This window comes from Camelus ferus, chromosome 2, assembly GCF_009834535.1.
Source record: "Camelus ferus isolate YT-003-E chromosome 2, BCGSAC_Cfer_1.0, whole genome shotgun sequence".
Lineage (NCBI taxonomy): Eukaryota > Metazoa > Chordata > Mammalia > Artiodactyla > Camelidae > Camelus > Camelus ferus.
This window is the reverse complement of record NC_045697.1, coordinates 62,090,244-62,364,648: the sequence shown is the minus strand read 5'-3', so window position 1 is coordinate 62,364,648 and position 274,405 is coordinate 62,090,244. Positions and strand designations below refer to the sequence as shown.

The 274,405-nt window shown below is 40.5% G+C and overlaps 4 protein-coding genes, 1 long non-coding RNA gene and 2 other non-coding genes across 13 annotated transcripts; 2 read left to right on the top strand and 5 right to left on the bottom strand.

Annotated features, from left to right (window-relative positions):
- The first annotated feature begins 34,896 nt into the window (after positions 1-34,896).
- Positions 34,897-54,870, top strand: LOC102506327 (RE1-silencing transcription factor). Of its 3 annotated transcripts, XM_032459578.1 has the most exons (5): positions 35,556-35,848; positions 35,967-36,103; positions 41,738-42,641; positions 45,454-45,537; positions 49,286-54,870. In XM_032459578.1, the coding sequence occupies exons 3-5, from the start codon at positions 41,747-41,749 to the stop codon at positions 51,235-51,237; spliced, it is 2,931 nt and encodes a 976-aa protein (XP_032315469.1). In that variant the 5' UTR covers positions 35,556-35,848; positions 35,967-36,103; positions 41,738-41,746; the 3' UTR covers positions 51,238-54,870. The 3 variants fall into 3 exon arrangements, with proteins under 3 accessions (XP_032315465.1, XP_032315469.1, XP_006189405.3); XM_032459574.1 differs by lacking the exons at positions 35,556-35,848; positions 35,967-36,103 and adding an exon at positions 34,897-35,035; XM_006189343.3 differs by lacking the exons at positions 35,556-35,848; positions 35,967-36,103 and having other exon boundaries at positions 41,698-42,641.
- Positions 42,046-76,826, bottom strand: LOC102506835 (nitric oxide-associated protein 1). 5 transcript variants are annotated; one of them, XR_004312558.1, is made up of 8 exons: positions 75,548-76,826; positions 74,464-74,628; positions 73,610-73,815; positions 70,608-70,739; positions 69,817-69,899; positions 69,535-69,651; positions 66,472-66,592; positions 42,046-42,176 (listed from the first exon to the last, which is right to left on the bottom strand). XR_004312558.1 is itself a non-coding variant. In XM_014563156.2 (7 exons), exons 1-7 carry the CDS (start codon positions 76,734-76,736, stop codon positions 55,508-55,510), a joined length of 1,959 nt encoding a protein of 652 aa, XP_014418642.1. In that variant the 5' UTR covers positions 76,737-76,823; the 3' UTR covers positions 55,264-55,507. The 5 variants fall into 5 exon arrangements, 2 of the variants coding, with proteins under 2 accessions (XP_014418642.1, XP_006189407.2); XR_004312559.1 differs by lacking the exon at positions 42,046-42,176 and adding an exon at positions 54,999-55,536; XR_004312556.1 differs by lacking the exon at positions 42,046-42,176 and adding an exon at positions 66,018-66,159 and having other exon boundaries at positions 75,548-76,824.
- A 585-nt stretch (positions 76,827-77,411) lies between these two features.
- On the top strand, positions 77,412-121,623 carry POLR2B (RNA polymerase II subunit B). Its single transcript, XM_006189342.3, has 25 exons — positions 77,412-77,562; positions 82,677-82,749; positions 85,987-86,137; positions 91,478-91,590; positions 91,712-91,931; positions 92,265-92,423; positions 94,908-95,072; positions 97,169-97,365; positions 97,520-97,639; positions 98,417-98,603; positions 101,358-101,501; positions 101,749-101,888; positions 101,990-102,101; positions 105,564-105,718; positions 106,481-106,679; positions 106,966-107,134; positions 113,145-113,241; positions 114,435-114,529; positions 115,509-115,759; positions 115,840-115,929; positions 116,185-116,292; positions 117,210-117,323; positions 117,739-117,899; positions 120,655-120,850; positions 121,359-121,623. The coding sequence occupies exons 1-25, from the start codon at positions 77,544-77,546 to the stop codon at positions 121,446-121,448; spliced, it is 3,525 nt and encodes a 1,174-aa protein (XP_006189404.1). The 5' UTR covers positions 77,412-77,543; the 3' UTR covers positions 121,449-121,623.
- LOC116657464 lies at positions 95,815-115,502 on the bottom strand. Its single transcript, XR_004312563.1, has 3 exons — positions 114,576-115,502; positions 101,734-101,904; positions 95,815-96,205 (listed from the first exon to the last, which is right to left on the bottom strand). It is a non-coding gene; the product is annotated as an uncharacterized LOC116657464 (long non-coding RNA).
- Positions 121,536-189,813, bottom strand: IGFBP7 (insulin like growth factor binding protein 7). Its single transcript, XM_032459617.1, has 5 exons — positions 189,209-189,813; positions 130,947-131,056; positions 123,675-123,791; positions 122,882-123,008; positions 121,536-121,802 (listed from the first exon to the last, which is right to left on the bottom strand). Exons 1-5 carry the CDS (start codon positions 189,681-189,683, stop codon positions 121,783-121,785), a joined length of 849 nt encoding a protein of 282 aa, XP_032315508.1. The 5' UTR covers positions 189,684-189,813; the 3' UTR covers positions 121,536-121,782.
- LOC116659506 lies at positions 183,947-184,052 on the bottom strand. The gene has a single exon (XR_004314868.1). It is a non-coding gene; the product is annotated as a U6 spliceosomal RNA (small nuclear RNA).
- A 32,617-nt stretch (positions 189,814-222,430) lies between the features above and the next one.
- LOC116659481 lies at positions 222,431-222,540 on the bottom strand. The gene has a single exon (XR_004314846.1). It is a non-coding gene; the product is annotated as a U6 spliceosomal RNA (small nuclear RNA).
- Positions 222,541-274,405: the final 51,865 nt, after the last annotated feature.

Here is a 274,405-nt window from a genome sequence, read left to right as displayed (position 1 = left end):
TAGATCCCCAGAACTTGTTCATCTTATAACTGGAAGTTTGTATCCTTTGACCAACTTCTCCCCATTTCCTCTACCTGCACAGCCTCTGGAAATCACCATTCTGATCTCAGTTTCTAGGAGCTTGGCTTTTTTTCAGATTCCACAGGTAAGTGAGATCATACAATATTTGTCTTTCTCTGTCTGAGTTACTTCACTTACTACAGTGCTCTCAGGGGGACCCAGGGAGCAGTATTCTACACCCCATGCTCTCAACCAGTGAGCAATTTGAGAAATAAAGTTAATTTGGTTCTCCTCATTATGAAATTAAATACATGTTCAGAAAAACAGAAAGAAAACAATCACTCCAAATTCTGTCTCCTAAACACAATTAAAATTAATATTTGGTGTCTTTCTCCTAGTCATAATTCTATTTTGATTTTAATATAGTTGTGATCATACTATAAGAACCATTTTGTGTTCTGTTTCTTTTAACATTTTAACACAGGCATTTCCAATATCCCCAGATTCTTAGTAATTGTTACTGTGAATAGGTCTTTAAAACATGTAATGCCTACTATGGGTTGGGTACTGGTGTATAGAATTTCTATTATTTATTCCTTTAATCTTTATAACATCCCCATAGGACAGAGACTATTATTAGCACTATTTTAGATGAGGAAACTGAGGCATACCCAGTGAGTGACAAATCTGGGTTTTGAACACAGTTAGCCTGGCTCCAGAGTCTCTGCCATCGTCTAACTGTGGATGTAAGAATTTAAATTGTTTACATTTTGAATCAGTTACTAAAAACCACATGGAGAAGCACTGAAACAGTCTTTAACCACTGAATTGTAAGAAATCTTTATGTAAAAAAAAAAATGATGATAATTAATGTTGCTTATTAAAGAGCCAGTTTTGCATATAATTAAATAAAGCCCAGAAAATAGAGGAGAGTATTAATAGCCACCATTTATAAAGGGCTAACTGTATATTTTTACAGACACTATCTCTAATCTTCACTGAGACTCTCTGAATTGGTTACTATTATTCCGTTCACATCATGAGGAAAGGAATCCAGAGAAGGGTAATTTGCTCAAGATCACAAAGCTAATCCATGCTGAAGTGAGATTCAAACACAGATTTTTCTTTTTTTTTTTTTCATTTTAACCTTAAGGTCTCATCTGCGTGGTAAACTCCAGAGCTGTATTGTCTAATACTGTAGCCACTAGCCGCGTGGCTATTGAACACTTGAAATGTGGCTGTGGTGAAGTGAAGTGTGCCGGAAGGGTAAGATACACACTGAGTTTCAAAAACTTACCACAATAAAAGGAGCGTAAACTATTTCAGTAATTATCATATGGGTTACACATTGAAAGTGTAAGAGTTTGGATTTATTGAATTAAATGAACACTATGATGACAATGAGTTTCACTTGTTTCTTGTCATGTTTTTAACATGGCTACTAGAGATTTCAAATTACACGTGTGGTCCACACTTTCCTTCTGTTGGATAGTGCTGCTGGAGACCTGCACCTCTTCAACTTTGATGTGCAGATGAGTCACTTGGGGATCTTAATAAAAATGCAGATTCTGATGCAGGAAGTTCAGGGTGGGATCTAAGGTTCTGCAGTTCTAACAGGCTCTCAGTGAGGCCAGCGCTGCTGGTCCAGGTGGAGCATGTTGAGGAGCAGGCTCTAGACGGGAGGGAGGTGGCGGGAGAGCAGTGTTAGAACCTTAGCAGCACCTGTGTTTGGGGGCTAAAGGGACGCTTTGACACTGGAGAAGGGGAGAAATGGCCTGAGAAGCTCCTTGGGCACCCAGAGGGACAGTGTGTTGCTGGGGAGGCCAGGATGGAAGCATGACAAAGTGACAGAATCTGCAGCCACGCATGCGAAGGGACGAAACAGGACCCAGCTGGTTTCTCAATGAAGAGGCCCCTGATGAATGCAGCCGGGACAGTTTCTGTGAGTAGAGGAAACTGATTTTACAATGTTGGGGAGTAGGAGAAGTGGGCCTAGTCGCTCTCTTTTTTTGGAGAAAGATCAAAAAAACAGCAGCCAAGGTCGATGTCAGGGGCAAGTGAAAGCACAATGGATTATGGGGACACTGGTTTGGTTTGGTTTTGCAGAGATGAGGCCAGAGTCTAAGATTTATACAGAAAGGTAAGGATGTGGTGGAGAAGTCAGCCCACAGAACGTGGGCAGCTTCTCTCCTAAATAAATGAACATGTTTACTGAATATCAGCTTTGTGGCCACTCCAGGAATAAATGTGACAGAGCCTTGAGCTTCAAAGGTCTCACAGTCCTGAGTACCTAGAGACCTGTGTGCCTCTGCCATGAAACCTTGAGAAGTAAGTGTAGCCGGCATGGATTAGTGATAAGCAATCTTTTTTACATGAGGCCCAACTCAGGAAAGATGTGTATGGTCCCCAGTTCTCCTTGCAGCTACCTTTAAGCATTCTTTATTTCTCCATCACAGAAGGGGTTCGTTTTTAGGTTAAAATTTCACAAACAACCCCACTGCAGCGACCTTGGTGACAATACCAAGTGTTTGAAGAAATGTGAGGTGACACCACGTGAGATTGGTGAAGAGGTTACCACATAAAGGCAGGAAAGAGAGCTGGCATCAGGATACAGCCACAGACCAGGAACAAGCAAAAAACTCTGGCCCCTTGGAAAAGTCTGTGTTTGGTGGCAACTGGAAGAAGGGGGCTGACCTTTGAGTGGGAGCATGTAGCGGGTGTGGAGTAAAGTGGCCATGTGCAGGGTTAGAGAGAAGGGGAGAAGGGATGCTGGTGCAAAAGAGAAATCTCATCCTCCCTTATCTCCTCGGCCTAAAAACAATTAAAAGAGAAACTTGTATCAGGCTTGATCCGGCCCATCTTCGGAATAAACTTTGTAGTCCTTTAACTGGCTCTAGAGATTCCCAGAAGATTTAAAGATCAATTCTCCTCCAAGTCTGTCCAGAAACCAGTGCCCCTGGGGTTTGTGTAACCATTGCGCCATTGTGTCTCATTCTTATGCAAATATTCTGAAGCACAGCAATCAAGGAACCAGCCCCAGGGAGTAAACAAGCTTTAGACACACGATGAAGATGCTCATTTTGCTTCAGATTTAAGAGGGCCTACCTGGAGCACAGAATCCCCTGAGCTTACTGGAGATTGAAGGACGCCTGTAGTCTGTCGGTTTGCTGGGTTGTCAACCACCATTTAGCCCTGGGCCAGCCCTCCTCCGCTGGCTCAGTGGGTCCTCCTCGGGGCAGTCCCAGCCATTTTAAAGCAGCCTAGGTCAAGTAAAGGAAGACCCATTCCAGTTCTTTCCTTCCTTCCAGGATGGGTATTTACGCAGGCAGAGGTGGTATGTTTAGAAGGGGCTCTTTCAACACATCTCTAGACAGTGATGTTCTACCTTCTGCAATGACCTGTCCAATACTTCTAAGAAGCCTTTGAATAGTTTTCTGACACTTTAATAAGGCCCATGAACCTCACCAAGGTGGTTTTAAAAACCTTTGCTTTCTTGAAACTTTCCTGCCTGAAGCCATTGCCTCACCCTAGATAAGCTTCCTCCCTTCAGCTTCCTCCCCACTTTCAAAACTCACCTTCACCTCCAAAATCCCGGCTCCAGTTTGCCAGATGTAGAAGCCCTGCCAAGCCTTGGTCCTTCAACAAAGCGAGTCTGACATTTCAACGTTCTTCAAAAGGCACCCCTAGCCTTCATGAATGACTTTTTTCTCTTCAATCCTACGGTTAATTTGTAACACATTCACTCACACTCCTTAATTCAGAAAACATTTATGAAGACTTACTGCATGCCTGGAGATTTTCTAAGGTGCGCTAACAACTTCAGGGTGTATAAAGTGGGCAGCCCTACTGCCAAGGAGCTCACAGATCAGTGAGGGAGGATGACATGTAAACATTGCTGTGTGGTAGGTGCTATGTTTGGGATGTTCCCCCAAGTACCATGAAAAACCATCCCAGACTTGGGGGCCCTAGAAAGACTTCCTGGAAAAGAAATAGGGAAGGGCATCCCAGGCAGGCAAGTATATAGGCAAAGGCTTAGAGAGGGGTCTTAGCCCATTAAGAACCCCGGTGGGTCAGCCTCATCCCACCCTCCCCTTGCCCTGCCTGACCTTACCCTCCAGCCCGGGGAGGTGGGATGAGACTGGAGTGGAGTTCAGGGTCCAAAGCATGAAGGGTGTTTTCAGCCATGCTAAGGAGTCTGGCCTTGATCCCTTGGGCAGATGGCCATTAGGAAAATTGCTTTGTAGTGTACCGAATGTATTGGTTGGGGTGAGGGGACTGCAAGAGTGAAGGTGCCTCACACAGGATCTGATGCGCGTAGGAAGTAGATGAGGGTTTCTTCCATGAGGAGGCAGCCAGAAGGCTGGGAGGTTTCCCAGGTGAGAGATGACTGAGGCCTAAGATCAACAGATGACTGTCTTCAGAGTATTTATTTCTTCATTTGCATGGGCGTATGGTCTCTCTCCTTCATTGAACTGAAGCCCTGAGATGGCATTTTTGTCTTATTTACTGCTTATTATGAGCCTAGGACTTATAATAGTGTCTAGATGTTAAGAGGCACTCAATAAATATGTGAATGAAGGAAAGAGAGCAGCTGACATACAATTTGACAGGTGGCTGACTGTTTGGGGTGGGGGCAGGGTAGAGGGAGGCAGGGTGCCTGCAATCCCGGCCCTAATGCTGCCATCCCTGAAATGAGGCCCCCTTAGAGTTGGTGACTCTTATTTTCTTATTGCTGCTACAACAGATGACCACAAACTAAGAGGCTTAAACCAACACACATCTGTTCTCTTAATACTTCTGGAAGTCCGAAGGCTGAAATCAATTTGAGTTAAAGGCAAGGAATCAGCAGGGCTGGTTCCTTCTTTCTAGGGATACAGGGAAGACTCTGATTTTCTTTTAAATTCTGGAGGCTACCTGCCTTCCTTGACTTCTGACCCCCTCCTCAAATTACTCCAACCCCCTGCTTCCAGCCTCAGATCTCCTACTTAGCTCTTTTGTACTCAAATCCCCCTCTGCCTCCCTCTCATAAGGACACTTGACTATGTTCAGGGCCCACCTGGATAATCCAGGATAGTCTCTGCCTTTCAAAATCTTCTATTTAATCACATCTGCAAAGTCCCTCTTGCATATAAGGTAACAGTCACAGGTTCTAGATATTAGGACATTGATCTCACTGGGGGGAGACTGATGTCACTATGACAGCGACCAGAATGTGAGACAGTTACTGGGTGCTTGAGTTGAGCCCCCATTTGTAATTGGTAGATATAGCCAGTGTCCAGGTTCTTGTCGCATCCCAGGAGAAATTCAGAGACAAGACACAGAGGTTAAGAAAGTAAAGCCAGGATTATTAAGGGATGGATAGTACACTCTCAAGGGGAGAGTGGGCAGGCTCAGGTGAGCAGCTGTGCTGAGTTTCTTTGGCAAATTGGTTACATAGAGTATAAAAATGAGTGGGCGGGATATTCATTGAGGAGGGAAGGGCTTGGGGTCACATTCCCCAATTTTCATCCCAAATCCACCTTCGCAAAGGAAGGAAGGATTTTTGTCTTTATTTAGTCTGGATTGGAATTGTCATGGTGTCAGTGAATGATGGGTGCTTCTCATCTGCAAGGCTAATTTTATTGTGACGAGGGCATATTGAGCCAAAGGTTGCATTTGAACACTGGAGAGTCCTGCCTTTTCCCACCTTTCTTTGTCAGCCTCCAGGCCTCTAGTCACCCCTAAATGAGTGACCACTTATCAGCCCAGAGGTTCCTGCTTTTCTTTCTCTGCCCAGGGACCCCTGGAGCTCACGTGATGTATGGTTTCCTGCATTTGGCCTGTGCCCTTCCTTCCTGCCTAATTCCTGTCATTTGGTCTGTGTCCCCCTTTCTGCTCATATCCAGCTATCTGCCTGCTCTAACACATTGAGATTGATAGGACTGAACCTCTTCACCTGAGAGGCAGGGAAACCGTATTTAGGGACACAACCTGGAGCCAGACTGCCCAAATTCAAAGCTCTGCTACTCACTAGCTGTGTGGCCTTGGGTAAGTTACTTAACCTCTCTGTGCCTCAGTTTCTTTATCTGTAAAATAGATAATAATAGTTGTCACATAAGGTTGCTGGTATGAGTTAATGATAAAAGCAGGTAGACTGAGTGAGTAGTGCCAGTCACACATAGGAAATGTTCACTGTTTGGGAAAGCCCACAGGGAAAACCTGAGGATGCCCTGATCCCACTTCTCAACATGAAATTGTGTCAGTGGCTCAACCCTGAAGAAACAGACTACACCGGGCATCTGAAGTCTCTCCTGTATGTGGGAGATCAAAGGACTTGGAGGTGGTGAAGCAGGACTCCACATTGCTCCTCAGAACTCCTCCATTGAATCTCTGTCTTCAGTATCAACATCTCCCAGTTTTAGACCATCTTTCTTTAAGTTCCCTAACAGCCAGGTGAAAAGGAGCCCCCTTTTTCATATACCATCTTCCCAGTTGTTAGTGAGACTTCCAGTGCTAGCAAATTACTTTACTTCTCTGCGCAACAGTTTCTTCATGAATAAAATGATAAAAGTCAACACTAAAATAGAACCTGCTGGATCCTGGTTGAAAATGGGAGGGTAGCTGGGCCCTGGGTTTCTGGGCTGCTAGGTCAGTCCCAGCCACAGCTGGAGTGCCTTATGTCAAGTGGCGCCCATGACTAAGGGCTCAGCTGCACCACAGAGAGCATGAGAGACCCGAGTTTATCATCTACTCCCAACCCCGTACCAGGCAGGTCCAAGCCCTTTCCCTGGGGAGATGGTACTCATACTCTATTTCATAACTCTCATGTGAATCCACTTCCAACCACTCCCCAGTGGGGACCACAGCACTGATTGGGATAATTATTCTGCCCATGAACCAGAAAAGTATAGGAGACCTAAGTTCACTTTTGGCCAGAATGCCACTTCAGCCTGGCAGCAGCACCTAGTTTCAGCCTTCAGATTCTTCTCCAGGCTCCCTGAAGCAGCCCCACTGTCCCGCACAGAGGGCTGAGTCTCAGCTCTGCGGGGGCCCCTCCTAGAGCATGGCAGCTGCCACCTGCAGGCTTTACCTTAGAGTTATCTCAGTATAACTAATTTAATTTCCAAACTAAATTCTCTATAGAACCACAACTATGGTTTCCATTTTCCTAGAAACTAAATACACAGAGATTTCTTTTAACTTTTTCTTTTAAATAATTTCACACTTACAGAAAAGCTACAGGAATAGTACAGAGAAATCTTGGATACTCTTTTATACTCTTTACTCAATCCATCAATTTTTTTTTGAGGTGAAATTCACATAATAGAAAACTAACCATTTTAGAGTGAACAAGTCAGTGGCAATCAGCAATCAGTTCATTCACATTGAATTCATCGACTTTTAACATTTTGCCATATTTGCTTTATAATTCACTGTGGCTATATATACACATATGATTATGCATAATGTTTTTTCTAAACCACTTATAAGCTGCATACACCATACTCCTTTACCTCTTACTACAATTACATGGACTCCTTTAGAATATATTTGCATATAACTATTGTACATTACTTTAATCTATAAATCCATGTTTCAATTTTGTGAAATATCCTGATAATATCTTTTACAATATTACTTTTCCCATTAGTGCAAGATGCAGTCTAGGATGACACATTGAATTTAGCTGTTTAGTCTCTTTTAATGTGGGGCAGTCCTTAGCCTTTCTTTGTCTTTCACAACTTTGACATTTTTTAAAGAATACAGGTTAGTTAGAATGTTATTCAGTTTGGGTTGCCTCATGATTAGATTCTGGTTTTACATTCCATTAAGTGATTTGTGCCCTTTTCATGGTGTTACAATATGATGTCTGTCTGCCTCTGATTGATGATGATACTTTTGATCACCCAGTCAGGATGTTGTCTAGTTTCTCTCTTGGAAAGTTACACTTTTGCTTCTTGGCAACAAGCAAGCAATCTGGGGAGAGTCACTTTGAGACCACATAAATATTTAGAAATTTCACAATACTTATCTTCTGTACATTTTGCTGTTTGGTCTTAGATTTTTCTTGGAGTCAAAGGTATTGTAAAGAAAGCTTTAAAATGTCCAGGTGTTAGGGTGCAACATATAACTCCAAAACTTTTATTATTTCTTTAAAGGAAAAAATAAAACATACTATAAAAAGAAACTATAAGTTAGGCTTACTTTGTGTTTTCTAATGTATATATATTCCCCTGTTCCTAAACAAATTGACTTTTATCTATACCTACCACACTGGTCTGCATTCAGCTTTGTTGTTGTTGTTGTTGTTGTTGTTGTTATTTAACAATATATCCTGAAGATCATTAAATATCAGCACATTAAAAATTATTCATTCCAGTAGCTGCAAACTATTCCACTATATACAGGCACTGTGATTTATTCAGTTAGTCCTCTATTACCTTTATGTAAGCAATGATGCAGAATAACCATGTACAAATATCAGTGCAAGTATGTCTATAATATAAATTCCTGGATGTAAAATTTCTGAGTCAAAAAGTTTGTGATTTTGTATTGTAATTTTGATACATGTTGCTAATGTATCCTTCATCAAGATTCCACAGATTGTACCAACTGAGAGGAAATACATTTTAGCAGTTTTTTCTTTATCTCCTTTGCATGGCTCCTCCTACATGCAATGGCTGTGAGAAAAGAAATTTGAAAATAGTGGTCTTCTGCCCATTTTTCAATTAGGTTGTTTGGTTTTATTAACATTAAGTTTTACAAGCTGTTTATGTATTTTGGATATTAACTTCTTGTTGGTCATATCATTTGCAAATATTTTCTCTCACATTCAGGAGGTGGTCTTTTCATTTTTTTTTTTTTTTGATGGTTTCTCTTCTACAGGTATTTTAAAATTGAGTAAACTTCAAGTTCAGAAAAGTACAATAGTAAGCATTTAATTAAATAGAAAATTTAAATATTTTTAAAAATATATTTAAAGTAAAATGTTTTTGTCATTTATTCAATCATTCAAGAAATATCTATGAAGTTCTTACAGTGTGCCAGGCATTATTTCAGACATGAAGAACACAGCAGACAAATTCTCTACATTCTGGAGCTTTTATCGTGGTGGGAGAACATGACAGTCAATAAAAACAAGGAGAGGATAGATAATAATATAATGTTTAATTTTAGCTAGTGATATGTGATATAAAGAAAAATACAAACTTGAATATTTATTGGTATGAAAAGATCTTCAGAGTATATGGTTAAAATGGGAGTTGCAAAATAAGTTATAGGGATCTCTATTTTAGGTATGTAGGTATATTAACAAAAAAAAAGAAAGTTGAGAAGCATATACATAAAATATAAGTATATACAATGGAATACTGCTCAGCCATGAAAAGAATGAAATTTTGCCATTTGCAGCACCATGGATGGACTTGGAGGGCATTATGCTAAGTGAAAGAAATCAGACAGAGAAAGACAAATACTGTATGCTATCACTTATATGTGGAATCTAAAAATGCAACAAACTAGTGAATAAAACAAAAAAGAAGCCAACTCACAGATATAGAGAACAAATTAGTGGTTACCAGTGGGGAGAGGGAAGCCGGGAGGGGCAATATAGGGGTAGAGTGGGGAAAAAAAGGAGTTATTACGGGATTGTATAAATTCATATGTGTGAAACTTCTGAAAATTGTAAAGCACTATAGTATTTAAAGAACCTTTCATTCAGTTAAAAATAAAACATAAGTATATAAAATACCAAAAAAAAAAAAGAGACCATTTGAATTTGGGATATGGTTCCCAATATTAAGAACAAGAAAAATGCAAGGAACTGAATTATCTAAGACCTCCAAAACCTTGAAACTATCAGATTTTATGGCTACCTGGAGGGAAATTTTTCCTGCTGGCCTGGAGTCATTATTGACAAAAATAATTGATGGGGTGATGATTTGTGTAAGATCTCTGGCATGCATTATTATGCTCCCCTGCTCACCTCTATGGTCAGATTTTTATGTTACCTAGAGCAATGCTTTGCACTTAGTAGGTGCTGCATAACTGTTGCAAGCTGGCGAGAAGGAATATATGAACTTACTGTGGAATGGGAAAAAGATGTAACTACTTTGGGAAAGTAACCAAACAGCTTGAGGTTCCAGGATGGAGTGTATTTGCAAATCAGGAAATATTCAACCCCAGGAAGCAGATGCTGGTATGCTTTTGGTGAAAATATCTTTTTCATTGAAAGCTCTGGGGTCACATTTTTACTTTGGTGACTATCAAAATTTTTAATCTGCCCAGGGAATTTATTTACAAAATGACATTCTGAGTGACTGCTTCCATTCACAGCAACCTGGGGGTTGTGATAATTGCCTTTGATGTCTGTTCTGTGGCTCTTCTACCTCTCCTAACCCCTGTCACTGTCAATTACCCTGGGAGGCGGCTCACGACAATGGAGACTACAGCCTCAGTGAAGGCGGTATCCACGGAGCCAGAGGCTGCACACTGCTAAAGGCTACCCTGAGAGCTAAGGGAACTCCCAGGGGTTTGCTCACACTGAAATATATGATTTTCTTTTCTGCAATGTGTGCCTATTGTCACACGTTTTTGGGCAACAGTTCCATCTCAGATCTCCACTGGATCCCCAAGTTGCCTCTGTTGTAGGCAAAGTGATTCTTAATATTGCAAGCATACAGCTGGAATATTCCAAAGACAAGCATAGAAAAGAGAGGATCCTGGCTAGGGTGATGACAGTGCCCTAGGGACTGTATTCCATAAACCATTTCCCCCTTCACCCAGCAATTTTTCCTGAGGGATTAAGATAACTTTAGGCAGTGCCAGAGAAAGGAACTAACATTCATTGATTCATAATTATGGGGCACAGGTTTTACAGATCCATCTTAATCCTAGAATATTTAAGAGGTATTATCAGTCCCAATTAACATTAGAAAAATGAGGCATCCTTGGGATCTAAACTCAGCTCTCTAGACTCTAAAATCATATTCTTTCTACTACAAGAAGCTTTGGGAGAGTGGGGAGTGGGAGTCAAGATTACTGGCTTGTTTGGAGCAGTACACTCAGTAAATGACACAGAGACAGTGCTTCACAGAGAAGAACATAAAATAATCTAATGTGAATATTAGTTTAATTACATTGGAACAAAACATTCATCTTTAATGCATCTTGATTTAGAGGAAATAACTGAAATTTTAAAAGTACTTAATTATATTGAAAATACTTAATTATAAACTTTTAAACAATTTAATGTGTCTTGATCCTCAGCCTATCATACCTCTACAATTAGTCAAGCACCTGAAGCTTTTTTCAGGTCCTAACTCTCCAGATTTCTACTGTTGGCCATCTCCCGGTAAGATAAACGAACAACGCCAGCTATATTAAAGTTGTACTATAGTCTCTCGCTGCCTTCCATAATTAATCACATTTCAAATATCCCAGAGTAACATAAGTTATAGTCATCATCATAAACTTCTCAATGTCTTAATGAGAGCAGTTGCAATGTTATTTAAAATTGACAAATTGTTTCCTATAAATGACATTAAAATATACTTGCAAACTTGATGAATAGAGTTGCAGGCCGAAGTGGTTACAAAGAATTCCTTGGGATCAAGAAGTTCACAGAAAGGAAATTTAAAAATTATCAAACTCTTGATTGTGTGGAATAGCACAAGAACAAACTGTCATAGAGAACGCGAGGCTGTCTACAAGCAGTGAAAGGTAGGTGTTTTAAAAATAGAAAAAGATTTTTTTTAAGTGGCTACCACTGATTCTGGAAGGGAAAAAAAAGAATATATAGCAATTTTACCTCTTCTGTTTGACACATGTTCTTGGAGATGACTTTGTCGCAGGGTTGAGTCTAAAATAAAGAATGTATCCTTTCCATTGTCATTATTTAAGTCCTACTTATCAATATAAAAGTCCAGCTCTCTGAAAAAAATTGGATACTTAAAAGCAGTTTAAGTATTTAGTTGTAGCAAGTAACTTGAATGAGTATGCAGAATGTCACAAATTTTGAACTTGTACATCTGATTTTGGAAAATATTTCTACAATAGATTTAGTTTTAATTTGTCCCACTTCCATGCAGAAATCTCTTGGATCCCTAAAGTTTTCCTATGTTCCTTTTACTTCTTTTTGTAACAGTGCTTCTTAAATTTAATATGTATGGACATCTTGTCAAAATGCAATTTCTGATTCAGTAGGTCTGGGTCAGGCTTCAGATTCTGCACTTTTAAAAGCTCTCAGGTGATGACAGTGTTGCTAATGGATGGGCTACACTCTGTGAGACTTCAGATCACAGAATTCTTAAAATTCAGATCTTAAAAGTGGGAACTAAATGGATTAATAGAGGAAGAGTTTTCATAAGGGGATATTTAAGAATGACAAGAATATGAATAGAAACTATCTTAAACCAGGATTTGTTGAGGGCTTTACTATGGAGAAACACTGATGAGTTTTAAACAAGGAGGGACTTGGTTAGATTGGTTTACTATCACTCCTTTCTTGCTAAGTAAGCACTAAAATTTAATCTCAAAGTCCATATTAACAATACACAAGCCACCGCTGGGAAAATATCCAGATAACAGCAACAAACAGCCCTAGCCAAATCTTTCTCTCTCCTTGTCTCCCCACCTCCCTCAAGGCAGTTAAGTGCAAGTTGAGAAATTTCATCAAGCATAGAATAACAGATACAGTCTTTACTCAAGATGTTATCTCTACACAGACATACAGAACAAACTTATGGTTACCAGGGGGTAAAGGGGGTGGTAAGGGATATTGGGAATTCAAAATTTGTACCTCTTGGAGAGTGATGGAAATGTTAGCTATCTTGATTGTGGTGGTGGTTTCATTGGTTTATATACATCTATCAAAGTTCATTAAATTGTATATCTGAAATATGTGTAGTTTACTTTCAGAAATCATATCATTATAAAGGTATTTAAAAAATATTTTATCTACAACAGCCTTGGGAAGTACTGCTATCTATCTCCATTTATACATGAAGAAATTGAGACTCAAGAGTTGTAGGAATTGCTCAAGTTCACTGAGCTAGTTAATGAAACAGCTAGGCTTTGAGCCCAGAGATTCAGGCTCTAGAACCCACATACTACTTGAATAGAAGCTTCCTCAAGTGTTTCTCTTAATAATTCTGTAACAGCACAATGTGATAGCAAGCATCTAATCTTGTTATATTTCACTTTGGTGAAATCACCAGGATCCTGCTAGAAATGTAGATTATATTTGTAGAGTCTAGCTCTCTTCTCCCAGAAGCCTCAGTTTTATCTGTTGTATACATTTTCTGCTTGTGCTGCCTTCACATCTTCAACTTCCATTCACCCTACAACCCATACAAAGCCAGCCAGGTGTCTGTCCTCATCACTGTACCCAAAGTGATCTTTTAAAAGTCATGGCTGTCTTCTGTATTGCCATATCTAATATGTGCACCCTACTCCTTATCTGACACAGCCTCCCAGCAGCATTTGACCCAGCCTTCTGGTTTCCCTGACACTATACTGTTTTGTTCTCTGATGTCTCTGTTCCCTCTCCAGTCTCCTTTGCTACTTCTTTATCCTCCATGGGTCTTTAATTATTGGAGTTCCAGTTTGATATTTTATCATGTCAACTATTCTCTATCTGTCTTTATTTCTCCTCTTGGTCTTTTTCCCACTACTTCATGCCTCCCTGTTTATCCTCATGACTTTAAATACTTTCTTGATGGTACAAATAATTTCCAAATTTACATTGTCAGCACATGCTTCTTCTCTGAACCCTAAGCTTAGAACTCTTAGAACTTGCTTAACACGTCCACTGTCATGTTTCATGGGCATCTTAAACCTCACGTGTTCACAATTAAACTTGACTGTAACATATAAGAACTAAAAATAAGTCCCCATAACCTGTGGAGACTGGGTGAATCTTTTGCCAAAGGAAATATCTTTCCCCATATGACACTGAATACAAAGAGGATATTTATTAGTTATTTGTCCAAAGTTAAAGTATGGCTCCCAGAGAAATGTGTATGTGTGTAAAAGATTTGTTTAAGTAAGGAAACAGGCAAATGGTAAAGCTGACCGTTTGAAAAATAGAGACTTGTAAAGTCTGCCAGGAAGGACATGCTAAATAAAGTTGTTAGGTAATAGAACCAACTAGTTAACGTCCTACAGGGCAATAAGACTATAACAATTTGGCAGTATCTTTTCTACTGGAGAGGAATCAGTTACCTCTCTACCAAACAAAACTCTACAAGTTAACGTGTAATTTGATAAAGTCTGTGCCTAATCAATGCAAAGCAGCATAGCAGAAGTGGTCATTTCCCTGGAGATTTAAATCATTCTTGGGTGGGTCTGTTAAGACAGAACTAAAGTATAACACTGAAAAGATAACACAGCCTTCTTTTTGCCTTATTTCCGTGTTTTAAATAATTTTTCCTAACAAGTGTCAGAATCTTCACACACTTTTTTCTTGAGCACACAGTTTATAATGGACAGAGCTAGGATTTTGATTCCCAAAGCGTATATTCCTTCTACCATACTCCATTGACACATATCTTTTCTTTAGGAGGTGTGCTATAGAGATTTTTAGGCTCTAGGTGATAACAATGGAATATCCATTACCAGGATCAAGTACTCTTAGAATTCTGAAGGTTAAGCCTTGTTTCTGGATATTTTTCAAAGCCTAATCTCTTGGGTCCCATTGAGTTTTCTGTCCTCAGAGACCTAGTAAATACTTCAGGTTTAAATGATTCATTTGCCATTTTACCCAATGTTTTACTTAGTGATAGTTATTTTTATGTACATGTCCAGTCTCCTCAAGTAGAATGTAAACCTCTTTTTTGAGGGGTGGTAATTAGGTTTATTTTTAATTTTTTAAAATTTATTTTAATGGAGGAACTGAGGATTGAACCCAGGACCTCATACATACTAAGCACACACTCTACCACTGAGCTATACCTTCCCCACTGTAAGCCTTTTAAAAAGAGGTTTTCTTTCTTAATACATTACTATAGTTACAACTCCTTGAATAGGCTCTACAATGCTCAATAAGGATTAGCTGTAATGAGGCCACATATAGGTGAAAATGAAAGCTAAAGAAGTTGAGACAAAGGAGACCTAATATTAAGTAAAATAATATGGAAAACATAATGGAATGAAGGAAAGTGAAAAACTAGAAGGATTGGATTTGATATACTGATATACTATGGAGGCCATACTTAGCCCGGAGAGAATTCCTGAGAGGGAATTTCCAGTGACACCTGCTGGAGGAATGTTGTTTCATGAGTTAATCATGTCTTTATTCAGCAATTTATTTTGAGTGTCTGCTGTATATTAACCACTAGGATACAGTTATGAGTAAGTCAGACATGACCCAAACTTCATGGAGATTATAGTATAATGGATAAGACTAATTGCACAAAGAAAATTAAATTGCTATTAAGAAATTACACTTACATAAAAAGTTTCCTTAAAAACATAATGTCTGATAATGTACCTTACCAGGAATCCTCAAAACTGTGAAGATCATCAAAAATAAGGAAAGTTTGAGAAGCTGTCATAGCCTGAGGAGACATGATAGCAACTAAATGTAATGTGGTGTCCTGGATGGGACTCTGGGACAGAAAAAGTACATTAGGTAAGAGACTAAGGAAATCTGAATAAACTATGGAATTTAGTTAATATTAATTTATTTTAAGTAACAACCACATATTGGTTCATTAACTATAACAAATGTGCTATTTTAATATAAGATAATAGGGGAACTATGTTGGGCTGAAGGTATACGGGACTTTGTACTATTTGCTCAATTTTTTTGTAAATCTAAAACTGTTCTAAAAAAGTAAAGTCTCAAAAAATTTTAAATGCTTTTACTGTAAATAAAACAAAAATCATTTATTATAAACACTGAAAAGGCAAAAAACTAAGCATTTGTTCTAGAGTCTCTAAAGGTGTTAAGAAAGTTTCCTGTGAAATCACATAAAAGCTGAGACTTGCAGTTTGCTAAGAAGTTGGCCAAGAAAAGAGGACATCAGTATCCTTCTAGGCAGAGGTCACAGGGAATTCTAAGACTGAGAAAGTTAAAGCAAGTTCAGCATGACCACAGCAGGAACCCTGGGCAAAGATTAGATTGATATAGGAAAAATGGGGTGGAAGAGGATGGTCATCTCCCAGATCTCGGGTGAGTCCCTGGGACATTCCCTGCCAAATGAAATCCTTGGCTTCGCACAGAAAAGAATTCAAGAGTGAGCCTAGTGGAGTGAAGGTAGACTTTTTCAGAGAAATACATACTCCATAGACAGAGAGCAGACTGTTTCAGAAGGCCAGAGAAGCCACAAGGCATGGTGGAGGTGGGTGGTTAGTTTAAAGTAAAAGTAGATACACACTCCATAGACTAAGTGCAGTCCATCTCCGAAGGCAAGAGAGGGAGAGCCCTTGGGGTGCGTTGTTGCTAGTTTTTATGGGCTAACTTTGTATGCTAACAAGTGGGAGGATTATTCCAAATAATTTGGAGAAGGGGCTGGGATTCCTAGGAACTGGGCCACTGCCCAATTTTTAACCTTTTATGGTTAACCTCAGAACTGTCCTGTTGCAATGGGAGTGCCATTTACCATGTATTACAATGAGCATATAATGAAGTTCAAGATCTACTGGAAGTTGAATCTCCCACAATCTTGGGTCTCAGGGTATACTGGGAGTTAATTCTTCCCCTATCTTTGTGCTAAGTGTTGTGTCATTTCTTTCAATAGTTGTGCCCTGCCCCCTTTCCTCCTGTCTCAAAATGAGGCTGTGACAGTGGACCCCAGATAGGGCTTTGTTACCAGGTTAAGAATTTTTGAATTTATCCTAAAACCAAAGAACCATTCACTCAAAAAACAGTAGTATCAGCATGGTCACAGGAAGCCCTGCTAAGCACTGGCCCTATAGTAATGAATAAAACACTAAAACTCCTGCCCTAGTTAAGCCCCCAAGGACTGGGTGGGAGATGCTGGAGGAAAGAAGTTGGGAAAGGGGACTGAGCACTGAAGAGCCTTTGGTTTTACTGAGATGAAGGCTTCTGAGCAAGAAATAACTTGACCTTCGGGCACTGTTTATAAAACCTCACTTAGGCTGCTACTCTTCCCTGTAATCCATTCCCTCAAATCCACCAAAGTGACTTTTTGTTTTTATTTACTCATTTTTATTTAACTTTTTTATTTTCCACAAAGTGACCTTTTACAAACAGAATCAGATCTGGTCATTCTCCTGCTCCTGCTTTTAAGCCCTATTGTTTCTCCTGGCAGAGAAACTAGAATCCAAACTGCTGTAACACTTAAAGAAAAACTCCTAAACAATAAAGAAATTTCAGCAAAATATGTCAATCTGTAAAGAAAATATGATTCTTTTCAAACAGGTTTTTCCCTGTAGTATTTAAAGCAGGAGGTGGGGTTGGAATTCTTCTCTGGATTAAACCAATTCTAGTGGAGTCTTAGAAGTCACTCTGAAGGCATGCGCAAACCAATGTTCTTCAGTTTATCTATTCTACCAAAACCCTTATCTTCAGTTAAAGATCTTTCTCCTGTAAATGGGGGGGAAAAATTTATTGTATTTCTCAAACTACCTGTCATAAATGCATCAAATAAACAGGTTTGTGAAACACCCTCTTTATTTCTTCCATACTGATTTTTTCTATCCTCCTAGAACCCTACTTTGGAGAATTTGCTTCCAAGAAAATCAATTTGACACGTATATGGATTTGGTGGGTTTTATGTCTGAGCAAATTTTACTGGAATATGCCTAGGAGACACAAACCAGTTAACATGATATATAAATGTATTTCATTTCTACAACATGAAGAAGACAATTTCAGTGTGCAAATACTTAATTTTGGTTTTGTAATACTTTAAAATTTTAATAAATGGAATTCTGAAAAATTATTAAAAAGAACTAGGCAGATCTGCATATAATGACAGGTTCAAGATATTAAAGGAAAAATTTCAGGACAGTATGTAATAATTTTAGTTTAAAAACGTGTTTTATAAGTATATTGTATATGGTTAGAAAAAAGCTTTAACTATATAACTATTAACATTAATTCTTGAGCATGAGTGATATACATGATTTTAGTTTTCAAATTGTACATTTCTGAAATACTTATTTTCTACAAGTTTGCTTCTGATTAGTTGTGAATCACAAAAAAATACAGAATCTAATATTTATAAATTATGCAATACTTTAGTATTTAAATTCATATTTATAAAAATTAATAAAATAAAACTAAATTACAGGACTACCATAAAATAATGATTGTCAATGATTGGGCTAAAATTTATCTCTAGGTGTAAATGACTCATTTTATTTGGACTCCAAGATCAAGATGACCTGGAAAATATTCGTGATTATTCTTAAAAGAAAAAAAAAAAAAGGTTATACTTCAGTTTTGCAGCTTAAATTAAGGAACAGTCTACCACCTTAGTTGCAATTCCCACTTTCCTCCTTAAAAAGAAAAAAAAAAGAGGAGAGGCTTACTAGTTCCTACTCATTTATTAACCGAGTTTAACTTGGGACTGACCAATAGTTACTCTGCTCACCACCCATTCAAGGGATGGGATAAGATGGATGGTACCTGACCACAGGCCAAGTTATTCTGGCATAATATCAAATGGGAATGTCAGCATCTGAATATTCCTAAAAAGTCACTGAGACAGTTTCCCTCCCTCTGTGAAACCCTTCCAACAGCACATTGAATGGATTTCCTCCACAAAGTCGTTACTCAAAAACTGGGTTTGCCTCTTGGTGGATGTTGACCCAAAAGACACGACCAAGCCAAAGACTGGGAGAGGTACAGATTTATTATCTGCAGCAAGTAAGAAAGCCAGGGATCTTTCCCAAAGGAGTGTCTCCCCAAACAGCAAAATTGGTGAAGTTTTAAGCTAAGAATATATGCATACTCATGAAGGGGCTTGAGCAGAGGAGAATTCAGCATAGAATTGGGGCAAAGATCCAAGCTTTAGTTGATTGAAGTCACTGAGGGTCAGAAAAGGTCAACATCATTCCACCCTCCTGCCTGTGGGGTCTGGTTCCTGCAGAACTCAAAGATATATATCAGACTGTTATGTAGAGCCCTTGAGGAGGCACTAGGACTGTGTTTCATTGCTGAACTGCTTCTTCTTGACTACTTTTCCTTTGTTCCTGCCTTCCCTCATTTCCCTTAAGATCATTAATTACTGAGACCTGTTCAAGGGCAAGCATTGTGGCCAGGCTTAGATCACAAAATGGCTTAGGCCAAAATAGTTTTTCTTATGTCAAGAAAGCCATTCCTGGTTCTCTTTTTCAGTGGACCTCCTACCCTATCTGCTTACAGTGTCACTTCTCCTCCAATAGGCCTATCCTGGCCCAGCCTGGATTAGGCCCATCTTTAATGGATATCATTGGCTGCCATGCATAGTTAAATAAATGGTGCTAAGGGCCATAACATCCAAGCATCAAGTGCTAACAGAGCACATACAGTCTTACTAGGATTTGTCGTTCAGATGATGCTTCCTGGAGGATGTGACATTTTAGCAGATCCCTGAAGAATGAGAACAAGTTGCCCAAGTAGAGTGTGTCTGTGTTGGGACAGGCATAGGTGCTGAGGCCCAGAAGAACCTTCCAGGTGGTTGGAACAGCATGTGGAGGTCTTCTGAGACCGGAAATAGCCAGTGTGGTGAGAGGAGAGGTAGCAGCCCAGGTCTGGCAGCTCCTTATAGGACTTATTAAGCAGCTCAAACATGGCCCTAAAAGAAATATGAAGGCACTGAGGGAATTTTAGCAGAGGAACAATGTGCTCAGGTGATCTTATTTACATTTTTTAAAGTTGACTTTTTTTTTAAGTTGACCTTTTAAGGCCTCTGGATGAAGAATGGAATGTAGAGGAGCAGGAATGGGCAAACAGGCATCAGCCATGACTAGAGGTACTAGTGGCTTAACTGGTGTAGATAGACTGAATGACAGAATTTAGAATCAAATTATAGGACGTAAGGCCTTGGAAGTCTCCAAAAATCCCTTCCAGTTTCCAAGTTTTATGTCTCAGACAACAAGGAAACCAAGTCCCAGAGCAGCACCATGAATTATTTAATGCTACACAGCTTATTCATAGCAGAGCTGGAACTACAAATCAAGTGTGCATTTTTCACGTTCTGCCTTTTTTCATAGACCTCCTTATTTGCCTCAGCAAGTTTGTGAATTTTTTTAAAAAACAGTGCTTTACTAAGTTATGGTTATAAGAACTTAATTATACTATTATCTCTACTTTGTACATTTGAAAATGTTATAAGAAGCAGTTTTCTAAGAAGCAGTGCTTTAAAACTGGGGCATAGGTGCAAATTCAAGGCCTTGAGTTTAGCAATGGAAACCATTCCAGAGCTTCCCGAGGCTCCCATACTCACATGGCGCCCTCTGGGTCCCAGCCTGGGAGACTCAGCTGAATGGTATTTGGACTGATTGCCATAGTCAGAGATAATGCCAGATTGCTGGACTCCATGGCACTTGCCTGGGGCAAGACACGTAAGGTCTCTTTGAATCTTCTGTAAAATGGGAGTCTATAAGGTCAAATGACAAAAATAATGCAAGCTAACAATGAGTTTGATGTCCTCTATTCAAAGGAAAACAATCCATGGATTGGGGAGTACAGTGCCTCACAAGCAGAAAAGCACTCTTCCTGAGGGACTTTGGACAAAAGTGAGTTTTTTACAGAGCTTAGAACAGGCAACAGGAAAAAGGGCATGGTTGGCTAAGAGGTTGGGAGGTGGGGTGGGTTCCTTTATAAGCCTAGCAGGTCCTATTTTCCAGGGTAAGGTGAGCTAGCTAAAGCTGAGTTGGAATATTTATTGGTGTGTGTTAGGTTTCCTTGACAGTGAGGCATTTCCTGTACATGCAGGCTGACTTACTGTTTAGATTTGTGACCTAGGGCTGGGCCGCGGGGGTGGCCTCCATTTTCTGGGTTCCCATATACCAATTATCTTTATCAATACTTCTTATAAAGGGGTTGTTGTGAGAACAAAGTGAGTCAGTGTTGGTCCCACATTCCCTGATCACTGAATGTTATTTTTTCTTAACTCTTCCTTGAAATTGAGTAATCAATGTCATCACAGCTGTCTGCAAAAACCACTAAGGGTGACCACATAATTGTCTATTTATGATTTATACTACATGTTGAAAATAAACTTGAAAGAGTTCTGAGTTTGTTTTATTTAAGCCGGGAATTGTTGCTCATTTAATAGCTTCCAAATATAGAAAGCAAAGGTAACAGTTTATATTCACTAAAACAATTACATGGAAGATGGATGAGTGGAGAAGTAATCCTATTGATCTTCAGTCTGAAATCTCTGGGTCTTGGAGGTTGGTGGTTGACAGTTAAAGGAATTAACTTTAGATATTAGTTTCATTCCAAAGTAGCTGGTGTGGCAGGCCTTCCTGAAGACAGTGATCAAGGAACTCTTCAAATAGTACCCTCTATTTTATCTATCTATTTTATCTTACCCAGTCTTTCTGCACCACATAGATTCCTTGGTCCTAGAAAACATTCAGTCAGTCATCTTATTTTCTCTCCATTAAAATTTTTTTTTCATCCCACTCTTAACGTCAGTGAGGGAAGATTCAAAGGAGTATGGCTCACACATTGTAAATACCAAATAATTGTTGAGTGAATGAAGCAGTTCATAAACAAATTTGAGCCCTATCATTTAAATGTAACATTATAAGTTGCATAATATAGAAATGCACATTGTAGAAAGTGAAAGTACATCCTATAAGCCCATTCCACAAAATAATCCTGGTTGATAGTTTGACCACTAATTTTATTAAAAACACTGGACTGAACATTCTTACATATATCAATACAGTGGGAGGTGTTGTTAGATCAAAAGCCTTCTCTGTGTGTGTGTGTGTGTGTGTGTTGTGTGTGTGTGTGTGTGTGTGTATTATGACAATGCCAACTCATTCTCCAAAAATGTTGTATCAATTTTCACTCCCCCAAACATAGTATTGTAAGATGTGCCATAATTAAAAATACTTTAAAAATTCTTATTTTCTAAATTATAAAACAACACATCCCTTTGTACTTTCAAAGAGTTGGAACATTTTGGGAGCATACAAAATAGAAAATTAAAGTTTTTTCCACCCTTCATCCAATTTGGGGGATCCTTTTAGAATGAGATGATGTAAGTTTAATATAGTAACCTCCCCAAATCAATTTTAGGGTTTTTTTTTAAAATTCTTTTTCCCCAGCATAAGTAAACAATCTATGTCTCTCCTTAGAAATTCTGGGCAAGAACTGCCTAGGACTTCTAGGCCTCACACATTCTTGCTTTTCAAGATGCTACCTACCAATCATCTTCAAATGCACCCACATCTATCTATCTATGTAATAATTTAATATTTTTCTTCTTAAAAATATTTGAGTGTAAGTAACTAATTTTTTAGTTATGATTTCTCAGCTTTTCGCATACTCAGGATTTCTTGGGAAGTGAGAAAAATCTACTCTATAAGGTTTTTTAAAAATATAGTAACAATAAATGCTAAATTTATGAATTAAGTCAACATAATGTATTTGTAGGGGTGGCTGATCTGGTTTAGAAATAATCATAGCAGAACAGAAGTACATGATTTGTACTTTCTACACAAAACTATCTGGTCCAGGAATTCTTTCAGAAAAATACTGTGGGGCTTAGTTTGGATGAGGAGATTTTCTGGAAGATACTATTGATTGTTTGGTGGCAGACAGTGTAAGAGATGGAATAGGAAAATCTCTTGGGTTTTTATAGGCTCCCAATCAGCCCACTGGCTGTGCCTATTTCATGATGAAGAGAGGGACAAAGAAGTGGAGTATTCTGTAGGAAGACTGCTCTTCAGAAGAGTCAAAGCAATGAAGCAGTGCAACACCTAAGACCAGTGGGTCTCAACCAGAGCAATTTGCACCCCAGTTAGAGTAGCCAGATTATCAAATAAAATTATAGGATACAACATGAAAATTTTACATATGGCATACTTATTAAAATTATTTGCTGTTTATTTGAAATTAAAATGTAATTGTGTTGCTGTGTAAGGCAACCATATTACTCGGAGTCATTTCCAGTAACTGGCGTCACAACTAAGCGGGAGGGATGCTTCTAGCATCTGGAAGGTAGAGGCCAGGATACTGGTAACATCCTAGAATATAAGGACAGTGCCCCAAAATGAAGAATTATCCAGCCTGAAATGTCAGTGCCAAAGTTGAGACAGTCCTACCTAGGCCAACTAATGTATAAGGCATTTGCAGGATTGACCATGTGTGTTTTGGTTTTTAAAATAATAATACTTATTATAATAAAAAATTCAATTAGCATTAAAATTATTATTTGGAAGCAGAAATCTCTTGTCAACCTACTTCCCAAATCACCTTAAGTAGTTTGAGTTATTCCAGACATTTTTTCATACCAAAATATATCCTTTAAAAAAATTAAAAACTGGCTCATATGTATGATCTGTTCTGAAACCTACTTTGTAAAAATTGCATGATATAAAATAGACAAACAACAAGTTCATACTGTATAGCACGGAGAAATATATTTAATATCTTATAGTAACTTATGGTGAAAAAGAATATGAAAACAAATATATGTCTGTTCATGTATGTAGTAACTTATGGTGAAAAAGAATATGAAAATGAATGTATCTGTTCATGTAGAGCATTATGCTGCACACCAGAAATTGACATAACATTGTAAACTGACTATACTTCAATAAAAATATATATACAAAAAAATAAAAATTGCACAAGTTACTTTAGATATCTTTTTATAGCAGTATACAGTTCTAGTTGGTCCCTTTTAGAAACTATGTGTCTATGACTATATCCAAAACCAGTTCCTATTGATGGGCCTTTGGACTATTCAGTTATTTATGATTGCAAATAGCCCTGCATTTACCATTCTTATATATATATATATTTTTTTTTTTTTTTGCAAATTTTGCAAATATTTCTGTAAGTTCTTAGAAGCAGAGGTGCTGGGACAAAAGATATGCACAATAAAGTCTTCAAAAGTCTAGCCAAATTACCCTCCCAATCTGTAATACTGATTTATACTGCAACCTACGGTGTATGAGACTGCTTATGTATGATTTCTTTATGAAGATTATTAATTTATCTACATTTTTTCCCCTGCTTAGAACTGAAAAAGCAGTGGAACACCAGCAAATAAACATTTTCAAAGCAGGTGAAAAGTTCTCATTGGGGCCTCAGATCTAGTCCCTGATCTCCTGTGCTCCTCTGCATCTGAAGGCACCTGGCCTTTGCCAGCTTTATTTCCTAGGCTTCTGGTAAGCCAGCAGCTGCCTGGGTTGGCTAATGGGAAACACTGGCATACACTGGAGCAGTCAGGAAGGGAGAAGTCAGGTATTTTTCTTCTCCCGCTGTCCTGGGAAATGTTTTGGGAAGGACAGTGGTGTCCTCCTTCACTCCAATTCCTCCATGACTCCATGTTCTACTAAACAGGCCACAGTGGTTCCAACTCCTGTTGTGTGTCTCTAACTCTTTGGATGCCCTTTTGGCTTCTAAACAATCACATCACTTCTGCAAAGAATCCTTTGCCTCAGATTTCCTGTTTTAAATACTTAGAAATGGGTTCACTTTCCTGATAGGATCTTGAGACATTCTTCACATCAATATTCTAGCATTATTTTCTAAACATATTTTCTTCCACATGTTCAGATATTTTTACATTGTCATGGCCATGTAAGTTAATATTTCATCTGATTTCTTCATTTAACATTATATCATAAACATATAATATAGACATATCTTTGGGTACTTTTAATAATTACCATATTTAATGGCTGCACAGTATCTTATTGATGTACTGTGAGTTGTTAATCTAATCATTTAGTGTGTATTTAAAAATTTCTGTGAGAATTGAAACTAGCTTTCTTTCTTGTCTCTGGGTTAAATAATTCTGGGATGAGGCTAAAATAATTTAGCTATTTGCTCTATGAAATTCTTGCTCCTAGAAGATGATGCTATGGACCAAATAAAATAGTTTACTTATCAAAATTAGCAACTTTCCCATTAATACTTGTTTCAAGCCCCTCGCCTTACTTTGCTCACCAATGCTATAAACTCTGCCTATTCCCAGTGAGTTCCCTGCCTTGCCAGACCTGCTTAGAGTCATGCAACCTGGGCCTAAAACCCTATAAATATCCTCCTCTGATTGTTAAGGTGCTGTTTCCCTCTCTCTGTAGTACCCTAATAAACTTAGCTTTGCTTAATCAGCAAATTTTCCTGGCAGTCTTTCGGAAGGTTAATAATTGACAGTGACAATTTACATTATCGGGATTATCATGAGCAGTGAATGAAATCAAGTCCTGAAAGCATCTCTAAGCAATAATGTACTTCCACTGCAGGGCAGACTGCATCTAAGATGGTGCCCAATGATCACTTCCCTCCTCTTTTTCTTTCTTGAACCTAATGTGGCTTGAGAAACTTAGAAGAGAATGGCAAAGAACTGACATTTACTGAGCGCTCTGCCAGGCATTCTGCAGGGGTTTCTCCATCTGTGACCCTGCTTTGTCCTCACCTTAGTCTTAACCAGAAGGCAATATCATTCTGAGTCTCCGGACTAAGAGATGCAGGCTGAGAGAAGTCAAGGGACTTTCTGAGGTCTGACCCTAAGTGGCAATGCCAGGATTCCACCCAGGTGTGTCTGACTCAGCTTGTATTTCCCCTCCTATTATCACTCTAATTCTCAGATTTGTATTGTTTTTACTGCAATTATAGAAGGTCAGGCTGACATTTCAGGGCAAGGAGGTCACTCAGCCCCTTGTGTAGATCTATGAAGGGGAAATCACATTCTAGGGAAGCACTGGTCAAATAGAAATATAGTACAAGCCATATATGTAGTTACAATTTTTCTAGCAGTCATAACAAAGAAGTTTAAAAAAAAAAACAAGTGAAATTAATTCTTTAAAGTTTTCAATTTAAAATAATTATAAATTCACAGGAAGTTGCAAAAATAGTACAGTGGAATCCAGTATCCCCCATCTTCCACTTTCCTCCAGTAACAATATTTTATATAATTATGGTACAATATCAAAACAGGGAAATTGATATTGTTACAATCCACAGACCTTATTCAGATTAATCACATTTACATACATACAGAACTATTATATCACCACAAGGATCTCCTTTGTGGTGTAGCTTTATATTCACAAGCCTCCTTCCCACCCCATCAAATGCACACACACCCCATTCTTAATACCTGGTCATGTCTGATCTATTCTCCATTTCTTTAATTTTATCAGTTTGAGAATGTTACATAGATGACATCATGCAATGTATTAGTCTCTAGGGCTGCTGTAGCAAATTGCCACAACTAGGTGGCTTCAAACAAGAGAAACATATTCTCTCACAATTTTATCTAGAGGCTGGAAGTTTAACATCAAGGTGTCAGCTGAGCCATGCTCCCTCTGAATGGCCCCTGGGGAGAGAATCTTTTTTATGTCTCTTCTAGCTGCTGGTGGTTGCCAGCTTCCTTCGCTTGTGGCTACATCACTCCAATCTGTGCCTCAGTCTTCACATTGCCTTCTCTGTTTTCTCCTCTGAGTGTCTCTTTTAAGGACACCTGTCTTTAGATTTAGGACACACTCAGATAATCCAGAATGATCTACTCATTTCAAGAACCTTAATTTAAAAACACCTACAAATGCCTTAAAACAGCACTATGCCTGGCATGTGTAGCTGGAGCCCAGAAAGTGAGGGCAAGAAAAAGGAAAATCGTTGGAGGCGATGCAAAAATTAGAACACCAGGTGATAAATGACTTAATTGCCACTTGAAATCAATGTATGGATGAGGTATATATTTTGTGAGCATCAACTTAATGTCAGGAAAGATAATCTTGATATCTACTCTGAGCTATAAAAAATCTGAACTATCCTTATGCTAAGCCTAGATTATACATTCCTGTCTGCCAGATTAGATGTCTCAATGCTCTGTGCACAGTGTTAGGTAAACAGTGCCAATGTCCCTCCTTCATTTTCCTCTTTTCTGGATTATATTGCAGACTAGCCTCTTATGGAAACATTCTATCTTTTGAGTATAATACAGGAATTTAGATTTTATTTTCGCCCAAATCAATATACTTGATTTGATTGAGGTTTGATAGTGTGACGACCACAGTTGTGATTGGATTGTAGTGGTCTGGTTTTGTTTTTCAGAAAGACTTCATCACTGCTTATGTAAGACCTCGTTGGAACAAGCCAAGCCCATACTTAAAAGTGTCTGTTCTAGACGGATGCCAAGCACTTCATCTTCAGTCTTGATTTACTCCAATCTCAGCTGGCTGGCCAATCTGCTTTACTTGACTTTCCTGCATCCCTTCTGGCTCTTCATCTTTCAGCAGAGGAGCAGCCTCCCTGCCTCTTGGGATGACACATTAGGAATGACCTTAAGGTAACTGATATCTAGACTTTTGACTCTTTATAAACTATGCCCATGGGCTGCTTAGTTTCCTGAAATTCATCCTCCACCTTTTCCTTGAAGCTTTGCCTACCTAAAAGCCACTTCACCTCCAAACTCTAAAAGCTCTTACTATTTGTGCTTTTACTGAAGCAGGGTATGTTTTTTTCCCTCAACTAGATCACAAGATGGTGAAGGTTAAAACCTACTTTATACTTCTTTACTTACCGTTCACTCTCTCACCACCTTTATGCCTTAAACAGAGAAGGCACTTGATAAATTCCTGTTGAACAGAACAGCTTTAAGGATAGGAAATGACTTCTTATTATAAATTGGTAGACACTATCAGGAGGAAAACCAACATTCTTAGAAATAACATTTTGTGAAAAGATTTTGAACACTTACCAAAATAATGCAAATAACCAAAACACCACTACAAAGAAAAAGGAGTTTCTATTGTTTATAGTTAAATTTTTCCAGGTTTTAGGTTTATTGAAGTAAATTTGCTTTTAGTAAAATTTGCCCTTCTAAGTTGTTTGTGTCTATGAATTTTGAGAAATGTATACAGTCGTGTAGCTATCACCACCAAGATATAGATCATTTACATCACCCCAAAATTCTGTTGTGCCCTTTTGAAGTCAATCCACTTCCCTCATCGCACACTTGTGGCAACCACTGGTCTCATTCATATCTCTTAGCTTGCCTTTTTCAGAATAATATATAAATAGAATCTTTTTTATCTGACTTCTTTCACAAAAGCATGATCTCAGTGCTTTTGAGATTCATCTGTGTAGTTACGTGTATCAGTAACTAGTTCCTTTTCATTGCTTTTGAAGGGGTCAGCATATCCTCTCACTGTGGCATAAAGATTATTTTTAGCAGAAGGCATTTGAATTCTTAAAATCTCTTATCTTTCTAAAAGCAGGACTAAAAGAACTCAATTGTCATAAATCCCCTCCCCCGGGATTCACCAGAGATGACTAACTCTTATGGGTATGAGAAGGCTCCACACATCTAATGAGACATTGTCACAAAACAATTACATCTCCTATCTATTCTTCAGAGGCCCATTTACCTTTCCAAAAACTCATTTGTTTTCCCATGAGTACCCTTTCTCCTTCCACTCCTCTTATTGAGAACTGATTTGTTTTCCCATTAGTGTCTTTTTCTCCCTCCTCTTCCCCTTTTAAGATGGTATATAAGCCCTAAATTCTAACTACCCCTTGAATCACATTTTCCTCTAAACCCTCTGCATAGTTTAACAAAAATATGGTGGTTAAATGTTATCTTTTGCTAATCTGTCTTCTGTCATTTGAATTCCAAAGACTCCAATCCCTAAAGAGAGTACAGGAAAAGTTTTAACTCCAGCACACTTTATTCCATTGTATGAGTGTATTGAAATTTGCTTATCTGTTCACTATTTGGGCTTTAGGACTGTTTCAATTTTTAGGCCCTTCCCTACAGGGTCTTTGCATGGTATAAATTTTCAATTTTATTCAGTTAACACTTGAAATAAGATACCTAGATTATGTTCTAAGTGTCTCTGTAAGAAACTTCTTCAAGACTGTTTTCCAAAAAGGTGTGTTACCCAAAAACTGGGTTTGCCTCTTGGTGGGTGTTGAGCTGAAAGGCACGACCAAGCCAAAGACTAGGGGAAGTACAGCTTTATTGTCTGCAGCAAGTAAGGAGAACCTCAGGGATCTTTCCCAGAGCAGTGTCTCTCCAAAAAGAAAAACTGGGCAACTTTTAAGCTAAGGGTGTATGCATATTCATGAAAGCTTGAGCAGAGAATTAAGCATAGAATTGGGACAAAGCTTGACACAGTCCTAGCTTTAGTTGATTGAAGTCACTGAGGGTCAGAAAAGGTCAACATCATTCCATCCTCCACCTGTGGGGTCTGGTTCCTGCAGAACTCAAAGATATGTATCAAAGTGTTATGTAGAGCCCTTGAGGAGGAACTAGGACTGTGTTTTATTTGCTGAACTGTTGCTTCTTGACTGCTTTTCCTTTGTTCCTGCCTTCCCTCGTTTCCCTTAAGATCATTAATTACTGAGACCTGTTCAAGGAGAAGCATCCCAGCCAGGCTTAGATTACAAAAGGTTTAGGTCAGATTGGCTTCTTTTATGTCAAGAAACCCATGCCTGGTTCTTTATCTCAGGGGACCCCCCCCCACCCCCACCCTTTCAGTTGTACCAGTTTTCATTTCTCCTCAATATTTGAATATTAAGGTTGCTCAGCATCCTCATCAGCACTTTATATTGTCTGTTGTTTTACTTTTAGCCATTCTAGTAGGTTAAGGAATAATTTGATGACAAGGAAATGTCCACCAAAGAAATGTTTATTTATAAACCAAAGCCTGGTTTTAGCTTTGGCTGGGTTGTGTACTTTGTTACAATTTTGATTTTATTGACTGTGTCAGGAATAAGATCATATGGAGAACATACAACACAGTACCTTATCTCTCCAGGTCTTCACAGTCACGTCAGAAAGGGGAAGGAAGATATGTACGATAGTGTGCGTTTCACGGCACTTTAGGAGTACAGGCTGGAAGACTTTGCCTCTTTCTGGGAGGAAGGGAAAGGCTGCCAGAAGTTGTTCTGTTTCCCCTAAATTGATGATGAGCTTTGTAGGTTAAAATGTCAATGCTGGGTCTTGAGTATTTTTAAAAGCAATAGAGAACAATAAGGGTTTTCTTGCCAGAAAATAGGCTTAACATTAAAATAGGCTCAAGAGTTAAGGAAATGTGGATCTGAAGAGACTTCTTGCCTCAAAAATATACTGCTGTATAGCTGTTGAACAAAAGTAGCTCATCAGGCCCAAAAGAGTAAAAGATGTTTTAGGGAAGGGCAACTGCTAGGGCCAGTGAAGAGAGTTTAAGATACATGGAAAGATCAGCAGACAGGTTGGAAATCTGAGCCCCTGGGTTCTGGTTCCACATGTGCCCTAACTAGTTGTGCAAACCTGGGCAAGCCAAATGTTTGCAGGCCTGTCTCCTTTCATCTATAAAACAAGAGCTTGAACCTCTGACAACTCTTTCAGTTGTGACATTTTGTGGTCTGCACACCATATGGAGGGAGAATCTAGGAAGAAGGACAACAGGGAAGGCCAGAGGAGAGAGATGGAATGCAGGGAAGGGGCAGGGCAATGCAGATGATGGGCTGTGCAGGGAGAGGGGTGAGGCTTGTATTTAAACAGGGGAAAATGGAGAGACCCCTAAGGCCCAGACAGTAAAACTCCACCAAGGAAAATCCAAGGAGATATTGGTGTGTGGAACTAGGAGTGTGTTAGGAATATAATATGCAGAAGAGCAGGAAGTGAGATTTTCAACAGGAAGGCAGCAGTTAGGGACCTGTGATCTGGGAGCATTTATTTATCCATTCAATGAATAGTTATTGAAAAGGAGATATTTTTAGGGGCCATTCAAAGAGGCAGACCAGCATTGATCATGAGGGAAGTCTATGATGGGGACTGAACTGGGGATACTGATAAGGGTATGGAGGGCCCCACTCTGATAGACTGATACCAAGCTAGGATCCTGTGAATTAACACACATATGTTGAGCAACTACCATGTTATAGACACTGGAGATAAAGACCAAATTCTCTGCCTTTCCAGAGCTTGGTTCTAGTAAGGAAAGGTAAACAATAAAAGGATAAATAAATAAAATATATGGCATGTTTGTTCGGGATAAATGGTAGCAAGAAAAACAAAGCAGGGAAGGACCATAGGATTGGATGTAAAGGGAAGAGGCTGAAATTCTAGAGTGTGGCCCCTGAGAAGGTGACCTCTGATCCAAGGAGGGGAGGAGATGAGCAGCATGAACAGAGAGGTACTGGATAGTCTTTCAGAAAAGGAACAGGAAGCAGAACAAGTGACCTGAGTTGGAAGAGTAGCCAGGGTTCAAGGAGGCCAGTGAGGTGAAGGGAAAAGGAACAAGGGGAAAGTGGTTCAAAGTGGTTCAAAGAGCCAACAAAGTGGGCTCTGTGAGAAGGCAGGAGGAAGCCCAGCTCATTCTGGGGCTCCCTGGCTTGCCTCCCTCCCTTCTCTCAGCATTTAGAAGCACCTCTGTGGCTCAAGCTGCAGACACTGTCAGTGATAAAACACTGTGTTCCAGTTCCTGAACCAGGGCAAAAGGTCAGGGCCCAACTGGCAGCAGGGTAGACAAAGCTGCCATCAACAGAACTGGACTGGGGTCTTAAATCCCTATCTTCAGACACCATCAGTCTTGAAGCCAGTGGGGCTCAAGGCCTCCTGGTGGATCTCCCCACTGAGGGCAAAAGAAGCTACAGAGAAGATACTGGGGCTCCAGGTATATTGAACTGAAAGATATACAACTGTTGTAGGAAGTACTTGTACAAGATTCAAAATGTAACAGAATAAAATGCACCCTAGATTTCTAAGCTGCTGAAAATTTGAGGTATCACTATTCAACTTCTTCATTTTCCATACAAAACTCAAGAGAAGTGATTTCTCAAAGCAACAGAGGGTAGGAGAAACAGTTCTCTAGCCTACCTGGACAGTGCACTTTCTAGTCTATCACTACATTTGTTTTTTTTTTTTTTTTTTTTTTTACTTTCACCAAAAGTTTCAGAATAAGGTCGTAGAGAGCAGAAAGCACTATTTTAAGTTATGTTGTAAGTTCACTGTTTACTAAATGAGAAATAGAAATTGTGCTGACTCAGAGAACAAGAATTTCAGAGCCAGAGTTCAATTCCTACAGGATTGGTTATATCAGGAAGAGATTCCTGGAGGTGCAAGCAGTAACAGGTACTACTGGAAATGTAAGGAATATGGGAGAAAGGCCCCAAATAGTCCAATCTTGTATCTTTGGCTGGTGAAAGCTAGAGTAGAAAGAAAAGCTTTTAACATCAAGATAGAGACATGTGTACCCTAACTTTTAATAAATACTAACCTTGAGTAAGATGTAACATTGAAAGCAGATTACTGAACTTCAGTGTAACATTAATGTGGGTTCTGTCAAAATGAGCTTTTTTTAAAAGTGAATAATAATTAGGAATAAAAAGCTTATAGAAGTTCAGAAACAATACTTAACCAAACTTTTGAAATAAATCTCTAGAGAAAAAATATTACTAAGAACATGCAATAATTAAAATTTTTTAAATGATTAATTCAATTTGTGGGAAAGAATCCATAGGCTTAGAACTAAAAGACCATAGCTCAGTCACATTTCAAAGTCTTTACTTTGCAGAAGATCTTAAATTTTGGACCCAGCAAAGTAAAATTCTGCCCCTTGAAAAACAATTAAGAATTCAAGTTCATAGCACCAGCTTCTCCCAAGGAAAGTTTCTATCAATTTGTGATTTGGCCTTAAATTTGACCTGTGGTCTTCATGTCATGATAATTTGGGTTACTTTGAGTATGCCATCTCTTGAAGAAGGGCCTCTGCTAATTTTAAATGAATTCAGCTGCTGATTCACTATTCATCTATTTACATCACAGTATGTGGGAATAAATTCACAATTAATAAAACATTTCCAGTAAGCAGTCAGACTGAGTAATTGAAGGACATTTAGTAAGTTTAAAAAGAGACATTTCATTTTTGCTTTATTGGACATGAAAAAGGAAAGGTTTTTTGTTTTTTGTTTTTTGTTTTTGAGGTCTTTGATAGAGGCTAGAATTGTTCCCTGGGCTATAGCATCTTAAAAAGCTATGCAGCCTCAAATTGGAGTTTAGTTTAAAAAAAAAAGAAATTAGAAAAAAATGAATTTAAAAAAGAGAAAAAATGTAGAAAAGTTTGTACCAGGCCTATGAAAATTTTCTTCCTTCTTTCCTTCCTTCCTGCCTTTCATTCTTTCTTTCCCAACCCCACCATTCTCTCTCTCTCTCTCTTTTTCTTTTACCCTTCCTTTCTGCCTTTCTTTTTTTTTTCTCTTGGGATCAATGAAAACGAATACTTCTTAAGTTTGATTTATGGGGAGAGCTTGCATTTGATATTAAAACCTTTGATGGGGTTAAGCACCTTAGGGCCTTCATTACATCTTGTATCTGACACTGCATTAATATATATGATAATATATTGTCCAGATTTAGGGAAACAGGTCTACTGAGGAGTAGAGCAGGAAAGTACAGTCTGGAAGCTTTCTCATAGGAGAAAAAAGTGAAGGCACTTGAGAGAGATGGAACTGGGGGAGCTGGAGGAGGAGATAGGGTAGTCTCAGGTAGGTTTTTGAGCTTGCTGTTTTCACTGTGTATAATGTTCCCTCACCTATTTTCCACCTGTTGAAATTCTAATTCTCAAAGCCAGAGTGGATAATCACGTATGGTGACAAGTTTTTAGATTCTTTTAGAAGCTCTCCCTACTCTAACCCCCAAAGTGCTTGCTGCTACTTCTATTATAATACTAGTGATAGTCCAATTTACCTTAAATCTGGTTAGTCAGGGCCTTGAATGTCACACTAAGGGGTTTAAAGGAGCCATAAAACGTCTGAGGACAGCTACGATTTAAGATATCCAAGCACTTCTGGTACAAAAAGAAGGAAAAGGATGCATGAAACTACCTTCTCTTTCACCCTCTCTCTCTAGCATACTACTGTGTACCACGTAGCATGCATGGTGACCCCACTTTATAAATCTGTAAGCCAGATTTCCGATAAGTCGTGAAGAGCCTCCAAGTCCTCACAACCCTCTTTACCCCCTTTTATCTGAAGGTTATTGCTCCACTGAAATCTTACTCTGAAGGCTCAACATTGACCCGCTACGGCCACTTCTAGGGACTTGTCCCCTCTCTCAACAATTTTGGGTCCACAACCTTCCCGAAACATTTTCTTCTCACAACCCAGTAACTGATTCTGTTTCTCTCCCTTACTGTCAAAATTTGGAAGGTATTTATTAAATATATAAGGTTGAAACGAAGCTTAATTAGTTAAGTGTGGCTCTCTCTTGGAGGCTTTAAGAGATTCTGAAAGGTATTTTCGCGAGCTTTAGACTTGAAACGGCGGGTGTTAAAGCCTGTATGTTTTTTTAACAGCTTTATTCCCAGCATGCACGCCAAAGCTGGGGGGTAACATTTCTGGCATTTGTTTATAAAGGAAATCAAGAAAGGGTGCGAGGCTCGCTTCTTTTTTGACTTAAGGGCCAGAGTCAGGGGCCGGGCGGATTAAGCGCGCCTCCATTCCAGCTAGGGCCCAGAAGAAACCCCTTCGCCCAGGGGCGGGGCGGGGAGGGGAGGGCGGGCCGGGCCAGGCCAGGAGGCCACGCGCGCCAGCGGCGGAGGGGGCGTGTCCCGCGGGCGCGCGCGGGCGGCGAGGGGGCGTGTCCCGCGGGCGGCGGCGGCGGCGGCGGCGGCGCCGGCCGGGTGCGCGGCGTAGCCTCCTGTGCTGGAATGTGCGGCTCCGGGGAGCTCGCGGCGCAGCGGCCCAGCAAGCGCCGCCGAGGCCCCTGACCCCAGACCCCGACGGCGGCGGCCAGGCGAGAACCGGTAGCCTGAATACTCTGTGCAGACCCACTCCTGCGTCTTCGCGGGCCTCGACGGCCCCAGCGTCCAACTTTTCCACTCTTCCTCTCCCCTCCCCCGAAACTCCAGCAACAAAGAAAAGTAGTCGGAGAAGGAGCTGCGACGCCGGGTCGTTACCCCTCCTCGTCAGGGAAGGCCGGTAAGTGCGACGCGGTCTGAGGACGGTGGCAGGGAGGGAAGGGGAGAGCCGTCCGGGCGGCGGTGGCGGCAGCGGGAGGGGGAGGGAGAGGGCGCGGAAGGACGCGGAGCGAGGCGCTGTCCAGGGCTGATTTGCAGATACTATGGCTTCGGCGGCGGCGGCGGCCCGGGCTGACGGGGGCGAGCAACCGCGCGAGATCGGGTTACACCGCCGCGGCCCGGGGGTTGGGCCGGGGGCGTCCGTGGGGAGCCACTCGGCGCCAGGACCCCCTCCCCAGCTAAGGCCCGGCCGCCGCCTCCGCGCGGGCCCGGGCATCCCTCGGAGTTGGGTCCTGTGGCGAGGAGCGGAGCTGCTTGGGGCCCTAGTACTGAAACTTCCTCTCGTTGTCCTCCTGCTCCAGGTCCCGCCGCAGCCCCTCGCCTGCCGGCGGCCCTCCCGTCCCCCTCCCTCCGGCCTCTCCCTTTCGCCGGAAGGCGCCGTTGAGTGCGGCGGGGCGGGTTGAGTCAGCCCGGGGCCCGGGCAGTTCCACCAATGGGGCTGGACAGCGATTTCTACGCTCCGGCCGCCCGCCCGGCCAGGTCCTCGGCGCCGGGCCACTTCGCGGGCGGGGACGGAGAGGCCAGGGCGTGCGTCCCGCGGGGCGCCGTTGGGGAGTGAGCCCGCAAACTTCCGGGGCGCGGGGGGCGGCCGGCGCGCTTGGGGCCCCCTCAGGCGCTCGGGGCCCGGAGCCTCGGGAGGGCGCCCGCGGAGGCTCCCCGGCCCTCTGCTGAGGGCGAGCCCAGCGCCGGTGAGGAGCCGGGACGGCGCGACGCGGTAACTTTCCTCCGTCTTCCCGGACTCGGGCTCTTGGGCCGAGAGGGGGCAGCCTGGACTGGGGAAGACTGGGTCTGGCCCAGCGGCGCCCCGAGTTTGCCCACCTTGCCTTCTTTAGTGTTGGGTAGCCCAAGAAAAGCTTCAGGACGAGAGTTGGGGAACTCGACGAGTTGGGTTGTCACTGTGTGGCAGTGAGTGAGGCGAGCCGAGAGGAAGCGAGAGCGCCCGAGTTTGCAGAGAGCTGCTTTGTGTTTGGTACGTATTTTGAGAAAATGGCCGAATGCCTATTTCAGTCCGGAATGCCGCCGCCGAAGCAGGCGCTGGTGGCAGCAGCACGTAGGAATTCGTGCAACATGTTGGGTTTCCGGGTTGTGCTTGGACGGTCTTCCTGACCAACGTGCAAATTCCTTTAGGGTTGGTAGGGTTTGGGGAGTAAGAAGAAAGTAGATGTTTGAGTAAGTAGACTAGCTGTTATGTTAAGCCCTTGGACAGCTTTTGCTTTGTGTAATGGCATTTGATTCCAACTTTGTTGGTACATAAACTCAACCGGCTTGAGTTTATGCAGTCGGGTGAAACGGATTACGTTTTTGGGTTTAACGTAATTTTTTTTAGTCCTTACCACTTGTTTTGCTTTTTTCCAATTTGCAAGAGAAGATCTAATTAGAGAATAACATCTTTTAGATTGAAAGTAAAGTGGCTAAGGCAGTTTATAAAAAAGTCCAACATGTTTTCAAGGTGCTCTTGTAATGGCCACTAGGCAATTGGGCCAAGTCAAGTACAGTGCAAAAAGTTGCTGATTGTGGAGATGAGTTGACCAGTTACTTTATTATAGGGTTTGAAAGTTTCTTTATTTACATGTGTGAAGTTTTGAATATACCAACTTGCCTTTTCACAGGAAAAAAGGCCCATAATTTTCATTTTTAAACAGATTGTCATCAAAAAAACAAGAAACTAAGTGGTAAGTTTTCAAAGCACAGTGGACCCTTGAACAACAGGAGTTTGAACTTTTGGGGTCCACTTATACCTGGATTTTTTTTTCAATAAATATATTGGAAAAATTTTTGGAGATTTGCAGCATGTTGAAAAAATTTCCAGATGACAGCACATAGCCTAGAAATATCGAAAAAATAAGAAAAGGGTACCCATGAATGCCTAAAATATATGTAGGTATTGGTGTATTTTATCATTTACTGCCATAATATATACAGAAATCTAATAAGAAGTTAAAATTTATCAAAACTTATACACACACACACTATACATGGCACCATTCCCAGTCCAGAGAAACGTGAACAAATGTAAAGATGCAATATTAACTCATAACTGCATACAATTAATTGTAGTCCATACAGTACTACTGTAATAATTTCATAGCCACCTCCTATTTTGGTGAGCTCAAGTGTTCCAAGTATCCACTTAAAACACCCTGTGAGTCTAGTCATTTCCGTGTGAGCAGTTGGTCTTTCCAGTAAATTGTGTATTGTGCTTGAAAAGTCATCTTGCAGTTCATCTCGTTTGAGTGCAATACCAGTGCCATACCTGAGTGTTCATCATGTTTAGTACAATACCAGATATCTTGAATAATACCATGGGACCCATAGGAAGTGCCACTAGTGATGCTGGAATTGCTCCTGAGAAGCAGAGAAAAGTCATGACTTAATAAGAAAAAGTTGAATTGTTTGATATATACCATAGATTTAGTTCTGCAGTTTTGGTTGCCCATCATTTCAAGATAAATGATTCCAGTATGAAGATCATTGTTAAAAAAGAAAAGGAAATTTGTGAAGTTATCTCTGCAGTTTTTCTAGGAGACACTAAAGCCTTGCACTTTTTGCTAAATACTTTTTTTCCCTCTTGTTTTGAAAAATACATCTTTTATGTGAGTTTAGGATGACTATAAGAAAATTATACCTATAGAAAAAAAAAAGTGAAGTTATTTTATGATTACTTAAAGTGAAAGGAAGGTGAAGGATCTAAATCTTGAGAATTTAATACCAGCAGAGGGTGGTTTGGTAATTCTAGAAAGAGTTTTGCCTTAAAAAATATCAAGATAATGGAATCTGCTTTGAGTTCCCAGATGTCATTAACAAAATTATTGACTAGAAGTCTGTCTTGCCTAAACAGATTTTTAATGCAGAAAAATGTGCCCTATTCTAGAAAAAATTGTCACAAAGGTCATTCATTAGTAAGGAAGAGTTGCAAGCATCCGGATTTAAGGCTGCTTTAAGGGTAACTGTTTTGTGCAAATTGAGGTTTTGATCAGAACTGCCCTTACCTATAAAATTGCTAATCCCCTCTAGCCTTAAAGGGAAAAAGATATATTCTAGTTTCTAGTCTTTTGGTTGTACAACAGAAAGTACTGTGCAATAAAAATACTCTTCTGGACTGGTACCATTGATGATTTGTCCTCAATCATGACATAACTTGCAGTAACGGATCGCCTTTTTAAGTTGTTTCATATTGGACAGTGCCCCTGGCCACCCCTTCCCCATGAGTTCAACATCGAAGGTGTGGCACACATCTTTTCAGCATCTAGATCAGGGCTTCATAAAGACTTTTAAGGGTTGTCACACATAGTACTCTATGGAAAAGTTTATCAACACTATGGAAGCAAAACCCAATAGTACATCATAAAAGTCTGTAAGAATTACACCATTGAAGGTATCATCATTGTGATAAAAAATGCTGTGAAAGCCATCAAGCCTTAAAACAATGAATTCCTGCTGGAGAAAACTGTGTGCTGATGTTGTGCATGACGTCATGGGATTTATAACAGAGACAATCAAGGAAATCATGAAAGAGATTGTGGATGTGGCAAAAAGGTGGGGAGTGAAGGGCTTCAAGATACAGATCTTGGAAAATTCAAGAGCTAGTAGACACCATACCAGAGAAATTTTATTTTTTTTTATACATTCAGTGCTTTCGTGTGTTTTTTTTTTATTTTTTTAACATTTTTTATTTGAATAATAGTCATTTTACAATGTTGTATCAAATTCCAGCGTAGAGCACAATTTTTCAGTTATATATGAAAATATATATATTCATTGTCACCTTTTTTTTTCGCTATGAGCTACCACAAGATCTTGTTTATATTTCCCTGTGCTATACAGTATAATCATGTTTATCTATTCTGCATTTTAAAATCCTAGTCTGTCCCTTCCCACCCCTCGCCCCCTTGGCAACCACAAGTTTGTATTCTATGTCTATGAATCTGTTTTTGTTTTGTATTTATGTTTTGTTTTGTTATGTTTTGTTTTTAGATTCCTCATATGAGTGATCTCAAATGGTATTTTTCTTTCTCTTTCTGGCTTACTTCACTTAGAATGACATTCTCCAGGAACATCCATGTTGCTGCAAATGGCGTTATGTTGTCGGTTTTTATGGCTGAATAGTATTCCATCATATAAATATACCACATCTTCTTTACTCAGTCATCTGTTGATGGACATTTAAGCTGTTTCCAAGTCTTGGCTATTGTAAATAGTGCTGCTATGAACATTGGGGTACAGGTGTCATTTTGAAGTGGGGTTCCTTCTGGATTTATGCCCAGGAGTGGGATTCTTGGGTCATAAGGTAAGTCTATTCCTAGTCTTTTGAGGAATCTCCATACTGTTTTCCACAATGGCTTTCCTTGCTTCCCTCTCCCACTCTTAATGGGAGTCTTCTTTTACAATTTTGTCTTTATTCTTTTTGTAATTCATGGCAGTTATCTCCTTTCCAGTTATGAGTTTCTCATTTTTGTAGCATCCTGCTTCTTTTCTATTTAGAGTAGACCTGTCAGTATTTCTTTTAGCATGGGTTTAGTGTTGCTAAACTCTTAGTTTTTGCTTGTCTGTGAAGTTCTTTATCTCTCCTTCTATTCTAAAGGATAGCCTTGCTGGATAGAGTATCCTAGGCTGCATCTTTTTTTCATTCAGGACTTTGAATGTATCTTGCCACTCCCTTCTGGCCTGTGTTGTTTGTGTAGAGAAATCAGCTGAGAGCCTTATGGGGATTCCCTTGTACATACCAGAGAACTTAACAGAAGTTGACTTAGAGATGAGTGCTTCCAAACCAGTGCCAGACTATGAAGAACAAGACATGGAAGAAGTATGCCAGAAAACCAGTTGACATCAGACTGACATAAGTCTGGCAGAAGGGTTCTGATTATTGAAGACTACTTTTGATTTCTTTTAAGACATGGGCTCTTATTTGATAAAGACACTGAAACTAAAGCCAGTGGTGGAAGAAGGAATGGTACCATATAGAAGCATTTTTAGATAAGTGAAAAAGCAAAAAAGTCAGACAAATTTGAAGATATATTTCTCTCAAGCTATACTGAGTTCCTGCCTCTCCTTCCACTTCCTCCACCTCTTCCACTTCTGTCACCCCTGACTCAGCAAGACCAACCTCTTCCCCCTACCCCTCAGCCTACTCAATTGAAGACAACAAGGATGAAGACCTTTATGATGATCTACTCACACTTAATGAATAGTAAATGATCTTGGCACACAGTCAATAAACTTATTTGTTGTGTTTGTCTTCTTGTGAAAATCTAGTAATTGTACGGCAACAGGTGGGAGACATCATTGAATATTCATTCTCATTACCTAAGTATTCATTGTGTAGAACATTATGTGCAAGACTTTTATTCTATATAGGATTAAGGTAAGTGATATTTAATATGAATATTCTGTTTTATAATTTGTAATTTGAGAAATGGCATATCAGCTATCATCACTTATATGAGGTTTTTAAAATGTTTTATCTTTGTTTCCAATACTGTATTATGAATATGACTGTGCTACTGAATGCCATAAACATTTTATGATTCATTTATTTGCATATAGGCTAGACTACTATGCAGCAGTTGTATCAATTACAGTAGACTACCATAAAACAATCCTATTGCTGCTGCTTTGTGATCAATGCATTAATTTATATTTGGAGATAAATATGAATTCCTTCTTCACATTATCTTTTCATTTTTGATGCCTAGTGTTAGTAATACATGTCACATGTCCAGAATTTTGTATCACAAAATACATTAACAAAGGTACTGACAGATGCTGTTGATCTTGTACATAGAGAATGTAAAGGTGAAGTATTGATAAATACAATACTGGAAATGTATTTCTATTCCTTATGATTTTCTTAATAACATTTTCATTTTTTAGTATATAATACATGTAACATACATAATTTGTGTTAATTGACTGTTTATGTTATCCATAAGGCTTCTGGTTAATAAGAGGCTATTGGTAGTCTAGTTTTTGTGGAGTCAAAAGTTACAGGTGGATTTTTGACTTCAGTGGTGGTTGGTGTTCCTAACCCTGTTGTTCAAGGGTCAGCTGTAGTTTATTCTTTTGGAGTTAATTGAGTTCATATGAACTTCAGTTCACTGACCAAAGATGATAGGCTTCTGCTTTCACTGTACTTAATAAATGCATAGATGGCTTTTGGATTTCTCCCTTTTTTGATTCAGACTAGGAAACTGCTGAAAGAGGAGTTGAGAGGACAGCAGTTTACTATTCATGCATAGAATGTAAAATATAATTTTAATTAACACTAATAATGAAGGTTACTTATATTTTTCCATCGGAAAAATGAAAAGTGTTCGAGGGAAGGCACGCCAGTAGTAGACCTAGTTGGTAGATGAATTGTGTTGAACAATTAATAGAATTTTTTGTAGAGGTTATAGAAATTTTCTCCATGACAGCAGTAAAGAGAATTTAGAATTAAAATATATTTTAAAGGCTTATTTTCAGTAATGAAGCTGATTGAGTTTAAAGATTATATCTGAAAATGTATTTAAGTTACAAAGAATTACAGTGATGATTTGGTTTTAGACCAGTAAAAGTTGTATTTAAAGTGGTGCTTTTGTGTTTTTTTGTTTTGCTTTGAATGCAGAACACAGTTATGGCCACCCAGGTAATGGGACAATCTTCCGGAGGAGGAGGGCTGTTCCCCAGCAGTGGTAGCATCGGCATGGCCTTGCCTAACGACATGTACGACTTGCCTGATCTCTCCAGAGCAGAACTGGCTGCGCCTCAGCTCATCATGTTGGCAAATGTGGCCCTAACTGGGGAAGTAAATGGCAGTTGCTGTGATTACCTGGTTGGCGAAGAAAGACAGATGGCAGAATTGATGCCTGTTGGGGATAATAATTTTTCAGATAGTGATGGAGAAGGACTTGAGGAGTCTCCTGAAGCAAAAGGCGAGCACAATGGACTGGAAAACATGGAACTGGAAAGTTTGGAACTCGGTGTTGTGGAGCCACAGCCTGTGTTTGAGGTGTCAGCTGCCCCAGAAACATACAGCTCAAATAAAGATCTTCCTCCGGAAGCACCTGTAGCAGAGGACAAATGCAAGAACTTGAAGACCAAACCTTTTCGCTGTAAACCATGCCAATATGAAGCAGAATCTGAAGAACAGTTTGTGCATCACATCCGAGTTCATAGTGCCAAGAAATTTTTTGTGGAAGAAAGTGCAGAGAAACAAGCAAAAGGCAGGGAATCCAGCTCTTCCACTGCAGAAGAGGGAGATTTCTCCAAGGGCCCCATCCGCTGTGACCGCTGCGGCTACAATACCAATCGATATGATCACTATACCGCTCACCTGAAACACCACACCAGAGCCGGGGATAATGAGCGAGTCTACAAGTGCATCATTTGCACGTACACCACAGTAAGCGAATATCACTGGAGGAAACACTTGAGAAACCATTTTCCAAGGAAAGTGTACACATGTGGAAAATGCAACTATTTTTCAGACAGAAAAAACAATTATGTTCAGCATGTTCGAACTCATACAGGTAAGAGGACCTTTCTCCTTTATAAGTGTACTCTATTCAAAAAATGGAACAATCTTAAAAATGTGAGAAATTTCAAACACTTCAGAAGTAAACAGAATGCCCCACTGCACCCATGGGTACCCATCACCTATACTTAAGTTATCAGTATTTTGTCACATTTGAGAATTCATTTTTTAAACATAATAACTTTATTAAGATGTACTCCACTACGACAGAATTCATCCATTTAAAGTTGGAATGCATTGGTTTTAGTATTTTCACAGAATTATGCAGCCAACACCCCAATCAGTTTTAGGACATCCTCACCCCAAGAAGGAACCCCATCAGTGGTCATTCCCTTTTCTTCCCATCAGCCCTTAATTATTTCCTTTTAAATTGACTTTCAGATCTTTACAATTCAGGAATCTCCTTATTTAAAAGAAACATTGGTAGCTATTTATAGGTAATTTTCTTATTTACAGTACATTTTCCTGTTACGAATTGATACCTTTGATTACTGGTCTGAACAAAATGGGTAGGGTAATGTAGTAGTGTATTTTTTGCATCACAGGTGAAAGGGGGCTGTGGGATGCTGTTTACATCAGGTTCCCTTTTGCAGGAGTTAATCATTCTGTGGGACTGAACCCCAGGCTAAGTGGGTCATAGTGAGGAGGGGAATTGATGTTGCTTTATTTAAATGGTAGACATAAACAATAAAACTTGCAGATGAAATTCCATTACAAGAAAGATATTTTCAACAGGATTCTAAGCCCCAGCAGATGGCTTCTGTGTAATATAAAGCTTTAAACTCTAGTCATTTGCAGTCTGTTTGGAATTTGTTGTAACCTGTGATTGAATTGTCTCTAGACTTTGAAACCATTTTATTTCAAAAGTAAAAAAGTTTAAACACTTCAAAATTACGTGGCATAAAAAATGAAAGTTACTTGGGAATCCTATACCATTAATCATTTAACAGATTAATTAAAGCAAACTGTTAGATTAAATTAACCTAACCTATAATATCTTAAACCAAATGTCGGATACCGTATATACTTTAGTCATAAGTACTTCATATTCCCTTAACAGGTTTTTGAAAACCTTGGGGCCTAATTTAGAATTGGCTGTAATCTGTAGAGCTCTCAGATAGTAACTATGACATATGGTAAGATGTGTGACTTTTATGTGTACACTTTGATGAATTTTTTTGATTGAAGTATAGTTGAAGAATTATTATAAATATATGTGTTTGTAATCACCATGCAAATCAACATAAAGAATATTACCAGCCATCCATTTCCTTTGTCTTATTAAATTTTAATTTTTTTGGTGTTCTATTTTGATAATTCAAAATTGTTGAGTCACTGAACAATGTAAAATTTTTCCCAAAAAACTAAAAATGCTTTCAGCACTAAACCTAAATTTGTTGACTTAAGAACATTTCTAGAATGAAAATAAAAAGAAAAGAAAACTGGGCAAGTTTCTGTTTTGATGTCTAGTTCCAACTTTTTATGGAAAAGGTTTTTTTTAAACAGGAACTCTACTTTTTGCTATTTCTTAAATTTTTTTTGTTACAGTGGTTAATTTTCATCTAAGTACAGTCTAGGTGACTAATTTTAATGGCTTATTTTATATACTGTATCATCCATTAGTTAACTTTTTCTCCACATTATTTTAAGATTGATAATTCCACAATAAGTTTATGACTTACGTATCTAATATTGATTGTATGTATGTCATTTCACTTTTTAGTCTTAGACTTATTTGGTCTTAATACTTTATAAAAAGGTTTTTCCCCTAGTATTATTACCTATTTGTGATTTTTTTTAACACTTTAAAAAATTTGGTGGTGTATAGGACAGTACTTTGATTAAATGATAGTTCTGAAAATTGTATTTACAGAAAAATTCACCGAGTGCTGAAGAGCAGAGAAAAGAAATGATCATCAGTAGCAATCACATGTTTCTCATTTCTCACTTAGGTGGTAGCCTACTGTAAGATTTGCTTAGTGGATTTCTTATGTTCTTTTATCGAGTGCTGTTAAGTGCTTTCTTCTATGCTAATCTTCAGAATAATTTATAATTTATTGAGGAAAACAGGGTAAGTGTACACTGAGAGGAAAACTTTAGGCTTGAAAGCCTGCAACAGTGTGCCCAAGATCGCATACAACTAAGATTGAAAGTTCCAAATCACTTTTTTTAGGTCATTATCATGGTGGGAGAGTGAGGATTTTCATCTGAGTCTTCAATCAAAAGATTTTTCATTTTGTTGTTTTAATATTATACCAGTTCACAAATCGAACTTATTTTTTTTCCTTGCATTCTTTTTTTTAAATTGGAGTACAGTTAGTTTGCAATGTTGTGTTAATTTCTGGTGTACAGTATAGTGTTTCAGTCATGCATATACATACATATATTTGTTTTCATGTTCTTTTTCATTATAGGTTACTACAAGATATTGAATATAGTTCCCTGCGCTATACAGTATACACTCGTTTATTTATTTTATATATAGTAGTATCTGCAAATCCTGAACTCCCAGTTTATCCATTCCCACCCCCTTCCCCTGTGGTAACCATAAGTTAGTTATCTGTGTCTCACAAATCCTACTTTTTTTTTCCCCTCCTTAACTGATTGGTTGGTTGATTGATTGATTGATTTTATTGGAGTACAGTCAATTACAACGTCAGTCTCTGATGTATAGCACAATGTCCCAGTCATGCATATACATACATATATCGGTTTTCATATTTTACAAAACCTACTTTAAAAGATGACATTTTTGCCAAAAATCACTGGCATATGATATATGAATACTAATCATTATATTTTTGCAGGAGAACGCCCATATAAATGTGAACTTTGTCCTTACTCTAGTTCCCAGAAGACTCATCTAACCAGACATATGCGTACTCATTCAGGTTGGTAAGAAATGGAACTTTCCTATCATTTTTCAGTAAGCTACCATCATAAGAAAGTTCTAGATTTGGAGCTGGGAGCTTATTAATGGTTTATTTGTAATATAATTTTGAAATTGGAGTTAAAAATTAATGTTCTACTACTGTAGTGCTGTATTTAAATGGAGATTCTTAAGCATGGATTCCATTGGTGGAACCTCTAAAACTGAATATAAATGTGTATGTGCATTTTTTCTGGGAGGAGAGTTTTTAATTGTCATCAGATCTTCAGCAATTTCCATGACTAAGAGAAACTGACCACGGTTCATCTTTTCTGAGTAACTCCTACCGTCTTACACTCCCCTACCCGACTGTTCCACCCCCACCACACAGTACAAAACCAAGTTTTAGTTGCTGGGTTTCAGGGGTTCCTTCTTAGCTGCTCAGGTCCTGAAATTTAGGTTTGTTCCCTTGAGAATTGATAGGGCTTCTGAGGACTGATTCACGAAAGCCAGACTTTAAAGAATGATAGATAATCCAGGATCCCAGTTTATTAACTTAAAATAGGTAAAATGCAGGACTGTAACAAGTGGGAAATTCATCTACTCCAGTGACTGAAATAATCATGATCATCACCAACCAGAATTGAGCCCCATTGTCAAGGTATGTAGGCGGCAAGGTTAAAAAGTCAGTATTAGCATAGGTGATCTTGAATGAATAATTATTTCATTTTGACCCTTGGGTAGTCCTAGAGATCCTGACATGATCCACAATTCCCAGCAGATATGCTACCGTTTCATTCTGGCTGAAGTATTTTGTAGTGGGAGAAATATATCCAGTTTGTGTTTGCCATTATGATATCTTTGTAGGTATCACACTGGATAGTTCTCCCACCCTGCTAGCATAGGAGTTCATTTTGAATATTTTCCCATTATGAGCACAATGGATGTTTGCTAAGGGAAATTAACAACTTGCCAAGTTCCACCGTTGACTACTATTTTTAAGATAGAAAAATATTTTTCAGCAAAAAAAAATTTTCTTTCACCAAATATTTGATGGTTATTATGGAGGCAGTATTATAATAGTTGGGTCATTTGAAACATGTTATGGTTTGAGAGTCTTTGTGAATATTAGAATAAATTTTTTTTTTAATTTTGTGGGGAGGTAATGTTTACTTATTTATTTTTAGAGAAGGTACATGGGGACTGAACACAGGACCTCATGCACACTAAGCATGCGCTCTACCATTTGAGCTGTACTTCCCCCCCCAGAATAATTTTTTAAACAGCATTTTATTAAGTTTAATTTGCACACATGAAAATGCACACATCTTAAGTATACAGGTCAGTGACTTTATGTATGTTTTCTCCTTTATATATGTTTGACTACCACCTAGGTGAAGATATGAAACATTTCTACCACCCTCAGAAATGTTCCCTTCTTACCCTTTTTAGTCAGTACTCTCATAGTCTCCCCACCAGCTGATACTCTGACTTCTGTCAAAAAGCATTAAAACATGCTTCTATAAAATGTTTTTGAGATTTATCTCTTGCTATGTTATCAGAACTTGGTGTTTATTGCTGAGTAGTATGGCCCCCATTACTTTTTAATTTATAAGTTCCCATGTTTTTCTTTCTGGGCTGTTCTTGATGAGAATGTATAAAGCTTGTAAAACTCCCTTTTTGAATTTGCCTTACATCTATAAATTAATTTGGGAAGAATTAAATAGACATCTGACCACATTTATAAAGATGAAAAACTAGTAAATATTGCTGGATCTGGTTCAGGGCAAAAGAAATTATATTCAGCTAGGTATTAATAAACTACACTTGATGACTAGATCTTCTAATGCAAGAAAGATTTAATGGTAATAAAACAAAAATGGAGGCAGGATGAATGAAGCAAGTAAATGATGCCATCAAAGTTTAAAGAGTCCTGTAAATTTCCATTTCCTGACCATTTCACAGGTGGAGGCTTGCACCTTGCTTGATGCTGGCTCTGTAAATACCCTTATTCATTAGGGCTTTTAAAATAGCAACATTTTCATTATAATTCTTTTATGAGCACAAATATTTTCCTAAAGAGATAAATTCCATTCACCAGTTATTTATTTACTCAGAGGTAGGGTTAATATGGTAAGGCAAGATGAACACATGAAATCGTCCCTCTTGTTTACCCATATTGAAAATTACCAGTTGATTCCAAAAGTGATGACTTACAGGTAATGCATAGTGACTGGTTGGCTATCCACTCTATGCTAAGTGCTGTATGTGGATTAGATTATAGCCCATAACACCTAAGAGTATTTTACAGATGAGGAAATCGAGCCTTATAAAAGGAGTTTTCAGTAGATTGCTGAAGATCTCATAGTAAGTTGCAGAGCCTATATTTGCCCCCCACCGCCCTAAATATTCTTACTGTAGAACAAGTTCTTAACATCTGTGCCACATATCTTTTCCCCATTCTGTGTCTATATGCTAAGCAAAAATGTTTGTCTCCACTGAAATCATTCAATGGAGAGGACAAGGTAGAGCCAAGTATAGAGTAATGTAGCATGTTGTTAGAAACCTCTGTTTATGAATCAGTGGACAAATGTGGAAAAGGGTTGTCCAGTTAGCTTCATACTCAGTCTGACATACCTAGGTAAGTTTCTGTTTTTGTGATAGAGTATTTTATCATCAAACATTTTCTAATCATGTAAAGCTTACCATCTACATGGTTTTACTTAATGTCTGAGTATTATTGCTTTATGAAAAAAATAAGATTTGATATGAATTTGAGAATGTTTGAGAGATGAATTTTCATAAATGTCAATTTCCATTTTTCTGCTATGCATTCCGTTGGACCAGTGGGGTATGGATACCATTTGGTAATATTTACTAGAGTGTGATCTAGATGGGTATGTATTCAGGTAGAATGAGTTAATCTTATACCTTTAATTCGGGGTTGGGGGCTTCTGGTCTTGTATGTACCTGTGATTATGACTTTCTTTGCTTATTTTACATACCATATCTATTTGTATGCCCCTTTTCATTTACTTAGTTTCTTTGCCCATTCTTTAGAAGAAGGTGGGGAAAAAAATCAAGAACGGATTTCTGATTTCTCTGTATTTTTGCTGTAAAGTAGTGACTGTCATTGGAAAAGTTTGCTGAGTGAAACTTGACTCAGCTCTTGCCACAATGGACAGATGAATGAGTTAAATTTAGAGAAAAAGCCATTTGCTTCCTGAGGCCAAAGGATTGTTTTAAAACTGACATGGAAGCTAAAGGTATTTAGCCTAGAATGTAAGATATTTCTTTTGAAGTGTCAAGGTTTATCTTAAATTATGGGAATTTTATATTCTATTCCATTATACATTTGTTTTAGCTAAACATAAAAAATTAAAAATTGTCTCTCTCTTCGAGTATCCTTGCCCCAAAATTTAACATCAGAAGCCCAAGTAACTTTGCCAATAATTGTTGTGTACTTCTTGATGAATCTGTGTTCTTTACTAGTACTTGAGAACCCTAGCTTGATGACCTTTTTAGAAGCTGAGGATTAACTGAGATAATTATTCCTCCATTTGGTGTGAGAATCAATGTCAAGGGATAGAGAAAAGATATACAAATAAATATGGTGAATGTAAATTGCATGATAAAGTCTTCAAGAAGTAGTTTTTGTGGTTTTTTGTTTGTTTTTTTACATGTATCCAATTCCTTGTAAGTATAATTGAATAAATCTTGAATTCATTTCTTCATGTATGTCTTCTGTAACATCTCTTGTTTACCTTCAGGTGAGAAGCCATTTAAGTGTGACCAGTGCAGTTATGTGGCCTCTAATCAACACGAAGTAACCCGCCATGCAAGACAGGTTCACAATGGGCCTAAACCTCTTAACTGCCCACACTGTGACTACAAAACAGCAGATAGAAGTAATTTCAAAAAACACGTAGAGCTGCATGTGAATCCACGGCAGTTCAATTGCCCTGTATGTGACTATGCAGCTTCCAAGAAGTGCAATCTGCAATATCACTTCAAATCTAAGCATCCTACTTGCCCTGATAAAACAATGGATGTCTCAAAAGTGAAACTAAAGAAAACCAAAAAGCGAGAGGCTGACTTGCCTGGTAACAAAATTACTGATGAGAAAACAGAAAAAGAGCAGACGAAAGTAAAGGGGGATGTGTCTGGGAAGAAAAACGAGAGGTCTGTAAAAGTGGAGAAAAAAGATAATGTTTCAAAAGAGAAAAAGCCTTACAGTAGTGCCTCAACCCACATGGCTACCAGAACTCGCAAATCAGCCACAGAAACTAAAGAAATGGACATGCATACAGGAAATAACTCAGAAAAAACCTTTAAAACCAAGAAAAGCAAAAGGAAGATGGAAGCTGAAGCCCGTTCCTTGCAAGATCCTGTTAATGATGAGGAACCTGTGACAAAAAAGAAAAAGAAGGCAGAAAGCAAGTCAAGAAATATTCAGGAAGTGCCGAAGGGTGACAGCAAAATAGATGAGAATAAAGAGCAAAATATTTGTATGAAAAAAAGTACAAAAAAGAAGACTCTGAAAAATAAATCATGTAAAAAAAGCAGCAAGTCTGCTCAAAGGGAGACTGTTCAGAGAAGGCCTTCTCAGATGGAGCCTGTGCAGGTGGGGCCTGCGCAGATAGAGCCTCCGCCTCCCATGGCATCTGTTCAGGCGGGGCCTGTTCAGGTGGGGCCTGTTCAGGCGGAAGCAACTCCCCCCGTGGGGCCTGCTGAGGTCGAGGTTGTTCAGAAGGGGCCTGTGCACATGGAGCCTCCTCTTCCCATGGGGCCTGCTGAGGTCGAGATTGTTCAGAAGGGGCTTGTTGAGATGGAGCCTCCTCCTCCCACGGAGCCGATCCCCAAAAGGTCTCCTCGAAAAGATAATAAGAAGGAAAAGTCCAACATGCAGGGTGAAGTGGCACAGAAAGAGCAGGTCCTTATTGAAGTTGGCTTAGTGCCTGTTGCAGATAGGCCGCTTCTAAAGGAAAGCACCGGTACACAGGATCTCTTAGCACCGTCACCACCTCTGCCAAAGGAAAACGTAAAGGAAGAAGAGTCAAAAGACCAAAAATTACTCACTGCAGACGAAGGAAATAAAGAAGCTCCTCTTCAAAAAGTGGAAGCAGAAGATGCAGGTAAGAGTCTAGCTGGTGTTGCTGCTGTTACCAAGGAATCTGCCCCTATTTCATCCTCTGAAAAGAACTTGAATTTGCCAGAGGGTGAAACTTCAGATGGTGGACATCAGGCTGACACTGTGCTTTGTGAAATGGAAGTGGACACTGAGGAAAACAAAACAGAGAATCCCTCTGGCAGAGACCCAGCAGTTGAAGATCCAGTTCCACCACCGCTTCTTCCTCTGCCACTGGAGAAACATGAGGCAGTGTCCAAAACTGCTATGGCATCACCTCCTGTCACCATGGCAGTAAATGAGTCTCAGGAAATGGATGAAGACGAAGGCATCCATAGTCACGACGGAAGTGACCTAAGTGACAATTTGTCAGAGGATAGTGATGATTCTGGATTGAATGGGGCTCGGCAAGTTCCACAAGAAGCTAGTAGAAAGAATGCAAAGGAAGCCTCGGCAGTCAAGGTGACTGAGGGAGATTTTGTTTGTATCTTCTGTGATCGGTCTTTTAGAAAGGAGAAAGATTACAGCAAACACCTCAATCGCCATTTGGTTAATGTGTACTTCCTTGAAAAGGCAGCTCAAGGGCAGGAGTAATTAAACTTTGGAGAAGGCTTCAGTTCTTAATTTGTAAGGTCTATGACATTTTATCTTCATTTGTAGTTGTAGACAACTTTTTGTTTTTAAAATTGCTTTAATAAGTGTTCAATCTTGATTTTTAAGTGGCACTCTTTTCCTTAGGACTCTGTATACCTATTGATGTGTAAATTTTAGTAAATCCAAGGGAGTCAGTGTGTTAAACCAGCAGACACCTAAATCTGTTAGCTTATGCATTTAATTGAACCAGGAAGGCCCAGGTGATACTGGATAGAGCATTCTATTGCTTTGTCCAGATATAACTTGTCAGTTTTTTCCCCATGTCTATCTTCCTCTTTCACTTTTGTTTATTCTTAGTTCCTTGTCTAGCTCTATACAAATTGGCATACTTAAAAAGCAAATTACTTGAAGAATTTCCCTGCTTTATATAAAGTTAGCACTTTAAAATTGTTTTAGTGATGAAAAGAGACATTTAAAGTGAAGAGAAATTCTCCCAGCAATGGACATTACGTCAGTCAAGGTATTTACTTCCTGAGTTTTGATCAATGTTTTTATTTGTGTATGTTAATTGTTACAAAAACAATGATTTTGGTGGGTTTTTTTTTTTTTTTTTTGGTGCTTTAATGGCTTAAGATATTGCACATTGTTGTTGTTTTTAACCTATGCAGTTAAATTTTTCTAGAAATAGCATTTGTATTGTAACACTTTATACATATATATGCATGTTTCTTTTTTCCTCTTTGGAGGGATGCTTTTTAGTCTTGTTTGCAAAAGGGCAGTTTTCTTTTTCCTTTGCTGCAATTGTCTTTTTTAGTGTGTGCAAATTTGTGAGCAAATGAAATATGCAGGTTCAGTCCATAGATATTGATTTTATTATCTTATATCTATGCCAGAATCTGTATTTCATATAAGTAATTTATTTTAAATGGATGAATTGAATTCACAGCTTTCAGTTTGAACTTTTCAGTAAATAAACCACTAGGCTCTATATTGAATGGATTTTTATCTCAAATAGCAACCATAAGTAAAATTATTTGGTCTGCTTTGGGTACAACTCCTTCGTAATTGTACAGTGTTAAGTCATATCCTTGAAGAAAACCTTTTTTAATAGATGGTTGGTGTTTATATGTCAGAGCTGTAAATGATATTTGGAAATTGCAAATTTGAAATTAGGAGGCATAATTTCTCCTTCAAGTTATACAGAATATCATTTTGTGAGTCCAAAGCCATAGCAGTTATACAGAAAACGTAGGATGAGAAAGGTAGTATGAGTGCTGGTAGACCAGCTGCTGCTTCTGTGAGTACAATGAAAAAGGCTGGTGAAACTTAAGTACAGTCCAGATTTTTAAAAAATCACACTTTCTCAGGGATCTCCACCAAGTAGTGGGTTTCCTGGCTGTTCCCATGACAGACAGCCTTTTTCTCCAGGTGAGGCCTCAATACATTGCAGCTATTCTGGTGTTCCTATGGGGGCACTTTGTGGAAATAGTGTGTACTCCCAATCTGTGTTGGTAGGTTCTTTGGTCAGTTGCCAAAGAATGTGAAAGAATCTAACATAGGTTTTTTCCTTGCTGGCAGTTACTCATTGCAGTAAAATAAAGTGTGATCCCAGTAGGGAACCTTGATTCTGATACTCCCATGTTCTATTCTGAAATAACGACTTTATATTTCATTTATTTTTTGGTCTCGTAATCTCTGAGGCAGGTTTCAAGAGTTCATCAATATAACATGAAAGATTAGGAAAAGCATTGATGAAGTATGGGTGGAAAATTTGTTAATGTGAGAGGAAAAATTGGGAGGCCAAAGATTTAAAGAAGCAGGAGATTCTCTCAAGAGAAGAGGAGTAAGTTGTGTGTTACTATGTGTGTTTTGTATGCGTGAATGGAGATTTGTAAATGATACTGAATTCTAGGTGAATTCTTGGCTCCGACAATCATTGTCAACAGATCAAGCTGCAACATATTTATGTTTTAAAACTTAAATTATAAGGCTAGTTAAATCTTTTTAACAACTACATTTAATGTTCATTGGTATATTTTATGTAAGTTACCTTTTACAATATATATGAAAAAATTCATGTTAAGTACAAATTGGAGATTGGGAATAAGCTTAGAGAAGAGGTTTTTGTGGATCTTCCATGCTACCAAAGGAAAAAATTCAACTTCTGGGGAATTGGACAAATTTTCTTAGCTAGTATTTAAGACTAGAATGCCAAAAAGAAAAATATGAAGGAAATTAAAACCCCTAATTAGCAAAGTTATCTGAAAACATTGTTACTGGAAATTGAGTGGACTTGAGGTCTTTCTTCCAGAAAACAGGGACTTGATTGTCAGACCTATATTAGGTTCTGAACCTTAATGCCATGTATTTGTACTTATTAAAAATTGTTTCAATGAAAAGTATATTAGTAAAATGAACTTCTAGTCTAGCTGGGAGTTCTTCCAATTGAAAAAATGTGGTATTTGCGTGTGACTGTTTGAAACTTTTTGTTTCCTGAGTTTCTCCTCCACTGAGTTGAAGCTAGAATTTCCCTTTTGATAAAAGAATGAAAAGTGAACATGTTATTTGTAAATTGATGTTTAATACTAGAGAGAAAGTTGAAATACTTAGAATATAAGCCTAATCCTAGGTAGCCTTATAAAAATGTATCTCTATTAACTGTCCCCTGAACCTGTATTCACATTGATTTTCAAGATATTTTAAGTTATATTTTTTCCTCTTTTCAGAGCTGCTTCTAAGGGGTTGCTTTTTTCTTTTCTTTCTCTTTCTTTCTTTCTTTCTTTCTTTCTTTTTCTTTTTTTGTAAATTGAGGTGTAATTCACAAAGGGCTGCATTTTTTGTTAAGGTTTCTTACAAGTATGGCTGGATGTTTTTTCTCTAGTCTTGCAAGAAGGGCCATTTTATTTTTTTAGAGTCATTTTTAAGTCATGAGGCCTTTAACTTTGGGGACTGTTTTGCATATGAGTGCTAATACAAATTGAAGTGGACCTCATTGTCTGTCACCCCATGAATGCTGACAATGGAAAAAATACTTGTAGTTCTGGACTAAAAACTGGGGAAGAAATTTAATTTTCTTTTTTGCACAAATCAGAAAAATAACTACTTTGCAGAGTTTCCTTGTTGACTTCAGCAGATAAATTGGACTGATAGTATTACAGATTTAAGAAATTATCTGAATCTTGGTTTGAGTAGATTTGGGATCTACATGCAATATTAACTAGATCAGATAGCTTTTACATTTTCCCATATATACGTAGGCTCTCCCCACCTTTGTCAACATCCATTAGTTATTGAACTTTGTAAGCTGGCATTGAAACATTACAACAATGTTTTGTTGCACCAATTTTATAAACTTTTACAGTGCAATATGTGTTATTTTTCAGAGACAAACCAAAGGTTAATTTCTCAAGGTTCTTGTTGTTTGCTTTAGCAGCATTTGATGGAGGATCTTTTATATACATTTGTAATAGATGAAAAATAAACCAGATTGCAGATTTTTTTTTAAAGCAAATCATATACCAAGTTTTTGGTCCAAATTATGTAGGATAAGTTAAACTTAAATTGCATTCTGTTAACGAACATGAGTGGATTTTTGTAAGCATAGTTAATGTTGAAATAAAGTTTTAAAAAGCATTTTATGCCTTTGTTTGTTATTGAGACATCAAGTATCGAGGAAATCATTTATTTGGCTGGAATTGGAGGTGTATTAATAATTTTCAAAATCTTTTCCCCAAATAATCCACAGTAGGTAAAAAGGCTGTGGAAATATTTGGATGAAAATGATGCAGTGGGTAGTAGACCAAAGCCTATCTTCCTATAATCTGGTTTCTGGGAGGTGAAGGGGAAGGTAGGGGAGAAACAACCTGCAGACAATTCATGAGATTTTATGTAGTAATTTTTTCCCAACCATAGGCTCCCTTAACATTTTTAATATACATGTCCAGTCTCAGCAGGACTGATGTTAGTAAATTTTGACTCATAATTGGAAAAAAGATGCATTGAAGGAAAAATAAGTTGAGCTACATTGAATGTTCACTGAACGTCAGGGCACTGTTTTAAGGATTTTACTGTATTTAATGTAACTCAGAAGAAAATGAAACCCAAGAGTAAGTGGTAATCCATATTCTTAACAAGGTTCTGCTTCTTTTGTTAATGGAAGTAAGTAGTTGAGTTATATGTTAAAAGCTTTTGCTTTTCTCTGGAGTTGAGAGAACAGGGAGAGGGAGTTGGAAAAACCTCTTCAGCTATGCAAAGCATCAAAACAAGTGGATCACATTCTGTCCTGATGCAGCAGGTGACCTGGAAGATCAAGAGTCAGGAAAAAAATGAGTATTTCTTGTTGAACTGGTGAGTGATTAGCCCTCTTTCCCCTCCTGCAAGACTTCCTTTCAGGAACAAAGCAAAATGAATTTCCAACCATTTATTTTATTTGCATGGTAGAATCAATGAAAGAAGTATGAAAATTTCTGTCTGACAGAGGATATATGGGGAATTTATCATAATTATATAAATGTTATTGATGTGTGACTTTGTTACATTTAATGAAAGAAAGAATGGTTACAAGTGTGTTTATCCAGCTCCTTGCTACTCCTTTCTCAGAGGCTCACCCTGTTAAGATTTTTACATATATCGTACATTTGCGCTTAACCTGTTGGCCATCCAGGTATTCTCCCAAAGGCCTAAGTCAGGGCTTGACCCTGGTTTGTAGGCAGAGTAACAGTATAATAGTGTGAGCTCCCCACTTGGGTACTTCACAGCTCTCATCCTCAGCTCCATAAAGGGAGGTTGGTGAGGATGGTAAGAACAATATTCTAATATTTGGTAATCAGGGGAAGTTTCAGAATTACAAAATTGCCTTTTTAAAGATTTTTAATGCTGGGGTGTATGAGGAGCTTTGTGGCCCTTGCAGTTAGAACTGGGTTCACTATGGACCTCTCTTCCTTACTACTATAGTTGGGAAATTCATTTTTAACTTTATTAAACCTGTTTCTTCAGAAAATGGGGATATATGTTACATCAATCCATAGAGTGGCTTTGAGCGTTAAGTGATTTTGAGCACTTAGCCTAGTGCTTGTCATGTAGTTTCAGTAGTAAGACCTTACTTTTCCTCTAGATAACAAACCAAATAAATATTAAATATTTAAAATATTTCCTCTATTTGGCACGATTAAGTTGTATAATTTACCTGTTGTCTTGCATGTCTTGCAAAATAGTGAGCTTCTAATGTTAAAAGTACATGTAGGCTTTTGTGTCAAACGGTATTATAATCTCCATCTTGTGTTCACTGCTTCACTCAACGCACCTAGAAGAGTATCTGGCCCACAGTGGGGCAAATAGTTGTTAATTGCCCAGGCCAAGAATTCTGTTTGTGGTATCTTTCTTTGTGTGTGTTTCTTCTTGATTTCAATTAATTAATATACAATGGTAGTTTTACTGTAATTTTAAAATTCTGGTAATGCAGAAATCTTGGTTCATAAACTTGGATATTTGGATGAATTAACAAGGCAAGGAGAGTTCACCTAAGTAGCAGGAAAAATAGCAAGTCTTGAGAAAGAGATTTCGTTAAGAAACTTTTATTTTAAGAAAGGTTCAAACTTACAGAGGAGTTGCAGGAGTGGTACCCTGAAATGTTATGTACCCCTTATTTGGATCCACCATTCATATTTGCTTTCTATGTATTATGTATGTGTTATATGGTGGACCCCCAGAAATTAAGTTACAGGAATACCCCTTCATCTCTGAAAACTTCAATTTGCATTTCCTAAGGATAAGTGCATTCTCTTCTACAATCACACTATCATGATCAAATTCAGGATTAAAGATTGATGTAGACCTTAATATACAATCTTAAGTTCAGGTTGTGCTAAATTTGTTAATACTAACCTTTAACAGTCTTCCTGCTCCTAATCCCTCATTGCATTTAGTTGTCACATCTCTTCAGTTTCCTGTAATTTGGAACAACTCCTTAGTTTTTCTTCTTCACAGCATTAAGAGTTTGAAGACTCCAGCCAGCTGTTTGAAGAACATTCCTTAACTTGGATTTTTCTGATTGTTTTCTCATGCTTCAATTCAAGTTGTACATCTTGGCAAGAATACTAGTAGTGGTGCATTACATTGTGTTAACTTGTACTATTTTGTCTACCAGATTTCTTTGCTGAAGTTATTATTTCCTTTTGTAATTAATATTCTCTGGGATGATATAGTGAAACTCTGTCTTTTCAACAAACCCAGTGATTTTAGCATCTATTGATTTTTGCTTGAATCGGTTATATCTTACCTTAACTGATATTCTCTGTCAAGAAGAGCTTTCTTTACCTTTTCTGCATAGACCCAAGTTCTTGTTTCATGTGTTGTCTGACATTCATTCATTTTACCTCTATTCAGCCAATGGGGAGTGCCCTTTCAAATTCCCTAAATGAGACTCAGAGAGACTCTTACACTGAATAGTTGAAACTCAGATATATCATTTCTCCCTGCTTATCTCTTAAGAGTACTATAAAATTTATGACAGCTTGATTGAATGTCTTAAGGGTTAAATTGTGGAAATTTACCAGTGGTTAAGATTCTACCTCCAGAAGGGACAATTTTAGAGAACAATATTCTAATTTTTATATTGATTTTGAAAACTTCACACCTTTCTTTTTTGTATACTCTAATTACTTTTTGAAGATCACATAATGCAGGCACAACTACATACTCAGGAAATTCACACAAGTTAAAATCTATTTTGACTAGCTCTCCCTACTAATCTTACTTTCATTTGTTTCAGAATTAACTAGTATTAATGGCTTACTATTAACTCTTTACCTCCATATGTGTATGCATATTGAAATGCTTGGTTTCTATGCTTTTTACATAACTGGAATTATTGATATTCTGCAATGAGTAGAATTTAGAGATCTTTGTCAGTATTTAGGACCTTTCTCATTCTTTATAACTATTGCATAATGTTTCATTGTGTGGATGTATCTGGTTTAATCACTTTAATTATTGCCAAAAGTGGTTAACACTCTGAAAGTTACTTGAGAGTGGACACCGTGTGAAGTGAGTTGTTCAGGGGACCCATAATAATACCTTACACAAAAGTTATGTTTATGCTTATGTTTTTAAGAGAGAACTTCTTTCAGATTTGCTGTAGTAATCAAGTCTTGCACTCTTTATGTTGAAGGTTTTTTTTTTTTTTGACATAGAAGATGTGTATATACAAGGTGTTTAATTTAGTGTTGCTTAAATGATGTACAACATGCTCATTTAACATTCACCATTGGTGTGGAAGGGAATAGCCCCTTGGCACTCAGCTAACATTACTGAGGAGAATGAATTATCCATATGATGGTATGTTAAGGAACTGCAATGTAATGAGACAGAGGTCCCTGCTTGAGTATGAGCTACAACAGTTGCTGGAATTAGGCATGTCTGGTGGATCATTGTGGGGAGTCCAGCAGGAGTTTTATTTGCATGGAAGAACACAGATGTTTCTGATGAAATAAAGCACGGCTTAAAGATACTGCGAATAAGACAGGCAAGTTTGTCCAGTAACAAGCATAGGACATTCAATTAGAAATCCTTTTGTAAGTACCAGGCACTCTTCTAAGCACATCACATTAACGCTTAATCCTGTCAACATCCCTAAGTAGGTTGTTATTCCCACTTTGCTTCCTACAGATGTCACACAAGTAGAAGTGGCAGGTCTGCATCACAGTGCCTTTTAGAGTAAGTGAAGAATGTTATGTGGGGAAATAGGTGCTGTAATAAATACAAGGAGCAATCAGGATGGTAGTCAAAGGCATTTCAGCCTAATGTTAATGTATTAATTATATTAACACGAAATAGAGGGCACTCTTTAAACAGGCTCCCCTCTATATGATAACATCTAGCTAGTTTATATTTACTAAAGACCATAAGAAGCTTACCAGCAGCAGTCAGTTTAATTTTACCTTTTTGAGGTGAAAGAAAACTAGTGTAAACCAGTTGTTCCCTGATTCCACTTATGCCTGGTTCTGAGATAAAGCATAAGTGGCATTTTTAGATACACCACAATATTCATTATGTGGGTAGCTATTTAAAAACATCAGAACCTATATCATCATTTAAAGTTAAGAGCTGGATTTATGTTAAAACATCCTTGGTTCTTGGGCCCTATGAGCCTGCTGTATTGTACACCCTGATATTTGTCCCATCTGATCCATTTACTAGACTATCACTCAAGTTCCAGACACTTGGCAACAGGTACCTGTCACCCGGTCTCCCAGAAGCCTTTGGGAGTGGTGGAGACACACAGCAACAAGCCGTCCACTCTAGACAGCAGGAAGTGGTAAGAGCAACAAATGTGCCCACGTGGGTTTCTGTCTGCTTGTTTGGCATTAGAGATGGAGAAATGCTGGTAGGTGGCCAATGTGAGGAGAGGGACTTTTCCACCCCATGTCACTCCATCCCTCTCCTTGTTTGGAGAATCAGGAAAAGGGTTTGTAGGGCCTCAGGGTCATCAGCTTGGATTCTGTCTAAAACCTCCTTTCTCCTTGGAGAGTGATAGGATGCTATTTAGGGATGTTAAAGTCCTTCACATCTGTGTTCGCACTACCTTCTTTAACAAGACCATGCAGATAACTGACTTCCCAACGTAGCTTTCTGCTAGTGTAAGTGCTCCTTGAGGGTTGGTTGGTTAGGAGGGGAGATAGCCTAGATTTGTATCTGAATGGGCTTTTTCTCTCTTTAAATTTATGAATGTAAGACATGCACAGTGAAAAACAAACCGTTCCTAAAAGATGTATGATAAAATTCAACAGCCTCATGCTCCCTTGTTTCATCAGTCACGTAGCTACTACATGTATCTGACTCCTGAGGTAAATTGAAGTCAGCATCAAATTTCTCATTTGATAAATTGACAGTGGAGTCTCTTCATATAGGTCAGAACACAAGGCATATTATACTGCATCTTCCTCAAGGTGATGAACATGCTGAGACCTTGTGGTAGACAAAAGTGGCCACAGATTCTTTGCAGCCCTTCAGTCAGCTTGAATGTGTGCTGCTGTTGTGACTTGCTTTGACCAATACAGTGCAGCAGTGACGCGTGATTTCTGAGCTCCAGCCTCCAGAGGCCTTGCAGCGTCTACTCTCATGCTCTTTCTGAGCATGATCACCTTGTGAACAAGCCTGAACTGGCCTACTTTTAGGAGGAGATAATAGGTGAGAGTGACCCATGGAAACAGGCCCAGGTTTCCCAGCTCTAAGAACCATCCCAGATGAAGCTCCTGACATGGAGTGAGGTCTGCAAATGCATATCCCCATTGAGCAGAAGAACCCCTAGATCAAACTACCAAACTAAAGAATGGGAGCAAATGAAAGCTCAAGTCACTAAGTTTTGGGGTGGTTACTCAGCAATAGATGTGGCTACAAACCTAATTAAGCCCTCAATCTAGTTAAAAAGAAGCATTTAACAAACGAGCAACTACACCTAGAAGAGACTGAAGCCATGCTGAACAGGGGAGTTCGTGCGTGCAGGGACCATTAAGCATTGTTTTCCTTTGTTGAACAGCCTCATCCCTGCTGCCATGCTGCAAATCTTCAACACATTCCTCAAATTCCCTTTCCCTAACAAGCCTTACTTGTGCACGGAAAAAGATATTTTCTTTAGCTAGTGTTTCAATTAAATATACCTTCTATCTGGTATTTTAGGGAAAGTAGTGTCCATTTCTCTAATTTCCTTCCTATTGAATATTTAACCATAGTTTAAAGTCAAAGACAGGAAAAAGAGAAGTCTTTTTAGGCCAGATGTTAAATGCTGAGGAAAACTGGAGATTATTAAAAAGCTTTTAAATGGGCAACCAGGATCCCATTTTAGTGAAAGTAAAATGTGAAAAGGAACAGGAAACAGGATGAGTCCTACACGAGTAGAAAAGACAAGCCATTTAAACAAATTGAGGGCCAGATTTGGTTTTTGGAGCTATCCAATTTGTGAATAAATAGGGACCTCCAGTTCTCCCGTATACTAAAATAGGGCAAGGATTTTAAATCACAGTTCTATTTTAGGATAGTTTAGTGGTGTAATTCTTTGGATGTTTGCATTTCAAATTTACTGTGTATGTAATTTCCTATTTTCTTAATCAGAATTTTGTGATCATGCTGTTATCTGTCCATGTTACTTGGCAAAGCTCACCAGCGATGTGAAAAGACTCCCAGCTGGCCATGAAAGCAGGCTTATTTGATTTAAAGCTACCTAAGACGGTAAGACAACATGGAAATTACTGTGGGACCCCAGTTTAGGTTTAGGCAGCATTGCTGGAGTAAGACAGCAAGGGTGTAGCACATCAGATACACACGCACGCATGCACGCACATACTGGCTTTGAGAAATATTCTCAGGGTGGAATTGTATATGGGAGGATTCAAAGGAAGCTAGAAAGGGAATTAAGAGGCAGTAACAGTGTTTCCAAGGGCATTGTGTCATTACCTTTGGAGGTCTTCAAAGTGGGTTGCCTTTCTTTTCTGAAATAATACATTTCCCTCATAAGGCTGAATAGTTCCTTCCTTTAGACTTGTGAGGGGCTCTAGTATACAGAGGAAGTATTGTTTGGTGGTTGAAAACCTGGGTGCTGGTGGAACTGTTTTGTATTGTGATTATGGTGGTTATTAAATGAACCTATATGTATGTTAAAACCCATAAAAAATTGAAAAGAAAAGAGTCAGTTTTACTGTATAATTAAACAAATCCACAGGGTGTTGGGGTTTGTGTTTGTTTGAATCAAGCTCTGTCGCTCATTAGTTGTGTGAATGCACAAGTTACTTGTGCCTCAGCGTCCTCAACTCTAAATGCAGGTTAATAGTACATACCTCCTGCATGGGGTTATTCTAAGGATTCAGTTAATACATGTTAAGTGCTTAAAACAGTGCCCAGCTTGTTGTACCTGCAAAATAAGGGCTAGTTACTATTATTATAAGAATATAAAGGAATAAAAAAGAAGGTATATGGGCTGGCATAGGATTACAGCAGCCATGAATAGTCTGAAATACAATTATCCTGAGATACTTGCTTTTAGGCAGGAAAGGAAGAAACTCTAGAAAAGTGTCAGTGCTCCTAAGCAAATTTAAGTCTGCTCTGTTGCTGTTTCTCAGGGAAGGCAAAAACCAACCAACCAAAAAAGTGCCCTTGTTCTCCGAATTCATTCACTCATGCAGTGATTACCTGCTATTTTCCAGGCACTTACTGAAAAGCTAGAGGGATCTTGGCAGTCTCTTACTTCCAAAATCACCTGATGATGTGGTCGTTAGCACATGTGTCTTTTTTGAGTGTGTGGCCTCAGTTTTCTCAAATTTACCAACACTACATCAGAGATACTGATGGTGTCTGTGATTAATATCATACCTATTGCACCTACCAGTGAGAATACTAAGACAAATGAAATTCTTCCATTAGGTTGATTACTCAGAAGGTGAATTCTGAGAATTATCCAATAACCCAAAGGAAGCTTCTGAAAAACAGGAACCTGAGGTCCAAGCCATAGGTGTATTAAATATGCTGTAGACTTAGGAGTGTTCAGATCATGAAACTCTTGTACTAAATGAGAGACTATTGATGGATGGTCTTTGACATGAAGGGAAAAAGTGAGGCATTATTCCAACATGGTGTTGAAATATTAACCTTCAGCTGTTCCCCAGCCACTACAGGCCATCAATGGGCAGACAACATGACAGACACGTTAAGAGCAAGCAGGTGCTATCTATTCAATTCACATGAGTCTGAAGTCTTGTTTTTATTGTTTAAGAATTACTCTTTGACAGTTGAGAGAAAACAATCCCCCTGGGAGAAGGAGAGCCGCCAACAGAAAATGGAACTGTCTGAGAAAGAGTGGAAATGATTCTATTGCTCCATGAGACAGAGCCAAGTGGGAGGGAAGCCAGGGTAAATGATCAGAGGCTGTTCTACAAAACAGCTCGCCTCAGCTTGAGTGCTGGGTGCCTAATCAGTGGAGCAGTAACCACTCTGCCATGTCTGGCACAGCTGGAGCTCCGAGTTAGTCATCTGTAGGAAACTCACCTTGATCTCCATTTTGCAAGAAGTGTCTGAATGATCAAGAAACATAAGCACACATGATTGCATCTGTACTCCACTTCTTGGTTATCATGGGAAGTGTCACGAGTAACATAATTTTAGACTATGGGGAACCACACATTAAAGTTCTATTGATTGGCAGGGCTTGCTGTTTATGGTGATTAAAAATATAGAATGTGTTAAACTTTACTTTGTCTTGGTAACTGAAGAACATGCTGCTGTTTTAAAGAGGGCAAAAAAGAGATGGTGGAACTTAAAAAAACCCTGCATTTAATCTCACATAGAAGTCAAAAAGCCCTTTGATGGCACATATTTTACTCCTTTTAAGGTATCAGGACATGCTGAACGATACAAGGGGGCAGACTGAAGTAAACTAACTAGTATAAATTTGCTTAATGGTTTCCTAGCCCCTCAAAATAACCTGTTTTGTGGCAATGAGGGGGCTGTGCTGACAGTTTGCCAGTAATTTCTCCCCTTTAGTAATTCCTGCATGCTGCCATAGTGTAAGTGATAGTGACTCAAGGGCAGTCTTCAAACTAAGTTAATGGATTAAGAAGCATCCATAAACTGACTTAAGTTCAGAAACCAACACAGTAAGAAAACTTTCTTACAGCAAAACCCACTATTGACCAGTTGGATAGACCAGCATTGATCCTAGGCTGCATTAGGTTGGCAGAATGTGGAGTAAATTAATAGCAGATCCTAGTGGCCGTTCTCCACTGTCTAAGCACAGAGGGTCTTTTTTGGTTTGAGGTACTGTAACCACCCTTTTCCTGGCTTTCTTGCCAATTTTTGCTGAGAATCATAAAATGTTAGGACTGAGAAATACCTAGTGTCATTCCCTCATTTTATAGATGAGAAAATTAAAACCCAAAGACATTAATATAACCAGGGAAACTGAAACTTACTTAGTAAACTGCACTGTTTGAAACTCCTAGCAAAATACCTTGGAACATTTTTAGATATGCCAAAGTCAAGCTTTAATTAATTACATTACATTTTAGAGGTAAAAGCGACTGCGACTATAAATTATGAATATTAAAAAATTTTTTTTGCTAGTCAAGAGGCCTAAAAGCTTAAGGATAAGATAAGGAAGGCGAACTGTTCTGCCTTCTAATATACATATAAGTTATCAGGGTAGAGACAGCATCAGTTTTTGGGTTCTGTATTTCTCCTCAAATGCCAAGTTTACTGTATTTTATTCATTTTATCTAAAGATTCAAGCCTAAGCTCCAAGCTGTATTTAGTGGATACAAATATAATGTTCACAGTTTTAAGTTGTAAAATAATTGTATTTCATTCTCTGTAAAATAAGAAAAAAACCCTACAAGTCCAGTAACAATTTTCTCAACTTGAGAAGCTACCGCCCTCTAGAGGGTGGGTTTGGAAACATCTGGGATACTTCCCAATTTTCCAAATAAGGGCAGGAGAGTTGCTATTGGCATTGAGTATTTGGGGATGAGGGATGCTCATAAAGAACTACCTCCCCCAAGATGCCAATAGTGTTCACCTTGAAACATGATGGAAGTGAGATCTACAAAGTTTTTACAAGTTGCATCTGAAAATTAATTTATTCTAGAATGAGTGACTGAGTGAGGCTAGAGTGTATACGGTGATAGAGAACATGGGACTGTCAAGAAGGTCATGCTAAACCTGAGTCTACAGGAAGCTCCTGGATCTGTGTTTCAGGCCAGTTTACTCTATAAGCATTTATCTCAACGTTGAGATCTGGGACTTGACTGACCAGTTGGTCACTGTACTGAGCTATAGTACTACTTACTCAACTAGGAATACCTAAAGGGAAAGATTTCTGACTGACGTAATGTTATACCATGTTTACAGGCAAATGTTGATAAAATGGTTAGTGTTCTGATACTTGGAGAATAGACTTCAGATTTCAGGAAGATATAACTTGAATCCTTTTTAGTCTTAAGATTTGCAGGCACTTTCAGATTATGTAATGTAAACTTCTAATTGTTCTCCATCATCTATTCTCCCCTTCTTAATAGAAATCCAAAATCCTTATTTCCCTCCACTCCCCTGGCTTCCCAGTGGGGGCGTGTGGCCATGTAACTGTTAACCAATGGATAATGTCATGTCTGCAACTTCCAGCTTCCCCTTTCTTTTAAATAGGGGAGCTGTGTGCTCTTCACTCTCTTCTCTTTCCACTTGCTGCAAAAAGATGACAACTTGAGCAACCACCTTAGACCCAGAGATGGAAGCCGTGGAGTGCTCCCCCTGTTGGGTCCTGGGATGACTACATGATGCAGAGCCACTTACTTCTATCTCACTTAAGCCAATGTATTTTGGAAAAACTGATTTTCTGCCACTTTTTTCATATGCCAACTGCTAAGTTGCTCTCTCAACTAGACTCCAAATAAGAAATGCCATCTGGTCTTGGTTAAAAATAGTAGCGGGAGAACACTGAATGTAGCAGAACTCCTTTTTTGATATATTTGAGCCACAGACACACACATATATGCACCATACAAAAAAGTAACTTGTGTTTACAAACTCAGTACTTTAAAGAGAAGCACTGTCCAGAGTAGTTTAAAAAGGACAGGAGAGGGGAAGAGGTGGGGAGCTTTATTACCATGATATTTAACAAAATCCAATGTATGTAATATGTTCTATATGGTTAATCTTCAATGTGAACAAGGTCAGCTTCGTATATCTATTTTTTCTTTTTCTGCAGATTGTACACAAGGGCAGGAGGCTTCTTGGTTTTATAGGCCACGCTTCTCGGGATGCGCTTTCCTTTGATGTTGACGATATGTGGTAAGAGCGGGGGCCGGACCGTCAGTGCTGTTCCTTGAGGTGTATAGCCTCGGAGGTGCAGTCTGTCCTTAAACTGAGGCGTTACTGCGACCCAGCCTATGCAGGCAAGGGGCAGAACGCAAATGGGTGTTAGCAACCACCTTACCAAAAACACCAAACGCAGCTTAGAATGGAGACCTAAAGGAGGCTGCTGCTGTCTTTCACTCTATTTTTTTTTTTTTAAGACATACTATGCATTTGCGAAAAGGTACAAATTTATTTTCAGAGTAGGTTGCATCTTATGAATAAAGTAGTATGTAATTCTTAAATATTCAGCTATGTCAGTTAAGGTACATTTATATAAAAATGTACTGTAAGTTAGTAAGGCTACTTTATTTACCTTTTAAAAAGTGCTTAGTGTAAAATTACCTGCAGAGGAGAACTTGATATCAGCCACTGCTTCAGATTCCCCAGGTCCTTCGTCTAATGTAATGTCTTCAGCAACAAGAGGAGGAAATGATGCCATTCTTTCTTCTCCACCCATTGGAACCTTCCATGGGAAGGAAATGAAGATATTTGGAAGTTCAAATTAAACACCTCATAACTCTAATATTAAGTAAGGCATTGATAATTCTGGGAGGGTATCAAGAATAAAATCCTTTCAAATATTCAACTGTTTAACATTTAAACATTCCAAACACTCCCAGCGTCAAGGGCCCCATGTGGGCATCCATCTGGTGGTAACCTCCAGATAGCAGAATCTTGCTTTATTAGCTTACACTATTTTTACAGCTCTACAGACAATAACGTTGGGCAATTAAGGCAACATCCTTCCAAACACCTTAGTTCTTATAGGCCTGGATGGACTGGGAGATTAATCCCCACCTCATTACAAGTCAAGGGTACATGTATAATGGGTAAGATTCAGTTTCTATGTTTACAGGTGTTTCCGTGGATTGGAACTGGATAATAACTTACTTATTAATAGATCTCTCTGTGTTTTACAGTAAGGACATTAAGACAGATGTTACAATATGGCTCCTGCCCCCAAGTAAATCAGAAAGTGGAAATAACATGTAAACTAATTACAAAGTAAGAAATGCAATGAGAGGCATCTATTAAGTACTATGGTTGTGGAGGAAGAAGTAATGGAAGTGTTTCAGTCAAAGAAAACATTAATGAAGAGCAGTATTTTGAAAAACAGGTTGAAGTCACTCAGTGGAAAGGTATTCTGGGTTAGAATCATGTACAGATACAAAAACTGAAAAGAAGATAATGGGTTCAGGGAACTGTAGTTTAATTGTTGGGGGGGAGGTGTATTTGTGCGTGCGTAATAGTTATGAGACTTCTCTCAGTAATGTGGAACTACCAAGGAATTTTAAGTAGGTCAGAGAAGAGGTAAGGATAAAAAAAGAATACTGTGACTTGCTTTGTATTTTGGAAAAATCTCCCTAGTGCAGGGCTTTCAACCTCAGCACTCCTGACCTTTTGGGCTGAATAATTCTCTGTTGGGGGAGGCTGTCCTGTGCATTGTATAATTTTTAGCAGCATTTCTGGCCTCTCTACTCAGCATCCACCAAGATGTGAAACCAAAAATTTCTCCAGGCTTTGCCAGATGGCCCCTTGGGGTAAGAGTCAACCCTGGTTGAGAACCACAGCTCTAGTAGGGTGGGGTAGGAGTAGAAACTGAAAGCTGGAAAAATACTTAAAGATCTCAAAAATAGCCTAATGGAAGCAGATTATGTTTGGACTACGAAGCTGGTTTCAGTGATAACTAAGAGGCAGGACTGACTTTGACTTGGGAAGTGAGTAAAACCAGAAGGCAAGGATGATTCTCAGGGCAGCCCAAGAAACTGTTTATATTATGCTGGGAGAGAAGTCTGCCTGTTGCTTTGAGAAGTATCAGTGCTGTTCATTCTGAAAACTACACAGATGCATGGGGGTAGAACACCATAGTGTTCATTTTTATGACAGCTGTATAAACGAAGGACATTTTCTTTCCTGTAGGTCTCAAGTTGTCTTACAATTTGTGTATTAATTGTTTTATCTAAAAAGTGAATGAATTTAACAGAAGAACCGAGGTCTTCTGTGGTACAAAAATTGACAGATCCAATATTGCTATTTGCTTTTATATGCTCACTACTTCGCAAATTCTACATGTCTCTGGAGTATTCACTTTAGGGCAGTTATCTCAATGGAGTTTTAATTTCACAGTGGCTTCCTTAGGAAATCCAGAGAGAAGGAAGCATTTACTCCTCAAGTCAGGTTAGTTTTATCCTCACTGAAGGGTGGGTGTTTATTCTGCATTTTGACTTACTTCCGGTTGCATGAGCCTTAGTTAATGGTAAATCACTGGATGCAGCTATTTTTGCAGTAAATACATCCCACCACCATCATCATCATCATCCTCATCATCACCACCACCACCACAGATACTTATATAGTGGTTACAACGGTGCCCTGGAATTTAATCTTCTCCACAACCTTATGACATAGGTACAACGGACAGAGATTAAAAGAAAAACTTGCCTAAAGTCACACGGCTTTGCTAAGTGGTGGAGCAGAGCGGGATTTGAACCCAGTCTGGCTCCAATGATCTTAAATATTATACACTAGCCAACAGTGTCTACAGCATGTCTGGTTAGAGCTGAACAGTCCCCACTCGGTCTAAGGAGGACTTAGTAAGAACAATTTCAGTGGCACAGAAAGGGCCAAACAGGGACTGCAGAGGATGGGACGTGAGGAGCAAGAATAACCTAGATTGTAAAGAGAAGGAATGAGCAGAACACTGAATTTTGTTTTGTCTTTTAAGACCAGAGAAATTTTAACACAGTACTCACAAGCCCAAGGAAGGAAGGAAGTAGAGCAGGAGAGAAGAGGTGGGAAAATCTGTAAGTGTCTGGGATTATAAAAACCTGGGAGGAGAGCTTTTCCACCCCAACGACAGCTTCTCAATTTCGGCACTTCTGACATCTTGCACCAGGTAGGTCTTGGCTGTGGGGGCTATCCTGTGCCCTGCAGGATGGTTAGCATCCTCTCCGGCCTCCCCCTCTAGATGCCAGCAGCACCCCAAGTTGTGAGAATACCTGTAACTTCTCTTCACTCCGCACTATCCAATACAACTTTCTGCAATGACGTGGCTGCTGGGCAGTTGAAAAGTGGTCACAATGACAAAAAAACTGAATTTTCAATTTTATTAAATTGTAATTAATTTACTTTAATAGCCACATGTGGCTACCGTTTTGGACAGTGTTACCTAGAAAAACCCAGCTCTGTCACTATTCTAGGATCAGTCCAATCCAACATCCCTTTTCTTATAAGAGCCCACCTCACTTTATAGCCAAAATTCTCAAGGTGAACAGGGTAAGGGGAAAGCTAGCTGTTGGTGTAATGAAGATGGTTCTGTCCAACAAAGGCTTTCTTAACAGGGCCGAGGGACTGTCACAGGGGATGTTAACCCAACTATGCAACCATCAAAGCCTGTCCCCTTACCTTGAGTAATGTATGACCCGCATGCTTCTGATACATAGTGTCTGCCCTGTCCAAGGAAGTAATGTGCACGGGAAGGAAGTTTGAAGCCACAACTGTAAACCATGCTGACTGATTCCCCTTAAGAAAAGAAGAAGGATTTATTTCATACAATGAAAAATTTGCAAAACCAGCACATTACAAGGTACAATTAAAGGAAAAAAATCAAACTCCCTGGTAACTGTAATCAAACTACATCAATGTCTAAAAAAGGGAGCAAAATATGGCAGAAGCAGTGCATTTCACCTGTTTATGGGACTATGATTCCTTCTATAGGCTTGTTGATACATCATCATCATCATCATCATCATCATCATCATCATAAACTTCTGTTTTGAAAAGCAAAAGGAAATACTGTCTAGTTTATATGTCCCTGTATAAAGTTAAGTTTAAAATATTAACATTCTATGGGCTCTAAGGGGAATTAAGTGTTTTAACAGGTGTTAAGTGTGAAAGTCTAACTTTCCAACAAATTATAAACCCACACAAACCCAAGAAGTTGCTATAGGCAATGGCCTGCAAGTTACATTCAGTGCTGTTGGACATATCCATGTTTCATTTTCCTTTTTCTCCTCACTTTGGCAAAACAGGGATCAACTCTATAGATACTCTAAAATCCCTGAATGATGCTATGTAAATGAATACCAAATCAAAAAATACATAAAATTACACATACATGGGATATAAAAAGTGTAAAATTTATTTAATGCATATAAACTCTGTACCTAAAGCCGTGAGCTCTAATTTCCACATAAAACATTTCAACATAAAACAATATCAGAGGCAAAGTATCTTTTCTTAATGCCAAGCTGAATGGGGCACTTAACTTCCTATTGAAAATACAGGTTTTAATACCTAGTACTTTTTCCCTCCATTTCTTTTTCCTAAGTTTTTATTACGGACATTTTCAAACATATACACATAAAAGAATAGTGTATCAGCCCTACAAAGGGAAGACCTAGTTTTGTTCCTCTATCTGCTTCCTTAAAGTAAATCCCAATACTAAGTCATTTCTTAGTGGTACAGACTTTCCTTACCTGCAGAAAATCTATGCGGCCTATGGCACCCAAAAATAGAACCATTCCTGGTTTAAGCACAAAAGTTCTTGGAACAATGGAGTGTGTTGGCAAAACAACATTTACTTCTTTTTCTGTTAGAAGATTTAAAATCTATAAAGCAAAAGGCAGAGTTTTCAGAGAATTACTTTCAATGAACATATATATTGTGATATACCTGTAAGATAAAAAGTGATAATAAAATATTGCAGGCTTCATAATAAATAAAACTATGTATTCCAGATTTTGCTGCACATAAAATTCATATATTCTTTCTGCTTAAATGAATCATTTTACGAATGGCTCTATTTTATAACTTAATCTTGAGTAATGGCAAAATAACTTTATAGGAGTATGAAACAGAAGCATCCCCCGAATTCTGTCAAATTTGGTGTGAACTGAAAGCCCTAATGATTCAATCCCAAGCTAGAAAATAGGTTGTCTCCATCAAGGCTTCTGGGGAGCAGCAGTTGTCAGCTAAAGGTCACGTAACATGCCACATTTAATCCTAGAGTGGAAAGTATGCACTTTTGCAATGATCACCCACTTCTAGGAGCAAGTAAAGAGCCTGAAGAAACTTTTCTAAATTCCCGTCTTTGGTTTCCTTATTTTCCCCAAATACTCGGGGGGGGAAAAAAAGGAGAGAGAGACAGAGAGAAAGTTATAAATCCTGTGGCTTCTAAGGATGAAGAGCTCCTAAAGAGACTAGAGAAAAAAGAAAAGGAAAGCCAGGCATACAAGATTCTGGCAAGATTTAAGGAATCAAAATCTGATTTAAAAGAAAATAGAGAAAGTTAAGAAACAGGTAAGAAACTTTTGAGAACTTGCACCTTAAGAAAAATAACAAGGAGATAAAAAATGTGTCATATTCAAGACAGGCTCACAAGAAAATACATAAAGGGGCTGCAAATAGTTTTTCTTAGAATTTGTGTTTGACACAGCACATTAAAAGCCACCTGCCTGGAAGGAACACTGTAGAGCATCTTTGTGTTCCTCTTGTTTACGGGTGATTTGGACGTTTATCTTTTGCTGTTGTTGTTTTTTCAAATATTGTTCCTTATAATAGAAAGTTTAATTAGCTCCAGAATCTAAGTTTATGAATGACAGTGGTCACAAATTTATAGCTACTTATCACATTTAAAAATAAGAGTTTCACACTTTTGTAGAACAAACTGAGAACCCCTCCATCTTTTTATGTGATCTGGAACAACATAACATGGCATTAGAATAGGAATTTCCCTGTAAATGTGAAAAAGCCCAGCCCTAAAATTGACGGGCTCAAGGAATAGAGGAAAAATGTAAAGGATTGCTATTATCTTGGATTCATTTATCTCTTTTAGTCTACTGTTAAGTAAAATTAAATGATATATATATTAAAAGCCACCTGCAGTAAAGAAATCTTTTAACCCTTTTACCAGAGACCCTAATACTTCCATTTCACAACAGAGTTCCTTGGTTCAGTTTAGGAAACACTGGTTGAAGGCATCAAATAAATAGATCAATAAACTGACACTGAATCCTACTGCCTGAAAGAACTTTTATATTTAAAACCTTGCAGGTCTCACTGCTGGGTTCTTGCCTTTCTGACTAATTGACTAGAGGGTACACATGACCAAAGTAACTGCTATCCCTGACCTGAGTCTAAAAGGGGAGAATGAATTGGTGAACTTAAAGTGACAGAACATTACTAGGAAGCAGTACAGTTGCTCTGAAGTTCTGGATTGCTAAAGAAGAAAAGACTGGACACAAACAATTACTGTAGAGGGCAAAAAAGGTTAAAAGACCTATATGGGGACACCAGATAGAATACAATTCTGAGAATGAAACTATAAGTGATTCTGATGAGGCAAAAGGGAGGAAAAATACTTAAGAATCTAATGTTGTTTCACAGAACTATACATAGACAATTAGGTAAATTAGAACCTGGTCAGTAACCAGATTCAGAGGAAGCTGATTAATGGATCTGTTCTAAGGCTGTATCCTAAATGCACACTTGACTCAATTGATGACTTGGATGATGATCCAAACTGCAGATGAATAAAAGGTGAGATTTAATGAGCATGTAGGATATAGGCTGAATTGAAGATAAAATCCAAATTGCCCAGGAGATTCTGCAAGTAGATTAAAAATACGTGCAAAAACAAGATAGATAGAGTTAATCCTATTCTAATTAGGCTCATCTGAGGCACTTATACAAGAAATTTAGTTGTTTATGTCATACTTTAAGAACAAAAACAAATTAGAAATCATTGTGACAAAGGGCTTGTGTTCATCACTAGCCCATCAAAGAGAATAGCTATAGGAAATGGAGACAAATCGTCTGGATTATGTCAGCACACTAAGTATTCCATCTTTGTCAGATGAACCAGTGAAAGAAAAAAAGGGTAGAATGAAGGAGAGAGAGAACAGTATACTTTAAAATACTTCAAAGTCTGGAAAAGTAAAGAGGCATTACATTTGTTCTGTACAGCTTTAGGGAACAAGGAGGACAAGTGACAGGGAGATTGCTCAGCTCAATACAAAGAGCAGTCAAAGACCAAAGAGGTGAACTTGGAAGGTGAGGTGACACTGTTTCAGGTGAATGCGAGTCATGCTGGGTTCACTGCTTGATGGATATGTTATAGAGGGAATTCAAGCATGAAACAGGTGACTGGACTGTAGTGATATTTATTTCTTTCAACCTCAAAATCTAGGATTCTGTAAATGTCTCCCTCACTAAGGTTGGTATTTTAGGTACTATAACCACAAAAGTTATAAGTAGGTTGGGATTTTAGGTATTATAACCCCAAAGATGTAAGTAGGTTGTCAGCAGTGAAGCCTACATAATAGCATATAGAACTTGATGGTTTATAGATTCATCTCTGAACCGGTTCTATGAGTGAATCAGAACTGAGTCTAAAAGAAAAGGGCACCTCTTTTTTGCCAATTAAGAGAGTAGTTGTACAATTAAAAGTTAATGTTTCTAAAACACATCAAATACATACACAATTTTCTTTTGTAATTCCAGGGGTGTCGTAAAACCAGTGGGCATCTTTCACATCTTGTGGGGTTAATTCTACTCGTTTGGTGGATTTAGCTGCAACTGTAAGAGGTTCATTTCCCATGCCAAAGGCAAGTGAATCAGCATCAAACTCGAAGGTAGCTTCATCCTTCTGTTCTTCTGAATACAAGAATGTTCTTCCAACTCTTCCTAGAACAAGTTATACTGAAGTTAGTAGTTACTCCTTTAAAGATTTTGACTCAAGACAGATAATTCTTATGTTTGCCTCAAACAAGTTACTAAGACTATGGTGTATGGAAGGAAGTGAGACTACAATGATACTTTTGCTTTATTTCTAAAGGCAGTGAGAGTCAGACTCTTATACTGACCAAGTATGTATGTATGGCTGTGCATACTAAGTGGGGGGAGTGGGGGTGTGGGGAGATAGTGTTGGAAATCAAACTGTTTTTAGTAAAGAAAGGTTGAAAAAAGATACCAAGGAAAGAGGGACCATCCACTTTAAAGCTGGTACAGTTCAACAGCCTGTACTGGTTTGCAAGGAGGGGGCTGGAATCTCTGTGAAAATGCTTCTACCACTGACAATGGCCAGATAGGAGGCAGTTATTCACGCTTCCTTTCCTTCCTTTTGCTTCCTTTAATATCTACTGTCTCAACTTTCCCAGTGCAATGAATTCTGGATTTCCAAACATTAGCCTTGCCTCTAAAAGGAACTCTATGTTCCAAAATGACTAATTTCTCCCTCCAAAACTGGCTAGCCCCACAGAGCTGTAGTTCAGGTTGCTCAACAAAGAATTTTAGCATAGACCCAATAAGACTTTTGCTATAGAAGGTGCTTACCTACTACATAACCATGCTTTTTCAAGACATTAAGTTGATTTTGTTCTTGCTGGCTAAGATCTTTTTCCACTTCAGATGCATTTCTTTTAAGCCTTTTTTGCCTTTGAAACATTCTGTAAGGGGTTGGGTTACAGATAGGAAACTTCAGGAGATTTAAGGTAGTACCTAAAATACCAAAGAATAAATACGTTATTATAAACATTGTACAAGAAAATGGAGTAAAACTAACATTTATGAGAAGCTACACTGTCTTGGGTACTGTGATTATTTCTCTTAACTTTCAGGACAATTCTCTACAAGATTATCCTTACTTTACAGATGAGGAAGTAAACTCAAGAGATTGGCTCACAGGCTCAACCAGGATTTGAATACCAAATCTATAGGCCTGTTCTCTTCCCATCTTCTCCATACTACTAACCATTATAAAAGCACTTCTATGTATAAGTCAACCAAACTCCAGGACAGAGAAGTACAGCTTATCAAGCAAAGTTAAACACTGGTTTCAAAGGAACAAACGAAGTAGTTCCTTTTGCCAACTGTTAGATACAAACAGGGTCACAGAAGGACCCATTTTGCAGTTAATACAGACATTCCTTAAAGCCACAAAGTTGACATTTCCTCTCTACAAAGTCATGTACCATGCTGCATTAGTGAATTATTCAAATGTTAAATGTGTATGGTATACAGATGTCGTGAATAAACTGAAGACATGAAGAGTAAGACTGAGGGGGTGGAGAGAGGTTTAGAAAGTAAAAGGACTTTTTGGAGAAACATACAAAGAACTAAAGCTACAAGGGAAACCTCCAAGAGAGCAGGAACTTCCCTGTGTCCCCTATAGGTGCCAGAACAGTGACTGGAACACAGAAGTACTCTTAATTATTTCTTTTGGAAAGTTACAACATATACTGTATTTCCTAGCACTAAACTGACACAGAACAGAGGTGTGACTAAAGTAGGCAGAGAATTTTTCAAGGGAAGGCTCCAATCAGCCTCTGGTGTACACAAAGGAAGGATATAGTACTAGGTGCCCGAATCGCGACCAGACTTCTCAGAAAACCAAGGGGGCGGGCCGCCTAATGCTCACCAGGCCAAGGGGAGATGGTGGCCCTGTCGATAGCCTCAGCACCCTTGGCGATGCAGTAATCTGACTCCAGGAGCGTGTTGAAGAGAGTGGACTTGCCAGTGTTGGTGGCGCCAACCAAGTAGACGTCGCCACGGTAGCGCCAGGAGCGCTGGAGCACGGAGATCAATTCTTCGACTCCATAGCCAGTCTTGGCGCTGATGAGCCGCACGTCCCTGAGCACTGTGCGGGACTTGGTCGAAGGAGTCGCATTCTCCTCCCCGTCCCGAGGCCGGTCCCCGCTGGGGTGTTGCGGCCTTCGGTAGCCAGGGGGCGGCAGGAGCCCGGCGCGGGCACAATCGTCCCACAGTCGCTCCCGGAGCCGCTGCCGGTAACCAGGAGTATCCTGGGGCAGCAGGTCCACCTTGTTTCCTAGCACGATCAGCTGCTTGGGGCCCACCAACGCGGGCAGGTGAGGCAGCAAGTTGTCCGGCAGATCGAGGAGGTCCACCATGTAGAGCACCAGGGAGGGCTCGGGCCGCCGCAGTGCGGCGCTCACCAGCTCCAAGTACTGCTCGTGGCTCACCTGCAGACGCAGGGCGCGCCGGTGATGAACCAGCAGCCAGCAGCGCTGGCACACCGTCCGCGCCAGCCCGCCTTCGGTCTGAGCCGCCGCGCTGAATTTCTCGCTGGGCAGGTAGCCGGGCAAGCCGGGGTCCTGGCAGTGCAGTTCCGCCCCGCAGCCCGAACAGTTCAGGCCGCTAGGCGGCACCGTCGGGTCCGGGTGCCCCACCACCGGGTGCACTCGCCCGCTCGCCTTTAGCTTCCGTAGCCGCCGTTCCTCCCGCCGCTGTTGCCTCTGTTGCTCCTCTTCCTCCTGCCGCTGCTGCAGCTCCTGCAGCCGGTGTTGGAGGCTCAGTGCGGGCTCCGGATCCGGGACGTACTCGGGGAACAGAAAATGCTCCTCCATGTCAGCACTTCCCTCGTAACCCCCAGTCGCTGTCGGGCCACAGGGAGGCCCACGACCCAGGCCCGATGGGCGCTGGGAGCAGCTGGCGGCGCATCTCCTCTCCAGAAGCGTCTCCCGGAGGCCATGGCGCACTACCATGAGAGCGGATCCCCGCAGGACCCTGCATAGCAGCCTAGACGTGAAACGCGCGGGCAGCATGAGAAACGCGAACGCGGGCAAAGGGGCGGGGCCACCTGTTCGCATGCGCACTGAGGCCCCAGAGTCGCGTTAATCACTGGAGGAAAGCCCGGGACTACCTGAGAGCAGTCATTTGTCAGTGGGCGCACTTCCGCTCCTCCTCCTAAATCTAATGTCGTGAGTTCTCGCGATGAGAGTTCTTTGGCCTGGAAACACTTAACGCGGAGGTAAAAGTACCAGGGACTTAGACTGAGCTAGGTTGGCCGAAAAGGGCTAGGTTGGCCGAAAAGGTTAATTAACTGAGTGAGGGTTTGTTCAGTTTCAGACTTCTTCAACGCTCTACCGTCGGCACTACCTGCCGTTCAGAAATCACACTTTTGAACCTTTAAAAAAATTGAGGTATAGTTGATGTATACAGAAATCGGTTTTTAAAGTTTCGTGTTTTTAAGTCTTTGAACTAAAAAAAAAAAGCATCGAATGTTGCACACTCACAGCTCAATCTAAAACCTATTAGTATAGATTCTTTATATTTTTTTCCAGGTGCCATTATATGTGCAACAACATTGAAAACAAAAACTGTCATTGGCTGGATCCAACCCTGAGACAGTAGGAGTGGTCCTCGCCGAAAGCTGCAGAAGCGGGGGACTGCAAATTCTGCATGTGCATACTAACACTTCGGGAACCTTTGCTTAAACTTCGCACAGGCGCAGACTTTACAATGACGTATTGTGGGCGGAGTTTTGCGTGGGACGCAGAGTATTCTGGGAACACCAGAGACGGAAATCACTTCGCTTCACGCTGCGGATGTCGGCGGTTGCTGCGCACTGTTCTCTGTGATTTCTAGAGTTTGGAGCTCGGGAAACGTTTGCCAACATGTATGACGCGGACGAGGGTAGGTGAACACTCCGCGGCGACCCACGTAAGGAGGGAAACGTGGAGAGCTGGACGAATTGAGGATTTGGGGCCTCCTTTCCGGCCCGCCGCGCAGCGTTTACAGACGTTTCCCTTACATTCCCTAGGCCCGGAGCGAATCCATTACTGCAAGAGGTGGAGGGTGCAGGAAACGTAGTGATCTCAGTCAGGGAGAGTTTTTGTCTCTTGCCTGCTCCTGAATAAACCTGACACTCCCTTCCTATATTGAAATAGCGTGCAGAACCGTACGGCAAATAACCGTTGTTTTGATTTTTGTCTGAAGCAAAGGGCTCCTCGATTTCCCGTGAGGCCAGACCTAGTGGATTTATTGAATAGTTGAATTTTTGAGCGTAACCCTGTGCCAGGCATTGTGCTAGGCTCTGGAAATACGCCGGGGATAAAAAGTATAGTGCTTATGTGTTGGATGTAGGGGAAGGGATGGGTCTAGTTTGGCATTTCTTCACGCTGTCCTGTGCCAAATAAATTATCTTAAAAGATACCTTCCTTCCTTTCACAAGATGACAGAATTCTAGGTGGTATGTACTTTATTGAACAGGGCCAATATACCCTTTTTTTCCCTTTAACTTGCAGAATTTTTAGTCATGTGTAGTGTATTTTCATTATGTATTTTTATTGCTCTCCCTTCCGCTTTCCACAGCTACTATTTCAAACTTCATTTTCTTCTAGCTCCTAATCTCGTGTCCACCCCTCACATTTCTATTTATTCCCTCAGCTACTTCATGGAGAAAATAAAAGTAAAAAAAAAAAAAGTGAATAGTACACTCCCAAGAATTGGGGGTGGGCCAATCCCAGTGAGGAAAAATGATGCCTTTCCCTTGTTTCTCCTGTCTTTATATCCTGGTTTCGTGATTGATTGATTAATTGATTGACAACTCAGGTTCTCTGTGCTCTGGTTGATTGACAGCTCAGGTTCCTTGTGTTCTGGTTAATTGACAGCTCAGATTCCTTGTGTTCTGAGTTGTTCCTTTCCCCTTCCTCTCCCCTTGCCCAATGCTCATTTCTATCTAAACTACCTGACAGAAGCAGAAACTAAACTGTTAAACTACACTGTTTAAACATCTCTTGTCTTATTTTTATCTTTCATCTAGAAATTTGTTAGCATCATTGTATTCTTTTTTTCTTGAGTCCTGTCTCAGAAAAAAATTTTTAGGAAGTTTTTTTAGCTTAATTTTTTATTAAATTAAAATAAATTTTTTATTAAATTAGTTTTTATTACTTATTTTTATGGAGGGGTTAATTAGATTTGTTTGTTTGTTTACATGGAGGTACTGGGGATTGAACCCAGGACCTCATGGATGTTAAGCACATGCTCTACCACTGAGCTATACCTTCTCCATTTTATTTTTGAATGGAGGTACTGGGGATTGAATCCAGGGCCTTGTGCATGCTAAGCATGTGCTCTGCCACTGAGCTATTTCCCTCTCCCGTTTAGCTTAATTTTTTGAGTAGGTAATATATTCTCACTATTCATAAGCTAGGAAATATAAAAATGTTTAAAAAGTGTAAGGTCTTATTCTTGTCCACTGTCTGTCCCATGAAAACCTTCGGCTCAGGAGATAACCAGTGTGCTTAGATTGTGGTCTCTCTAGATGATTTATGCATATTCAAACAAATATAAAAGGGATCCTTTCTCCCCCCCCAACCCCTTTTACAGATAAAAAGTAGCATCCACACTTTTCTGCACCTTTTTTTTTTTTTTTTTTTTGGTATATGTCGAAAAGATTTTCGTACTAGTACATAGAGAGCATCCTCATCTTTTTCTTACAAAATGTCGAATCTGTTCACTCTTCCTTCCCCTCTGCCACAAATCTAGTTCAGGCCACCACCATCTCTTGCCTAGATTACTTTCCCAGACTCTTAACTGGTTTCTATGCTTTCAGTTTCCTTGCCTCTCCAATCCAGTGTCTAACAGTAATGATCTTTCAGAAATGAAAATTTCTAGACACACTCTTTACAAAATCTTGGAATGGTTTCTCACAGCTCTTTGGGTAAAGACCAAACACTTTTACCAGTCCAACATCACACTCTGTGCTTTGGCTACACTGGCCTTTTATTCCTTAAATATCTTTTGTTGTGGAACGATTTGCACAAGTGTTTTCTGTTTGCAGTACTTTCTCTACCCTTTGCACCATCCCCCTCTCCTTTTGCCTGGTATACTCCTATTAATTCATGCATGAGGTGTCTGTTCAACTCAGCTTTTGGGAAGTCTTCCCAGCCTCCTTAGGTCCTGGTTAGGACTGTCCATATCACTTCAGTTTAATTGACTTTATGTTGTCTGTGTCTCCCCAGTAGGTGATAGTCTTCTTGAACATATAGCCATCTTTTATCTTGTTTAAGGTGGTGTCTCCAATGCCTGGGACATAGTAAACAGTCACAATGAATATTTGATAAGTGGATGAATGAATAAATTAGTCTCTTTTATGGATTCATCTTCCTTCACATGACTCTAACAGTGGTATTTCCAAATATCCTGCCTTCAGTCTTCTTTCTCTTTGTAAACTCTACTGTATTCTACCAACCACCTCTTAATGGTTCTGAACGCCTTATAATTTAGACTCCTTATTTGTGCTTAGTATTTATCTCCAGTTACCTACTGAAAGTATTTAAAGGGATAAATGACCTACAGCTATAACTAAAGCTGACTTCATACCTCTCCTTTCCCAACCTTACTAGCTTCTTCTGCGTGGCTGTGGTAATAACATGTAGTCTGCCATGAAAGGTAGAAATCTGTAAGCCATTTTAGATACTTTTGTCTTTCTTACCTCCTCTCCCCCATGTGTAGGAATCAGTAATCCCAGACCATTCAAGAAGACTTTATTATATAATTTATTTTGGATATGTATCAAATTTTGAACCGAAGATTTTGTTTTTAATTGAGGTTTAGTCAGTTTACAGTGTTGTGTCAATTTCTCGTGTACAGCACAATGCCCCAATCATACGTGAATATACATATTTTCATTTTCATTTTCTTTTTCACTGTAAGCTACTACAAGGTATTGAATATAGTTCCCTGTGCCATACAGTATAAACTTGTTTATCTATTTAAAGGTCTTAAGTTTTACATACTATATATATAGGTCAGAATAGAAAAAAAAATGTAGCACACTTAATCTTTTACATAAGAAGATGAGACTAATATTAGACTAGTACACACCAATTTTTCAAGTGCCCTGTTGGATAAATTACTATTGCTGCATAACTGCCCCAAAAATTGGCTGCTTAAAAATTGTTTAATATGTTCATTGTATTAAATGGGTCAGGAATTTGGACAGAGCATAGTAGGAATAGTTTGTTTGCTGCCTGATGTCAGTGGTTGAACTGGGAAGACTCAAAGGCTGGGTATTGACAGCTGGGACTGGGTGATCTGGAGTGTTTACTCAGATTTCTGGCATTGTACTAGAAGGACTCAAGGACCAGGATTGCTGACTGGAGCATCTATAAGTGGTTTCTCCCTATGATTTGGGCTTCTTCACCCAAAGTATACCATCCTTAGAGTAGTAGGACTTTTTAATGGCAGCTCAGGGCTCCAGAAGTAAGAGTTTCAGCAAACAAGGTGGAATTGCATTGCTTTTCCTTACCTAGCTTCTAAAATCATGTAGCATTGCTTCAGCTGTATTCTGTGAGGTATTAGTTACAGGAGAGTCAAAAACCCACCAGATTCAAGGGGAGGAAACAGACCCTATATATTGATGGTAGGAGTGTCAAGATCACTTTATAAAAGAGCATGTGAAATGGAAGCTATGGTTGTGGCCATCTTTGGAAAAGACAGCCTGTCATCCTTGTGCATGTATGAAATGTTGCTGGAATAGACACCCCTCTTAAGGTATTGCTCAGCTATTGGAATCCTTTGCTGACTCCTCCTTATTACTATAATCTCTGACTCCAATCTCTGAGGAGCCTATGGATCAGAGAATTGCGAGCTTGTTTCTGATGAACATAGATGCAAAAATCCTCGACAAAATATTAGCAAACAGAATCCAACAGCACATAAAAGAGATTATATATCATAATCAAGTTGGGTTCATCTCAGGGACACAAGGATGGTTCAACATATGCAAATCAGTCAGTGTAATACATCACATCGACAAGAGAAAGGACAAAAACTGCATGATCATCTCAATAAATGCAGAAGCATTTGATAAAATTCAACACCCATTTATGATTAAAAAAAAAAAACTCTCACCAAAGTGAGTATAGAGGGAACATATCTCAACATAATAAAAGCTATATAACAAACCCACAGCCAGCATAGTACTCAACGGTGAAAAACTGAAAAGCTTCCCACTAAAATCTGGGATAAGACAAGGTTGTCCACTCTCACCACTCCTATTCAACATAGTCTTGGAAGTCCTAGCCACAGCAGTCAGGCAAGAGAAAGAAATAAAAGGGATCCAAATTGGAAAAGAAGAGGTAAAATTGTCACTATATGCAGATGACATGAAGCTATGTATAGAAAACCCTAAAAGTTCCACACAAAAACTACTAGAACTAATAAAAGAATTCAGCAAAGTAGCAGGTTATAAGATTAACGTACAAAAATCAGTTGCATTTCTTTACACTAACGATGAATCAACAGGAAAAGAAAGTAAAGAAACAATCCCTTTTAAAATAGCACCCAAAGTAATAAAATACTTAGAAATAAATCTAACCAAAGAGATGAAAGACATACATGGAGAACTATAAAACATTAATTAAGGAAATTAAAGAAGACTTGAAAAAATGAAAAGATATCCTAGTTATCATTATAGTTAACTATTAATGAGAATTACGTGGACTTTCTGGAGAAGATGGAACAGTTACAAATTCAAATGACTTGCACTGAACCTTTTTCATGAGGCCTCTTTTATGTATTGGGAGAATACCTATGTGACATAGATCTTCATATATGCAGATATATACCTACGTATACTATTTTATTACAATTTAAGTAGTATAACAACTGAAATTTAACAAAAGTGGAGGTAAAGGGATTGTTTTTTATTTAATAGAGAAGTGTATTTCTGCTACTTCATATCATAGGAGCAAGATGTGAACTAGTATTTATTGCAGATGAGATTTTTTTTTTTTTTACAGATATGCAATATGATGAAGATGATGATGAAATCACCCCAGATTTGTGGCAAGAGGCATGCTGGATTGTAATTAGGTAACTTTTTAGACCAAGCTGAATAAGCTTTAAAAGCTGCTGTAAACTAAACAGGGATTTCCTACTTACTCTGTTCTTGGAAATCAGATGTTCTATGTGAATATGCTGTTGGAGAGCTGGTTTGTCATTTTACTTATTTAAATATTTAACTTTAACTTAAAATATTTTGAATTTATAGAAAAGTTACACAAAGAATTCATGTACACTTCACCCAGATTCCCTAAATGTTAACCTTAAGCTCTATTTTCTTTGCCTTTTTCTTTATCTACATATTTGTTTCTAAAACATTTGAGAGACAGTTGCTTAGCTTAAGAGTACTCTTATATAATCATAAGTCACCAAAATGAGGATATTGATTAATGCAGTACTCTTGTTTAATCTAGAACGTTACCTGGATTTGGCTGATTTCCCACTAATGTTTATAACAAAATAAAACTTTTCTGATCCTAGATCCAACATAAAATCACATTGCATTTAGTTTTCATGACTTTTTCTTTTGTTTCCTGTAATCTAGAACAGTTCCTCAGTCTTCCTCTTTTTTTTTTTTTTTTTTTCCTTTTTTGAAGGTTACAGTCCAGTTACTTTTTAGAGTGCTCCTCAATTTGGGTTTGTCTGATGTTTCCTCATAATTAGATTCAGATGATTGCCTCTGGTAGTAGTGATGTTCTGCTCTCACTGCATTATATCAGGAAGCACATGATGCCTGTTTGTTGCACTGCTGATGCTGTTAATTTGATTCCTTGGTGTTCTCATTGTTTTAAATGGATAAAGTTACAATAGGTTGTATTTCAGCCCACATTCCCGTCCAATTCTGAGTGTAATTAAACTAATAAAGTTCAGTAAGAAGCCTTACATATAGGTAAATAATAAAGTAACATCTTGTTATGTTAGAATATAAAATGCTACAACTCTCCTCTCTTACCAAACTGGCAGTTACTTTGTATATAGCAACATGATAATGCCTCTCTAAGGGCCACCATCTCCAAGATGCACATCCTCTTAGTTGACACTCTCTTCCTTTTCAAAGAACCACACGCCTCTGACTTTCTACCATTTGTATTTTGGAGTAAAACTGAACCTTTGCCAAACATTGTTTTGTTAAAAATATATTGAGTTTTTGGGATGTAAGTACTTATTTATTTTTCTGTTAAAGATGGGCTATAAACACTTTGCATTGAGACATTAGTATCTTCCAGATGTTTGAGTATTAAACACCAAGAGATATTTTATTAGGAAACAATAACCAGGTAGATGTTTGGGGTATGCCTATATTCTATGATCTCCAGGGAGAAAGAATATTTTGATGTTAGCCAAAAAGGAATAGTTTTCAGCATGTGGCAAATTGCTCAAAGATAAGATACTCTTTTTGAACAGACATTGCATTTAATATTTGTTACAGAATAAAATACTATTTGATTTTTACATTTGAATTGATTGTAGGTGCTTTGGCTGTTGTGAGATGACATTTTGTTTTTTCACTATTTAACATCAAATGCTTTCCCAAACAATGTGAATGTGATATCACTTAATATCACCAGCTGACTTCAGTAAGATGACTTTTTGTACAAGTCATGATCCCATAAATAGGAAATATTCATATAGTTGAGGCGTTTAAAGGATAGCATTCTAGTGAAGTGCCACTTTTCTAATGATTTGGGGGAAAGTAGCTGTGGTTCAGTTTCCTGGGAGAATGAAACTTGTCCATGGTTTTGTAATGATTTTTCATTGTAAATTGTCCATAGAAATCATTGCTGTTTATCTTACAGGCAGTGCCTTCCATGTACTTCTTACATATCACTGGCTGACCTAAGTGGCTGTGAGAAATTTCTTTCCTGTTAGTTCACAGTCTCTGCTGAAGGAAATTGCCCCCACCATTCTCGAGGCTGTACCTTTCCCAGGGATCATCGTGTACTGTGTTCTCCACCATAAGACCTAACCTCCAATATTGGCAACCATGGTTAATTGAATCAGGGTGGGGCCTTGACCCAAAGTCAGTCACTCTGTAGGCTGGCCAGTGACCTGTGAGGTGATTTGATAATGCCTAATTGGGAGGCTGATGATTAGCCGGGCTGTGCATGTTATCTCAGAAAATTGATGTGGGGATGAGGGAGTCATTATTTACTAGGGGTAAGGGACTAGAAGCTAAGTCCAGCCATACAGCTGTTCCTGGGTGGTGGTGAGAGGAGAGATTCCTCTTGCAAACAGCATGCCTACTCTTTTCTGGTCTCTGTCCTTCTTTAGGGCTTCACCATTTGATTTCTCTGCCTACGCTACCAGCTCTGATCTCTAATCCATGTCCACTTTTAATGATCAATTATTTGCTGAGTATTTTCATTTGAATGACTTAATCTCATGTTACCATTAACATATTCAAAATAGAATAATCTTTACCTAAAATTGAAATTCTTATATATGCTATATTTTAGTCATTTGGTAACATCCTCTCATTCAAATTAAAGTTATTTTTATCTTTTTTCATCCTTTTTAAAAATTATATAAGTTTCAGGTGTACAGCATTATAGTTCAACATCTGTATACACTACCGAGATCCCCACCACAGTCTAGTGATAGTGATTATCACTAATGCTGATAATCAACATTATCATCCATCAACATACAGTTGACCCCCCTTCACCCATTTCACTCACCCACCAGCCCCCTCCTCTCTGATAACCACTAATGTGTTCTCTGTGTCTGTGAGTTTTTGTTTTCTTTTGTTGGTTTGTTGGTTTTGTTTTACTTGTTTTTGTTTTTAGATTCCATGTATAAGTGAAATTATATGGTATTTGTTTTCTCTATCTGACTTATTTCTATTAGCATAATATGCTCATGGCCCATCCATGTTGTTGCACTTATTTTTATCTTTGACAATGCATTTTCTTTTGTTTCTCTCCTGACACCTTTTTCAAGAAGTGTTTCAAAGAGGTTATATGCAATTTATCGGTAAAGGACATTTGTAAATTAGGGCTTCCTTATAATTCTTATGTCGTGCTTTAAATCATTTTACCTGTAAGTATAAGTCTCATTTCCTCAAACTTAACAGTAAATTCTACAGAGGAAGTGTTACTTGTTTCACCCCTTTTTTGGATACCTTACATATTTTTATGTACTGATGAGTATAGAGTATTTGGTATTTAATAATTAGTATTTGTTGGCTTTTATGATAATGAAAATGGGGAAATATGCTAGAGAACATCACTGAGTTGTAACTGATTATGAACCCAAATGTTTTCCCAGTTCCTATTTTGATGAGAAAGGCTTGGTCAGACAACAGTTGGATTCTTTTGATGAGTTTATTCAGATGTCTGTTCAAAGAATTGTGGAAGATGCTCCACCTATTGACCTACAAGCCGAAGCTCAGCATGCTAGTGGAGAAGTTGAAGAACCGGTAAGATGGTTATTCTGATAAAGTAACATAAATAGAAGAAGAGTATTGATTTGAAATTTCAGTCCTTCTCTCACCTGGCCTAAAGGTTATAAAAAAAAAGTACATGTTTTTTGTAGTGTGCTGATAATATCTTCAAGCAGCTCCTGATTTATTCTTATTAAGGGAGAGATGTATTTTTGCAAGTAATGTAAAACTCTAATCCTAATTCAGATAGTAGGTAGTTAATAGCCAGGGAGAGGAAACTCAGAGATACCGTGAACTACTAAGACAGGCAAGCCAGAAATGGTCATATTGCTTCAGAAAACTCCACTTTTTTCTTTCAGTGTAAGAAATCATAAAAGTAAAAGTACGTGAAGGATTTTTTCACTTGATTATTTGTTGCACTACATTATTATATCAATATAAGAGATAATAAGGGAGAAGAATAAACCAAACATATCAGCAGTTTTAATTTTTGTAAGTTCATTGTAGTCTTTGTTTTCACATATGCATGTTTTTAGTGTTGTTAAAATTATGGTAAGTGTATAATTTTAGAATCTAGTTTTATATGAGTGATTGTAAAAAAGTATGTAGTCCAAAATAAAGGCTGACCCTAGTTTTTGAGAGGTAGAGAGACAGTATGCCTCAGTATGATGGGCCTTGAGAGACAGGAAAAACTGACAAAGTAGGGGCAGGGAGAGCCCCACAAGTAGAGTTAGACAGAGGGAGAGGTTGTTATTTCTAGCCAGTTCAGTCCCTCTTTTGTGTAGCTGAGCTTATAAGAGCTGTTGTATTATTCTCATTCTGGTTGGAGGTGCTGCACAGACTTTTGCTGTTAAGAACAAAAATAATTGGATCTTTTGGCACTGTTTTGGAAAAATGGGCATGAAATTCCTTTTTTATACTTATGGCATCTTCACTTCACGATCTTTGCAAAACAAGGGAGATGATACAACAGTCATATTCAGAGTACTAGAATAAGTACTATTGGAGGGAAAGATTTCTCAAGCTGGGATTTTAGAGCTTAGTGGAAGAGATGGGAGGGACTTAAGCTGACTGTGAAGGGCGTTTGTTTTACTAGAGAAAAATAATCATTTCAGCAAAAAATACTTGGTGTGTTTGGCTTGGGGATGGAATGGGAACCACGGTAGCCAATGTATTGTTTTTTGGTTTGATCTGTTCTTAATGAGTGTTAGTGGAAGATAAGGTGGAAGCAGATTGTCATATGCTTTGGATTTTTGGATATCATGAGGAATTGTGGAAAGATTGTCAAAGAAGTACATAAAATATTTTATTTTATTTTATCTTATCTTATTTTATTTTATACTTACTTACTTACTTATTTATTTATACTAACAGACTTTATTTTTTTAGAGCAGCTTCAGGTTCACAGCAGAATTGAGCAGAAAATACAGAGAGTTGCACAGAGCCCTCCCCACCTGAACAGATATACTCCCCTACCCTCAACATCCTTTATCAGTGTGGCATATTTGGTACAGTCAACGTGGACACATTATTATCAACCAAAGTCCATAGTTTACATTAGGATTCACTCTTGATGCTGTACATTCTACTGTCTTTGACAAATTCATAATGATATGTAGCTACCACTATAGTATCATACAGAATAATTTCATTGCCCTAAAAATCCCTTGTGCTCCATCTGTTCATTCCTCCCTCCCTCCCTTCCTCTCCCCAAACCCCTGGAAACCATGATTCTCTTTATTGTTTCTGTAGTTCTGCCTTTTCCAGAGTGTCATTTGGTTGGAATCATAGTTTGTAGCCTTTTCAGACTGGCTTCTTTCATTTAGTAATATGTCTTTTAAGTTTCTTCCATGTCTTTCAATGTCTTGATAGCCCATTTCTTTTTTTTGTTAACTGCACATGTATTTTTAAATTTATGTATATGTACTGTTCATTGTTTCTAAGAACTGTTTATGGCTTTAGCTTTTTAAACTGACATAGTTATCAAAGGAATAAAGTCAACCACAAAGTAAGAATTAATTCAAAAATATACATACACCCTGCTGTTAACAGCAACATTATTTATAATTGCCAAGATATGGAAGCATCCTAATTGCACGTCAGTAGTTGAGTAGATAATGAAGATGCAGCATATATATGTAATGGAATACAATTCATCCATAAGAAAGGATATTTTGTCTTTTACAGCCCTTCATTTCCTTTTTTTTTTTAACTTCAAAAACCAGAATTTTATAACCAGCATAAACGTTTCTATTACATCAAAAACATCAAAATACTTAGAAATAAACTTAGCCAAGGAGGTTAACCTGTACTCTGAAAACTGAAATGACACAAAGAAATGGAAAGATTTCTTGTGCTTTTGGGTTGGAATAATCAACACACGTATCAAAATGGCCACACTACCCAAAGCAATCCACAGATCCAATGCAACCCCCATCAAAATACTCAGGACAAGTCCTCACAGAACCAGAACAAACAATTCCAGAATTTATTAGGAACTACAAAAGACTCCGAACAGCCAAAACAGTCTTTTGTAAGTCGTCTTCTTCTTCTTTTTTTTTTTTTTTTCTTTCTTCTTTCTGTTCTCTTTTCTTATGGTTTGATGACTAGAGAAGTTCCTTTAACATTTGTTGTAAAGCTGGTTTGGTGGTGCTGAAATCTTTTAGCTTCTGTTTATCTGTGAAGCTTTTGATTTCTCCGTCGAGTCTGAAAGAGAGCCTTGCTGGATAGAGTATTCTTGGTTGTAAGTTTCCCCCTTGCATCAGTTTAAATATATCATGCCACTCCCTTCTGGCCTGTAAAGTTTCTGCTGAAAAATCAGCTGATAACCTTATGGGAGTTCCTTTGTATGTTATGTGTTGCTTTTCTCTTGCTAATTTTAATATTTTCTCCTTATCCTTAATTGTTGTCAATTTGATGACTATGTGCCTTGGTGTGTTCCTCTTTGGGTTGATCCTGTGTGGTACTCTCTGTGCTTCCAGGACTTGGGTGACTATTTCCCTTCCCAAGTTGGGCAAGGTTTCAGTGATTATCTCTCCAAAAATTTTCTCAGGTCTTTTCTCTTTCCCTTCTCTTTCTGGGACCCCTATAATGCAAATATTAATGCATTTCATGTTTTCCCAGAGTTCTCTTAAACTGTCCTCATGTCTTTTCATTCTTTTTTCTTTTTTCTGTTCTGCAGTAGTGATTTCTACTAATCTGTCTTCTGGCTCACTGATCCGTTCTTCTGCCTAATCATTTAGTCTATTCTTGGTTCCTTCTAGTGTGTTATTCATTTCAGTGATTTTATTCTTCAACTGTTTGGGTATTCTTTATATTTTCCAACTCTTTGCTAAAAACTTCACTCTGTGCATCTATATTCCTCTTGAGTTCTCTGAACATCTTGGCCATCAGTACTTCAAACTCTTTCTCAGATAAATTGCCTATGTCCTCATCACTTATTTCTTCTTCTGGGATTTTATCTTCTGCCTTGGCCTGGGAGATACTTCTTTGCCTCCTTATATTGTCTATCTCTCTATGTGTTTGTGGATTCCTTCCACAGGCTTTGGGATTGTTGTTTTCTTATTTCTAGTTATCTGCCCCTGGTGGATGAGGCTGGTCTAGAGGCTTATGCAGGTTTCCTGGCAGGAGGAGCCAGTGCCTGCCCACTGCTGGGTGAAACCTGGTCCTGGACCTCTGGTGGGTAGGAGGTCTGTGTCTAGAGGCCTTTGTAGCTTAGGAGGTCTGCTGATGGGTGGGGCTGTGTTCCCACCCTTCTGTTGTTTGGCCTGAGACTTCCCTACAGGCTGTTGGGTGGGGCTTGGTCTTGGTGCTAATGATTCAATCAAGATGTCAGCCTCCAGGAAAGCTCCTGTAGATGAACACTCCCAGAAATGTCCGCCACGAGCTTTTATGTCCCCTGGGTGAACTGCAGCCTTCCCCCACGTCTCCAGGAGACCCTCCAAATCCAGCAGGCAGGCCTGGCCCAGGTTTCAATGAAATCACTGCCTCTGCCCTTGGACCTGGTGCACACGAGTTTGCATGTATGCTTCCCAAGCGAATGTAGTCTCTTTCCCCTAGCCGCATGGGCCTCCTGGAACTGTGCCCCGCTGGCCTTCAGAACCAGATGTCCTGGGGTCTCCTTCTCTTCCCAGTGCTGGAACCTGAGCTAGGGAGCCTGACGTGGGGCTTAGAGCTCTCACTTCTGTGGGAGGGCCTCTGCGACTTAACTGTTCTTCAGCTTGTGGGTCACCCACCCGGGTGTATGGGGCCCAGTTATACCGCGAGCATGCCCCTCCTACCATCCTGTTGTGCTTCCGTCTTTATGTTTCCAGTTGCAAAAGATCTTTTTTGCTAGGTTCCAGTCTTTTTTGATGATTGTTTATCATTCAGTTGTGGTTTCATTGTAGTTGTGAGGAGAGGCGAGCTCATGGTCCTACCACTCTGCCATCTTGACTGGAAAATCCGTGAAGCATTGTTTTAAAAATGTTGCTTTGGAAGTGATGTTTCTTTGGAGTGGGAAGAGGCTGGAGGCAGATAAAAATCTTGAAATAATTTTCAGTAAGTTTCAGATAATAATAATAACTAACGTGATGGTGGAAATGAGAAGTTGGATGACTGAATTCCTTTTGGTTCATTATCACCATGAGTTCTCTTTGCTTTTTACTCACTCCAGTTTGGGAAAGTTGGGTATCAGGAGTTTTCCTTTAGTGGTCAGCTTCGTTCCATCTTTTTCTTTACTGAGATTTGATTTGAGAGGAATCCGCTATCCATTTAGCTGTGGAAAGTTCTCATGGATTTAGTTTTATTGGGTAGCAAATAGATATTTAATAAACTTTTCTTTTTTCCTCTTTTTGTTTTTTTAAGGTGGGCTGAGTCAGCCAAGGTTAGAAATTCTCATATCTTTATGTAGAATAGTAATTAGTATTTTCTGTATGTTTAATTGGAGAGCTTAGGTTTACTTTTTCTATGTTCTGTTGATTAGTTGAGAGCATGTTTCTAATTGTTTGAATGTGTATTTTTTTTATTTTCTGGTAACTTTGTATACCTGACCAGAACTAAGGAGAGGGCACATGAAATGGCTATATAGATCGTTACTTAAATCCATTTCAGTTATTTGATATGAACCCAGAGCATATGATGTGTGCTTAGTCTTTATTTAGTTGTGATATGCTAAGTTTCTTTTTGTCTTCCATCTTAAGAAAATGATGAAGTATAAAACTTGACATCTTTGGAATATGGATGTTAACTTTAGAGAGTCCTCATTTTAGTAAAGTGATCAATTTTGGCATTTTCTAGATCTGTTTCTACTCAAAATGTTGATGTCAATTAAAATGGAATCAGATCTTTTATGGAAAAAATTATTTACCCTTTTCATGGTTTTTGGTTTTATTTTAGCCAAGGTATTTGCTGAAATTTGAGCAAATTTACCTCTCCAAGCCTACCCATTGGGAAAGAGATGGTGCTCCTTCACCAATGATGCCAAATGAGGCCAGATTAAGAAATCTCACGTAAGAAAAAAATTTTTTTCCAGCAATTCTGGAAAATACAATTCTGAAGATAAAATTTTAACCAGTTGATAGTTTCAGCAAATACCTTACTATTAATTATGATCTACTTTTATTTTCAAAGGTACTCTGCTCCACTTTATGTTGATATAACTAAAACAGTCATTAAAGAAGGTGAAGAACAACTTCAGACACAGCATCAAAAAACTTTTATAGGAAAAATTCCGATTATGTTGCGTTCAACTTACTGCCTATTGAATGGCTTAACAGATCGTGACCTTTGTGAGTTAAATGAATGCCCCTTGGATCCTGGTGGCTACTTTATTATTAATGGATCAGAAAAGGTATGATAGCATTATTTTTAAAAAATTACAAAATAATCATTAAGATTTAAATTGTGAAAGTTGAAATTAAAAGGTAAACTTTTCTATTGAATTTCTATTAAACCGTAACTTTATTTAGCTGTGTATGATATATGCACTGGAAATTTATGTGGTCAGTTGTTTGAACTTAGTTGTTTCTGTGAAGCATTTTTGCAAAATGGAGTTTGTAAACGTCAAGAATTGATGTTTCGTTGAGGTTGTATGATGAGATTAAATTAAGATGCAGCTTTCAGTGTTCTTTTTACTTCAGAGACCTTCAGGATTTTATGGCTGTAACCTTTATTGTCCATATAGGTTCTGATTGCTCAAGAGAAAATGGCAACAAACACAGTCTATGTGTTTGCCAAAAAGGATTCTAAATATGCCTACACAGGAGAGTGTAGATCATGTCTAGAGAATTCTTCTCGACCCACCAGTACGATTTGGGTTAGCATGCTGGCAAGAGGAGGACAGGTATGGACTGTTACATGGTATTGTTTGGGTTTATTCCTTTTGGTCTAGTTTTGTAAGTTATCAGACTGCATACTTAGTCAAAAAGTTTTTCTGGAGCATATTATCAGTGTTATAGGGTAGACATCTTATTATTTACTAGTTGTAACAAATTACTCCAGTAGCAACATTCATTTATCATCTGTTTCTGGGTGTAGCTTAGCTGGGTCCTCTGGCCAAGCATCTCTTACAGGGGCTGCAATCAAGGTGTTTGTCTGGGCTGCAGTCATCATCTTAAGGCTCCTTTGCATGGTTGTTGGGCAGGATTCAGTTCCTTGCCTCTCGGCTCTCCTCTGTACAACAGCTGACAACATGGCAGCTCACTTTGTCAGAGTAATTGAACAGAGCTGTGAAGCATACAGGCAAGATGGAAATCACCATCTCTTATACCTTAATCTTAGAAGCAATATCCTATCATTTTTGCCATGTTCTTTTTGTTAGATGCAAGTCAGTACATCTAGTTGATCTAGTTGATACTCAAGAGAAGGGACTACACGAGGCATTGATTGTAGGCAGGGATCATTGGGCACCATCTTAGAAGCCAGGTACCATAGGCATGTCACTTATAGCTAACGTTTCTTGCCTATTTGCTGTGTGCCAATTATGTAACTCAGAATGCTTGATTTAATCTTTATAACTATTGAAAATTAGCTGTGATTAACTATTTAATTTCATGTACACTTTTAAAGTCATACGTGCACTTTAAAATAGTTCAGAAAAGTACAAAAATGGTTGCACTATAAAAAGTAGTCTTCCTTTGACCCCTCACCCCACATTTCTTTACTCGAGGCAGCTGATTTTGCTAATTTCTCATGAATCTATCCAGAAATAGTCTTCATGCAAAAAATACAAATGGGAACATATCATACACACTGTTTGAACTTTGCTGGTATCCTTTAAAAACATGTTTGGATCAGCAGTTGATCATTGGTTTTGAGCTGTGATATTCCATAAATAGGTGTAGCATAATTTATTGAGCCATTTCCCTTTTGATGGACATTTAGATTTCTAGTCTTGTGCTCTTACAAATAGTTCTGTATAGTCTAATATCACTTTAATAAGTTTTATAAAGGAGAAGAACTTGAACATTAGAGAGGTTTAAGTGCCTAAAGTTACAATCACTTGTAGAATAGGTGTTTAAAGAATTAAAGTGGTTTTTACTTGAAAATGATGGTGGAATGGGGCTCAAGTACAAGTGTTTGCAAAAGCTCTTTGGGTGACTGTGATGTGCATTCTTTGTTTAGAAGCATTGTCCTGGATTATGGAGGGTAAGTATAGGAACACAGTGTATTAGAGAGATTATCATGGCAGCTGTTGGTAAAATGAATTAATTAGAGGCAGAGAAAGGAAAGTTACCCAGATTTAGTGATAAATTTGATATAAGGATGAGTCAAGTAAGATTCTATGGTTCTATCCTGACATTCTAGATAAAATAGAAAGCTTCCGAGAATTGATTTTTACAAAGAACCTGGTGAGTTCATTTTTAGACAGAAGTTTTTTTGGTGGAGCATTCCTTTTTAATGTTTTGCTTATTTTGAAAAAGATCTATGATGAAACAAATAATAGACTGCATGAAATAATTGAAATCTAAGTTGAAACAACCAAATGGCAGTTGGAGATATGAGGGTTGAGGGTACAGGAAGAAGATCAAGGTGAAGATTTGTGTATCATTTATGTAAAGTTGTTACTGAATACCTGTGAGATGGGGTAAGGTTTCTAAGGAAGGAGGCCTGAAGTAGGAGGAAGAAGACAACAGAAACTGTTATTAGATGGATCATGGTAATGTTGGGTTACGAGGCCAAGAGAAGGTAGAGTTCGATATTGAAGGAAAGAAATTTTATTAAAACTGGGAAACGAGGTAATTGTATGGCATTGTAGACCAGTAACTTCTACTTCGTTTCTGTATGTGTTACAATTAAAGAGAGACAGACTGAAAGAGAAGCTTGAGAGAGGCTGTTAGTTTTGAAACATTATTTGTATATGGAGATACCTCACAGACCAGCTCTGAGTTAATATTTATTTTTCATTCTGTGCTTAGCTTTTTTCTACATTTGTCCATCCATATTCTCTCTTTATTTTCCCTTCATCTATTTCTTTCTTCGAAAATTTTAAATTTTTTGGTCAGGGGAAAAGGTGAGAGGTCTGTGTTCATATTCTTTTACAGGAAAAGATCATTTCCAAGTGCAATGTTGGAAATTCTAGAGAATCTTGGCAGACAGAAAATAGAGAATGGAAGTTCTCCCAGGTCTAAATGACCAGCTTGTCCATCAAATAAGTGAACCTATTCTAGTGGTTTTGAAAAGCAGCCACAGTACATTTCTTAGAGTATGAGATACATGCTTTTTTTGAAATACGTACAAGGAATATGTATATAAAGTGGTTCTTGTGATGTTTATATATGCCTTGATCTCTGTGTCCTCATATTCTAATGATGTTTTATTTTTCTAGGGTGCAAAGAAGAGTGCTATTGGTCAGCGCATTGTGGCAACCCTACCGTATATCAAGCAAGAAGTTCCTATCATTATTGTGTTCAGAGCATTAGGTTTTGTGTCTGACAGAGATATTTTAGAGCACATTATTTATGACTTTGAAGATCCAGAGATGATGGAAATGGTAATTTGAAAGCAAAATATAGTCACAGTGTTTTACAAGAGGTTTAAAGTTACTGACTTTTGCTAATCGTAAAACACAGTAGAAAGCTGCTCTGAAGATCAATTTAGCTGTCACAAACCCCATGCTATTTGCAACGTAGCAAAAACCTTCAGCCCTGCCTTGGCTTCTTTCCTGACAATTCTCTGTAAAATAGACATAAAAACTAGAGGCAGCCAGAGTTCATTGACAGCAGCAAGAAGGAACAGTAGTGAAGAAAATCATAAAAGCATACTAGTCTCGTGCAATTTAGTAAAAAGGGAAAATGAATAGTTAATATCGTCTATTTTTAAAAAACTTTATTTTGAAATTATTTCAAATTTATAGAAAAGTTGCAAATAACTCTTGTATTCTCTACGTCCAAATTCACCCGTTGTTACCTTTGCCACATGCCACTTTGTAGATTCACATTATTTTTTTCTGGATCATTTGAGAATAAGTTTCAGACATCATACCCCTTTACTTCTGAATACTTAGTGTATTTCCTAAGAATCAGGACATTTACTTGCATAATCATAGTATAGTTTTTAAAATCAGGACTTTGGTACAGTACATACTGTTAACCTAGAGATCTTACTCAGATTTTTGCCAGTTGTCCTGATAATGTTCTTAATGGGATCCTCTCCGCCCCTATCAAAATCCAATCCAGGATCATGTATTACATGTTTTCACTTGTCTGTAGTCTCTTTTAATCTTCCCTTGTCTTTTTCCTCACTGAAACACTGAACACTGAAAGTTTTAGAAAAGATAGGCCATTTATTTTACAGAATATCGTTCAATTTGAGTTTTTCTGATGTTTCCTCATGATTAGATTGAATTTATGCATTTTTTGGCAGGACAAATACAGAGATCATATTGTGTGCTTCCCAGGGAATTGCATCAGGAGTCACATGTTGTTATTTTGTCCCATTATTGGAATATTAACTCTGCAGTGTCATCTTTTAGGTTCCTCCACTGTAAAGTTAGTACTTTTGTGGAAAGATTCACTGAGTCTAGATAAATATGCATTTCCTTATCAATCTTTTCCATTGATGATCCTTGTCTCAGTAGTAGTTGATATTCTTAAAGTTGTTCTGTATTGTCCCGAGTCTTTTAGACTGCAGAGAAATAAGGCAAAATGCAGGCCAAACATTGGTCACAAAGTTAGAAAGTTAAGTATATGTTAGTTATTAAAGTATTTATTGATATGGGTATATGACTAAAAATATCCATTTTTATCCAGTTAGATTTTACTTTAAGCTTTTGGTAGTAGTAATTTTTTTTTTAATTACTTAAAGATAAAAAGTTATTTCAGTAGTTAAAAGATAACCTCTTAAACCAAGGTTGAAAACAGTACAGTGTATTTATTCATTTGAGGCTTAGTAAATTTTAATTTGAGTATTAAACTTCTCTAAAATTTTTTTTTTTTTTTTATTTGGTTGGGGGCAGGTAATTAGGTTCATTTATTTACTCTTGGAGGAGGTACTGGGAATTGAACCCAGGACCTCATGCATGCTAAGCATGTGCTCTACCACTTCAGCCGTACCTTCCCCACCCTAAACTTCTATAAGTTTATACACACACAAACACATACATATATCCCATAGTTCATTAAAATGTAAAAAAAAAAAAAAAAAAAAACCCACTGTGCTCTGTTATAATGGAATTATTTGTATTTATCTGGAAAATATAATTGCCTGTGCTGATGAGCAGATTTTTTTCAGAGATCTCTAGATCTCTAAGATGTCTTCAAGTTCTAAGGTTTTGTGATTCCTTGATTTTATAAAAGTTTTGCATATTCAGTTAGGTCCATAGAGTTATTTAGTGTATTATAAAATAAGTGAGATAGGCCAAGGATTCAGCTTCAGGAGAGCACAGCGCTCTCTAAGGTGTCTAAGGTGTCTAAGGTCACGGGAACTCAGTTTTCTTAGGATGTGCTTGGGAGGTGCTCCTGGGCGGAACAGATGAGGAGAAGGCTAGAAAATAAGGAGAAGCTTACTGTGTGTTTCTGTTACCAGTTGACTTCTTTTAACATAAAAATATGAATTTGAAAATAATTTTTCATTTAAATTAACTGATAGGTTAAACCTTCTCTCGATGAAGCCTTTGTCATCCAAGAACAGAATGTTGCACTCAATTTCATTGGTTCAAGAGGAGCAAAGCCTGGTGTCACCAAAGAGAAAAGAATTAAATATGCAAAGGAAGTCTTACAGAAAGAAATGCTCCCTCATGTTGGCGTCAGTGATTTTTGTGAGACCAAGAAAGCTTATTTCTTAGGGTACGTTAAATTTCATTGTTCTAAGTTCTTTGCCAAGATACGGTTTTAATAAAAGTTTTTCTTACAGCTAAAAATGTCAAAATTGATGTTTTTAATATGTAAGTTAAGAAAAAGCCAAAATCATGTGTTTTCTTTTTTACTTCTTTTTTAAAAGGTACATGGTTCATAGGTTGCTTCTAGCAGCTTTGGGTAGAAGAGAATTAGATGACAGAGATCACTATGGAAACAAAAGATTGGACCTTGCTGGACCACTACTTGCATTCTTATTTAGAGGGTAAGAAGTTATAGAATGATGTTGAAAGTAGAGAGATTTCACTTTGGATTATTTCACATGGAGGTGCCCCATCCAGTATTGGGTACATATGAAGTTAGCTGTATTTTTTTTGCCACTTGCTCAGATTTAGTTCTATTTCTTGTCTGAAAATGTCAAGTTTGTGAGGAATTGTTTATTACTTGTGTACATTTTCTTTATTCCTCTCTACTGTTACAAGGCATTTGAAAAAGCTGTTACTGCCTTGATTTTCTAAGTGCTGATAATGGAATTTTTATTAGTTCTGCTTTGCATTTTATAAAAACACATAAGCTGGAGGGAAATCTCTCAAAATACGAGCAGTGGTTGTGTCATTATTGGGGTTATATGTGATTTTTATTTTATTCGAGATACGTTTTTATGTTTTCTGTATTTTCTATAATGAACATATAATACTTTTATAATTAAAAAACTTATTTGTAAAAATAATGTAGGCAATTTAATACAAAAACAATATTAGCAACGTTTTGTACATATTCTATTATTTATTGTGTTATATATTAGTGTTTTTCAAACTTCTTTCACGATCATCCCACTAAGAAGCCTCTTACGACATTTCCCCCTAATTGCTTTGCCTGTGTATGTTTATGTACTGTATGTACACCTGTGCATTTTATATAAAAAGTAGTAACCTCCCTCCACCTCAATCACTTTTCGCCCCCTTGTGGGTTATATTGTCCCCGTTGACAAGGCACTTTGTAGACCTTTGCGTGTTTAAAATAATACTGTTTTATTGGGCAGAATGTTTAAGAATTTGCTTAAAGAAGTACGGATCTATGCACAGAAGTTCATTGATCGAGGAAAGGATTTTAACTTGGAGTTGGCAATTAAAACAAGGATTATATCTGATGGCCTAAAATACTCCTTAGCTACTGGAAACTGGGGTGACCAAAAGAAAGCTCATCAAGCCAGAGCTGGGGTATCTCAGGTAAGGATGTGTCGACTATGACTACAGTTTTGATAAGAAAATGTTATGGAACTAACAGAATCTTTCACTCATCGAATGTAAATTATTTAGCTTTTTTTTTTTTTTTTCTTGATCAGAGGTAGAAGCACTTGGGGGCTTTTGAATTATGAAAGTGAAATTTTTCTTAAATTAGCTATTAGTATTACTAAGAGAGATTTAAACTTTTGGCTTACATCAAGATAGTTAATAAATTTGAGTAGCTACTTGGAAGGTGAGATGGTCCATGTTTGTGAAATTTTTATGTCTTAAAGACTCCATAGTAGAAGCTGATGCCCAGAGAATAGAAGGGCATCTGCTTCCTTTTTTGCAAAATGTAATACTTTAACACTTATTTCTCTATGTTGGCCTCTTGTATGTACAGTGACTGTAATAGCTACTCTCAGAAGGAGAATTGGGGGAACCTTTTACAAAAATGTCTCACTAGACATATTTATTTATTTACTTTTTGTAACTATTTTTCATATAAAATTGAAAATTTATAATATACATGTTTAGCTTTGTGGAATTTGGGGGGAATCTCCCCCTTTGCTTTTTTTTTTTTTTTTAACCAGCCTGTACCAGTGTAACCTGAGATTAATTTGGCATTCAGATACCAACTTTAAGCTTCTGATTCCTAGAAACATACTACAGATTTTAAGAAATTTTAGAAGGATGCTGATAGCCCAAGTTAATTTCTAGTTCCTTTTAACTTAATACGAATTTGTTGAGTATACTTGGTGTTTGTGATGCTGCGTTCAAAAACACAAATGAGATACTCTTCCAGCCCTCAAGGAGCTCACCATCTATCAGTGGAAACATTCATCCATGTGCAGCTCACTTTGCTTTGAGCTCAATTATGATAAATGTCATCCTGCCAATTCAGTGTACAGCTCTTGGGACTTATGATGTGCCAGGCACTCTGCTGTACATTGGAGATGCAAAGATGAATAAAACATGATCTCTGTTCTTAAGTAGTTTACAGTCTGTACTCATAGACAGACATAAACAGATATTACAGCATGGTACAGTGAGTATTAAATGAGAGCTGTGCACACCTGCTCTGTGGGGATGCTGGAGAAGGCATTTAGCACAGGCTGAGAGGGTGAAAAGTGTTTTCTTTAGGAGGTGACACTTGAGCTGAATCTTGAAGGGTAGTTATTGGAAAATGGCCCAAGCCTGGGAGGAGGATAAAACTAGTAGCTCACAGGAAAACTGGAAAAAATTTAATATCCTTAACAAAGGGACAGAGAGGGGAAAGAGCATATATGTATGGGAGGAGCGAGAGCAGCCTAGGGTTTTCAAATCAAAGTGGGAGAGTTAGGAAGATGGGGTTGGAGAAGGAAGCTGGGAACAGCCCATAGAGTGGAGTGACATGTTCATTTTTGTTTTTTAGGTAGCTTCACAGTAGTTGGCAGTGTGGAGAAAAGATTTGAGAAGAGCAAAATTGTTGGCAGGAAGATTGTTGCAACAGGCTGAGTGAGAAATAATTAGGGCCTACACTAGAGCAGTCTTGTAGAGGGGGAGACAAATTTGAGAAATACTTGGGAAGTAAGTTTTGTAAGACTGTTCTTCGTGGAGGTGGGTGAGATGTCTTCTATAGAGGTGGTAACATTTCACTAGGCAGAGCAGAATGGGGAAGTGCATTCCATTTGGTGGCAATAGCATGGTCAGAGGTTTGGGGTTTTGCAGTGTGGATGGGGTACAGGAGTTCTGGAGACTGGTAGGGGAAGGTCCTCTGGGACATCATTGAGAAGTGCTTTATTGTCATGCTTCTCTGTAGTTGGTGGGGGCCTGTTTTATATTTTTTAAGTGAGTGAGTGATATGAACATATCTGTTTTATTAATTCTGGTAACTGAGGAGGTTGGATTGAAGAGGGAGACTGTAAGGATTTTTGAGCTGATTGTAGTACAGTAGGCAAGAGGTAAGGGGCTGGTCTGTTGCTGTGACACTGGGAATGGAGGGGTTGGCTTTTAGAGAAAATTTGAAAGTAGTGTTGACAGGATATGTCTATTGATGTGTATAAAGGAGGAGGTCAGAGACAAAAATATTTTGAGATTTCTGGATTGGAAGATTAAGGGAAAAGTGATACCATTAACCATGACAGGAGACTTAGGAAGAGGAAGGAGGTTTGGGTTGTTGTAGAGCTGGGGAAAGTGGTGATTTGTTAGTAGGTACATTGAACTTGTGTTGCTTGCTTTATATCCCTCTAAGTATTACCTTACTTATAGAACACTAAGCAAGGCAATACTTGTAAATATTGAATCTCTGTGTTGGACTCAGAGGTCTCAGCCTGGCGGAAGTTCTGGGATGGATTAGTGATGTCTTCTACGGTCAGAGAAATGTGAGTTGGTAGCATTTAACACTTTCTGAGTGCCTAATGTGTGCCAGGTACTGTTCTAGGTATTTGGATGTAACAGAACAAAGCAAACAAATATAAAATTGCCACCCTTGTAAAACTAACATCCTTGTGGTTGGAGACAGACCATAAGCAAAAGTTACGTGGTATGTTAGAACTGTATGTCTCACATTTGCCATCCCTGCTATAAGCCTCAGTTAAGTTATGGGGGTGAACAAGATTATCCAGGGCAGGGTGGAGAAAGAGGGATAGGGATAGTTGGACATTGGGTGGATTATATGTAACAATATGACTTTACCTCATTCTACTATTTGCCAAAAATGTGATAGTATGAGTAACAGAAATGCCCAAACTTTAAAGATTTACTCTTGTTTTTTAGGTATTAAACCGCCTGACTTTTGCATCTACTCTTTCTCACCTGCGTCGTTTAAACTCTCCCATTGGTAGAGATGGCAAGCTAGCAAAACCAAGACAGTTGCACAATACGTTGTGGGGAATGGTGTGTCCTGCTGAGACCCCAGAGGTAATGCACTAGAATTTATGTTCAAAACAAAGAGTCTGACAGGAGTTATGTAGGGGATAATTACTTTTAGAAGTAAGTTTTTATTTAATTATACATTGTGGTTTAGAACTAATGTGTCATTTATAATTTTGTTCTTCAGAAGTGAGAGTACAGCCTGAGAGTAAACTGAAGGAAAAGTGTTTATGGAGAAGAATTTTGATAGCCATGTTAAATCAATATGAATAATACGTACTTTGTTTATTCCAAGGGCCATGCTGTCGGACTTGTGAAGAATTTAGCTCTGATGGCTTATATTTCAGTTGGATCTCAACCTTCTCCAATTCTGGAATTTTTAGAAGAATGGAGTATGGAAAATTTAGAAGAAATTTCTCCTGCAGCTATTGCTGAGTGGGTATAGATGCAACTTAAAAACAAAAAATAGAAAACTATTGTTAATCTTTGGTTATAGAGTTACTAAGTGCAAAATGCTGTTTGGTTTTACATTTTAGTGCAACCAAGATTTTTGTTAATGGCTGCTGGGTTGGAATACATAAAGATCCTGAACAACTTATGAACACTCTAAGGAAATTGCGGCGTCAGATGGACATCATTGTGTCTGAAGTAAGAGTCTTTAACTAAGAGGGCATGATCTGTGAGATTTCTAAACGGGGCATAAGACTAGTGAAAGTTATTTTTGCATTGGTATCTTTCTTGAACTAGTTTCCTTTGAATTATAAAGTAATTGTCAAAAGTCTAGGTGATGTTTTGAGCTAAATTTAATTATAAGGTATTACTTGCTGTAATGTCTTAGATAATATGCATTTAAAATTTTGGCATGTAATTTAAGTTTTTAAGTTATATTTTGGAGCTCAAATTACATTTTAAAGTAAAAGAAATTCTTTTGAGAATCTTTTTGTAAAGCTGACAATAATGCTTTTAAAAAGAGAATGAGCTTTCTGATTTCTCCTTTGTCTGAATCCAGAGATTCATTCATGAAATGTGATACACCTTTATTAGATTCTCTTATGTTTATTTATTTTATTTATTTATTTATTTATTTATTTGGTGGGGGGGAGGTAATTAGGCTTATTTAATTTTGGAAGAGGTACTGGGGATTGAACCCAGGACCTTGTGTATGCTAAGCGTGCGCTCTACCACTTGAGCTATACCCTCCTCCCCATTCTCTTATGTTTAGGTGAATGTTGAAGTGCCCTGGGATTAGGATGGGTTTTGTTTTTTTTTTTTAATCATTAAAATATAAGATGAGTTTTTTTTCCTCCCCAAAATAGGGCTTTTGCTTTTAGTGTCCTGTATTGAGGGCTTAGACTTAGGCTTTTGATTTCCCCAAATCTACACTTTGGAATCTGTCTAGGTGAAAGTGGGTTTGGGAAGAAACTATAACACACTTAAGCTTCTTCCTGTCTACCTAGCAAAGCAGAGAGTTGAAGTTTGGCTGCTCCAGGTCTTCTGGCAGGCAGACCCTGGGTTTTGACCTGGTGTATTCATAGCTTACTGTCTGGAACAGCATGCTTCACTTGAGGGCAGGCAGGTCTGAGAGAAGGCCTAAGAACCCAAATTCACTGTGTTGTTTATGACTGAGACCTTTGTTAATGCCGTGTGTTTCTGCAGAGAGCTGCGTTCAGGTTTTTTATCATCTCTAGAGTGAAATTAAATTCTTCATGTTGTTTTAGGCCTCTTTACCTTCCCATGGGCCCATTCACTCAACCTGGAGTGCTTGTGTGCTCCTTGAAAATGGACAGTAGGGAGAGAGGGGTGCTTACTACTTTTTTTAGGTAAATCTCACTTATTCTGCAAAACTTCTGTATTAACTCTCCCTCCTTCAGGATGCTTTACCTGTCTCCCCAGTTTGATTTTTTGTAAAGGGCCATATATTAAATACTTTAGGCTTTGTTTACCTTATAGTGTTTGTTGTGTATTCAGCTGTGCTGTTGTAGTGAAAAGTAGCTGTAGATAATACATAAACCAGTAAGACTTTATTTACAAAAATAGACAGCAAGTGAGGGCAGATTTGGCCTGCAGGCTAGTCTCTGAGCCCCTGATTTAGATCTCTGTGACTAAATGTAGCATATTTTCCTTAAATAACTTCTGACAGAATGCTTATACTAGATAGTAATTTGATTTATTTGCCTGCCTTACCTGCCACACTGTTAACTTCTCAGAGGTGGGGACTGTGCCTTAATACAACTTTGTATTTCCAGTTCTGAGCATGATACCTAACATGTAGTGCTTAACACTGAGTGAATGTTGAACCTGTAAATGGACCCTGTGTCCTTGGACTAGGCTCTTTAATCTCCTGTTGGAGAGTGTTGTTGAGAGCCTCGAAGGGGGAGAATTGTATATATTTTTAGGAGTCTAGTGCTTTTCCCTTATATTTTCTGATAACCAGACGTCCTGATTTTACCTGTTTCTAACTTTAGCCTTGTGTTGGACCTGTTAGGCTTTCCTGTCAACAGTCCTCTCAAGAACATCTATTTTGGAACACAAGATACTGTTTGGCCTTTGAGGGGACACAGCTCAATTTATGTCTTCCTATTAAGACAGTAGAGCTATATTCTATTAGCTATGTTTTAATGTAATATTCTGTATTATATTAGAAATTCTGTTAAAGATTCAAGGCAAGCATTTGAGAATGCCCCTTATGATATTTTTCCTCATAAACACAGTGTTTCATCTCAGATTGTTTTCGAAGGACAGGAAGTGGGCTAAGAATGTGGGTGGTGCATTTACTGTTTCTTGGCTTTTGATTTTTTACTTTGGGACAACTTGATATTTTTGACCAAGCTTTTATGATTTACTGTTTTCAAACGGAGTAATCCAAACCTTTCATTTCTTAAATAAACTTAATCTTTTCTTGAATAAGAGTATCCAGATGTGATTTCACTTTTTTAAAAAAAATTTTTAATTTTTTAAATTTTTTGTTTTTGTGTTTTGGGGGGTAGGTAATTAGGTTTACTTATTTTTTAATTATTATTTTTCGTTTAACTGGAGATACTGGTGATCGAATCCATGACCTCATACATGCTAAGCATGCGCTCTACCCACTGAGCTGTACCCTCCCCCCTGATTTCACTTTTTAAAGTATTTTTGTGGAGAAATACCAATCTATTTTTCCATTTTCCAACTCATTGGCAATTGATTTCTTAGTTGACTTTTGATATTATATATTAGATCTACGTAATTCACTGGAAATTCTTATTTGTTTATTCCTTAACTTATTTCTTTATTGGCACTTCGGATTCTATAGTGCCTTTAACAATTATGTACTTTATTGTAAATTTTCCCAGAATATTTTTGACATTTTCTAGGAATATATTTTTTAGCACTATCCAGAAGTATAATGTGAGTTACATATGCAGCTAAAATTTTTCTAGTAATCATATTAAAAAAGGGAAAAAAAGAAATGGATTAAATAGTTTAAATATATTTTATTTGACCTGAAACATCAACAGTGTTAAGATTTCAACATATAATCAATGGGAAATTATTAATGATAAGTTTTGCTTTTTTTTGGTACCATCTTTGAAATCCAGTGAGTAGTTTATACTTACAGCATATCTCACATCATCAGAATGGCCACATTTCAAGTGCTCAGTAGTGTCACGTGGCTAGTGACTGCTGTATTAGACAGCTAGACCATAAGCCATTTGTCTAATAGGTAATTGTGAGAATTCAGGCTTATTACTGGAAAACTGTGATCAGGGCAAAGCGATATAGGGCTGGTTTTTGAAAGGTTACACAGTGAAGTAAGTATATGTGATTATCAAAGAGGCAAAATAAGAAATTATCATATACTAGTGTTTGTGATATCAAAATATATTTTCTTCATATTATTTTACATGACATCATTACCAGATGTTGTTCCAGTCTGTAATTACCAAGGTTAGATATTTATCCTGCATAAAATTTTAGATTATACCTAGGTTTTTAATATATCTAATAATGATGAACTAAGATTTTTTAATTTTATTTGATAATTTATTGGTCTTAATTGTATTTTTAGCTAAGCCTTGATGATGCAGAGAAAGTAAAATTCATGAGACTGTTTTGTCTTTTTATGTGTAGGTTTCTATGATCAGGGATATTCGAGAGAGGGAAATTCGGATCTATACAGATGCAGGCCGTATATGTAGACCACTTCTGATTGTGGAAAAACAAAAGCTACTTTTGAAGAAGAGACACATTGATCAGTTGAAAGAGAGAGAATATAACAATTACAGGTAAGTACACGCAATTAAAAAAAAATGAGATATAATTCGCATGTCATAAAATTAACCATTTTAAGTATACAGTTAGGTGGTTTTTAGTATATTCACAAGCTTGTGCAACCATTACCACTGTGTAATTCCAGAGTACTTTCATGGACCCAAAAAGAAACTTTGTACCCTTAGCTGTCACATTTGCTTTTCTTAAGTTTTGTTATCAAGTAAGGGACTTGTAGGGTTTTGTTTAAGCATAAAAGTCTTTGTGACATGGAAAAGACTACCTCTACTACTAATAAGAAATAACCTATATAATATAAACAATTTATGGTATAATAAATTTAGTAAAAAGAATGTTTTATAATTTATTATTAGTGATATATGAACGTATATATTTTCATTGTAAAAAATTTCAAACAATTGGTGTAATAAAAATATGTAAAAGTCTTCAATTCACATTCTCCTTTTCAAAAGTAAATACTGTTACCAGTTGGGTTATCTATTCTTCCAGACGTTATTCTTTATATACTCACCCTCTAGCCCCACAAGTGGTTTCCTTAGAGCAAGGCAAAACAAACTAATAATAGTTTTGGAGCCATACTGTATGTGTATTGTTCAGTAACTTGTTTTTTTTTTTCGCCGTTAACAATAATATACGTATTTTGGAGTTCTTTCTATATCAGTACATAGAGATACAGGAATAGTCTTTATTAAGTAGAAAAACTAGATAGTTAAAATAGTTCAGAGGGTAAGGAAATTAAGTGAATTCTTCTTTTTTAGTTGGCAGGATCTTGTGGCCAGTGGGGTAGTAGAATATATTGATACCCTAGAAGAAGAAACAGTGATGCTCGCAATGACCCCAGATGATTTACAGGAGAAAGAAGTAGCTTATTGTTCTACCTATACTCACTGCGAAATTCATCCGTCAATGATTCTTGGTGTCTGTGCATCTATTATTCCTTTTCCTGATCATAACCAGGTTGGTAGCAGTTTTTAACTATGGTTTGTAAGGAATTGGAAGAAGTAAAATAAAAATTAGAGATTAATCTGTAGTTTCTTCCAAAAGAAAAGCCTTTTAATGTAAAGGCTATGAACTACGGAGTCCGTAGGAGTCATAACTGATTATTCCAAGTGGTTATCACTTATCTTTCAGAAAAAGCAAGAACTTTACCAATCATGTTTCTGATTTATGAAGTACCTGTAGAGTCTGTTTATTTAGAAGTAATTAAATTTTCATTGATTCTACTTTTCATTTTTACCTTTAGTCCCCTAGAAACACATACCAGTCTGCTATGGGTAAGCAGGCTATGGGGGTTTATATCACCAACTTTCATGTTCGTATGGATACACTGGCCCATGTTCTCTATTATCCTCAAAAACCACTTGTGACTACACGGTCAATGGAATACCTACGATTTAGAGAGCTGCCGGCAGGTATGTCCAGTTCTGTTCTACGTTTTTTAAGAGCCTTCCATGCTTAAGGTACTTTCGTGGGTGCTTGGAAGGGTTATAAAATGCATATCACACAGTCTATTCTCACAGAATTTATAGTGTAGGAAAACATGAGTAAAATTAAATAAAAAGGTAGATATGTGGAAAGTGTTGTGAGGAAGGTGTAGAGTCCTTTGGAAGCTCAGTGTGAAGGAAATGATTGATTCCTGTTGGAAGTCTAAAGGCAGCTTCATGAGGGAGGTAGCATTTTGGACTAAAGTTGATGAAAGGGTATTTGAATTTGAGAGATGGTTTGAACAAGGGTCTAGATGCATGAAGGCAACAGTCAATATTTACATCAGTTTAGGATGGCTGGAGTATAAATGCATGGGAGTGACATTTGGTCTCAGTGTGGAGACAGCAGATTGGATTTCATTTTGAGAATGAAGACCTATCCAGCCTTTTTGATGAAGGTAGTAATACAATTAGAAATTTATTTTAGGAATATCATTTTGACAGTCATATAAGGCATAGATTAGAGTCAGATATGGTATTAAGCAGGGGGATAATTTAGAGATTTTTTTGCTGTGGTCTAAGTGAGAAAGGGAAGGTCCTTATTAAGAAATGAAACAGAGTAAGGGTGTGAGATACCTGTTGGAATACACTTGATAGGACTTGATTACTGATTGGATGTGGAATGAAGAAGAGAGTGAAGAAAGGAATTGGAAATACTGTTGGTGTTCTGGCTTTTGTGATCAAGGAGGGAGAGACATTTTAATAGAATTGGCAGCATGTTAGAAGAAAGAAAAGGTTTTAGAGGTAAGATAATTCAGTTTTCCACATGTGGATTTTGAGTTGCTGCCAACACATAGGAGTGATCTTTCAACAGTGAGTTGCAAATGTGGTTAGAAAGGTCAATTATAGAACTGTGAAGTTTTTTGATATACTAATGATAATTACAGATTTTTAGAAATTGCTGAGGGAAAATTCAGAGTGAGAATAAAGCCAGAGACAGGACTTTAGGCACTGGGAAAAGAAATAAAGAGAGGAGATTTGAAATGTAGTTGATAAAGAATTAGAAATTTGCAGGAGGAGATTCTCAAGGAGACTGGAAAACAGGTAAAATGGTGCAGAGAAGTCTGAAGTGTATGAGAGCGTTGAATCTAAAGGAGACAGCATAGTTCTGCACAATTGTTCTTATTGTATTATTGGCAGAAATTGGCTTTGACTGTGGATAATATTATTTATTTAGTAAAGGTTGCCTTGTAAATAGTGGCTGTAAGTTATTTACTGTAATAGGGAATCTAATATTTTGATAGCAAATTCTCACAAGTTAGAATGATTTATTTTCAGAGTCCTCCACAAGGGGTTACTCTTGTCTGAAAAACAAAATCTGTTAATGTTGTATCTAATACGCTCATATCTTTGGGCCGTGCTTGCAGTGCTGTGTTTTCTTCCACATTTAGATAACAGTTTCTTTACAGCTAAAGAAGAAAAGAAATGTGGGTGAAGGATTGGATTTGAAATAGAATGTTCCCTTTGGTGCTGTTATGAAGTGGTGAGGACATCACTGTTAGGGACTACATGACTTTCAGTTCTGTCATTGCTTCACGCCTTTATTGTGTTATCTTTTTAAAAAACTTTTTTGAGATAATTTCAAGCTTACAGAAAAGTTGTGAGACTATTATAAAGAACTCCTGTATGCTCTTCATCCATATTTCCTAGCTCACATTTGCCTTATTCTTTCCCTTTCTCTCTCTTCCAGAACCATGTAAAAGTAAGTTGCAGATGTGAAGCCCCATCACTCTTTAATTCTTCAGTGTATGTTTCCTAAAAACAGGAACATTCTCCACAGTACAGCTATCAAAATCAGGAGGTTAACATTGATACCCATCTAGTCAGCAGTCCCCAACTGTGATTTTGCCAGCTGTTCTGATGTCTTGTATGGGTCTAGGATCTAATCCAGGATCGTGCATGTCTCTTAGTCTCCTTAATCTGGAACAGTTCTATAATCTTTCCTTGTTTCTTATGACTCAGTCTAATTACTTTGTACATTGTCTCTCCATTTGGGTTTGATTGTTGTTTCCCTATGATTTATATTCAGGTTACGAATTTTTGGCAGGACTAGCATAGAAGCGATGCTATACTCTCAGTGCATCATATCAGGAGGCACATGCTGTCTGTATGTCCCATTATTAGTGATTTTAACTTTTTTCATGTGATTAAGATGGTGTCTGTCAGGTTTCTCCACTTTTTGTTAATTGTAAGTATTTTGCAATTATTAAGTAAGAAGTCTTTGTGAGGAGATACTCTGAGATGATGTAAATATCCTATTCCTTGTCACACTTTGAGCCATTAATTTAGCATGTGATTGTTGCCAAGTGGTGATTTTCTATTTTGATGCTGACATTGTCCCAGATTTTCCAGTGGGAGCATCTTCAAGATGACTCCTGATAGGTCCTCATCATTGTTTAAGCACTTCCTTACATTTTGCCTCATCTTGTTCTTTCCTTCTCCTAAACTTGGACTTGGCCATTTTTCCTTTTGGTGAAGAGTAGTATGTAGAAACCAAAATCTGACTGCTAGGTGCGCTCCTTGCTGTTAAAATGTCATCATTTCTGGGTCCTCTCAGCTGACGGATCTAGGAAAATATATGTAGGCATATGTCCCTCCCCACCTTTATCTACTTTCATATCTCTATATACTAAGGAACCATGAGTTCACATCAGTATCTCCCATCCCAATACAACACCATAGTGTTTATTTTAGAACTCCATTTTCTGACAGTGAGAAACCTGGTTCTCATTGTCCTCAATATATTTAATTATTTGTCATTTTGTTGTTGTAACCAATCTCCTGACCATTCTGGCTGAATTAGTAGCCCTGACCTTGCCTAACACTCTGGCTACATTGGCCAGATTCTGAGCCCTGACTAATGGGAAGTGGCTAATCAGTTTATGTTCTTTTGATTAGTATCATTCCTTTTTCTATAGAGTACTGTTACCTTGGTTGACATCTTCTGGGAGCAAAGATCCTTATGGGACAGAAGTGGGTCAGAGTACTTAGAGCCTCTTCAGTGCTGCACTGAGGTTTGAGGTTTGGAGGCCGGGGTCAGGGGTGAAACAAAGTGACAGGAGTTTGAACCTAGCTGACAGGTGGGTTGTAATCCTAGATTTCACATGTTTATAGTCCTTGAGATCACAGATACTTTTTAAAAAGCAGTATTTATTGAGCAGTTTTGTGTGAAACACCATCCAAGCACCATTTACACATGTTATTTCTAAGCGTCATAAAAGCTTTGTGATGTTTTTTCACCTACAAAATGAGAATAATAATTGTACTGCCTCATGAAGCTTTTGTGGTGATTAAATGGTTAAATCCACTTAAAACTAGCAGTTAATAAGGGAGGAATAAATGTTAGCTGATTAGTAATAGTGGTGTGGTTGTTTCATCTCTGTTTTACGAATGTGGGGATAAGATCAGAAAGGTTAATTACCCAGCTATACAGCTTAAGAAATGTGTAAGTCCAGAATCAGACCAGTAAACTCTGTGGTCTATTTTTTTTTTCCTTTTTGACCAGATGTAGGCCCCCCAACCCCTTTTCCTTTCTTGTGCTCATTCCTTTTCACTACATTGTTTCTTGACTTAGGGGCTTTTAAACTAAGAAGAAAATATCAGAAATATAATTCAGAAGGTCACTTTTAGCTAAATTTAGCTGATCTCTTAGACTTGCCCAGATAACCTTGGATAAAGGTTGTAGGATGGAGGGAGGGGGTGGCCTCTAGGACTGTAGTAGATGTAGCATGTGTGGGCAGGCAATCCAGGGATTGTCACAGGAGAGGAGGAAAGCCCCCAAGAACCAAGACAGTTGAGCACCTACAGGCTGTATCAGCAGCTGGAGGAGAGGGGCCATAGGCAGCCCTCCACAGAAACGTGAGGACATGCTGGGGAAGTTTCGCCTGTTCTACATATCACAAATATCACATATGTCCTGCTCCAGGCTTCCCTGGTAGTAGGATTATGTCACATATGCCCAGACCCTGGGATTTCTGCAAATTCTCATCTTTTCAAATCCTCCCTACCTTCAAGATCTTGCATCTTTACCTACTTTCTCTGCATTATGCTACTTGACCATTTGTGAAACTTTAAATTCTTCTAGTTTTCTCAGAGAATCCACACAAAAAGGTGATGACTAGTGTGGATATTATTAAAGATTTCTTGGAGGAAGTAATTTAGATTTGAAGAGGAGTTTTCATCTTACACTTGAGGGGTGACTGACTTTACCTCTAAAAACCCTCTGGCTCCCTGCTACTAGGCACTTTATCTCTGGCCCTTCCCAGGAAAGACTAAGCTTCCCTGACACTGCCCTTCCCTTGGAGGATTTCCTACACCCCTTCCTCTCCCAGCAGAGCATTTTAGTTTTTCCTGCTTCAAAGTTAAGTACATAAGCCCATCAAGGTGCTCAGAACAACAGATGCCCTCTTGTTACTATGATCCTTCTTCCTTAGAGAGCAGTCAGTGTTACATTTAGCACAAAGCATTTAGTCTTATCTGTTAAACAGGGCTTGCGGTCTCAGATTTCCACAGGGTTAGGCATGATTGGTTAGTATGTGGAATTGGAGAGAGGTTCACCTTTCTACTGGGGTTAGCCCTATTCAGCTTCAGCTTATGGTTTTAATGTGTGCATGCAGACTTAGTGATGCCAGATCTGATTTTTCAAGAAAAAGTTTTTGTGTGAATTTATTTTTTACAATGTTATGAATGAATTCAAGTTTAAAACTGGAATCAGCTCCCTTGGGCCAGTGCTTTTGAAATAGCCAGTGGAAAGCTTTCTATAGCACAGCAGACAGAACTTTTAAGGAGCAAATGTATTTGTTAGGGAGGAGGGCCTGCCTTTTGCATGTATCTCTTTCTCCAGATCTATTCCTACCTTGGGGCTGGGAATTACTGGGACTCAGGGACTTGGACGAGTCTCTTTAGTGACCCAGATCGAGACCATCAGCACTGCTACCCCTTACCTGCACTCTGCTTGTTACAACTTTTGTACCCCTGCACTACACATAAAAGAGTAAATGAATGGTGTGTTTCCTCTTGATGGATGGTTTGTGTTTTGAAAATTGAATTTAGCTTTAAGGAAGCAAATATAAACTTTATTCAGAATTTAGATAACCAAAACATTCAATCATCCAGATTTTGTTTCCTTTGTATTCTGTAGTCATAGTTTTTACTCCACATTTGAAATACGTAGATCAAGATATTAACTATAGCTTTAGAATTGGGTGTTTCAATTTTTAGAAAATCTGTTGATTGACATATATATGAGTTATGTTCATTGAAATCTTACATTTAACAGTCATTTCTTACATTGCAATCTACTAGTTTATAGAGTTTTCACCTTTTTTTTTTCTTCTTTAACACTTGTTACTCTAAATCTTTATGGTCTCATCAAAAATAGTTTTGGCAGCAACATCTAAATGAGATTGTGGTGGGGAAGATAATGCCACTTTTTTTGGTGGCATAAGTAGAGGATCTAGGAGCAGAGCAAGGCTAGGAAGAGGAACAGGGCAGTACCCGACCTAGAATCAGAAATCAGGAGACAAGGAGCTGGGGCTTGAGCTTATTGCTTATTAACTTTGGGATCATGGAGAAGTTTTTTATTAGAGCTTTCTGATAGTGAAAATAATAATATTTACCTTGTTTATGGCATAGGGTTGCTGTGAGAATCATTGAAACTTGGGTGGGGGAGGTACTTTGTATATATGAGGTGACTTGTATATATAATTACTGATTATAAAAATGAATACTATTGGGAATGACTATTATTAGAATTTGCTTATATTAGACAATAGGCCACCAGGGTAGTTGTCTCACAGATAGTTATTCTAAGAGTAGACCTTGACAGTTACCATGGAGAAACATCTATGGCAAATATGATTAAATAAAATTGATTTAAAAGAAAGGTGCTGTTTTTCTGTTTCTCAGATGATGCTTAAATGTTTGCTCTTAAATGCAGGTATCAACTCAATTGTGGCCATTGCATCATACACTGGATATAATCAAGAAGACTCTGTTATCATGAATCGTTCAGCTGTAGACCGAGGCTTTTTCAGGTCAGCTATTTATAAAAGTTGTCAAAACACAGATATAGTGGAAATATGGATATTTTAATCAAAAAAAGTTGTTTAAAAATAGTTTGACTTGTGTGTGTCCAGACTTTTTGGTTGTTTTGAATGTTAGGCTGGAAGAAATTTTGATCTGACAGTAGAGAAATTTTTCTGTTAAGATATTTAATCTTCTGCCTCCATTCATGAAACTTTATGGATATCTGGCAGGCATATGTTGCTGTATGGTTGCCTGTATAGGGTTTAGTGTGATGAAATCAATGCCCTACTCCAGCAAGTAGAAGGCCTAGTTGATGGTCACAAACAACTGCTGTTGATCTCGTGATTTTCAGGTACTAATGTTTTTAGCCCCCCTTTTTGTAAGTAAATACATGTTTGTACTATATATAAAATGGATAAACAAGTTTCTACTGTATGGCACAGGGAACAATATTCAATATCTTGTAGTAAACTATAATGAAAAAATATGAAAAAGAATACATGTATGTGTATGGATGATTGAAACATGCTATACACCAGAAATAGACACAACATCTTAAACTGACTACATATACATCAGTTAAAAAAAAATACATGTTTGCATTTCAATAATATAGAAATGTCTAAAGAAGAAATAAAAAGTAAACCTATAGTTTTAGGGCCTATAGATAACTACTGTTAAAATTATAATATACTTTCTTTTTCAATCTTTTGTTAGGCTTCTGTTTGATTATTTTACTGTCAGACATTAATCTCAAATCCAAGGCATATGAAAATTGGTTAAAAGACTGGGAATTTAGAAGAGAGGGTGGCTTTTTTTTTCCCCCTGTATAGTTTCAGAGGATAGCACTAAGACCAGAGGTTCATGTTATACCTTAATATCATAAGCTTATCATTAGAAATATTGGAGCGGATCCTGGGTGATTATGTCTGAAGGTTATTGTGGAAGGGATTCTTGTTTTGGGTAGGAGGTTGGACTCTCACATATAATTCCAGCTGTGTTTAAGGTTATGGGTCAAATATTACATGTGTGGCCTGTGTAATAGTTCTTAGGACTTAACTTTGACCCTTAATACAGTTAACTCCTGTCCTAGATTCATGGTTTACACTGCCTACCGGATACTAAGTAAAAATTATTGGTATATTCTAAGCCCTATTATTAAAGGAAAATAGAAGTTAATTTTAGAACCATGTGTTTTTAGGTCTGTTTTCTATCGATCATACAAAGAACAGGAGTCTAAAAAAGGATTTGATCAAGAAGAGGTTTTTGAGAAGCCTACACGTGAAACTTGCCAGGGTAAGTGATATTGACATTTAAATTATGGAATTCGAAGTTAACTTACCATGGTTTTCTTTTTTTGCCATGTGGGAGTTTATTTCCTTATCATTCCTAGACCTCATTTTTAAGGAAATAATGTGTTTGCCAAGTCTTTGCATCCAGAAGTGGCTTGCTATAGTCCTTCCATACTGCTAGGTCCTGCATTGAGGAGGGGATTTAGGAAATCGGAGAGGTCATGTAATTTCATGGGACACACCTCAGCCCCCATTCTCGCTTGTGCTGTGTCCTGTCCCTCAGTTTATGTATTTGCATAGGAACTTCCCCTCTTCACACTGTGGTGTGACCATAGTATTTGTCTAGCTGGAATATTTTATAAATGTTTAATAAATAAGAGGATACCTAGTACTTTTTGTTTCTTCTGGAAAACTCAAACTTATTTTCTAGTTACTATTTTTACAGACACTTAGAAGCTGTATACAGTGGGATGGATGGGATGTCCCAGGAAATGGGGTATCCTTGCTACAGTTTTAACCCTTAATAGTATTTTATGAAGTAAAATGTGTTTTGTTTTCTTAGGCATCTTCTTATTACTCCATTTCCTATGGGTGGTTCTATGTAGTAGTGAATTGATGTCCAGTGGAGTTAAGATTGTATAAAAAGAAATCCAGAATTTCTGTGAGAGATTGTATGTAGAGGACAGGTACTCTTCCTCATGTAATTGAGAGATCAGAAAGAAGATGGCAACACACTTACCCAAAGTCACTTAGCAAATGGAGAATATGATTTTCCAGTGCTCGGTCCAGTGCTTTTTTAGACTTCAGAATAGTTTGTAATTTGGAATAAGGGCACATTACTACACGTTGGAGATTCCTGTGAACTTCTGTCTGACTTGGAACTGATTTATGTATTTGGTTTTTAATCTATTTTGGGGGGATAATGTGACATTTAAAATACTTTTTATCATAGTACCATTTCAGAAAATTCTATTTCTTCTCAGGTATGAGGCATGCCATTTATGACAAACTGGATGATGATGGTTTGATAGCTCCTGGGGTTCGTGTATCAGGAGATGATGTTATTATAGGCAAAACAGTCACTTTGCCTGAAAATGAAGATGAATTGGAGGGCACTAACAGACGCTACACTAAGAGAGACTGTAGCACTTTTCTCAGGACTAGTGAGACGGGCATTGTGGATCAGGTTATGGTAACTCTCAACCAAGAAGGATATAAATTTTGTAAAATAAGGGTGAGTATAGCTTTGTCATATTGCTGTTAATAGAAAGCAAACCAGATCAACTTAACTAACCTAATTTTGTATGAATCCAGGTACGCTCTGTTAGAATTCCACAGATTGGAGACAAATTTGCTAGTCGACATGGTCAGAAGGGTACTTGTGGTATTCAGTATAGACAAGAGGTAGGTATCTTTTATCTTTTATCACCCCTAACCCAAAGTTTTGTTGAACATTTTATTAAATCAAAATGTGCTTTAACCAAGAGCCCAAAGGTAGTGAAGGCTTGACCTTTAATTTTAGTGTTGACTAAGTATATGAACATAATATGTTGAACAGAATTTAGGAGATGGAAGAGTTCAGATTAGGAGTGGGTTCTAGTTCTGTAGTTAAGAGATTTAACTTTTTTTTTTTAAGTCTTTTAAAAAATTCCTTTATAGGACATGCCTTTCACCTGTGAAGGTATCACCCCCGATATCATCATAAACCCCCATGCCATCCCCTCTCGTATGACTATTGGTCACTTGATTGAATGTCTTCAAGGGAAGGTAAGAGTTTTTCTTTAAAAAGATAGGTTCAAAATTCATATTTATTCCAAAATTTTAGGTGATTTCTTTCATATTTGAGCCAGGGTACTTTGGAAAAAGCCAGTATGATACTTTCTTGCTTTTAAATTATTAGTGTTTTTATTTTTGTTTTGCAAAAATATGCAAAGTTCTGACTAAGTCAGAATTTCTGTAAAATTTACTATATCCAGTCTTTATTATTTTGACTGATTGTTTTCTATAAATGAAGAGTTAATAATTCTTTGGTGGTTAGTTCAGCGTGAACCTAATCATTTTATTTACACTGTTAGCTATGTGTGTATCTTTCAGTGGAGATTTTCTATTTTTAAGTATCTTGTTAAGGTAGAATGACTACAGCTATATGGACAGCTTGGTTTTAGGGCATGAAAATGTCATTTTCCTTGAGTCATTGGAAGTCTCATTCTTTTTGTATCTGGCCTCAGAGAGCTTCTTATTTGAAGGCTTATGATTGAGTTGTTTTTATTTTTTTAGGTAAAGAAGTTTGTTATAAACATTTTATGTAAGATGCTAATAGAATGAACCTTAATATATTACAACTTTCTATAACATATATTTAATTCTTAATCTTAAGTTCAGAATGTCCCCTTTCCTAGAAAGGACTTTTTAAAAACTGAATTTTTATTGACATAGATTTCTAAAGGGAGACAGAAGGAAGCATTTTATTTTATTTTATTTTATTTTATTTTATTTTATTTTTATTTTTATTTTTATTTTTATTTATTTTTTAGGGGGGAGGTAATTAGGTTTATTTATTTATTTATTCTCACAAAGGCACTAGGGATTGAACCCAGGACCTCGTGCATGCTAAGCACGCACTCTACCACTGAGCTGTACCCTCCCCCAGGAAGCAGCATCTTAAAGACTACTTTTTTTTTAAGGTATCAGCTAACAAGGGTGAAATTGGTGATGCCACTCCATTTAATGATGCTGTTAATGTGCAGAAGATTTCTAATCTTTTATCTGATTATGGCTACCATCTCAGAGGAAATGAGGTATGTGTACTTTTAAATTAGTAATTTATGTGTATTCTTTTTTGTATGTGTGTGATTCCATTCTTAAAAAATTAAACCTTTCACTGACGTATGATGCATACTTGGAATATTTGCGTAAATCATAAATGTACTGCTTGGTGAATTTTCACAAGTGAACACAACTGTGTGACTGGCACCCAGATATTGAAAAGAAAATTACCAGAACCCTTTTATGCCCGGATGCCCCCTCTGTGTCCCTTTCCAGTCACTACCTTCCTACTCCTACCAGAAGGTAACTGCTGTCTTTACTTCTAATGTATAGGTTAGTTTTGTCTGTTTTGATTTTTATATATACAGAATTGTACAATATATGCAAATACATTCTTTGAACTTGTTTAATATTTTAAAAATCTGCTTCAAAATCCTCCTGTTTCAGGTCCTATACAATGGATTTACTGGTCGAAAAATCACATCACAAATTTTTATTGGCCCCACTTACTACCAGCGTTTGAAGCATATGGTGGATGATAAGATTCATTCTCGTGCTCGGGGACCTATTCAGATCCTTAACAGACAGCCCATGGAGGGTAGATCTCGGTAAGAGAGCTGCATCATCATTGTTGTATACAAGGATGGTTCTCATACTTCAAGATTCCAGGGCCCCAAAGAGCTTTTTGTCTACGTGAATTGTACTTTTTGATATTTATCCTGTTAGAAATTAAAACTGAGGAAGACTTAAAATATTTATTTAAAAAAAAACAGTAAGCCCATTATATATTAACATAATAACATTCTTTCTTTTTAAACACCTTTATTGTGATATGATTCTTGTACATAAATAACATTCTAAAGGAAAAATATTTTCCAAATAAATTTAGTGATGAGTGACATTGGTTTACCTTTTTGCAAATATTTTTAATGAGCTAGTTTGTGAGAAGAAAGTGGATTCTTGGGTCTGTTTCTGCATTCATCCCATTGCAGTATTTTATTATTTTATTTAAGCATATGAGAAAAACTGGACCTCACGGAGATATGTGGTTGGAAAGGGAAGCATATTTTAATAATTTTCAGGTGATTGTGGATTTTTTTTGATGCTACACCAAAAGTTTTATTTTTTTAAAGGTTAGTTGTGATGTAGACTCTGAAACTACTTAAGTGAATCTTTTTTATTAAAATCCATTGGCCTGTCTTATACTTTTAATATATTATCTTTTATTTTGTAGTATCGTAATTGGTCATTTGGAAAATACTGGTTCATTCAATTATGTAAATTTTTAAATGTTGACATATTTCATTATACCAAAAAAAGTCACATTTGTGAATATCACTGCCGTGTCATCAGAAAAGTCTTTTAAATATTGGGAAGCTTTCAAGCCTATAGCGTCAGATAGAGGTCTTCTAAAATTCTGACTTTTGATCAAAAATTCAAATTTTTAATCATTTTCAACAGATACTTAAAATTGTTTTCCTTAAAGTGAAAATCTCACCTTGTTCATTTTCAAAAAAAAGTTTGCCAGGTATCTAAGTATAAATTAACATAGTGCTAATGTTGGTAGGTTAACATAATTGGTGTCAGTTCTTTTTTCAGGTGAAAAAGATATTCCACAATAAAAGTGACTAGTTCAGAATTGTGCAAGTGCTTTTCTTCAAGACCACAATCTTCACTATAGAACAGAAATCCTTTAACTTCCCATTTTATCATAGAATATTTAAAAAGATGTATACTCAAGGGTCAGTTAATTAAAACTAATCATTTTCACTGCTTCATTAATGTCATTCTTAAGTAAAACTGGCTTTCTCCCCTTTCACTCACGGTGGAGAATATGACTGCTAGTAAAGTTTAGTTCTACCACCTCCATGTATTCAGGTGCCAGCAGTTTTATTCAGTTACTTTTGTAACCATCAGTGCAGATGTCAACACAGTGGAAGAAGCAAATATGTTGTTAGTATTATTATAAGAATAGTTTTCATCCTCATGGAGTCCACAGACTACAGTTTGAGAACCCATGCTTTAAAAAATAGGATAAAAATTAATCACAGTACCTCCTTAATATTATTAAATATTCAGTGTTCAAATTTCCCTGACAATTACATAATTTTTTAGTTTGTTGGTTTTAATCAGGATACAAATAAGGTCCATGCTTTATAATTGATTGATACATCTCAAGTTTTTTGTTTTTGTTTTTTTTTTAATCTATAAATTGCCCTCGAACTTTTTTCCCCTGCAGATTATTTGTTGACTAAACTGAATTGTTGGTCCTGGAGGATTTCTTAGTCTGGATTTTGTTGACTGCATTCCTGGGCTGTGTGTTTCTATTTTTCCTGTAAATAGCTAGAGCCTTGATGAGAGGAAGGGTTTGTGTTCTTTCACAGCAATACTTCAAAGGCAGTGTTGTATACTTTCAATATCTAGTTGTCTCTCTTATGACTTTAGCAGCTATTAATGATTGTTACCTAAAACCCTTAATTAAATAGGAATTGCAAACAGATGAGATTCTAATTTTATCATTCCTTTTTCATGAATTAGTTGGAATACTTTCAGAGAAACTTTTTTTTTCCTCTACTGGTTACCTGGTGACATAGTTCATATAGTAAAAGACAAGATAAATGCTTCTTTCCTTTTATTTACCAGTTTTCAAAATGTTGTGTTGGTTGCCTAGTATCCTCCAAAGTTGACCAGTGATTTGTTTTTGGTAATATTAGGAAAAGCTCAGTTATCTTATGTAGTCTGTAATATTAAGAATGTTAAGGAAGCCATCACCATCCATCTGAACAATGCATTTCATTTCACTTCCATGCTGGGAAAACCTGTTCTTTCCATTACGTTTGCCAACATGCATTTATCATATCAGGCTTGATTGCCTGGGAGACTCATTCATGGAAAAGCTGCTTTATTTAGATTGAATTCTAGTAAGTTAAATGATAGTTTGAAGAGACTCTACTCTGTATTGTGTTTTATGAGGAAAACTATATGCTGTACTTGAGATTCTAATGTGTGTGTTTACTCAGAGGACTTTTTTTTTTTTTTTTTTCCCCTAGAGAGGGAGGTAATTAGGTTTATTTCTTTATTTTTAGAGTAGGTATTGGGTATTGAACCCAGGACCTCATGCACACTAAGCATGCTCTCTACCACTTGAGCTGTGCCCTCCCTCCTGGGGACCTTCTAATGCACATCAAATAGTTGGCAGACTTCTCAACCTTCCCACCATGTAGAGAGAATGCAAGGGTATATAAGTTAGAATCTAGTGCTTTTTTTTTTTAACGAATATCATTTGTTATTTTTGCCTTTAGTCAAAGTGGTGTTGGTAATAGAAAATAAGTACAAAATAGTCTGTTGTTTTTCCCTTAACAGTGATGGTGGCCTGCGTTTTGGAGAAATGGAACGAGATTGTCAGATTGCCCACGGAGCAGCCCAGTTTTTAAGGGAAAGATTGTTTGAGGCATCCGATCCATATCAGGTTCATGTTTGCAATCTTTGTGGAATAATGGCGATCGCTAACACCAGGACTCATACATATGAATGCAGGGGCTGCCGGAATAAAACCCAGGTATGTATAGACCTTACCGACAGTTGATATTTGTTCAAGATATAACCACGCTGGTCTAATCATCTAGGCAGGTTTAGTGTAGTGGAACAAACTGCCGTTTTCACAATTTTCATAGCATGCTTCTATAAGATTCCTAGTTTTAAATGAGGTAAAAGATAATTTGATTTTTCTAAAAACCACTTTAAATTTTACTGTAGTAATTTCTCTAAGCTGTTCATCTTTTGGAAGTAATAAGGCTTTGTACAAGGAATTTTAACAATTAGTTTTTTTTTTTTCTAAACCTTTTAATTTAGAAGGGTGAATATAAGTTGTCTGGCAGAAAAGGGTGAAATACCAAAGCCTGTTAGGAGAAAGAACCACTAAAGGCCAAGGTAGCAGGATGAGTGTTAACCAGCCCACTGACTTATTCATGTCCAGTACCAAGTCTTTAGCTTTTCCTGGGGTAGGAAGCGGGCTCACTTCATTACAGCTTTGCTAATTACCATTTACTTTTTTTTCCCTCCCCCAGATCTCTTTGGTGCGAATGCCTTATGCGTGCAAACTGTTGTTTCAGGAACTCATGTCTATGAGTATTGCACCTCGAATGATGAGTGTTTAACTCTTCTAAAAATCTTTGGGTCTTTTGTGTTTTGTTTCTATGATGTGGCTTTTAAAAAGGATTTAAAAATAACAAAAATGTACTGCCTTGTGAGAAAAGCAGTTTATTTGTTTTGTTTAATGATAAGCATGCTCTTCTTCTTTTGTAAATAGGAAATAAATTTTTGTAGATAGTCTTGATGTGTTATCTTTACTTTCTATTTCACTGTGTAAAACCAGTGAATATAACTAAAGTACTAGTGGACTGGATGAAAAGAAACTGGTTACTAGGCAAGAACATGGGCTGGAGTGATCCGTGACTACTTCAGCTATGCAAGCTAATATATTCCGCAGGCTTACAGCTCAGCACCTTCACCTGTTTATTTTAAAAAAAAAGATAATTAGTTACATATATGGACATGGTTGACTTTTAAAATTTGATGTAGTTTAGCGTTTTCAAGTAAATGATGATGTTAAAATGTGGAGATAAAGGATGTGTGAGTAACTGTACACATGATCTGGTGCAGTGCTTGCTCTTTGAGCTGTACGGTGTTAGATGTGGAGGTGATTTTGTTGTACTGGTCTGCGTGTAAGAGATGGACCTTACTACAGAACTGGGAGAAGCACGTTTCACAAACGAGCAAGGTGAGATCTAGTGCTAAGGAACTTCCTTACTCATTCCAAATTTAAAGTGGAATAATTAGTGGCAGAGCTTAGACTCAGACAACTCTTAGCTACTGCTCTGTTTGTTTCATCACTTGGCTTTACACATCTGGGCTGAAAAGAATCTGACCAAACATATCTTTACTTGACATTTCTTCCTTTCATACCACAGCTGTGATCCACACAGTGGAAATGGTTTTGACAAATGCTGGCAATAAATTTTGTTCTTATTTTTGGCTTAAGGGAAAACCAATTCAGACATCAGTCTAGTAGAACTATATAAATGTAAAGTAGCATTACTCTGACACCACCGGGATGGGTGCTTAAGAGGGAGCTTTTGACAGTGAAGTGGATAGAGGCAGAACAGACTTGGGTACTTGCCAATATACTCTTTCTGGCTTTTTCTTATTAAAAGCTCAAAGTGAAGGACCAGAATTGCCTACAATCATTTCTTTTTTAAATGGAAATTTAAGGGTCACAACACCAAGGAAAATGCTATGAAGACAGAAAGTTACGGGAAATATAAACCATTCCAATTGGTTTGAGTTTTGACTCATACTTGTAAGATAGAGTGAAAGCGTCGAAGTCATAATAATAGCATTCCGTCGACCAGCGAATGTTCTTTTGGAGTCGTGCACTCTACATTTTGGTTACATACTTAATGTCCTTCCCTTGTGGATTCCTAACATAGAATTTCATTAAGAGCGATGTCTGATACTTTCATACTTGGTTCTGTCCCTTATTAAACAAAGCACTAGTCATTTTTAAATGGTTGTGAGATTTATTACCTACCTTTTTTCACTGGTATTTCATGTAAGGCATCAACCACTGTAATTTTTGCTGATGCTGAAGCCTGTCCTTGGCTATTGGATGCATGGCACTCATATTCTCCAGCATCTTCCTTACTAAGAGGAGATACCTGTGGGGGGAAAAAAAGGATCTTTAGTTTCTCTATGGCCGTCATCTTTTTCCAGTGGCTTCAGTTAGGTCATTATTTTGTAAGTTGCCTAAGATGACCAGGGGACTTATGGCAAAGATACTGCTAGAAATAGTGTAAATCCTGTGGTAGGAGTATTTGGTCTGCCAGGAAGATTCCTACTATGAGGAAAAGTCATGGACAACTTTAGATCAATCACACTGCATAGGTTAAAAACTGGACAGGTGCACATGTCAGTTTGAGGGAGACCTTGGGGATAAGGGTATACGATCTAAGTACTATCCATGCATGTCCATGACTATCAAAGGTCAGGTAAAATAAAGTAACTATTAATAATTGATTAAAATAATGTTTGGGTTATTTAGTTCCCTGTGAGGATTTTGCTTTGAACTCATAGGTTTAAAAAAAAAAAACAAACTGGTTCTTTTTTATTTTATGGCTGTTTCCAAAACATCCAGTAGACTCCAGCTTTTTTTGTCTGTCTGTTTTTTTTAAGTAAGTTTCCTCTGAAAGAGAACAGGTAGGGCTAGTCCAAAGAGCTGTGGAAGGGCAAATTCTTTTAGCCTTGGCAGTACATCAGGCACCTTGTTGCCAAGTTCGCTGTGTCTAATCCTAAGAGTGAAATCCTTGGCAGCTCTTGGCACTCACCAGCACCCAGCCAGTTACTTCATGCTTTTCTGGGCCACCCCGGGTCTGAATGGCCAGGTTGTCTCGGTCACCAGGCAGGAGTTCTGTCCTTTGAACTCCATAGTGACCCCTTTTTACCTGCAAAAAAAAAAGGGGGAGGGGGAGTGTGAGTTCTCTGCACTGAACCATCAACTTGGAAGTGGCTAACATTCCTAGAATTGCATAGGGCATACATCAGACTTTCTAACTGGATTAAACCTAACCATTTCCATGTTACCCTTTCCTGAATATGTATGTAAAATATAAATTCTCTTTTACTTATTCCTATCAGTTTCCCTCTAGGTTTATGTATTTTAAATTAATACATTTTTCTGCATGCTTGGGAAATACAAATTGTCATAATTTCCTGCCACTGGCTACCATCCTTCACACAAGCCCTTGTAAATTCTGCTTCTCAAGGCTGGCACTTGGTTGCCGTACGCCATGTTTGACAAACTATCACCCAGTGCTAGGTCTGATACTTGGGACCTTGGGTAAGAGCCCAACTCCTGGAGCTCTTCCTACAACAGTCTCATCAATGGGAAATAACAGGATGAGTCCACAGCCAATACCATTACTTAGTCCTGACGGCTAAGAGTTCATCAAATGATTTACTAAAGACCTGAGAGCAAAAATGCCTTTCAAATACATGCTGCTGTCATTGTTATGACAAAACTTGCTGCCTATCCCTGTGTGTGTCATGAAGGGATTCAGAAAGATGGAGTAAGAAGAAATTCAGTTTCCTTGGGTTGAGGCCAGTAGTGAATACTGTCCTAATTTCTCTCATTTAAAAAGGCAAACTACATGGGGGAGGGTGTAGCTCAGTGGTACAGCATGTGCTTATTATTAGCATGCACAAGGTCCCGAGTTCAATCTCCAGTACCTCCATTAGAAAAGTAAATAAACCTAATTACCTCCTCCCCCCAAAAAACCAAACATAAAAAGGCAAACGATGTTCATTATGTAAACTGGAAAATATATAAAAATTCCTGGAAGAATAAATTTGCCTGTAACCCCTCCATACATAAACATTTAACATAAATTTCTAGAAATGGAATTGCTGAGTCATAGAGTATAAATATTTTAAGGCTTGTGATGATAGGTCTGAAAAACAAAGGATAAACAAAGCAATGTTTGTTTATTCCATCCCAGGCTGCCTTTTAGAGTAAGGTTGTTTATTGATATTACCTTTGTAATTAGAAAAAAGAATTTACAGTCTCAAATATGGAGTTTCCTTCTCATTTTCTTTTATAATTAAGCAAATCTTGTGTTCAATCAGATCACCATACATAATTTTTTTGGATACTTTACACCAGTGTTGCTTCTCCTCCATATGGTCCCACTGCCACCACATGCTGTTACTAAGCTATTGTCTCAGCATCAAACCCACCCTTTATTTTCTCTGCTTCATGACACCAGGGCTGGGACTCTGCAAACCAAGTGGGATCTAGGCCTGCTCCTACTCCATAAAAACAAACATCTAGCATTACTGATTCAGAGTGCCTGGTTTTTGCCTGCTTGCTTTTCTCTCTCCTGGGATTTCCCCATATTGTCACTGTTAGAGAAAACCAGGAGTCTTAGTGTTCTTCTCGTATGAATGTTATAAAGACAAAACAGATGAACTCAATAGGCATCTTTTTCTTTCAGTTTCCCAAGTAGCTGGCAGAAAAGGTTCATGCTAGTGCAGATTTTGAAACACTTATTTAAAAATGGTTTTAAATAATGGTTTTTAAGTATTATTTTGATTCAGTGGCTAAACTAATACATCTCTGGTCTTCATTTACTGAATTTCAGAATTCTTTAAGGGTTTTGACCAAAGCAGAAAAACATTACAGCATCGAAATAGTGAATCTTAGCAACTGAGCTGTTGCTCCTCAGCACTCTGCCAATTAACCTGACACACTGTGTACCAAGAAACCGTTCTTGCCAAGTATTTGATTGCAAGATAATTAAAGTGAGTACTGTTAAATGTAAGTAACGTAAAAAGTTTCATACCATGTAGAAAGCACACAGAAGTGCAAAGAATTTTTACATGGCCAATTTTTATATGGCAAACTCCTTTACTCTTTTACTTATATAAGGGGAATTTGTTGATGTTTTCAGTTTGAGGGAAAAAAGATGCAGGGTGGGCTGAGAAAGTGGTTTCTAAGACAATTCTACAGATGCGCAATGGGCTGGAAGTGCCTCAAAGTTTGACCCTTAGAAGTCTGTAAGGCAGAAAAAACTGCCTGGAAGTCACTGCTCACCACAATTTCAACTAGGGGAAGACTCAGAGGGAGGCCCGGAAGTCATCTCAGCCCTCTGGTTGTGTTTTAGCTGCAAAAAGATTTTCCTGAATCCTGCTATTGCAAATAAGCAGTAACTAAGAAAAAGGTGCCAGTGATTACAGAAGCAGGATGGATCAGTCTGATTCCCACAGGTTAAGAAATCTCAAGCATTCACAGAATTGCAGGAAATCCTTCAAAGGATATTTATGCAGATCAGAATATTTGCTGTGTCTTTTTGGTGAAGTTTCAGAAGAATTTTATGATGAAACAGAATACATGTCTGTTAAAAGTTTCAGCTCCTCAGACACTAAACAAATAAAAATCAAAATGGTTGTGTAGGAAAAAATATTTGTAATACATGATAAAGGGTCAATATCTCTAATGTACAAAAAGCCACAACTGATAATAAGAATCAACTCAATAGAAAAATGAGTAATGGCTGTGAGCAGGTAATTCATGGAAGAAAAAATCCAAATGTGACAATATTCTCAATGTCAAGGAAATTAAAGCAATAATGAGATGATACTTCTACCCATCATTAACAAAAACTACAAAAAGAGGGGTAATGTTAAAGGCTGGGGAGGATGCAGGGAAATGACACCCATATATCACTGGAGAAAGTGTGAACTGCTACAATCCATCTTAGAAAATTATCTATTAAAAGACTAAAATCTTTTGACAAGTCTAGTCATGTACCTTGGGGGAATCTATCCTATGGGGAAAAATAACGCACGTAGGATATGTATACTCAGATGTTCAAGGCAGCATTATTTAAGGTGATGAAAAATTGGAAACAACAGAATCCAGGGGTGGTTTAATAATTATGGTACATCCACACTTGGAATATTACATAGTTCTTGAGAAGCAGACCTGGAGGGGATGCCCATGAAGTATTTCTTAAAAAGGCAAGTTTCAGAGTAATACACCATATTCCCACCTCACCCCACACACTGAGAATGTGTTTGTGGACAAGACAGTCTCTTTAGCAAGTGATGTCGAGAAAACTGGTCAGCAGCAATGTAAATCAATGAAGTTATTAGAGCACGCCCTCACACTATACACAAAAATAAACTCTAAATGGCTTAAAGACTTCAATATAAGACAAGACACAATAAACCTCCTAGAAGAAAACATAAGCAAAACATTCTCTGACATAAATCTTAGCAATTTTCTCTTAGGAAAGTCTAACCAGGCAATAGAAATAAAAGCAAAAATAAACAAATGGGACCTAATTAAACTTACAAGCTTTTGCACAGCAAAGGAAACCATAAGTAAAACAAAACAACAACCTACAGACTGGGAGAAGGTATTTGCAAATGGTGCAACTGACAAAGGTTTAATTTCCAGAATTTATAAACAGCTCATACAGCTTAATAACAAAAAAAAAACAACCCAATCCAAAAACGAACAGAAGACCTAAACAAGCAATTCTCCAATGAAGACATACAAATGGCCAAAAGGCACATGAAAAAATGTTCAATGTCACTAATTATTAGAGAAATGCAAATCAAAACCTCAAATTGGTTATCACCTCACATCAGTCAGAATGGCCATCATTCAAAAGTTCACAAACAATAAATGCTGGAGAGGGTGTGGAGAAATGGGAACTCTCTTAAACTGCTGGCAGGAATGTAGTTTGGTGCGACCATTATGGAAAATAGTATGGAGATTCCTTAAAAAACGAAAAATATACTTACCATATGATCCAACAATCCCACTCCTGGGCATATATCCAGAGGGAACCTTCATTCAAAAAGATACATGCACCCCAATGTTCATAGCAGCACTATTTACAATAGCAAAGACATGGAAGCAACCTAAATGTCCACTGACAGATGACTGGATAAAGAAGCTGTGGTATATTTATACAATGGAATACTACTCAGCCATAAAAATAATAAAATGCCATTTGCAGCAACATGGATGGACCTGGAGACTGTCATTCTAAGTGAAGTAAGCCAGAAAGAAAGAAAAATACCATATGATATCACTCACATGGAATCTTAAAAAAAGAGGACACTAATGAAGTCATCTACAAAACAGAAACAGACTTGCAGACATAGTAAACAATCTTACAGTTACCGGAGGAAAGAGGGTGGAAGGGATAAATTTGGGAGTTTTGAGATTTGCAAAGGTTAACCACTACATATAAAAATAGATTAAAAAAAACAAATTTCCTCTGTATAGCACTGGGAACAATATTCAATACCTTGTAATAACCTTTAATGAAAAAGAATATGAAAGTGAATATATGTATACATATGTATAAAAAAGAATGTGTGTGTATACATTTGAGCATGAGTAAGGGAATCCTTGGGCAAGAAAGATGTGCTACCTTCTTTGAATCTCAGTTTAACAAGTGAGAATTCTAAGATTCATTCATACCTAGAAAGCATTTCTGTGCTTAAACTGGATTTGACTGGTGATCTTAAATATGTCTTTTTCTTTTTTTTGAGTAAAAGTAGATTTATTCAGAGAGATGCACACTCCATGGACCAAGTGCAAGTCATCTCAGAAGGTCAGAGAGAGGGACCAATATATCTGTGTTCTTAATAGTTACAAGGTTGTAAGGAGAGTGGGGAGAAAACAAATGGCCTCTTTAATTCTTTGGGTCAGTGACTTTCAAAGTGCTTTGAGACGGCCCAAGTAGTAAGAAATACGTTTTGCACTGCAATCTGGAATATACAAGAAAAAAAGTCTTATGAAATACCTTTACTAAATGTACCTTTACTTAAGATATTTTCTGTTGTACTTTTTGTTTTTTAAGAAAATGTTGGTTGTGATCCCTACATTAACTGCAAGATTCACTGAAGGGTCATGGTCTGCAGTCTGAAAAGCACTGCTTTAGGTCATGCATGTGGCAAATTACATTATGAAGGTAGAAGGTGCTTGACAGTTGGGTTTTTGCTTGTTTCTGGCGAGTCTGTAGAATTTTTTTTTTTTCCCGTTTTTCCTCACTCCTTCTCTTCCCACCCTCCTGACCCCCCAGTTGACAAGCCCTCAGGGAAGCCTCACAGGATCCCAAAGTTTAAAGGAAAAGATTCCTGAGGCAGATTTATTCCCTGGTATGTGCATGCATTAGCTGGAGGGATGGGCAGAGCAAGGACTAAAGAAATTATTCAAGGCAAGATATGCCATTAAGGTCACACGCCCTGGGACACTTGGGTCACCCTGGCTTCTCATTGTGTAATCCCTGGAGAACTGCAACAGCACTTTTTATGGATACTCTTTGGAAAAGTTGTTCCTCCCCCTCTCCACCCCCTGGAACAAACCAGCAGCCTCCACATAAGTAATGAGTATCAGCAGCTTTCGCTGAAGGCCAGGAGGAACACAGTGCATTTTTGCTCAACTGCTCCTGCCTTCCCTTAAAAAAATAGTTTACTGAGGTAAAATTTCATATCTCCCTTTAGGAAAGCTGTAGTACAGCTAGTACCATCTGCACACACACCCTCCCCACCCCAGTCTGGGTCACTCTGACTTCACTCCCACCAGATGGCTCCATGGGAGCACCACATCTCTCTGGCCACATGGGGGAGCCAGAGTTTGGCAGGTGACCCAACCTGGGTCATAGTCCTTCGGTGGGAATTTTACAATGCAGCAGAGTGGGGCGCCCTTTTTCCTCTGTGATTTCCATACATCACGTAATATGTGATCTTGGAGCTGCCAGTGACAATATCACCTATAGCACAGGAGGAATCTTTCTGAAAGAAGGAAAAAATGAGACCCCTACATTGACAGCAAAGAGTCAAGAGTTAAGAATTCTGACCCCACTGTGTACCTGGATCCAGCTGCCCTTGAGGCTGGAATCATCCCCCCACCACTTTTTTTTTTCCCTAAGCTAGTGTGAAGTGAGTTTCTCCAATTTGCTATAGAAACAGCTCTGACTGTGGGAGCCAAAATCCCTCCTGGAGTTCCAGAAGTTGCTCCTCTGGTCAGATACCAAGCAAACAAAATAATCAGGAGAGACCATCACCCATCTTCAAGCTTGCTGGAGAAGCAAACCAGCTGAAAAGGGGTGTCTGGTTATGCCTTTTTGACTTAAACTATATTTCCTCTTACTAGCATGAGTTGGATGATATTTACTCCATAGATTGCTGTGAGGCTTAAACAAGGCAACATGTATCAGGGCAATAGTGTAACATAATGTACAGTATGGCTGTGAAGTATTACTAGGTCTGGCAAATGTTTTCTCTTCCCTCCCACAGACATTCTGAGAATGTGCTGTCCTTCACAAGTGGAGACAGTTTTACAAGATAATGCCCCTTGAAGGAAAACATTTTCGGAATCAGTAGCTACTAGCATCTCTTGAGTGTTAATTATGTATCTGACAATGAGCCAAGTGATTAAGCTGCATTACTTTGTGTAATCTTTACAAGAATTCTATGCTACTTTGATCATATGGAGGAGAAGCCAAGGCTTAGAGCACTGGCATTTTCCCTCAGGGGACACTTGATAATGTCTGGAGACATTTTTAACTGTCACGATGTGTGTGTGTGTGTGTGAAAGCCAAGGATGCTGCAAAACAACTTACAATGCACAGGGCAGCCCCTACAACAAAGAACCGTCTGGCTCAAAATGTTAATAGTGCTGATGCCGAGAAATCCTGGCTGTGAGAGAACTCAGCTGACCTGGCTAAGGAACTCACATTCTTAACCACTATGTTATACTGAGACCTACGCCTGCAGGCACACACACGATCTCACACATGCACACACACACAGTCAGGAGGGGATGGGTGTTCAGCATCATAGTTCTTCCAGTTCTCAAGACTCCCTGCTCCGGACTGCTAACAAAAGCAGAGCAGCGATTATTCTGGAGGTCAGTAAGATCGTGTGTGATAGACCCAGGACAGGTGTCTGGAAGACTGTCAGGAGGCCTTGACTTTGAGGAGCAGAAGGCAATGGAACAGGCTGAGGATTTTAGGCTTTGCGCAGTATAAGAGGAGCTCACCAGTCTAGGATGTCTTCCTGAAATCTGAGGCACTGACCTTGTTCCAGATGAGGACGGGGGTTGGGATGCCGATGACCTCACAGCTCAGGTACACTTGTGCGCCACTGACGTTCCAGATGTCCTTGGGGGGCGTCACAATGGAAGGACCTAGAAGATGGCACAAAGCCAAATCATCTTTTTAAACAGTCGTTAACATCAGTCAGCGAGCTAGGAAGTAAATACTGGATTATATTTAGGAGGCTGTCCCTCTGCTGATTCTCTGAAGCTAATCTCAAAGACCAGACTGGCTTCCCCCAGCCGCCAACAGGATTTGTGGCTACACTTTGGTAATACATAGCATACATCTTGAAAGAGTCAGAAAAAGTTAGGAAGAAAAATTTATTGCTTACAGATTTTTCTTTCCCCCCAAATCATGCTTAAATGAGTTTTAATTTACCAGCTGTTTTGGTTATCTGGGACTTTCCAAATAACAGAGTGGAATTTTACTTCCAAAATATTAAATGTTTTTCTTTTTTGTTTACCACCATTTCTTTCGGGATGGGATGGGGCAACAAGCAACCACTCCTTGGGTGACGAAAGAAAAGAAATATCTCAGAAGATTTCTGCAAATGTGCTGAATACCCAAAAAAGACGGCAGTCCCTGCCGCCAGCAGTTTGGATCTAAAATTGACAAGTCAATGGTGGTAACGGCAGGGATGCCAACTTTCACTGAAGAGAAAGGCATGGTGTGCTGTGTGTGCTGGGAGGCTGGAAGGAGGCACCTCTGAACAGAAGTGGCCTGGGAGTCACGGAAGAAGGTGGGAGTGTCCTTCCCAGCTCAGACAGGGAGAAGCAGTGACAGGTTTACTGTGTGTGACCAGGGCCCCAAGAAGAGGGCTCTTTCCCAAGGTTCTCAGTGTCCACGTGCCTGGCAGGGAGCACTGGCTGCTAGAGGCACCTGTCAAGGCACTGCCTGAACAGAGTGACCAGTATGAGACCACCCAGGGAGAGCCCAGAGCTATCTGTACCTCCCCACCTGCCCCACTTCTGGAACACATCCCTAGGCCTTCGCTCTCATGCCCCCTCCAGTAAGAAGGCCCTTATGCAGAACCAACATCAATGATGTGCATCCTTTTTGTTACTGAAGAGGTCCTGGGGTTAAATCTGGCCCGTCACTTGTTGCATGGCTTGTAAGTGGTATTTATGTTTTAAAATGGTTAGAAGTTTTTAAAAGAAGGATATTTCAAGATGTGAAAATTATCAGAGGTTCACATTTCAGTGCCCATAAAATGAAGTTTTACTGGAACACAGCCATGCCCAGAGGAGGCAGTTGCAGCTAAGACTGTACAGTCTAAGATATATTACTATTTGACCCTACGTAGAAGTGCTGGTCCCTGCTCTTATCAGTTGTGGGGTGACCAATGCCTAAATAAGACATTACAGGAACGTTTCAGGACTTTGATCCTTTATGCATTACCCCAGACAGATGCAAATAAACCCACTGGATAATTTCTGATCCAGCTCTAGAATGTTAACATTACTTTTTTTTTTTTAATGTATTGAGTATAGTTGATTTACAATGTTGTGTTAGTTTTTGGTGTACAGCATAGTGATTTAGTCATGTGTGTGTGTGTATATGTATGTATGTATATATATACACACACATATTCTTTTTTATATTCTTTTTCATTATAAGTTATTGCAAGATACTGAATATAGTCCCTGTGCTATACCATAGGATCTTATTGCTTATCTATTTTTTATATAGGAGTTTGTATCAGCTAGTCCCAAACTCTTAATTTATCCTGCCCCCACCTCTTCTCCCTTTGGTAACCATAAGTTTGTTTTCTGTCTGTGAGTCCATTTCTGTTTTGTAATAAAGTTCATTTGTCTCATTTTTTTAGATTCCACATATAAGTGATACCATGTGCTATTTGTCTTTCTCTGTCTTAGTTTACCTAGTATGATAATCTCTAGGTCCATTCATGTTGCTGCAAATGGCATTATTTTATTCTTTTTCATGTCTGAGTGGTATTCCATTATATAAATATACCACATCTTCTTTATCCAGTCATCTGTTGATGGACATTTAGGTTGCTTCCATGTCTATATAGTGCTGTTATGAACATTGGGGTGCACGTATCTTTTCAAATTGGAGTTTTCTCTGGATCTATGCCCAAGAGTGGGATTGCTGGATCATATGGTAAGTGTATTTTTAGTTTTTTAAGGAATCTCCATGCTATTTTCCATAATGGCTGCACCAAACTACATTCCCACCAGCAGTGTAGGAGGGTTCCCTTTTTTCCACACCCTCTCCAGCATTTATTGTTCATGGACTTTTGAATGATGGCCATTCTGACTGGTGTGAGGTGATACCTCATTGTAGTTTTGATTTGCACTTCTCTGATAATTAGCAATACTGAGCATCTTTTCATGTGCCTATTGGCCATTGGTTCATCTTCATTGGAGAAATGCTTGTTCAGGTCTTCTGCCATTTTTGGATTGGGCTGTTTTTGTTTGTTATTGAGTTGCAGGAGCTGTTGAAATGCAACACTACTGAAGTCTACAGGTGTGGAAAGAGCTGTGCTTGCTCACTGCTTTCTGCTGAGGGGCCAGCTCCCCAACATCGGCAGGAGCAGAGTCAGGTACACCTACTTTTAGTGAGTGGTAATCAGTCTTTCACTTCTGCTAATTCACAATGCCAGGTTTCACGCATCAGGGGCCTTCAGAGAGTCCACACTAGAGGGAAATAGAGCTGGGAGCCTGGGATCCCGGTGGACAACACTGCTCCCAGAACCAAACCTGGCCCCTACTCGAAGCTCCACACCATTTCTGCAAAGAATGAGTTAATTATTCCCTCTGATTTTCAGCTTTCCACTGCCTCGGGTCTTCCAGCTGAATAAAATATCTAACTACTGGGTCATCTTGCACCAGAGTCTTGGGAAAGGGACAACCTCCCCTCGGGGCCTGGAAAGTTTTCTGGCATAATCAGAAATCAAAGGCCATGAAGTCTCCCCTTTTGCAACAGGCTATTTCCAGTCCACGATTAATTTCTTAAAACAGAAAGGAAATGACAACAGCATGTAAGATTTTTCCCACTCATCTAAAGTATTGGAAGCTAGTTTTTTAACAAATCCCTTGGGGTAGTTTTTTTTCCCCTTTGTAAGAATGTGCAAAACAAAGTTTTGAAAGCTCTAAATATATTTGGTGCTTCCTTTCCTATAACCCCTAGGTCTAAAGAGGAAGTGTCTATCTTGGCCAGGGGTCTTGGCTTTTCTGTCGCAAACATGGATGTGGTAAGCCCAGCGGGGCTGTGTTTACGTGTGTCTCTGGCTCTGTCTCCGACGCTTCCGAGTCTGTCCTCACTGACATGAGACCCTGCAAAGGGCAGGGCTGGGCCTCACCGCATCTCAGGCTTCCTCCAGGGCCCTGGGACCTTGCAGGCTTGGCCACTGCAGACCGGATCTGGCTCACCTCCGAGGGCCCCACATGGCTCTGTCCTCCTTCCCACCACATGGACTTGGCAGGGAAGCTCCAACTTCAGGGGATCTCAAGGGAGTGTTCTGAGAAGAATACACCAGAGTTCAGAGATTGGAGGGGCTCGGGAACAAGCTGCCTCTCACGGGGCAAAACCACAGGAGGAATGTGAGACGTTTCTGCTGTGAGATCCGAACGCCTCAACCTTGCATTAAGCCACTTATTTCAATGCGCAGGCATCCCTCTACAGGCAGAGCAGGGAGCAGAGGCGGTGTCTGTGTCCGGGGCAGGCTCTAGGGGGCACACGGAGGAACTCCAGCCCAATTTTCTGTCACAGATCTTGAAAACATGCTATGGATTCTTCCGATGGCCTAATTTTAAAACTAAGATATTCTTAGTAACTTTTCTTTTATGATTAGTGCTTTTGGTATCCTGTTAAAATTTTTCTTGCCTCGCCAATGCCATAAAGCTCTCCTATTTTCTTCGACAAGCCTTATGGTTTCCCCTTTAACATTTAGGTGTATAGTCCATCTTGAATTAATTGCTGTGTATGCTATGAAGTACAGGTCAAAGTTCATCCCCCCCTCTCCAAAGGACAACCAATTGCTTTGGCACCATTTGTTGAAAAGACTGTCCTTTTCCTACTGAAAATGGTGCCTTTGTGGTAAATCCACTGACCGAATATGTGTGAGTCTATTTTTGGATTTTCTATTCTGTTCTGTCGGTCTATGTGTAAGTCCTTGTACCAACAACCACGGTATGATTTAGAATTGTTTCAAAACTGAAGCACTGAATGGAGGGCAGACCCATTATATCCATCTCCCTCCAATCCCTCCCTTAGTCCAAGAAGCAGAATATTTCAGGAGGAGCAAAAATTCTTTAAAAACACCTGATCCCACTCATGAATACTTGGAATGAGAGCCATCACCAGGGCGTTCGAGACAAATCATGCTGCAGGTTCTTCTTTCTTGCTCCTAACTCTTAGAATACATAGGAAACCTTGGGGGAATGGGCTGAGTCAACAGTCGGACCATTCTGAGAACAGAAATGATTTTTGACAATTCTGCTACTAGGCTATGCCTAGAATTCTACAAGATTTCCATACCACAAACATCTGTATTACTCACTGATTCCTGTTGAGTTGATGGGGTGGAGAGGCAGAGGAGGGGCCAGTTTGTTGTACAATATTTATGAAAACCGTTGGCTATTTCAAATGTCCTTGATCCACAGAGACACCAATTGGACACATCTTGCATGGAAGTGAAGGGATGGTGAAAATGTTTGGGGTTAATATGATGGCAGCTCCAACAACACTGTACTCCCCTCCCCCACTCTAAAGATCCACCATCCCACATACTCCATTGACAAGCAACTTCACTTCCAACCATCATCTGGAATTACATGTCTACCATGCAATTCAATTCCTGAAGGTTCTGTTCTACCTCAGGAGAGCACTCGACAAAATAACTCTTTACCAAATAACTTCTAATTCTTTCCCATGTTGCCTTTTTCCCAAGAGGATGAAAGCATATCCAGAATTATTCCTGTTTTTAAGGATAAAGGAACTTTTAGTTCATTCTGAGCTCATATCCGGGCTGAAAGCTCAAAATCAGTTCTCAGAGGCCAAGCCAAGGGTAACAACACTGCCATCTAAATCATACTCAGTGTTTGGATTCCATTTAAAACAAGTCATAGAATATTTAAATGTATAGGAACAAACATCAGGATAGGTTCATTTATTTATTTATCCTTGCCTTTGTTCCAGTAAGGACTTCAGGCTGCTCAAACATCTGTCTAGCAGACATCCTGTACAGAGTAACTGCCCACTGCCTTTCTCCTCCCCTGCCCACCAGTGGACAACAATAGACAGCAACCAAGCTGTCACAGTGCTGCCTGGTGGCTGGTGTGACGAGAGTCTACCCCAAGGCTTTCCCCACCTCCAACCCACCTTATCTTCCTGTCTCAGATGATTATCCCCAAACTAGGTTACTCCATTTGCCTTTCTTATCTTCCACAACTTGGCTAGTTCTCATTCAATCTCATTTGATCTTTCTAAACTGTCTAAGTTCGTTTTCTTGCTCCCTTATTTTTCATCACTCTTGCCTGGTAAACTTAGATGATGTCTTCTTTTTAATCATTCCTGGAAGGGAAAAAGGAAGAAAAAGAAGCAAGGGAAGGAGGAGGTAGAGGAAAAGAAGAAAGAAAAAGTAAAATGAAAGATAGCTAGATCCTAAATGAAGTTGTTGCAAAGAAGAAAAAAGTTCTAAGTTTGGAAGAAAACTAAAACTCGGTTTAATTAATCAGTGTCACCTTCAGAGTATCTAGAAGGAGTCAGAAGCGTCCTACAGAATCCCCACCAAAGTCTACATTTTCCCCCCTTAGCCACTTTTAATTAAGTTCTAGACAAATGACCTATAGACTACAGATTACTTTGGGGATATTCATTTATAACCTAGAAATAGCTATGTTCTGAGAAATCATTAAAGATATAAAAAAGAAAGAATTGTGGATGATTTAACTTTGGAATATTTCAATTTGATTCTGAAGAGATAAAGGGCAATTCTCCCAAAATACACAAATGTCATGAGGAAAAGAGCCTGAAATGGAATTAATTGAGTTTGAGCAGCAATTCATTCCAGCTGATTTTTACATAAAGTTGTAGCAGAGAAGACAGAGTTAAAATTTGTTATCCTATAAAAAGCATGGGAATAATGTAAAAGAAATATGTGAACAATTTCCTAGTCTCATACAGAGCCCAAAACATGCCCCAGACATGACCTGAGATGTCCTCACCATGTTACCATTAAAAACACAAAAAACAAAGCACTTTTGGGGAGAGAACACTTGTCTCTAGATCCTTGTCCACTGCTTATAGCCAGGAAAGAGACTTTGGACAAACCACTCACCCATTTTTACAGAAGAAACCAGGGCAGGTCTGCAAATTTCCTCTTTGAGTTGGAAGTGAGTGTACCCACCATGAATGAGTCCTAGAGCACAGTCAATTGGCATCTTTGACATCCATGGCGTTTTGAGGTTCCACTGACTGGTTCTGGAGCTCTGATCCCTCACAAGTCAGTCCAATGCACCTCTCTACAAAAATGCAATGTAACTCATAACAAATTTCATTCTCCCAGTAATGAAAAGAAAATAGCGCTTATAAAGGTATCAGTGGTTACCTAGTTAGCCAATTTTTTAATCTGGAAAAGCTGCATAGAAGATGTTAGGAGAGGTCATGTTTTGGAGCTAAATGTGTATACTCAATTGAACCTGGGAAATGGTCAAAAGTCAAATTTTCCCTAATAGTCCAATTTTATCCAATTTTGTTGATATCTCATTTAACCACACATTTTTTTCATTTCATTGCCTTCTTCATTTCCCCTACTATCCCTTCCATTTTTACCCTACAAATCCTTTTTTTTTTCTTACTTCTACTAAAACTCTCTGCTCCTAACATTCATGCTCACTCCTCATTACATGCTTATTACCACTTCTAGAACCTTTGTTTATGCTGATGCACTTGCCTACTTGGGAGGTCCTCCTTTCTCTAATCGATTATCTATGTGCTACCCTTTATTCAAAGCTGTAGGGCTTAAGTTTCATCTTCCTTTTGACTTTTTTTTTTTTTTTTTTTTTTTTTACAGCTCCAGTTCCCACTTATTTTTTCTCTGAAATCTTGTTGGGTCCAGAGTTAGTGCCACACAGCTTAGTGCGTCTTTATTCTCTAATGCTTTCTCCAGCAGGGCTAACTGAAGATGCCAGTGTCCTGATGGAGCTAGAACTGAGCCAGAAACTCTAGAATCAGATGTTCTCATGTTCATTAGAAGAGGGACAGCCCAGATTGTTTGCAGTGGAAAAAGGGCAGCAGTAAATTCAGAACATAAGATGATTAGTCATATGGAACTGAGAAGATAGCCTCTATCTTGAAAATATACCAGTGTACACATTGCCAAGGTGCCTAACCAAAGTGGTGTCACAGTCACTTATTTATTAGCTGGAAGATTATTCGTTGTGATTTTCTTTAATCTTCCATTTGACTTTCTCTTGCCATAAACAATATTTCTTGGCTACTGCATATCTGCCAATCTGTATAAAATCAGGGATGTAAAATAATTTAAATATATATTAGCCAAGAAAATCCCATTGAGGAGGGCAGATCTGCTGTGGGGAAAGGATCATCAGTCATCCTCACATCAAAAACAGGGTTTCTGCAATATGCTCGTTACATTTTTCACATTGTAGCACTCATTGAGTACTTATTAGCATGGCCAAGATAGCGGATATCTCCAAGTTATGATAGATTTGCAAACCATACTTCTCTTGTCTCTTAATGATTCTGGGTCCTAAAATAGTTCATAGAGAGTGTGTGCATTCATACCAAAAAAGGAGGGCCTATGAACCAAGTAAGACACCACATATGGTGATGAAGAGTTCAGACAACTTGGCAAAAATCCCCAGATTAGATTCCGATAACACACTGAAGGGAAAAGCACCAAACAAAAGTACAAAATGGGAAAAGAATAGTAGGAAGGCACTTTGGCCAAGCAGGGGAAGGGGATGAAACAGGAGGAAACTTCCTGATATTAAATAAGGGGAAACAGTAACTGTATGGCTAATTAAAGGGCAGAGCCATCTGCCAAGGCAAGTCATTTCAGGAACTCCTGAAGGTGGGCTGATGGAGCAGCTGACCCTTGGTATGAAAATCCAGCACACAGTCTCAAGGGTATCAGCTGAGGACAGTAAGGGCAGGAGAAACAAGTACTAAATCTTAAGCAGCACAGGCCAGACTTAATTTCAGGGTTTTAGTTTAAGGCAAAGTCATCTGGTTACTGCAGCCACTGTTGGTCATTTACACTTTAGTGTGAGTGAAAACCTAAAAGTTTTTAATGATGGGGCCCTCCCAAACACTGCTGGGGGCAAAGGTATGTAAGAATTGCTTCCTCTTCACATATAATGTATTGAAGTGGGGTGGAGGAGTTTTAACATGTTTAGACTGAGAACAAAATGCTAGGGAGGTAATAGACTCATGAGTTTGGAGCATGAACTTTGGAACCAGGAATTCTGCTCTACCACTTCTGAGTTATGTGACACTGAACAAGTTATTTAACTTCTCTCAGTTTATTCACCTGTTAAATGGGATAATATCTAAGCCATCAGATTATCAGAAAGATCAAATAAGATACAGCAATTAGTACAGTACCTGGCATGGGGTAAACACTCAGTAAGTGTTAGCTATTGCTTTTATTTCAAAGTCAATTCCTTATGACTAGAGCTGATACAAATTGCTTCTTCAGAGAGTGGAGACAACGTGTCACTTGGGCCTGGGGTGGCTGGGGAAAGGAGCTGGCATCTGAGAAGGCCCTGAAGTTCAGGAGTAGGCTTCTCTCAAGGAAGGTTTTCACCTTTAGAGACCTGCCTGAGCAGAGGTGTGGAGGCAGGAAAACACTAGCTGGCTGGTGGAACAGTGAGCACCCCAGTCCGGCTCGGGGAGAGCGCTGCAGAAAAAGGGAGGAGCTGCGACTCGGGTGTGGGGCACAGAGAGTGGAAGGTGGAGGAGATGGGGCCGTATGGTCCAATGTGTCTCTGAATGTTGGAGAGACATGATTCAAGTGGCATTTCAGGAGACGATTTCGAAGGCCTCTGTAGCAGGATTGAGACTAGGAGCCTAACTCCAGATTGTAGCACTGGGAACAGAGGGGAAAGGGGCAGACCTGAGCGATTACTCAGGAAGGACCAGCACTACCCAGGAAGTGACTGGCTGCGGGAAAGCAGGAATGAGGCAGAAGCTGTGGGCTGGGTAACAGGAGGCTGCTTCACGGTGAATAAAGGCCAGGGTGTCAGCCTGAGGAAGGTATGGGACTGGAGACAGGGGAAAGGATGGATTTAGGATTAGATCTGCTAAATTTGAGGTATCATCCTGGGCAGTGAGGAGGTGCTGAACCACACGGAGAGAAAGGAAGCAGACTGGGGACCAGTGCTCCAGGGTAGACACTGCCTAGTTTACACGTTCACCCTGGGAGGTCTGCGTGGGCTCCTTGGTATGAAAGGAAGACAGCTTTGGCTCACTATCCCCACAGACAGCTTCTCTGGAGAGAATACCGTCAGCTTGCTGCTGAACACCTGGCCCTTTCCCACCCCATGGCTGGTAAAGCAGAGGAGCACACCGCTAGACACTGCTTAGCCACCAGCCACTTATCTGCTGGCTGGTGAAAGCAGGCTGTCCAGTATGATACAGCCCTGGTGACAGCACATAGAGATCCTATGAATTACATTTCCTGGCTGACTCCTAGTTACCTCTGGGTTAATGAGACACCCTTTTGGCTCCAGCCTTTGATGCTGAAAATCTTCCTAGAGTGTATTGGTCTATGTTTTTCCTGTAATAGACATCACAGTATTCAGATGTCTTTCTATGATGACTGTGAATCTTGCAAAGTCTCAAAATTATCACCATGAATTTGAACTGATCATGGGTCATAAACAGAAAGTTGCTTCTTAAAATTTGTGGCTTGCAAACAAATTTCTTATTTGACAATATCCTCTTAGTCTTCTCCCCTAACTTATATGGGTCCAGCACAAGATGAACAGGATAATGACCAAGGGTCTGACTCCAGTCTGAGGTTCCTGCCCACAGGTGCTTCTGGTACATATGGTCTGGAGTCATCCTTGGAGGAACCCTGCATTAGGTAAAGTAAATCCATGAAGGATTTAAAGCCAAGTTCAGGTGTGTAAGTGGAGACATCACTGGTCGCTGTGTGGCGGATGAGCTAACCTGGGGCTGTGTCAGCAACACTGCCAAGGGGTGAGCTCATGTCCTCGGCAGCGCTCCCATGGAAGCTGGAACACTGAAACTACCATCATCACACCAGACTGATGTCCACGCAAATACAATTAGTGGGCTACATTTTCATTTAGGTTTGAGCATATGGAAGAACTGACTACACAGAGTACCTTTATGAGGGAAAACTCCCTAGTTAAGTAGGTGTATCTTGTTCATGCTAATGGAACCTTGGAAATACCCCCCCACCCCCACATTTCACTGAGCCTGTCCTATCTGGACTATGACTCACCTTAAATCCAACCTATTAAAAATTTAGGTCACTTTTTCCTATTCTGCAAGCACAGAACAGGGTGGAGAATTTTCCACAGGAGGGCACTTACTGCCACCTGATTCTGGGCTTCCTAGAAACCCAGAGAGTGAGTTCCCCCAGGACGCTTCATCTTTGAGTCTCTGCCTCCCTGACATACACACCCACTACTTGACATCGTCAGGCATCAGAGAAGTGTTTTCTGAACCAAGCCGTGAGCTATAAGGGGAAGTCTTCCGGAGCCTGAAGGCTCACCCACCCTCAGCGTTTAGTCTCTGTCCACAAGACCTGAGCTGACTAATAGGAGTTGCAGCCTGGGCAGTTCCCAAGAAAGAGATGTTCTTGAACGCTGCCCCTGAGGGGAAGGATGTGAGGGACTCCCCAGTGTCCTTCAAATTCAGGAGGGTTGGACTTGCTAAGCCTAGTGCCTAGAACATTTCGGAACGGTGAAGAAGGCTGAGGCCTGAGCTCCCAGGAGGCCCTGGGAGGCCACTTCTGCTGTTCCTTGTCCACTAGACAGCCTGGGTACCAGGGAGCTTCCATCCACCCAGGGTCTTTAGAAGACTAAAGTTCTTTGGCTCCTTGAGAACTAGATAAGCCCTCAACTCCACTCTCTCCAAGGAAGAGATTTACACAGCAGGAGACCCAGTAAATCCCTCAGGCCAGGCTGCCCGCTCTGGTAGCAGCCTGTGGGAACTGACAGTGCAGTACAGGGTCCCCCTTTGAGACTAGGAGCTATCGGAAAGAGGAGATTTTTCCAGTCTCTGGGAGGTTATGCAGGTTGGAAAAGATCTCACGGAGGGGCGTCTGCAAGAATAACAGGCACCAGACACACAGCCAACGGGGCTAGCTCCAGCCACACAGGAGGATTCTGTCTAGCAGTGGTTGCCAATCCTGGCTGCACACTGAGCTCCTCCAGGAGTGTTTAGTACCCATGCCTGGGCTGCGCTCCCAGAGTTTCTCGTCGGTCTGGGTGTGGGGTCTGGCGCTGGAATATTTTTTAAACTCCCCAAGTAAAACTACTCAATAAAAATGTGGCTTCAGAGTAGGATATACTCAGGTGATGAGGAGGGCATGAAGGTGGAAAGTAAGAGAGAAGAGGAGAGAGATTTGGAGAAATAATGCCCCCAAGTCTTTTCAAGGAGAGGCCGAGGATACCTGGGAGATCCAAGTACTCAAGGAGAAGAGAGGACAGCCCCAGGAGCTGGAGCGAAGGGGGAAGCAGTAGAGAAACCTGATAGCAACGCCTCCTCACTGTTACTATTACTGCTCTAGCTCTTGGGGGACAGTGGGCAGTGTCCGACTTCCCTCCTTTGTCAGGAGCTTCGAATGGCCTGCTCTCAGTTTCAGCAGTTCTCTTTCTGTGCCGGTCTCCATTTTCCTAAAAGAGCATTTGATTCTTATCCTTAACCCTCTCCTGCCCTCGGAACTCCTACCCTCCTGAGTGCCAGAGATGGGGCTCTGCAGCTGGGGTCTGTGGGTCCCAGTGAAAACCCCACGAAATCTGGACCCATTGCCTTCACTTATTTAGAGTCAGATCGCCTCTCTGTTAAGACAAGTTCGACCCAGCTTTAAGAGGACCTGGAGCCGGGCAAAACACAAGGGGTCTGTGTGTGAGGCGCCAGCCCCCTCGGGCTGCTGTGCGCCGGGCGTGCTTGTGCCTGGCATCTGTGCTTGTGATGTCGCAGCCCGCCAGGCCCCAGCTCTTTCCACTTGGAATTCACATGGTTACGGCCGCCGCCTTGGCGGACAACCCCAGACATGACTCAGCCGCGCATAACAGCTCCCCCTGTTCTTCCTCGGTGTTCTTCCCTCTTTCACTCGTGCCCTCTGGTTATTTTCTGTACCCCTCTGTGATCTGCAGACTTGAAAGCTCTCAGCTATTTACCCCAAGTCTCATCCTTTGTTTATCTCTGCTTTGCTGAGTGTTCTCAGATTTCCTCCCCTCTTCCTAGTGGGATTTAGCGTTACTTCTCCCATGTTCTGCATTTTCCAGCACATTCCCCAAGGCTCAAACTAGAACAGACACTCCTCTTATCTTGTGGGCTAATTCTTCTTGTATGTGTCTTGGGTACTTACAACATTTGCTACTGTGTACTTGAACTGTGTGTTCCAGTACAAATCTAAAACATCCTCTCTGAGTGCTGGGAGGAAATTCACTCCACAGAAGGTGCTAGATGTGGGTGCAGTGGACCATCTGAGCTTGGAAGAGCTAGGTTGTTCAGGGAGGCTCAGAAGTGCCAAGTAACACTGCTCTGAAAATCCAGGGAAAGTGGGCATGTCTGAGCATAGGGCAGGAGCACCTCTCTGTGGGATCCGGGAGACTCCAAATAAGGGTTTTGTATTTTCACTAGTGAGGCAAGTCACGCTTACTCTTACCAGGTTGGGGAACGACCTGGAGCCCATTCTGCTGGGTGTGAGCTATGAAAAATGGGGACCAGGTAAAGGAAAGCTACGCCAATGCACAGGGGAGCAGTCACCCTAGAGTGAGGGACCCTGGGGGCATGAGAACTGCTCTTTCCTACTCTTACTGGTATTTATAGGACCAGACAGCTTTACTTTGGCATTTTGATTATTTTCCAATAGTGATTAGTTTTCTATAATTAGTACTTTTTTTTTTTTGAGTTTTGTTTTCCTTGAGTTGTTAATTCATTTTACAATGCAGGAAGAAAACAAAGAAAGGGGTTTTCATGGTTTCAATAGTAGATTGGGTTTTGGGGGGTTTTTTTTAAATAAGAAATATTTTTATTTCAAGAAGTATGTATTGAAGGCATCCTAAAACCTTAAATGGGATTTTGGACATGTAAGTCTACAGAACACACAAAATTAAATATGCAAATCTGCCCCACTCTCTCAGGCTGGAACTGGATACTGGACACTGGAAGGAGGGTATCCCTTAGTACAGAAGTCTCTGAAGTCGTGTATAGAATACTCCATAGTAGTAGATCAGCATTAAATACTAGCCACCGGGTTTTCAGAACTCAATTTGTCTTATAGACTGAAAAAGTTGTGTACATCCAACATGTAGAGACAGTCTTACCCCAGCTGGCCTGGCCTGTCAGTACACAGACATCTGTAAGTGATGGGAGCTTCACGGCCTAGAACCTGTGCCCATGGGAGCGGGGAGGGCAGGGCAGGGAACAGACGTTTCTCAAGGGTCGTTTCTGATCCTGGACCCTCAGTTGGAGCCTGCTGCCTCCCCTTCACATCTTTGGTCTTTTAAACCAAGGTCAGTGATGAGGACCTGGGTAGTTCTAAAGAGTGAACATCACTGGCCCCCAGCCATCATCTGAGCAGTCACTAGAGCGCGATGGTCAGTCCCTCAGTGAAGTACCAAAAATCCAGGGAAGACCGGACAGAGGCCCAGGCCCAGGCTCTAGCCCGCAGTGCTGACCATAACCACTGCAGCACGTCACAAAGACTGGTTTTATAAGAAAAACATGAGTGTTTGCAGCTCCCTTGTCTCAGGAAGCAGCTCTCCCCACGAGTCACTGCCCGCCCTTGCCAGAGGCACAGCCAGTAGGAGACTGGGTTTTGGAGGTGAAGAGTTTGCATCTTTACAAGGCCTGGGAGCAGCTACATGCAAAGTACCCTATGGGGCCTGTCACAGAAACATCCCTGCCCTCTGCAGGTGTTCCCTCTATCAGCCATGGGCTCCAGCCTTGGAGATTTTCTTCTTTTGTTTAAGTAAAGAAAATAATTTCCTCACAGTGCAGCAGCTGGGACTTCAGACTTGGCACCTCTTCAGAGCAGCTGTGCATAAAAGTAGGAAACTTGTTCTTAAGAAACTTGGGGAAGAAAATGTCCTCGAGCTTCCTGAAATTGATGTGGAGGCTGCCTTTTATGCCTCCTCAGTCCTTGCCTTTCGGGTATACTCTCAGGGAATGACCTCTGTAGGAAGCTGGGGGCTTCAAAGATGAGGGAGGGTGCTTGTTCTGCTTGTGAACAAGGCGGAGAGGTGGCAAAGCAGTCCAGGCTTAGCGAGTCCATGGGAAAGGATAATGGTCTCCGAGCCTGTAAATCAGTTAAACTGACACTTGAAGAGAAGAAAACTCAAAGTAGACTCTAATAGATAAAATAAGACAGGACCCTTGGGACAAGTATGACATTGGTAATCACGGAGCCTGCCTCCACCCACGCACCCATGGGAGCTTGGCCTCTGTGAAAACAGAGGGTCATGATCTCTGGAGCTGACAGCCTGGAGCATGATCTCCTCCACGGACAGTTCGGAGCAAGTTTCAAAAAAGTAAGTAAGCAGCATTTTAACCTACACAATAATAATGAGGAATAACAAATCCACAAATATTCCAGTGTCAGCACTACATAGCTTTTCCAATGTCATACAACCTGCTCAGAAAATGATTAAAGAATGGATCTTTCTGGAACATACTGATCCTCAGACGTAAAACTGGGCTCTCCAAAGGTTTAAAATTCCTACAAATTAGGGGATATCAAAAGAAAAATGTCATCTCTTCATCATCAATACTCATTCCCTGCAATTAGAGCACTAACTTCTACCATCGCTTCGATGAGTTTATTCCTTAAATGCAAAATCCCTGTAGAAAAAGGTATAAACGTTGAGAAAGATTCACAGTGATAATCAGATTTCAGCACTGCGTGGCACTCAGCAGGTAAAAACATGGAGCGGATTCATTCATTCCGGTCCTCCGTGAGCTAAGTGCTGTGCCGGGTGACATGAGGGGTGGAAAATTGATGGGTTTGGACTCCTACCCGACATGGATTTACAATCCACAAAGTGTAGACAAGCATATTAGCAATTATAATATGGATGGAGTGTGACTGTTCTTATGATGCTAATATAAATATAAAAAATACCCTGGCCGTATAGTCAGAACTGAATTCATGGAAGAGGAAAAGGGATTTCACAGTTAAAGACAGTGGGTGGGGTTGGGAAGGAAATTTCAGGCAAGGGGATCAGCCTGGGCAAGGAAGTGAGCTTCACTTTCTATTGGTTTTGGGCTTAACAGCCCACAAAGAGTTTTTATATCCATTACTTCATTTTGATTTTCCCAGCAATCTTGTCAGCTAAGCTCGTCATTTTACAGATAAAGACTCTGAGGTTTGGGAAGGTTAAGTGTCTTGCGCAAAGTCACCAGCCTGGGAGTGCTGTGCCCAGGACACTAATCTATGTTCTCTGCGTCCAAACCCAAAGCTTTCCCTAGGCTCCTGTGGTGCCTCTGTGCACAACCCGGTATGGCTGAAGTGGTCCATCTTGTTTTGTTCTGTTGGGGGGTGAGGTGTTTCGAGAGAGGAAAAGAAATCTTGAGAACTAGAAGCCAGACTAGATTGCAGAGGTTTTCGATGTCAAGCTAAGGAGATTACCTGTGTTTACAAGCTATCATGAAGGAAAGAAAAACAGGAGAATAAAAATACTGAGGTATTTTGGAGAAAAGATTACACATTTGTGAGAATCATAAATAGAGGTCACGTCTCAACATTCACACTCTGGCCTGAAATGTTTCAGAAGTAGTATGTGAGCGGCTCTGGGTAAGCAGTTTGCACTTGCAATCCCAAATAGGTGAGAATTACACTCCTTATACTGAATATACTGCGACTGCATGGTGAGAGCCCTACCCACACCTTAGAACAAAATAATCTGGGAACTTCAGCCCCTTTCATTAGACTTTAACAGTTTCAATGAATAGTTAATGTGAAAATCCGTATCTGAAAATATGCTTCATGTTTTCTTCTGCAAATCATCAGGAAGATGCCATCTTCCTGGAAAGCACCTTATATAGACAAGAATCCTATGAGAACTATAAAAGTCAATGGTAACAGCCAGTAAACATTCCTGGGCAGAGCCAAGCAATCCATATATTAGTGCAAATGTTTCCTCTTTGGAATTAGATAGGCTTCAGATTTACATCTTCACCTTGAGAAAAAATTTAACTGCCAGAAAGGGGGTAAGAGTCCTAAGCGAATACATTTATCTAAACTACAATATCCAGAATAAATAAGATCTGGCCCTAAGTATGTTTCCAGCCTTATGTCAACGTCCTTCCTGAGCTCTGAGCTCCCACCATAATGAACTTCTGTGTTCCTCAAATGTGTCCTGCTCTCCCTGGCCCCCAGCCTTTGTGAATACCATTCCTTTTTCTAGAACATCCCCCCTGCTTCCCTTTCTTCCTCATCTTTGCCTGATTAACCCCGAGATATCCTTTAGATCTGTTTAGTTATCTTTTTGTTTGACAAACCTCCCTTGACCCTTCTCTCCTCCCCTAACCTTCTCCCCCATTTAGAATGGGGGCCTCCTTCCTGGTCCTCCATGGCTCCACTTACCCTCTTAACAGCATTTTCTCAGAGCACTGTGACTGTGTCTGCACGCCCCATGGGTTAGACTGCAGGCTCAGTGCTGGTAAGAACATGCCAACTTCTTCTCTCTCGTTCTTTTCTGTATCCCAATGCCCAGCACTGAGTAGGGATCAACAAACCCGAGTAGCTGAGTGAACTGATGCCAGTTACCAAAATATACACCAGGTTTGGTACTTTCACGTCAAGGTTTAAGTAGCAAGACTTCAGGAACCACTCCAGGAGAGTGGCTTTCTTTGTTGGTGATTATTAAAAAGGCTTGGGGTGGGGGGGTGGCAAGCTAGTTATAAATACTTAAAAAAATTGTTTTAACTTCATTTACTTTGAGGGAGGGGATAATTAAGTTTATTTATTTATTTATTTTTAACGGAGGGACTGGGGATTGAACTCAGGACCTCGTGCATGCTAATGCTACATGCAGCGTTCCACCACTGAGCTATGCCCTCCCCCCATTAGCTATAACTACTTTTATTGCAGAGTTTGTACAAGGGCATATTTTAGCATTTGGGCAGAGATTTTTATTAACTGTGGCTACTTAAAAATTGGTCCTCAGCTGTTCAAAGGTACAAATAGACCACTGTTTAGGGACACCCTGCTTATGTTCCTGACCCAGCTACTCAACCAGAGCAATAAAATGGCCAGAGTGGCTGATTCTGTATTTTTACGCTTACATTCACATAGATCATATGTTAAAAATTTATTTTAAAAAAGTAGCAATCTCATTAAAAAATTTAGATAAAACCCAGGAGACAAAAGGTAAAGGCTGACTCTACAGCAAAATGCTGCCTTATTACTCAATTTGTAAGATTTAAAAGTTGGGGGGTTACTGGTCAGAATTTTAGTGGGAGAAACCAGAGTGAAGTTTGGGGCAACTATTTAAAAGTGCAAAAGGGCAAGTCTGTGTTGACAAGCAATAACAGTATATTGGAAAAGATGAATTTAAAAGAAACAACCAGCAAAGCATAAACCCGTTCCCCAAAGATGTTAAACACATTTATACGAGGTTTTAAGTGAAAAAGGTCAACTTAAAAGTCTGTTTCCAAATGTGAGAGAGAGCTGCTGACTCCACAGGCAGAGGAAATCCTCCAGCTGAGGGATGGGCCCTCTCCAGGGGGCCTTGACAGGAGACAGTACTGAGACTCTCCTCTTGTGGTAAATAAATCCTACCCTTGTAATTCTTTCATGTTCTTAAATCATCACACAGCCAGTGACTTTTAGATGCAGAAGGACCCTAAGATCCATCTTGTCCAAATTCTCATTTTATATATGAGGCTTGGTGGGGGTTAAATATTTGCCTAAACACATTCCTGGATGTGGGCAGAAATGGAACTAGACTGTATGAATTCATCTCCTTGTACGTCATTAATCATCAGAAAAAACACGATCTGTTCTCAGTCAGCTGGCCGCCATTTAAACAGTGTGAAGCTGAGAGATTAGAAAGGCGCTGAGCAAAAGCATTAAGCTTGAACAGCAGCCTTTCCTTGTCGGAGGGGCGGCACACAGTTTAGTTATGGGCGTATTTCCAATTTGCATGAATGGAACAGCGACAATAAGATAAAGCTGGCTCCAGGAAAGTACTTCCCCCAGCTTCCCTGAGCCTGGGACTTGGGAAACTGCCAGCTGCTCTGGAATTCGGGAACATGACAAATGATACTGGGTAGGACTCCCCAGGTGACCTCAGCCCATGCACGCACACACGCATGGAGGCTTGTCAAGGTCCCAGGTGCCGGCTTGCCCATGGGTTGTGGCTGAGACAGAAAAACAAAGAAAGAAATTCTCCCTGAACACACACATAAGCAAAAAATGATCTTCCTGTGTTCTCTGCCAAGAGAGCTGGAGTCAAAGAGATGAGTTCAAGACTGATTCTTCCACGAAGACAAGTCAACTCAGTCTAAGGAGGTTAGAGGGCAATTTAGGAAGTAAACAAAAGTTCAGTTTCGGGAAGAGGCTTTGGAGAACACAGAGGCCATCCCTGGAATCTAACTCCATGATGAAAACAGAAAAGGGCTCACTCTTAAAGCATGGATTTCTGAAAATGCCAACAGATGGACACGTTCAAAGGGGCAACTACAGAGGCAAACAGCACCAAGATGTTAGCCCTCGTCCTACATGGAGTCTGGGTCAGAGCCAGCTCCTCGCTGAGCTGAAGAAGCATCTCAAGTGGAGAAGAGGGCCTGACGGCACTGTTCAAGTTCAGCAGTAGCACGAGAAAGTCAGATCAGAAGAAGGTACTTCCCCCTCCAGGAGTGGCCACGCTCCTGGGCTGGCCTGGGGCATCTGCCCTTCTTCACGGTCAGAGCCACTGCTCTTATCTGTATCACTTCTCTGCTTTGGCTGGCCAGTTGTTCCCCTGGCTCCCTCCCTCCCCACCCCTGCACCAGCCCCCACGCCAGCCACAGATGTGAGTTTGTGCCCACATTCTCTTTCTCTCTGTCTCCCAGCGTCACTAGAGTATCTGGTCCAGGTCTTATTCATCCCCTCTGCTACACAGGTCTCCCAACCCCTTATCAAATCCTCCCTTTTTAGGTGCTAATTGTGCTCCCCTTGAATGTGGGCTAGACTTAGTGACTCCCTTTTAAATGAACAGAATGCGATGGAAATGACAATGTGTGAATTCTGACACTAGGTCATTAAAGGCATTGCAGCTTCCTTCTTGCTTTTTCTTAGAGCACTTGCTCTGGGAGGAGCCAGGTGCCATGTTGTCAGGATGCTCAAGCAGCCCAATGGAGAGGTCCACATGATGAGGAACTAAGTCCTCATGACAGAGTCATGTGAGTGAGTCGTCTGGAAACAGATCCTTCAGTCAGCCTCAAACCTTCAGACGACTCTAGTCCCCACTGACATCTTGACTGCAACCTCATGAGAGACTCCAGGCCAAAAACTACCTAGATAAACCAGTCCCAAATTTCTGACCCACAGAGACTGTATAAGATAATAAATACTCGTTGTTGTTTACTTAGACTGCAAGTTTTGGACTAATTCATTGTGTAGCAATAAATAACTAATACAACATCTTTGAACTTTCTCTACTGTCGACTAGAGTTGTCCCTTAATTAATCATCATCTTTTTTTGGAGGAGTTTTTTTTTAATTTGCTTGTTCTGTTCTTGTCAGAAAGTCCTTTCCCCATTAGGACAACCCCCACCCCCACCCCTTGACATTTATACAGTCTTCCTGGATGAACACTTATTGGGTCATAATGGCTCAAACCCAAGAAGATCACTGGAATAATATATATTTTCAAAGACTATTCTTTGTACATGCTATCCTAGAATTTTTAATGTTACTTCATCATTATATAAAAACAAATTGGACCTTTTATCTCCCCAGGGTCCTCAAAACATAAGCCTTAACTATGAGCATATGTAACCTTAAACAGTCTATAGAAAATACAAGACACTTTTTATTTTCTTAAAAGTCTTGTATTTACATTTTAGGGAATAGTGGGTGGGATTAACCTGCCGTATACTACAACACAGATGAACTCTGAGGACACTAGGCTAAGAGAGGTAAGCCAGTCACAGAAAGTTAAATACCACATGCTTCCACTTACAGGAGATACCTAAAGCTGTCCAACTCATAGAAGCAGAAAGTAGAAGGTGGTTGCCAGGGGCTGGTGGGGAGCAGGGAATGGGGACATTCAACATTCATGCAAGAAGAAAAAAGTTCTAGAAATCTGCTGTACAACAATGTGCATATATCTAACAATACTGTATGTAACAATTTGTTAAGGGGGTAGATTTCATGTTGTGTGTTTTCTACCTCAATTTAAAAAAAGGGAAATAGTAAGATTAAAATTATCTCATTCTAAGATTCACAGCAGTGATTCCTTTTCGGCAACATTCTACAGCCTTTTCCAACACACCCTGGAGTGTCATATCATCACCAGACCCTTTCAAAACTAAGAAAATGTTTTACTTGTTTTTACATTAAGAAACAAAAATGTTGCTCTCTTCTTCCTAAAGGATTGGTAGGGTGGGAAAGGAGGTAGGATTTCACACAAACCAAACATAAGGACAGGATGTTGCATTCCAAGAAGTTTGGGAATCCATGATCTGGAGATATGTTGAGGTTTCAAAAAAAAAAAAAAGCAGGCTGAAAAAACACCTGAGCACTGGAAAAGCTAAACTCCAATCAAGGGATTGATATTACCAGTTCACTATCTAATTTTCCTTAGAGCCAAGACCTGCAGACACAATAACCAAGAGAACAGAGCACAACAGAAGCCAGTGAAGACTCAGATAAGCAATAAGCTAATGCCAATAGGAGGAGCCCAGCAATATGTCAGTAACAGCAGAGAAAACTAAGACTGAAATACATTCTATAAATTGATACATGATTGATAGAGATGGCAAGATTCTGTTGCATCATTTTCCACAAAAAGAGAGAAAGAAAGTATCAAAAAAGAGGAAATGGCACATGAAAGGCTGAATTTTCACGATGCATGTACATCATTAGCACTGCCCTGCAGTAAATCAGGAGTGGGACTGGTGGAAGGCAGGGAGGGTAGAGGAACGAAGCTTTGAGTGTTACAAGGACCAGGAGAAAGGGACAGATTATGTTTACATTTAGAACACACACTAATGCTTTCAAAGCTGACTGGCAGCTGGAGTATGCTTTCTCTTCAGTCAGTCTTCAACTTGCTGACTTTTTTTTTAAACATTAAAAGCTAACTTCTGTCGAGCTTTTCCATTGCCAGTGTCAGGTGCAGAACTCTTCTGAAGGACGGGAGAGAAAAGCCAAAGCTCTGAGAAAGGCCTTTCTGGCCAAGTCTAGAGAAATGTTCTGAGCCCTCTGCCCAGTCATGAGCGGGGCCCCAGGGCGGTGACTGACCCCCAGGTGGGCTTCCACCAGGCCCACAATGCTCAGGCCTTCCTCCGGGCGTGCTCCCAGGACTCAGGATGAAGGAACCTGTTATATCCTCTCCTTGTATTGTTTCGGGACAGAAATTCACCATCAAGACACACTGACTTGCCCAGGAAGGAAATTCAAACTGGGGTCGAAGCCCGAATGGCCCTGAGTCCAGAGGGCCCCAGTCTGCGGGGCTGGAGGGAGCGGAAGAGAGGAATGAAAAATTGAGATGCAAATGAACAGAAGCTGGGCAGGATCCATAGGCTGGCCTCATGGAACCTCCCATGCCTGAGATCTCTCTCTCTCTGGGTTGTGTGTGGTCCCTCACAACAAAACACAAATGGGAGGTTCGCCATCAGGAGCCTTCAGCACCAGGAGTTCTCTTTACATTTCCTACAGGGATCTTAGGTGAGATTTTCTTTCTTCTAAAGTCTTCCCAGAGCAAGAGGTATTTTCTTCAAAATGTTGATCAGACTCGCTGGATAATACTATCTTATTAAGAAATTAATTTTATAAAGAGGAGGCTGGTTTAAATAAAAGTGAAAACCAAAGAGATACTCATTTCATGTTAAAGAGACCTTTTTTTAGCTTTGTTTCCTCTGTCCCGTCCGCTTCCCCTCCCCAAGTGTGATTATTTTATTATAATCACACAGATTCTGTTTATCTGTGTATTTCCATTATGGCTAACAAATCGAAGAAAGCACATTTCCTGCTGAAAAATCACATTTAACGAATCCCTTTGGGGACAGAAAAAAGTGCACACCACTTAAAAAGATTCGTTTGTGGGAGTTAAGAAGTCAGACCCAAATCACTCTGCATTGTGCTCTAGTTCAAATGAGGTGGGCGCCCCAGGCCACGTTTATAATGATGGAAGCTTCTCAATCTCTGACTGCAGGCCTGAACCTCCATGAGACCATCATCATTCTCAAATAGAAATATGCCAAATGAACCACCAAAAGCTTAAATAAAAACACTTCTCTCTGGATGTCTAAGATGACTCAAGCCAGGTCACAAATTGGGGGGAGGGGTAATGAACAATGAACAATGAGCAATGACCTCAGTGCATTTTTCTATTTGATTAAGATGAATTCTTCCTAAAAAGCAAATGTGATCCATTTTGAGGATCGATGTTAACGGTACAATACAATGTATTAAAGAATTTATTGAAATAAAACTGCTAATTTAAAAAGGTCAATTTGCCTGCAGATAGGCTTTCCCTACACGTGTTCCTTTTACACTATGTTCTATTCCTTCTGCTCCCAAAACACCAGGCTCACCTGGTTAACGGAGCCCCTCAGTCCTTGTGCATGTGGCGGTGATGAAACCTGGCTGGACGAAGTATGTGATTTGGTACAAGTTGCAGCATGAGTGAAATTCAGCCAAAAGTGGTGCCCATCAATGCACAACTCCAGGACCTACTGAAGGCACTGTTTTATATATCTGGGGTATGAAAAGCTAGCTTGGAATTCACAACGCATGTTCCTCCACCACAGCCCCTGGAAAGCCTCCTCTAGTCCAGCACTACAGTGTTCCAAGCTGCCACTGAGTGCACGCACGTCTCATCGAATCAGGCCAGTTCTGCATGGGTAAGCAGAGAAGGGCTGGCCAGTAGGAGGCCTGCCGAGGCCCTGAGTTCTCGCAGGCCTATTTCCCTCCTCCATTTGTGCTAACAAACAAACGTTTGCTTTCAGTCTGACACTGTCCCAGGTTCTTCATCACTCAGGCTTAGACCAAGCAGGGCCAGGTCTCCCACACTGGTGGGTTCCAACACACGCAAGGTAAGACAGCCACCCTTGGTTTTGCCTGGGTGGTCATTCAGTGGGTGGGGATCCTTTAACAGCACATGCTGGGCCATCACCGCCAGCCCACAGTCCCAATGCCCATCCTCAGCCTAGCCAAGGAGACAGGCCTCAGTCAGTATCATAGCAGGTCTATGGGAGCCACGCTGGTATTGTGCCCACTGTGCACCCCCGGTGTGCACAGCAGGGGCTGAAGGTGTAGTACTATGAACACAGCAGGCTCCCGGTATCTGTGGATGTGAAACCCATGGATACAGAGGGCAGACTACTTGGTGTGGAGGATGTCTGAGTGCTCAGGAAAGCAGGTCTCCACACTGGCTTTCATAACTTTGGGTCTGTTTAGGAGGACTTGTCTTGAACAGCTTTTGTCTGTGGACTGTGAACTCTTGCTGCGCAAGGGAGGTGGTTACAAAGAAAGTCTCAGAACTGCCCAAGATGACTAGTCTCTGTATCAGGAGGGTCAGAGTAAGGTGGGCCTTTTGAGGAAGACTCAAGCTTGCAGGCGACGAAGTAACTGGCCAGGCTCTAAGTCAGCTGGGATGTATACCACAGTCACCACCCCCGCCTCTCACTTCCCCACCATCACTGCTCATTTGTGGAGACCTTTCTAAAGTGTGTAATCTTACCTGACCCTCGGCACAGGGGCCCCTGTGACCCCTGATGCACAAGGGGAGGAAACACAGTGGAGTGGGGCGGGAGTGGTGGGGTGAGTGGGGTGGATTTAGGAACCTTCCCGAGGCCAGCAGCTCACACGGCAGATCATGGTCTGAGCAGCCGGTCTCCAAACTGCCTACCTTGCTTTCCTCTTTGGAAAATACGCCTCTCACCCAGAACTAAACCTTCTGTTTGTTTGTTTCTGCCCCTCCGTTTCCTCTCTCCCACCTGCCTCGGAAGGTTTTAAAAGGTGCAAGTGAGTCATTACTGGCATCTGGATTCTGCCTGTCAATCAAGCAAGTCTAAAGTCTAAAGAGAAGCACCTCAGGCTTCACGTCTCTCACTACGTGGGACACTGGCTTCCTCTCCAGCCTAACTTCAGGGCTTCATGTCACTCTTGCCAAAGCGCTTCATTCCTTTCCCTTCACCTCTTGAAGTTGGAGGAGGCCCTTCTTTCACATGACCACTTGTGTTCTGCCCTGTTTATACCCTTCTAATAACTGAGCCGTCTTTTTTAACACCTTTTTCACACAGTCTGCTTCAAGTCTTTCAGTTAAAAGAAAAAAGATACAGCTCCTAAAAAAAAAGTCACCAGCATCCAAGTATTGCCAGGCTTCAGGAACTTAAATTATACTTCATTTGGTAGCATCTGTGTTAAAACAATACAGCATTATCTACTTTGAATGCAGTAGAAGCCGCGGGGTAGCATTTTCGTACAAGCAATATTAAATCTGGTTGGAACTCAACAAGAAACAGTGTCATGTGGGGGAAATCCATGCCTGTTGGACCCTCGACTGATCCCATTTCAAAGCCTCGTGCTTTGCTAAAGGGCATCTTTCTTTAAAAATCAAGCGAATCCTATTACTCCGAGCCTTCTCTGCACACCAGAGCTTTGAAGGAATTTGACAGTTTGCAAATTCAAAGTTGAAAATTAAAAACCCACGAATAAGACTTGAATCCATTTATTCATGGTAAAATGAATATAGCTTTGAAAAGTCTAACCTCATTAGGATCATTTCAATGTAATCTGTGATCTGGTGTGAGGCTGTTTAGCTAGCCTCTTGCCCATGAAAGGAGATCCATTTTCTAAAACGAGCTCTGTCTTCAAAGGACTCAGGAGATACTGGAGAATAATATTAACTTCAGGGCAATTTTTTTTTTCAAGAATGCCTCATTGTTTTCTCAATCAGTGTTATTTTTATTTTGCCAGATCTTCCCCTTCCTCGCCAAATGCATTAAAATAAATCCTGGCCCCTGTAGGAGTGATCAAAGCCTCCCAATTCACCGAGGAATGTCCATTCCTTCGAGCCTGGGGAGGTTTCCTAACTAATGAACTAGAACACTGTCAGATGTCTGGTTGCCAAGTAATATATTAAAGTGCTTTTCTAATGAGATTTCTGCAAGGTAACTAGAAAACCATAAAAAGCACACTAAGCTTCAGTGAAGCAAAAACATTAAAAAAAAAAAATAACCAAATGCCTTTAAGGGAAAGAAGAGTTCAACACAGCAGTTAAAAAGCTGAAGAGAATTTGACAAGTGGAAAAATAAAGCCCAATAATTTCATATCTGAGAAAAAGGGCAGATGCAAAGCAGAGCAGTGTAGGAGTTGGATCAAAGAAGAGCCGCGTGATGATTTCAATATTTGACTTTAAATCTCCACGCATCCTTGTCTATTTGTAACATGGATCTGTGATAAACATAGCTACAAATGTCCTTTATTATGAAAAGAAGGACCAGCCCTCCATTTTTAGAACTTGTGCCTGGGAACTTAGGAACAGTCTATACAAATCCTGAATAGCAAGGATCTCTTTGTTAGAACCAATACAGTGAGGAACTCTCACCTGAAATACAAACTATAGCAATGACGTGAAGCCTCCACTATGGACCACCCAAAAACAGTTTTGGGAAATCCTTCTTTTGGCCCCTGCCTGTTACTTTGCCTTTATTATTTAATCAAGGAACCCACCATGACATCACTGAGGCTATGAGACTGGAGACCAGTTATCTCAGTCTGCATTTGTGTGAGACCGTGGCTCCAGTGTGCTCTGTACTGACCCAGCCAGTCCTGTAGCCCCGGGTCTTGTTCAAGAGGGTAAGAGTGGAAGCCAGCCATCAGAGACTGGTGTGGAATCTGAAAACCAACACACAAGACGATGTGGGTACTTAGCTTAAAGAAGAGAAGCCTGGAGTAGGGGACAGCTTGTTAAATATCTTTTCTAACATCTGAAAGGATACCATGTCAGGGAATGAGAAGTCTTGACTGTAGTAACTCCAGAAGGAAGCACTAAGATCAAAGACACATCACATATTTAAGGTCAAGGTAACAAAGTGTTTGTCAGCAGTTAAAGACCTCTAACAGTAAACAGACTTGCATAAAATGCAATCGTGTGTGGATGAGCAATGGTGGACAGCTGTCAGAGATGAATTCTTCATTTTAGTCACAATTTCAATCAAATCCAAACAAATGATGTATTGATTCTGAAGGAAAATTTTTTATTACTTAATATTATCATTCCTTTTCAATAGCTAACCTAGCACTGGGAAATGATTTACTCAAGATTAATGGAATTAAAGTATTTCTCAAAATACAGTGCCCTGGATTTATATAGAACAAAACATAATAAGGCATGTATTCATGGATATTCAACAATTGCTTCAGCTAGACCATAGAACACAATAAATCAGTCCTCCCTTTGCAGAGGTTCTTCAAGATAAGTATACTTTAAAAAGTTAAATAATTTATAGAACAATGACCCTGGCACTCCAAGTCCAATGCAAATGCTGAGATGCAGCCTTTGGTCTAATTCTGTCCCAAAGCTTTAATCTTCAGGAATGTAACAGAAAATGGAAAGCAAAGGGGAAGGAACCGCTGTGTTGTGAACATCACCTCTGGATTCAGACAGATCTAAGAGATGTTGGATAAGTTACCTAACATTTTGAGCCTCAGTTTTCTCATCTATAAAATGGGGTGACAATAAGTACTCAGGCCTCCTGGGACTGTTGTGATGCATGCACAGGGCTTCCTAGGCTGTCTGGCACACAGCGAGCACTCAATAAATGGTCACTGTTATTTATGATTTCAAAATAATTATTTTAAAGTGGGATAGGATTTGTCTTCTTGGTTATGGAGGAGTATAGACTAAATGGCTTTCATAGTTCCTTCTAATACCTTACTCTATTATCCTATTCTATGTTAACTGCTTCCCCTCTCAGCTCAGTCCTGCCCCTCAGCTCCCCACCACATGCCCACTGCTCACCATGGGCATTCAGATGGGTGGCAATTTAACTCTCTCAACAACTCAGTGAGGTTAGGGCTATCTCCCATTTTACAGAGGAGAAAACTGAGGCACAGGAAAGTTCAGTGATTTGCCTAAAGTCACAAGGTTTATAAATGGTAGAGCTGGGATTCAAAACCAGGCAATTTGGTTCTAGAACCCAGGTTCCTAACCATTATCCCATACTACCTTATACGTAACCTAAAATTCTGCCTTGACATATGAACTAACCAACATACAAGCCAACCACTACTTGCTGCAGCTGATGGAGAAGTGGTACAAGATCCAGTGTTGGCTTCCAGTCTCTTCCCCTCAGTCTTCACCATAGATCTTCTAGGTCTAAATTCCAGAGCTTCATTCCTAATCGTCAATTCCTCTTCATCCCTGCCCACAGAGCACCCTTACCCTTGATGGGCCAGTGACACAGATGTGCATTAGTATGCACTGCCCATTCACTTGTGGGCTTAGTTGTTGCTGTCGTTGTTGTTGTTTTATTTAAACTTTCTGTGCCATGCTTCTCTGTTCTTTGTGATGCAGACCACATCCCTGGAGGGCTGGCTAATCCTGAGCTCACAGAGCCCTAAGCACAGACAGGCATTTCAGAAATGCAGTTGGATGATGACAAGGAGGTTTCTCTAACAATGGAAAGTTCCCAACAAAGTTGTTAGGACTTGAGGAGACCAGCCCCACCATCCACCCCTGCTAGCCAGGCAGCTGCCATCTGGGCAGAGCTAGCTCCTGCCCACAGGGTCCCTGATCCTCCGGCTCAACTCAGTGCCTCCTGCTGCACAGGCTCGTTTCTTCTTGTTCCTTGTGTTGTCTCTAGCACGGGTGATTAGTACCTGCTATTTAGGGTGAGAAAAATGACCTTGCTGTCCATGCAAGTAGGGACCACTCATTCCATCTAGGACAGAAGCACACAACTACTTGGTTCAACTCGAGAGTATCCTCTTTGCTGTCTTCTTGTCACTTTTTCAAGTAAGGTATTATGTTGTCTCGTAATTTCCTTTTTCCCCCTTAAAACCAAAATAAATTGCAGTGAATAAATTCACTGCATTTCGTGTTGCTAAAGTCATATTCTGCTGTACTTCATTAGTAAAAGCCTTTTCTCCCCCACCATTCATGCTCGGTGAGATGCAAAGAGAACCGATTGCACTTTTCCACTTGAACAGCCAGAAAAAAAAAAAAAAAAAAAAGGGAAGAAGGAACAGCGCTTTGCTTATCTCCATGTTACACATTAACAGGGTTCCCCTTTGTAGAGGTTCTTCAAGGTAAGCACACTTTAAAAAGTCAAATAATTGACAGAATAATTACCTTGGCACTCCAAGGTCAATGCAAATGCTGAATTCCATACCAAAGCTTAGTCTTCAGGAATGTAATAGAAAATGGAATGCAAAGGGAAAGGAATTTCCCAGTATCTCCACTAAGATGTAATTGAAAAAAATAAGGGAAAGAAAGCCAGCAAGTCTTCTATGAATCTTCCCAGGTATCTCCTGTCCTGCAATCTCTCCCCTGCTGAAATCTATCACTTTTGCTTTGCTCTTTCACTCTTGTGCTATTTGTTTCACTAATACTAATAATTGTTAACAATACAAATTACTCTACCCTTACCATCACCACTGTGAACGAAAATACTGCAACCATATCAGTAAACAAAGAATGCTGAAACCAAGTCATCAGCGGCTGCCACCACCCCCCAGTGAGGATAGGCCTGCAGCCCAGCCTCTGCAGCCACTCACAACCGTGCACTCTGAGCGGACTCGGAATAAGAAAGGACAGGATACTGGCCCTAGACAGCTAGGTGCTTGTCAAAGGAATGGATTGAATAAGCCCAAATGTTTGCTTCCTCCCATACATAGAAAAGCACTAAATTCTTGAACTTGAGATGCCTGGTTTTCTTTAGGTAACAAGTAATCTTTTATTGTTCCAACTACCTGGTCTTTGTTGTAAAGCTCCTACATATCCTAGCTCCTCCCCTGCCTCTCCGGAGCAGTCCCTCAGAGTGATCTCGAGTCCTTCTGCCAAATAAACATAACTCTCAACTTTAAGGCTGCGCATTTATTTCAGTCGACACCACTAATGCCGCATCTACCACCATTTACTGAGCTTATTACATGCCAGGCACAGTGCAGGCTCTTTTGTATGTTATTTCAGGTAATCCTCACAAGAATCTAATGAGGTGTTTATGCTTATTAGCCCCATTTTACAGATGAGAAATCGGAGACTCTTAGAGGTTAAATAACTTGCACAGAGCTTATCAGTAGCAGGGCCAGGATTCTATGGTAGGTTTAACTCCAGAACTTTCATCCTGACCACGATTCCCACTTTTCTGAGTAATGGCCCATTGACATGGCTGTTTCCATCCCTGCAGAGCCCATTACAGAGCCTGGAGGGCTCTTGAATGAATGAATAAATGAATGAATGACTACATGAATGAACAAATCAACAATGTGCTTTCTGAATGTGAATGTGCTTTCTGAAGACTAGCTTTTGAAAATAGGGTACTCTCAGAAAAGCAAGAATATCTAAAATTGAGTAAGGGAATACTTAAGAGTTCAAAACAAGATCATTTCACCATCTGCTTAAAATTCAAGAGAGAAATTGACACAATTGCATTCTACCTACATTGGTCCTCAGTGCTCCTGGCCACAGGGGTAATGGCAGAAAAAATTGAAGCTGACATATTCAAAAGCATCTTGATTTCAGATATATGATGTTAACTAAAGTTAATATCAACGTCTCTTCTTCCAATACTGAACTCCCCTCTTGCCATTTAGAGGGCACTTGCTGAGTGACATTTATTTTTCTTACTTTTTATTTAGAACTGGGGGAGAGAACACCAGTCTTTAACCACATCCCCTACCCTCAAACACACACCTGTGAGGAGACAAACCAAACAGCCAATGGGCTGGAAAGTGCTCAAGACACTGGATCAGCACAACCAATGAAAATGCTTTGAGTCACAAAAACTTTGCTGCTTTCTTTTGCCCTGTGAAGGGGACATCTGTGCTGGCTCTCTGCTCTTCAATCTCTCCTCTCCGTCCCTGGCCAACATTCCCAGAGTTCCTCAGGTGGGCTAAGGATGCTGAGGGATGCCATCGGGTCCACCTCACCTTTCCTCCCCCGGAAGTCAACGCCCATCTCCCTCGGCAGAGCTTCCCCCTTTTGTCAGCATAGGAAATGAGGATCCCAACCAGGGTACTTAAATTGTGCCTTGACTGGATACTGTTTGGAAACACTCCTGACCTCAGGGTGGGAATCAGGGAAACCGGTCCCAATGTCCAGCTTAGTTTTAAACCTGCTTGGTAATCACTTTGGAACTGCCCCATCTTCATAGATCCCATCCCTCTTCCTTTTCAGCCTGCTCCCCGCTATGGGTTCTAAGTACGAAATCCTGTCAGGGTATTAAAAATGGCTGCTGCTAAAATGCTTAAGAATTATGGAAGGAGGAAGCTGATGTTTAGATTTATTCCCCTCTACTCCCTCCCACTCACACCATAGACTGCATAGTTTCCCCTCAGAAAGGAAAACATTCTTGACCTCTATTTAAATGTTTATCAGAAGTTGTCTGGACTGGCTGAGTCTCTGAAATCACATTTGGTATTAGTCACATCCTTCTTGGTGTGTGGTGTAACCCTGCTATCAGGCCAGGAGAGATGCTTGGATTTTATGCAGAAACCATTTGATGCTGGAAGCATCCACGACCACCCAGGGATTTTCACTTGGCCCAAACACAAGCAGAAGGTGAGCAAAGAACTTGAGCTTCCTGATGGCGGCAGGGCTTCAGTTTTGAATAGATGTGAAAAGAAAATCCTCCTGGTTCTGTGGGTCCTGTGGGGCCCTGGTTTTAAAACAAAACCCGAGCATGGAGCCTGGAACCAGTGGAGGTTCTAGGTCCTCAACACAGAATGAGAGGTCATTCAGAGTTTTCCCCTTGCTCTGAACCACCCCTACTTTGGAGTAGGACAGCAAATCGCTTTGCTGTCTTGGGTCTTTGATGTTGATAACTTTGTTTATGCTTCAGAAGTTTTGTAAGGTCTAACAGACCTTGTATCAATGGGTGGAAGGCACTGTATGAAGAACCAACCAGGTGATGCTGGTATGTGTCTGAGAGAAAGGTACGGCTAGGGCAACAGAAAGCGCGCTGGCCTGCCAGGTAGGATTAAGTGGGTTTTGGTACCAATTCTCACCATAAGCAGGTTACACATTCCACTTAGTCCTCAGTGTTTTAATCTTTAAAATGGGAAGTGTGAAGCAATCATCTAGGAGGTCCTTTGGGGGCCAAGAATTATTTCTGATTTTTTGCCTTTAAAATCTAAAGTTGAGGAAACAGGTGTTAGCTTCAGCCCAAAGGACATCAGTCACAACAAGAAAGACTTTCCAGAGAGTAAACTTGAGTTTGCAATGGATATTCTGGAATTTTCCTTTCTAGACCAGGGTGGGTCTTAAATTATGGTCCAAGAGAGCTCTTCCAGGACCAGTGTTTTGGAGCTGTAATGTTTGAAATCTCATAGACTGAGAGGATATAGGGAAGTGGGCAGGGCACAGCTAGTGGTAAACTGAAATATCACGTGAGAATCATTCTAGATATATGAGTCTACAATTAATTTTGTAATTTTGTAATTTGGAGGGGGGTAGGTAATTTATTTTTTAATTATTTATTATTTTGAATTAATTTTTTAATGGAGGTACTGGGGATTAAACTCAGGACCTCATTCATGCTAAGCACACACTCTACCACTGAGCTATACCCTCCCGCCATGAGTCTACATTTTAAATCTAATTAAATTTTTGGTAATTGAAAGGAGGGAAAGAAAATACCTTCACAAATTTAGCAGCTTTTATGATGTTACATGGGGAACACCAATGCTGTAATGGTGCAGTACTACATAAAATATTTTGTTGGTATTAAAAGAATACAAAAGTGCACACTCATCAACATTCTTTATGATTAAAAACTCTCAAAAAAGCGGCTATAGAGGGAAGGTACTTCAACACAATAAAGGCCGTATGTGATCAGCCCACAGCTAACATCATACCCAATGGTGAAAAGCTGAAACCTTTTCCTCCAAGATTATAAACCAGACTAGAATGCCCACTCTTGCCACTTTTATTCAACATAGAACTGGTAGTCCTAGTCAGAGCAATTTGGCAAGAAAAAGAAATAAATGCATCCAAACAAGAAAGTAGAAACAAAAGTGTCACTATTTGCAGATGACATGATGTTATACGTAGAAAACCCTAAAAACTCCACCAAAACATTGTTAGAACTAGTAAACAAATTTAGCAAAGCTACAGGATACAAAACATACAAAATATACAAAAATCAGTTCATTTCTATATACCAACAATGAACCCTCAGGAAGAGAAATTTAGAAAAATAATCCCATTTACAACAGTATCAAAAAGAACACAATTCTTAGGAATATATTTAACCAAAGAGGTAAAAGATCTGCACGCTGAAAACGATAATTCAGTGATGAAACTGAAGCAAATAAAAATAAGTGGAAAGACACCCCTTACTCATGGACTGGAAGAATTAATATTGTTAAAATGTCCATACTACCCAAAGCAATTTAGAGATCAATGTAATGCCTTCAAAAGGATGTTTTTTAAATAGAACTAGAAAAAACAACCCTAACATTTGTATGGAACCACAAATGACCACAAATAGCCAAAGCAAGTTCAAGAAAGAAGAAAGATGGAGGCATCATGCTCCCTGATTTCAAACTATACTACAAACCTGTAGTAATCAAAACTGTGTATTAGCATAAAAACAGACACATAGATCAAAGGAACAGAATAGAGAGCTTAGAGATAAACCTACATACTTACTGTCAATTAATTTATGACAAAGTTGACAGGAATATACAATGGGAAAAAGATAACCTATTCAGCAACTGTGGACACCTACATGCAAAAGAAAACTGGACAGCCACATGCAAAAGAATAAATTTGTACCACCACCTTACAAACATACACAAAAATTAACTCAGAATGGATTAAAGACTTGAACATAAGACCTGAAACCATAAAACTCCTAGAAGGAAACATAGGGGATAAACTCCTTGATACTGGTCTTGGTGTTGATTTTTCATATCTGACACCAAAAGCAAAAATAAACAAGTGGGATCACCTCAAACTACAAAGCTTCTGCAGAACAAAGGAAACCAACCATCAGCAAGATGAAAAAGTAACCTTCCAAGTGGGAGAAAATATTTGCAAATCATATTATCTGATAAGGGGTTAACATCTCAAATATATAAAGAATTCCTAAAACTCAATCACAAAAAAACCACAAATAATCTGATTGGAAAATAGGCGGAGGATTTGAACAGGCATTTTTCCAAAGAAGACATAACAGACGGCCAACAGACACATGAAAAGGTGCTCAATATCACTAATCATCATGGAAATGCAAATCAAAACCACAATGACATATCACCTCACACCGGTTAGAATGGCTACTATTAAAAAAGACAAGATAAGCGTTGGTAAGGATGTGGGGAAAAGGAAACCCTGGTGCACTGCTGGTGGGACTATAAGTTGGTGCAGCTGCTATGGAAAAAGTATGAAGGTTCCTCAAAAAATTAAAAATAGAACTACCATATGATCCAGCAGTTCTACTTGTAGGTATTTACCTGAAGGAAACAAAACACTAACTTGAAAATATATGCACCTCTATGTTCATTATAGCATTATTTACAATAGGCAAGACATGGAAGTAACTTAAGTGTCCACTGATGGATGAACAGATAAAGAAGATGTGGCATGTGCATGCACATGTGCGCAAGCACACACACACAGAGAGGAATATTATTCGGCCATAAAAAAGAATGAAATCTTGCTATGTGTGAGAACATGGATGAATCTTGAAGGCATTATCCCAAGTGAAATAAGTCAGAGAAAGACAAATATCATTATGATCTCACTTGTATGTGGAATCTAAGACAAAAAAAATGGAATTCATATATAGAGAATAGACTGTGGTTGCTATAGGTAGGAGGGAGTGAAGGAGGTCAAAGGCACAAATTTCTAGTTATAAAATAAATAAGTCATAGGGGTGTAATGTACAGCATAATGACTATGGTTAATAATACTATCTTAGAATGTTGTTAAGAGAGTAGATCTTAAAAGTTCTCATAGAAGAAAAAAATTAGAACTATGTGTGGTGATGGATGTTAACTGACTTACTGTGGTGGTCACCTTGCAATATATGCAAAAATCGAATTGTTATGCTGTACACCTGAAACTAATATAATTTACATCCCAATTACATGTCAATAAAAACGTCCTTACTAAAAAATGATTACAAGTCTCATAGTGTAATATTAAGCTATTAAAAAAACTATTGGGGTTGGAAGGAATCTTAACAGTCATCTTAGTCCAATCCTGAAACTAGGTACATAAGTCTGCTCACCAACAGCTTATGGTTCTCAACCTGAATAATTCCAGAGATCCTCACCCAAGGTTCCCAAACCCACAGGTGAATCACTGTGGTTGTTATAAACATCGTCTTTAGCTGAACTAAAAGTATCCTTCCTGCAATTTCCACTGCTGATTATAGTTTCACTCTCCAAAACATTGTGGAATCACCTAAATTGTTTTTTAATAAAGATGGGGGGAAAAAGTACATGCTCATTGTAACAAATCAAATACTTTTTCATTTTGTTAATTAAAAAATTTATACCTATCACCCTACAAATTGCCTGTTGTCAGTGAACAAGCAATATATCATACATTGATTTATTAGATCAATACACATAAAACATCATTCTTTTCAATAGCTGCAAAATGTTCCATTACATGGATGTACCGCTTTAAGAGCATTCAGGATGTTTCATTTTCTTTCTATATACAAACCATGATACAATAAATATTCTTATACATATGTCCTTTGGTATTAGTGCTTTTGTTCCTGTTGGATAGATGCCAAGAAATGTCCTTTCTGGGTCAAAGGGTATGAGAATGTTTAATTTTAATAGACATTCCTAGGTTACTTTCAAAAAAGTTGTTAGGAATTCTTGCACTTGGCAATGCACATGAGGGTGCTCATTTCCTCATAGGTTTTCCAGCAGTGGGAGTTAGGAATTTTAAAAAAACAGGTCCAGCTGAAGGGGGAAATGCTGGATGTCCTTGTTCTAACTGCATTTTCAGGACCACCTCTGAGGTCCAGCAACTTTTCAGAGCAACTCTTGACATGTTTATTGGTCATTTGCAGTTGCTCTCCTCCTAATTCACTATAACTTTTGCTTATTCACCTATGGGTTACTTATTAGTTTATATGAGCTTTTGCTTTTTGCAGATATTTATTTTTTATCATATATTTTGCACATAATTCCTCCATGCCATGACTGTCTTTCAGTTGTTTTGTTTGTTTGTTTGTTTTTATGCCATTTATTTGTTGGTATTGGTTGCTATACAGCATGTAAGCTCTTTGAAAGTAGCAATGCTGGCTCTTTGGTACACTGCTGTATCTTCAGCATTGAGATCAGTGCCTGGCACATAGTTTGTTCTCAATAAAAATAGCAAATGTATGAATGAATGAATACATAAGCTTAAAATTTTTAACGTACCCAAATCTGTCAATCTTTTCATTTATGGTTAGAGTTTATTTTATAGCGTTCTATACATTAAAATAGAAATATACCCTACCATCCATTTTATGTGCTATTAAAATACCTAAAATAAATTAACCCAAAAAATAAAGATGGTGCCTTGCTTTTTGTGATTTCCTTGTTTTGGTTTCCTCCCGAGTTTCCCTGCTTCCACTGAAATTCTAAAAAAAAAAATTTTTTATATAATTTGTGCTGAGTTGCTCCCTAGAAGAATTACTTGCAAAATATCCAGGTGCTCCTGGAGACTTACTCTATTTAGACAACAAAATTATGTCACAGACTTGAATGTGGCTGATTATACTTCATATTTACTATAGTCTAGGAACACTAAAGATAGAAATCACACCTTATTCATTCTATACCCCATCATAATTCAAAGATTACTTTGATATATTAGGTAGTCAATAATACTTATTTAAATTAATACTGTGGTAGTAGAGCATGTATCTGATTTATCCAAGAGAACTGAGGATATTTTGAAAAGAGGCTCAAACACAACTGGATGTATGGCACTTAAAGACTCATTTTGCATGTGTGGTAACATGTCTACCAACTGCAATTAACAGAAGAATTCCCATAGACTTAGTATGATTGCACTTAGTGTGACTGCAATATTTGAAGATCAGAGGCCACAGCATAACTAGGCATGATAGCAAATTAGGAGATGGCAAATTGTTGCAAATACTGCTGACTATGTACCCAACAGCAGGCCCCTTCTTCCTTGATGGCAAACCAGACTTTTGTTTGGGTCCTCAATCTCTCACGTAACAAGAGAAGGTTAATCCTCAAAGGCAGTGACTGGTTCAGGCATGGGTGTGTGACCCAATTCTGGCTGATGAGACCCACAGATTCATCTACTGGAGCACTTCTCAGAAAAGCTTTCTCTGATAACGACGTGGAATGCATGAGAAGAGAGGACTCCTTCTTTCTCTCCTGATGTTGCTGAGCTGGCTTGCAATCACGAGGTTCTAAGTCCCTCCCCAATTTTTATGTAACTTTGTCTTTCCTTCATCTCTATTGTTTCTTTCCTGTGCAACTTAGAATCTACTTCTAGAAGTTTCTCCTTAGTTGGGGACCCTGTCCTGGAAGGCAGCCCTAGCTGGTCAGCTGTGAGAGTTCCCAGGGCTCAGACTACATCAGCCTCACAAACCCTCCCATGGGTCCTGGGTACTCACCCACTAATAAACTGAGTACACCACACTTTGCAATGAGTGAATACCTGTTGGCTGTGTTGGAATTTTCCTGTGATCAGATCTGTCACCACCTCATCACTCCCCTCTGTTTCCTTCCACAAAGCTGCTGACATCACACACGCCTTCCAGCAGTAGGTGGCTTGTTTTAACCCACTTATATCTTTGGGATTCACAGGGCCAGCTTGTCACCTTTTGTGTGGTAAATGTTGTCCATGGGGTTTTGGTTTTCGTATCTAGTGGTTTTATTTTTTATTTTTTAAGAATTGTGGTAAAATATCCAACATAAAATCTACCATCTTAGCAATTTTTAAGTGTATAGTTCAGTAGCATCAAGTATATTCATGCTGTTATGCAACAGACCTCCAGAACTCTTTTCATCTTGCAAAACTGAAACTCTATACCCATTAAACAACCCCTCACTCCTCCCTACCCCAGCTCCTGGCAATCATCCTTCCAGCAACTCTGTTTTTATGAGGGGACTGAATTCAGGGAAATCAACAAACTCTGCTGCTGCCATGGCCCCATTATTAAACTGTAACTCCTGGGCTGGAGCCTGTGCTCCATGCCCACGGCACCAGGATACATCTGCCACAGAAAACACACACATTTAACCAACGAACGAGTCATTCTTTACTCCTGTACCTTTTGGCAGGGTGATAGGATGCTTTCTTGTACTCATTAAAGTGATTGATGGTAAACATAAAAGTTGTCATCGTTACCCGGACTAATATCTTTTCAGGTCAATATGCAACACGAGCTTCTAGAGGAGAGAACACTGCCAACTCCTGATCACCCAGCTAATGGAGGGCAGGAGAACAGATGGTCTCAGATGGATGCTGACTTTAAAGCACTTTATATTTTTGCCGGGTGTGAATTTGTTGTGGCAGATTTCCTTCCTAATTATGTTTGGTTCAGGCTAACACTGCAACATTAGCAGCTCCTGGGTATTACTTGCTGGTAGTGATTTGAAGGGAAGGTGGACACGGGGTGGCCAATTAAAAAGTAAACATTTGACACAGATGTACCCAAGGTAGTTAACTAACTGGGCATATTTGAGAGTTGTTGCAATAATAATTGATAAAATCAACGAGAATAAAATACTGCATTCATATAAGGCTTTCCAGTTACAAAGAGACTTCAAACCCATGATCTCATTTATTTCCCATAACACTTACTCTTTAACACAGGCCTTCGAAGCTCCATTTTACAGGCGAGGAAATGGACAGGCCTGGGAGGCTAAGTAATGTGCTCATAATCACACATCTAGTCAATATATAATGAGGACTGATAAAATGGACATAAGACTGGCACTGCCCCCTTCCCTGTTCCTTCTAACTGCCTTGAATTAGGACTCAATGATTGGAAGTACCAGTGATGGTCCTTGTGACCATTAAGCATGAAGTCAAAAGCCAACACACAAGGACAGAGAAGAAAGAACGAACCTGGGTCCTCCAAACATTGTTGAGCTATTAAACCCACAGCAACAGCTGTCTACACCTGGGCTCTTTGTTCTGCAAGCAACTAAACCCTTTTTGGGGAGGGGGGCACTATAACCAGGTTTCCTATTACCTGCAGCTGAACATGTTTCTTACTGATAAAACGGCTGCTGCCCCTTTGGGTGATCATTCCTCTCTTCCCCTTCCCCAAATCCAACCATCCCCTTATATGTTGAAGGAACTGGTGTAGAAGGGCCCTTTCACATCAGGTACAGGCTCATATAACTGAAAAGTATTTACAAACTAAAATATAATACACACTAAATTACACAACTGATTTAGAAAATTGCTGAGAAATGTTCCTTCACCTCTGCCTAAGAATTTGAGTCCAAGACAGATGTCATTCTTCCTTGAGAAAACTACTTACTACTTCTTGCTTTCTTTGGTGGGTCTGGGGCCAGGCATTCTCGCTCTTATGATACACTGATTGGTTTTAAGGACTTCTTGGTGAGTCAGTCTCATTCCATACAGATGAAGCATATGGACATGAACACACATGACAAAAAGATGAAATCTCTCCGAGACTCAATTTTATTCACATTGATTAAAAATTTAGTGTCTCACAAAGTTCTTCTTATGCTGTTCTGTAATTTTTTTTTAGAAGATATGTGAAAATTGCGATTTATCTGATTACTTTTTCTAACTCATTTTGTGTTTTCCTCAGAACACTGAATGACACGTTGGTCGTTTTATTGAGCAAAGCTAACAGATCCAGGTGGTACGCATGCTTTGGGAGCCGGACCACCTGTAATTAACCAAGCTAATCACGAGAACTTGGGGAATAATTTTATCATGCTGTATTAGACAACTGCCACTGGCAAAACCTTGAATTTAGGTTATTTACGAAAACAACAGCTTTAGATTCTATGGATATTTTTCTTCAAAAACACATATGGTTTAGGAAAACAAGCACAAGTATATGCATTTCCATACTTTAGTAAGAATAAGAGTAACTGAAGACTGTGGAAACGTAGGATACTAACGATACAGGCAATTTAATGGAGACACGGTTTAGGAATGGAAACTGAAGCCCACAGATTCAGAACTGGAATGAAGCATCTCTTACGTTTAACTGGCTCTGAAACTCAGTTTCAGCTTCCTGTGGCTTTAAACGTGGGCAGACGTGTGCCAGCCCATCCATGCAGGAGCTCACCTGAGATCCTTGCTGCAGCTTCTCTGCATTCCCATTAATTAGGGCTCTGCTTGGACATCCAAACTCACCAAATCATGGTTGCCTAATTTATAACGTGGGGATAATACTAATACCACAGGGTTCTGATAGGGATTAAAGAGCTGATATACATGTGCACGTACACGAAAATTCTCAGTGTCCTGGGCTACGCTGACGTAAGGTCTTTTCAGTATTCCTATTTCCCAGTCACATATGGGGGAAATTCCACCAGAACAATCACATACAGCTTCTCTAGTTTATACATATATTCTCAGCACTATTTAGTTACTGTATTAGCAGGAATAACTGCCTTACAAAGGACTATTGTTGCTGAATGTGCTGGAGATTAAAGGATTTAAGGAAAAGAGAAACAAGGCTTTGCCAATCTCTTTTGAACGAACCCACAATGAGCTCCAAGGACACGTGCAGTAAAATGTGGTAAGTAGATTCTTTTCCAGTTTTTTCAAGTGTAGTAGGCCACAGGTTCTCCCTGAGACGTGGAGAGTACCAGTACATCTCACAAATAGATGAGACAGGGGTCAAGCCATGGTTTCGGTATTATGCACGGAATTCATATTTAAAGAGATGCTGAGAACCAATTGTATGTGTATTTGACTGGACTCAAGTAGAGAGCTTGTGAAGGCTATTTTTTTTCCTTCTGTGAAAAAATACTAAAGATAAACCCTCCAAATGTCACAGTTTTTACTGCTTACTTTTCATGTAGGTGGCTGCCATTACAACAGACATTTTCAAGTTACTCTAGCAGGGCTGCACATGTTTTTTTACAAACCTCATTCACAATGTACATTCAATGACGTACAAAAGCATATTACTTCCATCTCCCTATTATTTTAACATATTTGATTGGCCAAACTGGACTTTCACAAAAGAAAAGCATTATAGCAAACAGCTTTTTTGCTACTGCTGGAAGAGTTCCAGCTGATCTGAATGACTCCCGATGCCTGGTAGTCTTGGATGCAAACCAGATGGTTGGCAGGGCCCTTGGTTTTTTGTCCAGTCATTACAAGTTTTGTAAATAGGAACTGGGGCGAAGGAACTGCTCTTAGTGGTCTCTTTGCCATTGAAGAGGGACAGTGATAAGTATAATCCAAGTCTGAAGATAATTAAAAAGTAATTTCAACAGAACCAAGTCTGAAGATAATCAAAAAGTAATTTTGACAGAATATTGCAATGCTTTGCTTTTGGCCATGAAAGGTTTTTTGGTTTTTTTTTTTTGGTTTTTTGGGGGGTTTTTTTTGGAGAAAATGTGTTTAAATTATTTTGAAAAGGCTAATTTTTAAACTGGAATCACTAACATCAATATATATCAATTTTTTTTTAACATTCATACCTTTGAATCAGTAATTCTAACTTGGGATCCACTCTCAAGAAATAGTGCAGAAGAAAGAAGATCTTTAGGTCCAAAGATGTGAATTTAAAGATTTTTGACAGAAGAAAACTGGAGTAAATTATGATTCATTCAAATGCTTATGCCATGTTATAAATGATACTTATAAAACATTCTAAACACATGGAAAATAGTTATCAATGAAAAACAAGATGTAAAAATATATGGATAGCACTATCAAAGTAACTACATAATATGGAGCCTAGAAAAACACTAGAGTGAAATACAATAAAATATGGAATGGGTATAATAAAGATTAATAATGATGGATTTCAATGAATTCTACAGATTTCCTTAATGTTTGTTTTTCTTTAATAACAAAAAAGATCTTCATTGAAAACTAGTTAAATTAGTTCACATTCCCAGAACATGCATAAACTGCATGGCAGCTGAAATTAATTAACAAGGATACGTAAGCATAGAATTTAAAACCCGCCATGGTTTGTCCAAAAAGCTAAACAACTGCAAAACATATCCTCACGGTCTCAATAGGTTATTGCACGTGTATAAAATTTTGCTTTTACACTTTTGCCAAAGGAGTAGGTAGAGCAAAGTGAGTTTACTGCGTATTTTTTCTTAACGTTACCAAGGAATTTAAACACAATCTTTAGATTCTTTTGGATCAATATTTTATCCTGAGTTCAATTCTGAGCCAATAAAAATAAAAGTCACTCGTCTCCTCTTTACCATGTCATTTTGGGCAAAGTGATAACCAATTCATTTATATATTACATATCTAGCCATAGTTACATTATTTGTAAGTCCCTATAGTTAAATTATGACGCATTCATAGGCTACAAACGTGAATGTACCTTTGTTCATTTTTTTCCCTTCTAGTACAAGTGGCACAGAAAACATATGCTTCCAATGATTAAAGAGTTGAGGTGTACATGTATGTGTGTGTATTCTTTGCTCCTCTGCATGTTTATTGACATGACTTACATGGGGCGCTTTTATTTCAACCTAACTGCCACTTCTTCCCACACTTCACAAACCACCAGATGGACCACAGGTTTGCAGGTTCCTTAGAGAAGGGGCATTATCTTTCTCATCACTGCAAATTGGTACCTCGCACAGCATTTACAAGAAGCAGGACACTTGACATGACTGACAGGGAAATCATAATTTTCCACTTCTAACGACAGTGAGGATTGGGTAACCTTTGTTTCCCGAGTTAAGTGATGGGGAAACTCACAGGACCGAGCCTAACTGCTGAGCATAAACCTGGAGAGAGAGGAGAAACCAGGTTGCAGGCAAGGTGAGGAGGGATGGTGCCGTGAGCCCAGCTGTGCGAGGGAAGGACGGGCATGCAGGAGACCAGCTTGTGGCAAGGCTGGAGAGAGCAGTGGGAGGAACTTCCTGCCACTCCATGAAAACTTAGAGAAACCTAAACTTCTGAGTAACACCTGTGGAAGGGGAGTCCTGCTGACATATGAGTGCAGGGCAAAACCAGAGGCTGGTCTTGGGGACAGTGACACAGGGATAGCATAAGTGTTTGTTAAGCTGGGTCAAGAGTCCAGTGATTGTCTCCTAAGCATCTGCTTCGTAAGCACCTCTAAGCGCCAGAACTATGCAAAGGAAGCATAACTCATTCGTGTGCTCTGCTTTCAGAAACACTGGAAAGTTCCCTAATACTCATCAATGATCTGATCCCTTCCAACAGTGTCGAGCATCATTATTCATGGGTTCTGGACTTGTGAATCCACCTACTTGCTAAAATTTGTCACCCTCAAATCAAATCATCCTTGGACATGCACAGAGTGGGAAAAACTGTGAGGCCCCCGCTGAGGTCAGAGTGATGTCTGCCTTCTTGTTCCTGCTCTCGTACTGCAACCCTGCAGTCTATTTAGTGTCACTTTTTTTTTTTTTTTGCATTTTGTGCTTTCTGTTGGTGATCTCACTGTTCACAAGTGCAGCGCTAAAGGGCTATCTAGTATTCCTAAGCAAAAAAAAGGGCTATGATGTGTCTTAGGGAGAATGATAGGTAATATGTATTTGATAAGCTTCATTCAGGCACGAGTTACAGGTTGTTGTCTGTAAGTTCAATGTGAATGAATCAATGATGTATATTAAATGAGGCATCTTTAAACAGTAACACACATAAAACAAGGTCACGCACTGATTACTGAAAATGTGATCAGAGGCTCTCAGGAACCTATCTCTGCCCCAAGGAGCAATGGTTCAGCATTTACGAATTCAGTGTTCGCAGGACTTTAAAGAATATAACTACCATGAATAATGAAAATGCACCAAATTTGTGCCTTCCTCTGTTGCTGTTTAAGTGAAGGGGAAGGCAGACTACAAGTAACCTTTATTAAAAGCCAATTGTTTAAAAGCTTTTGCATGGCTAAAGATACCATCAACAAAACAAAAAGACAATCTACAGGATGGGAGAAAATATTTGCAAATGATGCAACTGATAAGAGACTAATTTCCAAAATATATAAACAGCACATATACCTTAATATCTAAAAAACAAGCAACCTAATACAAAAATGGGCAGAAGACCTAAACAAGCAATTCTTCAATGAAGACATACAAGTGGCCAACAGGCACATGAAAAAGTGCTTAGCACTGTCACAGAAAAGCAGATCAAAGCTACAATGAGATATCACCTCACACCAGTCAGAATGGCCATCATTCAAAAGTCCACAAACGATAGATGCTGGAGAGGATGTGGAGAAAAGGGAACCCTCCTACACTGTTGGTAAGAGTGTAGATTGGTGCAGCCACTATGGAGGATGGAAAGGAGATTCACTTAAAAACTAAAAATAGATTTACCACATGATCCAGCAATCCCACTCCTGGGCATATACTCAGAGAAAAATAAAATTCAAAAAGACACATGCACCCCAAAGTTCATATCAGCACTATTTACAATAGCCAAGACATGGAAACAACTCAAATGTCTATCAACAGATGATTGGATAAAGATGTGGTGTAAGAGTATACACACACACACACACACACACAATGGACTACTACTCAGCCATAAAAAAGAATAAAATAATGCCATTTGCAGGAACAGGGATGGACCTAGAGATCATCATTCTAAGTGAAGTGAGCTGGAAAGAGAAAAATGCCACATGATATCACTCTTATGTGGAATCTAAAAAAAAAGGACAAAAATGAACTACTTATTTATAACTTAGATGACTGATTTCTTAAATATGTGTAAGCACATTTGACTGTTCTTTATGACTGGATTACCACATTCTATTGATTCTTATTTTGTGGTTGGCTTTATTCTTTTGATAACTATGTAAGTTTAGAAAGGTAGACCTCTATACTGTTCTTAGAAACAATGATTAGTACATACGTGTAAACTAAAAAATATGTGCAGTATATTGTATATATGTATTTACATGCAATATATTGTATATGTGCAGTCAAATTGTAACAATTCTACCTAATAAAACTGAAAAAAAAGCCAATTGTGGGCTGAACATTGTGTTCATTGTCTAAAGTACATTAACTCATGTAACTTTCAACTAACTTGTGAGGTATGTAGTATCCTCATTTTACAGATGAGAAGACTGATGCTCAGAGAGGTTAAGTAAATTTCCCAAGGTCACACAGCCAGTGGTAGAATAACAATCCCACTGCTTGTGAAATGATTAGAGGGAGATGACAGAATTGAAAATCTGTTCTCAGTCTCAGAGTTTTTGTAATAGTAGGATAAAGGGCAATTTGAGAAGATGCCAATCAGGAAGGTCTCAGCCAAGTGACAAGAGATTCTTCTCTAGGTTGAACCCAGAAGCTGGACAGAGTCATCTCTTCCTATCAGAGACCCCAGAGTGATGACACAGAGAGAGGTGGGCCTCCACCAGTGTGAATGTTCCCCTTTCCAACAGGGCACATTATAACCCACACTTAATTCATTTATTCAACAAGTATGTATTGAATACCAACTATATTATCCCAAGGACTATTTAAAGACACTGAAATTCTAAAGTGAACAAAGTAGAAAAAAAACACTAGGCTCATGGAACTAATGTTCTAGAGACATGATTGAAAGATTGGATTGCATGGATTTAGGTGAATTAAGTACTGTGGTATTCAAACTGTTATTAATATCAACAAGTCAGACAGAGGTAGAAATATTTTCTTTCTGTCGGATTCAGATAACCGCACTGAGACAGTCAAGGAGATAAGAAGCAGTCAAAGCACCACACCGTGTGCACTGTATCGAGTGACCATGTTTTCTCTGGCTTCTACTTCCTCTGGTGTACTAGATGTTCTGAAAAATCGTCCTGCTGTGGAACATGAGAATTGGATCAACTGAGCTGAAATTGGCCCATCATTATTATAATTATCCCAAGGAAAGTCTTTTTAGATCAGTGGTTCTGAACCTGGCCTGGACATTAAATCATCTGGGAAGCTTTCAGAAGTCCTGCTGCCCAGATCACAAGCAAACCAATTTCATAACTGCTGATGCTGGGGAATCTGAAAGGTTATCCAGCTTCTTCTATCTCCTCTCCACACCCTCAGCTCTTCTGCTCTCCACCCTATACCGGGAGGTGGATGTTAGCACTTTTCAGATGGATGCAAAGAACCAGCCTCAGTGGGTACCATCATGATTCTAAATATGCCCGTTTATAGTTGAAAATCTGAGTTTTAAAAAAGAGTTCCTGCTAAGCTAAGGCTACATGTGAAAGCCAAAAAAGAGACACATGAAGTACAAGCAAAAGACTTTATGATTTCCACCAAAAAATCTCTAAAAGTCAAGGATAATGCCCATATGTACTTAATGGATACTAATCATACTCTTCCTCTGCCAAGCTCTGATTTTGGTTCACATTCCTCTTTGGAATATCTCCAATATTTTTCAAAAATGAGACCAGCCAACAAAACCCCAAACATTTCCAACATATGCAGGGAAGAAACAGACCAGTAATTACTGAATTTGAGTGTCCTTTGAATCCAAAATGTCCCATCCATAAAAGGTATTACTAGAAAATAATGTGTGTGACCTGAGCTCGAAGATGGAAATATTCCACGCTGTGAAAGCAAAGCAACCCCCTTGGCCAGCAGCCTGGGTGGTTCCCATGTGACTATCTGCATTTGGACTCTGGAATCTCTCCCAGATGGAGCAGGACTCTGTCCTGGAATCCTTGAAGAGCAAGAATAAGAGCTAGGTGGAAGTTTCCAGAGATTTGTTTATAAGAATATTATCCTGCTATTTTGTTTGCACAGATTTAAACACAGGTTTTAGATCTAACCTAGAGATAAATAAGGCCATATTACATTTGGATTGGTCAAAGTAAGACATTAACATGTCACAGTCCAGGCACTTGTAAACTAACTCATACCAGGGTTTATGATGCTAACAGCAATAAAAACTGAAATGAAACAGCATTTAATGAGACTTTACTATATGCCAGGTACCAGTGCTTTTCATGTAACTCATTTAAGCTCCCAGTGACCCTAAGTGGCAGATACTATTATTATACTTGTTTTGCAAGTAAGAAAACTCTGAATCAAGGAGGTTAGGGTCACACAAACAGTTAAGTGGCAGAGAGAAATTTGACTCAGGTGGTCTGAATCCAAACTTCACTCCCTTAACCACTCTGCCACATTTTCTCACACACACCAGCCAAGTTCTGGCCGTTGGGTGACCAGCACAGTCACAAGAGTCAGGTCTGGGGACCTGTGAAACTCATGGTCACCAGCGGGGTGACTGTCTCCCCCATCCCCTGGACTGGACCTAAGAGGGGCCACAGGGTTTTGTTCTGATACATGGAGTGGATTAGGATCCTAGGACATCTGAAAAAAACTTCATCCCAAAGGAGTATCAAGAAAAGAAGGGACAGTCATCTCTGGCTGATGTGTACTGAACTGGCTGCCTTATGGGGGTGGCAGGCCAAGTGTTTTTTCATTCACTCTCTTATGGGGGAAGCCAGGAGGTGGCTCCTGAGTCTGGGAGCAGACTGAGTAGAGCTCACTGGTTATAAAGTTGCTGGCCAGGCTCTGTAAGAAAGGGCTGGGAGGTGGAGAAAGGAAACCACATTTCTTTGAGCTCAGTCAGACAGGAGAAAGGGGCCGTGAGTAATGACAGGCCAGGCAGAGCAGGTGAAAAGAAAGAGGGCTCAGATGAGGCAGGAATGAGGCAGGGGGCCGCTAACTTGCCCACATCACGACTGGGTCCTGAACAGGCCTGCCCTTGCCCTGACAGTTATCTTCCAGTGAACCAAAGGCTCAGTGGTGCAGAAAGAGCCAAGCTGGATCAGCTCCTGCCTCCTGCGCTACAGCTCTGATGTGAGACACACCTGAGTGGAGAGGGGCCTCTGGCTCCCCAGCCCTCACCTGTCAAAACTCAGGCAGCATCCTGATCTCTGCCCCAGCCTGCCCTCTCCAGCTGGGCTGAGCGTCTCTAACAAGCAGCCTCGCTGCACGGTCCCCTCGCCTCGCCTCCTCTAACGCAGAGCTGCGCTGCCGCTGAAGCACTTCACTCTCCATCCCACGCTCTGGCTTCCCCAGGCGGGTCCTTTGGAAGCCAGGGTTGCGGTGTAATTGCTGCAGCTGCTATTGAAATTCACTTTTGGCTTTCTGTTCCCTGAGCAGAAAGTTCTGAAAGCTCCCACGGAGAAGGAGCGGGCTCTGTATCCCGCAGGCTTGGACTGTCCTGACAAATTCCTAAAGCCGCATTTCTGTGTGGTCTCTTTCAAAACCTTCTGAAGGTTCCAGGAGATCTATTTCTTGATAAATTTTTCTCCCTTGCTTGGGGTCAGACCAGAAGAGAGTTGAACAGATGTTAGATCTGAAGCTTTCCCGATTCAAACACTTGACCACCAGCCTGCTAATCTGCCGTGATGTAAATGAAATGCCTTTGAGCTTTTCTCACTCAGGGAAAAAGACAAGCCTCCAAGAGAGCTGGAGACGTCCCTTCTTCAAGAAAAACAACATGAAAGAACAGGGTGACTGGAGTCAGCTGCACTTCTGCCTGCTAAAATATTAAAGTGCTCTTTTTATTCCTCTCACAAAGTCAAAATAGATTACACGTAACTGAGTTCTCAAACTGCTACATAGATTTTTCCCTCTTCTGCAAGTGGTCACCTGATGGACAAAAAATATGCTTCAATTCCTATAAATGCAAATTCCCTCAAGAGAGTAGCCCTACAATGAACTACAGCTTAAATGTGGAGTAAATATTGTGTTCCCAGCCAGGAATACTGATGGTTCCGTGCTGGGGGCAGGCCTCAGTCAGCACTAAGGGCTAAAACCTCCGGTGAAAGCACACATTTGAGTGTGTTGACAGTTATCTTAGTGATTTTCTCCTATACCCTATTTGGAGTTTCCAGAAAGGCCCGGCAATGATCAAACACCACACACAAATGTTACGTCCCAAGAGGTCCTGCTTGGGAAAACTGTCATGTCAGCTGCCCCTAGCACACAAGCCGTTCAAGAGACTCTTGGCTGCAATTAAGGAGACTGCCTCTCAGATCGCCAAGGGCTGGGAAGGGCTGATGCTAGACTGGGCTCGGGGATCTGTATGAAGGCCGCTCAGACGCGTTCATTCATGTAAGACATACCGCCTTTCCCTGAATGTAGTATGACATTACAAGGCATACCACATTACCACAAAAGCCAATTAAACGATGACATCAACTTTGTTATCATATGTAATTTCTTTTTTAGGCTAATTAGAGCGATTTAGAGAGGAATGTGTCATTCACCCCCCTTGTCAATGCACCAAAAAGAAAACAGAAGCAAGATAAATTCTTTAAGATACTCCTAATGCTTTTTCATACCCAAGAGTTTGACTTCTGTGAGTCACCTTTGTTTTAAGCTGTTAATTTTGAAATAATTTTAGGTTTACAGAAGAGAGAGACAGTAATACAGATGCTGCTGGTCTCTGGGCCACACTGTGACCAGCAAGGCTGCAGGAGAACACCCAGATTTACGTACCAGAACTAGTAACACAGCTAGTCCGCGATGGCCGACCTTCAATTCCTTATTTGGAAACTGGGATGTTAATTTCCCCTTACCTTCCAAGGCTGTTGTGAGGTTTCTAAGGGAACATCCCCAGAAACCCTCAGTAACTGTAAAGTACCATAAAGTACTATACAAGCCTCAGTTATCATTATCACACCCCACAAGGCACTATGCAGAGTTCTGGCCCTGAAGGAGTTTACAGTCTAGTCAGTAATGGTCCTTTACGTTACCTGGTGCTGCACAGTTCTGCACAGTGATGTCATACCTATTCTATAATTTGACTTTTGCAACAATCCTCTGAAGTAGGTAGACTAAACTGTGCCTTTGTTTATTTTATATATATATATATAATCCCAACATTTTGAAGAGGTTGCTTTTTTCATAGTGGTAAACTCTACTTTGAACACATCGGCTGGTCCTTGCCAATAACTCTTACTGTAAGTAACTTCACCCCATATGAATGGGGCTTTGTCAACACTGGGTTACTAGGTCTATTTTACCTGGTCTGAACCTTTCTTACTTTCCAGATACAAAACATCGTAACCCTGACCTGCTTTGGGGCCCAGGAGATTTCATGGCTGGCTCCTCTCTCTGGTGACCCACTGCTCGGTAGAGGCACTGAGGAAGGAGGGGAGCTGGGTATTGCTGCTCCAGCGGTTTCTGATCAACCTCTGTAGGACGGTTAAGTCAATTCAACAAGTTAGCTTTTTCAAAGGCACCAGACCATTCTGACATTAATCCAGCTTGGGATAAAACAGAGTTCAACTATTAATTTTAACAGAGTTCAACACATTAATTTTAAGTCAAAAATAAACATCCCTCCCTCCATTATCAACCCTGGCTCTCTTCTCCTGACCTCCTTTCTCTTGCAGGCTTCATGGGGTGGTGGCCTTGATCAGCCTGAAAACTCCACACAGATCAGGCTTGGGAAAGCTTTCCTTAGATATTTCTAAAGTCCCTCCCGCTCTCCCACGTGCCTCATAAAGAGTAAAGGACTCACTGGGAAATCTTTAAAATTGCCTAAAATAGCTAGACTCATTCACTTACATACTCCTAAGTCTTCTTTCATCTCCAAGCTTTCCAACAGTGCAGTCCTGGATCTAAATTACAAAAAAGGGCACACTCATATGCCCCGGCTTAAAAAGTTCTTTTGACAGTAATTCAGGTTTTTTGTTTTTTCTTTTTAAACAGTTGCTAAAAACAAGATGTTATTTGTCTTACAATTAAAAACACAGATGAGGTAAGATCATTTGTGGGGTAGCCTGAGGTAAAGGAAGCACCATTATCTTATCCACTGTGGGGAGGAATTCAGAACACTGGAAGGCTGGCTGGCCTTGGACTCCGTCCAGGGGAGTTCTGTCCCTAAGCAAAAGAGAGCCTTATAAGGCAGCTTCTCCTAGAAGGCAAGTCTATGACAAACCCTGAGGGCAGGCCCTAGAGAAAGATGTGCTTATCATTCCCAAGTAACAAACCACATCAAACAAATGCCTGCTCAGCTCAATCCCTCCATCTCAGGTCCATGTAAAAGGCCTCAAGTTTTAACATCCTCTCTCAGACGCTTCCCCTCCTCCCTTCGGTGCTCTCTAGCTCCACAAAAAGAGAATCTTCGAAACATAATTCTCCTGACTCCCACACGAGCACATCACAGTATTCAATAGTTTTTACTGCAAGTTCTTCCTGGAGTGTAATCGAAATGTGCCTTGTGGCTGTGTGGTTCTAGGACTGTTAATTTGTCTCCTGAAGAATTGTAGAACAGTAGGTCAGGCACCTTCCACTTAATAACTAATTCCCAAACCATGAAGAAACATTTACTTGTTCTTTGGGTTACTTTCCTTGAAAAGAGTCTTAAGTCCTTTAAGACCCTTCTTCAAGGCTGCTTGTTTTCTTTTCTAAAGCTTCCTCAGGTTTTCAAATCTTTCCTAAGATGCGGTGATTAAAACTGGGTAAAGGGATAAGAAAGAACCAGTGACTTACTTCAACTTTCTAGAACTTTCTGTGTGCAATTAACGGCAACTGAGGCCAGGAAAAAATTTTTAAAGCATTTCTATTCAGGTGGGGTAGACTCTTTGAGATGTGGCTTTTTCTGTTTCTGATCTGCAAGCAGAGAGAGAAAGAGGAATGGGGATTACAGGAGGAAGAGCTTGCTGACATGATCGAGTGGCTGTAATTCAGAAGCAGGGCTGGCTACGAGGGCACTTTGTGAGGGGTCATTTAGTAAGAACACAGCGCAGTACTGGCTTCTCACTCCCAAGTAACAGCTTGCCATGGCAGGCTGGGAACCCAGGTTTGACAATGCTTCTAAGATTTGAGAGAGAAAGCAGAGGTCCTGTGAGGAGGGAGTCTAGCTAGCACCTCTTGCCTGGGTTGTAGTAACAGCTTCCTAACGGAAGTCTCTGCAGTCTTGCCCCCTTTCAATCCATCCTCCTCAGGGCAGCCAACAGAGATGTTTAAAAAGCACAAATCCAATTATATCACTCAAGCGATGCTGTGACAGCATCTAAACTTCTTAATTAGCCCTCCATCACTGGGCTCTGTTCAGTGTCCAGCTGCCACCTCTGCCCTCCCTCCCTGCGAGGCAGCCCCATGGAACCACGTGCTATTCCTTCTGCCCAGAATGCTCTTCTCATCCCCCCCCTAACTCCATCCCAACCTCCAGCCTCGTCTCCAGCCAATTCCTTCTTACCCCCACCTCAGGGAGGACCCCATTCTTCCAGGAAGTCATTTCAGGCTCTTTCTCCACAAATCTGGGTTAAGGATCCCCCTCCTCTGTGCTCCCTGACCATCTCTGTGGCATCATTATGTTAATTTAGCAAAGTGCTGCCCTGACTTGCACCCCCCACCCCCACCCAAGATAAATCAGACCAGAATAATTTCATTCAGTTCTGGAACCCTTGTTTCAAATTTCAATGAAGCTCTACAATTTTGACACCAGTTACAATGGTGTGTTTTTCCCCACACCACCAAGTAACTCCCTGACACCAGCTGGGCATCCTACAATTCAACTCAATTCTGACGCTACCTGGAGAGAGATCACACAGGTTAAGGGCTCAGTCCCACAGGACTACCCCCTCCACCCAATTCAGACCCCAATCACAAGTTCAGGTTGTCATATGTGTTTCTGACAGACTGGCCACAAATTAGAAGTTCAATTAATTTGCTACAGTGGCTCACAGAACTCAGAGAAACATTTTACTTACTGGCTTACTGGTTTATTATAAAAGGATGTGACTCAGGAGCAGCCAGATGAAAGAGGTGCTCAGGGCAAGGCGTGGGGAAAGGAGCCTAGAGCTTCCACGCGCTCAGAGCGAGTCACTCTCCCAGCACCTCCACGTGTTCACCAGCCTGGGGGCTCTCCTGACCAGTCCTTTGGGGTTTTATGGAGACTTCATTACATAGGCACGATTGATTAAATCATTCACTCATTGGTGACTGAACTCAATCTCCAGCCCCTCTCCTCCCCCGGGAGGTTAGGGGGTCTGGGGCAAGACTGAAAGCGCCAATCCACTAATCCCACGGTTGGCCCCACTGGCAACCAGCCCCCATCCTGAGGTGACCTAGGGGCTTTCCGAAAGTCACCTCACCAACATAACAAAAGACACCTTCATCTGCTTGTAATACTCAGAAAATTCCACAGGTTTTAGGGAAATATGTGGCAGGAATTGAATGAAGGTCAAGTATATACTTCTTATTATAAATCACAATATTATAAATTCATAAATTCTTTGAAGGATAGTAGTAGAACACGGGCATTTATTTTTATTTATTTATTTCTTCTTATGGAACACTTCACGTATTTGCGTGTCATCCTTGTGCTGGGGCCACACTAATCTTCTCTGTTATCGTTTCAGTTTTAGTATATGTGCAGCCAAAGCGAACACTAGAACATGGGAATTTAAATGATACATTACCAACAGAACAATGAGCCTAAAACGAACTTCTCGAAAAACAAATGTTTAAAATTCATCAAATAAAATGCGTTTCTGAATATCAAAATCTTTACTGAAGCTTTTCCCATTTACAGAATGGTTTCTGTTGCTCTCAACCTAATTCTAACCAGCAAGAAGATGTGGAAATGGGATTTGAGGGGGAAAGTGACCACCTAATGTTAGAGTTCAGAACAGCAGAGGATGGGAAGGCGAGCCAATGTCCGATGCACTCCCTGGCTCACACATCAGGCAGGCAGAAGACACAGGGAGAATAGAAGGCAGACAGGCAGAAGAGTCCACTGCCTGGTTTCCAACGAGAAGGCACTTTCTTAAGAGGATTCCTGCGTTTTGTCAACAAATATTTAGAAAGTGTCCAACTATTAGCCAGTCATTGAGTTTATAAGGAATAGGAAGATGGAGTCCCTCTTTTAGGATGCTGCCTGGTCCTGAGAGGAAGACAGACATTCAGAGAGCCCTTTGGAGGCTGTGGAAGGTTCTACACTAACTGGAAGAGCTCTATGTCCCCTCAGGAGCTCTGCTCCCTTTGCAGAAATCCTCACAAGGTCCTCAGCATGGCTCGGTCCACCCACCTACCACGGCTCATCCATCCCTAGTCTCTGTCCTACTCCCTGGTGCACATTCTTCACAGCACACGCTACTATGTGAAAATATGTTTACTTGTTCCTGTCTAAAACTTACAGTAAATGCCACAAGAGAGGGATCTTGTGTACCTTATTCAAGGCTGCCTACCCTGGGACTAGAAGAGTGCCTGGCAAATTCATTCATCCATTCAACATATGTTTAAAGCATCTGCTAGTGCCAGGCACTGATCTAGGCCCTTGAGAATAGAACAGGGAGCAAAAATTCCCTTCCCTTAAGGAGCTTAATTTCAAGTTGAAATAATGAGAGCAATGAATATTCACTGAGTGTTTTCTACAGATAACTTTCACACTGAATCTTCACAGTTCTACAGGACAGGTATGATTATAATCCCTGCATTACAGGTGAGGAAACCCAGGTCCAGAGAGGTCAGGGAACTTGCTCAAGGCTAAGTTACTGGCAGAGTTAAGATTCACACCCAGAGAGTCTGGTTCTAGAACTCAGCGTCTTAACTATTCTGCTCCAAGGCCTCTTCTCATATATACATGTTACATGTGCAATAAATACTGTTGGAGAAGTGGCTGGAAGGCAGAGGAGCTGAATAGATATTTTTCCAAACAAAAATACATACAGATGGCCAATAGGCATAAGAAGGATATTCAACATCACTAATTATTAGGGAAATGCACATCAAAACCACAATGAGATATGACTTCACACCTGTCAGAATGGCTATTACCAAAAAGGTAAGAAATAACAAGTGTTGGTGAGGATGTGGATAAAAGGAAACCCTCATGCACTGTTGGTGGGAATGTAAACTGGTGCAGCTACTATGGAAAACAGTATAGATGTTCCTCAAAAAATTAAGAATAGAACTACTCAGCTATCGCACTTCTGACTATTTACCCAAAGAATACGAAAGCACTAATTTGAAATATATGCACCACTATGTTCATCACAGCATTGTTTACAATTGCCAAGATACAGAAACAACCCGAGTGCCCAGTGATGGATGACTGGATAAACATGTGGTATATGTAAACAATGGAAAGCTGTTCTGCCATGAAAAAGATGAAATCTTGTCATTTGCAACAACATGGATGGATCTTGAGGGTATTGTGCCAAGTGAAATAAGTCAGAAGGAGAAATGATTTAAATTATATGTGGAATAAAAAAAACCAAAAAACAAAAATAAGTGAGCAAACCAAACCAAACAAAAACCAACATGTAGACAGAGAGAACAGAGCAGTGGTCACCAGAGGGGATGGGGTGAATGGCAAAATCAATAAAGGGGGTCAACTGCATGGTGACAGATGGAAACAAAATTTGTAGTGGTGAGCACCCTGTCAGGTGTACAGAAGAAGAAACATAATGCTGTACATGTCAAGTGAAACTTATGTAATGTTATAAACCAATGTTATCCTAATGAAAAATAGATTTAAAAAAGTAACACCCTCCACTCCCCAACAAAAAATGTATAAACAGAATCAGAACATATACAATAATGGCTGGAAGCCTACACTGAGCTGAAGAAGGACAAGGACATCATTATGGCAGGCGGTGGGGAGAGAGTCAAGGGGCTTCCCAGGGAAGGTGGCACAGCTGATCCTTGAAGGCTAAGGTTCAAAGCGGGGAAAGGAAAGTGAGGGTGTGATTGCAAACAACAGCAAAGAGCGAACAATTATTGTGGACCATAAAGGGGGTTGGAGAGAAGAGGCCAAAATAAGAGTTACTGTGAAGAGCCTCGTATGCCCTGCTAAGTAGTTTTAACTTGGTCCTAAAAGTATTAACAAGGGAGACCCTTAAGAATGAATTCTGATTCCACAAGTCAACATTAATTCTGAGGGAGAAGAAGAGGGGATGGGACCCAAAGGGACCAAGAGATTGCCACGGAGCTCAGATATAAAAGACCAAGAACATAGGGGTACCAAGAAACGGAATAAAGGAGCACCATGTTCTCTTCCGCCTGTGAGATGTTATTATACATCTTGGCATTTCTATTTACTTTTTATTAAACTGAATTTTCAAATCCCCTCTTCCAGTTACCCATGACTTCAGGGACCTCAATAAGACCTAATGGCACTAAATTCATGGTGACAGTTTCAAGATTTGAGATTATTAACTCATTATCTTTTATGCAGATTTTCAAAAAGATGGCTTTGCTTCTTATCACAGAGGTAGGTACAAAAAACAAGTGGACCAGCATCTCTCCCCAGAAGGTGGGTAAGTGGTGACTTCAGAAAAGAAGGGACTGGGAAAAGACGGGGAGTGTCTCCATGGCTCCAGGGAAAGTGCTTTGAGAGGTAGGTTTGTAACCTGTATGGATTCTTTCTTAATCAGCAAGACCAGACCTGTTTTGTGCATCCCCAGCTGCACAGCACCTAGCACAGTGCGGACACATGCGAGATGCTCAATAAATGTAGGCTAAATGAGACCAACAGTGATGCTCACTCCCTCTCAATATTTGAGGAAGCATAATTCAAGTTTCTTCTGAGGGTAGAAAAGGCTGGAAGAACCCAGAGAATGTATTTCCTACTCTTTGCAAAGCCCCAGTAGTAAATGGCACAGAAGTACGTGGCAATCTGATGGGTTTGCTTCTATAATTGTCAAAACACATCCAGGAATCAGGAGAAATCTATTAGGAAATCTGGGTGTAGTCCCATTTATCTCTGCTGAGGAAAAGTACTCTGGTGAACCTCACATCCTTTTCTGCTCTCTCTGGCATTCTCCCTATACGGGCCCCAGGCCCTGGACCCTGTATCTCTAAATTTAGGTTGGGGAAAAAAGGCTAATTTGTGTCAAGGTTTTCAGTTTTAGATGCTATTTCTCTTAACATTTTCCCAAACATAAAGAAAAACCAGGTCTGTACCCTCATGGGGTTTGCAGTCTGGAGAGATGCAGAGATGGGTTTACACGATAATGGAGTTATGTGACTCCTTCTATATGACTATCCAGCTCAACATTTGATAATTGCACTGTGTGATTGTTTAGAGATGTAAATAGCAGAAGAGAAGATGGATAAAACTACCTACAGGCTAGAACTGACAATACTTAAATCATCATCGAGGTAACCTGCTTTGACAAGGCAAGTTCCATGGATTTGGAAAGACTATGGGGAAAAATTCCCCTTAGAATGTGCAAGAAAAATGTCAGTATTTGGAATGAATTCTTAAACTATGGACATTTCTCTTTTCATGGCATGACTGATAAATTAGACCCAAAGGCACAAATGATTGGTTCTGTTGGAAAAGTATGCAGATTATTTGGATTGTGATTTTCTAAATTTAAGGTGATGATAATGTGAATAGTAAGTTGTTAACACTATTTAAGGCTTTCAATAGTGAACTCTGAAATCAGTGACAGACGACCTATTAGTGTCTAGGCTTCTGGGAAAAACTCTAAAAAAAAAAAAAGAATTATTTGGAAAGCTTAGAGAAAGTCTGAGCTGTGTTAAAGAAGCAACTGCTTCTGTCATTTCAGGAGAACTACCTCCTCTCTTTTCTACCTTGGCTCAGACCAGGAGAGGGACTGCCAAGGTTGGATTTCTAACTTTCCCTTGAAACTACTGCCTATGGAAAATGTTATTTCAGACATTAGAATTAAAAGCCCCCCCCCCCCTTTTTTTTGCAAGTCCAGACTCTATTTTCCCGTTTCATTTATGACAAGCTTGGTTGGACTTGTTTGGAATAAAATAAAAGATCAAACATAACCTCAAAGGCATTCCTGCTGAACAATGCATCCTGGGGACAAATTACGCAAAAAAGGAACAAGAAAGAAAAACAAAATGGTCATAAGGTTCACAACATAAACAACATCATTAAAAAGCATTCTTCAAAGAGTTTGGGGGGTTTTACCCACATATAATTAGATAGTTAGATTACTGTTTGCGACTCTAACTTCCAGTGAGTGAATTATTTTCCTTAATATTAAGAAAGAAGAAACCATGAAATCCAATTTGTAAAATTCTTACAATCTAGCCAATTAAATGTGGGACAATTAACTTCTCTCTGAGAGTCCTTATTTTGTATCTCATCGTCAAACTCCTTTCTCCTCTTGACTTCATCTCTATACACCCAAGCCAAGAAAGAACGAAAAGAAAATGACAACTCTGGGTTGCCAAAAGAGTGGGGGCAGCTTTTGAAGATCGATTTGCCAGCGGTTAGCACGAGCTGGATGAGCTTTGGGGATGCGAGTGTCTGTGGAATCGGGAATCTTTTCCATATATACACTTGGCATGCAGTCCTCACTTTCTTGGCGCACGCACCGAACTCTCAAAATAAAACCACCAAAAAAAGAGAAGGGGAGACTACGCCCATCCCTCCAGGCATCCCTCGGCCGCCAACTCCTCCCCGCCCCTCCTGCCCACGGGAGGAGCCGCGGGAACCAGCTGGGCCGCGGGCCGCGGGCCGCGGGCCGCAGACGCCCTATCAGGTCTGCCCCGCGAGGGGGCGCCCTGCTCTCCGGGCTGAGCGGGGCGGGGTCGGAGGGGAACGCGCTCATGCCCACCTTGCTCGCAGGTGCCCTTGCTGACCTGGGTGACGGCCTTCTCTCCGCGGCTCTCGGCCCTCAGGCTGGCGGCGCGCAGCTGGCAGCCGCTGGGGTAGGTGATGCCGTCACTGCCGCACACCGGGTAGCGGCTCTTGCACACGCACACGCCGCTCACCACCGGGCCGCCGGCTGCTGCCCCGGCTTTACCCTTCCGCCTCTTGCGGCTCTTCACGCACTCCATGCCCGGCGCGCAGTGCCCCCTGCCGGCTCCGCCGCCCCCGCACGGCTCGCCCTCGCCGCGGGCGCACACCGGGCAGCAGCCACACGCGTCGCGGGTCTCGCCCAGCGGGCAGCCTCGCGGGGGCAGGGGCGGGCAGGCGGCCGGCTCGCAGGGGCCACAGGCGTCCGAAGAGGAGGAAGAGGAGAGGGGCAGGAGCAGGAGCAGCAGCCCGGCGGCGCCGAGGAGCAGGGCGGGCAGCGGCGGCCGCTCCATGGCTAACCGTGGTGGCGGTGGCGGGAGCGCGAGTGAGCCGGCGCCCTCCGGCCGGCCCTTTAAACCCGGTGCCCCGCCCGGCCGGACCGCGGGAACCACACCCCGTGGCGACGAGAGCGTGGCCGCCTCGCCCGCGCCGCCTCTCCCGGGACCGCGGCGCTCGAGCGCGCCCCTGCTGGCGGGGCCGGGCCGGGCAGCCGCGGGGCAGCCACGGGGGTGGGGGCCTCTGGGTCTCAGGGCTCCGAACGCACCTCGCCGGCTCCTGCTCGGCCCCTGCTCCCGAGGGCTGCAACCCCAGTCCTTGGGGGATCGCCCGCAGTGAGAACGGCTCCCTCACCCTCTGGTCCCTCGCCTTTCCCAGTCGGAATATTTATACTTCTTAACAACTTTGAGATGACCCCACGTTTAATCCATTAAATTCTCCGCGGGTCTGGGAGACCTGAAAACTGATTACTTTGTGGTTTGGGAAGCTCTTTTAAGAACAGTTCGTTTTTCAAACCCCCCATGGGGATTTTGTGTCCCCGCTGGCCACCGGCCCGGTGTGGTCATGGGTGCCAAGCTAAAAGGACAAATGGTTCGTAACCAGTCCTCTTTTTGGAACCTCATAACTGCCTCCTCCCTCTGTGCTTTCTTATGCCAAGTCAAGTTTTAAGTGTAAGTGTGAGTACCAGAATCCATGCGAGAGCTGGTCATCGTCCTCAATTTATAATAAACGGTGCTGGACCTCCATCAAACCTCTCCGGAGAACTAAGCCCACCTGGGGGTGCCATGGAGACCCCCTAAAGTTCCTCAATTTTCATTGGTAATCCCGTGAGGTTTTTAATATAAGCAACTGACAATTCCTCCTCAGTCTTTCTGTAAAGTACTCTGCAAACTCAATTTCAGAGCCTTTTCCCAAGAATATTGGCCCTTTGAGTCCCTTCTATCCAGACTTTTAAGTTATTTTCATTTTTATTGAACATACAACACTGAAGTGTGCATAATTCTGCATGTTGCATTTTAGTTCTTTGAGTTCTTTTTTCTTAGCATAGATCCAAGGATTTATAGGATTGCTAACTCAAAGTGTGGTTCTCAATGCCACCAGCAGTTTAGAAATGTCACTCTCACCAGAGTCTTCCTAGGATAATTATTATAAACTTTTTTTGAAAATTAAATAATCACAAAATTCAGAGAATAAAAAACCAAGCTGATTTTTGGCCTCTCCTTATCATAGCACTTTTCTCTCCTAGAAAAGTGGCACTTTTTTTTAAAAAGGTCATATGTTAACATGAAAATTGTTTATAAAACAATGAAAAGTCCTTAGAGCAGAGTTTTCCTAAATATTCTTGCCTTTGTCCCTCAGTGAGAGTTTACATGACCTGGTGTACAGTCCCAAATTGAGACAAATGCAGAGTGCACTCTGATTTTACCTATTCTATTTCAGTGTATTAATTCACTAGTCAAGGTCTACTAAGTTTATATCATGACCAGCTTTGACTATCTGTTATAGTTTTAGGCTCTCAAGAACCCGAGACAAGGACTATTCCAGTGCAGGTAGTTTACTAGAGAGGTCATGTCTACACCACTTCTGGGGCAGAGGCGTAGGGAAGTGAGCAGGAAGGGAAGACAGCCAATAAAGATGCTTATCAAGTCAGCTCTCGGCAGGGTGGGCTCTGTAGCCAGACGAAGCCCTCAAGGCTCTACAGAGCTTTGTGTGGGGGAGGGTGGGGGGATGGGGGCAGCCACTGACAGCAGTTGCATCACTGGTGGTATATCCTATAGAGTTTTTCAAACCCTGTGTTGGAGCCAGCAGTAAGAATGCAAGCACATGGTACAGTAGAGTCCCTTTGCATGGGCTCCTCACTGCCCAGCAAGTAGAAGAGCAAGCAGGGTCTTATCACTGAAGGGGGTACCTGGGCTGTGTGTGATGGCACCAATCTGGAGAACTTGAAAATAGGAAGAGATGTGGTTATTCAGAAGGAGGAGAAAAGGCAGGAAAATGGAGCCTTTACAGAGAAAACTGAAAACTCCCTCCTTCCAAGAAAGAAAATATTGTCACCCATTCAGCTTTAGTTCTGGTGAGACGAAGATCTGAGATGTGGAGACAGGATATGTTATCCGCAAATAGAGAGAATTTTACTTCTTCCTGTTTAATCTGGCTGCCCTTTATTTCCTTTTCTTGCCTGATTGCCCTGGTTAGAACTACTGATGTAACGTGGCATAGAAGTGGTGAGAGTGGGCTTCCTTGCCTTGTTCCTGACCTTAGAGGGAAAGCTTTCGGTCTGTCACCATTTGGTAAGATGGTAGCTGTGGGTTTTCCACAGATGGTCTTATTAGCTTGAGGAAATTACTTTCTATTTCCAGTGTGCTGAATGCTTTTATCATGAAGAAGTATTGTATTTTGTCAAATGCCTTTTTTGCATCTATTGAGATGATCATAAAGATGTATTTTATTCTGTTGATATGTTGTATTATGTTAACTGATTTTTGAATGTTAAACCAAACTTGCATTCCTGGGCGAGATCCCACTCGGTCATGATGTCTGATCCTTTTTGACATGTTTATAGATGTGATTTGCTAATATTTTGCTGAGGGTTTTTACATCTATATTCATAAGAGACATTGGACTGTAGTTTTCTTGTGATGTCTTTGGTTTTTGCATCAGGGTAATAGTGGGTTCTTAGGACGAGTTAGAAAGTGTTTCCTTACCTTCTGCTTTTTTGAGAGAGTTTGTGAAGAATTGATTTCTTCTTCATATGTTTAGTAAACTTCACCAGTGAAGCCATCTGGGCCTGGGCTTTTCTTCGTGGGAATTGTTTGGTTATTAATTCAATCTCTATTTGTTATAGGTCTGTGTTAGTTTGCTCAGGCTGCCACAATAAAATACCACAGGCTGGGTGGCTTAAACAACAGAAGTTTATTTTCTCACAGCTCTGGAGAGTGGAAGTCCAAGATCAAGGTGCCAGCAGGGTTGGTTTCCTTGAGGGTCATAAGAGCAAGATCCTCCCCACTTCAGACAAGGTGCCACCCACAAAATACGAAGAACCCTCCTTCCTTCACTAAACAGGACTGCTACTTTAGCAACTGTAGCTTTATATTAATCAATTTCACCTTCCCTGTAGATATTAAGATTCATTGAGATACTCAGTCACAGAATTCACCCCATCTAGAGTAAGCCCCTCCTTCCTTAGACCTTTCCCAGAATTACTCATCCACAGCCCAAATCCCATAATTGTTTTCTTTCCAACACTCTTACTGAGACACCCAACAGTTCCATATGGAGTCCATTGTCTCTTGCTACAATGAGTAATAAACCCAACTTCTTTGACTACAGGTGTGTTCCTGGTGGTCTTTGGATGATGGACAGTGACACATGAGAGATTTGCCCCCCAGCTCCTTCTCTTCTGTCCTACTTCAGCTCAGCATTCCCCTGCCCTAACCATAGTACACTCCAATACCCTTTGCTGATGGGTCCTTGTACCTGGCAAGGACCCGTCTTGGTGGGACATCTGCAAGACTTCTCAAGCCAGCAAACTTCAGTGGCATCTTGGGAACTCGTGGTGCCACCCAGCCTGCCCTGCTGTGTCCCTCTGTGCCTGGCCTTCCCAGCAGATGTCCAACTGGAAAATGGAATGTTTGTCTCCCTTTGCTGAAAACATCACAAATATGTTGGTTTCTCCCCCATCACTTGGCTCCTTTGTGTGGGTAGCCAGGACAGGCATGGGAGTGGAGAAAACCCCTGCATCCTCCGGGAGGCTCTTTCTTGCCCCAGCCTCCTTACATGGAGTAGGGGTTAATTTGTTGGGCAGGGGTGATGGAGGCAGGGCCATCTAGCACTGAGGAACATTCTGCTTCAGTTCTTGGTGGCTCTTTTAGAATGTGGAGACACATCACACCTGTAGTTTTGGCTTCTAGTGTCATTTTCAGGCTAGGGAAAAGTTGTTCTATTCAACTGCCTGTTACAGTAGTTATCTATTATCTTTATCATCATCTCATTTTTTATCTCCTCTCCTGCTTCCTTCTTCATCACCATCAGTAAGCAGATTGTCAGATGGTGGGGTGACAGGTAGATGATCAGCCCAGCCCAGATAAACAGCATGTAGAAAGGAATGAAGCCAGTGGAAACCATTTTGGCGCATTCCAGCAAACAGAAAAAGTCCAGCACAGCGTGAGCAAGGTGTGTTTGGAAAGAAATGGGGAGAAATCAGTCTGGAGAGAGTGCAGATGTCAGGTGACCAAAGGCTTCGCAATTCACACCCAGGACTCTGGACTGGAGCTTATAGTTGACAGGATGCAGGGGAGAGGCGAGATCAGGTTTGCAGTGTAGGAAGGTCGATACAGTGGAGGGAAATGGATTCAAATGGAGATGGACTGGAGGGCATGTAATTTTCTCAGTGCAGGGGCTGCCCTTAGCCTCTCCAGTGCCTTTCTGTGAATTAAAAAAAAAGCACCCCCAGGGGGCAGATGCCATGCAGATGGTGCAAGACTTGGTAAGCAGTTGGAGCCTTATCCAAGAAGAAGCAACCTCTTTCTCCAGAGTAGAGGACCTAGCCTCCCCCAAGTTGCATGGCCTGGCAGGTGGAGGGAGGGCTGAGTTTCGGCCTCGCTTCCTGGGCTGGGTGCCCTTGCATAGTGTGCAAACTATACAACCTTACAGGGAAGCTCAATCTGGTGCCAACAGTGCATCTGGTACAAAATTGGCACTCAATTAAGAAGTTTAAAAAGTAAATGGACCAAAGGGAAGCAGCTATTACTGTCCATTACTGCCAACTACTACTGCTCTCCAGGCAGGAATGCATGAGAGCTTGAAGTAAGTTGTGGCAATAGGATGGGAGGAGGTGGACCATATCATTTCTTGTCCTTCTGGGACAATTTTATCAGCAAAAGGGGGCACTGTTCATAATTATGCTGGGACAACAGGCATAAATCAAGATTATCCTTGACAACAGGGACATGTGGTCACCCTAAACAGAGGGGAAGGATGACTGAGAGATCTTTAAGAAGTAGAATATACAGGCTTTAGGAAGCAACTCACTGTGAGAGGAAGTCAAGAGAAACCTCGACCTTTCTTGCGTGGGAGACGGGTGAAAGCTGCTGCGAAAGCAGGTTTGTTTGGAACCAAACTTGGGTTCACTCCCCTGCACGCAATAAAGCCAATCTACTGACAACTGGGTGGTGGTGAAGAGAAGTGTTGTGTTTATTGCAGGTGTCAAGCAAGGAGTCAGGTAGCTAGTGCTTAAAAGACCTGAGCTCCCGGATGACTTTTTAAAGACAGGATGAGGGAGGGAGGTTGTGGGCAGCATGATCAGCTCGTGGACATTCTTCTGATTGGTTGGTGGTGAGGTAATTGGGAGTCAACATCAGCAACCTGGTTTCAGCTGGTCTGAGGTCTACATGCTGGTAGGTGGCATGCAGTTAACTTCTTCCACCTGGTGGGGGTTTCAGTCTGCAAAACAGTGCAAAGGACATGGCTCAGAATATTATCCATAGCCCTTGAAGAGGAACTAAAGGTCCTTGACTTTGAGTAATGGCTAAAGTATTACTGTTTTGGCTGCTTGATTGACTGTTTTCCTTTCTTTCTACATTTTCTCACTTCTCTGATTAAATTTATTCTTTGGAACTTGGGGAATGCCTAGGAAGCTAAAGTTTTTCTACAGACAAGAGGCAGGCGGAGGACATGGGGAGGAGGGTAGTCTTTCCTGAGAAGGCCCCATAGGGTCCTGCCCAGTAACAGGTTTGTGTTGGGGGAAGGTGACCAACTTGATTTTGGACATGCTGATTCTTAATAAAACTGGGCCTATCCTTTTTGGACAGTTCTAGAAAGGGAAGGGGGTGATTCCCTGGTACTCACAGCACATTGCTATAGAGACACTGTAGGGCTCAGACTTAGAACAAGCCCTTGTTGTTTGTTCTCTCTCGGTGTGAAGTCCCTCAATGATAAAATCTTACTGTTTAATAAAGGACAGAAACTGATTTCTTATCAGCTTTCTGTATCTGATCTCTTAAAAGAGCTACAGCTATGCTGGGAAACAGCTAATGATATAATTGAAAAGGCATTAATAGCCTATAAAATTCAATATTAGAGGCAGAACTTGAAGGACTCTCCAGAGGTCACTTAAAGCTAGGTGACGCTGGACTGTGCCTCTAGGCCTGATCGTAAGTCATCAGGGCACAGCGATAACTGAGAACTCTGAGCGATTACTGAGAAAGATGGTCTTGCTTGTATTCTGCTCTTTTATTTGACAGTCTTTCAAGATTTCAGAAGGTCACTAAATAATAAGCCAACTTCCAAATATACACAGTTGCAAAGAAAATTTAGGCTTAAGCTGTGATCTTTGCTAGAGCAGATATGTCACGTGAGGCTGTTAAACCTCTAGGGACTTAAAAATTCATTTTACACTTTAACTTTGAATTAACAGAGACTTTTTACTTTACATTCCTCTATAAAATAAATTAAAGAGCATTGCTTCTGGTGACAACACGTAGGAAGAAATCTCTTTGGGTTATTCCATAATTAGGCTCCATCCTTTTTTGTTATGGGGGAAATGATATGATCATTTGGTGGTAAATGATGCGATGCCCCCGTATTAATCTTCCAGCTGCTCCATTATTCACCTTGGCAAAGTAGAAAAATAAAAAACAAAAAATGGCTCCTCATCGTTGTAAGAAGCCTGAGAGAACATCAAACCAGAAGGAATAAGACATTTTCAGGGAATAAGTAGTTCAGTCACAAATGTACCTGTGAGTAAAACTGTGTTCATGAAGGTGTTTCATAGGTGTCTTTGAAAGTTTGTGAGGATGTTTATGCTGAGAGCATTGATTCCTTCCCTCTGAACAGATGGTCAGCTAGGATGTTAAGACGTTGAGTAATATTTTCTTTCACTGATGCTGTTTTTTTAAGCTTGGTAAGGGATTAGAGTAACAGCATTCCTTTCACTGATGCTAAAGATTCACTTTTTTAAAAGCTGATACCCGAAGGACATGATTGTTGCCTTATTTACTTCTGCCATGTAGCTACCTAGCTGGTGTGTCAGCTTCTTAGGTCAATAAAAAGCTAATGCCAGTATTGTCAAAATCCACAGCTATCAAGGTTCAAATTCAAATCCCTTCATGCCAAGCCACCTCCCCCATTAGTGCCGCCTCATAGCATTCATGTTTAATAAAATTGCTTGCTTTTTGAGAGAAATGGTGATGTGCCGGAACAGAGGGAATACTGGAGAAATGTAAGCCCCTCTTCTTTTTGATTCTTGTTGAGTGGAATTCTCTCAGGTCATTTTAGTATATTCCCATGCCTTCTTGAGCAGTAACATTATTAGGTTTTCTCCAAAGTTTAAAGGTGAACATTTTGTCCTCAAAAATGTCCTGAAAGCCCACGAAATGCACTGGCGGTTGGCTTGAAAGTCAAGGTCTTTGTGGGCAGAGGAGGTTCCCCAGTGATTTTGTTACTGCAGAAAAAATGACTTGGGGATGAAGTAGTCAAGAAAGGTGACAGAGGATACAACTTTAAGAGAAAGGACCTAGCGTCTCCTTGGCCCTCAGTGAAATCTCGGTGAGTGGTCCCAGGTCTCAGGAATCGGGTAGCAGCTTAGCACATGGCAGGGGACTTTCGTGGAGGCACAGCCTCCAGGGTGGGAAGCAGACCCTGCTGAGGTGTCCTGGTGGACGTGCAGTGAGTGCTAGGAGGGGCTTCATGGTGGCAATGGCGTGGCTGTGGGAAGAACCGTCCACCTCTTTAGCCATGACAATGAGGTGATGGACATTCCAGAGTCCAGAAGAGTGGCTTACTGTGGGAAAGTGACACCTTCCAATTCCATGTGCCTCTCAGAAATTGTCTAAGTCTTTTGAGGTCACATTCTTAATGTAATTCTATACCACTAGCATTTGCAAGAAGAGCTCATTGGGGGCAGAATTAAAGCCATTATCAGGTATAACTGCATTAAACCAATTAGAACATTTAATATTCTTCATCTGGGCTTCTTGAAACAGCTCTGGTCAATAGAGGGTTTATACTCAAATAAATACTGATTTACCACCCCCAGTTGATGAGAAGAATGCTGGACTTATATCTTTCTTTATAAGGCACTTTAAGACCTGTCCTCCAGCTGCATCACTTGACCCTTTCCTTTTGACCTCCCTGATCTGCCAGACTGAAACACTTCTTTTCCCTGGATGTGCCATCCTTGCTAGACTTCCCGTGTGCTGTTTCTTCTTTCTGGAAGTCGGAGAGACTGAGCATTCACCTCCTTCCCAAGACCCTGTTTTTCTCTCTCTGATGGAACTCTGCCTCCTTTGCCTGTTTCCCTTCTGGGAGTTGAGCTTCTGAACCCCAGCCGAGTCTGGACTCCCGCCTTTTGTGGCCAGGTTTGTCTGAGACCCCCCTGCCCATGGCAACCTCTGCGTTTTCTGCTCCAGAAAGTTAGTTCCTTCCTGCTGGGCCTCCTGCTGGACTCTTGTCTGTCATATTCTCCACACCCTGGAGCTGCATTCCCCCACAGCATCTCTTGCCCACAGAGCTTCCTTCCTTCCAGTAAGCACATCACATGCCAGCTTCTGGCCTTTCCCAGTCCATCCATCCTGCCTTTACGAAGCCCTTTCTCTTTCCCTTGGGGCTTTCAGGATAGGAGGAAAAATAAATTCAGAATGGGCTCATTTGGAATTTGGCTGTCAGAATCTTCTCTTCTTTTGGGGTCTATTTTCTAAAGCATTCGGGTCTCAGAGGGGATGAAAACCTTTCTCAAAGGGCTAAGGCGTTCTGCTCTGACCCCCAGAGGATCCTTGCTCCTCCTTCAGGTCTCAGCTCAGACATTGCTTATGGGAAGAATCTTCTCTAACCCTCAGGTCTAGCGGAGGGGCCCCACATGGGTTCATTCTCCATCTTAGTTTCACGGCACTGAATCCCACAAGCAGACTGTGCAAACTTAAGGATAAAGACTGGCTTTAACAACTGACTTACGACTATTGCTCTATCTCCAGCACTCAGCCCAACAGGAGCACGCATGCTTGCATGAATGAATGAATGAAAACTCTGTACATGTCCCTCTGCTTAGCTCTCTGTTGTCTCAGACATATCAGTTACCATACATTCTTCAGACTATTTGGGGGGTGGGGTGGGAATCGCTTTCTTCTCTTTTTCCAGTTTCCAGCATGTTCTAGCTTACCTTGAGTAAGTAACTTAACCTCTCTGTGCCTCAGTTTTCCTATCTATAATGTGAGGATGAGTCATACCCACCTTACAAGGTTGTAGGGGCATTAAACGAGCTAGCACACATAGAGCACTTTGAACAGTGCTTGGGGCCAACCTTCAATAGATGTTATTGTTCAGTTATTTCCTGTGCATTCCTTCCTGTTTTCACAGGATTGCTGAACCAATGATTTAGGTCAAAACTGATAGAATAAAATATTGGTGGACATTTTCCTCTCACTAGGTTGTGGCGAATTATGTAAACACAGCTTCATTTTTCTTTGTCTTTGCTTTTCCATTTGACACCTCCGTGTCTTTGGAAGGACTCGGGGTACTGAGGAAGGTGAACAGGTAGCTCTGTTGGTGGCCATTAGGGCTAAATGTCTTTGCAGGTCACACTGAGAATATTAGAGATACCTAAGCTTTGATTGAAGTTTGAAAATGTTTCAATAGTTTTACAAGGAGCCCCACCACCACCTCCATTAAAAAAAAAATAACAACCCTATGTGAACATGGATAAAGTTAAAATGGTACCTGGGACAGAATAGAAACTTGTTTGTGTAGGGCTGGCCTTTCTGGCCCAACTTGCAGGACTTACCAGCTGAAACTCTGAGCCAGATGGGAAGGTCTCTGGGAGAACAGCAGGAACTTCTTTAAAAACACAGCCTCCTCTGCACCCTGGGAGCTCTTCAGTCTCATGGTTGCTGGCTTGAGGACCCACTGAAGTTTGGGGATTTTCCTTCCGCATTCCCTTAAGATAAGCGATAAGGTAGAGGTTCCAGGACATTAAAGGGTTTTTCTGTTGCTCTTTAATTCTCTATCTCAAAGAATAGAAAATGACGTTTGAATATTCCTCACACTAGCTTCAGCCCCCTGCTGGTGAGATGCATTTTTTTCCAGAAGGCTAAATATTTCTAGTCCTTCACTTGTAAGGGCAGAGTGGACACAGAGAGGGTTCTGCTCACAAACAGGGGCTGATTCAGAGGGGTTGGGGTGGGGCTGTTTTTATCCCTTTTTATTACCTCCTAGGTAGCAGAAGTGATGACCAGTGTCAACATCCAACTTGAATTTAATCACCCCATTTGAAGCAGGTTCATAGTTAAGTCCCCTTCTCCTCTGGAGTAGCAGCATTGAACAGCAAACTGGCACAACTTTTGTGGACAGGTGTCTCCCATGCTCACACAAGCATTACATTTTCCACCTGTTTCAGTATTTGTCTTTTTGGAAAAGGTGCTTGCAGATCTCAGTGTAACTTGTTAAATATTCATAAATTCTCAATTCCATCTTTTCTTCCAGAAATAAGAAATATTATTAATTTCATGCTGAGTATTGCCAGGGCAGGGATGCCTTAGGAATTTGATGAAGCAGAGCCTCAATAAGAAAAGCCAGTAAATGCTTTGGAAATGTCCTGTCATTCTGGCCTTAATAATGGAGGGGATGGTAGTTATATAGTTTTTTACTGCTGCTTAACAAATTAACACAAGTTTAGCAGTTTGTGGGATTGACTAGGTCCTCTGCCTAGGCTGAAATGGAAGTATGGGCTGGATTGGGTTCTTATCTGGGGAGCCTGGGGGGAGAATCAACTTCCAAGATCATTTACATTGTTGGCAGAATTTAGTTCCTGTGGTTGTAAGACTGAAGTCCCCACATTTTGCTGGCTATTGGCTGGACAGCTCTCTTTTCCTTTCCTGTGGTCCCCTCCATGTTCAAGGCCAGCAAAGGCATTGCTGAACCGTTCCAGTGCTTCACATCTCTCTGACTTTCTATTCTACTGTCAGCCAGAGAATACTCTGCCTTCAAAGGGCTCATGTGATTGGACTCGACTCACCTGGATGATCTCCATTTTGATTAACTCAAAGTCAGTTGATCAGTAATAATTTAATTATATGCACAAAATCTCTCTTGCCAGGTCATATAACCAGGGGCATGATATCTCATTATTTTTATAGTCCTGGAGATTAGAGTGGGAAATCCTGGATGGTCAGTTTAGAATTCTGTGTATCACAACTGTCAAGTGTTGTTTTCTGAAATTAAGTCTTCACTGAAGCCAAGCTCTGTGACTTCCATTTCTTGCTTTTTGGAGGGAAAGGGGGTAATTAGATTTGCTTATTATTATTTCTATTTTAGAGGAGGTACTGGGGATTGAAGCCAGGACCTTGTGCATGCTAAGTATGTGCTCTACCACTTGAGCTATACCCTCCCCCCACCTTTCTTGCTTTTTATGTGCCTGTGAATCTCACAGTTTGATGTCTATGCCCTATATCTTATCAGTGGAATTCTTCTTGTGGTTGAAGGAGGATGCCAGTCTCCCAGGGCACTGATTCCTGGGGCTCATCTGTTGGTTTTGGACTTTGGGATTTGGTGTCCCAAACACCCGTCTTTGCCTGGACCACACAGGGGGACCTATGAGAAGCGGTTAGCAGTCAACAGAACCAGGGCCAGCCTCCAAACCTGCGTGTTTCAGTGTTACAAGGAAATAAGAAGTTGCTGCTGTATTCACAGACCAACAATTATCCCATTAAATAACTTGTCAGACCTTGATTTAGCCATTATGAAAGATATTTTGATGAAGAACATCTGGTGTTGTTTTCAATTAAATGTTGTACCACTAAACTTTGATTAAAAACTGATTTAAAATTTTAATGGCCCCTTCTTTAGAAGATGGCTAAATGCAAAAAAGAAAAATGTCAGTATTTAAATTGTTTCCCCCCTCCTTTGTTGCTCTATTTTAACTGGATTCCCATTAATGACTGTTTAAAACCCACACAGTTTTGGATGCAGTAAATCTAGATGCATAAATAAGATTACCATACCAATACTGCTCTTTTCACTCTCTTACTATTGATACCTCTTTTTATTTTTATGCTTTAATTAAATTGAGTATATTTTATGTTTCAGTTTGCTTCAAAACAACTGCAGTGTGTATAATTGACACTATTTCATCCTTGTTAGAAAGTGCTGAGTTGAATGAAACACCAGTTCCGTTTCCTTTTACATTTAATCTGTGGAAAAACTAAGACAGAAATAATATGAACTGTATTTCTTTCCCAAGTTGCCCTGATAGGTGAAAATAACTAGTCACCGAGTAATTACTAATAAAGACTGAAATGAAATCTTTACTGTTAGCATAACTCATATCTATATAAACAGATATTTAATGGTGTAAGGTAATTTTCCTTAGTAATTTTTCCCAAATGGTATGTAACAAACAATAAACATTATTGCTATCTATGTACTCCATATATAGCATAAATCTTCAAGCACACAGTTTAATATATTTTTACTTAAGATATCACGTCTAGCTTAACTATTTTGGCTGGGGAAATGCTATCATGCCGTGTTTCTAAAGAGCAGGGCTTGTCAAACTTTTTTGGTAAAGGGTCCCATGGGAAATATTTTCAACTTGGCGGGCTCTGTGATCTTGGAACTATACAACTCTGCTGTTGTAGCACAAAAACAGCCAGAGACAATATGTAAACTAATGAATGTGGCTGTGTTCCAAGAAAACTTTATTTATAAAAGCAGGTGGTGAGCCCAGGGTTTGACCCATGGGCCATGGTTTGCTGACCTCCTACTATCCAGGGTAATGACTACTTGCGGGCCGATGTCCACAACAGAGAAGAATCAATAGGTCAATTCATGGATTAGGGTCCTGATTAGGGTCTTAATTTTTGTAACCATAGATATATTTTTTTTGCTTGTCTTGCAATAGTTTGTCTTAACCTGTTGGTTCTCACGTTGGAATCTCCTCCCACATCTTGTACTTTAAATAAACCTAAGCTCATCAACATTTCCACACACCTAAGTTAAGTCAACAAATAATTATCCTGATTAAAATGTCCTCTTCTCCTCTCTAGCGGTTCAGACTCTAATGACAACATATTCATCTTACACACGAACTTGGCTTAAGTCAGGCCAGACTTCGCAAGTCTCAATTCATACCATTGTACTTTATAGATTTAGTGCCAGTTTGGGTGGGAAGAGGCTCAAGCACAGTGATGAAGCCAGGAAGTATTTCTTGAATGGAAATTTGGAAACTGGATACTGTAATTTTGCTAATTAAAAACAGGAAAGCTATTTCTCCTTGCTTTTGTTCACAATGGTGGATTCCCCCTTTTATACAAATGGGCCTATAAAATGTAGTGGGTGCCAAGCCCACATTCATGGGATGTTCCCATAGTGCCTCTGCTCCCCGTTGCTTTCTGTGGTTGCAGCATTCTCATTCAAGAGCAGCTCCTGACTTCTGTGTCAGTTGCTTTGTGGCAGAATAGCTGCCTCCTGGTCAGAAGTTGCTGACACAAACATCACTTGTTAAAGGCGTGTTGCCTCTATGGAAAGTCAGATTCTGAATGGAGTTCATTTTCAGAGAAGTGTACATCTGGCCTGACAAACGACTTTCCTATATGACTGGGCTGAGGTGGCCTATGCAGAAACAAAGCAACCCTTAAAGCACTAATATTTTGCTGTGCAGACAACATTGCCTGACAGCATTTAAACCATATAGTGTTAAATATCGATCTGCAATCGGTTGTGGCGGAGGCATTAATAATACTTATACCTACCATTTCATTAAGGGGCCATTATGGTCTAGGACTTTTCTCTAATCCTTACAGTAATCATATGAGGCAGGAATTATTAGCACCATTTCACCTGTATAGAGGCTTAGAGACTAAGTGACTGGCGGAAAATGGCAAAGCTGGTAAATGGTGGAGCTGGGATTCACGCTCAGCCTACTTTGGAACCAAAGCCCTTGTCCTTCTCTGGTGATGAGTGTTTTAATAGAGCTCCAGTCACTGGGTCTCCATGACCACACCCTACCTCAGAGCAGTTAAGTCACAGTCTCTAGAGCGGGTTCTGGACTTGGGTATGTTTCAGAAGTACCCCAGGTGAAGTTAACATGCAGTCGAGGTTGGTGATTGTTGATGTCAAGTGTAAAATCTAGAGACAACCTAGATAAAGCCTGTATCTGGTTGTTAAACTGGTTTTGTATTTGACTGTTAAATTGGCACAATTTATCCATGTCACCCCCACTGCCTCTTTCCATGTCATTTTGTGCTGCCACGGCACTCTCCAGTGGCCTCCTTCAGTAATCCGAGCCCTCTACATGAACACACCCACGTAGTATCCTCTTGCACCTGGCATGGAGGTCCCGCTTTAGCTCCGTCTTACTTGGACTGTCTTTGGGGTCTTTGTGTAGCATTTTATTATCTGATCCTTGCCTTTCTCTTAGAAAGAAGCCTGGAGTAAGTCCCTAGTAGAGGTGAAAACAAGGTGGTTCCTTAGGGGAGAGGAGTGACTAATTCAGAATTGCAAAATCCAGATAAGGGGTGAAATCAGTTGAAATCTGAAGTGTGCCTATAATACCTACAGACTGATAGTGGGGCTGGGCTAGTTTGGGGAGGCCTTTCTGGCAGAGAGGGAAGAGCCTGAGACAAGAACTGGAAGCACCGAATGCAGGGTGACCTAATGAAAATTTTTGTGCCTAAATTTGAGCCAGGTGTCTGCATGGTGAGTGGCCCACTTGAATGGAGGAGAGAAAGCGTTGCACATGCACTTGTGTGCACACATGTATAGTGGGAAGTAACTCTGCAAAGTGGCGAGCCCCTTGGAGACAAGTTTCAGTATCTTCTTCACCCATAGATCCCTCTGGAGACCCAGCACCACCCATTTCCTTTGGAGGGCCGCCTATGACCCCTCCCCCATGACCTGGCTGATTGGACCAAGGACAGATGCCAGAACTAAAGGCACAAGTCCATTGTTTGGCTAGAGAACCAACCAGATGATCTCTCTTGGGAATGAACCAATGCTTACAGAGATTTCACAGCAGAAAGCACTGGAGTGAGAGACCATGCATTTACAGAGTGCTACACCCCTTATTTGTTTCAGGACCCAAGGCTACAGTGATGCCCACGAGAAAGTTCCGGTCTCATCAAGCTAGTGTTGAAGCGGGGAAACAGCCAAACAAGAAATTTGCAGGTGGTCGTTGTCCTGGTCAGTTCAGGCTGCTACAACAAAGTCCTGGGTGGCTTACAAACAACAGACATTTATTTTTCTCAGTTCTAGAGGCTGGGAGTCTGAGATGAGTGTCCCAGAGATGTCTAGCTCTGGCAAGGGCGTGCTTCTTGGTTTGCAGACAGCTGTCTTTTAGTTGGATCCTCACATGGTGGGAAGAGAGTTAGGTAGCTCTTAGGCCCCTCCTTAAAAAGGCACTAATTCCATTCATGAAGGCTCTATCCTTGACCTAATTACCAACCAAAGGTGCCACCTCTAAGTAACGTCACTCTGGGGATACAGTTTTAACATATGAATTGTGGGGGACACAGACATTTGACCCAATGCAGTGATAAAGGCAATAGAATGGTAAAACGGGGTCATCTGATAGAATGCAATTGGGTGAGACAGATATTAACAAATAGGGGAGTCAAGAAAGACCTTTCCAAGAAAGTGACAGAGAGTATTGGGTATGGGGGCCATGGCCACAAACAGGAAAATAGTTGACAGGTGGAAAAGCCTGTGAAGGGATTCGAGGTAGGATATGTGGTCCCTGAGGGATTTAGGGAGGCCACAGGTAATTGTGGATTTCTGGTTCTTTTGAGCCTCTTCGCATGCCTTCAATAACACACACACACACACACACACACACACACACACACACACACACACACACACACACACCCCTCTTCTGACCTAGCTTGAATGGGTCTCCACACACACAAACACACCCCTCTTCTGAGCTAGCTTGAATGGGTCTCCCGTTTTGCAAGCCAAAGTGCTTCAGCTAAAAGCAGGGATAAACTGAGGAGAATTCTGAATGGCAGTCTGCAGTTTTGGACTTTGCTCTGCCTCTGAAAGGGCTTTTTGAGCAGTGTAGGGTGTGTCTTCATGCTCTGGTGTCAGGAAAAACATTCCTTTTTTGAGGATGGAAAGCTTCTGATTGTACTGAAGCATGCATTCCTCTGCCAACTGCTGGAACAAGAAAAACCACCACCACCATCCTGACTGCCAGCAGTCTGGCCAGCCACCACCTGTTCTCAATGCCTGTGAGTCATGTTTAGCTTAGCTAGGCAGCTCCAACAGTACCTGGGATGCAAAAACATCCTGAATTTCTCCAAACACCGCAGCAAGGCTGTTTAAACAGCACAATATTCAGGAAATAGTCATTATCTCCACACCTCCTGCATCCAGCGGGGTGGATTATCGGATAAGCTTCAGAGGGCAGCTCCAGCGAGTGCCAAGTCCTAACCCACCTAAATCTCCCAACCACTTGGGTACACTGCCAGTGGGGGCGGGGGGAGGGGAATGCAATGGAGCCAGGCTGCTCCTCAGGATGTTGGAGAGGAATTTGGGTTTGAATCTTTCCTCCTGTGTGAGGTCTTCTCTGCACATCAAATAAACTGTCTGCATTAGCATTAAAAAATGGGGGCAGATTTGCAAGGGAAGGAAAAGAAACAGTTGTTTTTGCAAGTATTTTCCACTGGGGCCACTTTGGCCAATTACAGGGGGCAGGGGAAGGTGAAGGCAGGTGGAAGAGTCTTGTTTCTCTTCATTCTGCCCGGAAAGAGAGAGGATACCCTGGCAGCCATCACCTGGTGTCTTCTTCCCTTCATTTCCTCTTGTCTTTCCACGTCTGGCAGCGATCAAAGCTGACCTCAGAGGAAAGCAGTTGTTGTCAGTCTGGGCTGGATGAGGTTCTCATCAGGGAAACAGAGATTGGTAGTCAACAGCTATGTGAGACTTTAAAAATACTCTTTACTTTACAACTATGGATTGTCACCCTCTGGTGTACCCTGACATGCATGGCTATTCTTCTGTGGTTTTTAAACTTTGCTTAAAAGTCAGACTCTTTATTCAAGTGAATTTTGTAGAGCTGGGTTACAAAACAGGTCAGCTGAGCTACTTACCAGGGAGGCAACTATAAGGGATTCTGGAATAAATCAGAAATATGATACTTAAAAAAAAATTTTTTTTTATTAAAGTATAGTCAGTTTACAATGTTGTGTCAATTTCTGGTGTACAGCATAATGTTTCAGTCATAGATGAACATACATATATTACTTTTCGTATTCTTTTTCATTATAGGTTACTACAAGATATTGAATATAATTCTTTATGCTATACAGTAGAAACTTGTTGTTTATCTATTTTTTATATAGTAGTTAGTATCTGCAAATCTTGAACTCTCAACTTATCCCTTCCCACACCTTTTCCCCCCTGGTAACCATAAGTTTGTTTTCTATGTCTGTGAGTCTGTTTCTGTTTTGTAAATAAGTTCATTTGTGTCTTTTTTTTTTCTTTTTAGATTCCATATATAAGTGATACCATATAGCATTTTTCTTTCACTTTCTGGTGTACTTCAGTTAGAATTACGATCTCCAGGTCCATTCATGTTGCTGCAAATGGCATTATTTTATTCTTTTTTTATGGCTGAGTAGTATTCCTATTGTATAAATATACCACAGCTTCTTTATCCAGTCATCTGTTGATGGACATTTCAGTTGCTTCCATGTCTTGACTGTTTTAAATAACACTGCTATGAACATTGGGGTGCACGTATCTTTTTGAATTAAAGTTCCCTCTATATATGCCCAGGAGTGGGATTGCTGGATCAAATGGTAAGTCTATTTTCAGTCTTTTGAGGAATCTCCATACTGTTTTCCATAAGGGCTGCACCGAACTGCATTCCCACCAATGGTGTAGGAGGGCTCCCTTTTCTCCACACACTCTCTAGCATTTATTGTTTGTGGACTTTTGAATGATGGCCATTCTGACTGGTGTGAGGTGATACCTCATTGTAGTTTCCCCCCCCCCACACTTAAGTTTGTTTGTTTATTTATTTATTAACATTCTTTATTGATTTATAATCTTTTTACAGTGTTGTGTCAAATTCCAGTGTAGAGCACAATTTTTCAATTTCATTGTAGTTTTGATTTGCATTTTTTTGATAATTAGTGATATTGAGCATTTAGAAATGTGGTACTTTTAAACAGGTTTCCACCCGCTATTATCTTCAAAAGCATCAAAATTTACTTTGCTCCTAATCCTAGTAAACGAGAGGCTTTTGTGTGGAAACAAACAAACAAAAATTCTTTGATGGTGGTGGCCAATTTTTGTCTGAATGTTTTCGTGACTCCAGCATGAGTGAAGTTCATTCGGCCCCAGCCAAGCCTAGCCAGCCAGCCATCAGCTGAAATTCTGAAACCCAACAAGATGTCACTTCGTCCTGCTTACTGAGAACAAGTGGTTTATTTTATCACAGAAATTTTAAGCCCTTTAATGTCTCCTAAGATGTGTTTGGTTTGGCTATATCCAGATTTACATCCTAAATAAGAACAACATTTCAGAAAATAGGATGTTTTGTTAAAAGAACGACAGAACAAAACAGGGTAAAAACACATTGAAAAAGCCACATAAGCTGCTTCTCTCCCAAGGAGTCTGAAGGCCTGGGTATGAGTATGCAGTGCTTTGCCGTTAAGAATAATGGAAAATCAGTGTAATGAAAGACAATTGCAAATAAGTTAAAATATTATGTTAATGATAAATATATGTAATCATCTCCTGACCTGAACATAAAAGTATGTATCATTTTATCAACAGAAGTCAGTTAACTTCTTTCTACTGTCACTATATACTCTCACTCAATATTTAAAGAATTGGCACAAACAATATTTAAAGGATTATCCAGTCCGTAGAACCCATGTGCCCCCAACTAGCCTGATTAGGCGTAATCCTAATACAAGTTAAATGAGAGTGAGGTCTCTCTGGTTGACGTGGGAACCTGGAGAACCAATTAGGAGGTAGGTTGTTAAAAAATTCTTTCTTTTACGAAATTATGAGGATAGAGATTAAATAAATAATCCTTTGGGGGCTAAATATAAAATTATTAGCCCTGTGATAGTCCCCAGGATTTTTATTAAAATTGTACTTGTTTGTAAAGTAATAAAATCTGGGCACCACTGTTTTAAGGTACATTTTAAAGATGTTCTATGTTTTAGTTTAAAAAAGGAAATAGGGCTTTTTTTCTGATTACAACATTATACATGTTTATTTAAAAAATTAGAAAATACAGATATGATAGAATTGGTGACATAAAAAGCATTAATGTGTACGTCGTCACAGCTTTCCCCACTCCCCTCCTTTTCCGGGGAGGGTAGGCTCTAGTGTTTTGCTGTGCTGATTGAGGAAATGTGAGGCTTCAGAACTAGAAAGAAGAGAGTCTAGACTGACTTTTAGTGGAAAGAGCCCAGAGCTACAGGAAGAACCTAACAGATCTCAGAGCAAGAGGTTGAGGCTTGGAGGGGAGAGGAGGAAGGATGGAGTTTTGCATGGAGCTGTCAAGGAGAAACACACAATAAAAGACTTAAAGATGCTTTCCCAAGTTTTCATTTCCGATTTTAGATTCTTTTGGGTGCAAAACTGTGTTGAAACTGACCATGGAATACCCAGTTTTATTTGGGTTACAAAGGGAAAAACAAAGAAAATTTTTAAAGTGCATAATTCCACTTTTAGCATGTATTAGATTTTTAAAGCATGGTAAAGACAGCATTTCATACTTACCTTTCATTCCTCAGGGGAGAACAAGTACATCAGAAAATATGTCATGTTCTTTAAAGTAGGTAGAAACTTTCTAGCCAATGGCTTCTTTTGATAAAGAGACACGTGTCATTGTTAGCTTGGTCTCTGCTCTAACGTTTCTTTCTGATAAAGGCCTTCTGGCTGCTGGAACTTGTGACTGATACTTCAGGGATAATCTCAGAGGCCTTGAGACAACAAAACCTTCCTTTCCTACTATGACAGAGAACTGTCTTCCACTGGACGGTTGTTGGTGAACCATCTTTGGCTTAAATGATTATGTGGCGCTTCTGGTTCCAAATAACATACAGATTCCCTTCCGCAACCCTCCTTATACTTTCACAAAAACACAAATGGCAGAAGTCTCGGAGTATAAAATGCTCCATGGTTTCAAAACATCCACAGCTAAAACACAGGCAGATCCTCACTCAAGGAGAACTTTTCAAAAGGGCTAAAAGGAAACTTCCCTCGGGGAGCTTACATCCCTCTTCTGCCCGGACCTCAGATGAGCTGCCCTTTAGGTTCTGGAATTCCACACCTGAATATGTTTCCTGGATGCTCTTTCAGGTGATTAATCCTTCCTCCAATTTCTTCCTCCTCTTCTCCCTGCACCCAACCAAAATAAGTTTAAAATTCTTGCTGGTTTTTGACAAAAGGGAGGAGTGATATATAAAGCATTTTATGACTAAAAATGACCATATATTAAATGGTAATGTCATTAAAATTTTTTTCTTTGGATACATTGAATTTTATTTGGTTTCACCCTCCTAGGTCATAGAGGTTTTTGGGGGTTTTTTTGTGTGTATATATATATATATTTTATTGAAGTATAGTCAGTTTACAATGTGTCAATTTCTGGTCTACAGCATCATGCTTCAGTCATACATGAACATACATATATTTGTTTTCAAATTCTTTTTCACCATAAGTTAGTACAAGATATTGAACATAGCTCCTTGTGCTATCAACTTGTTATTTATCTGTTTTATATATATTAATTCGTGTCTGCAAATCTCAGATTCCCAAATTATTCCTTCCCATCCCCTTCCCCCTTGGTAACCATAAGTTTGTTTGCTATGTCAGAATGTCTGTTTCTGTTTTGTAAATAAGTTCATTTGTGTCCTTTTTTAAAATGATTCCACACATAAGTGATATTATATGTATTTTTCTTTCTCTTTCATGCTTACTTCACTTAGTGGGGAGGTTATAGCTCAAGTGGTGGAGTGTGTGCTTAGCATGTGCGAGGTCCTGGGGTTCAATCCTCAGTACATCCTCTAAAAATAAATAAATAAACCTAATTATCTCCCTCTACCAAAAAAAAACTGTTCAAAATTTTTTATTAGAAATTTATTTTTTTTTTTTAGAAGGACTAGGAAACAAAACATCAGAGTCCTTCTGGCAATCTTTAGTTTCTTACCTTTTTTGTTGCAGTTATCACAGGACTTCGTGCTTACCTTTTCTCCTCTTGTCCATTTCTGGATAATTGCTCAACTTCCAGGGATTTCTTGGCACTTCTAAAAAGCTTATGTTTTCCCTCCTATTTCTTCATGGTGTCTGATATTTAATACCTTTAATATTACCTTAAAGTTATCTCTGTTGCGTGTTAGTTCCACAAGCAGGTGGTAAACAGCTATTGGCCAGGCACATGTCTGGGGACTGGAGATAGAGATGAAGATCACTGAGATCATGGTCCCTGCCCTTGATGGTGGGAGAGGGAAAAACCCCGCGTTGATCTCAGTCCTCAATCCCACCGAACTGTCAACTGCTCCCACCATTGTATAGATGAGATGCTAAGTGGGAGAGCTGGGGAAGACACCTATACCTGCCTGACTCTACAGATCTGCCTAAGCTCTCTCCACTACCTGCACCCCCCAGGCTTGGCTAGAAGGCTGGGGAGCAAATCCATCACAGTTAGGGGAGAGAGAACCACGTTGAAGTATCCATGATGTGACTGGGATTTTAGAGATATGATGTAAGGGACATAAAGTTCAGTCATTGAACTTGTCTTTGCACTTTCTCCGTGGAGAGAGGATTGAGATATTCTTTTAAGTGAGGGAGTGAGGTTCATATTTAGAGGCTGAGAGTGAGAAGGCGGAGAGAAGGGGGCATTTTTGATGAGGTGCTGAATAGGGGTAGAAATGAATATTTCCAGAGGAAGCAGGAGGCAAAAATGGGCAAAACAAGAAAAGGTGATGTTTTTCTGGGAAGGGAGGTGGTATAGCATTTATCCTGAGATGAGTTTGAAGGAGGCTCAATGGATAATGAGGGAAGTACATTTGATGATTGAGAGGAGAGAGTTTGGAGAATTTATCCCCAGGCAGGTTTTCTTAGAGGCCAGTGGGTCCTGTGATGAAGGTCACATTGGTTAATCTCAGACGGGCTGTCCTAAAACACAAGTGGTCAGCTGCTTCTGTTAGTCATAGAAACCAGAGAAGTAAAACAGATACATGTAAGGTAGGTGGGATGGACGTGCCTATACTTTTGGCACCACCTGTACTATAATAGTCACATAAAACAAACCAGAAAAGAAACTTAGTGCATATGGGAGCTCGGGGCAATTATAGGATCATTTAGAGCAGAAGAGTTTCAGTCAGTAGAGACCTTGCTGAAAAGAGATGATAAAGTGGCCTTGAATACGCGCACGGTCTAGGTATCCACTGAGTGGGGGAACAGACTCCGCTCTTACTTGGGGAAAAGAGAAAGATGATTAAGTCATTAGTCAGACAAAGCAAGAGCTGACAATGATGATAAAGCATTGGTATATCCAAAGGGGATTTTTGGTGCTGCACTAACTGTAATATGTTATACTTTAAAAAAAGAAGGTGAAGTCAACTAATTTGTCTTGCTGACTCTGTAAAGCATTAACAACTTTTTCACTGACACTTGAATGGCGTGTTTCTCCTCTTCACATCCTCCGTGCCTCAAGTCTGTCTGCCCGCTGGTCCTGCTTCCCTCATTAGGCACCTGGGAGCAATCAATGAAGTGAGGTACAGGGCTGGAAAGGCAAGAAAAGCCTCTTTTGGGACTTCCTGAGGTCCCAGGAGTGTCCTGCAGAATTTTACTTCTATCCACAGACCATCTCACTGGGACTGATTTCTCTCATAACCTAGACTGGCGTTTCACTCGAGCTGATCCCGGGCTAAATTGGAAAGTGAGCATCCAACGTGTCTTTCTGCATTTCCTTTCTGTGACTCTCTTCCTGTTCCTCGTGTTTCTCCCAAATTGGGATGTTTCATATTCTCTTAAAGCCTGTGCTCAGTGTCCTGTCAATTTAGGAGAAACCTCTACTGAGGTGGAGATAATATTTAGCCCTCTCAGTGGTCCCAGAATTTTATAAGGGCCACTTAGAGACCCCCTCATTTGACTGAACTCTAATGAAACACAATAAAATGGTGAAATTTTAGGTATAATAGGCTCCTGGGGAAAGGGTTTTGGGTTAGAAGATACCTTAGGAGCCCTTGAATTCTATCCTGTGAGAAAATTCATACCCAGAATCCCCGAGCTTACTGAACTCTGATGTCCTGGGGTTATGGAAAGTGTGGAGTTGATGCTCAGATGGACCATTCTCTTCCTCTGTTGACCAACAGTGACCAACCAACTACCTTCTGCAGGATTTAAAAGTATTCTGGGAGCCAAACTAGCCAGTCATTCGTAATGCTTCTAAGCATCAGAAAGTGATTAAAAACAACTATTTGGTGCATTTGAGCAGCAAGGAGGGAGTTTGGTCTGGCCTGGGGAGCGATGATGACATCCGGTACATGTGCTGGTTTCCATTTGGTCCCATTCTTAGTCAAGCAGAAAGTGGGGACAGCCTATGGCAGGTCAGGCCACCAGAGGTTTACGTTGTCAGATGGTGGCTGAGCCTGGGAATATGGGGGTACTTCTGAGGAATTCAGCTCTGCAAAAGATGAAAGAATACGAAGGCGCCTTCATCTTCCTCAAATGCAGGCGATCTACCCTTTGCATGCAATACACCAGGACCTTAGAAGGGAAGATCAAATGATCCAGGATGGAAAATTGGCTGGAGAAGTCTTGTCTCTTGCTACAAATCAGCCTGCAAGGAATAGGCAACAGCAACTTCAATTCACACACATTTGAAGGATGGTGACTTCTGCATTATCCATGGTGAAATTTACAGACAACAATCAATATGTATTTTCAGGCAAAGAACCATCATTCACTTCTGTTATCAGACAATCTCAGGCAGAAATCATATCTTCTGTTACTTGAATGCACAGCATTTTCAACTGCTTTTATTTCTGTGGCTGCGAATAGCACTTTGCTCTGACTGGTATTTAGATGCTGCAGTTTTCTGAACTGCCATTTGGCTTGGGATAACCAGGACAAGCGTGAGTTTCAGGGGGCGAGTACGAGTAGAAAAGGAAAGAAAACGTTGTCTGTAGGGAAAAAGCTATTTTTGTTAGCTCCAAGCAGCTTAATTTGTTATCGTTGACACTGAGTGTGATGTTGATTTAACGTTTGCATTAGGGGTATTGATTTTACAGTGAAAAGTCAGACACCAGCCATTGTCTAACAATGACCAGCATGATCAGAATTTCAGTCCCAGCATGATGTAGAGGATGAATGGCCTCCAGAAGATAAAGGATCTTGTCCTGGCTCTTTAAAGAATTTGCTATGTGACACTAGCCAAGTCACTTTACCTCTGTGGCTTTCAGATTTTGCCTCTATCAGGAGATAGATGTTGTATCCTTGACCTAAGATGCCTTCTAGCTCTGAGTCTTTGGCCGTATGATTGGGATTGTGTTTTACTCTTTAATGACCTTATAAATGCCTAAAATGAGGCAGGTTTCTATTGAATGACAGTAGGTTGTTTCCAACTCTTTGCTGTGACAAACAGTGGTTCAGTGAACTTCATGATGGTACATACACATATATCTATACTTGTGAGAGCATTGCTGAAGATTATATTTCTGGGAGTAGAGTGGCTAAGACAAGAGTTACACACATGAATTCTTTTTATAGATACTGACAAATTGCCTAACAAAATCTGTAATGGATTTATACCCATTAAAATGGTTTTGGTGTCAGGTGATAGAAAAGTCAACCCAAAGTGGAGAAAGGAAATTTAATGGTCCTTGTACCAACTGTCCAGAGGAAAACTGGTTTCAGGCATGGTTGGATACAGGCTCAGAAAGGATATCATCTGGCTCCCAGGTTCTCTCTCCTGGCCCCTCAGCTCCACTCCCTCTTTGGTGGCTCCATCTCAGACAAGTTTCCCTTTGTGGGATTAAAATAGCTGTGGTGTTCTAGGCTTCATCATTTCAGATTTTAGGGTTTAGTCCTATGAGAAATATCATGTTAGTCCTATGAGAAAATACATGTTAATATCCTGGAAGCTTCAGTCAGTGTCTGTTTGTTCTTGATGGTTCACATGACCATCTCTGAATCAGTCTGAGTGCCCAGGGCCATGAAGGGTTTTATTGGCCAAACCTGGAGCTGTGTGTGGAGTCAGCTGCACCAGAACGTCACGGTCTGAGAGTTGGGCAGAGTGGCTCACCAACTAGAGTTGGCAGCTTCAGCTTTTTCTGAAAGTAGAGTCAATGGATAGGTGTGAAATCAATAGTAAAGGTGATGGAATGCTCCTATGGAGACAGACTCTATCATGTGGACTTGGGAGTTCAGACTGTGTTCCATCTTGAGAGTTAGCCTTTAGAAGAGTTGGCATAGAGGGCTAATTAGGTGGTATGATTTAAATGACATTCTTTGCACTGCTGGTTGGGACTGTAATTATGTATTACTGAAATGTCTTTGAGAGAGATCCTTAGATAAGATTGGTTTTATAACTGAAAAAGGAACCCTGTCTCTTTAGAAGGAGCAGGTGTATTAACAAACAAAAGCATCTTAATCGTTTTGTTGAGGTTGCTATGGGAATGACTGAATGCAAATTTTATTTTAAGTCCCTTAAAGTTAGTAATCTGTAGAGAGCAGAGAAGTTTGGAGCAGGTGTTTTTGTTGTTGTTGTTTGTTTGTTTGTTCTGTTTTTTGAGAAGGAGAAAGAGATATCTTAAGGTTGGGGCAAAAAGAGTTTGAAGTTTTTAATCTGGAAGAGACCTGTGAGATTATTTAGGCCAGTGGTTCTTAAATTTGAGTGAGAATCACCTAGAAATTCTGTTAAAACAGATTTCTGAGCTGCATCCCAGAGATTCTGATTCAGTAGGTCTGGGCAAGGCCTACATATTTGCATTTCTAATAAATTACCCAGTGATGCTGATGCGATGCTACTGGCAGGGAGGACTACACCTTGAGAAGCACTGAGCTAGGCAACTTCCCATTCTCTCAGTTTATAGATGGGGAAATTAAAACTTGGACAGGTGAGGGGCTGGCTCAAGGTGACTTTGAGAGTAAGCAGAAAAACTGGGGCTCGAATCAACTTCATTCCCTCCCCTTCTCCCCTCCTCTCCCATCCCTTCCCCATCTGCCCGCTGTAAGGAAACTGAGCCCCAGATTGGTTATTGCCGAGGTCATAGAGGAGAGACCCCAAACCTCTTGACTTCTGGGCTTGCCTTTTCTCCATACGTCTCAAAGGTTTCCACTGCTACAGAAGCAGAATGTGCCAGGGGATCATGGGTTTGCCCTTTCAGTAGGCAGATTATTCAGAAAGTGCTTTCCTTCCAAGCAGAGAATGAGGAGAACCTGCACTGTTCAGTAGGATGAATCCTGAGTCCCATGATAGGGAAACTCAACAGAAATCGAAAGGCTCTCTGGCTTGGAAAAAAGATGCTTGTAGCTGGTGGTAGGAAAGAAAAACTACTCTACTCTCTTAAGTCCAGTCTCTGGGGGCATGTGAATTAAACTAACAACAGATAGACAGACAAGAGAAAAATTTTTATCAATATTTTATTTGCATGCAAGTTCACAGAAAAAGAAGTGCAACTCAAAGAAGTGGTTAGACTAGGTGGCCTAAATACGATTTTAACAAAGGAAAGTGGGCTTGGGTTTCAAGGGATATACATCATGGGAAAGTGACTAGGAGACACATGGGGGAACCAATGGAGGATACAGTTATTTCGTAAGGGGTGTTTATGCAAACTCTTCTCAGTGTGTAAGAATGCTCTTCTCTTCCTGCTATGGGATGGGAAGGGGAACACCTTCGCAAAGGGAAATGGATGCCCTGCTGGGAGGCAGGTAAGAGGAGGGCAGAGAAAAATTCCTGCATCTGTTGACTCTCAGTTGCCTTCAGCTCAAAATAATCCTTACACCAATGTGGCATATTTGGGGGTGGCAAATTCCGGACCCCTTCCCTGGATTCAGAGACTTGCCAGCATCAGGGCCTGTGAAACTCAGATATTTGCTAGAGCAGCGTCACAGTGTTAGAAATTGAAAGAGTCAGGGCCATCGTTATCCAGCCGGAGGGAAGCTGAGCTTAGGTTAAGCACTTGTTAAAAGGACTAGTAAATTAGATTTCAAATGACTTTATTTATTTCTCTTAAAAAACCTTCCTTTAATTGTGTGTTATATTTTAGAGACTAGTATTTAATGATGTTGCTTAATGAAGAATTCTATTCGGGCTCTGTTAACCATGCCTGTGTAAAGAATAGCTATTTTTACCACTACACAATTACTAAAGGACCATTATCTACCTTATCTCAATTACGGGCACCATAACTAGAAAGAAATAAACAGCTGTGGGAGTGTTGGACTTGCAAATGCAACTCCATTAGGCGACAGCAAATATCATGATCCTCCTGTTTTAAAATATCTTCCCAACCTGGAACCCCAGTGCGTGGATGATACATTCACCACTTCCTAAGTTATCCTGCAGAATGCACACACGTTGTTTGCATGTCATTCTGAAGGAGTTCGTTGATCAGATCATGTCTCTCCGTGGCAGCGTAGGAATAAAAGGCAAAACATAGGATGAGAGGAAGGAGTACAGAAAGGGGTGCCTGGGGGCTTGCAGACCTAACCACACAAACACACGAAGTAAATGCAATACTCTTCTCGGCATTATGTATTCATTTTTCTTGCCAAGTTTGGGACCGTGGTGGTCAACAGTTGGCCTGGTGGGAGGAGTACTGTGGGGCAGGGGGCCTTCCAAGAAATCCTGAAATCTCACTGAAAAGGGAGTCTGTAGTGTTTCTCCTGTCTCTGCTCTTCCCATTAAAGGGGCTCAGTCCTTCCCAGACTTTCTGGCACACTTTAGCTCATTAGCAATTAATGTGGAGGGTCTTCTAATTAGCAAGCCCCCTGTGGTAGCAAACGCTGGTGCTGGATTGACTGAGTTCAACTCGAGTTCTACCATCATGTGATCCCAGGGGAAGTTACTAAACCTCCTAGAGCCTTGGTTTCCTCAATTGTAAAAGGGAAATCTACAGATATCTCTCCCACAACAGTGCAGACTGAGAGGGGTAATGCACCATCAAAGCCAGGCCACTGCAGGCGGGGTTTTTCAGGTGCAGACACTGAGATGCAAGACCTTTACTAGGGATCTGCTCCTGTGTGTGGCAAGGGGAGGGAGCAGGCCTGGGCGGAGGGAAAGCTGAGCTGCGATGCTGTCTCTCCAGAGACCCGGAGTGAGTGCTGCGCATCTAAGCTGTCCCAGGATGGGCTGCAATGGTCAGCCCTCTCTATCCTTGCCTCATGCACCTGCCTGACGTGGCTGCCCCGGGGAAGGGCGTACTCCCGAGTGAGGCAGCTCCCGCAGCATCAGAGGCAAACCGTAAGCTGATGTCTGGAGGCTGCCTGCTGGCCACAGTCCTGCAGCAAAGCGTCAAGGCCTTCCCTGCAGGCTGGGTTGGAAGGCTTATCTTCACATCTACCGCGTAGGCATCCAACAAACATGCTTTCTCCAGGCCACTAGAACCATACACTTTTTTTTTTTTTAACCTTTTCTCCATCCTCTTTCCATTCTCTATCTGCCTGCTTCTCTTGCACCTGCTCCTTCTGGAGCTTCCATCTCCCCACAGTTGTGAGAGCTTGCAGCTCCTCTGCAGGGGACCTAGAAGTGGTGTGGCTTCAGTTGCTGTTCTGCACGGTTCTACGTAAGCAGGAAATCTCTTCAACATCTTTTGTCTCATTCAGGTTATTTGCCAGTTACCCATAACTCCTCTTTTACTTTGATAGAGAGAAGCCAGGCTTTATTCTGCTGAATAGACTAGCCCAGATGCTGGTGAATGCACCGTCGGCCTGTGGCCTGCCAGCTGGTACTAACAACAGGGGAGAAGGCTTGGCTGCCTTGCTAATGGATTTCCAAGAACAAGGTGGGCAGCCAAAAAAGCCAGTCGGGCTCATTTCTTTCCCCTCTGTTACCTCTCTAAAAGATAAAGAGGCTGTCGGATCATGAATGGGAACACGGATTAGGTAATATTTGGGAGGAGGTTAATGTCAAAGGTGCTGGGAAGCCAATGTATGAAATAGAAAACAGGAGAAGACGGCTGATTTCTAAATGCCTCTGACATTCAGAAGCTGCTCTCGGGAGGACATGGTAGGTGTGCAGATAATGGGAAGCCAGATCATCGGCAGAGGACTGGGAGCAGCTGTTAGGGCCCCAGATGTGTCTGCGATTGTCTTCCTAATATGACCGATCCTGGCATCACTCCCTGAAGATGCCTGCATTTTTGGGTGTCCCAGGCCACATCCCTCTGAGCTCTGGGGATGGTTCCAAAAATGGCAGAGAGAGTGAGAGCATATGTATCTTTTGGCCACGTTAGAGAGAAGATCGCTAATCCTGTGTTCTGGCAGTTGATTTGCTGTATGTGAAATCTCCGCGCCTGGGCTGCAAGCCCACGAGCATATCAGGGGCTGGGAAAGCCCACCAGCTCCCTCCATGGATGGCGACCGTACGATCTACCACACGGGGGCCTCTCCTGCACTGGCTTCCCTCAGGAACCCCACGGAGGGGACTTGGGAAGTGGGGACTCCCTTTCAGACACCATTTCAAGACTCAGCCATTCTTTTTAAATGTTCTATTTTGGTAAAAATATTTAGTATGAGATCTATCCTCCTGACAGATTTCAAGTGTGCGTATTATTGCTGACCACGGGCCCAGTGTTGTGCAGCCCTCCTCAGCACTTACTCATCGGGTTTAACTGAAAAACTGAAAATTTATGCCAGTTGATTATTAACTTCATTTCCTTCTCCTTGTCCCCCGGCCCCCGGCCACTGTCATTCCAGTCCTAGTGGTTACGAGGCTGGCTATTTTAGATAATTCATATGAATGGAAATATGTAGTACTTGTCTTTCTGTGTCTGGGCTTATGTCACTTAGCATACTGTCCCCCAGGTCCATCCATATTGTTGCTCATTATAGAATTTTCTTCTTTTTAAAGTCAAGCCTCAGATATTCTGCGGAAGAAGCCAGTAGCAGGGCCTCAGTTTACTTCCATGTTTGGGGATGTCAGCCTGGAATCCTTGTGCAGAAAGAGCGGAGCATCAGGTTTGACGGTGTTGAGGCCTGATGGTCCCAGCAATGTTTCATTTCATTTGTGAGTCTACCAGCACCTGGAGAGGCTGAGTGACTTGTCCCAGGTCTCACCACTTGTGAACAGTGGGGCAGGCCCCAGCTGGCTCCAGAGACTTCAGGTCTATGGTGACTGTGTCTGATTTTTCTCAAATCAGAGAAGACATGAGGACATGGACGTTTAATCCCGTGGAGATTCAAGTCAGGTGCTAAACAACCGGGGCTTCAGAGGAGGCTGCTGTCCTCACTTGCCAGTGGTCAGACATCTTCCACCGTCCTCTGGACATGGCTGCAGAGCCTTTGAAATGTGACTCATCCAAACTGAGAAGTGCTGCGTGAATTTTAAAAGTTTAGTGTGAAAGAAGAAGGTAAACTACCTCATTCATAATCCATAGATGGATTATATGCTGAAATGATATTCTGGATATATTGGGTACAATAATTATATTTAAAAAGTATACTTTACATTTATAATAATATCAAATACATTATTAAAATTAATTTCACCTGCTCCTCACTTTTTAAAATTGGGCTACTAGAAAATTAAAAATACCCCAGTGGTTCACATTACATGTCTAATGGATTACTCTAGAGTCACCCGTATCCCTGAATACATTTACTCTGTTTTTGGCTTCTGCCTCTTCAGTTGACATCACTGTTACTGGTGGGGACTGAGTAGGTCACCCACTTTGGACTTTGAAACTTAAGAGGTAGTTCACAGCATGGTGTTATTTTATATGCAGGTACACATGCTTATAATTGGGTGTTCATAGGGGACTTGGCACTTTAATGTCAACAAAGAAGCCTCCTGGGGTCAGGCCTCATTCACTCAACAAATATTTATGTGACGTCTTCCTGGTGATGAAGTATTTTGTCAGATTCTGGGACTATGTCTGAGAACAAGAAAAAAATTAGTCCCTGGCCTTGGGGAGCTTATAGTCTGGTAGAGGCAATGCCATTGTGGTGGGCAATTTTATGTGTCAACTTGACTGGGCCATGGGGGGGTCCAGATATCTAGTCTAAGAATATTCTGGGTGTTTGGGAATGAGATTAACATTTGAATGAGTTGAGTGAGTAAAGTAGATTGTGGGTGGGCCTCATCCAATCAGTGGAAGGGCTGAGTAGAACAAAAAGGCTGAGTGAGAAGGAACTTCAGCAGCTTGACCCCTGAGCTGGACACCAGCCCATTCCTACCTTTGGACTTGTACTGGAACTTCTGCCATCTGCTCTCCTGGGGCTTCAGCTTGCTGACTGCAAATCTTGAGATTTTTCAGCTTCCAAGTCACATGAGCTGACTCCTTATAATAGATAACTCTCTTTCTCTGGAGAATCCTGACTGATACAGACATTAAACAAACAATTTACATACTGAATAATTATATAACTGCTTGAGGGTGTGGCGTGGTGGTGAGCTGATACAGAAAGACCTAGGGATGGAATCTACTCTACCATCTTCAGGGTTCCTGCAGACCCTGGCCTTTTCCCAAAGAAGCCTGGCCCACTGCATCATCTCCCACAACTTGGCCACCTTCCTTGCACATACAGGGCAGGAAATGACCCAGCCAGGTCTAAACCTGGAGTCTGGTCTGGAGTGGAAAGGCTCTTCCTGTCCCTATACCAGTCTTTGACTCCAGGTAGGGGAGGCCAGAGAAGTGAAATCTGCTCTGTTTTTCAGTTCCCCTTATTCCCTTTTTATTATTTAAGTTTCTTTTGATAAGATGAATTAATGAAAATGAATGCCTTGAACACCGCTGCCACTTGGCGTTCTGCACGTTTTATGAAGTTTTGACAGGGAAATGACAATGTCATCCTTCTTTCTACACCTCAGTGCCATGCTTGCAGCTTTAGAAAATGTCTTGCATGCCTGGTGGAGAGCCTGGGGGTGGAGTTGGGTGTGGGTGCTACATTGTGGGTGGAAGCATGTGGTGGGAGAGTGGTCAGATTAGCATGGATATCAGTCCTGGCCATCTACTGTCTATGTGCCCCTGGGCAGTCATTCAAAATGGCCTGACCCCAGCTGCCTCGTCTGTACAATGGGCTTGTACCGCACACTAGGTAGGCTGCCAGGAGGATTAGTGATAAAGTATAGAAAGCCCCTAGCATCACTCTAGCACACAACAGATTGATGGTTTCTATTGCTGTGGTGGATAATTGTCATAGGGAGGCTCCTATGTCTCTTGTTCCTTGGTCCTAGTTGGTCAGGTTCACAGAGGGACAGAGTCTGAACACTTACGTTGGAATGATGTTCTGGTCATATATGACAGCATTACACACTACCCCAAACTTAGGAGGTAAAACCACACCCATGTCCTTATCTGCATGGATCCTATGGGCCAGGGATTCGGGGGGCACGTACAGGGATGACCTGTCTGCTCCACCATGTCTGGGGGGGAAGAGCTGATTGGCTGGGGGCTGGAATCATCCACAGGCGTCTTCACGCACATCTGGCTGGGTGTGAGTGGGTTCCCTGATGGCTTAATGAGGCTGAGGATCTTTTCATGTGCTTATGGCTATTTGTATATCTTCTCTGGAGAAATGTCTAGTCAAATACTTGGCCCATTTTAACAATGGCTTGTCTTTTTAATTATTATTATTATTAAAAAATATGGACTACTTCACGAGTTTGTGTGTCATCCCTGCACAGAGGCCATGCTAATCTTCTCTGTAGCCTTCCAATTTTTTTAGTATATGTGCTGCTGAAGTGAGCACTGTCTTTTTAATTGTTGATGTATATGAGTTCTTTATATATTCTAGATACAATTTCCTTATCAGATACTTGATTTGCAAATATTTTCTCCCATCCTGTAGGGCATCCTTTCACTTTCTTGAGAGTGTCCTTTGAAGTACAAGTTTTAAATTTTACGTCCAGTTTATCTATTTCTACTTTTGTTGCCTGTGCTTTTGATGTCGTATCTAAGAAGTCTTTGCTCAACCTGAGTTCATGAAGACTTACTCCTATATTTTCTAAGAGTTTATATTTTTGCTCTGATTTAGGTCTATAATCCATATTGGGTTAATTTTTATATATAGTGTAAGTAAATGGTCCAACTTCAATCTTTTACATGTGGATATCCAGTTTTTCCAGCACTATTTGTTGAAAAGACTATTTCCACCCCCATTGAATTTTCTTGGCATCTTGGTCAAAACTCAGTTGACCATACATGTTAAAATTTATTTCTGACTCCAATTTTATCTATATGTCAATCCTTCATACCAAACGTATGTCATGATTACTGTAGCTTTGCAGTAAGTTTTGAAACCAGTAAATGTGGGCCCTCCAACTTTGTTCTTTTCCAGTATGTGATGTTTTGGCACCAAAACCATATCCCATCCTCAAAGCCAAACTCTAGATGAAACAGTGAAATGGACAATTTTGGGCAACCTGCCTTCTTTCTGTAACCCTTTCCTTTTTCTTCCCTCTGAGCATTCAGATTCTCTCTGTGCTTTCCATCCTTCTCTTTATCAAAAGCTGCTCTCTAGGGAAGAATGTAATAAACTTTTTCTTACTTAGGTATAAATGACTAAAAAAGCTTAAAGTCATTACCATTCTCAGGAAAATTTGCTTTTCAAAAAAGAGAACAAAAATGTCTTAAACCTGAGGAATTACTCTCCAATGGTAACCTTTTCTCTATATGCAGGCAGAGGAAAGTGCTTTTTTTTTTTTTTTTAAGGCAGGGAAGTTCTCATATTGTGTCTGAAAAGATGTGATGGACGGGCCTATATCCTGCTTATGCCCAAGGCTGGCTTTGTTCAAAGTTATTGATTCTTTCTCCCCCATCTGTGAGTTTTATACCCATCACTTACTTGCTTTGTGACCACGGGCAAATTAACCTCTACGAACCTCAGTTTTCTCTTTTGCAATATGGAGAAAATGGTGCTCACTGCAAAAATGTGTAGCATCTGTTCTGTTTAGCTACTACCAGTAAGACCAACATACATTTGGACTTAACACAACTCCAAAGCCCGAATGCCTTCATCTTTCTCTCTCAAGGAAAAGAGATAAGCTTTCTACTAAAGCGCTTTAATCCTTCCTTACACGGCTGCTAGGGGTGGTGTGGGAGAAGCATTCAGGAAAACAGCATTTGGGAAGATGGAATGGGGATTCTCAGATTCTCCCCTGGGTAGATTCTCCCCTCGCCACCAGCCACTGCGGGATGCGGGACATCTTGCTCAGTCTCCTCTGGTTTGAGGAACAGGAGTTTGCACTTGCTCACACATCGTGATGACATGTAGTTTTACACTTTCCACGCTTTTCACAAGGGTCAGCGTGGCTGATCCTCCAAGCATCCCTGTGAGGCCAACTTTATTGCCGTGTTACAGATGGAGAAACTGAGCCCAGAGAAGCAAAGAGACTTAAGACCCACACCCTCTTTCCATGCACGTCACAGATTTGTAAGGCTGAGAGTGACCTTGGCCCCTAACACTGCCACCCACACCATTCCAGACCCCAGGGACCAATCTGCTCTTTGTTTTATACACTTATTGGAGATTTCACCTCATTTGGCCATGGGAGCGCTTCCGTTCCTAAAAAGTTCCTTGTTTTAAGGTGGAAAATCCCAAACCAGTGACACCCCAAACTCAAAACGCATGCATGTTTTCCTGAGTTGCTATGTGAGGCACTAGGTTTTAGTGTTGCTCAGCCTGAACCGCTCGGGAAGGACAGACCTGGGTGCGAAGGTTGAGCGGGATGCGCTGCATTGAAGTATACGGGCCCTTCGGGCGAGCGCGGCCCAGGCCGAGCATTCCCGGACCTGCCCGGTAGATGGCAGCATCGTGCAGCCGATGCCTCCTCTCCGGGCGCCAGCCCCACTCTACCCCTCCGCGTCTTCCCTGTGCTTGGCTGCGAGGCACAGGTAGCCAGCGCCTCCCCACTCCCTGATGCCCGCGGTGCCGCACCATCTACTGATGGTCTGTGCCTGGCAGGTTACAACAGGTCTGAATCCATAGCATGGGGCTGACTCAGGCTCGGGTGTTTTTGTGGCTCCGAGTATAGCCGTTACTTTCTTTGGCTAATTGGCCTAGACCGTTTGTCCGCGCCTCCCTCCCCGCCCCATCACCAAGAAGTGCAGGAAAGGCTAATAAACGTTTCCTCATCCAAGTGGTTTCTTACCCCATTCCTTTTGTGCCGTGAGCTTTGTCCTTAGCGACCCCCGTGTCCCCAGCCGCTCACGGTCCCGGGTCGTTGCCTCTCTCTTGCGTTCTCCCGCCAACAGGGACTCCGCGTGCCCTGCGATTTTGACTGTGGCCACTAGAGGGCAGCAACGTCACGTGCTGCGCAGGAGCCTGGCCGGGAAATGCGGCGGGCTGGTCCCAGGCCTTCCGCGTCCTAGACTTGACCTTGGGACCTGCAACTGCCTGTGGCGGGGGCATTCCCTCTTCCTGACTCTGTGGGCTCCTTCAGGTGTGCTCTGGGGTCCCTTTCCCTCAGAAATCTCATTCCCCTCGTCCTCCCCCTTCTTGTTTGTGTCTCAGTCACTGAATAGATTGGCTGGTTCCCATCAGCTTTTTAAACATCAAGTAAACCACATAGTGGGAAGAGGGGATCCCGGTAAGTTCCTCTCTGCTGAATACCCCCATCTCTCAGGACACCTACCCCACCACCAAGCTTTAGTTGGCGGAGATAGGGAGACTTTTAGTTGATTTAGTTCCTCAGTCCCCTTCACCGTTCTTCCCCACACTTCCCTCCATTTCTCAGATATTCATCCTTATCTTTCTTATTTGATCTCCCTAGAACTGGCACCATCTCCCTTCCTCCCAGATCTATCCTGCCTTGGCTAGATTTTGCTTTTGAGACTTCTGCTCTGGCTGTTCCTTTCTCTATTCTTCAGAAATTTACTTCCTTTGCCAACCCTTTAAATGTCTGTGGTTCCAGCATTCTGTCTTTGCCTCCCTTCTCACCCTCCTCACCTTCCCTGAGAATCTGTTTATGTGCCTAGAGCCAAAACCTACCACTGCCTTCTCCACAACCTCCAGCATTTATTGATCACTAATTCTGATGGCAACCATGTAGTTAACTTGGTGAAAATTTCTCTTTTGAGCTATAGACCCATTTCTTCATTTTGCCAGGCTAACAGGTCTGCTTGGAAAAAATGCTTAGAAAGTTGTCTCTGGCCTATAACACTGAGGATGGTGGCCACTGTTTGTCTCCTGTAAAGCACTGCTTTAAATGAATAATTCTTCACCTCTGAACAGCTGGTGCTTCTCTTTCAAGGCTTGTCCAAGATTGAAAAATGTCCCTACCTAGTGCTTAACTAGAGAAGCAGTCACTGAATCTAACCATCCCTTCTCCCTCCACCCACTGTTGAGGGAAGCACATCAAGTCACCCGATCTTCCATCTCAGCCCTGGATGATTGGACCCGGGCTACAAAACTGGAGTGGCAATGGGCCAATCAGAGTCTTTTTTCTTGAGATTTTGGGACTGCAACACTGAGAATAGGGAGGGGCTGTTGGGTGTTCACCAGATGAAATGAGGGCTTTCAGCTGAGGGAGCGGAGGAGCAGGCTGTGGCTGAAGGGCTGGGAGGCTGAGTGTGAGATGAGAGAAGCAGGAACCAAGCCATGTGACCTTATCTTGTCCGGGTCAAGCGTTAGATAAAGTATTTGAGGAGAACAGCTCAGTTATATCTGAATGACACAAACGGTGGCGGGGGTTGGGGGGGGAGTGGAGAATTAGAACTGCAGAATCAAGATCCAAGAAGATCTCACAGATCTAAATTAAAAGCGATGGAGTTCAATAAATGTGAAGTTCTACATTTAGGTTAAAATTGTTCATTGACTTTCAAAGATTTATGCACAAGGATGTTTATAACTGCATATGTATAATAGTGAAAAATACATAAAAATGAAATATACAACTATAGGAAAGTAATTAAATATCCTGTGTTTTCAAAGTTGGGTTCAAATGCTAGCTTCTCCGTTTGCTAGCTGGCATTAACGAATTACATGACCTCTCTGTGCCTCACTTTCCTTATTTAGAATATAGGGTCACTAATACCACCTCTCATGTGAATACTACACAGGCACTACATAAAATCATTACCTGTTAGTATTATGTTTACAAATATGTTTAATGTCATTAGAAAATGCTCAGTCTGTCATGTTAAGTAGAGGAGGGAATCTATGCAGTTTAATCTCTGGTACACATGTGGGTTTGTGTCTTTCTGTAGTTCAGATCTTCTGCTTTGTCAGTTTGAGGTACAAGATATGGTCACATGTCTCTAGTGAACAGAGGAGAAGCCCCATCCTACTTAAGATGAAAACTCCCTTCTCTTTCCCAGAGGACCCCTTCTTGTGGTATGCCTAAGGCTCCTCTGTCCCAGTTTATTAAGGATCAGTGATACTCCCACACACCTTGGAGAGAGCCCGGGAGAATCTGACCAGCCAACTGCGGCTGCACTTGCTGCTCCAAACACTGGTGTCTGGTGGAAGCGGTTGGCCACCACTGCCTTGGGTCCTCCCTGGCCATGCTGTCACTGCTGGTCAGGGGATGGGTCCCATGGTGCTGGGGAGAGGAGATTTCCTTCCTTTGTTCTATACCAACAATGACCTGGGCTCCCAATATTTCAACTTCTTAGTTTGCCTTCATGCACATTCTTCTCAAACTTGCCTCTGGTGCCAGCAGTGGTTGCAGCAGTCGAAGGCTCCTGTGTTGTCCTGGTGCTGTACAGGAACCACCTCCCCTCAGCACCAGCGATTCAGTGATCCAGGCGCCTGCATAAGACCAGCTGTACTCATCAGAGATGCTTGAAAACAAGTGTACCTCAGAAGAAGTAGTTAGGGGCTTGACTCCTTTCCTCCTAGGAAGCTCCTGGGCTCTTTCAAACTGACTCATCTACTCCCCAGTGACATTTGACCTTAGTACCAGGGGATGAGATGGACAGCCTTTGTCCTGTGACTGCCATTCTTGCCTCTGGATGGTGAGTGCCTCTGCCTTATATCTGCAAAACTAAAAGAAACTGCCCACGTGATTGTTTCAGAATAAAAATGTGTCCCAAGATGACTTGTTAGACATGGAATTGGCTGGCAACTCTTAGCTTGCAGATTTTCTTGCTAACAAAAAAATTTTTAAGATTCTGTCCCATCAGGGACACTGCTGCATATTCATGAAAAAGAAATTGACTGCAAAGAACTGTATCACATTATTAGCCATGCTTACCTCTGGGTGGTGGGATTCCAATGGATCCTTTTCTTTTTTGTGTATTTTGTTATGTTTTCCAGATTTTTAACAATGAATATGTATTACTTTCACAATTAGAACCATAGATCCTGCTAATAAAATTATTTAAAAAACAGTCACGTATCTGGGTAGGGATATCTGTGTGAATATTTGCCTCTGTCCTAGGTCCACCCCCATTACTCCAGATGACTGCTCTGTTTTCTGCAGGTGGATCTGGCTCTCCCCCACTGCCAGTGAGGGGCCAAGACGACTCTTCTATAGAAGTCCCATATGGTCACAAAGAGGGAAATAGTCTTTGTGCTGGTTTCTAAGCCATCCAACAAGGCTACTGGTCACAGCTACCCTCTCACAAATTCTGCCATTGGGATGTCTGTGTGGGGTCCCCAAGATTACCCTCAGATTTGACAATTTGCTGGAAGGACTCACAGACCTCAGAAAAGCTGTTTTCTGTTTTCACAGTTATGGTTCATTACAGTGAAAGGATGAAGATTAAAATCAGCAAAGGAAAAGGTGTATCAAGTAGAGTCCAGGAGAAACCAGGCATGAGCTTCCAGGTGGTTTCACCCACTGGAGTCGCACGAACAGCCAGTGGTTCCCCAGCAATGCTTCCTGACAACACGCATGAGGTGTTGCTAACTTGAGCCTTGGTGTGCAGGGTTTGTATGAGGGGTCAGTCACGTGGGCACGGAGTGGTTGTGTGACTGACCTTAGATACTCAGTCTCCAGCCTCCCCAGAGGTCAAACTGGTAGTCTTGGAACCGGGGCCCCAGGCAAACAAAAATAGGCATTTACCATGTATCACATTATTAGCATAAACTATCTGCCATGGCTCTGGGCCCCAGAGATACAAGATATGCCTCTCAGGCAGGATATTCCAATAGCCTACAGGTTACCTATCAGGAGCCAGTCAGGGCCAGTCCTTCCTCTGGAATGCACAGAGTTTGGGCCCCCAAGTCTGCTGGGTTAACCCTTTACTGCACATGAGGTCAGGCTTTACAAGCTTGGGCCTGTTTGGATCTCTTGGATACTTGAAATTTTCTTGTTTTTTACCCCTTTAGATCATGGGGCCTGAGCCAGGTGGGCAAAGCCCTGCTTTATTCTCCTTGTGGCTTTATATACTGTTCTCTGAGGCCCTGTTGGAGGCAGAATTCCATGCAGGATTTTGGGTTGGCTTGACAGTCTCATAGTCACTATTTTATACCTCTGAAGCTGTGTGCCTGCTCTGGTGTCCCCACAGGTCTTTCTGAGACCTCTGGAAATGGGCTGCATTGGCTATGGGTCTGCTTGGATTAGGGCTTGGACAATTGATGGCCTATACTGAGGCCACAGCTGTGCCCACACAGCCCTGTACCCCTCCCAGGCTGGGCCCAGCATGCCTTGCAGTGAATGCCACTACCTTGCAAAGTAACTTACTCCCTGCTGGGTGCAAATCCTTAACATAAGTGAAGATAAAAGAGGTCTGAGAATTGTAGTTGACCACAAATTCTAATGAAAGAGCAGAGAGGTAGTCATTATAAAAAAAATTAGGCAGTGACAGGGAGAGTGACAGCATTGGAGTCAGAGCTGAATTTGAGTCATTGCTTAGTTTTCTAGTTCTGTGAACTTGAGCAAGTTATTTGCTCTCTGAGTTTTAATTTTTTTTCATCTAAAATGGGAATATTAAAGTTGGCTGTAGTTCTGATTACAAAAAAAAATGTATGCAAAGAAGCTAGGTCAGTATGTGGCACATGGTGGGGTGCAATGAATTGTAGCTACTACTAATATTATTGGCTGTATTAACAGAGTAGGTGTTATAGATCAAAGAAGGTAGTTGACACACTGCTCAGCTTCATCTGGGCCTCCACTCTAGGATGTGTGTGTGTGTGTGTGTGTGTGTGTGCGCATGACTGAACATTTGGAGTTTTTCCAAGGATGGTTGTCAGGAGGGCAAAGAGTCTGGAAAATATGTCACATAAAGGAAATGGGGATATTTAGCTTGGAAAAGAAAAAAGTTTTCTCTGCCTTTAAATATTTGCTAGGTGACCATGTAGACATGTGTGGTGTAGCTACAAAGGATGTACTAGACCCAATGCAGAAACTCTAGGGAGGCCAGACCCTGTCAGAAACAATTCTCGCTGTCTAACAATCACAGATGCCCAACAGCAGATTAGACGGCTCCTGAATTGTCCTCGTCCTGGAATCATGCATTGGAAGATGTGTGACAGGTGGAAACACAGAGTTCAAGTTAGGTTGGGAACCTGGCTGAGAATGAACTCCGAGGCTCCATGTCTTTAGTGGCTGTCTTGCCTGTTTTTCTTGTTAAGATTCTATAGGAGGCACTGCTCATAAAGACCCTTTGATGTTAAATACCATTATAACTTTGAAGGAGCTGCAAACACCCACGGAATGTGAAGAGTGAAGTCCTCTTACCCTCTACCTAGTTATCTCCCTAGAATGAAATTTCAAGTTGGTTTAGGAGAGAGTGTCCCAGCAAGTGTTTCTCTTCAGAATGATTAAAGTCTTTGGGTCCATCTGGACTCGTTCATTTTAACTATTCCATTTCCCAAGAATATCATCTCATTACTTTTTCAATGACCCAATATTTTCAGCACAAGTGAATGAGCCCAGAAAGTCATTTCAGCCATTGATTATTTTTGGTAACCTGATCTGTTCTGAATCCCTTTTCCTTTAATTTCCACTTATGTCCCCCTGTCTTGTCATCTGTTCTAAGCTGAAAATAGTAACTTGGCTTGACCTTGTTATCTACCATTTAAGATTTTATAGTCTTTGGTTAAATCTCATCTTAATAAGTGTGGCTAGGCTGTAGACAGTAGCTTCTTTCTTTTAAAAGCTGCTCTTTGTAGCTCATATCTATTATTACAGGACCAATTTTACTCTCCTCTAAGTATGCCAAAATCTCACTTCATCTTTTTGAGAAGATCTGGTGTCAAAGTCAGCCTTATGAAGATATACCTTTTTGCTTAGAAACAAAGAAACACCTCCACTCTTGCCTTGAACTGTCTCCCAGATCTGTTTATGAATATACAAAAAAAAAATCTTACTTACATGGGATTTAAAATGCCACTGGGCAGGGCAACATACTAAGGTGTTAGCTAGATCTGAATGTGGATGGATTGATCAGCTCCTTTGCTAGGAGTAAATTTTGATGCAAGAGAAGAGATTGGTCCTTAGGAGAATTCTGGGCATTTATTTGGCCAAACAATGTTCTTTAAGCAAACATGTACTGAATACCTGGCTGTGATCTGGTATGGTAGTAGGATTTGGGAACAAGATGAAAAAGACAGGATGGTTGACCTCAAGAACCCGCTGTGAAGGGGTGTGGGGCTGTGGATTTAAACGTATAAGAAAATAGACAGAGACGTTTCAGAGCCTAGAAGATAAACTTCAGATTTTGAGAACAGGATCTGGGTGGCCTAAAGTAGTTTTCATACTCAGAAGTGGGGAGAAATGAGGCAGAAAGTGGTAGAAAACAATTTTCTTCCAGCTCTTTGGGATGCCATCTGCATCAAGGAGTAGAGATTCTTCAGATTTTTAATACTCTTTCTAGGATGTCCTGACTGGTTGAGCATCACTCAAAACCCACCCAGTCCTTTGAGATTTGGGCAGACTTCTGATGCATGTCCTGAGGGCCTGGCTTTGGTAGCAAATCCAATTTAAAGGCAGAGCAGCAAATCAGCAGGAAAGGAAAAGACTCCCCTTTCCTCATGGCTGGCGCCCTCCTCCTTCCCCTCTGTGTCACCAAGTCCTCCTCACGTCCCCAGGCCCAGTTCGCATTCCACCTTCCTTGAGGCAACTTTCTGAACCCCAGCTGGACTTCAGCTCTGGCTTAGCTGCAGTGCATCCTTCTCTCCTGTGGTGCTTACCACTCACTCGCTGGCTTTGCGAGCTGTCCTTTCTGGTTTAGAGTTGGGGGCTGGCCATGATCATATCACCATCATCACTCTCAAACAGTGGGAGGAAGGCTACTGGGTCAAGGTGCTGAGGATATGGGACAGCTGAGGCCTGCCCTCCGTCAAGGGCTCACTATCTAGTCCAGTCTTTCTCCAAGTGAAGTTTGCTAGTACTATCTGAGGTCTATCAGTTCTATGAGAACTTTAAAAAACTGTGTTTTCCTTTCAATGAAAATATGCTACTGAAAGACTAAGAATAAGAATGAACTATATTATTTAAATTAGGGTGTTGTAGATAATCTCTGGGGTCAAGAGGCTATTATTTCTCCAAAAGAGGTCTCTTACATCACTCAAATTTGAGAGACATTGGTTTAGTTGATTTCACTAATTCATTCACTCATTCCATAAACACTTACCGTGTGTCTATGCGTTATGTCCTGGGCACTCGTCAGGCACATGGGCAAGTGGTCAGGACACGTTCTAGGCTCCACAATCCTAAGTGCTGTTACTGACTCACCACTGTAGCACCTTCTGTATGGGTCGGGCTGTGGATTTCTCTAGGCCTTGCTTTCTCCAGCAATAAAACAAAGATGAGAGTATTTTATCTATTTCTGTCTTCTCAGAGGTGTAGAAAAATATACCCTGGGATTTAAAAAAAAAAAAAAGCCCATGACAAATTACTTGTATCCAAATTTGGTGTTTCCAAGTCAGCTGCAAGTGCTAAGTCCACATCTTCTCCTACATCCCGCTAGCCTCTGTGGGAGGGACCCAGGACCTATGGAAGGTCTCAATGAGCTATAGCAGAAGTAGGTCCTACACTGCAGAGCAGAAGATTTTTCACAAGAGCTATTTTCAGATTTGTTTACACTGCCATCGACCTCCAATTGCACATTTCACAAACTCCCGTGGGGCCAGGGAGTTACTCCCTGGGAATCTTCTCTGCTTAGCGGGAACTGAAGGGCAGCATGCTGATGGGTCTGGTGTTTAAAGAACGATCTGTTACAGAGCTAAGGGGCTTATTACTCATTCTAATACGGAGCACTAAATAAACACCAGACTGGATGGAGACGTAACCTGGGACCTTTTAACACAGAGCTAATATGAACAGCCATTAGAGTAGCACATTTACAAACCCACCACCCACCAAAACAGTTCTTATTAAAAATGCCTAAGTGGTTGCAGTGCAGTCAGCAAGAACTACAGCATGATGCTTAAATATGTCAGAGTCATTCTCTAACAGGACCACTACCCTGCTGTTCCACTACTACTGAGTAACAGGTGGGATGCACCTTGTTTTAAAGGGAGAAATTCCTTTTTAAATGTGCTAACAGGCAGATGTGGATCCAGCATCACACAGTCTAGTTGGGCAAGTTTTTTTGATCCTGAGCATCACATCCAGCAGGGCAAGATTTTGTTCTCAACGCTTCCAGGCCTGGCGCCAGTCCTCTGCGGGTACCCGTGAGGCATCGTGCGTGGGCGTGGTAGGAGACACAGTGCAGTCCTGTCAGTGGGCCACCTTGTTCACCAGGGCCTGCTCTCTCTGTGGAGCAAGAGATACTAAGAACTTTGTGGGGGGCATGATGCCCTCATTCATTCTGCTAACTTTTATTCAGTGTCTACTTTGTGCCAGACACCACACTAGATGCACAGATATGGAGGTGGATAAGACATAGTCCCTACCTTACGGATGCCTTATAGTCCAGGTGGACATACCAGCAAGTAAAGAGGCGATTCTAATACAGAGCAGTCAGAGTGATGCAGGCTGCTTAACCCAGTCTTGGAGGATCGGAGAAGGCTTGTTGGAAGTTCAAGCTGAGACCAGAGAAGGCAAGGGATATAGCAGGTCAACTTGAGGGGGTGGCAAAGTGTACAAGTCCCAAGGTGTGGGACAGCATGTCAATTTGGAAACTACACATATTTCAGGATGGCTGGTCCTAGAGTGCAGGATAGTATGATGAGAAATGAGATGGGAGACGTAAAAGACTTTAAATTAAATTGGCTTCTAGTTATTTTTCCCTGCACTCCTTCCCCAAAGTGGACAAGGAAGGTATATCTGTGTGTGTGTGTGGGTGGGTGTGTGCATTAAATAAAACAAAACCAAGAGGAAAAAAAAACAACCCAACCCTTGAGTAACATTTTCAATTGCTTGGTTGAAGACTATTTAGAAGTAAAGTGATGGTCTCTCTGCTTGCTCTGAGTCAAGTTGGGGAAAACATCACATGCTAGGCTACTTATCACAGGGGCTGTGACCTGGTATTTGCCTACCTTGCAAATGCTCAACTGAAAGTTCAGTTTTCAAGAAAGAAAGTTACTAGGGACTCTCAGTATAGAAACAGAAGAAACTGTGCCAGAGGGATGCTAGGAGCAACTTCCACATGTGAATGCAAAACATCTGAAAGTCTAGTTGTGCAGCCTTCAAGACCCGCAGAAGCAGAAATTGTGGTCCTATGAATAAGACGATGACTGCTTTGTGACAACATGAGTTGTCAAATCAAGACAGCAGATGTAATTAACAATAAGAACAATATCAAGTCTTGACATAACAGTTTATATATTCAATGACGTTGCAATAATTAATATATTGGTTCAGTTGCTATATCAAAGGAAAAAAAATAACAGTGGCTTTAATAAAATAAAAGAGTTATTTCTTTCTCACACAGAAATCTGAGCTGGTAAGAAGCTTTGCTTCATGAGGTTGTGCAGGACCCAGACATCATCTCTTTTGTTCATCCACTGTCCTCTAAGGTCAAAGATGACCCACCACCACCATGTTCAAATTCCAATGTGCTGGAAGGGAAGAGGAAAGTAGGGCAGACAGCTCCTTTTTAAAGGTGTGGTCTCAATATACAAAACAGCATGGAATTAGCACAAAAACAGACATATGGATGGATGGAATAGACTAGAAAGCCCAGAAATAAACCCACACACCTACAGTTAATTAGTCTTCAACAAAGGAGGCAAGAATATACAATGGAGAAAAGATAGTCTCTTCAGCAAGTGGTATTGGGAAAGCTGGACAGCTGCATGTAAATCAATGAAGTTAGAACACTCCCTCACACCATACACAAAAAGAAACCCAAAATGGCTTGAAGACTTAAATGTAAGACATGACACCATAAAATTCCTAGAAGAGAACATAGGCAAAACAGTCTCTGACATAAATTGTACCAATGTTTTCTTGTGTCAATCTCCCAAGGTAATAGAAATAAAAGCAAAAATAAACAAATGGGACCTAATCAAATTTATAAGATTTTGCACAGCAAAGGAAACCATAAACAAAATGAAAAGACAACCTATGGAATGGGAGAAAATATTTGCAAACAAGGTGACCAACAAGGGCTTAATTTCCAAGATATACAAGCAGCTTATACAGCTCAATAACAAAAAAACAAACAACCCAATCCAAAAATGGGCAGAAGACCTAAACAGACATTTCTCCCAAGAAGACATACAGATAGCCAATAGGCACATGAAGATATGCCCACATCACTAATTATTAGAGAAACGCCAATCAAAACTACAATGAGAAACCACCTCACACTGCTCAGAATGGCCATCATTAAAAAGTTTACAAATAATAAATGCTGGAGACGTTGTGGAGAAAAAGGAACCGTACTACACTGTTGGTGGGAATATAAATCGGTGCAGCCACTATGGAAAACAGTATGGAGATTCCTTAAAAAACTAAAAATAGAGTTACCATATGATTGAGCAACCCCACTCCTGGGCATATATCTGGAGAAAACTCTAATTCAAAAAGATACATGCACCCTAATGTTCATAGCAGCAGTATTTAGAACAGCCAAGACGTGGAAGCAACCTAGATGTCCATCAACAGGTGACTGGATAAAGAAGATGTGGTGTGTGTATATGTAATAATATGTACGTGGGTCTTGAAGCACTGGTGAAAACTTGTGTTCTAGGGGAAGAAGAATGCATATCAGCACACTTAACTTAGGTGTAAGGAGCTCTGAGTCCACCTGTGGGAGCCAAGGCCACGTACGTGTGCAAGTCTTGTTTTAACTTCAAATAAACGTATAAAAACTAAAAAGAATTAAATTAAATTGAAAAGGTGTGGTCTGAGAATTGCAGATATCCTTTCTCTTTGTCTTCCCGTGGCAAGAAGTTGTTTGCTTGGCCACATCTAGCTGCCAGTGAGAGCTGGGAACTGGAGTCTCTGGCTAGGCCTATGTGTTTAGCTAGAGCTTTGGGTGTTATTGCCGAGGGAAGAGGTAGGAATGGAAGGTAGTGGGCAATCGGCAGTCTCTGCCTTAGACAGTAATCGCCATCATGTCATTTAACCTCTCAACAGAAAGGCAGCAGAGATTATTTATTGTAGGCGAGGAAAATGAGACAGAAAGACTAAGAGTCAATACACGCAATGAGGCCGCACGGCCTAGTAGGACAACCATAAAAAGCCTGGTTATGAGGTGCCCTGGTAAGGCACGCTCTTACTCACTGAGTTTTCTAAAACATACTCCTCAGCTTGAGAATAGTGTTCCCAGTGATGTAGCTCCTTTCAAGAAAAATCTTCAAGGTAAACTCAAGTTAAAGTCCCGAGGAACACACGTCTAAGGGGATTTTGAACATGGCCCCAGGTCTGGGCTGGCCATGTCTTATTTTGCCTCTTCCAATCCAAAGACCTGGGCAAATAGGACCAGGAGGATTAATGGAAAGAACATTGGATCAGGGGTCAGGAGACTGAGTTCTAGTCCTTGTTTTGTCACCCACGTAGTCATCTTTAACTGGGATCAAATGCATGCCTAGGAGATCACGGGCCCGGAGCTTGACACCGGCACATCTTCTCGCTGAATCTCAGAACAACGTTGTGCAGTGGGTACTATTATCTACATTTTACAGAAGGTGACACCAAGGCCCAGAGAGCTGCGTGGCCCAAGATCATACAGCTTGTGAGCGGTAGAGCTAGGACTCCAACCCAGGCCCTCTGACCTCAAACCCAGAGCTCTTGCCACTAAAGCACACCGTCCTGTATGCCCAGCAGCTGCTGAGCGAACCAGAGTCAAATACATGACCGCTTGTATGCATGATCGGTAGCACTTCAGCTTGGGGCCCATGTACTTCAGTTGCGCCCTTGTGACTCTGCCTTTTTGTGAAAGAAGCTCTGTACTGGAAGGAAGATCCCCTAAACTGGCCTTCCTCACAAGCTCTGCTTTTTTTTCTTTTTCCAGTCTGCTTCTTGATGGGCTCTCCCTGGGAAACTCGTTTTTCTTTATTCATTTTTTTTTTCTTTTCAAAGTTACGAAAGGAATCCATGTTTATAAAATTCAAATAAAATGGAAGAGTCTAAGATAGATTGTAACAGTTTCCCTGGCCTCCCCACCTCCTCTTCTAGTCCTTTCTCCCAGAGGTAACCACTGTTAGCAATCTGGTAAGCATTTTCAGATGTTTTTATCTATGCATTTATTTCTGTCTAGAGTTTTTAAAAGTAAAAAACAGTCTAGATTTTTTTGCAATTTGCTTTTTTCACTTAACAATACATTGCATTTATCTCTGTGTCCTGGGAAATTAAAATTGAACTCATTCTTGCTGGTGGTCATCTGTTGGGCTGGCCACAGAGCTGACTTTGGATAGTGCTCACATTTTGGTGTTATATGATGTGTTGTTAACAGTGTGGACTTTAGACCCATACCGTTTCCCTTCTGAATCCTGGATCCATCATATATTAGCTGAGTGATCTTGGGAACTTAACTGTCAGATCCTGGATCCTAGGAGACTTAACTGCTCTGAGCCTCAGTTTCTTCAACTGTCAAGTGGGGTTAATAACAGTAACCTCCCTCATAGGATACTTGGAGTTTTAAAAGAGTTAAACAGATGGAACGTACTTAGAACAGATCCTGGCATGTTGTTGTATGAGTGCTACATGAGGATTAGCTGGTCTGTTTATACTTGGATAGCATTTCATATTATGTCTAGTTTCCTATTACTTGACATTTAAATTGTGATTCTTTTTTTTGCTAAAGCCAATGCTGTTGTGATCAATATGCTTTTACATATGCTTTTGTGCCTATGGGGAAGTATTTCTATAGAATAAATTTCCTAGAATAGAGTTAGTGAGTCAAAGGGTATGGGCGTTTCCAGTAGTAATATAAGCTGGTGGGCTTTGCCTGAACGTGCTTTCTTTCCTTGGTTCTCTCAATCAGGTCACCCAGTAGCAGCTACTGGGCATCATGCCATCATCCTGTCCTCCACATGGTTGGCAGAGCCATGTGGCAGCAAGCAGTTCCCTTTGTCTTTGTCTTCCAGGGCCTGGCCCTTTGTGATCATACATTAGACTGGATAGTTTTCTGGCAGTCCTGATGGGGATTCTGAATTGCCACTTTGTGTAAAGTGTGATGCACAGGGGACAGGTGATCGTGTCCAAGAACCTCGATCAGATCCCACATGCCCATTGTAAGACTGAGGCTGAGATGGCCCAGATGGTCAAGAGAATGGATACGTGACGTCCCTCCTGAATCTGTCCAGGTTCACTAAGGGCTTGAGGACACTGGACTTTTTTGGCCATCATGTCTTTGCTGAGTGGCGTGGGGTGAATGCCCACAGTAGGTGTGGATGTGATGATTCACAGGATGCAGGGACCAAGTGCACTCCTGGAAAAATAGGAAGAGAAACAAGGCAGTGCTGTGCATTGATGCTTTGATATTTCTCTTGATCTAATTAACACAACAGGGGCTAAGAAATAAATGTGATAATCTGACTTGGGGGCAAAAGGGCTGGTGATTTATTTAGCTAATTAATGAATACTAATTGAGCAATTACTTTGTGTTGGGCATTATGCTTAGTGCTGGGTGTACAGAAGTGACTAAGGCATAATTCCTCTCTTTGAAGACACCACAGAAGTCTTAAGAGTCCTTGAAAAGATTTAAACTCTTAAGAACAATGGGAGTGATGACGATGATGGGGCCTGTGTTTCAACAAGACTCTGAGTCTTGGGGGTGGTGTGAATGGGCATTTTGGGGTCCCTTTGCAAAGAAATGATTAGTAGGGAGGCTTTCCTGTACACATTTTATAGATTAAAAATTACATTCTCTTCTTTTTCTTTGATTATAAAAGATACAGTTGTATAGACAATTTAGAAAAATGTGAAGGAAATTAAAGATCACCTGTAACTATTTCATCCAGAGACAGCCATTGATAACAGTGAGTATATTTACATTTGATCACATTTATATGAAGTTACATGTCCACCCCTGCACAAACAAATAAAGCATTTAAAAATTATCGGGAAATGCACAAACACTCTCACCCACTCTTAGCTGATATAGGAACAATAAGTGGGACAGAAATTTCAGCCTTGGGGCTCATCGGTTGACTATCATTGCCATTTCTCCGATGACTCCTGTTTTTGGCTTTTATTATTTTTTTAAAGACAGGAAAAAAATCTAGAATTCTGAGTGTTTAATCCCCATCCTTTGCAAACATTGCTCACAGGCACACAAAGCAACATAACTTCAGTTTCTACATTCATTTTAGTATTCATTTTAAAGGCCACCATTGAAAACTTCCTCCCTAGAACTTCATTCAGGCCTTACCTCCGACTGATTCAAAGCTCACGGTCCAAACTCCCTGCCTTTCCCATTTCCCCCGTCCACTCACCTAGTGCTGTTTCTCCTTCCTTTTCAGATACCTCAGCCCCAGCTGGACTCCAGAAACACTTTTCCTCTTTAAGTCTGCTCCACAGGCCGCCCTCTTCCCCTCATCATTTCTCATTTCTGACAGTGAAAATCTCTCCTTTCTCTCTTTATGGCTTCTTGCGACCTGAAAAATAGAGGTAATTTAAATTTGGCAATTATAATGACAATGAAACAAATTTGTGAAAAGCAGAGTTTAAAATTCAGGAGTTTCCTGATGTTAAAACCCAACTCTCTCTTTGCTTTCCTTCTGTGGATACCTCTGGTTGGGGGGTGCCTCTGAGTTCACCCTGGACCTGGTTGCCCAGCGCTAGAGGATGAGAAACAGTGAGCATGTGCAGGCAGGCGACTTCTCCCATCTGGTGAGGTAGGGATGGGAGTGAGGTCAACCAGTTACCAGGTTCATGTTCAGCAGCCTCTTCTACTTGCAATGGTCTTCCTAACCCCCGTGTGGAATCTCTGCCCCTCTACACCTGGCCCCCTGCACTGGGACTGCCCCAGGCTCCAGCCCCGTGGCAGCATCAGGTTGCTGAAATCCTAGAGTAGGGGCTGGGGATGGCATGATTTCTTCTCTGCCAATGATGAGATGAGTCACCTCCTGGGGGCTGCTCACGGCAACCCTTTTCTCCATCCTGTAGGCAGGGCCTTCTGAAGACCTCACTCACCCCCTCCGTTATGAAGTGCTCCGAGCTCTCCAAAAGTCAGCGGGAAATGTATTAGTGTGGATTAACAACCCACTTCGCTGGCACACACCTAGTCTACCACTTAAACAACCGGCTCCAATTCTCAGTTAAAAAAAAAAGATCTGCTAAAATCTGGTTTCAGAAAGAGGACACGGGAGGCATATAACATAGAGCCCATCTCCCGACGGGAGCCATCTGTTCTCATTAGAGTGATCTAGCAGCCTCAGCTCGGGAGGGAGGGGCCTCCAGGTGCTCAGAAGGAAGCCAGCTTGCCAGTTGTCTTTTCAGAGACTTTGCTTTTTTGTTTTGTTTAGTTTTGTTTTTGTCTGGCAGGCTCAAAGAGAGACTGTCCTACTTTCCAAGAGAACGATCGCTCCAACATTTTAAGAAATTAAGTCCCTGGGAAAAAAAATCTTGTTTGAGAGGGTTCGTAATGGCTCCTTGACCACAAGCTGTGCTGTCCGATTTATAACAGAGAATTATTACAGAAGTTGGGAGCCAAAGTTGGTGTGCACAGCCATTGCTTAAAAAGGGACGGATGCTTCCTGGGGACAGTGATCCTCCCCACCGGACCCCCCAGCATTTATTCAATCTGGAGAGAATCTGTCTGCCAGGCTCCTGTTCCTACATTCCAGGAAGAGCCAGACTCATTCATTGTCCTCTGTATACAGAAAGTGATAATTCCTCTGAGCCTAGAGGGGAGAATGTGATCAAAGTCCTGCTGGTGATGGCAACTGCCTTTGGCAGGGGGTGTACCCATTTTGCTAGTGTCTTTCTATTGCAAGCCTGTAGGGATGCCTGCTGAGTCAAAAATATATTACTAGAAAGATACTCCTTTTTGGGGGTATCTTATATCCCATTGTAGAGAAAGGCAGATGAAATAACAAGAGAATTTGTCCCCAAATTTAAAATGATTTTTCATGGATTTTATATTATCCACTTTGCCTGCAAAGATTGGCCTGAGGACTAAAAAATGTAACTAGAGGTCTCCCGCATATACTTGGAATATCTTTCTCCTCTCTCGGGGTCTCCTTCTTGCCAGTCCCCCACACTCCTCACCAAGCTGTTATTCTGCCTCCCATCAAGGGCTTGGTTTATGTAATGTGTCCTGTCAGCTGATTCCTGTTAAAATGTTAGCTGCTGTTAGGATATTCTCCTGGGGGGATATTTACATTTTAATAGGTGGCTTGAATATGGAAAAGTTTCAGCCTAAAGCTGAGAAGCCTCACCAAGGTAGAGAGAGGAAATTCTGGATGGGGGTGAGGATGTGCGAGGTCGGAGACATTATCAAATCCTACTGAGTATATCCCATGGAACTGACCCTTCTTCCCTCTCTTTTACTTTTGTCCCCAAACCTCAGAGTATATGGCACCTCACACACTCCTGTGGGGCAGAAAGGAAGCCTTTTATAGGCAGGTAGGAAATAAGACAGCAATTTTTCCAAGAGCGCTGGAACTCAGTAAGTCCTGGTGTGGAAGCAGTACCACTGGAGAAAGTCCCCTGCACCTGCTCCTATATAAGGGAGGGGAGCAATTTAAGCTATTTTTTAAAAGCACTAAGTGAAATTTTTCTTTGGAATTTGGGAGGAGATGCATTGATGTGACCTCTGAGCAGAAGTCAAAGACTGAATGAAAAGTGCTTCTTCCTGTTCCTGACCCTGGGAGCAGTTAGAGGCTGAAGTGAGAGCACAGTCAGCACCCTCCCCAGCTCTCCACCCATGCACTGCCGGATTTAACAAATAAAAACACAGGTGCCCAGTTAAGTTTGAATTTCCGATAAACCATGAATAACTTTTTAGAATGAATATGATACATGTGCTATTTGGGATGTATTTATACAAAAAACATTCTTGTTTATCTGAATTCAAATTTAACTGTGTGTCCTGTATGTTATCTGGCAATCCACTACCACACTAGTCTTTTGCAATTCCTTGTATATATTGTTAAAAATAATTTCTAAAAACAGTAAAATTAAAACTCTTATACAAACATAAAATGAACATGTGTTAATGAATATGTCTTTTTTTTTTTAACTCATTGATTAATGAGAGAACCAGTAAGATGACATAACTGGCTCAAAGGAGAATTCCATACACACACACACACACACATACACAATCAGGAAATGCTGAAATAAAAATTTTAATAGATGCAAAACTAGCCATATTCATAGGGCAATAATCAGTTGCGTTCCACTGGGCGAAACTAGTTTGCATTTCTGTGGACAAGAGTCATCTGCATTATTATCAGTTTTCTACAACTTGCAATAGTTGTAAAACAGGCCAACACTAATGAAAGGCACAGATAACCAGGAAGGGTGTGCTAGACAGAACATCCAGTAATCATTTTTGCCTATTTTAAAGTCTTTCATAATTTCTCCCGATAGTGTCATGCTTGCTCCTGTCTCAGGGCCTTTGCACAGGTTCCCCCACCTTCCTAGTTATTTTGTACTTACTGTTGATATCTTCTTTCAATCATCATTACTTCTGGGAATCCTTCCCTGACCCTCAGTCTAGGTCAGATTCATGAGTTATATGCTCTCATAGGAGCATATTTCTTTCATTATAGCATTATGTCAGTTTATAATTCCTGCTTCTTATTGAGGTCTCTAATCCCTTGCCCAGTCTAGCCCCTGTTCTCACCGGCTTCCTTTCTAATTATGCTCTGGTCACACTTTTCTCCTTTCTGTTCTTCGACCATAACAAGTACTTCCCTGCCCCAGGGACTTTGTACCTGCTGTTCGCTGCATCTGGAATTTTTTTGTCTCTTGGCTTTTGCATAGTATGTTTCTTTTCCTCTCTCAGGTCTCAGTTTGAATATCAGAAAGACCTCTCCAGATCAGCTTATTTAGAGATGCTCCCCTCCCCACCTTACTTTCTACCCCAGTGGTTCTTAAACCTTAAGCACAGATCAGAATGCCCTGGCAGGCTTGTTAAAACAGATTGCTGGGGCTCATGCCAGGGTTTTTGACTCAGTAGGTGTGGGGAGGTGTGTGAGGATCTGTGTTTTAACAAGTTCTTGGGTGATGCTGATGCTGCTGGTTTGGACACCACTCTTGAAGAAACAATACTCTGATGATTTCCTCTCAAAACTTAACATTATCGTTTTCCCCCTTTACTGATTTGCTTTCTGTCTCCTACGCAACTGGAAGTTCCACGTGGGGAGGGACATTGATACCGCTTTTCTCTGCTTTATCCACAGTACCACGGCAGTGCCTGGTTTATAAAAGACGTACGATAAATATTTATTGAATGAATGAGTGAACCATTTTCTCTATTCCTGTTCTGTGCTGTTATAAAGGGTTTGCTTACCAAAGCACTGCTAAATTCAGGTGGCTGAGACTAAGCCAGAGAGACTGGTATTCGTCACTAAGATGAGTTTGTGGAGGAGAGGTCTTGATAAACCAAGCCATTATCTGATCAGTACTTGGATAAAGACCAGTGACTGTTGAGGCCTGTGCTGCCCCATGAGTGTGCCCTCCTTTTTGGGGGCCAATGTGACCAACCTACAGTTGGTTAGAGACATCAGGGCTTTGGCAAGGCACAAGCTGACCTGGGTTTTACTAAGACCAGAAGCTACCATGAGTAGAAGACCTGGGCAGGTGGGGTGGGGGAGGGGTTTGTACTTTGGCTTCAGGTGTGCTGCCAGGGTGAGGGGATGAGGCAGCTTGGGTAAAGGAACAGAGAGAGTCAGGAGCAGGGGGCACTCTCCCTCTAAGCTAGGCTAAAGGTAGTTCTGTCACTTTTTTTGCATCTTCTTAAATGCCTTAGGGTCCGTTGCCCTTCTGGTCTTAACTCTGGGCCTTCTAATGCCAATATTCCATTCCAAAACCCTCAATCATGGGGAGCTTAAAGCACACCCTCAGGCCTTTCTCCGCAGCAGCCCTCCAGGTTATAGCTCTTTCTCATCTACTCTCTTCTGTACCATTCATCTGGGCGTTCATCTCACCAGGTTATATGGTAAACTAATGGATCCTTGAGAAGGACAATATGCCTAGTGCTTAAAAGCATACACTTTGAAGTCAGCCCCAGATTCTAATCTTATTCCTGCTAAATGCTGTGCATCCTGGAGAAACTTACTTAACCATTCTGTATGTCAGGTTATGGGGATAATGATAGCATTAAATCAAAGGGTTGTTGCAGGTATAAAAGAGATGATACTTGTAAAGAGTTTAGTCCCTGTGCCTTGTAGCTACAGGATAATGGCCTAATACTCCTTCACTGAAACAGCTTTCCATTTTGACACAGGACTTTGGTAGATACATGCATTGACTGCAAGAGTCTTGGCAGGTCGGATATTTGGGGGACCTTTAGATGACAGCATGTGAGCAGATGTCCATTCTGTGTGCTGGTTGGAGGAGCCTCTGCAGACCTCTATGGGGGACAGAGCACCGGGAGACTTGGCTACTGCCGCTCATCCTGCTCAGACCCTGGCAACTGAGGGTAAGACAATAATAGCAATGTTGTATTCAGGAGCATTGCTTTAAATAATCCTTCTCCTTAATAGCTTTGCCCCTGGCGTGTGACAGGTGTTTACATTATTAAGTAAAAGCGTTTAAACAGCGACCTCCTTGGTATAAGGGTGAAGGAGATTAAAATCCAAGCAGTGCTCCAGCCATTTAAATCAATGAGACTTGTCAGATCTGTAACACATAAGCCACTTAGAGGGCGCAGGCATCTATTGTTTTTGAGCTTCAACTAATATCTCAATATGTTCATTCCTTCAAAGTCTGCCCGGCCCTCGGATGCTTGCTAAAGGCTGGTCTGGCCACGGCCTCTCTCCCTTTAGTATCAACATTGCTTAATAAATAATAGCATCATTTAATGGCAAAACGTGCACCAAGTAGTTATGCTATTAGGAAAGATCAGAGCTTGGGTTGATTCCTGCTCAGAGAAATGAACTTTCAAGGAATCCCAATGGTCAAGTCCCTTAGCTAATTGGGAAGCAGCGATCAGGAATGCTGCCCTCTCCTCCACTAGCAGATGCTAAGCCAGGCTGCTTGGCTTCACCCAGTCACCTTTTTTGGAATTGTGTCATCCCAGTCTTTAGCCACACACTGGCAACCTCATGCCCACCAGTAGCATTGAGGAACCAAGTTTTTGACACTTAAATTTTTTTTCCTCCAAAGTTTCATACTCTTATTCTCTCTTCCTTAATGATTAACCTAGATTTTCCACATTTGGCAATGAAGGGGAAATCTCCATTTAGGAATTGCAGCTGGAACTTAAAGATCCAACTCCTGTTCCTCAAGATTTACCTTTCCCTTGGAGGTCTCTAATTTCTGCAAGCCCCGCCAAGCTGGTTTCAGGGTGCTGCTTCATTATTAACGTTTCAGTTCTAAAGGGGACATGACCCTTCTTTTAATTCTTTTAATTCCTTCTCAGTTCACACTTGAGTCAGGCTGGCCACAAAAGGAACCACACATAGGTGGGGTTACAAGGCAGTGTTTATTTTCTTCCAGCTGTGGCTGCATATGCTGGTCTGCTGCAGGGAGTGAGCAGGACCCTGATCCCTGAGACATGCCCTGACCCAGCAGAGTGTGAATGGTGTGAAGGGCTCATTCCCAGGTGACTGACCTGGGCAATGGTTTTCGCTTCAGAGGAAAGCCCGCCTCCTACTCACAGTGGCGAGGTGACATCACAAGCCTCTAGTCTACAGAACTTCATCAAAATACAGCACCAGGAACTTCGCACTGGAAAAGAGACACATGTAAACAGTACTTGGCCACTCAACATGTTCAGGACCAGCAGTATGGATATGCCCTGGGGGCTTGTTAGATATTCAGCATCTTAGGCCCCCAGATCTGCTAACATAGAATCTGCATTTTAACAATCTCCTCAGTGATTTGTGTGCTTGCAGAAGCCAGAGAAGCACTGATACAGAACAAAAAGGGCCATTTTGTCCACACCACCTCCACCTACCACAGGAAACAACTCTGTTTAAGCCTGGCTCAGGAAGGAAAGTCCCTTGACATATTTGTCCCTTGGCCTCTGTAGGGTTCTTCTGGATTATGGCAGAATGACTGGGGACTCTTGGATTTCTGAGACTGTTTGAAGGGAGAAGGAATGTTAAGCACCTTCTGCAAGGGGATAAGAGGGCACGCATGTCATGGGTGGGAGACCAGTGCACAAGTTAATTTGTTTATTTCCATAATCATGCTCAGTACCTCCAACAGCATGTGGCCAATGGGGTGCAGGCTCCCCGGGGGCCTGGTGCAAGACTGCCTCCTAGGCAAAGCACAGGGAAGCCTCCCAGACAATGCAACACTCATTAAGATTAATCAATTCTGTCAAAAGCCCACTCAATGAAAGCAGTACCTCCTGGGTGTTCAACTGCTAGTCAGTTGAGTCTCCACAGCAACTCGGGACCCACTGGTAAATGCAATCTCATGGTTTGGAAGGAATTTAGGTATTTTATTTACAGAGGCAGTAGAGACCCCCATGCCCTCCACTTGGTTAGCTCTATGACTGGAGGCTCATATTTAACCTCCCAATATTTAGTTTCTCCATTTTAAAATTGATGGTACTGATCTCACGAATGGTACTGATCTTATGAGTGTGTTGTAAATACTAAGCTTAGTATTCATCCTGTAACACTCACTGTGTATTACTCAGACTTAAAGTCATCTTTATAGGATGTAAGAAGTATATTTCAGGAGTGGAAGGAATCTTGAAGTCACCTTACGAAAAGAGGATGAAAAAGGATAATCACAAAGATGAAAAAGACCTCTGCTTTCATTTTGCCAGAGCCATGAGTTCCAGCTCTAGGTCTGCCCTTGTGTTACTGAGGTCCAGTGAGAAACTGGGTGAAACAGGAGCTAGGAGCAGGAGAGGGGCTGTGTAGGTCAGCTGGAAGCCATCAAGCTAGTTAACAGGGAAGAGAGATGAATTTATTTGTCGTGGCAAAATATCAGAAGATCTGAGGTATCAACAGTGTTGGGGAAAGAATCTGATATTTTATTCTTGATGATCAATGTTGTAGCAAAGCAGAAAGACATGGCCGAATGCCATGTCAAAGGTTTGAAAGGTGTTCACGCAGATGAGCTCACGTGCACCCCCGTGGGCTCTGCCCCTCTCCTTCTTGATCCTACCTTCACTTCCCACAACCAGCAGGGCATCAGTGAGCAGGAGGAGGTCCCAGCACAGAGAAGATTTTCCAGAGTCACCAATAAGCTTGCAAAGGACATGTCCTTTCTAAGGAAAATTCACTCCTGTAGTGCTATTCCTGGGGCTCGACTAGCATGCTGCTTTCCACTGACAAATGATTTCAGAGGGGGAGACCTTGTGACCTTGTAAATATGACAAGTATATTTGAATTTTTTATTCTGGAAGCTAACTACTGAAAGCAAGAGTTAAAAAAAATGATCCCCCTCTGTCTTCTCTCTGGCAGAAGCTGAAAATACAGAGGGGTTTTCATTTGGCAGTGATCTGGATGCCTTCTGATGGCCTGTTTTCCTTTGGAGCTGGGCTCCCACTTTCAGACTGCCATCCCTTTGATCTTCTATTCCCTGTGTTCAGGTACTCCTTTGAGCCTACCTGAACCATGAGAAACAAATCTTCTAATTACTTCAGGTTTGGCCTCCTCCTCCAGTTCTCATTTTCTGCAGCTCCTGCAACGGTTACCAAATAAATCTGTGTGGGGCTCTAGCCCTTGGAAATAGCACGGAGGTACCTGCAGCAGCGAGACGAATTTCAAAGTTAGTTAAAAGGCACAAGAGGAGTGAAGGAATTGAACGAGAATCCCTCCCTGGTTTTCAGCTTGGAGATCTAATGCTGACTGTACTTCAAGTCCATGTTCATTGCAGGGCACAGCCCTCACACCTTTGCTTGTAGAAGAGAGAGTAATAAATGCTGTATCTCCTCCGTGTGGTACCCAGAGCTCCACCCTCCATCAGTGGTGCCCCAGGTGCTGTAGGAACACATACCCTAAGTGGAAGCCCAGGCGGGCAGAGAAAGGGGAAGGAGATGGTGGTGGGCTCCTGGTTTGGCCACTAGGAGACCTGAAGCAAGGCAAAGAGTTGCAGAAGAGCGGGCCAACTCCTGTGACCTGTCACTGAGTTGGAGCCAGGTTGCATGGGGCTGCATTTTAAGCAGTCCATTCTGAGTGAAGAATCTGTGGCAGAGAGGTGCTGGGGCAGGCCAGGCTGTGATCCTGTATGCTGGGCGGTCCAAGGGGAGGTAATTAGGAGCAACGAGAATGAAACTGTGGAAAAGAAAATGTAAGCTGCGCAACATAAAAACCTTCCTGACAGTGATGTCTATTAGCCGATGGCATCCTCTCCTCAGGGAAGTTTCAAAAGACCCATTACTGGAGGCGTTTAAGGGGGCCCTGATAACATATGGGATGGGGGAGTGGGCTGGTGGGAACTGCATTGTTCCTTCTCAGAGCCATGCCCTGCCCAAGCTGGTTTCAGGTTAATTACACCAACTCACACCCCTTCGGTGCTGCTAGAAGGGCCACTTAATACAAATTCCTCCAGCGGGATCATTTCCCTTTGGAGTAATTTCTGCCTCTGCAAAAGGAAGGTGCCATGTAGGCATGACTATAAATAAACGCAGCACACCCCACAGCTCCTTAGGATGGGGCAGACTGTTGGGTCCCCTAAGAGAAATTCTGAAAACAAAATTTTCACTAGTTGGGTGATGATTTGCAAAATATTTTTGAGGGAGTCTTCTTTGAGATGGATAGGTTTACTTCTCTAGCGCACTTGATTTTTAAAATGTGATGATGAATCACATCGGGGTCAAATAAGTAGAAAGTGTCACTCCTCCACCCCCTCTCCCTGATGGCCCCAGTGTTTGGGGGGGGGACTTTGAAGGTCACCCAAGTGACCAGGAAGTGGCTTCTCTTGAGATAACCATCAGTGTTCTTTCTTTACTTGGTTCTATTTACAACAAACAGCAGTGTGTTAGGCACCCTAGGGAGACAAAATGAGTTAGATTTGGGGCCTACCAAGGCCCCAATACGGGGTAATCTCCTTATTCACAGGGGCTCCTGGCAACTCCTGGCCAGGCAGCTATTTAGAATGCAAAGTGGGACTAACAGCTTGAAATTGTAGTTGCTTTGGGCTCCGCCTCACCCTTGATTCTCCTAGGCCATCAGTCCATAGCTCTGTTGATAGCTTTTCATAGCATCGCTCATGTTCATCACCTCCACCTCATGTTAGATCATCAAGGGTTCATTCCTGGATGATTGCCATTGCCTGACCTTCCTGCCTTTATGTTTGTTCCTTCTAACCCACCTTTCCACCCTAGCCAGGTCCAAATCTGGAAACCACCTTTTCATCATGACACTCACTTTTGCAAAACTTGTCAGTGGCTCCCCATGGCTGCCAGGACAGAGAATTGGGCTGGAATGATGGTCCTTTCCTACTTATAAGAATAGTTGATTCTGGTAATATTTTGAGAGATTCAGACCTATTCATTTCAGGAATGACTAGGATTGACATTAAGGGCTGGCTATTTCCTCTTTATAATTTATGATTTAAAATTGTATCTAAACATTGACTTTGATAATCAAGTTGCATTCTGAATCCTTTACCTTTGTAAGCTCAGCCCCTTCTGTAAGGTGAGGATGCTGTGATAGAACAGTGGTTCTCAGCCCTGGCTGCAAGTAAGAGTCATCTGAGAAATACTGCAAGCTATGGATGCCTGGGTTAGAATCTTTGAGGTGGGTAATCTGAGTGTCAGAATTTTTAAAGAGTTCCCCAGGTGACACAAATGTGCAGCCATTGTTGGAATTAATATTTAAGACTACTTCTAAGACCATTGTATTTCAGATATATTTTGGTTTCCTAATTCTTGAACTCTTCTAGGTCAGCTGAATACTTAGCTAACACGAAGTAGGATCCTTTTAGTTAGATACAATCTTAGATCCAAATTGACATTGCTCTTTTGTGGCCACTATAACCCCAAACAAGATTCTATTTTCCTCTGATTCTGAACACAATTATCCCCCTAATCCATGCCTCCTGCCAATTCATCCAATCTACAAATGTTTATCGAGCATCAACTATATGCCAGAGGCCCCATTCTAGACAGTGGGAAAAGATACATTAGTGAGCAGGGTAGACAAAAAGCCTGTTTTCATGGAATTTATATTCTAGAATCAGGTCTAGATCAATATGAATCTCATCTTGATTTTGTTTGAATCACTTCCCTAAGTTTTCAACCATATTTTTCTGGTTACTCATGCCTGCTTTATCCCAGGGCATCAATATAAAGCCCACCTTTAAACTTGATTGTTTCTCATCTATAGAAAAACACTAAATCAGGTGAGAAGCAATTGTGAAGTATAGTACATAAAGGCTATTATGATGTCTCTGTAGAAGGTGGGATTAATACCTTTTGATAACTAGAAAGGTTAAGGAATCTGACCATTTGGATGCAGATATTTTGCTCTATATATTTAAAAGTAAGTCTTTCTTTTGGTGGTGGACATATCTTGTTGCTATAACCCTTCATTTACTGTCTTGTTAGATATTGGGAGAAGACACTTACTCCCCAGTCCACCATTGTTGTGTGTAGGGAATTCTTCAGAGTACAATCCAAGGTTCTATACCCTGCATACCCACTTCTCCCCTTGCCCCAAGGGTGGAAGAGTGACTCACTTAATGGGTGAGTTTTGGTTAGTGGCCAGGTACAACTCAGCCCTCTTTCCTCTATTATTCTTCATCACCTATCAGTTTGCAGAGAGCATTCTCTGGTTCTCCATGCTATAACTCTGACAGGTGCTGGCCCCCACGGGAGACTCCATGTCTGTGATGGGGCAGGCCCGTCTAATTCAGGAGTTAGCAAACCCGCTTGGTTAACAGACCTAAAGACATGTCATAAAGGTGACATTTTTGTATCTCTCTACCTGGCTCCTGGGTCCTTCATCTGGTTCCAAGCTTGGGGCATTGAGCCTCCTCAAGCCCCAACAGTAACTATACCTCAATTCCCCTCTATAGAACCACTTTCTCCAACTCGTAGTTTGGATTAAGTGAAACTGATTCTATAATATGAGACCCACAATTAGTTCCCCCTGGTTACAATGATTAGTTTAAGGGTGAACATATAACCCAATCAAACCAACGACCTGCAGCAATGTTTCCCTCACTGAGGAACTCCTGATCTTATCTGCTGGATCCAAAAAGGGTATAAGGGTTACAACCATTGCTGCCATTCTGTTCCAACATGAAGCTGAGGAATGGAGAGAAACAGTCCTGATGACATTGGTTGTACTCAGGATTCAACCATGACTGAAGCTAAGTATGCCTCTGGAGTTTTCATCCTAAGTGAAACAATAAATTATCATTTTGCTTAAGCTACTTTGGGTTTAGTTTTATTCTACTTGCAATGGCAAATGAGACATTTCATTTTATTTTCACATTGTTAGTTTTAATTGATTTTAGAAGCTCACAGATCACCTCTATAACTCACTTTAGATGCCAAGAGTTAGAGATGACTTCAGAAAGTATTAATTCACCACAAGGAGAGTAGCTAGCTTATAATGTTGCAGTATTAATTATTTTAGGCACTTTTTATTACTTATTTCCTTTGTCTCTTTGTTATTTTTTGGAAAGATAATTTGATGTGATACTTGACTCCAGTAAGTCTTTAATTAGAAACTTTCAAAATGTAAACAGATGATATTTTCCTGATTAACTGGAATGAACCTTGTTCTTTGAAGTTACAATGATCAAAATAAATATCCTCAAGGAAATAACAAATTCTTTGGGGAAAGTTACTTTAGCTTTTCCCAAGATAAAAGACTGTAATTTTTAAAGTAGGAATTCTGGTGGAAGTGAAATAGAACTAGAAGGGTGTTGAGGTTTGAATGGGCAACGAGAAGGGAGAGGAGTCTTCTGGTAATGGGGAAGGAAGTTAGCAGAGGAAGAGCAAGCCATATTCACAACTGCTGCAGTGAAGATGTCCACAAAAAGTGTGGTCTCCCTTCCATTTAGTAGAATTGTTATTGGGAAGTGGCTGTCCTGCTGGGGACTATATTTCCCATCACCCTTTGCATCCAGATATGGTCATGTGATTAGTTTTCACCAATGAGATGTAAGTGGAAGTGATATGTGGCACTTCCGTGCCAAAGCTTTTAAAAAGTGGTCCAATTTCTGGATAACTTTCCCTCCTCTATATGTATATGGTCCAAGTGGTTAGTAGAAATGTAAGCTCAAAGGAGCTTGGATCCCTGCATCACTGAATGTGGAAAACTTGCTTTGGATTTTTTCGTGAGAGAAACTTCTATTGTATTTGGCCACTATACATTTACAGTGAGATTCAGTGATACTCAAAAGTATGTCCAGGAGCATCAGCATCACTGGGACATGTTAGAAATGTAAATTCTCACACTTCATCCAAGACCTACTGAATCAGAAACTCAGATCCAGGAATATGTTTTAACAAGCTCTCCAGGTGATTCTAATGCATGCTCAAGTTTGAGGACCACTGTCTTCTTTACCAACTTTACTGCCACCGTAACTGCTTAGTAGACAGGAGTTGTTTCCTCAGTTTTTCTTGGTTAAGCCCTCGAAGTATTGTAAGTTATTTGCTTTAATTAGGAATGGTGGCTGAAAGTTAAGAACAAATGTCAGAAGAATTGGTGCAGTTGGGAAGACATTTGGTGAGTTTGAAGTTCCATTGAAGTTTGAAGAGAAACATCTTTGTTTAGAAACAACTTTTGTTAAGTTCTAAATATTTTCATTGTTTAAAGGGCATATATCCTAGAACAGGGGTCACAACCCAAATGCCTACCAGGTTGTCTAACCAAGGGAAGTGGGCTGAGTGGAAGGCAGCAAAGTGTACTAAGCTACAGCTGATTGTTGAGAATGTGGGCCCAGTGTTTTCAAATCTAAATATTTTAAAAGAGAACTGGAAATTTGGATTTTCATGTCAGATCTTCTGGTTTGTACATGTTGACTTACATTAAAAAAAATTAAAAACGAAGCCCAAAACTTTTTGTGGTCAAACATACCCAAGTGTTGAATTTGGCCCCTGGGCTGCTGGTTTTATAGCCTTTATCTGGAAGAACCACAGAACCAGTCAGGCTGGCTAATATCTTGTCTTAGTCATTAACAAGCAAAATAAATTTTGCACAACTGATGAGCTTCAAAGGAGGGAGGAATAAGAATTGTACAAAGCAGTTGCCAAGGTAACATCTTGCTGATCAGAAAGTGACGGCAGTTGGGCTTTATGTAGACGCAGTGGGAGAATGAAACATAATCTTTCCCTGTATTCTTTCTGTTTAAGATCAGTGAGGAAATGGATGTGAATGCAGTGCAGCTGCCTGAGATTAGCAGGAAGCAATTCTTTTCCCATTTGTGGAGACCCCAGTGAGGCCTGATCACCAGCTAGCAACATATGGAAGTCACACCTTAAATCCTCCAATTTGCTAGCAGCAAATCAATGAACTCCAAGAGCTGCTGCCCTAAGCTAGCATCTAGGGAACTGTGGACAAGTTATTTGATACCCAAATTTTAGTGAAAGAAAGTTAAAGCTTTTTCTTAAAGCAGAGGAAAAAAAATTCTATTAAGCAATGAGAGAAGAGAGTTGAAGTTTTATAAAAGAGAGTTGGTTGTTTTAGACTATTTTTATTTAAATGTATCAGAAAACTATTGGTAATTAGTGTTTTATTGTTTATTTTTACTAACAAAGTAATACGAAAGGCTTTTATACTTTATTTCATTTAACTTTATTTTTCTATTATGGAAATAAGACATTGTTCTAGGGCCTGCCAAATTTAGGCAGTCTCTTCTCTCTGGGCAAAATCAGACTTTGGTATGTTTTCAGTACAATGAGATGGAAATTTTAGAACACTAAGAGACTGATACTTGCCTGAGGAGATTTACTCTCTCTTTAATCCTTATCAAATATCCAGATATTACCTGTACTGACTTGGCATGCTGCCAGAAGGTGGGATTCTTTGATTGTATGAGTTCTGGGCCCCAGATGGGGTCTGAGTAACGTTGTACTGGGGGCAAATAACAAGGTGTTGCCCATGACACAGTCAAGCCTCTTTTTCATTTAACAGCCTATTTTGGACATCTTTTGGTAGAGATCTACCTCATCCCTTTTAATAACTGCATAGAAGCTTGGACATTTGGAGGTCTCCAAATATTGGTTGTCACTTATGGTGTATTCTGTTTTTATTATGATAATATTGCAATAAGTATCCTAGCAACCTATTTTTTTAACATTTTTTATTGATTTATAATCATTTTACAATGTTGTGTCAAATTCCAGTGTAGAGCACAATTTTTCAGTTATACATGAACATATATATATTCATTGTCACATTTTTTTCTCTGTGAGCAACCATAAGATCTTGTGTATATTCCCTGTGCTATACAGTATAATCTTGTTTATCTATCCTACAATTTTGAAATCCCATCTATCCCTTCCCACCCTCTGCCCCCTTGGCAACCACAAGTTTGTATTCGCAACGTATTTTTACTTACATGTAATACAGCATTTTTTGAAGGATAAATTCTTAAATGTGAAAATGAAGGGTCAAAGTATATATAGATTTGAGATTTCAGTAATTAACTAACTGTCCTACAATGGGATTACAACAATTTATATTTCCATCAATGGGTCACAAAACTGTTGGTTTCCTCTCTGCCTTACTATATATTATAAAATTTCTAATATTTTCCAATCTGGTATGGAAAAAAATAGTGTTTTACTGTTCTAACTTATTTTTCTCTCATTATGAGAGAGTTTGAACACTCTTTCATGTTTTAAAGATACTTGCATTTCTTTTTCAGTTAAATATCTCTTCATATATTTGCTTTTCCAAAAATTGTTAGAATTTTTTAATTGACTGTTAAGCATTTTAGCCTTTTGTCACATGAGGTAGGTTTAAAAAAATAAATGTTCTAAGTGTTTACATTCTCAGCCTAAGTCACCTGGGGAAAGTCTAGGTAATAGCTACACACAGCTAGTTGCCTAGTGAAAACTGCGTAAATCTCAGGCACAGGGGAGAACCCAGAAAGACCTAACCTGCACATGCAAATCAATAAAGAAAGACAAAGTCTTAAGACCTTCTGAAGAAGTTTACTGAGTACTTAGTTCAATGTCATGAGCACAGGTGAAGATTGGAGGTGGCAGGATGAATGCGTGGTGGGTGGGAGGCCAGGGCTAGGTCTGAGGTGGGATTAACAAGAGCGATGTACACGTGAACATGTCAGAGCTAGACTTCTCATGGCAGGGTTTCCCTTCAGTCATATTCAAGGACCGCCATTTTGCCTCACTGCTTCTTTCTGTGGATCCCTTTTGCTGCCAAAGCCTTTCCAGGCTAGTGCTTTGCTTGCACTCAGACGGATGCTTGTTTAGGCCAGCACCAGACTCTCTTGGGAATAACAGACATAGTTTCTTTTGAATACCCTGTGTGTTCCCCACATGACACTTTTCCTCATTTTGGGTCCTAGGCTAGCCTAAAGCTCTCCATTAAAGCTAATGGTAAACCACAATCAGAGTTAACCCAATTTTCCTTCTTTGGTATTTATAAAAAGCAAAACTTAAAAATCTTGAAATTTACTTAACTAACAACAAATGCCATTGCTCTATTAATTCCTTCCAGGAGACGGTTCTTTCTTCTCAAATAGGCCACTTTTCAGACTGGAAATCACCCCAAATCCTCAAATAGCCCCATGTTTTTTCATGCGTGATCCCAGCAAATTGCTGTTTGCATGATGCTTTGATGGGGACTCATTTAAGAGCAAGATTTGTTACTGTATTCACTGACATTTTAACATAACGTTTTTAGCTGCCTAAATAATTGTAATATTTACCAGAAAAAAAGAAATCAAAGTAATGAAAGGTACTAAAATTATTCATACTTCAACATTACAAGCCTTAATTTCCTGCCTGAAGCATGATGACTGACTCATTTTTAAAGTCATCTCTAGCTACTGGGAGTCTATGGTGATATATATATATATAGATGGTTTATAGACTGGGAAAATCAATGAATATCACAAATTGTCAAGATAGGCAGTGTGATTATAGAATAATGAGATTGGCTAAAAACATTGGATCTCAGAGATCTAAATTGTAAGAAGAAAATGAGGGCTAGCAAGGGGGGAAGTAACTTGCTTGAAGTTCTGTAGGTACCAAACAATACATCAGTATTCCCTGTGTTTAGGATCTTCTGTCCTTACCCCGTGGAGCTCTTTCTGCCCTTACTACAGGCTAGGGGATGTCTTTGCAGGAGCAGAAGACTATGTACTGGGCTTTGGTGGGTGGGCTCTCTGGTTTCACCATGGCTATACACATTCTGGGAGAGGTCTGTGACAGCTATTGTCACTCTTGGTGACTTAGCATCTAGGTTAGCCAACCTGTAGATAGCATGGGAAGCCCTTGTAATTTGAATTAAAAAAAAAAAAACTACTTACTTGATCAAAAGAAACCTTTTTTTTTCTTCTGATAGAAACTGCTATCAGTTACTCCTTAAGGATTTATGAGTTTAAAGATGCATTTTAATAGGCTATGTACTCTTCTAACTGGGAGGGATAATGCATTCCTAGGAAAATAAATATATAAGTGTTATATCCTGCCTTTCTCTATATCTGGTCTTATAAACCCATGCGCATCTTTAGGTGTCTAAGTCTTTGTTCATATCATTCACTTGGCCTGGGAAGAACTTCTCAGACTAGATAATTGTCATTATTTTCCAGGGTTAAGATCAAATATCACTTCCTATGATTTTCTTGATCCTTCTTCCCAAGTAGAAATAGCTATATATATATATATATATATATACACACACACACACACACACATATATACATACACACACACACACACACATATATATACACACACATACACATACCTGTACAATTTACTTGTACTTAACATAAACCTCCTCAGTCTGCAGAGAATTTGAGATACCTTACCAATATACAAAAAGATGAAGGAGGGAGGATTTGGGATCAAGGGGAAACAAGGGCAGCAAAATAAATGCCTACCACCCACTCTGGTAGAGTTGCTCAAAGAGGACTACACATTTGGATTTAACCTACTGACAGCTAAAGCAAAAAGGGAAACATGATGAATTACAAGATTTTGCTCTATCTGTAAGATAAAAACAAATGAGCTGTTCTGAGAAAGTTCTTCCTGAATCTGAGATCTGAGAAGAACGTCTCCATGGGGTCCTTTGAAAATGAGCACAGTGTGATGTAGGGGAGGACACTTTCAATATTCCTATATTGAGTACATACTTAATTCCATTCAGCGGTTTTAAAATGTTGCTCCATCTAGGCAGATGATGAAACACCAGAGTACAGCCAAGTAAAAGCGTTACCACTGAGATGTGAAAACAAAGCTGTGACTCATGTTGTTTTGGCTCTTTACAATTTTTTTTTAAACTGAATTATGCTTCCATGTACATGAATAGTAAATTTTAGGATATCTAAAGTACTAGATGGGCTGTTTGTCTTTTAGGTAAACCTCCATAAATTATTTATTGTAAGTATATTTGATAAGGGTTATATGACTGAAAGTTCAAGGTTGTATTTTTTTTCCAGCAAGAAGCAAGAATGCAGATAACCTACAGCCAATCGAGTACAGATTTTTATGGTTTGTCAATCAATCTGTCAGAATGTACCTGTATTGTAGCACTTATCACTTTGTTTTATAGCATGTGTCCCTGGCATAACTGCATACTCTTCAAGGGCAGGAACTATTTCTTTTTGTCTTTGCATTCTTAGCCCCTAGCGTAATGCCTGAAACAGCATCTCTCTAATAGACTTTGCTGAACTGAATCATCTAAAAAACTTCCCATTATCATCCAGTTTACTCGGCAAAAATAAGATTTCTGAGGGGGTTGGACAGGGAACATAGGATAGCTAAGCTATGAAGGTAGAGGAAAGGCAAAGAGGCAGGAAAGGATGGAAACCTGGAGTATAATATGAGAAAGCAAGCCCAAGGGGGAATGTTCCAGTGGAGGGTGGTCTTACATGTAGAGCAGACAACATTGGGGCATCAGTTGATTAAAATAGAGGGACTAGAAAGACTTTTAAAAGAGTAGGTGGGGTGGGAAGGTATGGAAATGGCTGGAAACAACCTTTTTCTAGTATGCCAGCTATTTTCGGTTGTTAGTCCTATTCTTATCCTTATTTCTTCTCATCTGAATTGCAACCTGCTGGAAAATTTTCTAGTCTCCCTTGGTAGTGGATTTGAGGTAGGGTTTGTCAATGGGAATATTTAGGGGAGATTAGAAAGTGGTAGGAAGAGAAGTCCATTCATTTGGCTGTGATAATGATAGCAGTGAATGGTGCTGTGAGTGACTGGGGCTCCAGTAGCATTAGGGGTGGTTCCAGTATCGTCAGTAGGAGCTTGGTCTCCTGGGTTCCTGCTAAGCAGCTAGGATCAATAACCTCAAAAATGGCCTCCAGTGATCATTGCCTCTTGGTATTCATGGCCTTGTGTAATCCTTTCCCCTAAGTAACTTGCTGCTGACCAATAAAATATGCCCATGTTGAAGGATGCCACTTCTCTGATTGGTTACAAAAGATTTTGACTACCAGTCTTGTTAGAAGGCTCCCTCTATTGCCTTCTCAGCTTGCATGCTTTGATGAAGCAAGTGACCCTGTTCATGAAACCCATGTGGCAAGGAACTGAGGGTGGTCTCTGGCCAATAGCTAGCAAGGAACTGAGGTCTACCAGCTTACAAGCAACTGAATCCTGCCAACATCTACATGAACCTGAATGTGTATCCTTTCCCATTTAAGCCTTCAGATGAGTATAGCCTCACCAACACCTTGACAGCAGCCTGGAAGAGACCCTGGAGCTGAGAAAGGACTCAGCTAAGCCATGCCCAGATTCCTAACCCACAGAAACTGTGAGGTAGTAAATGTCTGTTGTTTCAAAGCGTAATATTTGAGGTAATTTGTTACACAATAGCAATGGATAACTAATATAACAGTAGAGCCATCAGTTCCAACCTCGGTAGTCAGTGTGTGCTGGTAGACTCTGGGTAACATCATATTCACCCCATTTACTCCTCCAGCTATGGGAGCAATGGCAACTTTCTGCAGCTGCCAATCTCTGGGTAATGCCACCTTCCCCTTCGCAGCATTTTCATCACCTTTGTCACTTTTTTCCTATGCTAAATTCTCTCTGTCTGAACTATCTAAATGGTGATTGATACATCTACATAACCATTTTTTCCTGCAAAGGAGATTAAGGGGAATCACATTATTCTAAATGCAGCCATGTCTTTTTTGATGTTAAAAAAATGTGATGCAACTTTTGGTTTGTTTTTTAAAAAGCGAGTAGAAGTTTATTTCTCCACAGGTCTTGGTTTCTGGGAAAGCTTCAAAAGGTGGAGTCATCTGTACATTTTTCTCTGGATATAGTAGGTATATATCCCTGCCCACCTGCAGGCAGCAAAGGCAATGCATAAGGGATTCTGAAGGACACACAGTGGTTTCTTCTCCATTTTTATGTGGGAGTCCATGGAAGTACAATCGCTGCATGCTCCCTGTAACTGGAATAAAACAATACAGCACGTGTATGAGGGCAAACTCTTAATTCAGCAGGTGAACAGCCATATCGACTCCATTTCCCCTGGAGACTGTGAAACTAGAAAGAAACCTATGTAGCAGGCTGGAGCAGCCTCTGATGAAGCTCAAAAGAGAGGTGGCAAACTCACAACTACACAGCAAAAATACCAAGTCAGACGCAGCAAAAGAACAAAGGGAGAGAAAAAGACTTGTCATAGAGGCCATATCCATTCACCCACAGAACACCCGGTGAAGAAAATGAGCTACACTTCTCCCACTCGAAGGCTTGGGGAGAGGGAGACATTCAGGGAAACCACAGGAGCAGAAAATTAGATAGTTTATCTAAGAGAGAAGAAATGAACTAAATTGTGCTTTTGATATATGGCTGAAAGAGAGGGCAAATGCGAAATACCAACGTATACTTGGCATCGGAAGACTGCCTTTTATCCAAAGATCTCAGAGCAGTTTGAGTCTATTAATTGACTTGTGAGACAGTTAAATTATTATTTGTTCATTTTTTTAAAGCAGCATTTTATTCTAAAATTTGCTGAGCATTTTACAACCCAAGAATATTCGTTATTCCCCAAATAATCTGATGACATACAGTGTGGCCATTCCTATTTGGTATATGTGGAAACTGACCCTCAGAGAAGTTTGGTACCACACTGAGGATCAGAGGAGGACAGAGGATCAGAAATGAACATGTAAACACTGTTTAAGCAATGGGGAACTCTGTGGAGACAACTCAGTGTTTTCTATGGCTAGTCCTTTGTGGCATCTGTGGTAGGCAGAATAATGGCCCCTCAACGGTATTCACATCTTAATCCCTGGAACCTGTGAATATGTTAATTTATGTGGCAAAGGGGACTTTGCTGAGGTGATTAAGTTAAGGATCTTGAGTTGGGGAGATTATCCTGAATTATCTGCGTGGGCCCCTCTTTCCCTTACAAAGACCAAAAAGGGAAAGAGGAAGGTAAGAGAGTCAAAGAAGAAGTGATGATGGAAGCAGAGATTAGAGTGATGTAAGGTCATGAGCCAAGGAATGCAGGTAGCCTCTAGAAGCTGGAAAGGGCCAGAAATATATTTCCCTCTAGACCCTCCTGACAACCCATTTTAGTCTTCTGACTTCCAGAACTGTAAGATAATAAGTTTATGTTGTTCTAAGCCATTATGTTTGTGGTCATTTGTTACAGTAGCAACAGGAGACTAATACAGCATTTTGGAGGAGTGGAGATCTGGATGATTCCCTGACACTACAGACCTAAAATTTTATTTTCTGAGTATTTGGGTAGCATGATTTAATAATTTGGGGGGAGGCAAGAATTACTTGGGTATTTATTCATGACAGTAATGGATTTAATAGTTTGAAGGAAAAGAATAATGGCAGTAACCACAGTAATAGTAATGGGTAATAGTTATTAAGGCTTAACACGTGCCAAGTGCTGAGTCAGCCTCTTGAGGTGCCTCTGTCTCATTTCTTACAGCGACTCTACAAAGTAATAATTATTCTCATTTTCCAGAGGAGGAAACTGAGTCTGAGAGCCATTCAGGTAGTGAGGGAGCTGACATGTGCACACCAGTATATCTGACTCTTAACCACTACTTGAAATAGCTTTTCTAAAGACTTCTTAATTCATTGAAGGGAAAGAACGAGTCGTGTGAAGGGAAGCTGTGATAGAAAGTCAAGGACAGGACTCTCTTGTCACTGAGGTGCTAACTCTGCCTCCCCAAGAAGGAGGTGAGGGACAACATCACCTTTCCTTCTAGCACTTCAGCCAACCACTTTATAAAGTACCCACCATCAGAGGGCAACACCTTTCCCCCACTCTTTCTTGCCAAGATACACCTCTATTAAAAGCAAACAAGCAATTTCACGTTGCATAATGAATGTCTTTCCTACCAGAGGCAACTACAAGGGTGCAGAGGCCCTGGGGCTTTAGCTAACATAAATGAGGAGGGAGCTTCAGTGAGTGGAATCAGGAGGATTTGAGTTGAACAGGCCACAGTCTTAATGAGATACTGTTAGAACTAGCATCATCAAGTTTGGTATTGGTTAGAACAGAAATAATTCACAATGTTATAGGCACTATTGTAAAATGGACACTTATAATAATACCTTCTTCATAGGGTAATTGTGCGCATTGAATTAATAAAGGTAAAGTGCTTTGAATGGTTCTGTAAAAGTGTAGCTGTTACTCTACCGCACTCACTCCTGCGGCTAACAGCGCCACTATGGCTATCAGCACTGCTGTGGTGACTGCAACACCGTTGCTACTACCCCCACTATGATTACTACCCTATTGCTATGAGTACTATCCTGATCACGGTTACTTTTATTTCTATTACCACTGACTACCCCTGCTATCATCACTATTATTTCAAATACTACCATTACTATTATTGTTACTACAATAATTATTACTATCACTACCACTATTGTCAATGTTCAGGATATGGCAAATGCTTCCAACGTGGTAAATATGCAACACAGCCTTCTGAACCTTCAAAAAAGTGGCCAGAGCAAATCCTCAGGACATCCTGGGTTTGGCTGGCTATACTTCCTCTCTGGCTCTTTTCTCTGGGCTGTTGGCACTCCTTTTGCTACTGCTCAGGCTTGGACAAAGTGGCTGTCATTGCCCTGAGCTCTCTGAGGTAGCAACTCTGCTTGCTTCACTAATCCTTGTCAGTGACAAATACTCCTCAAATCTATTCCCAGTGGCCTTTTGAAGTGGACAAACAACTCCACAGCCATGAAATATCATGTTTTAAATAGAAGGCACTGTGTCAAATGTCATCAACAGCTCAGCCAGAGGGCTGCTGATCTCAGACTGATTCAGATAGTTTTCAGATAATAATAGGAACTAACCTCTATTGAGTGCTTATCAGATCTTATCAAGCACTTTTTGAGGCACTAAACACAGATTGACTTATTTAGCCCTCTGCAAAACTTTATGAGGCAGTTCCTACTATTAATTTCAAATAAGAACAGGTGAGAGCACTGAGGCACAGAGAATTTGAAGCCCTTGTTCAAAATAACATAGTAAGTGGGAGAGCTGGGTTTTGAATGCAGGCAGTCTAACTCCAGAGAAGACACTGCTGGCCATCACAAACCAGCACATTGGCTTCACTGTACACAGCATTCTAGTCAAAGGAGGTTAGGTCCTAGTGAGAAAGCTGCCCATAGTAGGTGCTCAGTAAGTGCTAGACCAGGGAATGAATGAAAAAACAATGGGTGGAAGAATGAAAGTAACCTAACACATCATTTGTGTGAGTGAAGAAAGGAGGAGGCATTTGTGTATTCTAAACCCTGAAGGGGCAACTCAGTTAACTGCAGGAACAGATTGGAAAGGGAGTCACGGAGGTCAAGAAGGTACTGGTAGAGATCTATCTACCTTGCTGGAGATCTAGGGAATTTGCCACTAGGTTCTCAGCCTCTAAGGGTCTTCCTGGGCTTCCTGGGTCTGCTGGTGGCTGCAAGCGACCTTGGCTTGGACCCGAGAAGTATGGAACACAGTAAGGTTCCATCCTCTGCAAGTTGGCCCCTGTCTCTGATGTGGAGATTGATTTGTTTGCTCTCTTAGGTACTAACAGTTACGGGCCATAGAATTTTAGTGTTGAAAAACTCCTTGAAGATCAACCTCTCCCATTCTCCTCACTAGGAAACCGAGTCCCAAAGGCATCAAATGACTTAACGAGACCACAACACCAGAGAGGAGCAAGTTTCCCTGATTCTCCAGGAACTAACCCACATCTTTAATTATGGTTTATTTGTTTGTTTGCCCTGATCTGGCAACAGTTTCTTGCGCCGACTTAAACACCTTGGTGTTTCAGATAAAATGGTTGGCTTGAGCCAGGGCCTCAGGCACAATTTGCCTTCCATAATACTGGATGCAACAAAGACCTAATTAGCTGATTAATCTCCACTGCATTCCCTTGACACAAGGTCATACAACTTTCATCTTTAAGATGGACAAACTAAGGTAGTTTGCATTTTCCTTCACTTAATATTTAAAGCCTCTTTATAAGAGGAAACAGTCCCAAAGAATTCTATTTGCACCTACATTAATATCACTTAATTAAAAACATTTTTCAGCATTGCAACATATAGAACAACTACGTTAGCTGCAATGTATGTTCCTGTAGCAGCAAAATTTTGCCTGTTTATCTAGTTAACAAATATGAGCATCATAAGACTGTAATAAATTATTTAGAGGGTATTTACTTTTAATTATTATTTTCTCAATAAATTCTAAAATTCAATTCCATAGAAACCAAGATGACTTAGTTACACAGAAATGTTTCACACTGGACTCATTTTGGCTTTCTGCAAGTGACTACATTACTTTATTAAAAATTTCTTTTGTCTTTAATAAGGGAGAAAGGGAGAGACCACTGTGTCATTTAATGGCTCACTCTGTCCTGCCTAGCATGCTAACTTCTCTATAATTGTACTTTCCCGTAGTTCTTCCTCCTGAATAGAAAATATTAAATCTCCTGTCCAAATCTCCACTCTAATTATTACTCCTATCTGACATAAAAGGGTGATTAAAGTAACTCATGTCTCAAACCAATTTGATATATGATAATAAAAATTTCTTGTCGAATTCCAATGTGATCTGAATGATTTAGTTGTATACACATAGCCTGTTACTGATTTTTTCCCTACTCTGATAATTCAGCACTACTTGTCTTTGGATTTTCTCTAGCTCAAAAGGAAAAAGGAATGCCATTGTTATTCTCACTCTCACCAAACCTTTTATTTATAAGCGACCACTTATTAGTAGTCACATACATTCCACAGTATTATAATCCAGGTGAGTAATCTAACCCTAATACCTTCCAGTTGTGGATGGGTACACACATTTTTGTTGGTTCAATGGCTTACACTTCAACCTGATTCCAAGATATTCCCTAGTTCCCTTCCCTCTGTTATGTCTCTCTTCCATTATTCCATTATTTGAGTCTTGTAGGATTAATATGAATTAGCACAGAAAATGGAACTTAAGTGTCTGGTCTGAAGGCCCTTTCTTCCTTTGAAGAGCTCACAACAGAGAAAAAATGTAGCTCCAGGAATCGTTTCCTTTTATTTGTGACCCCACCAAGGAGCCACTATTTTTCCATTTCATAGATGGAGATATTAAGACAGAATCAGCTTGGGGACTTTGCTTCAGGTTATATAGTGAATAAAGGTTGCAGTCAAGAGGAACAAAACACAGGAACAGAAGTCAGTTAAATAAATAAACTCATTGCCCCATGCACAGTATTAGCTGAAAATGCTAGTATAAAACTCAAGGAAGGTTTAAGTAAAGTTCTGGGTGATAGAGCCTTAATAGGAATTTAAGGACATTTAGGAGCTGCTTCTAAGCTTGTGAGGCCATGATTATGGAGGAAGTTACAACTCTTTCCTACAAAATGTCTCTTGGTGCTATTGTCAGACAGTTGGTCTAAGCCACTATGGCAATTCTTATTTTGTTATGTTTTCCCAAACCCCTTTTGGTGTTTTATCTACTGGAGCATTCATCTGAGACAAACAGCTTATGTACTCTTTCTAGCCAAGCAGAAATCAGAATGAATGAGAAAATCGCCTAAGAAAATCTGTCCTCCTGATTTCCCACATGAAGCTGGCTAAAGAGTCACCGTTCCCCTGACAGAGGCTTCTGCAGGCTCCACCAGTACTTGTCAATTGCCTGGCTTGTCGCGGGGATACTGGCAGCTGCTACTTCCACTTCTTCAAAATGAAAACTGCAAATAAGTATATTCAAAATGTATATCCATCCTAGTTCATCCTTCCAGCTGTTTTCCTGGGATTAGACTAGTGGTGTAAGAGAAATCTCTGAGCCTTATTGAAATCCAGACTTGCCCAGCCAGTGGCTTCAGTTATTTATTTCTATTTACCTATATTCTTATTTATACAAACATTTACTATATACCATGCACTGTGCAAATAGCTTTATATGCTATATTAGTTCAGGCTGCTATAACAAGATACCACAGATTGGGTGGCTTTAACAGTGGAAATTTATTTTGCACAGCTCTGGAAGCTGGGAGAACCAAGATCAGGATGCCAGCAGATTTGGTGTCTGGTGAAGACCCTCTTCCTCATTTTCCGATAGTTATCTTCTCATTGTATCCTCACGTGATGAAGACAGTGAGCCCTAGTCTCTTTCTTTTTTTATAAGGACACTAATCTCATCCTGGTAGCTCTACTTTCTTGACCTTATACAAACCTAATTACCTCTCCAAACCCCCTACCTCCTAATACTATTACATTGAGGATTAAGGTTTTGACAGACATTATTTGGAGACATAAATGTGCAGTCCATAACACATATATGTCATTTAATCTCAAAACAGCCCTACAATATAAGATCTTGTGGTCACTCACAGTGAAAAAAAAAGTGATAATTAATATATGTATGTTCATGTATAACTGAAAAATTGTGCTCTACGCTGGAATTTGACACAACATTATAAAATGACTATAACTCAATAAAAAATGTTTTTTTAAAAAAAAAAAAAAAAACAAAACCAGCTCTACAAAGTGGGTATCATTACCTATAGATGAAAATACCAGCCAGGTTTAAATGACTTGCTGAGGTTACCCAGCTGAGTCGCATACTCAGGTCTGACTGACTCCAGGGCCTATGTTCCCAATTAGGGTGCTACGTGCTGGGGACTTGACTTTCTAGTCTTTCAGAGTTAAACCTCTTCAGTGGTCCTTGCAGATGTACCATCTTGGACATGTGTTCTTAAAGGGCCATTGGCACTTACAGTTTTTGTATACTTCCTAGGGACTGGTGGTAATGACTCAGGCTTCCTGGGAACTCAATTTTCATGCACCTAATTTGGCTATTGATCTGGTCCCAGACCTCCTGGTTTGTGTTTGTGGATGTGTGCATATCTGTGTGAGTGTGTGAGTGTGTATGTGTGCGTGTGTGTGTGCTCTCTGGTTTGGAGTGTCAATTACTGATGATCAGAGTTTCCCTCATCTTTTTTTTTTTTTTTTTTTTTTTTTAGGGAGACTTCTTAGTGTTTCTTTTATTCGAAGGTATAGTTGAGTATGGCAGTTTTCTGAGAGATCCTTTTCTCTTAATTCAGCAAAGACAAGTGGAATATTTTAGAAGAAAACAAAGGCAAAAGCAATCAACACCAACCCCCAAACACCTATATACATGCACTCAAAAATATATGCAACATAGATGGAGATGCATTTTCAGAGCACAGATTGATTATCTAAAGCAAGGTAGACTAATAGTTTCTTGATGGCATTGCCAAGACTTACTTCTGAGCCTTTAATTCTGCATATGAGCCCATGATTATTCTCATTGTGGTTAGGCTCTCCTTCATCTATACAGGCACTCAAGCAAGTCTTTCCTGAATGTAGAAGGCTTTTCTCTGTGGTTTCACAGTTCCTGCCTGGAATACAGGCTATATGATGCTCTGATCTCACCTTCCCTTGTTCTCATACCCTCCATTTGCAGCTTTCAGTGTCATTTACCTTCTTTGGGGGTTAGGGCAGTGGCTGGGCTTGCTCTCTTTTAAGTTTCTGAAGCTTCTATGGTTGAAAGATCCTTTCTGGAAGGTCTCTTCACTCTGGTTGAGCTTCTTGTCAGGGGGAAAAAAAAGCCTACTTTTCTTCCAGTTTCAAAACTTTGCAACACCTGTTGGATTTCTTACTATGTTTCTACTTCAGTCCTAAGGGATATCTCCCTGCTCATTTGCAGGGATGGGATTTGGGAATTTACCTAACCAAAAGAACTGGGTAACAGAAAAATACCTTATACACAGAGTGGCAATAATAAGCATACGAGAGAAGGAATATTGATTTTCTGTATGCCGTTCTCATATTACTATAAGACATAAAATAGGAACTGAATAATAATAATAATGAGCTTTTTGGAAAGCATACATTTTCCCCTTTAGGCTGCCCCCTCATTCTAAGCCTCAGTCTCACATTCATGGAAATCTCATAATGATGAATACCAGTTATGATGTTTTGGATTGCAATTAACAGAGATCACCTCTGATTGTAAAGCAAGGAAGAGACATATAGAAAGCATAGTGGAGGTCATGTTTGGAAATTGAACTGTGACCTTGAGAGTTAAGAAATAAGGAAATCTGGCTATGTTCCTGTTGTGGTTACACTTCTGTTATAAGTACCTTTAACCAACCCTTTATCTTTGCCTCACTTGCACAAAGTTAGGAGGTGAGTGAGAACATCTGACAGGCTGAGCCTTGACTGTGTGCCCACATTGCCTACAGGGGATGGGGAGAGGAAAGATCTAGTCTCTAAAGCTTCCTCTGTGCGAGCTTCTGGGAACCCTCTAAGAGTATGCTTAAGGAGGTAGGAGGTAGGTATTCCCCAAAACCAGGAAGGGGACAGGTTAAATGCTATACTGCCATCAAAAAAAAAAAAAAAAAAAAAAAAAAAAAAAAAAAGACACGGAAGACAAAGACCATAATGGGAGAAAAAAAAATCCGATAGCTAGTGCAATGTATTTTCTCAGTACTGTTTTTTAAAAAAATCTCACTTAGTATTCTTAACACTGTTCTCAATTTCTATAGCCCTCCTTTTTGTCCTCTTTCTTAAACACATACTTTTTAGGTTAGCAATTGCCTTAACACTGTTAACATTTTATACTGAGACCATACAGTGCTGCTAAAGTGTACAGTCAGAATTGGATTCAGAAGATTGATGTCCTCTTCAGGGCTGCAGACCATCTGATTACTGGATCTCCTTTGGGCAATGAAGCTGCCTCCTTTTTCTCCTCTCTCGACCGTCAAGCTTGCACCACAGTAATAATATTTAATAAGAGCTGCAGTAAAACGATGTCATTGCTTCTCTGATGGTCAGAGTGGAACGCAGCTCCAAATAAAACAGGAGTGATAGTCGTACAGATAATACAGTTGTTTTAGTTCTTTCACCTTGGGAAAGGATGAGGCAGCCTGAATGTTGATTGATGCTTGTCTCTTATAGCTTACTGGAATACTACATTAGGTGTTTGGGTGAAATTGTGAGGTGCACTTGATCATGTATTAAACATTTGCAAGCTATTTGCTGCTGTAGATTCTGACTGGATCTTGAAAAACAGCCTTGCTAGTTCAGGATAAAGGAAATAAAGCCTTTGTGTTTTTGCCAGCTCTGCCTGAATCAGGTGACTTTTTATGAGGATATCCAAGCACTTTGCCACATTCATCTGTCTTTTTCTCAAGTCATCCAACAATAAGTGAAGAATAATATGAAGATACAGGGGAACTTGTTTAAAAAAAACCTCTACATATAGAAATCAAAATTTACAAAACAGAAAAATTGTGGGGAGGTTATTTTTTTCGTTTTGGTTTTACAAAAGGATTCACATCAGGATTTCTTTAAATTGCAAAGTCCCTTGCTGGATTAAGAATATGACTGAATCACTCAGAAATACATCTATTATGAAAACTAGCCATATGTCATCTAATTTTATAACTGAACAGCTGGAAATAATTCAGAAAAAAGTCATAGAAACTTAGTGTAGCTCTAGGAAGAGGATGTAGGATACTTGATTTTCATTCCCTTACTCTCCTAGACAGAGAAGAGCTTCCATGGAAATAAAAACTGGGCCACTTCTTTCCACACACCTAGAAGATTCCTGCATTAAGTCATGACATAATCATAAGATCATTCTACTATTGACAGTGACATTTTCAAACTATGTTGTGAATAACATATTACATTGATGGTCTGAATTTTCTGCTTTGGAAAAAAGAATTTTACCGAGGTTGATTTCTAAAAATAAAATGCATTTCAAGAAAATATTATCTTTGGATTCCCTAATGTGTAATTAAAGGGAAGACATTTCACTGTAGCCTTTTTGGATCTTAGTTTCCTCACCTGAAAAATACATTTAAAAAAATTGGGATATAATCAACACATAATGTTAAACGAGTTTTAGGTGTACAACATAATAATTTGTTATTTGTATATATTGCAAAATGACCACCACAGAAAGTCTAGTTAACATCCAAAATGACAGTCTTGAACTAGATAATCTCTGGGGACTTTCATAGTTTCCAAATTTGCTACTTAATTCTTTATAGGAGTGACATAAATCCTATGTTTCTGAGATTCTATTCCCTTTCCTTTGCTTAATTCAAATCCTACATTAAATCACTGATTGATCTATTCTATGCTTTATCTTCTCATCTAATAAATATACTTTTTAATTGAAGTATAGTCAGTTTACAACATTGTGTCAATTTCTGGTGTACAGCAAAATGTTTCAGTCATACGATACATATATATATTCATTTTCTTATTCTTTTTCATTATAGGTTACTATAAGATATTGAATATAGTTCCCTATGGGTATACAGTATAAATTTGTTGTTTCTATTTTATATATAGTAGTTTGTATCTGCAAATCTCAAATTCCCAATTTATCCCTTCCCACCTCCTTTCTCTTCTGGTAACCATGTTTGTTTTCTATGTCTATGAGTCTGTTTCTGTTTTGTAAATAAGTTCATTTGTGTCTTAATAAATATACTTTTAACTTAGTGTTTTAAAGCCTGTGTCCAGACTCATAGCTAGTTAGAGGTCTGAAAAACAGTGCAAAAGAATGTTGGGTGTACCTAGATTCATTTTTTATTTTAATGAGGAACAAAATCTTAGATTGTTACACAGTGGGCATGCAAAAAGAATAAAAGTGTAAGGAATGAGAACTCATAGAGCCAATGAGTAGAGCCTGGTGAAGATCTTGAAGCACCTGTGGTGGTTCATCATTATCCTGAATGAGCCGTGGGTCTGGTGGGTTACAGTAAGATCACCTCATTAAAAGGGATAATGAAACAAGGACATGGAAGAAACAGCCCTGAGAATACTGTTGCTCATGAAAGCCATGTGATGGTTGACTCTGAATACTGAAAATATTTTTTAGCCAAGTAAAGATGAATATAGGACTTTCCACATTGTCTTGAGCAATGACTTCTGACACTAACTACCCAGTGTCAGACTTAGGACAAACCTCACAGGTTAAGGGCACAGTCCCACACAAGACTTTCCTACTTCAGACACCAACCACAGACTTGGGGGTTCCCAGGCCGTGCTCACTTATGATCAACTGGCTACAAATTTGGGGGTTCCCACTAATTTGGGATAATTTGCTAGAATGACTCACAGAACTTGGGCAAGTGCTCTACTTATGACTACCATTTTATTATAGCAAAGAGGATAAAAATCAGAACCAGCCAGCAGAGATGCATAGCATGAGCTATTCTCTTCCCCTTGAGTCAGGATGCATCATTCTCCCAGACTCACCAGTGTGTAACAATACACATAGAGTGCTGCAACTACAAAAGCTCATCCCAGCTTCTGTGTCTGGGGTTTTTATTGGTGCTTCATTTTGTTGGCATGATTCATTGAATTACTGGCCAAAAAGTTGAACTCAATCTCCAGCCCTCTTCCCCAGAGGTGGGGTTGATATCAGGTGGCTCAAAGCTCCAATCCTCTAATCACATGGTCAGTCTTTTCTGGTGTGGCAAGCCCCTATCCTGAGATACATCCTTAGCTTAAACAATGGCGGGCCCACCTTGAATGATCTTATAGGCATAAACTGTCAGGGTCCACTAAGAATAATAAAGACACTCCTATTACAATGGAAATTCCCAAGGATTTAAGGCTTCCTCCCAGGAAGTCAAGACAAACACTACCCACATTATTATATAACACCTTGCCTTTGCTTTTGCCTTTGCCTATTCTGTAAGGAGTACAAATTGCTAGTTCTATCTTTATTTGACAGGGACCTCATGGCTGGATTGAGGTCATTAATTGGGTTAGAGACCAGGTAAAGTGGTTAATAGCATGACTGTTTTGGGTTGTTGCCCCCTTCGATTTTGGCACAAGTTGGACTGGCCCTATTGGAGCCTCTGCCCTGGGCCTCCAGCAGGCCTGAGACTTATGGTGGGACAATCACAGTTCTCTGTCTGAACCAGGCCTCAGGTGGTCTGCCCTGTCTGTTTTTGTTTTTTCTTAAACGGAGATTCTGGGGATTGAACCCAGGACCTCGTCCATGCTAAGCACACGCTCAACCACTGAGCTCTACCCCACCCCCGTGGGCAAGAGGATGGCTGGTCTCCCACACCCAAACTAGCCCTTGGGGTCCTCCGCCATAGCACTGCGACCGACTGGGTGGAGGGGTATGGCAGGGGGCAGAGTGGGGCAGTGTCCATAAGGATCAGGGTTTGTCTGAGAAGCAGAATGAGCCAGACACCTTAACGACACGTCTAGGACAAGGCGCCTCTGGTACCTGGGTGTTTCTCCTCTCGGGACTCTCCCGCCCGCCCCTGCGAACCCCGAAATCTCGCGAGATCAGGCTTCCTGTGGGAAGAGGAGGCGGCAGTGTCTTGGCCTGGATTCCGCCATTTGTCCAGCCTCCCTGGACGTTTACCGCAACCGAGGCCTCCTCTTTCTGCCCTGCTGTCTGGACTCAGCCTTACTTTCCCTATCCTCTCCCATTCATAGCCACAGAGTGCACCCTGAAGGCTCCAGCGTGCCTTGCTTCCTTTATGGGGAACCCCACATTTCACCTGCCCCGACCAGGCTGCGCGAGCGTCTCCCGCGGTGTTCAGGAGAAGAGAACGTTCCTGGATTGAGGGGCTCGGTGGAGAAAGCAGGTGCTCCGTCATAGACTGCCAGCACTGGGGCTGGGGCAGAAAGAGACAGGAATGCCCTGAGGCCGTTCTTCAGTGGAGCCGCTCCAGGTAAGGGTAGTGACGGTCTCTTGAGAAGACTGCTGGGTCCCTGGCTGCCGCCAACCCCTGTCAGGGGGACAGCTGACCCCTGGAACAACGAGACAGTGTGTTTTTAGTTGCTGTGGCCGTGGACCTTGGCAGACATAGGATTGGCGCACCAGGAGCCTGTGTGAGCCGCTGCCGAAACCCCTGAGGAAAAAAAAAAAAAGGAGCTTAGGATGGTTTGTTTTATCCTGGTTCCACCACTGCCAACTTGAAGATCTTGGGCAAGTTATTTAACTTTTCTAAGCTTCACTTTCCTCATCAGTAAAATGGTAGCTTACCGTGAGGAAGTAAATTAATGCTTGTAATATGCGTAGCATAGTGCTGGGCACATAGTAGAAGCTCAGGGTTTGCCATTAATGATTACTTTTGGATTTTTGAATAGCCATTGAATATTACTAAATCTTTTTTTTAAGGTAGCATACCCTAAATATTGCCAGGTCAGTGGTTTTAACAGACTTTTAGAGGTCTATCCCTTCGTTAAAAGGAAACCCTTCACAAAATCCTAATCTGTAAAGCAGATTAAATCTATGCAAGGCTGAGTTCCTCTAGTTGAAGAGGGTCTGGCTCATCTAGCCCCTCTTCTATCTCTGGGTATTGAGTCATGTTCAAAGTGCGCTTGAGAACTGGTCAACAGCACTGCCAGTCTGGCTTCCTTCCATCCGCCTCCCACTTAGCTCCTACATCAGAGGCACCTCTGTACAGTGTCAAAGTCAGGCTGTAATTTTCTTATTTCAGTTTCTCCATGAGTGAAATGGAGAGGATAATGCCAGCTTTGTTGTGACAGTGAATTAGATAATGTCTGCAAACTAGTTTGAGTTTTTGGAGATCAGCTTTAGGGACAAAGACCCTTGCTATCTCTTAATTTCTAGCTTGCTTCTTAAATATGGTATTCCAAACACACTACTTAAAAATGGGTCAAACCCTTATTCTGTGTAATCTTAGGATAGGATGGAAGTAGTGATTGTCATAAAAAAAAAAGTGCTCTGCTTAATAGAGAAGAGAGATTTTGAATTAGAGTTACTTAGAAAGTCCATTGGGTGACCAGGAGAGAGAGGACACGTGGCAGCATTTTCACAAAGCTGGCTATGAAGCTGAGTTATAATCTGTCATTCTGGTCTTTCTTGAAATTTAATGTCCTTTACTGAAGTCTGAGACAGACTCTTACTATGGGCTTCTGCTTCTAGTATGATTAGTTTCACAGCTGAGTTTGCACTGCATACTTGAGTTTGGTCCTGTTTCCATCACATTATCAGAGGAAAGTCTGTAGCTTTTTTGGACATTGGAGGAATGGAAGTGATAACACTTATCTCAAAGGTTTGTTACAAAGATTATGAGATAATACATGGAAAGCACAATGCCTAATAACATAGTAAATGATAACTAGATAGCTGTTTTAAATACCATGAGTATTATTAAAATTTTAAAAATCAAGGTATAATTGACATAACATATTAGTTTCAGGTATACAAAATAATGATTCTATATGTATTGCAAAATGATCACCACAATAAGTCGAGTTAACATCCATTGCCATATATAGTTACAATTTTTTTTGTGATGAGAACTTTTAAGATCCTCTATGCTAACTACTTTCAAATATGCAATATAGTATTATTAACTGTAGTCACCATACTGTACACTACATTCCCATGACTTACTCATTTCATAAGTGGAAATTGTACTTTTTGACTCCTTCACCAACTTCACCCTCCTTCCCCTCCCTTCCTCCCCCTATACCCTCCTTTCCCTGTGTCAGGCAACCACCAATCTGAGCTTTTTTTTTTTTTTTTTTTATTCCACATATGAGTTAGATTATATGGTATTTATCTTTTTTTATTGGACTTATTTTACTTAGCATAATACTATGCAGATCCATCCATGTTGTTACAAATGGCAAGATTTCCTTCT

What these genes read in the sequence shown, in the direction of transcription:
- POLR2B (XM_006189342.3), top strand. An exon ending in GCATGCTGGATTGTAATTAG is followed by an intron (nt 82,750 to 85,986) that starts GTAACTTTTTAG and finishes ATGTTTTCCCAG; the next exon opens with TTCCTATTTTGATGAGAAAG. An exon ending in CTTGCATTCTTATTTAGAGG is followed by an intron (nt 97,640 to 98,416) that starts GTAAGAAGTTAT and finishes TTTATTGGGCAG; the next exon opens with AATGTTTAAGAATTTGCTTA.
- LOC102506835 (XM_006189345.3), bottom strand. Translation starts at nt 76,736, where the DNA reads ATGCGAACAGGTGGCCCCGCCCCTTTGCCCGCGTTCGCGTTTCTCATG. An exon ending in CACCATCTCCCCTTGGCCTG is followed by an intron (nt 74,629 to 75,547) that starts GTGAGCATTAGG and finishes TTGGTATTTTAG; the next exon opens with GTACTACCTTAAATCTCCTG. An exon ending in CGGGTCATACATTACTCAAG is followed by an intron (nt 66,593 to 69,534) that starts GTAAGGGGACAG and finishes TTCCCATGGAAG; the next exon opens with GTTCCAATGGGTGGAGAAGA.
- LOC102506327 (XM_006189343.3), top strand. Translation starts at nt 41,732, where the DNA reads ATGCAGAACACAGTTATGGCCACCCAGGTAATGGGACAATCTTCCGGA. An exon ending in GCATGTTCGAACTCATACAG is followed by an intron (nt 42,642 to 45,453) that starts GTAAGAGGACCT and finishes ATATTTTTGCAG; the next exon opens with GAGAACGCCCATATAAATGT. An exon ending in ACATATGCGTACTCATTCAG is followed by an intron (nt 45,538 to 49,285) that starts GTTGGTAAGAAA and finishes GTTTACCTTCAG; the next exon opens with GTGAGAAGCCATTTAAGTGT.
- IGFBP7 (XM_032459617.1), bottom strand. Translation starts at nt 189,683, where the DNA reads ATGGAGCGGCCGCCGCTGCCCGCCCTGCTCCTCGGCGCCGCCGGGCTG. An exon ending in CAAGGGCACCTGCGAGCAAG is followed by an intron (nt 131,057 to 189,208) that starts GTGGGCATGAGC and finishes GCCATCTTCTAG; the next exon opens with GTCCTTCCATTGTGACGCCC. An exon ending in AAGTAACTGGCTGGGTGCTG is followed by an intron (nt 123,009 to 123,674) that starts GTGAGTGCCAAG and finishes TTCCCCCCACAG; the next exon opens with GTATCTCCTCTTAGTAAGGA.